The sequence below is a fragment of the Pelodiscus sinensis genome, chromosome 2 (genome assembly GCF_049634645.1).
Source record: "Pelodiscus sinensis isolate JC-2024 chromosome 2, ASM4963464v1, whole genome shotgun sequence".
Taxonomy (NCBI): domain Eukaryota; kingdom Metazoa; phylum Chordata; order Testudines; family Trionychidae; genus Pelodiscus; species Pelodiscus sinensis.
The window spans coordinates 85,167,741-85,391,181 of record NC_134712.1 but is presented as its reverse complement, the minus strand read 5'-3'; the positions used below and the strand labels follow the sequence as shown (position 1 = coordinate 85,391,181).

The window sequence follows — 223,441 nt, the reverse complement described above, 5'->3', positions numbered from 1 at the left end:
CTGCACGGTGCAGAAGCCAGTAGGGATCCTGCCAACCCTGCTGCACAGTGCCACCAACCATACAGTCAATGGCCTGGTTAGTGGTGCTCTCACTGATTCATGAGATGTTCCTTGACTGCTTACTTTGCATAAGAGCCTTGGTGTGGGATCTTGTCAAAGGTCCCTTGTTTGGACAACTGGTCTAAAAATAATGTGGAGGAGGGCAGGTAGCTTGCAGCTGGGAGGGGAAAGCTCCAGCCCCCCCCCCCCCCTTACTTGGTCAACTGTAGTGTTTAACACTACAGTTAACCGGTTAATCAATTAAATGGGATTTTACATCCTAGTGGACTGAACCATACTTTATACTCAATGGTTACAGACTAATGAAGAATTATTGCTTTTGTTTAACTTTAAAATGTATTTTTTCATGAAAAACTAACAATAGCAATAAATAGCACTCCTATGGAGTGTTTCACAAGATTTTTAAATTGGAGGTTTCTCTTCTGCAATGACAAGATATCTATTTCCTAGTGAAGACATTGGGATGCCTTAACTATGATCCCAAGTGTAAGAGCATTGATGATCTCAAAGTGTACCAAATACTATAGATCATTGATTAAAGAATGAATGAATGATTCGGCAAAACCTCTCTTTGCTGCACTGACACACTTCTGGAAGATGCTTCTTTGTGGAATGACATCACAGAGCCCAATTCTGGCATTTTTGTGTCAGCCTCTAGGGCATCCTTTGGTATTCTAAAAACTAATGGTGCAACCTCTGCTTAGAGCATTCACTTTTGATTTCCTCATTTCAAACAACACTTGGCAGGCACAAGTAGGCTGTGTCTAGACTGGCCAGTTTTTCTGGAAAATACACCGCTTTTCCGGAAAAACTTGCCAGCTGTTTAGACTGGCCGCTTGAATTTCCGCAAAAGCACTGACTTCCTACTGTAAGAAATCAGTGCTTCTTGCGGAAATACTATGCTGCTCCCGTTCAGGCAAAAGTCCCTTTTGCGCAAAACTTTTGCGCAAAAGGGCCAGTGTAGACAGTTCAGATTTGTTTTCCGCAAAAAAGCCCTGATGGCTAAAATGGCGATCGGGGCTTTTTTGCGCAAAAGCGCATCTAGATTGGCACGGACGCTTTTCTGCAAAAATTGCTTTTGCGGAAAAACATCCATGCCAATGTAGATGCTCTGTTCCGAAAATGCTTTTAATAGAAAACTTTTCCGTTAAAAGCATTTCCGGAAAATCATGCCAATCTAGACGCAGCCGTAGTGTAGATGAAGGTGCATTCTGTTTACCCATAGCTCATTTGGGGAATATGGAGCTTAGTTTAGATTATCCTTTTTTTACCATTATGACATTGGCAGACACAGTGAAGGTCCAGAAAAATGTTTAGATTGATAGGGAGGGGGCTTCTGTATAAGCAGAGAGTGCCAAGTAAGACAGGAGTGGTGCCAGTGCCACTGGGCAGTGGTATCAAAGCCAAACAACAGAGAAATAAAACCAGTGCCAAATGTACATGGAAGGTGAAAGAGGCAGTAACAATGCCAAGCAAGTGGAAAAGACGTCAATGCCAAGTATGTGGAGAGGGAGTGACACTGCAGTGCCAATTTAGGGGAAATTCATGTCAGAGCCAAATAATACAGTGCCAAGTGTGCTTTGGTGGGGGTTGAGGGGGGAGTGCAGTGATAAAGCCGGATTCATGCAGGATTCAGGAGAGGGGGCACTGCACCAGGGCCTAATGTCTGGGGCTGGAGCAGAGGACACAGAGCACACGGGGTTGTGGGAAAGAGGTGCAGCTGCAAGCCAAGGGTAAAGGTTGAAGAAAGTAGGTGAAGAGCCAGGCTGCAGCAGGGGGGTTGGGAGAAGGAAATGCCAGGGCCCAGCATGTGGGGCTGAGAGGGCAGTACCAAGGGCCCAGTTTTCAGGGTGTGAGGAAGTGCAGGGTGCATGTGGGGAGGGGAAGGAGGTAAAGTGCCAGGGCCCAGTGCATGGGGTTAGGATGTGCCAAGGCCCAGCAGGCACGGAGGGGGAAAGACAGTGCCAGGGCCCAGTGTGCAGGGTGAGAGAGAAGAAACGTCAGGGTGCAGCGTGCGTGTCTGTGGGGGGAAGTGTGCAGGAGAAAGGGGCACACAGCCAGGCCGAGCATGCAGGGGGAAGAGGGGAGGCACGGGGCGCAGTGCCCGGCCCAGGCGGGGAAGGAGCGCGGAGCCAGGCCAAGCGGGCAGGGACGGGGACCGCGCCCCGGCTGCCCCCTGTAGGGCCGGGCGGGCCCCGGCCGCTGCCCTGGAGGCGGCTCCGCGAAGTGAGTCAGCGCCAGCGAGCGAGGGGCGGGGAGGGCCGCTCTCGTGCGACTCCCCGGCGGAGGCGGGAGCGGCGTGTCCGGCTCAGACCCCTCCCTCGCTCGCCGCCTGCCTGCCAGTCTCTCTCGGGGACACCGGAGACGCCGCCAGCGGGCCCGCACCGCACGGGGCTTCCCCTCAACACTTGGGGGGGGGGGGGGGCGGCGTCGGCAAGATGGCGGGTAGGTACCAACCGCCTTCCCGCGCCCCCCTCCCCCAGCTGTGCATGGGCCGGGGCAGCGCCCCCTGTTCCGCCCGCGCCCTGCTGCGGGCGCGGCCCCCGTGCGTGTGGGGAGGGGGGGGCGGCTGTGGGGCGACGCGCGGGCCCCCGCCCCTGCGCGGGGAAGGGGCCGGGGGCGCGGCGAGGCTGCGGGCGCGGCTCATTGTGTCTCTCCCTAGATCTGTCGCTGCTGCAGGAGGACCTGTCGGAGGAGCTCGACGCGTGTGAGTAGCGCTGCCGCCGCCGCCGCCGGTCCCCCCACTGGGGCTGGGCTGAGGGGTGGCGAGCCCAGGGGCGGTGCCATCACCCTGGCCGCAGCCGGAAGCTCCGGGCGTGTCGGGGCCTTGTCCGAAGCCGGGGTGCAGCAGAGGGGAAGGAGGCGGGTGTCTGCCTCGGTGGGCAGGGGCGGGTGGCATCGCGCCCGCGGGCGGGCCGGCTGGGGTTGGCGGGGCTTTTTTTTTTTGCGGGGTGGTGTCTTCTTGGGCTCGATCCCGTGAGGAAATTGGCGAAAGCCCACGTTGCATTGTGGGAGGAGGCGGAGGCGGCGGCCATGCTCAGCTGCTCCTTCCCCACACGTGTGTGTGTGTGTGTGTGTGTGGGGGGGGGGCTCGGCAAACTTTTCCTGTGCCCACGTCTGCGTGGAGGCGGCGAAAAGGGGGAACGGGGACAAGCGGGAGCTGGGCTGATGACTTGTGGGGAGAGACAGTTGCTGCTGCTGCTGCCTGAGCTTTCTTGGCCTGTTGCGCTTTAAACTCAAAGGCGCGTTATCTTAGGACAATATTTGCAGGCAGGTTGTGTGTTGCACTTGTTTTAAGGCCGCGTGGTTGTTTGTCATGCTATGTCTGCAGCTGCTGGTTGGATATGCCACAAATTGGATGGCTAAATTTTTAAGCTTCTTAGGCTTTTGTGTTCAATGCATAAAGTTTTAGGGTACTTTTATGTGATGGTCGGTAGCTGTGGGAATAGAATTTTTCAGGACTGATGCTGTGTAGAAACTGAAGCTCTTTAAAGGGCCTAGGAGATACACAAAGGGCAGTGTTACTTTCTTGTGGTGGTGACATTGCACCAGAGACATGGAAAATGAGCTGACTTGCATGTATTTCTTTCTTAAATCTTTTTCCTCCATGGTAGTGTTGGTAAAGATAATAGTATCTGAGAGAGAATTAATCTTGTGTTATAGTTCTATAAAAGAAGCCTCAGTGTGCAATTTAGCATTAATAATGGATTGTATGCTCCTTTTTGTTTAAAACAACAATAAATGCAGTGACTTGAAGGCTATGAGAACAGCTGTGACTTTTGCACATGTGAGTTATGGAATGTAAAACGTAACCAACAGTAAAATAGTATGTACATGACTATTAGAAAACTCTCTGGTTAAAGTGTAGAGCTGGGAGTATTAAAACCAAGCTAACTCCAAGGTGGGGATAAAAGAATCCTTCAGATTTAGGCTTTAATCCTGTAACCTTTGTTGGCAAACCCATGGCCCTTTGCAGAGACCCATGGACTTAGAGTCCATACTGTCACAGGAGTCTGCCCACAAGAATCAGCTTTCAGGATTGGGTTCCTAGATGGTTGGAAATAAGCTTTTAAGAAATGGAAATGTTAGTAGAAATTTTTCTGTTTTTTTTTTCATCTTTCATGTAGAATTGCAGTTTTACAATCGCTGTAGAGTATTTGTGTAACAACATTTAAGCATTTTGTTCTGGTTTCTTTTCTTTCATTTTAAACTACTTTTCAAGAGAGAGTCTCTCTTGTAATGCTTAACAATTATTACAAACTATTAAGTTTAAAATACTAGATTTCGGATAGTATAAAAGGAATATCAATCAATGTGGGATATTCTTGTGAATAGTTAATAAATGTTTTAAGCTATTTTCTTTTCCCTTTAAAAAAAATGCAACCTTCTTGATTGCAAAGGACAAAGATTAAATAAGACATTGTAGGTCTCTTAAGAGGTAGCTAGAGAAGAATATTTATATACTTAACTACGCCACACATTTTAAATCTTTTCTCTGATACTTTCAAAGATAGATAAAAAATTATAGATTTGACTTTAAAAAGAAGACTCAAAGATCAGACAAGAGCTGTCTTAGAATTCTGAAGGAAGATTCAGACAATTAATAAAAATATTCAAGATCTTACTGAGCAAGAGGGAGGTTCTGATGTAGAGATCAATGGATCAGTGTTAGAGAATAACCAAGAAACTGGATGAAACTAGGGACATAAGTGACTAGTCAACTGCCCTATAAGGGTATGCTTATTGGGTAGTTGAGTAGTGACTTGCCTAGTGGCTCCCCCAACCCCTTGCTGCCTATATCAGAGAAAGGCAGCCGAGAGGGAGAGCAGGAGCTGGCTTAAAAAATGGTTCTCCCCCTCCCCGGTACCGTCTCTGCAAGGGGGCAGGGGTCGTAGAGGCAGGGTGGGGGACTGGTAGCAGGGGGTGGGGAGGGAAGGGGAGCTGGAAATCAGCTGGCGGCTCTTAGTACATTTAAAAGGCAGAGCTGCAGTGAGGTTAGTTTTTGGGACTGGGAGCTAATCCTGCTGTGGCTCAGCAGTTTCCCCCCTTATTGATTAATTGAGTAGTTGATGTAAATTCCATCAACTATTCGATTAGCTGATTAAATGCAATTTAACATCCATTGATGAAACCAGACTATACAATGTAATGTAGGAAAAAATTGTGCATGGTCAAGGGGACTAGATTAGATTATTTTAAAATTCGTTTACAGTTCTAACTTCTGTAGGTTTCAGTAGTTGTAACTTTGACTTGAATAGTGGGGTTATCCTTGATATTAACCAGAGGCATCCTGGAAAAACACAGGCACTCTGCACTGTGTACATTTGGTTAAAAGGCATTGTAGATAACCGTAGATTGCAATTCTTTGAACTTGTAGGCTACGTCTACACTGGCCCCTTTTCCGGAAGGGGCATGTTAATTTCACCTATCGTAGTAGGGAAATCCGCGGGGGATTTAAATATCCCCCGCGGCATTTAAATAAAAATGTCCGCCGCTTTTTTCCGGCTTTTAAAAAAGCCGGAAAAGAGCGTCTACACTGGCCCCGATCCTCCGGAAAAAGCGCCCTTTTCTGGAGGCTCTTATTCCTACTTCAAAGGGCGCTTTTTCCGGAGGATCGGGGCCAGTGTAGACGCTCTTTTCCGGCTTTTTTAAAAGCCGGAAAAAAGCGGCGGACATTTTTATTTAAATGCCGCGGGGGATATTTAAATCCCCCGCGGATTTCCCTACTACGATAGGTGAAATTAACATGCCCCTTCCGGAAAAGGGGCCAGTGTAGACGAGCCCGTAGTGCTTTGTAACACAGCTGCAAGCAACAGCTGTTCCAGTTAATTTACAAAACTTTTTTATGAATTAATTGTAACGTTGGGGATGAGGTCTTATGGTCTGGTATGCGTAAACTGGAATCTGCAATGGTTTACCCAAAACAGGACAGAAAGCTTTGATTGTAAAAGTTGTCCCAGTTCAACTGTATATATGTTGGAGTTGTCTTAACTCTATGATACTGTACATGGTTCTCATATTTAAAATACTCCAACGCCCCTTTTTCTAGCAACAGGCTAACTGGTTCTGAGACATGTTTCGGAAGACCCAGAATGCACTCCTACCTTCTTGGTCCTAAGAAGCCTATTACATGAATGCAGCCATATCGTTTTTCAAAAAAAATCTTGTTTTTAGACATGCTCAATTGTTGCAAGGATAAGTGAGACAAAATATTAATATAATTTATTATCTTTGTAGGAAACTGGCATAATTTATAGTTCACAGTTTTTCATAGAAGGCTGTAGCAGTGTGTAATAAATATCTGTTTGAAATGAGCTCAGACTGGGTCACCGGGATACAAAACTGCTGTACTTTTTGAAAATCTTTGATATTAGAGCAATAAAAAAAGTTTATTAAGGCGGCAAGTATGCAATGAAGAGTGCTTGAGGTTATAAAGAACTCAGTTGGATTTTAGAGACATGAACATACGTGATGATGGAACATGTGTAAATTAGGAGGTGACCAGTTAAACATCACATAGCTCATTAGTTGCTCTAATTTTGCCCTTTCAAGAAGAATGTGCTGCAAGTGTGAAATATTATTATTCCAAACTGGGAAACCTTTATTAATAATACGGTAATATTTCACTGAATATGGATACATAAGTTGATTATGGAATTAAAAATAGATATATTTAAGATGATTGGCACACCTGTTGTTGGTCATGTTAGAAACAGCAGAAGAAAGGGTGGAGGTTAGTGTACATCAGATTCCACAGTGTTAAAGCACTGTCAGATACAGTAAATCAAAATCAGAATATCTTTAAGGTAATAGTTTGGTAGAGGATTTATGCTGTGGTCTTTATTGAAGCTTCTTATAGGTATGTTTTTAATCCTTGAATTAAAATATTTAAAAATATGTCCACTTAAATAAAATCTTGCATTTCAATAAGTAGCTAGTATATTCCCTATGTCATCACATCTGCACATCAGATATTAAAAGTATTCTGGTTTTGATTTGTCACTGAAAATTGACTGCTGCGGGAGTTCATTAATGGACATATAAATCAAATGAAATGTTTCTAGTACGAAAAGAGACTAGCAAAGTTACTTTAGGATTAATGGATGTAGTGCTGATTGCTTATAGATGTAGGGAAAAATACAGACTCTTATTCAAAATATCAGAGGGAAAGTAGTCTTCAAAGAGCACATTTGATTAAAAAATATATGGACAAATAGTTTGTCTATGATGTAAGTTTAGAGCAGTGTTTCTCAACTTCTTTGATACCGAGGACTGGCTTGCTGCTTTCCTATATTTTGTCAATGAAATTTCAGGGAGATATGCCATTCCATTGACTGATCATTGAGAAACACTGGATTAGAGTATGGCTAATAGCCATGGGGCGGTGCCTTTCAAAAGATCTAATGTGATTCTAATGTCTGCATGTCTGTTTTTTAATAATAATTAGATGAAAGGGAAGTGTCTCAAGATACTAGTAATGAGATAATGGAGTCATTCACTCCTGAGTTACCAGTTTTGAATCAAGCCTCAGTAATGACTAAAAGTTTTACCATCTGGCTATTATATAAAATAAGGATTGGTCCTGCACCATGGGACATAGCTATGTATCTCAAGGGTGTGAAAAATCCACACCTGAGAAACATAGCTATGCCATGTAAAAAGGTGCTATATCAATGGAAGAATTAACCCATTGTCTTATTTACATCTTTCTGGGAGTTGAATTATTTATGCTGATGGGAGAGCCCCTCTGATCTCTGTAAGTAGTGCCTATGCTGAAGTGCTACAGGAGCACAGCTGCAACTACACACAGTGGTAGTTTAAATTTAGACATACCCTAAGTTGTTACTTCTGAGCTTTGTTTAAAGTAGATAGGTGTCCACATCACAGCTTGGACTAACTGGCATCTTTGAGCTTTGTCCACATTTGATTTTTAAAACAGTTTGCGATGTGTAGACCAGGTAAATCATGGTTTTTAGCTTGTGATAGCAGAAACAGTGTTTGTTTTGTGAACTTGTCAAATTCCTGTTTGACTGTGATCTTGTGAAGAGTCCTATATCAAGTCAATTGGCAACTGTGCATCAGTTGGTGGTATATTGGAGGGGCTTGTTCTCACTACAGGTTGTACCTCCCTTGTCCTGCCCCTTTGGGACCTGGCAGGTCCTGAACAAAGGGATTTGCTGAATGAGGGAAGACCCTCCTAACACAGCCTGTGTTGCACCTGCCTAGGACTCCAGCCAAGCCCTGGAGTCTCTGGGGCTGCTGAGGCTCCTAGGACTCTGTGGCCACTGCCAGCCCCCCACTAGTGCCCAGCAGCAGAGGCCAGAACTCCGTCTCTCAACATGGGGCTCCTGGCTGAGTCACACCTCTCCCATCCCCCTCTGCTCCTGCCCTGTGGCCCAACCTCCTTATAGCTGGAATCCATGTCCAGGAATGTCTGTGGTCCTGCTGGACTACAGAGTCCTGGTTAAGGGGGGTACAACCTGTAGTGCAACTTGTATTGCGTGTGTCTATTAGATAAGTAGAGTGTTGCCATCTCTTTGGTTTTCAAGCCAGCATCTGGTACAGTCATGGAAAACAAAGTTCAGTATAAATAATGTGTCTTTTTAATGTAAATTAACATTTGCCTTGTGTTTTTGGAAATCTAGAGACTAGTTTGGACAATGGAACTAAGGAGAGTACTGAAAAGCAAGTAAATAGCTTAAATAAGTAAACTGAAATAAATTTAACTATTCCTCTCAGTAGCTAAAAAGCCCTGTAAGATCATACTTAAGCAGTTTTTTCCAATGCACACATCCAAGAAGCTGTAATCAAAATGGTCATGCCATCTTTTTCTGGTTCATTGCTATGCCCGTGATGCGTGTGTTCTGAAAAGATGTATAATTAGAATCCTGAGTGTGAAATCATAATAACAATGTGATATCAGCTTTCAGCACTGCTGTCACATTGCTACCACACATGTACTACAAACTGGCATGATACAAGCACCGAATGTCGGTAAGTCATTGGAGTTCACCCTTACCTACTCCCTTTTTGGTATACATGGTATCAGTAGGACTTGCTTGCACTGAGGCCTCTTTGCTTTTCTATATTAGTTTCACTGCAGGGGAAGAGTTAACGAGGAATCCTTGAGTCCTGTGGTACTTTTAGCAGCTGTTTGTGTGCAAAGACCAGGAAATTTATTTTTTTAGTTTAATTTCACTACAGGTAGGACTCAATTGTTTTACTTGCCACTGGACATGTAGCTCTAATTCAATAGTGGAGAACCTCCAGGCCATGGCTTGCCTGGAACTGGCCCCCAAGGCTCAGCATTGGGGAGCCCATGTTGGCGCTCCAGCCCCCCGACAACCACCCACAGGGCTGGAGTGCACAAAATCTGCTAGCCTGCCCCCCTTCCCCGCCTCCCAGGCTCTGGTGTGCAAGGGAAATGTGGGAATTATTTTTCTCATTGTCAGCCAGTGGCTTCTCAGTTGTAAGTAGCCCCTGACTGATTTTTTTTCTGTGGGTCAGAGGCCCTCTGGTCCAAAAAAGGTTTCCCACTCCTGCACTAACCACTGCTTCTCCCTTATCCACAAGGCTTGATACCCTATGAAAGAAAGCTATTAGATTGGTTTGACATGATTTGTTCTTTACAAATCTATGCTGACTGCTACCTATTTCCTTATTATCTTCCAGATGTTCGCAGATGGATTCCTTAATTACTTGCTCCATTATCTTCCCTGGTACAGAAGTTAAACTGCTTGTCTGTAGTTTCCTGGGTTGTTCTTATTTCCCTTTTTATTGATGGGCACTATATTTGCCCATTTCCAGTCTTCTGGAATCTCTCCCAACTTCCATAATTTTTCGAAGATGATAGCAAAAGGCTCAGATACGTCCTCTATTAGCTCTTTGAGTATTCTAGGATGTATTTCATCAGGCCCTGTTGACTAGCAGACATCTGACTTTTTCTAAGTAATTTTTAACTTGTTCTTTTTTAATTTTAACTTCTAAACCTACCCCATTTCCACTAGCATTCACTATGAGTATGTCTACACTAGCCCCGTAGTTTGAACTAGGGAGGCTAATGTAGGCATTCAAAGTTGCAAATCAAGCCCGGGATTTAAATATCCCTCACTTGATTTGCATCTTCCCGGCCGGTCGCCATTTTTTAACTTTACAAGTCCGGACTAACTGCCTGGTGCTCGGCGGACGTAGCGTCCCAGCCACGCGCTAGTGGGGCAGCCCCTCCCGGGCTTTCTGCCGGGGCTGGAGCTGCTGCCTGCCCCCGTTCCAGTGCAGGCCGCTGCTGGCCCATCACACCCTTGAAAAAACTGCCAACTCTCTTCAGTTAATTTTCTTCTTAGTCTTGCTTCCCATGGGACCTTACCTACCAGCTCTCTTGAGTTTTTACCAAAATCTGCCTTCCTGAAATCCGTTGTCTCTATTTTGCTGTTCTTCCTTTTACCATTCCTTAGAATCATGAACTCTATGGCTACGTCTACACTGGCAGCTTCTTGCGGAAGAACAGCCGTACCTCTGCAAAACTTGCCAGCTATCTACACTGCACGAGCGTTTTTCCAGAAGTACATTTACAGTACAGCGTTGTAAACCTGGCTTCTTCTGGAAGAGTTGTTCCTCTCCCCACAAGGAATAAGCCTTCTTGTGCAAGAGCTCTTCCAGAAGAGGCCAGTGTAGACAGGTAACATGAATTTCTTGCGCAAGAAGCCCCTATGGTTAAAATGGCCATCAGAGCTTTCTTGCGCAAGAGAGCGTCTACACTGCCATGGATGCTCTTGCGCAAAAACACATCTCTTATGCAAAAGCACATGCCTGTGTAGACGCTCTCTTGTGGAAGAGTTTTTGCACAAGAAGCTACCAGTGTAGACCTAGCCTATGATTCCATGGTCACTTTTGCCCAAGCTGCCTTCCACTTCAAATTTCAACCAGTTCCTCCCTATTTGTTAAAGTCAGATCAAGAACAGCTTTCCCCCTTGTAGCTTTCTCCATCTTCTGAAATAAAAAATTGTCTCCATGCAGTCCGAGAATGTTTTGGATAATCTGTGCCCTGCTGTGTTGGTTTCTCAACAGATGTCTGGGTAGTTGAAGTCCCCCATCACGACCAAATCATGCGCTATGGATGATTTTGTTCGCTGTTTTTTAAAAAAGCCTCACCCACCTCTTCTGCCTGGATAGGTGGTCTGTAGTAGACCCATAGCATGACATCACCTTTGTTTTTTACCCCTTTTAACCTAACCCAGAGACTCTCAACAAATCTGTCTTCTGTGTCCATCTCCACCTCAGTCCAAGCGTATTAATTTTTAATATGTAAAGCAACACCTCCTCCCTTTTTTCCCTGCCTGTCCTTCCTGAGCAAGCTGTACCCTTCTATACCAATTCTGAGGCCGAGCTCCAAGTCTCAAGGGCCAGATCCAGGCAAGCTGTGTTAAACATTTTGTTTAACAAGTTTACTGATTAACCACAATTCTACATCTCTAGTTTGTGCTAGTAGTATTGCTGTGTAAAGCATCTCTGTGGTAGTACTTTGAGTTAGTATCAAGATACTGCTGTGGTTCTAGCTAATGCTTTATAGGAATGTTATGCTCATTTGGTATTTTATTTGGTTTTCAGTGCTTAGAGACCATACTTTTCAGTTTTCCTTGGATCAGTCTTCTGATTTTTGGCTCTGTCATGTCATTTGGAAGTTTTATAATGTGATTTGTTTTTCTAATGTAAAATCATGTAAATCATTCTAATAGTACAATTAAATAAAATATTACTTGTGTAATTTTGTTGCTCAGGTACTTTGTTGCAGCCTGTAACCAGAACAAATGTACATAGGAGTTTAAGACAAATATAGCAAGTTTCTCTACAGTAATTGAATAAAAATGACTACTTCTTATTGGATGTGTCTGTGGGAATTGCAGTAAGTGCACAGTAGACCATGAGAGTATTATTGGGTATATAATGGAAAATGACAGATATAAAGATTAGGCTCAAATCACATTGTCAGGAGTCCCGATACAGTAAAACTCCATTGGTCCGGCATCTGATGGTCCGGCACTCCTGATGGTCCGGCACCATCAGGAACCCGGAAGTGCTCCGGGCAGCCAGACCATTGGAGCTGCTCTGCCCCCGGCTTCCTCAAGTTAGCCGCTGGTCAGTTTTAGCAGCGGCTTACTTGGGGATGCCTGAGGCAGAGCAGCTGGGGTGCTGCTGGGTTGGTCCAGAAGCGCCGAGAATCAACGCTACCGGACCAATCTGGCAGCGCCCCAGCTGCTCTGCCCCCGGCATGCCCAAGTCAGCCGCTGCTGAAACTGACCAGATGTGGGCATATTATGGATTTACATTGAAGCAATATAGATTCCCAACATGGGTAGCTTTTTCTGTCTTTTAACCAGTTAGTGTTTTAGGAGAGGACCTTCCCTCTTATTCCATAACAGTTTACTTAACTTAAGAGCCTTTGGTGAGGTACCCTGTCAAAGGCTTTTTAAAAATCTAAGTACGTTATATCCACTGGATCACCCTGAGTCTTGTTTGCATGCCTGTTGATTCCCTTGAAAGAATTCTAATAGATTGAAGCATGATTTCCCTTTTATAAAACCAATGTTTATCACACTAGTGTGAAAGGGAGTGGAATTGAATAACAGCAAATGAAGGTTTGACCATAGTAAGGGTAGTTATATCTGTTAAAGTTTTATTCTAGCCAGTGCAGGGGCTGAGGAGTGAAGATGCTTGGTTCAACGTAGGCACCCCCAAGTCTGTACGCAGGTTCCTTGGTGAGCTTGTATTAGGGCCCTTAGCCCACGCTGAAGCCCATACAGCGACATCTTCGCTACCAATGTTATCTGAGCTAACTAGATTAAAGTTGGTGAGAGTGCTTTCCTACGTTACGATTACACGTTCGTTTGTTGTGAAGTTGTACTCCTAGAGGGTAGGAATTGTCAGCCATTGTAACAGGAAATGCAGAGGAAAAAAAGGCATGTTTGTACATGCATAGGTATGAATGGAAATTCAGGATAACTGGCAATACAAATGCTAAGCATGTTTTCCTGTTGTTGATGCTGAGTGTACCAGTAGGGTCTACTTAATAAATAGCTATAATCTGGAGTTGTGCCATAAATTGAGTATATAATGTAACTCTGAATCTCTAACCTGGCTGGTGGACTATAATTAAAAATAGAATTTGGCTCTCCTTTCAGAATAAGTATGAACTTTTCTTGGTACTTTTTAAACTGACAGTTATGACAGGTCCTTAATATGCTAATGCTTACATTTTAGTTTATGAATTGACACTAATTCAAACCACCTTTTCTTTGTAGGTACTGCTAAGGATTTAGCTTTTTAACATGATGGATCTTAACTGCTTCTCAAACATTATTTTCTCATACCTTTTGCACTCACCATTCACCTTGATTAGCTGTTGCTTGAAATCATTTAAATACTGATGTTATTGTCAGTTACAAGAAACACTCAATTGGTGTCAAGCCTTTGGGCAAAGTCTCACTTTATCGTAACTATGATTTAAGTGTGATGTGGATGTACAGAGATATAAATTAATTTGGTGTTCTTGAGTTTGGAATAGTAAGGTTTGGTCTACACTAAAAAATAAGTCATATCTATATGCTCAGAGGTGTGAAAAATTAATACTTCTGAGTAGTATAAGGTGGCCTAAGTTGGCTGTGTGACACATCCCCTCCATATTTGTGCACATAACATTAATTCTGCACATTGATGGTGTGGCACAAAAGTAGGGCTGAGGGGCTCAGGGCAAGAGCAGAGGGATGGAATGGGGAAGGCTCTGGCAGGAGTGGATGCTTTGGGGTAGGACTGGGGCCTTTGGGATGCAGGGTGCCTTGGGGCTGTGGTGGGGAGAGAGAAGTCCTCCGAGCCATATCTCTCTGCAGTAGCTTGAGGCCAGAAGTGGGGTCCCTCTTCCTAGCTGTGGAAGCTCCGGCAAGGCTTGGTCATGGGAAGGGAGGGAGAAAGGCACATTGTCCCCTGGCTGCAGTAAGTCCAGGCTGGGTCAGGGTCAAGACCCCAGCCTCTCCCCCAGCTGGGGTGGGAGGGAGTGCTGCAGCAGGGCTGGAGCTTGTAGAGAGAGATGTTGCTATCTGCCACAGCCCTGAGTTCCCTGCAGCACTTAATAGACAACTGAGGGAATTTAGCTTGAGGATGGTGTTAACCAGGTAGACTTTTAACAGGAGTACAGGATGGTAAGGTTAAGATGTTCTTGAGATGTGAATATGTACAGAGGGATGCTAGATGAGTGGGGAGGCAGTGCGGAGTTTGGGGGTATGGAATAAATGGATATATAGTGCCAGCTGTATTCTCCTTTGTTGAGCCTACCATAATGCACTTCACTTGTCTCCATTATTTCTAGAAGACATCTTTGCAACAGGTCATTCTTGGTGAAACTATAAATGACTTGTTGGTTCTTAAAAGCAGAACTGGGAGCTAGAGCTAGTTTGAAAATTTTTCCGCAGCTGGATTTTTCTCATGAAAAATACCCTTTTTGTAAAGCCATTTTTTATTCCACAAGAAAATTTAGTTTTTTTTTCAAATAAAGTTGATGTTTTTATGTTGGGAAAATTGAAATGATGGCTCTTGATAATTTCATCTTCTGCCAGTGAAACCGACAAAAACTTGTAGAAGTTTCCAGACATGGAGCCCTGGGTGTACTCTATCTCCTTGCTCCAGAGGAGCTGGAGGGACAGTCAGACACCATGCATTGGGTTGCCTGAGGCTGGGGACCCCAGTCATTCAGGGTTTGTGTCTCCAGGACAGTGCTACCCTTCTAAGACATCCAGGCCAGTTGCTACAGGGGTCTGAGCCTGGAATGGGCTCCCAAGCTCTGCAGCATCTGGCCAACTCCCCCATATGAACTGCCTCAGGTCAGGCACTCCAGGCTTTCCAAACTCTTCCATCAGTTCGCACCACCTCACCTCTCAGATCACGAGAGCCTCAATAGCTGCTGAATGAGATTGAAATTGACAAGAGCGTCAGTGCTGCTGTTGAGGGGAAATTGAAACAAATATAAATTTCATTAAGCGGCTTTAGGGGATCCTAGGGAGCAGATGTTTTGTTCTGAATGGTGATGAAATCTTACTTTAAAAACTAGATTTCCTGTGATTTGGCCAGCTGTACTGGAAACATATTTAAGACAACTTTGGGTACAAATAATCACATCATAAAAGTGCCTCTTTTGGCTATGTCTACACTACAGCATAGGTCCACGCAATTTATGTTGCTCAGGGGTGTTTATAAACCACTCCTCTGAGTGAGGTAAGTTACACCAATGTGGACAGCACTGATATAACTGTTGTCTCTCATAGAGGTGGTTTTATTTTGCAAACGAGAGTTTTCTGCCATCAGTATATAGCATCTTAACCAGATGTGCTACAGTACTATATGTAGATTATCCTTTTACTTCCTGCAAGGAGGACAAAATAGTAGGGACTTATCCAAGCTGCTGATGCCCTAGTTTGTGAGAAGCTGGAAACAGGTACAGTATTGCAGTTGGTGAAATCAGCCAACCATTCTTGGCAAAGTCCCCAGTATTTGTGGCAAATTAAAAATCTTAAAAACAAAACAAAAAGGAAAAAGTATTATATATTGAAATGTCTTTTACACTGTAGAATGGAGCATCTGTTTGAGGCAGTTTGGGAATTACAAAGACTCAGCTTTTTCAGCTGTATGGTTCCAAAACTGGAGACCCACATTTCAGTCAAGCAGTTCAGGGTAACTGCACCTATATTCCCCCTCCATGGTAAAGGCAAGGTACCATCTCTAAACTCCTGGCTGCTTAGCCATTAATTTTTGTGAGCAGTCTACCTTTCTCCTGACTCCTCTCCTCTCCTCCCCTCCCCCCAGATTGCACAGTTCCCAAGCTACACTGTGATTACCCCAGGAAGCCAGACTGCCTCAAGTGGCTAGCATCTGCTCTTTGATTTCTTTTCAAAGGCTGTAATAACTAATTCCTAGCAGTTCCAAGTCTTCACACAACTCTTCAAAGCCCACTAAGTTGTTTTCTGTAATTAGAAGTTCAAAACAGCTCAGAACTAGTGCAACCATGAATAGTTCAGACTTTTCTCTAAACAACTTGGGCCTTCGATCTTGGCCTCATGTGGAAGGCGGTCAGCAGATGAAGGCCTACTCCTCAGATCATTGCTACAAAAGGCTGAGTTTTTACATAACTGGAGGTGGGGAATATGCATTCACATCCCCTTACATATTTCCCAGGAAATCAACTTCACACATATTGTTCCAAAAAGCCATTCTTATATGTGCTGGTGTTCAGTATAGTCTTTTGATTATCCTATGATTACAAGGCATAACATTTCAATTTAATACAATGGATTCTGAAGTAGGGATGTGAAAGGTTAACTGGTAAGCATCACCCTTAACGGTCTCTTCCCTTCCCTCTGCTCATGCCCCTTTACTTGGTTAAACAGTTAGATAATGTTTAACCAGTTATCCAATTAAATGGGATTTTTCATCCCTATTCTGAAGATAGTTTAGGTTGTTTCACTAAGGTTTTCCAAGTGTATTGCAAAAAATTTACCTGTCAGAGGCTTTTTGTGGTGTTTAACTTGTCCGAAGATCACTTGTCATTGCTCATTTGTAGCCTCAAAATCCATCATTAATCAAATTCAGAAGAATTCAACTTAATCCCTTCAGCCATATCTTTCCATGTCATTGGGGCATTCTGATAGTTTTATTTATTTTTTTATTTCAGTTAAGAAAAAATACCCAGATCCCACTATCTGGGCATCCAAGCATCTGTTAAAAATATAAAGTATAATATAAAAGATTAGCAACTGTCTCCTAACTTAAACAGCCAGTCAGTAAGAGCTTGTCTACCCACCTGCTTTGTACGGATATCCCCAGGAAGCGAGATTGCTTTAGATTCAAATTTAGTTGAATCTGTAATGTGGACACAGTTATTCTGGTATGTATCTTATTTTCTGGTTGTCTAGATCTGAGGGTATGTCTACACTGGCAGATATAAAGCTCTGACAGTTGCAGCACTGCTCACAGAGGTCTGCAGGAAAACCACTGTTGTGTGTTCATACTCTTAGCTGCCAGTGTAAAAGCATAAACACACTTGCAGTGGCGTTTGGAGAGAGGTACTCTGGACAGCTAGCCCACAGAGCATCTCTTTCCCCTTCTGACACTGAGGCTTGTAGAAAGGTAAAGGAGGGTGGTGTGGGGCATCCTGAGTCCTGTCTCAGTGCCCTGTGATGCTTCATATCCCGGTAATCTCTGTGCTTCTTGTCTGTTTTTGGTGACATCTTTCAATGGCTTTTGTGATGTGCTCTCTGCCTTCTTGGTCTGCAAGAATGGATCCGGAACTGTTGAAGAAAATGCAGATAGGTCTCACTAACATATCACAAAGTCAAGTCAAGGCAGTCAAGTTATTCTTTAAAGTATGAAGTGAAGAAAAGGGGTCTGACATTGATCTTGCCACCCATAATGACTACAACACAAGATTGCTTGTGGTATTCCCAGAAGTGCTAACCACAAGCACTGAGAGGTAGGATCACATTATCATACAAGTTGGGACTGGGAAATGAGCTCGCCCCCACCATGCAGTGCAAGGATAAGAGAATGAGATCTGCAATGCCAATGGTGAAGCATGTGGCAATTGCAGTGTAGAAACTGACTACTCCAGACAGCTACTGATCAGTCACCAGTCAGTTTGGGGTGGGAAAGTTGACTATTGGACTTGTCGATGGAAGTGTGCAGGGTTATTAATCACATCTTACTCCAAAGGATTGTGACTCTGGGCAATGTGTGTGATGTGGATGGCTTTGCAAAAAAGGGCTTCCCTAACTGCAAAGAGGCAGTAGATGGCACCAGATCACCTAGCCTCCAAGAATATTAATCGGAAGGGCTATTTCTCCATGGTTCTGCAGGCACTTGTGGATCACCATGGATGTTTCACAGACATTAACATAGACTGATCTGGAAAGGTGCATGACACGAGCATCTTTTGGAACACAGGTCTTTTCAGAAAGCTGCAAGTCAGGACTTTCTTCCTGGACCCAGAGGATCACTATAGGGGAGGCTTAAATGTCCATTGTGATCCTGGGAGACCTTGCCTACCCCTTAATGCCACGGCTAATGAACCATACATGGGGTGCCCTGATAGCAGCAGGGAGCAGCTCAACAACAGGCGGAGCAAGTGCAGATTGACTATTGGGTGTGCTTTTGGCTGTTTAAAGGCCCACTGGTGATGTCTGTATGGGAAGCTGGACACCATTCCCATGCTTATAGTTTCATGCTGTACCCTCCATAATATTTGTGAAGGGAAGAGTGAAAGCTTCACATAAGGTTGGGCTGCTGAAGCTCAGCACCCAGGGACTGAATTTGAACAGCCAAAGACCAGGTCTATCGGGATAGCACAGCCTGGTGCTATAAAGATCAGGGATGCCTTGAGGCAGCAATTTGATGCTGAAAGCCAGTAGTATCTGTTGCCATGCACGGAAATGCAAGGGTTGTGCTACAGGTTGGACCTTCTCATCTGGCATCCTCGGGACCCCACCAGACTAGGGCTCCAGCCTTGCCCCACTGTTTCCCCGAGCCCCCTGTGGCTTTCTAGCTGCCACCGGCACCGCTGCTGCCAGGGAGTGGCACAGCCAGCACTCTGGAGCTTCTTGGCTCCATAGCTGGGACTGGAGCTCTGCAACCAGTTGGCTCCACGGTGAGGGCTCTGTGGCCCCAAGTGTGTCTGGGGTCATAGCTCCTGGAACACAGCCAGAACTCCACAGCTGCTGCTGGGGTCACAGCTCCCTGGCTGTGGCTAAAGCTCCACAGCTGCCACTGGGGCTAGAACTCCCTGCCATGCTGCCCACCTCCCCACACTGGGCTTATAGCTGAGTCGCCGGTACCACCTACCGCACTCCTGTCCTGCCTCCAGACCTCCCTGTTCCTGGGCTCAGTGGTCCAGGAATGTCCATGGTTGTGCTGGACCATGGATGTTGCTGGATCACAGAGTCCCGGTTAAGGGAGGAACAACATTAGTAGGGGACTGGGATTGCTCTGTACAATGCACTGATTAAAAAGTGTCTGTTGCTTTGGTTGGCTATACTTGCTTCCATTTAAAGGAATAAAGATTGCTTGCAAACCACAAAAATTAATTTATTAAAAAATAACAGTAGTACAGAGACACACTGATGTATTCTGTCACAGGCCAACTGCTTAATACATTTGTACTTTGTGGGATGGAGGAAGGGAACAGGTGAGTTTACAGACTTGTATATGCCCAGGTATCATATACAGCCTGGCTGTTTGGACTACACTGGATGGATGGGGATGTGAGTTGAGGGCAGTGGTAGAAGTCTGCAGAGCGAGAACAGGAATATGGGACAGGACCAGAGGGCAGTCACAGCACTGTAATACACAGGGCATCCACACTAGCAGTGCTGTAGCTCTAGTGCCAAAAGTATTACACTTCTCAAGGTGATTTTCCTGGAGCACAGCATTTATAGAGTTTGTGCACATATAGGCTGTGTCTACACTGGCCCCTTCTTCGGAATAGCCATGCTAATTTAGAACTTTGGAATAGGGAAATGCACGGGGGATTTAAATATCCCCTGTGGGATTTAAATAAACATGTCCGCCGCTTTTTTTCCGGCTTGGGGAAAAGCCGGAAAAGAGCGTCCAGACTGGCGCGAGCCTCCGGAATAAAGCCCTATTCCGGAGGATCTCTTATTCCTACTTTAACGCTAGGAAAATAATGACAAAGGCAAGGCAGTTTGTAGTTTTCACCTGTTAGCAGGACAAGTCCTTTTCTTCATTGGGGGATAGGAGCTGTTCCATCAGAAACCCTGTTTCAATCACCTCTGCCCTCCCCAGTTGCCTTTTTAGTTGCCCAAACAGAGGGTTGCTAAGTGATTTCCCTTTGTGCTGCAATTATTTGTTTATGTAACTGATCTTTCGCTGAACCCTCCTCATGAGTAGTTCAGTAACACTCCACCCAGTGTGACTTCATGTTTGCAGAGACCTGTCTTCTGTTCTCCTTCTACTGCAGTTCTGTCACCACCTTACCCTCCAGGCTTCTCAGCTGCTACTGCACTACATCTCCCCTACCCCACTGGTTCCCTGCTGCCTCTCTTCCTAAATCTTACTCTCCTTCCTTTTCCCAGGTTTCCCTTAAAATACTCATACAACTGACTCCCAGCTACTGTAGAATTTGGCCATTTTTTTTTCAGGATATTTGCAGCTCACCCTTCAACTTATATGTGTATTTTGTAGTCATTTCCCGTGGCAATTACAGAATGGCAGTTTATTAGAGAATGGATACAGAACTTTAGATATAAAGCAATTAGGGTTGAAAAATCCTGTTTAATTGATTAACCAGTTATACGTGATGTTTACCCAGTTAACTGATAAAAGGGAGACAAGCGGGGAGGTGGGGGCACTCCAGTCCAAGTGGGGCTGTAAAGGCCCCAGTGCAGCTGAGCTGGAGCGTGCCTCCCCCCTGCAGGTAGGGGATGCTTCAGATGGCCAGGGCAGCCACTGCCTGTGATATGCCTGGGCCAGCTGCAAATGGGCTGGGCTGGAGCAGCCCCTGCCTGCGACGAGGCAGGGAGCTGGCTCTAGTCCTCACTATTTAACCAGTTGACCTTTCACATCCCTAAAAGCAACATATTAATATGAGTTGCTAATATCACTCCCTTGAGATAACACTGTCATCTTATAGTATATAATAGTGTGGTATTTAAAGAAGGTACATTTTGAAAACGAAAATATGTAAAGATTCAATTCAGAAAAACATACATACATGCATGCATGTGGAATATTGAAAAGCAATTTTATGTCTGAAACAGTGTCAGAACTTGTAAGGAATGCCCGCATTGCAATTAAACACCCAGATGCCAGCTGACTCGGGCTTGTGGGGCTCAGAATAAGAGGTTGTTTACTTGTGGTGTAGACATTCAGGCTTGGGTTGCACCCAGAGTTCTGAGATGTTCCCATCTTGCAGTGTCCTAGAGTGCAGGATCCTCCCTAGTCTGATTGTCTACACAGCAGTTAAACAGCCCTTTTCACCAGTGTTTCTCAACCATTGGTGTGAGTACCCTTAGGGGTACTTGAGAGAAATCTGTGGGATATGGCAACACAACTGAAACTTGGAGAAAACTGAATTTTTGTTTTAAGTTTTACAGCACTTTATTATTTTTGTACTTTTTACACCCAAAAATTTAATCTCCTGCCCGGCTACGTTTAAGTTGTTTAAACAAATGTGTTGCAATAGTAGAAAAAAATTGTGTGCATCTGGAAACCTGTAGGTACTGGGGGTATTTACAGTTTTTTTTTTAAAGGGGGTACTTAAAAAAATAAAATAAAAAAAAGATTGAGATACACTGCTTTAGACTGTGTTCCATGAGCCCAAGTCAGCTGTCACTGGCCAACCAAAAGTTTGTAATTGCTATATTTTAAAAATATAGTTCTAGGCTGATGTATTAAGTTGTCAGCCTTGAAAATGTTAGATGGCAGAACTGAAATAGCCAGAAGTAGTTATACAGTGCTGTGGCTTCAGGCCTACAGTGGTAACCTTGGGTGTGTCTAGACTACAGGGTTTTGTTGACAAAAGTGGACTTTTGTCGACAAAACTATACCTGCCTCCACACTACCGCTGAGTTCTGTCGACAGAATTCAGCAGTTTTGTCGACGCTGGTAAACCTCATTTTACGAGGCATAACGCCTTCTGTCGACAGAGTTTCTTTGCGTCTACACTACCATGTCGACAAAGCAGCTTGCTTTGTCGACAGAACTCAATGTAGTCTAGACGCTCTCTGTCGACAGAAGCCTGTAGTCTAGATGTACCCCTTGTGACCTGGGATTCCTGCGGTTTTTAGGTAGAAAAGTAGTCTCATTTGAGCTCAGTGGAAATATTCGCATATGTAAAGATTACAGGCTTGGATCTTTGATCTGTTTTACTGAATCTTTAATTAACTTAGAGGAGTTATACATACTCAGAGACGTAGGCCACGTGTCTACTTATTGGAGGATCAATGCTCTGGTGATTGATCTTCTGGAGTTTGATTTAGCAAGTTTAATACACACCCGCTAAATTGAACACGGAGAGTGCCCTGGTTGGTGCTGGTACTGGTGGAAGTGTTTCTCTCATCGACCTCGTGTTTTGGAGGTAACACCAACTATGTTGTTGTAGTTGTGTACTTTAAGCCAACTTTCTGGGTATAGTGTAAACCTGGCCTTAGTAAAAGCTTCCATCCTTCTCACAGCTCCATACAGAACATCCCATGTACAGCACCACTGACTTCACTGAGGCTGCACGTGGATGCAAGTATGTGCCTGCATAGAGCTGATTCTCAGATTGAAGTATGCATGTATGTGTAATTATGTTTCAGAGGTGTATTTTCTACATAGATGTAGGTGCATTGGGAAATATTTTCTAAATTTGATCTTGGATTATAAATGTTACAGCAAGTATTGGAAGTTTATTTATGTTCTGAGCTTTCATTTCTGCACATTTTTATTTTTGTTTTGTGCTTTAATTTCATATTAGTCCAGATGCACACTGTCTGCAAAAACTACATCTGTCAATTATGGATTTTTATTTTACTGAGATATTAATCTAGATGTTTTTAAAAAGTTGAGTCAAATGAAGAGTCAGTGGGTTAGTCAAGAGTCATTTGATCTATGCTAATGGAAATATTGTGTAACTCCTGCAGCTTTAAACATTTTGTGACATTTCAGACTTGGGGAATTGAAGCAAATGGCATGCAAGTGGAAGCAAACAGTTTCTGAGATTAAAAACTGACCTATGTAAAGAAGGCTTCATAGAAGGGAAAACAACAATAAAGGAAAATGAGGGTATTTTAAAAATGTGATGCAGTATATACTTACCTGAGACAGATTCTTGCCTGGACTTGCTTGTCATCAGACCAACAAAGGGCATAATTTTAGTATTGAAGTACTGCGATTATAAGGAATATTTCTGATGTCTCTGATAGTTGGTGTGGATGACTACAGCTCAGAGTCTGATGTGATTATTATACCTTCAGCCCTGGACTTTGTCTCACAAGATGAAATGTTGACGCCTTTGGGAAGACTGGACAAGTACGCTGCAAGTGAGAACATATTTAACAGGTACGCTTTTTAAATGTTCCGTTTCTGTTACAGAACAAGATGCATATTGTAAACTAATCTGATTTAGGTCTCTGACTACAGTTAACCAGTGTGACACATAAGTGATTTAATTTCTTTATAAAATACATTGTTAGGTTAAAATGCATACATTGATCTCCTCCTGCCAAAACCCAACAAGTATTTCTTACCTATTTAAGTGACCATAATTCTCAGAGATGCTCAGTACTTTACATAAAATGGACCATATCCGAATAGGTTCCTATGGATGTTTCCCCTCCCATAAACAATCACGTGGCAGTGCATGTGCAAGGCTGTCATGACTTATGTGCAAAAGTAATACAAGTTGGATCTCCCTGGTTTAGCACCCTGGGGACCTGACTGGTCCCAGATGAGGGATTTTGCCAGAGCAGAGGATGTCATTTTTGGACCCCAGACACCTGTCCCTGCTGAACACCTGGGCAGCCATTGTTGCTGTGGTTCTGCCAGTCAGCCTGGTGCTGGGGCTCTAGGCAGCCATGTGCACTGCATTCTGAGGCTCCAGCTATCTGTGCACGCCACACTGGGGCTCCTTGGGCAGCCACACATGTGCTGGAGCTCCCAGACCCGCTGGATAGCCACATACCAGGTCTCACAACCTGCTGGGCAGTCCTGCTGCCACACGCTGGGCAACCCCACTGTCAGCTCCCTGTGGGCAGCCCATTGCCTTGCCGGCCCCACAGGGATCCTTACTGCTGGCCCTGTAACATCCATACCGGGTCCCACCGCCTGGGCGGCTTTGCTCGGGTCTCCCTGGTCTGCTGGGGGGGAGGGGGCGCAGCTAGTGCGCCCCCCCCCCCCCCCCCCCCCCCCAGCAGACCAGGCTTTTGTTGCGGGACGCCTCGGGTAGAGCAGCTGGGGTGCTGCCGGGTTGGTCCTGTGGGAACCTACCGGGCAGCGCCCCAGCTGTTCTGTCCCAGGCTCCAGATTCAGCAGCTGTTGAAACTGATCAGGCTGATTCCAGGAAGCTGGGGGCAGAGCAACTCTGCCTCCGGCTTCCTGTAGTCAGCCCCTGGTCAGTTTCAGTGGCAGCAGCTGAATCTGGAGCCAGTTCCGACTTACATACAAATTCAACTTAAGAACAAACCTGTATAAAAAGTTTCTTGGTGTTTTAATATTGCTTATATTTTAGGTATAAACTATCTTTAATAATGTGTGTTTGTGCCATTCTTAATTTTTGGTCTTGTTTTTCATATACTTTTTCAGACACATTGCAGAGTAGCTTGTTAATTTTGGTATTTAGGGCCCCAGTCCTGTAAAGATTTACATATGCTTAAGTATATATGTAAATAGTCCGTTAAAAGTTGTGACATGCCCTCAATTTACCAGATTGGTCCTTCATTTTTCAGGCTTACCTGAAGTTTTTAAATGTTCTAATTTAGTAAAGTTTAGCATATAACAGCTGTGAAAAATTTTCTTCCTCTTCAGGTATCTCGCATTTAATAGTTCTTGGTGTAAATTTAGGTTAATTACTGTGGGGGAAATCCTCAACATCCAACATTTCCTCATAGTTTTGCTATTGAGGGTTGAATCAACAGATCACCAAAGTAGTGTTTTTTTTTAAATAAATGTTCTAAGTAAGGCCTATGGTAGTTTATTGTGGTATGTAATAACTAATTAGCGAGGAAAACAAAACTTTTGTAAATGTGAAGCCTATGAGGTTCAAACTTAACAGGAATAACTTTCCCCACATGCATCCTTGAAATGTTTTCAGCTCCACTTACTAAAATTCTTTTCTTTTTTTCTTTTTCCTTCCAATTGCCCTCTTTCCTAAACAAGTATCATGGATTTATTTCTCTCTTCTCATGACCCAATTATGAATTGATGCATGCATGTTCTTATAACTGCACTTACTGTTCTAAAGTGCATACATTTCAAATGAATATTATTCTGTTTCTAAGGAGAGCCTGTTAAAGTATACTTTCCAAAACACAGGCTCACAGAGTTTAAATAAGGAAGGTGTGTTGAAATGATGTCAACAGATGTTGGAGTTATAGATTTACCATTGCTCTCAAGCCGGTGTTAGGGGTCTTAGTCTACTTTATAATAACTTCTGATGTTTGCCAAGTCCAAGGGGTAAGGGATGGGTATTAATCTTTCCATTCATAGTGGTACGTTGCAGGTCAGTGTAAAACTGGGAATAGTTTCTGAAAATCTTAGGTTTGTTTCCTTGCTTGACAAATATTTTAATTACTAATAGTACAATTTCTCAAATCAAGTCCTGTTTTTCTTGTAAACTTGAAAAATCTTCCACATTGTGTTAGAAACCAAATGGAATTTTTTCTAACTTTCCTTTTATTTTTTCACCCTACAAGCACATGTTTAGAAATGTCGTATGCAAAGCTCTAGTAAAAGAGTCTTCCACCTCTTAGACCCCGTGATAGAAATTAATGGCAGAAAGGTGTAAAATGTTTGTATATGTGCTCTGTGAAGATGTCTCAGTGCTGGTTCCAAATCAGTAAGTGCTAAAAAGGAGCTTGGTGTGCCCGAGAAAAGTTATCTATGGTTCTTCAAGTATATATAACTGTAGATCCAACTATAGGCATGTATTTTTTTTTTTTGTACACACAAGGCAAGAGTGATTATATGTATATAAAAGTACCGACATCACTATATGAAGAACCTCATGGCTTCAGGAATCAAGGATTCTGAAGTTTCTGTAGGCTACTAAAAAGGACCTGTCCTATGAAGGGATGGAGTTGCTCAGTGATCACACAATGTTTTGCATTCTTTGAGAGATTTGAAGGCTACTTTGCAGTCCTTTAGAATTTATGCACTGTCTCCTTATCAAAAACCTTTCTGTTACACACCTCAGATGAAACAGAAGAGCCTGTGGTTTTGTACCAGAGAGCCCAGTTATCCACCCAGGAAAAAGCCCAGCTATACTGGGAGATGCCATTCTTTTACTTCTTAGTGACACATCATGCACTGGTGGCACCTCAGCATATTTGATGGGACTGTTGGGGCCATATCAGGGTTATTTCAGTGATCACAATTTTTGGAAGCCACCTGACACCAGAGAAAAGGGATGCCAGAATAGCCTTTGGCAGTGGTCTCTCTGAAATTTCATTCCTTATTCTCCCTTCACCTCATTTCCCTCCCTTTTCAGGCACTTCTCTCATAAGTACCTACTGCAGGTGGTTTAATTTCTTTGTCTATGAGCCAAAGGCAGTGGTACCTGAATACAGGGAAAGAGGCTTCTTTTTTCTTTATTTTCTCTTTCTGAAGAAAGTAGGCCTTCATTAGGGATGTGAAAGTGTAACCATGTTCATGGTTAATGGTTAACATGGCTACACCTACCTCCCTGTACAGGAGCTGCTTGCTGCCCTGCACTGCTGCCTCAGAAGCAGCAGCGTGGGGTGGCAGACAGGAGCTGGTATGCATAGAGCAGGCATGTCCAAAGTCCGGCCCGCGGGCCAATTGCGGCCCGTGTTCCGGTTTAATACGGCCCCACAGGTAATTTGGCAATATCTATCTTTTATGGCCCCCAACGAATCCATATGTATTGAGATGAATACATTGTAAAATCTCAGTTAATGTCAGTTGGTCTAAATCAGTTATAAATATATTTGGACACAACATGTATACTTGGTGTTATGTTCCTGTTCATATTTTTTGAACTTAAAAGTTGACAGACAACCTTTATTACCAATAATATGTAATGTACTTTACAATGTTCCTGACATATATTTCAGCTTCCTGGATTTTTTTTTCATCTGGCCTTCAGATATGAAAGGCAGAGTGATTTAACACCTGTTTAGATTGGTCATCCATGTGACGAAATGAAAAGTATGCCGTTTGCAATAAACTTTGCATAAAATAGTTAATTTGCATTTAATTTTAATGGTTCAAAGAATGTCAGGCAAAATGGTCGGCCCTCACGCATATTCACTTCATCAAATCTGGCCCTCTTTGAAAAAAGTTTGGACACCCCTGGCATAGAGAGAGCTGGCTTCTAGTCTGCACCTGCTCCTTAGAAGCCGCCTGCTGCCCTGTGCTGCTGCTTCTGTATCAAAGGCAACAGTGTGGGGCTGCAGGCAGGAGCTGATATGTGTGGAGAGCTAGCTTAAAAGCCACTTGCCACCCTACACTGCTGCTTCTGTATCAGAAGCAGCAGCATGGTGGTGGGGGGAGGAGGCAGGAGCCAGTATGTGCAAAGAGCTGTCTTAAAAGCTGGCCTTTACACACCGGTTCCTGGGGAGACGACTGCCGCTTTGTGTGTAATCATTGAAATTTTCAGTGATTACAAGGTTAATTAATTACATGCATTTTAACATCCCTAGTCTTCATGCTTTGGTAGATCTGAGGAGACTCCACATATACATACCTTGCCTTCGGTTCAGGATGTTAAAACTTGCCTCTCTTATTCCATCTCTTAAAGCTCAAAGCTGATTAGTGGCTTGACTTATAGGATGTGTTTCCATATAGTCATCCATACAGCCCTCAGGAAGTACCTGTGATGCACAGGGTGCCCAACCATTGCCAATACAGGGTAGTGCCATTTGGATTCTCCGTAGGATTGATGATCTTCACAAATTGCCTAGCGGTGATGGCAGTATGTTTAAGGAGACTGGATATTCATGTCTTCCTGTACTTAGACAATTGGTTGATCAGAGGCAGATCACAGAAGGAGACTAACTCTTGTTTCATTCCATCACAAATGATAGAGTTCATACAATCAACTCTCTGTTGGTGAAAGTCTATCTCCAGAGGCCTGGTTCTACATTTTCTGATCAATAATAAACAACCTAAAGTCAAGTCCAACTATGACAGCATAGACTTGCCAAGTTCTAGTTGGCTGCCAGGTGGGCACATAACTGACATCATGTGCCAAACTTCATCTGTGGCTCCTACGAATTTGGCCGAGGAGAGTGTACTCCTTGTCTGTCTACTACATGACCAAAGGTCCAACTCTAAGTCCTGAGAGACCTCTGGTAGTGATTAGATCCCAAGAGCAGGAAAAAGGATGCTCCGTATTCTGCTCCCTTTGACAATGACACTCATTACAGACACATTAGGAGCAGGATAGGGAGCCTAGCTAAACAAATTGTAGGTCTAGGGAACATGGCATCAAGATGACTTGAAACATAAACATCCTGGAGTTCATGACTGTAAGACTGGCTAATATGGCATTTTATACCTGCACTAGTTAGGCCTCAGCTGGAGTACTGTGTCCTGTTCTGGGCGCCACATTTCAAGAAAGATGTTGAGAAATTGGAAAGGGTACAGAGAAGAGCGACAAGAATGATTAAAGGCCTAGAGAACATGACCTATGAAGCCAGGCTTCATGAACTGGGCTTGTTTAGTTTGGAAAAAAGAAGATTAAGGGGGGACATGGTAGCGGTTTTCAAATATCTAAAAGGGTGTCACAAGGAGGAAGGAGAAAATTTGTTCCTCTTGGTTTCTGAGGACAGGACAAGGAGTAATGGGCTTAAAGTGCAGCAGGGGAGGTTTAGATTGGACATTAGGAAAAAATTCCTAACTGTCAGGGTGGTCAAACACTGGAATAAATTGCCAAAGGAGGTGGTGGAATCTCCCTCTCTGGAGATATTTAAGAACAGGTTAGATAGACATCTGTCAGGGATGGTGTAGATGGAGCTTGGTCCTGCCTTGAGGGTGGGGGGCTGGACTCGATGACCTCTTGAGGTCCCTTCCAGTCCTATGATTCTATGATACCCTCCTATGGAACTCCAGGATACGGCTCTTGATGGCCAATATGCAATATAAATAGAGGGGCTGGTTCATCACCTCTCTGTTAGGAAGTCATCAAGCTGTGACACATTGCCCAACATGGGATAATTCCATTGGCTTGTTCTCTTCCAGGAATCAGCAACAACCTAGCAGACTTTTTGAGTAGACCTGCAGTAGTCAGAAGTGGGTAGTTTCTGTGAAAATCCATTACAGAACTGGTATTTGGTCAGTATGGGATTTCCACAGTTGATCTTTTCACTGACAGAATAGTGCCAAATGCCCAAATTTTTTTTGTTCCAGAAGAGTAACATACCCTGTTGTTTTGCCAGTCTGCTTCCTCCAACAATAGACTCAAGTCATGAATGCATTTCCACCAATTTTCTCACCATTCACCAGATTGATGGCCAAGGTCAGAAGGGGCTACATTGATTCTCAGAGATCTTTACTGGCCAAAGCAGTTTTGGTTTACAGACCTATTGCAGGTATCCATTTCCCAGCCTGCCCAGATATGCTATCACAAAATTGCAATTAGATTCTGCACCCAGACCCACTATCTTTGCATTTGTTGACTTGAATGTTAGCTGATGGAGCTTCCAGCAATTAAGGAAATTCTCATACAGAGTAGACAGCCACATGCAGGAAAGATATGCTCTTTGGAATGGAAGAAATTCTCCATGTAAGCATCCCAATTCAATCTAAATTAGGGATGTTAAATTTAGATCAGTTAACTAATTGAATAGTCAGTGGGATTTCTGGGCTTTTGCTGCAGTTCAAAAGCGGAAGCCCCACATGGAGCATGGTTCCAGGAGAGGACGGACCCCTCACTCCCTGCAGCACCTGAGCCTTTGAAATGTACATTTCAAAAGGAAGCCCCACAGGAAGCTTGGAGCCAGCTTCTCCCACTGGTCCTGTACTCCCTGAGGGGCTTCTGCCCTGATGGCCACGAACAGGGGCTGGTGCCAGAGCAGCCTGTTTGCCATCGCCAGGGCTGGCCGCCGTGAATAGAGACTGCTCCGGCACCAGCCCCTGTCCACCGCAAACAGGCTACTGGACAATGAGTAAGCCAGGATTGAGCAGTCCCAGCTTGTGTTGATCACTACATCTCTGTATTTTAAATGTAGTAAGAGCCCAGCTGCTCTTACTACATTTAAAATGCAGAGCCACAGCACGGGTAGCTCTGGAGCCGGCACAAGTCAGGACTGCTCAGTCCCGGCTCAAGTCGGCTCCTCTGGAGCAACTCCTGCTGAAGCTCTGCAGAGGCGCTTATTGACTAATTGTATAGTAGATACAAATTATATTGACTATACGGTTAGCCAAATAATCACATTTTAACATCCTTAGTCTGGTCACCTTCTCTCTCCACGAACACTACATGGATACTTTTTGGTCAATTGATTACAAAACATTTGAATGAAGCATAAACATTTATCAAACTAGAATTTGTTCTGTTCCAGTTTAGTCAATGAGCATGTTTTTATTAGCTGTTTCTCTATTTAGAAATATGTACCACTTTACAGGTTGAAACTTGGCATGGGTGATCCTATTTCAAGAGCAGGCTTGGAAAAAGTGAAGAGTCTCTGTTGTATTTTTAAAGAAAAACAAGAGTGCTTACTTTTTTGTTTGTTTAAAACAGTTTTGCTGGTGGCTAGTGTGTAATATGGCTGGATTACTTTTGAGATTGGAAAAAATACTCATTTTAATTCTAGAAAAGTTTAAATGATGGTTAGTGTTGAGGCTTTACATTCATGGTAATCACCTGTATTTTCCTGGCTCTATTTAAATGAATTGCAAAGTTCCTAAAGCCCTGCTTATGTGAGAAATCCAAACATGTATTGGTAACCCAGCCTGTGACTCTCTTATGTGATCCAGTTTTAATTAATGTGTTTGATCTTTGTCTGCACAGCTGAATTTTTCCATGGCTCTCCCATTTGTTAACAGACTGTGCGTCCACACCTACGTCACTGTGTTAGTATCTGTTCATTCTGAGACTATTTAGGCAGTTATCCTTTAACTGCCTCAGGAATGGAATAGATTGTTTGAAGGACGTGCACAAAGAGCCTGCAGCTTGTGGGGGCAATGTACTCAGTTTTGGTTTTCTTACTGTAAAGAGAGCTAAAGGACCATCCAAACTGATGACAGTTGTGAGTATCTCATCTGTGTGGCCAAAAAGTGCAAAGAAAACCACATGCTCTGTGTTGGTCGCTTACAAGGCAAAATGTTGATAGTGGTGATGGTTACTAACCAGGTAGTAACCATGCTACCTGAACACATTTCATTTAGGGCAATCCATATCACTAACAAATTACAGTTTTAGTTTACAAATTAGTCTTGTTGTTTACATTTGTAGTCTAGACTTTAGTGTCAATATTGAGATGTTTTGGGTTAATTATAAAAATTTAATTAGTTAAAAATAGTGAATTAGGTGGTTCTTATTTACATGAATGCTGCATTTCTATTATTCTTCATGTATGTCCCAAGCATAAACAGAATTGTACTTGTGGTTCTGTTTATTTTCATGATGTATGTACATGACTTTGTTTAGGCTTTAGACAAAGTGCAGCATTGGTAAGTTATCTTTTAGTTTGGCTGTAGTTAGTCTCTACTGAGTGCTCATGCTTTCAATCAAAAAGCTGTTCTAAAAGCAAGAGTTTCGCCTGTCTCTGTCAAGTAAGAGAATTCATTGTTGAGGATGAAAATTTGACACACTCGATATTCATCTGCCCTGAAGATGGGGAATAATTCCAGGATGTTGACATTGCTTCTAAGTTCCTTATTCTTGTAAATTGAAGGGAGACTGCACATTTAATGTTAATAGTTCTGATGTATAGCATAGTTCTTTAACGTCTTAGTTTTCTTAAGATTATTTTAATTGAAGTTATTAGCTTAAAATTATTTAGATCCTTTTTTTTTTATAGTGTGGTTAAAAAAACTCCTTCACCCTCAAAGAAATATTGAGTAATCAGAAACGTTCTGTTTATTGCTTCCAAAAATTGTATGATATTTATTCTCTTATGAACTAGGCAAATGGTGGCGCGAAGTTTGCTGGACACTTTGAAGGAAGTCAGCGATGATGAGAGAGATTGTATTGCTGTGCTGGAAAGAATCAGCAGATTAGCTGATGATTCAGGTATGTAGTATGAAAGATCATAATGAATTAATGGAGGAAGATCAAAACGTTAAACATGAGTTGAGTATATTCTTGCTCCTCTTCCTTATTTAAAATAGGCTATCAGAATTCCATAATATTCTCTTTTTTTTTTTAAAGGAGATTTTCTTCCCCTCCTCTGCTGCTTTTCTCAAGACAGCTAATAATACTTGATTAATTTCTAGTGCTTTTGATGAATAGATGGCAATGAATGTTTGTATTATGTAATCATGTGCCCTGGAAGCATGTAGATGGGTGTGGCTCCCACTTGCTGTCAGTCTCTGAGGGATGCCAAACCCTTTTGCTGATTCTACTGAAATCACAGTCTAAATAAAGGAGGAAGTTAGCCAGCTCCAGTTCTTGGGCAGGGTAGAAACAGCAACTAGTTCAGGAGCCCAGGCCCTCAACGAGGGCGGGGCACCACATAGCCCTTAGGTAGCAGCGAGTTATTCTGGGCCCAGACACTTGGCTAGGGTGCGGCACCCAGCAAATGGTCTAGGTGGAACACCAGTAGTTAGACACCCAGGGTACGTCTAGACTACAGGGTTTTGTCGACAGAAGTTTTGTCGACAGATACTGTCGACAAAGCTTCTGTCGACAAAGAGCGTCTACACTACATTCAGTTCTGTCGACAAAGCAAGCTGCTTTGTCGACACGGCAGTGTAGACGCAAGGACAGTTTACATGCAATAATGCTTTCTGTCGACAGAACTCTGTCGACAGAAAGCGTTATGCCTCGTGAAATGAGGTTTACCAGCGTCGACAAAACTGCTGAGTCCTGTCGACGTTATGTCGACAGAACTCAGCAGTAGCGTGGACGCAGGTATAGTTTTGTCGACAAAAGTCCACTTTTGTCAACAAAACCCTGTAGTCTAGACACACCCCCAGTCTGTCGTTATGCCTCTGGTGGGCGACAGACAAGCATGGGCCTCTTGGCCTTGGGAAGGGGAATATTGCCACCACATGGGTAGGGGGACCCATATTCATGCGACTCCACTTTGTCCCAGCCTAAGGTCCTAACAGTGGCAGAGTTGTTTGCCACTGGATCAGTGAGGAATTCCACCATGATATGCTGACAGCATTTAAGATAGCTGACTGCAGACTGACTGAAGGGGTAATTCTGGACTCCTTCCTCCCTTCTCCTCCAGGTGTACGTGAACCCTGGGGTTGTCCTCTGTGTCCCAGTGGTAGTCCTGGTACCTTGGAGGTATCCTGAGGACAGCAGAAGTCTTCTGCCACTTCCAATTCCAGTAAAGGGCAAGAAGCATCTGTCTCCTTCCCTGAGCAACATGGCCTGCCTGTTATATTTCTGGTTTCTTTCCCACCCTTCTGCTTCCATCATGGCAGCCTAGGCATTCTGGGTTCCTCTCACCAGGGAACGGCTTCATTCTCTGAGGGAGGCCACACCCCTTGACTACACATCCCAAACTTACATGGTACACATTCTCTGCCCTAAAGAGTTGACAATTAAAGGGTGCTTAATTCTGTAAAAACTTTAAAAAACAGTAAATAGTCTGGTAGCACCTTAAAGAATAACAAAACAGTAGATGGTATCATGAGCTTTCGTGGGCACAACCCACTTCTTCAGATGATTAACTCGTCTACCCTTCTGAAGTTATTAATCCTGTAAGCTAGGGATAGGGAAACTTTTTTGTGGTCAGAGGCCACTAACCTACAGAAAAATAATTCAGCAAATCCACACAGTTGAGAAGCCAAAAAAAAAAAAAAGAACCCCCCAAACCAATTCTTAACCTGGTTTCCAGCTAAGGAGGAAAAAAGCCCTTAGAGACATTGCTCCCAACTGAGAAGCAAAAGGGAGAAAAAGCCCACTTCGTTCCCCTCACACTCCAGCCCCACAGGAGAGGGGAGGAGGGCATGCAGAGACTGGTGAGGCTTAGGGATTCCTCCCAGGGCTGGACTAACTCTTCTGCAGGACCGGAGCTAGTAAATTTTGTGAGGCCCCTTTTGTTTTGGAGTGGACCCAAAATAAGATGTTCAGTGTGCAGGAGGGAGCTGTTGGGGCAGGAGTGCATGGGGCTGTGTGGTATCTGGTTTGGAGGTGGAGTGCAGGATAAAGATGTTAAATTTAGATTAATCAACAAATCAAATAGTTGATGTAATTTGTATTGACTATTCGATTAGTCAATAAGGGCGCCTCTGCCTTTGAAATGTAGCAAGAGCTTTGCCAGCTCTTGCTGCATTTCAAAGGCAGAAGCACCGCGTGCTCCCTCCTTTGGACATCTGGGGCTCTTGTACATTTTAAAAGTAGGGATCATGGAGTATGGGGCCAACAGGGGACTGTTTGAGTCCACAGCTCGCCCCAGGCTTCCTGCAGTGCTTGTGCTTTTGAAATGTAGCAAGAGCCCTGCTCTTGATGCAATTCAAAAGTGTAAGCCCCACCAGTTCTCCACATTCCCTGCCCCTTCTTCCCACAGAGACGGTGCTGGGAGGAACTGGCTTTTAAGCCAGCTCCCCCCAGCACCAAATTCTGCTCCCCCACCCCCTTGCTGCCTCTCTCTGATAGAGGCAACAGGGAGGGGAAGCAACTACTCAGCTAGTAGCTTACATCCCTAGTGCAGGAGTTGGCTGGAGGTGAGAGATCTGGGAGGATTGTGGCGACTACCTGGTGCAGCGGAGAGGGACAAGTGGCTCTGTGCTACCTTGTGCTTGCAGATACCATCCCCTCCCACAGATACCATTGGCCATGATTCCTGTCCAATGAAAGGGACTAGAGAGGAGCCTGCAACTGAATGCAGAACAGAGATTCCTTGTGCTGCCATTCGCCTAGCTTTGGGGGAAGGGCAATGGCATTGCACAAAGTGGTTTCCCTCCTGCTGCCAGGCAGAGTTTGCATGAGGCCTGTGGCTTGGCTCGATCCCGCCTGTGAGGCTCCAGGCTCCCCCTCCTTGTGCTGGAGAGCCAGTGCTTGTATTCCAGCAACGTGGGGGTGCCAAGTCACACATTTGTGGTCCCCTTGTCCCTGTGGCTGGAGTACCAGTGCTCACTTGCCTTGCTGTAGGGAAGGCAGGGAGGCCCCGAGCCTTGTGGGATGGATCAAGGCAAGCTGCAGGTCACAGGTTCCCCTTCCCTGGCATAAGCCCTCTGCAAAACTTCCATTGGGTTCAGTAGGAGTTTCACATGCAGAGTATTCAGGCCCTACATTGATCAAATCAATCACCTGATAACACAAATTGCTGAGGTAAAGGAGGACGTGAGAACTGGTGATGAGGTGGAAGGATTTTGTTGTTGTAGTAGGGTTTTTAGGAGGAATTCAAAGGTTGAGGGAGGGCTTTGCTGATGGAACATTCTGAAACTTATGGATGTTTGAGATGTGAAGTCAAGAGTAGAAGGACCAGAATGGAAAAGTGAGGTCAGAGGACTGGGGAGAGATTAGGGAATAGTACTGAACATAGAGAAAAGAAACTAGGGAAATAGGTGCAGTAAAATTATATACGTTATGCTGTATGTATATTGTGCTGCATCAGAGGCAGCACCATCAGAGGGAGAAGCAGGTGGCTCTGTGGGAGCTGGTACATGGAGCCGGCTTCTCATCAGGGGCAGCAGCACTGGGAGGAGGGTGTGTGTAACCATGCATGTTAACCGATGAGCCCATGCTCATCAGTTAACCATGTAAATGGTTACTTTTTCACAGTGGTCCCCAACCAGTAAATTCTACCGGTAGATCTTGGAGCCTCTGACAGGTGATCTTAACTGATTTGGCCAAGAAGCTATCAAATGCCGGTACTTCAACTGCCTCTTTCCCCCACTGCTGCACATCTCCTGCCCTTTGCCTTGGAGCTGTCCCCTCCTCCCCCCGACACACACACTTGCTGTGCAGGGCAGGGAAGGGAAGGGAAGGGAGAGGAGGGGGACACTGAAGTCAGGGTGTCCCCCTCCCCCCCTGTATTCTGTCTCCACAGGATGGAGAGGGACACAACAGGGCTTGGGATGGAGGGAGTTTGCTGGCAGCTTTTGAGAGTGATGCAGGGCCAGGGCAGGGGTGAGCCTGCCTTAGCTCCACTGCACCACCTGCGGTAAGCAGTGTCTAGCTGGAGCCTGCATTCTGAACCCCTGCTCCAGTCATAAACCCCCTCCTGCACTGCAAGCCCCTGACCTAGCCCTGAGCCCACCCCCCAGACTCAAACTCCCTTTCAGAGCCTGTTCCCTGAATACCTTCCTGCACCCCAACTTCCTGCCCCAGGCTCAGCTCAGAGCCCCTCACACTCTGAATCCCTTAACCCAAGACCAAAGCCTGAACCCCAACCCTCTGCCCCGCCTGATGAAAGGGAGAGAAGATGCAGTAAACAGGGCTGGGGCCTTGAAGAAGGGGCAAAAAGGAGGTGAGGCAAGGGTATATGGGTTTGAGGTAGTTCCTGGATTGCACTTAAATTCAAAAAAGTGATCTTGTGCTTAAAAATGTTGGGTATCACTGCTTTTTCACATCTCTAGTAAGTAGCTCAGTGTGGGCACTGCATAATTTTGAGGGCCTAAATGACTATTCTTAACAAAACAAATACGTTATTTTAAAATATGCATTTTAAGATCTAAAAATAGTGGTAAATCATTGTTTCTAGGACACTTTCTGGCTTAGGTTTTACTTCTGAAACTATGTTTCTAAGCATCAGCCTGCCTATTTTTGTTTTGTAGCTGTGCTGAGCTCTAGCATCTCCCAGGGCCTCCAGTTAGTTTTGGGTTCTCAGCACATCTTGAAATAGGACAGATGTGTCTGAGATAAAAATAGCTGCATGCAGAGCTATGTATGTTTTGGTGCAATAATATCAGCCGTCTTTATTTCTGTAGTGAAGACGAAACCGAATGAGCAAGTTTGCTGCCTAAAGCTTTCATACATAACTAATATCAATTTGTCATATCTATTTGTAGAAGAAAGACTGAATACTGAGACCTGAGCTGTAATCTGCCTTGTTTCCCTTAGCAAAAGTTTTTGGATAGGACTGCTATTTGCTTACTCAGCAAAAGCAGCAGCTTTTTGTGCACTTTAGAATTCCAGTTTTGACATGATGTGGGTTTGATTCTGCAGCTGCTTCATGAGTGATCATGTCATTAATGTCATTGTGAGTTTCATGTATGGTACAGATGCATCAGGCCTGTTTTTTTTATGGCAGTCAATTTGAACATTCATTGTGCCTCTTAAATGAAAAATGGAAATAGATCTGTTGAAGCAGGTAAATGAGAGTTTAAATCTATCTCTTTAGTCTACTCTTCCTCGTAAAATAATAGTACTAATGTATAGTAAGAACAGGGATGTTAAATTTAGATTAATTAACTAATTGAATAGTTGATGGGATTTCTGCCTACTGGGCTATTGCTACAGTTCAAAAGTGGAAGCCCTGCAGGGAGTATGGGTCCAGCAGGGGACTGGTCCCACATTCCCTGCAGCTCCTGAGCCTTTGAAATGTACAAGAGCCTCAACAGAGCTCTTGTACATTTCAAAAAAGAAGCCCAGCATGGGGCCCTGGGGCCAGTGGGACAGTAACCTACTGGCCTCACACTTACTGAAGGGCTTCTGCTTTTGAAATGTACAAGAGCCCTTCAGGGCAGAATTGCAGCAGAAGTTGTGCCGCTTGTGCCATTTCCCACTGTGCCTATACCTCCCCTGCCCCCCGTGGAGACAGTGCTGGGGGGGAACTGGCTTTTAAGCTGGTTCCCTCCAGCATCTGCTCCCTGCCCTTGCTGCCTCTCTCTAATACAGGCAGCAAGGGGAAAGAAGCAACTAGTTGCATCACTAGGGATGGTCAACTAGTTGCTTACATCCCTAGGTAAGAAGTGGTATTTTTGAGACATAGATTATTTTGCTTGCTTTGTAAAACTTTTAAACAATTGAAAATGTTAAACTATTTGTGCTTTGAACTTGCTTAGTTTGACTCAGATCTTTGTATGGTGGTACTCTGGCTTCATTGTTAGAATGATATCAGAACCAAGCTCAGGTATCAAGAAAATCTCATTAGCATGTGAACTGCTGGAAGATCAGACTAACCTAATGTAGAGGCTTTCTCATTTTTTGACAGCTGATTTCCACCGTTACACTTGAACTATTATTGGGTTTTCTTCTGATTTTCACCATATGTCAGCTGGCTCAAATGAGAAACTGAGGTAGCTCTTTTTATTTTAGGTATGTTGTATAATTAAGTTTGAAGGCAGAAACAAATGAGAGTGAAAGGACTTGCTTTGAATGAGAGTCCACTAGTGGTATTCGTAATCAAATATAGCTATTATAGCTGGAGTGCTGGAAACACCTATATTGTATTAAGGTTGTATAAGAACTTCTATTGCAAACCCATATCTTCAGTCACTCAGTATAAAATCCATTATTGGGTTGAAATCTTGTAGTCATGGTCTCTACTCTTTATTAAGTTTGACCAAAAATGGTTCAGTTGCATCTGCGTTTGAATAGAAGAATAACGAGTAAAAGATGTTTTTATTATAAAAAATCTTATTCTGATAACACAGAAATTGCCATACATATCATACCAGTGATCTGTCTGGTCCAATACCCTTACCCAAAATGGTTGTTGCTTTAGAATAAAGTCAGTTCTAGATGAAGAAAAATAATAGTAGGCAGATTAATCCGCAACTGTCTAAGGAAGGTTTCCTCCTAACCCCCAGTAAATTAGATATTGGTGTCTGCCACAAAGTTTGAAGCTTTCTATTCCTTCTAAATGTTTTTTTTTTTTAAATATTTACTAGAGGACTGTGCCCACTGCACTTGCCAAGGCCACAACAGCCTTCACTCTCCCCTCCCCCCCCCCGGCTCCCAAGGAAGGTAGACTGAGGCTGTACAAGCCCTGTCTCTCTTCCTCCCCCCCCCCACACACACACACACTCCCCCGAGCTGAGGATAGGTGGAAGCAGTTGGTGGGATGCAGAATGATGTGATGATGGCACTCTGCCATCCTGCAGGAATTTTATACATATATGTATACATATACAGACACACACACACATGTGCGGAGAGTTGTGAAGTTGGTTTAGAATGAGTAGAGGTACAAGATAAGGAGATCCGATATCTCTGAGTATCTTCATCATGCACCTAGAGAGAGCGATGGACAAGATTAAGGAAGAGGTAGAAGGGATATCGGTGCACGAGATGAGAATTAACAACTTGTGGCTCACGGATGATACAGTTATAATCGAGGAAAATGAAGAGAAGCTAGCAAGAAGGGTTCAGGTGCTAAATGAGCAGGGCTTAACAAATAATGTAATCTATTCTCCCATGGTGAGTAGATTACAACCTGGAAGAGCCAGCGCAGAGCGATCTGCACAGCGCGCAGAACCGCACGGCTGGCGAACAGGGCTCGCCGCTGCTTGGCGAGCCCTATAAATGAGGAAGGGAAGCGGTATGGACTGATTATATATATCAATAAAACAAAGACAGTGGTATTTGGAGATAAGGAAATAGGAAGTTAGATCAGTGTAGATGGCCTCAAACTAGAGAATGTAGAGAAAGAAGTTCATGTATTTGTGGAGCAACATGACGTATGATCTAGACTGTAAGAAGGAAATAGCGACTAGAATAGTGCAAGAGTGAGTTTGAAGGCGATGGATAAGATCTGGAAAAGTAAAGCAATTAGCTTAGGAATGAAGCTGAGTGTCTTGAAAAACGTATGTATTTAGCAGCATGTTGTCCGGGCTGTGAGACATGGGTGATAATGAATGATTCGAAAAGAAGGATATTGGCGTTCAAGAGGAGTTGTTATATATAGATCCTGAGAATAGGATGGATGCAGAAGGTTACCAGCGAGGAATTATATGGGAAGATACAGCCGAAAGAGAACTTACTGCAGAAGGTTATACAATGGAAGTTACAGCTATTCGGGCATATCTGCAGAAAGAACAACGAGTGAAAAGTTAAGACCCTGGTATTCGGCATAATGGATGGTCCGAATAGGAGAGGCAGACCCCACAGAGAATGGGTAGATGATATAGTATATTGACGCAGAGCTAATCTACAGAAACTAAGCCACTCCGCACTGGACAGAGAAAAATGGAAGGAAATAGTGAGCGAGGCATCGGACACCAATGGGTGTTGAGCCCATGGTTGATGATGATGATAATATAGAGAGATATAGATATATATGAATGAGAGACAGACAGACTACTATACTCTGGGAGGAGGGTATCGTTACTTACAAGCATTTTTTTGAATTCTACCAAGCCCTTGACTTCCCTGAAAATTTGTGGTAAAGAGAGTTCCACAGACTGAGAGATTATATTTTGTATGGGAAAAATATTTCCTCTTCTGAATTTCTTTCAATTTTATTAACCACCTAGTTCTTACATAAAAAGCATGAATGGTGGTTAATGTACAAACAGATCTCCCTTGTGTACTTGTATGAAGTCCATCACCATAGAATCTGAATGCCTTACAACCGTTAATTGACTTGTCCTTCCAACGCTCTTGTGACCTATAATGTATTCACCCTTGTGAAAGCTTGTCTTGCAGTGAACACATGGAATTGGGATTGAGGGGTCACTTTCCAGCTTTGCCACAGTCTCTTTTGTGAGCATGGACATGTTACTTGTGTCTCCTTTTGCCATTTATAAAATGGGGTTAATTGTACTTCTCTACCTATCAATAATCGTGATAATTTGTCCTCATTTGATTTCGTAGTACAAGTTGCACCTCTATAAAGTAGGTCCCCTAGACGATCGAGATATAAAAGGAGCAATCAAGGACGATAAAGCCATTGCAGAGAAACTAAATGATTTCTTTGCTTCAGTCTTCACGGCTGAGGATGTTAGGAAGATTCCCAAATCTGCACCATCCTTTGTGGGTGGTGAATCTGAGGAGCTGTCCTGGATTGAAGTGTCATTAGAGGAGGTTTTGGAACAAATAAGAAAACTTAATGTTAACAAATCACCGGGACCGGATGGCATTCATCCATTTTCAGAATGGAGAGGGGTAACTAGTGGTGTCCCCTGAGGGTCAGTCCTGGGACCAATCCTGTTCAACTTATTCATAAATGATCTGGAGAAAGGGGTAAGCAGTGAGGCGGTAAAGTTTGCGGATGATACTAAACTGTTTAAGATAGTCAAGACAGAAGCAGACTGTGAAGAACTTCAAAAAGATCTCACCAAACTGAGTGATTGGGCAACAAAATGGCAAATGAAATTTAATGTGGATAAGTGTAAAGTAATGCACATCAGGAAAAATAACCTCAAGTATACGTACAGTATGGTGGGGGCTAATTTGGCTACGACAAATCAGGAAAGAGATCTTGGCGTTATCGTGGATAGTTCTCTGAAAACTTCCACACAGTGTGCAGCGGTGGTCAAAAAGGCAAATAGGATGTTAGGAATTATTAAGAAAGGGATAGAAAATAAGACACAGAACATCTTACTGCCCCTGTATAAAACTATGGCACGCCCACATCTTGAATACTGTGTACAGATGTGGTCTCCTCACCTCAAAAAAGATATTTTGGCGTTAGAAAGGGTTCAGAAAAGGGTAACTAAAATGATTAGGGGTTTGGAACGGGTCCCATATGAAGAGAGGTTAAAGCGACTAAGGCTTTTCAGTTTAAAAAAGAGGAGAGTGAGGGGGGATATGATAGAGGTATATAAAATCATGAGTGGTGTGGAGAGGGTGAATAAAAAAAGTTATTTATTAGTTCCCATAATAGAAGAACTAGAGGACACCAAATGAAGTTAATGGGTCGCAGGTTTAAAACTAATAAAAGAAAGTTCTTCACACAGCGTGTAGTCAACCTGTGGAACTCCTTGCCAGAGGAGGCTGTGAAGGCTAGGATTATAACAGAGTTTAAAGAGAAGCTAGATAATTTCATGGAGGTTAGGTCCATAAAAGGCTATTAGCCAGGGGATAGAAAATGGTATCCCTGGCCTCTGTTTGTCAGAGGCTGGAGAAGGAGGGCAGGAGACAAATCACTTGATCATTGTCTTCGGTTCATCCCCTCTGGGGCACCTGGTGTTGGCCGCTGTCGGCAGACAGGCTACTGGGCTAGATGGACCTTTGGTCTTACCCAGTACAGCCATTCTTATGTTCTTATGGCTCTCTGGTCTAGTTCCAGGATCAGTGTGTCCTGGTGCACTGCATAGGTTGGGTAGCCTGGCGATGGGGGAGGGGCATGGGAGACAAGCGCGCTACTCGGCTGGGTGGGGGGTGGTGGAGACAGCTGGGAAGGCCAATGTGTGGCCCAGCTAGACTGTGGGGGTAAGGGGGTGGAGGCCCAGCACATGCAACCTGACTGGGAGGAGGTGGAGCCAGAAAGGCTGATGTGTGGCCTAGCTGGACTGGGAGGAGTTAGAGGGGGTCAAGAAGTCTGGCTTGCTATCTAGCTGGGAAGCCCAGTGGGGCAGCAGGGAAGGGGGACCAGAAATGACCTCTTCTGATTCAGCAAAATGTCTTATCTGGGACCAGTCAGGCCCTGAGGGTGCTGAACCAGAGAGGTCCAACCTGTATCCATGTTTGTTTAATCAGACTTGTAGGCTGATGGTGCCATTAACTCCCTTTTGAAGTTAATCTTTGATTCTCATTCAACATGTTAGTTTTGCAGCGTCTGTAATACTGGTCCCCCTTCAGTTATAGCATCTGTAAGGCAGGTACTGTGTCTTTAAGGTACTATAAAAACGTAGTAACATAATAAACCTTTTTATTATTGGGCCCCACCTGCCACTCTAATGGCTTTTGAATGGTTAGAGCAGGGTGACGTATTCAAAAAAAGAGAAAAAAATTGTAAAAAAGTGACTGACCCTTTTATAAGCCAACTCCAGGGTATAGTCACAGCTTGTCAGTTTCAGCATGGGCTGAGGGACGTGCAGACTGCAGGGTATGGAGCTTCTTAAGTCCCACTGGCTGCTGTTTGCCTCGCTGCTTCCTCAGCTCCTGTCCTCTCCATCCCCTGCCCATCCACTGAGCGAAGGGGCTCTCGTGGCCAAAGGGAGCTCTGGAGCTGCCAGCATCTCAAGGGCAGAACTTTGGGAGGGTAGGGGGCAAAGGCAGAAGGATAGGGGGCAAGGGCGGAACAGAGTGGGTGAGGGACAAGCAGCCATGTGCACCAGGACGCAGCTTGCTTTTGATCCCGTTCCCCAGACACTAAGGGTGTGCAGTCTAGGACTACATGGGGACTCTCCTGTTGACTCCAGGCTCCACACTGTGCTGACTCTTTGAAATGCTGCGTGCAGCCTGGGTCAGCTGGCCCTGGCCTGCATGCAGCATTTCAAAGCAGCAGTGCCACGTGGAGCCCAGTGTCTGGCCCCAGGCTCCACACAGCCCTGCTGCTTTGAAGCACCCCTTCTTTCCCTCCTCTCCCTTGCTGCCTCTTTCTGATGGATCTTTCTGATAGAGGCAGTAAGAGGGGAGGAGAGGAAGCGACTAGTTGACTAGCCTTTGCTTATCGGATAGTTGACTAGTCGTTCAGGTCCCTACTGAGAGGCATACGTCGCGTACAAGCACTTTCCCCACGCTTCCTTAGCTTTCAGAGAACAGGATCAAAAGCAAGCCACATCCCGGCATGCACAGCTGCTGACCTCACCCCATGCTCCAGGTGGTGGGTCCAATACTTACTTTTAAAAACTTTCCACGGATCCTCTGCAGTGCCCTTACAGATCCCCAGGGGTCTGTGGACCACAGGTTGGGAACCACTGCCATAAAGCACAAAATCTACTTGGAAGCCCAGTATCTACCAGGGCTACAGAATATTCTGATGGATGTCCTCAGTGGGACCTTTATAGTTCAAAAGTGATCAGTCTGGGAAGATGTGATACGATCAATCTTCCACAGGTAGGGGACTCCCCATCTAGATCTGTTAGCTGCCCCACAGAACAAAAAGTGCCTTGACTTTTTTGTTCATTCCAGAATCACTATCAGGATTCCATGGGAGACACATTCACTCTGCACTAGCGGGGAATGTCCCTCCTGTGTGCATTTTCCCACAATTCCCTTGGGACATCGGGTCCCACTAAAAGCCCAGAGGAACAGGGCCTATCTAATTTTGGTAGCACTGGCGTGGCTGTGCCAACATTGGTTCTCCACTCTGCTCAACTTGTCGCTGGAAGCCCTGATAGCCCTTCCTCTGTACCCAGACCTCCTGATGCAGCATCAGGGGCATCACAGACACCCGGATTTGCGCTCACTCCATCTAACAGAGTGGAAACAGGCTGGTTCAATTCGCAAGAGCTTCTGTGCTTGGCCAAGGTACAAGAGGTCATCTTGGGCAACAGAAAGCTCTCTACCATGGCAGTGTACTTGGCCAAATGGAAAAGGTTCTCCAGTTGGTGTGTGGAGCGGGATGTTTCTCCTGGGTGGGCACCTATTCTGTGGTGCTGCAGTACCTGTTGCACCAACGGTCGGAGGGACTAGCGCCCTCTTTAGTCAAAGTTCACTTGGTGGTGGTATCTGCCTTTTACCCAGGTTACTCCCAGCATTCCCTGTTTGGCCACCCCATGGTGACATGTTTTAGGAAGGAGTTAGACAGATTATATCTGTATTATCGTCCACTTGTACCCGCTTGGGACATGTACCTAATGCTCATTAACTCATGGAACCTCCCTTTGAACCAATGGCTGAGTGTTCATTGCTTCATCTCTCTGTGAAAGTAGCCTTCCTGGTGTCTGTCTCCTCAGAAAGGAGAGTGTCTGAGTTGAGGACCCTATCATCAGAACTACCGTACACAGTCTTCCACAAGGATAAAGTGCAGCTCAGGCTGCATTAATCTTTCTTACCAAAAGTGGTCTCCTAATTCCATCTGACCCAAGAGATCTTCCTTCCAGTTTTCTATCCCAGGCCACACACTAGTGCTAGGCAGAGAGTGCTTCACACGCTGGATATGAGACGGGTATTAGCTTTTTACATAGATCGCACTAGGCCATTTAGAAAGTCCATGCAGCTATTTGTGGCGTTGGCAGAATGTATGAAAGGTGACCCGGTTTCTATGCAGTGTATATCTCCCTGGATAGTGTGGTGCATATTCACCTGTTATGACCTAGCAGGAGTCCCTCCCCCACTGGTCACAGGACATTCGACTAGAGCACAAGCCTTGTCAATGGCTTTTGTGGCACAGCTTCTCATACAGGAGATCTGTAGGGTGGCCACATGGTCTTTGATTCATATGTTCACGGCCCACTATGCAAGCGATAAATTCTCCAGGGAAGATGCAGCTGTTGGTAGGGCAGTGCTGCCATCAGTCATTCCAAACTCTGACCTCACCTCCATGGGGTAGCAGCTTAGGAGTCACCCAATTGGAATCACCGTGAATAAGCACTTGAAGAAAAAAAGACAGTTACTTGTTCTCATAACTGGTGTTCTTCGAGATGTGTTGTTCACGTCCGTTCCAATACCCATCCTCCTTCTCCACTGTCGGAGTAGCTGGCAAGAAGAAACTGAGGGGGAGGGTAGGATCAGCAGTGGTGTATATATGCACTGTTATAGCAGCGCCACTCTAGGGGTTTCCGCAGCCGAGCCTACAGGAGCTGTTAGGAAAAGAGTTTCCAATGCTTGTGCATGTGGTGTGTGTACACCTGATTGGAATGGATGTGAACAACACATCTTGAAGAACACTAGTTATGAGAACAGGTAACTGTCTTTTCTCTAACTTGACAGTTTTTCAAGCAGACATTCTCTCCTTGAACCATTAATCCCTAGATTGATTTACTCCTGTGTGGTTAGCAAGGCATATCGAAAGAGCAAAGCATCATAGTGGGCAGCCTATAGAAACAGACTGTAGTCTTGTCTGTGTATCAGTCCAGTTTTTTGTTGAATGCAATTAGCAAAGTCTGTGTTGGATGGAGGAAGAGGTGAAAGGGAGGGTGAAGTGAGTGAGTGATGAAGTGGTAGGGTGAGGATTAAAAAGCATAATGGAAGAGAATTGGAAGGAAGAGGAGAGAGGGTAACAAAGGAAGAAAATGGTATATGGAAAATAGTATATATTAGATGGAAGGAGAGAAGGGAATAAAGCTTTAAGAGTTGGTAATGTATTACTGTTTGTTCTAACTATCACAAGAGGACAAATTGACAAGTTCATGTAAACTATATAAATATATATGCAAATTAGATTCTGCCCTCAGGCTCTTGGTAAGTTGCCATTGTGATTCTCAGTGTTTATTGGATAGTTGACACACTAGTCGATTAGTCACTCTCCCTCCGTCCCCTTGTTGCCTCTTTCTAATAGAGATAGCAAGGGGCGGGGAAAGAGGAAGGGGTGCTGCAAAGCAGCAGTGCTGCGTGGAGCCCAAGGTCTGCCTCTTTGAAACGCCGGGAGGAAGTCCCCTGCTTGTCCTGGGCTGCACGTGGCGTTTCAAAGAGCAGCGCTGTGTAAAGCCCAGGGACAGTTCTCCAGCTGACCCTGGGTTCCATGCAGTACTGCCACTTCGATACGCTGCGGGGAGCACAGGGCCAGCAGGGGACTTGTAGTTCTTTGAAAAGTTTACAGCTGAACATTGATTTTATTTAATAGTTTTTAAACTTTTCTATGCAGAAGAAAAATGCTGAGTTCTCTTTATTATTTTTAGTAGTTTACATTTAACACAGTACTGTACATTATTTACTTATTTTTCTTCTGCCTGATTGCATACTGCCAATTCCAAATGAGACTTGTGGTTGACTGGCCTGTTCATAATGAAGTTCTGCTGTAAATCTTACCGGGTGGTTTGCCAATTGGGAAGAGCAAAACTGTATCAATTTACCCTTGAATCATTTTTTCAAGTTCACATCCAGGAGAATTAAAAACAAAATTTTGAAAAGAGAAAAACCCTTAAATTGTGGAGCACAGTTATGTGTTCTGCAGCTGCTTAGTCATGTGAGTCCTTGGTGGAGCTACATTGAGTTTTAACAAATGAAATAAACAAACACAAGAAACTTGGGTGTAAAGCTTGAAAAGTAGCCAGTCTTTCAGATATCAGGAGAAAGTATATGTTTGAGAAGTTACACATTTGTCTCTGATAATTTGCTATAAGAAGACACAAAGATACACTTTTAGGCAAGATTTCTCAAACTTCTTTGCACTCTCTTCTCACAACAAAAATTATACGACCCTGGAAAAGGGACCAAAGCCTGAGCTTCACCTCCCCAGGTGAGTGGGACGAAACCTCAGCCCTGCTGGCGGGGACTGTTTTGGCATCAGCCCTGGGCAGTGGTGCTCAGACTTTGGCTTTAACTCCATACGTTAGCAGGTCTAATGCCATCACTGGCAATACCATTAAAACGGGATCACAACCCGCTTTGGGGTTCTGATCATTGTTTGAGAACCACTGCTTTCAGATGACAACATTCATAAAGGGAGCATTTTAATGTTTCTCCAACAAAGGTAGAAAATTATTTTTTCAGACAAACTTATGGAAAATGTAATAGTCCTCTGAAGATGTATTGTGGTGTTTAGAGTACAATCATTAAAGTTTAGAAATAGCATTATTTAGCCCTGATTGAAGTATTGATTCAACCCAACTTTTTTATTTATTTGCATTTTGTTAGTACATAGAGGCCTGGGCCTGTTAAACTAAACCGTGTGCAAACATAAAACACAGATATGGTTCCTATCCTGAAGACCTTACAGTCTAAGTAATAAGCTTAACCAGAGCCTTCATAATCTTTTTATTACTAGGGATGTTAACATATAGTTGTGTAAACAATTAATAAACCTGGGTTTCCTGGTTAATCTGAAAGACTACACGTACTCCTCCCCACCCCCTTGCTGATGTGGCAGCACGCAAGGAAAGCAGGAGCCGGTGCCTGTGGGAAGGTGGCTTAAAAGAGGCAGCAGCGTGGGGGAGGGGGCAGGCAGGATGCTGGATCAGCCCCTGTCCATGTGGAGCTCGGGCCCTCCATGGACAGAGGCTGCTGCTGCCACCCTGTACTGCTGCCTCTGATACAGAGATCTCTGCGGGGATCCTACAAAGAAGTGTTCTTTACTACATATCTCTGATTCTTCTCCAGAGCAGGTCCTCCATGTGCACTGCATTAGTCTGTGGTCCTTTAAAAAAAATTTCCATCACCATCCCCCCACATCAATTGGTTCTTGTTCCAAAACTCCTTGTCCAGCCAGTTTAATCTTCCTCCCTCTCTCCACCCAAGCTTTTCTTCCAAATATCAATATCCATCAGTTTCCAGTCTCAGCCTCCCCTCCTCCACCCAGCTCCCTGTCTCTTTAACCAGGCAATTCCACCCTCCCAACTCCAAGGCACAGCTCCCCATACCTCCCGAGTCCCAGTTTCAGCAGACTCCTAGTCCCTAAGTCCTTCCCTCTCTGTTATTCTGGCTTTTGTCTTGCATTTGAATCCTACAGCTTTGACATCCATGCTGCATGGGTGCTAACAGGGAAAGCACAAGGACAACAGGGTATCTGCTCTCGGTTCTGGTGGCTGGCTCTATTCTGGCTCAGAGTAGCTATTACAGGGAAAGTGTGACTATTCCCTGATAGTCTTGGGAAGAAACATGGTGAGTTGCTCCATAGAGATTGTGCAAGTACAGCCTGATCAGCAGTAGGCTGGGACATGTTTAGTCACAGTCTGTTCAGTGATAGGAGCTGAGAGAGGCAATGAGCATGCCCAGTGAAATCACAATCTTTGAATTTTAGCAGCTATAAATCTCAGATGTCTGTACCGAGCTTATGCAAACTGAGAATTCTCAAAGGCTCATAAATGAGCATGGATTTTCACAGGGATGGCAAAAGGCCCTTCCTCTGCCAAATATGAACTCCCTACCCTAAAGCATGGGACTCTGGACTTTACTATTTGCATATGCTGCATTTTGAATTATACATTTTAAGTTATTTATACATTTTTGTGTATAATATAATGTATTAAAATGGATAGTCTCTCTTCCTCCTCAGGCTTTCTTCCAATGAATTATTTGTCTGTACTGCCAAAAATGTGCACTCAATCGGTAAACTGGAGTCTAAGCTTTTTTTAACCGGTTAATGTAAGGCCATGTCTACCCTAGGAGATTATTTCAAATGTTCTAAGTTTGACTTCTGGGCACCCAGTTTTACATATTCGAAGTTCTGTGACCTCACTACAGAGAAGAATCAAATGTAGCCCAAGGCAGGCTCCGTTAATGTGGACGCGCTACCTCAGACTCAGAGCCCCAGGAAGCGCTCTGGGGAGCTGCAGGAGACCACTCGGAGGCCAATTAGTTTGAATTGGTGGCACTGGAGTGTCCATGCTAACTTTATTTTGGACTTACATGCTTGGGAATAGCATTATTCCTCATGAAAAGCAGGACTTCAGAGTTCAAATTCCGTGGCCCCTTATTCCATAATAATGGGCTTGGTAGTATGGACATATTTCTTACAAAATTGACCATGGAGGGCTCATTTTGGACTAAGTTCCTAGTGTAGACCAGGCCGTACTCAATTCTGATTACAATTCAGATTTAATAAATTGAATTTTTAAGGTCTTATTTTTAGACGTTTGATTGTAATAGATTTTCAATTTATACTTACACATCATTTATATGTATCGAGAACATCTTTATTTTAAATACATTTTATATTTTTATTATACAAGTGCTTAAAAATGTCATATGAAGAGAAACTAAGCAGCCCAAAACTGTTCATTTCCATTTGTCTGTTTTCATTGCCCAATAATCAGAACAGCCAACCAACTTGATAATTTTAGGACTTTCTTAGCAGCTTTAGGGAAAAAAATTATTAGAAAATATAGTTGTGAATTCTTCCTGACTCTCTTAAATATATTTTAAATGTGTGGTATGAAGAAATGAAATTTCTACAGAAATCTGATAACTTTACCACTCAGTCAAAACCCTTGCTTCTAATTTAGATGCTATGCAGTATTAGATTTGCTCCATCAGCCACTGGATATTGTAGCACAAATAGCAAAATTTGTTTGCAGCATGCAATAACTATGACATATAAATAAATATAAATTATGTCCCCTCCTTAAAATAAAGACTGCTTTTTTTGATGATTAGTTTGTTAATGTACTAAGGTTTACAATGAATGTATTCAACAAAATGAAAAAGTACCATATAGACTTTACTTGAACAGTTCATGTGTGAATGTCCAGTAAGGAGCAAATAGTAAAATATACCCCTGTGAAGGAATGTTACATAAACTCTTTTAATCATTAAAATTGCTGTAGTTTGAAGGTATTGACTTGTCTTTATGTATAGTTGTTGCAAATCTATCCTCTAATAGCAACTACAAAGGTATACAAATTCTGGAGAGGCAGATTTAGTCAGCGGTTAGGTCTGAAATAGGTTGTTTTCTGGGCAGATGGAGTACTGGCAGTCAGTGATGTCCCACTGTCTATTAAAATTGAGGATGTGCAAAATACCCAATTTGAATTTGGTCTGTATATCTTCAGAGAGATGTGAATTCAGTATATGAAGATATGCAGATTAACTCAAGTAGTGTCCCACTTCCTCCACAGAAAATAATTATTCTTCTTCGAGAGGCATCCTTGGGATGCTCCACAGTGGCTTGTCCCTGGGGGTGCTCCACAGTGGGTGTTGATGTGTCCCAGCATCTCTAGATGCTGTGGAGCACTCCCAGGGACGCTCATCTCGAAGAACATCAGTTACAGGAAGGTGAGTAACCTCATATTTATGAAATGGTTACAAATGTTATGAAAATATACTATAAATGAAAAAGTCGGCTGTTTACAGTAAAAGACTCCACAATTTGTGTCGCTTTTTCCGATTGGTTTTTCAGAAGAGGCTTTTCCGATATTTGGCCCTGGGTAGATGAAACTAGGAATACAGGGCTTCACGAAACAGCGTGTCTGCTCATCTGCAAAAAAAAGCACAAGAGCAGATGCATTCCTTGGACATGGCAGTGTTTTTCTGGGATACCTCTTGTATCCCGGAAAACCCCGCAATGTAGACGTACCTTTAGAGGGAGACCGTTGGGGCTTGAAGGCTCCCTTTTCTCTTTTTCTCTTGCCACCTTGCTGTAAAAACGTGAACCCAGACTGTCAGTAGGTTCAGTGATGCAAAAAAAATCTGCATCCTGGCTTGTAGAAGGATGTTATGCTCTCAAAATGTTTTTTAGCATAAATATATTATGATGTGATTCATCTGGGCAGCATTGTAAAAAGCGCTTAATATAATTATATATACAATGCGCATTTATTTTATTTTATTTTTATTTTGACATTCTTGTAGAGCCAACTGTGCGAGCAGAACTGATGGAACAGGTGCCTCATATCGCTATATTTTGTCAAGAAAACAGGCCTTCAATACCATATGCTTTTTCCAAATACTTATTGCCTATTGTGGTAAGATACCTCGCAGACCAGAATAACCAGGTAAGAGCTGTTTGTAAACTGTTAAGATCTAAAATTGAATGGCTTGTACATCTTCTCAAATAGGATAATACAAACATTTTACACCAGTGTTTCTTAATCTTTTTAAGACCGAGGAACACCAAACAATAATTTTTTTTATGAGGAACACACAGGATTTTTTTGTTGAGCCCCCCTCTCTACTCCCCGCCCCAAAAGGTCCGGGGGGAGTCACCTGCCACTTTAAGGGCAGCCTTTTTGAACTTTGTTGTTCTCCATGGCACACCTCTGACTGCCTCATGAGACACTAGTGTGCCACAGAACAGTTTAAGAAACACTGTTTTACACTATGTAAATAAGATTTAGAGGAAGAAGAAATAAAGTGAACGCTGAACTTACATGAAAAAGTTTATATTTTTTGAAATATGATCTGACTGGTTTTAGCAATCTGTGACTTCCTTTATGTAGTGCTAAAGCACCGCTACCAAAACAAAACACTGTCCTTATGTAGGCTTTTATATTGTAAATTTATTTGAAGCAATGAAGAAATAAAACCATTTTAAAATATAATTTATAGATTTTAAGATCATTGGGACCTATTATAATCTTCTTTGATTTCCTGCATAACAGGCTGAAAACCTCACTCAGTTATTTCTGTCTTAATCCCATAGCTTTTGTTTGAGCTATAGCATAACTTTTAGCCTAGATGTAAAGATTTCAAGTGTTGGTGCATCCACCATGTTCTTAATTAAATTATTCTAGTGGATAATTACTCTCAGTGTTTAAAAATAAAGGCATTTTTTCTAGTCTAAATTTGTCAAGTTCCATCTTCCCATCATTTAACTTTATTATGCCCTTTTCTGCTTGATCTCTTCTCTTGTGTATTTACTTGGAGACTGTGATCAAACCATCTTTTCACCTTCTTTGAAGAAGCTCAGTCTAGTTTCTTATAGTTTGTCAATCTAAGGCAGGGGTCAGCAACCTTTTCAAACCAAAAAGCCAAACTACATCAAAATTCAGAATATGTGGTCAATAAAGAACCAGTATAAGAATGCCTGTTTGCATGACTGAAAATATATAACTTAATAGTACTAATAATTGACATGATGATTAATAATAGCATAAATGAAACATTGTACTCATGGACTTTATTTAATGGGAGTTCTGGCACCTTTTCACACATTTATTTGAAATTTACATCATAACTGGTCAAATTCAGCTTCATGCATGCATTCAGGCTGGCTTCTGTCAATCTTGAATGCAAATTACCTTTGATGTGATTCAAATGAGGGAGAGCTTGCTCACACAGATAGGTGGAGCCAAACATTGAAAGTAAAGCCAAGCTTACATTGTGCATGGTGTTGTATGTGACAGGAAGTTCTTTCCAAGTTTGCAGAATCACCGTACTCCAATTTTTTCATGTCAGCCTATGCGTGCAGTTTTGCCAGTTCTGCACATTGTCGAACAAGGCATTCTAAATCAGAATTCAGTTTGACGAATTTTGCCACCCCAATATCCAACTCCTTGAAATCTGCTGTTTCCGTTTTCATTTCCAAATCGCTGATTGAGATGCCTGGAATGACTGTCAAATCCAGTTCTTCAACAGATGCTTTATGTGGATGAATCATAAACTTAAACAGAGCACTGTGTTTACAATTGTCAACAAAATGAGACTTGAATACCATCAGAAGCTCAGAAACAAACCCCGCAAGGTGCTGCAAATCAAGGCTGCTCTTTGAATTCTCTCTCTCATACGAATCACAAGACCTTCATAATCTTTCAAAATGTGCCAGTCTGCCCGTCTCGATATCTTTGGTGAAGACAGTCAGTTTTGACTCAAATCCAAGCACTGACTGCTGCAGAGTCAGGAATGTATTTCCTTGCCCTTGTAGCTTAAGGTTCAACTCATTCAAATGACCTGTAATGTTGACAAGATTGTAAAACTTGAGCAACAAGTCGCAGTCTGAAAGCTCTGTGTTTGATACCCTTCATATAAAAAGAGGCTTAATCTCGTTAATGTAGGCGGCAAAACAAGACAAAGCTTTTTCATTAAATAACTAGCGAACATTGTGCATTAGTAGATCGGGGTATTCAGAATTTATTTCCTCGAGCAGTGACTGAAATTGATGGTGATTAAGGTCTCAGGCAAGAATCCAGTTGACAATGCAAACGACCAGTCGCATTACATATCTGAGTTAAGTTCCACAAGATTGCACACACAGTGCCTCCTGATGTACAATGCAATGAAAAGTGGGCAGTTCAGCTGTTCTGACAAGAGTAAGGAATCCCTTGTATTTGCTGACCATGCTGTGTGCACCAGCCGTACAAACAGCCACAAGATTATCCCACTGTATTTCTTTCTCGTTTACAAAGTTCATCACAGTTTTAAGGCTGTCTTTACCCTTGTTTGATTTTTCATTGGTAATTTCTCAAGCATTTCCACAAATATATTGCCCCAGAATACCCAACTGATTCATGTCACATGTCAACTGTCTTGTCCAAAGCAAATGAAAAATAAGTAGCTGAACTCAAATTTTGCATTTGTTCCTTGTTGATTTGATGGGCCATTTTCATAGCTCTGTCATGAGCTGTTTTTGTCTTGAATTTTCTGTAAGATTTTGTCCTTGTTGTGAAACTCGTCAAATAGTTCATGACCATTTTTAGTATACATCTCTTCAAGTAATCCCTGTCAGTAGAAACTTCCCCTCTCAAATAATGCTGTATGAGCTCACAAAACTTGCAGAGTGTAAGCTCCCACCTTTTTTGACCACGTCAGCAGGCTATTTTGTCCAATGTTCATTTTTTTTTGTTGTTGCAGCTCCTCGCAGGCTTTTTCGTGTGTCACCCTGGGGATGTATTGTAGCAAAAGCTGCCTCTTTTGTCATGAAATTTGTGGGGGGTTTTGTTGTGTGAGAACTCTCACTACAGATGAGACAATGTGGAGATCCAGATCTATCCACAAATGCATACAAGTTTGTCCCCTTCTTTTGGAAATTTTGGTACTCGTCATCTCTCTTCCTCTTTGTCATTTTTACTGTTAGGGGGTTACAAAATTCACCATCATATACGATGATGGAAATATTTCTTGATCAAATAAAAAGAGAATATGCACAACTATCAATGAGTGGAGAGGATGGGTGGATGTTAAAATGAACAGTTAAAGATGAAATAGCCAAAAAAAACCTTCTTGACATGAGTAATTACGTGTTTTTAAAATCTCGAATTTTTCGTTTTAATTTAAAAAAGTTGTGTGTATTTTGGGAATGACAAAAGAGTTATATATGGTTCCATATTGAGCCAGAGGTTGCAGACCCCTGCTCTAAGGCATGTTATCCAGACCTCAAATCATTCTTGTAGATCCTTTTGAACTCTTTCCCATTTGTAGTGCACTTTTGTTATATAAATACTAGAACTAGACATAGTATTCTAGTTATAGTTCACTAATGCCATATACAAAGATAATATCACCTCCCTACTGCTTGATATTCTTCTGCTTATATACCCAAAGATTGTTACCCTTCTTACAGGGTGTGCACTGGGAGCTCATCATTAATTGACTAGTTACATCAGTGTAGGGAACCTTTTTTAGATGGAGGGCTGGTGACCCACAGAAAAATCTGTCGGGGGCTGCACACAAGTGAGAAACAAAAAAAATAAACTATCACTGACATGGCCCCTGACCGATTGTTATGAAAGACACTCCCTACGTTCCCCTCCCACACCAGAGCCTTGGGGGAGCCCAGCTTAGTAGATTTTGTGTGCTCCAGTCCCATGGTAGTGTGTGCAGAGTGGGACTAGAGTGCCCGCATGGGCTCTCCAATGCTGGGGGGAGGACCTGAGCCTCAGGAGCAGGATCCAGGCAAGCTGAGAGCCACATCTGGCTCCCAGGCTTGAAGTTCCCCACCCCGATCTACATGAACTCCGAATTCTTTTCCATGTCACTATAAGACATGATATAGTCCCCCTGTATTTTTACCTATATTCTTTACCTATGTTTTTTATTGTTACCTATATTCTTTGTTCTTCATTAAAGTGCGTGCTGTTCAATAAAACCAATTTACCAAGCAGTCCAGATCAGTGTAGTTAACATTTCCTGTGATTTATCACTCCTTCAGCTTTTTATCATCTGCCAGTTTTACCAGTAGTGCTTCCAGATCATTAATACAGATATTGAATAACACTCTTCCAAGAACACATCCCTGTAGAATCTAATTAGAATCAAGTCTATTGGATGATGATTTCTTGTTTACATTTATTTTTTAAAATTTGTCAGTTACCCATTTTAATGGGTGTAATTGATTTTTAGAATAGTACTGAGTTTTTCTTATCAAGAAGGTTATAAGGGATTAAGTCAGATGTCTTACAGATGTCTAAGTATATTATGCCAACATAGTTACTTTTATCAACCAAACTTTAATCCTTTCAAAAAATGGAATTTGTTTGACAGATATTTTTCAGAAGACTGTTAGATTGGCATTAATTATTCTCTCCTTTAATTCTTTACTAATAGTGTCCAATATCAGCCTTTCTGCGATTGTACCTGTTTTGCATCACCTTTTTGTCTTTTTCGAAATGTAAGGGGATGCTCTTGCAGTATTTGTAATACTGCAATAATTTACTCTATATACATGTTCCTGTGATGACTTTTCATTCAGTTGCAGAAGGACTTAAGAGCATATGCCCTTTACAACAACAAGGGTGATGAGGGCATGTCAACATATCTTCCAGCGTATATTTAAAAACCAGCTCATGTAAACTCTTGTTTCTACTTTTTTTTTCTATGATAGGTGAGAAAAACAAGCCAGGCAGCATTGCTGGTTCTGTTAGAGCAAGAACTTATTGAGAGATATGATGTAGAGACCAAAGTTTGCCCTGTTCTTATAGAACTGACTGCACCAGACAGCAATGATGATGTGAAGACAGAGGCTGTGGCTGTGAGTAAATCAATAAAACTGAGTTTTTAAGGTCTAAGATTTGAGTTAACATTTGATGATGTAATGTACACTCTTTCCTATATATTTGCTTTCAACAACCAACTACATGAGTGATGTACCTGAGTGTTTAGATTGCTGTATCTAAACTGTATCAAATTTATTCACTGAAATTTAGGTTATTTCCATTTATGTACTACATGTATCTTATTACTTTTTTTAAAGTATGTTATGTTTTTGGATAATCTATGCACAATATGCAGATGTACAGATAGTCTTTCCTTAATTTGTGTATTTATTAGCTTTATTAAAGGTACTCAGGTTTTTCTGAGGCACTTAACCATGTGGTGCCTCAGAAGTGGCTATAAGTAAATTTATCCTTAGCATTTTTTGCACTGTCTTGCACCTAAGCAGAGTCATGTTTGAAATAAAATACTAGTATATTCCCTAAAAGAAGAAAGACCAACTGGACAAGAAACTCAGGAGACTAATTGTATTATCTGATAAAGTGTTTTGTATTTTGGGAGCCTCCCTTTATGGCCGATGGCACTTGCTTGTTTTTGTACTGGGTTCCTTAGTAAAGAAAGCTTAGTACATGATGAATTGTGTTAACCTTTACTTTGGGGGTTTGTTCTCCCTTTTATTTCTACCACCATGTCTGACTGTAATTCTCATTCAGACAAACGTGAATGAATTTTATCAGATGTAATTTAGAGTAATGAATGGACTAAGATGAGCAACTCAGTGGTTTAAATGAGTACAAATTTAATAAATAGTTCTCATTTGATTATATGTCTCTGACGAAATTAATAATTTAACTAAACCATTTAATGAGTTAATTTATAATAGTATAATACTAAATGTGGTGAATATACTTACCATCTGTCAAATGCATTGTAAACCACTTTATTCACTCTAGATTTTTTTTTATGTGATGTAAATACCTTTGAAACAGAAACACAAATACTTAGTAAGTGTTCAGAAAATTTCTTTTAAGTGTTGAGGTGTTTTAAAAAGTGAAAATGAGAAATGACGTCCCTCATTTTACTGTTTTAAAACTAATCCATTTGCTGTTTCTCTGTTTTATAATACACAGTATTATGAGATAAATGCATTCATTTGTCGAGTTCATTCCTACCAACTTTCCAGAATGCTTTGCAGTCGATTGTTTCCATAACTTTCTGATTTTGTTGCTTTTATATTGGGAAGAACACATTCCTACATACCTTATTGCACTTTGATACAGGGGAAGAAAATTGAGCTGCCTACATAATGCACACACTTTTCAGTATGACATTTAAAATATCAGAAAAATTTAGGATCATGTGCATCTGTATTTAGCTTATTTTTTAAACTAGTTTCTCTGTTGTATAGGCATTCCTCATCAGTATTTTCTTTTCATTAGATAATGTGCAAAATGGCCTCCATGGTGGGGAAAGACATCACAGAAAGACTCATTCTTCCTAGGTTTTGTGAGATGTGCTGTGATTGCAGAATGTTTCATGTTCGTAAGGTATACATTTTTTCTTGTCTAGTTTGATTCAGTTATTTACTTTAGATTTAAAGGATCCTGGCCAATGTAAAAATCACATTTGTCTCAAATTATTTTTATCTGTTGCTTTTACCTGAAATACCTATGATAACTATAAATGAAAGGTCCCCACATAGTCTATGAGTGAGCTATGGAAATTTCTGCAGAAGTGTAGTCTACAATCTTTAATTTAAAGAGAAAACTATGCTTCTAGTTCTTAGGGTTGTGGCGGTAACATTGAAAACATGAATCAAATGTAAACTGATACAGATTCATCAGCCTGACCCCACAGCTCTCTGGGAGGGAAGAAAAGTTATATCAGGACAGAAGATGTGCTAGGCATAAGCAGAACTGCTTAGGTTACTGAGCAGCTCCATGGGGCCCCCTATTATGTCTGTCTGTCTGCCTGTTTGGGCACCTGGCCATAGCAGAGTGTGGGAGCTAGGACCACAGCCTCACAAGTGGCCCTGGCAGGTCCCTGGCCTGGACTGCACTGGGCTGGCAGGTGAGGCCCCAGCAGTGGCAGAGTGGTCCCGCGAGGCCTCGGCACTGGCTGCACTTGGGCAGGCTGGCCATTAGGATGCCAGCCCAGGCTGCTCCAACTCGGCAGGTGGGAACCAGGCCCCAGCTAGTGTCCGCCAGCATGCCAACAGTTAACCAGTTAGATGGTATAATTTTAATTGTTTAACTGGTTTACTATTTTAATGGTTATTTACATCCCTATTATTAGTTTACTTATCTCTGTTTTTGTCTACAGGTATGTGCAGCCAATTTTGGAGATATCTGCAGTGTGGTTGGACAGCAAGCCACTGAAGAAATGCTTGTAAGTCTTTTGTACAGAAGTCAGTTTGTTGAGCTATGATTCTAGGTATATATAGTCTCCTCACCCTCACAAATAACACCTTCCTTAAAATTACTGAAGAGAACTCAGAAGTTGAGAAATGAGAAAGTTAGGTTTGCACATGCACCTGATCTCTATTCTTTCAAAGACTGTATTGCAATACATTTCCACAATTACGTAACATGTTGTTTATGCAGAACCACTGCCTCTTTCATCACTCATTCTCTGAGCTTTTTGTATTTCATCAGTTCCATCTGACGTGAATGATTCTATAGAATTTACTCTTTTTTTTTTTTTTACCTTTGCAAGCTTGGATACATGTGTAAGATGTGGAGTTGTTTTAAAAATACTATGTGATCATTAAATGCGATCAGGCCTATGCATATGTATGTTGAGAAGAGGTTGCCTGCATTTCGCCCGTGTAGACTTTTCCTGAATTTTGAGTGCAAGCACAGCTTATATATGCATTTAATATTGCTGTTAGTATGAGGTTTTTTTTAAATAAATAAAGACGGAGAAAGATGGTGGCAGGACAAGAAAGAAACAGAAGGAACTGCAGGACTGATGCCTTTTTTGCAAGCTGAAAGAACTAATAGAGTTGTAGAAATGTAGGGCTAGACGGGACCTTGAGATGTTATCAAGTCCAACCTACTGCACTGAGGCGAGACCAAGTAAACTGAGACCGTTTCTGACAGGTGTTGGTCAAACGCAGGGGTGGGATTCCACAGTCACCCTTCGAAACTTATTCCTGGGCTTAATCATGCTTAATAGTTACAAAATTGTACCTAATATCTAACCTAAATGTCCATTTGAACTGATAAAGCCCATTACTTATCTTACGTTCAATACATGTGAAGAAAATTGATCCTAACTTATTTAAGTAGCATGTGTGTACAGGCAGTCCCCGGGTTACATGGATCCGACTTACATCGGATCCCTACTTACAAATGGGGTGAGGCAACCCCGCACTAGCTGCTTCCCCCCAGCAGACCAGGGAAACGCGGAGCGGCTTTTCTCAGCAGACACCTCAGTTTGAGAATAAAGGACTGAGGGAAGTGAGGTGTGGGAGAATAAAACTGAGCTCTGGAGAAATGTTTGGCTAGAGTTTCCCCTACAATATGTACCAGTTCCGACTTACATACAAATTCAACTTAAGAACAAACCTACAGTCCCTATCTTGTATGTAACCCGGGGACTGCCTGTATCTCACAATTTAAAACTAGTAGGGTAGACATCGTGGCTAACGTCTCATTTAAGAGGCAGACAAGAATGTACAGTGGGGCTCCATTTTGAGCACTTTTACAGAGTCCCTTAATTCATACCAGGGATGTAAAAGGTTAACCTCTAAGTTTGTAGTCACCAACGGCCTCGACCAGTCGATCACGAGTTGTCCGGGCCCCCTCCCCTTATTTTCCCCCGACCCCCGAGAAGCCCCATTACCTACCTCCAGTGAAAGTGGAGGTAGTGCCAGCTTCCTGCGGGTGGACGGAAGTCCCGCAGCTTAGCACCACTTCCAGGGATTCCGGAAGTACACTGGCTGCTCTGCCGGGTGTGCTGCGGGAGGGGGTGTTGGCCCCAGAGGAAGAGCATGGCAACTTCCCTGCACCGGAGCAGGAGGGGTGAGTCAGCCCCGGGTCAGGCATGTATGGGGTTTCCCTGTGCTGCGGGGGGGTGTGTATGTGTGTGTTTTGGCTCCGGGGCAGGCACGCGTGGGGTTTCCCTGCACCATGGAGAGAGGGGGGAGTCGGGCTTGGAGGAGGCACATGCTGGCTTCCCTGCGGGGGGAGGGGGGGAAGGGCGGGGAATCCTGGGAGGAGTCAGATGCAGGGGACTCTCTGCCTCTGCTGGCACCCTGTCCCCACTGCCCAGTTCCCAGCCCTCACTCCCCAGTTCCCTCTTCCCAGCCACAGAACTCTGTCCCCACTCTCCTGTCCTGAGCCACAGAACTCTGTCCCCACTGGCACCCTGTCCCCTGCTGCAGAACCCTGTCCTCGCCTCTCCCAGCACCCTGTTCCCTCTTCCCTGCCCCCAGCCACAGAACTCAGTCCCCACTGGCACCCTATCCCCTGCCAAAGCACCCACTAGCATCCTTCCCCAGTACTATGTCCCCTGTTCCCACCAACACAGTTGGGGCCACATTAGTGAAGCTTGGGGAGGGGGTGGGGTTGGAGGAGGGTTTTTTTGCAGCTCATTTGTGTGTGGAGGGTTTTTTTGCCAGCTGACTTTTCTTGGGTCAGTGACCCCTGACTCAAAACAGGTTCCCTGCCCTTCTCATAAATAAAGACAATGCAGAAACTTTTTGTCTGACACAGTATTTTATTTAAAAATGAAGCCTGGCCAACAAACCCCAAATTGGGGCCAAGCCCCCATCTGGCCACAGCATCATAACACTCCTGCACTCCCTTTTCCCCCAGACCCTACATCTGAGCCTATCATATACTAGAGCCCCCTGCCCCGAGCCCCTCACATACCCCAACCCAAATTCCTGAACCCTCACATCCGGAAGTCTGTGGCCTCCTTAGTACCCTAATCCTACATCTGACCCCAACACTGCCCAGCCTGGCGTCCCTTCCCTGAGCCAGTGTCCCCTTATTCACCTTCTTCTGCATCCAGATTTCCTCCCACAGCTTGCACCTCTCACCCCTTCCCACACCCAAATCCCTCATTCCCACCCCAGAGCCTACACATCCTGTCTCAGCCCAGCAAGGTTACGGCTAGACTGCAGGAGTTTTTCAGGATTCCGGAGATAGCCCAGAAAAACACTTCTGCATCCAGGGATGCATTTCTTCTTCCGCTTCTTTTAGTGGAAGAGCAAACATGATCTTTCGGTCACCCCTATATTCCTCTTTCCACGAGGAATAAGGGGGCTTCCAAAAGAAGGGTTTTTTCTGACATTTGGTCCAGTCTAGACAGGCCAAATGTTGGAAAAACCTCTTCCTACAGAGGAATTTGGTAAAAAAGCAGCAGGTTAAGGGTTGGGGATAGCAAGTGATAGAGAGGAGGAGAATAGAAAGGGGGCGGGGGGGGCGGTTCTGTCATCTTGGCTTGTTCTGTGATTTAAAAAGTGATCTTGGGTGTAAAAAGGTTGGAGACCACTGCTCTCAGTGGATGCTTAATCAGTTGCAGTTAACGGTTAAACTCTAGGAGTTTCTAGATCCATAATTTACGCTATTCACTTACATTTTCCATGGTATAATTATTTTCTTGCTGAGCTGCTTTAAAAAAAGAGGGAGGAAAAAGAGTGAGGAATCTCTTTTCACGATGACAAAAATGTTTGTGTCCCACTCCTCTTGTCATTCTGCTGTTACTGAAGTACGTCGGCTGAAATTTTATTTAAAAAAAAAACACTTTGGTTGGTCTGGAAAATGTCAACCCAGAAGGAGACTGCTTCAGCAACTAATGCAATGAAAATTGTTGTACTATCTTGATAGAAGCCACTGCGAGTCTTGTTGCATTATCATGGATAGTGATAATCATGTGACGAAGTTCCATGCAGTGATTGCTTCAACTGCACCCTGTCCACGGATCCATTTCTGGCTGATGGTTTGGGGGAAACAGGGATTGAAAGTCAGCAAGCTAGGGAGAAGCAGGAGTGGGTGAGAAGACCTGGGAGCCCATTCCTATTCCCCCAAGCTGGTCCCTTCAGGGAGGACAGGTGCATGCACGCAGGAGAAGGGAGGGAGGCTTCTGGGTTCTGAGTCAAGCCCTGTGCAGCCCATGCGGGGGGTGGGGGGGGGGCATTCCTGTACCCTGTCCTGGTCCCTTGTGCCCCAGAGTGGCAGGCCCTGTACCTTGCAGGTACATGTTGAACAGCAGTGACTGGGCTGCATCACCTGTCAGGCAGCCTAGAGGGTGCATTGCAGCCAGGGCCAGCAGCCAATGGCTGGAATTGAACGCCAGGTTGGAGTTAAGGCTTTCCAGCATCCACTTGTCATACAGCGGCTTGGCCCCTTCTCTGCACTTTCCCTTCTTGAGACCCTGCACTCATACTGCCCCTAACCCCCAGTCACTTCCTTCACACTGCCTCTTCCCTGCAAAACTCTCCCCTCATCCCAACCCCTACTCGCTCATCTCCACTCCCTTCTCCCCTTCCAGACGGCTGGTTTGTGTGAATGGGGGTAGAGGGAAGACAGCTACTGTGTCACAGGTCAGACTGTAGGTTGATCCTGCCAGATGTGGATTCATGTATTTGTATCCACACAGAGCTCTACCAGTGAAGTTGGTGTCTGTCCTTTATTAGGTGCTAGACTCACCATAAGTTTAGATGGATCATTTATGCAAAGGGATGAACACTTAGGAGGACGCACATGCTCCAAAAGACTATCTCCTACAGACTAACCCCCTCGAGTTACATGCCGTCTGGAACATCTGTATCTGCTTTCTGTCCTTAATCAAGGGCCAGTCCATCAAAGTCATGACTGATGTAATCTGTATGTTTTACATAAATATTGGTGAGGGACAATTGTAGTGAAGCAATAAAACTGTGGAATGGATTTATAGCCTATCACGTCCTCATTTCAGCCTCTTACCTTCCAGGCATTGCAAAACACCATGGCTGATTATCTCTGTAGATGTTTTTTTTCAAGGTTATGAGTGGGAACTGGACTCCCAGATCCTCAAACAGTTTTTTCCCAGGTTTCTGAAAGTGGACATATTTGTGACCTCTGCTTAGAGGAAGTGCAAGAAAATTGTGTGCAAGAGGACGGACTTATTGGTCCTTGGAGATTTCTTTCTCATTCCTTGCATGAGAGGTTTTTTCTATGTATATCTTTTGACATAATTGATTCAAAGAGTGTTGAACAAGATCTAACAAGACAAAGACAGTTATTCTCATTTCAGAAATTTGTCTGAGACAGGTCTAGCACATTTTCCTGATTCATTTTAGCTTCTGCACAGTATTTAAAGTTCCAACTATTTCCATCTGCTGATTTAGATCTCAGGTTGGATCCCAATCTGGACATCCTCTGACTCAGTGTTTGATTCCTCAGTGTTTTTCAGAGAGATTTCCTGTTTGACTGACAGGTAAAACAGGCCTTATTAAACATCAGAAAGATATCTCTAGAGATCCACAATGAAAAAAATGTCACCAATGGTCTGTCCAGCAACTTTTCATCTCTTCATTCTGCCCTTTCCACTGTTCTTGATTACTGACTGGATTTACTGAACTCTGTTTTTTCTAATGAGTGCTATCGGAGTTTGTCAGCTTTTATAGCCTTTTAGTCCCCAGAGATTCTCAGTCTGTGCTTATCCCACAACAGCAAGATTCATGAGAGGATTTCTTAAACTTTTCCTCCAAATCAGAGAGCCTACATGGAATTTGAATGTGAACCTTAATTGACTTATCAAACTTTCCTTTAAGCCAGTAGCTATGTTATTTGCTGAACTTACCTATGAAAATGGCAGTTTAGTACTTCTGCTTCCAGAGTCAGGCAATTGGGAGCAATGATGGCTGATATTTCTCCATCCCCCCACTCTTATCAAGAATAAGGTACATTTAATCCCACATTCTAAAACGTCCTGCAATACAGATCATCCTCACTGTAAGTCCAAGATACATTCCAGAAAACTTGGGCTTATAGTGAAACAATGTAAATTGAGCTGCCCTATATATCTTGGATGTTAAAAGGGAGTTAGCCTTCTATTTGAACAGTTAAGACCATTTAGAAAGTCTCCGAGACTGTTTTTCAGCTTCAAACAATTCTAAAGGATGCACAAGTCTACCCAAAGATTTTCAGTGTGCGTTTCCAGTTGTGTTCTTGTTTGTTACTAGGCTATTAATGTTCAGCCCCTTTTGAGAATAGAAGCTCACTGTTCAAGATTCCAAACTATCTCCATAGCACTCATAAAAAAAGGATATATCAATTGCTGAAATATCCAAACACAGTACAGTAGACTTCGGGACCTAGGTGATGCCGGATGATCAGATATGCTGGACTATCAGGAGGTGCTATAAGGGGACATACTCCCAACCCAATCCTCCTCCCCCTGCTCTAACCTAATTCTCAGCTCCCAGAGCTGCCGCTACAGCCACGTCTCCCTCCAGGCTCTGGGGCACATGCGCTGAGAGGCCGGCTTTGAGCATCAGCTGTCCGGCACGCCATGCGCAAGCCAGTCCCCTCCCTTCCCCTTGCCTTCCCCAGAGCCAGCACTTCCCCCCCTGCTGTAACCCAATCCTCCCTCCCCGCCCCCAATCTTATGCTCGGTTCCAGAGCCAGAACTGCTGTGCCACACCCAGGATGCCATGCGCACTGCCTTCCTCCCCCTGATCCTCCTCCCCTTCTCCATAGCCAGGCATCTCTCCCCCCGCAACCTTATGTCAGGGTCCAAATCAGTTGCCTGCACTCAGCGGCCGGCTGCTAGCACGTGCAGGCTGGGACGCTGTGTGCAACCCGACATGCACGTGCAGGGTGTGACGCAGTGCACTGGGGGCCGTGAGCGCACATGAGGCTCACAGCAGCCCAGACGTGAAAGTGGCTGACCTGAGTGGTTCCAGGTTCCATCCCGGTTCCGTCAGGAGGCGCAATTTTTTTCCGTCAGAAGCCTCGGGTTGGCCACCCCTGCACTAGGCTCTTGCCATTCTGAGGCTGGACAATTGGATGCTGGACTATTGGAGTTTTACTGTATCTCGATGCATGCCTTTAGATCAGGCATTGCTGTTGGCATAATAGTCCTTTCTGTGTTGGAAGAGGAAGCTTTGGAGCTGGATCCAAAGGATACTGCTCAGGAGTACCTAAAGTAGAGTACCCGTTAGGGACACTACTCGAAGAAGAAATGGTGACTTACACTGTGCAATAACGAGTTCGTTAAGAGGTGTTTCCCTAGCTGTGCTCCATCACACTCAGAAATTTCTGATCAGAGGCACATTTCAGAATGGAGCACTTACAGGGAAATACATTTTAAATAATTCCAGTTGCTGCATGAGGTGAATAACCTCTTCTTTCCCGGCACCAAATGTAGAATTTTTCACCTGAGAGCCAGGAATGGACAGTGTTCTGTTGATAGGGCAGTGACAGGTTTAAAGGTTGATGTCTACAGTCTATGAGAGCTAGCAATTGGAGTTTTATAGCATTAAAAAAAGAGAGATTCTTCATTTTCTGAAGACTCATCATTTGCTTTTAGCTGGGAATCTTCTTTCCAATTGCTATACAGGCAGTCCCTGAGTTACATGGATCCGACTTATGTCGGATCCCTACATAAGAACGGGGCTTTTCTCGCCGCGGAGGACGCGGGTGGCGGGACCGCCCAGATGCGCCACGGCCCCACCGCCCGTGTCCTGTGCGACGAGAAAAGCTCCTCTGCGTCTCCCTGGTCTGCTGGGGGGGGGTCCCCCAGCAGACCAGGGAGAAAGCGGAGCAAAGCCGTGGAGGACATAGGCGGCGGGACCACGGCGCCTCTCGGCTGTCCCACCGCCCACGTCTCCCTGGTTTGCTTGCAGGGGGGCGCAGCTAGTGCCCCAGACCAGGCTTTTCTTGCCGCGAAGGATGCGGGAGAGAAAAGCCGCTCCGCGTCTCCCTGGTCTGCTGGGAGATGTGGAGCAAATCCGCAGAGGACGCGGGCGGCGGGACAGCGGCGTCTGTCGGTGGTCCCGCTGCCCGCGTCTCCCTGGTTTGCTGGGGGGAGGGGGGCGCAGCTAGAGCTAGAGCTGCTCTGCCTCGGGCTTCCTGTAGTCAGCCCCTGGTCAGTTTCAGCAGCGGCTGACTTGGGGACGCCTGCGGTAGAGCAGCTGGGGTGAATCTGGATGCCAGTTCCGACTTACATACAAATTCAACTTAAGAACAAACCTACAGTCCCTATCTTGTACGTAACCTGGGGACTGCCTGTAATCTTAAATGTTTTCTGACAATAGAAAACAAAGTTGTGAGACACAAGTATGATTGTGTCCCTTTACTATTATCTCTTTCAAACGAATTTACCTAGTGAGGAGGTTCTCTTGTGATTTTTTTTTTGTTTTGTTTTGTTTTTTTTGTAGTTTATGGACAGACTGTTACTTGGATATAGGAGAAAAACAGTGATTAAAAGAGAGTTAAAGGAAAATCTTGGATGTCAAAAATGTATTTTGCATCCAGGTGCACATGCTTTGATGCCCATTTTTGAGGGAAGCTAATTAATAGGATAGTCAAAAGGGCATGCTTGGCAAAACCAATATAAACAGATCCTGCTGAGAGCATCAGGACAAAGAATAACAAGGGAAATAGTAAGGTAAAGGAACATAAATTGGAACAAATAATCCCTATTAAAGTTTTCATAAACATTTGTTTACCATGTTTTATATAGCTACCAAGATTTTTCCAGCTCTGTTCTGATAATGTTTGGGGAGTTCGGAAGGCTTGTGCCGAATGCTTTATGGCAGTTTCATGTGCAACATCTCAGGAGGTCCGGCGGACAAAACTGTCAACTCTTTTTATCAATCTAATCAGTGACCCTTCACGATGGGTAAGAGTTTTGTTTCATTTATTAAATGCCTATTTTTCTGTTCACTTTTTTGATACCTTGTGTTAATTGTTTAGAGATAAATAGCTTTCATGTGAATGACTGTATCCAGTAACTGTGTATACAGGCAGTCCCTGGATTAAGTACAAAATAGGGACTGTAGGTTTGTTCTTAAGTTGAATCTGTATGTAAGTCGGAACTGGCATCCAGATTCAGCCACTGCTGAAATTGATCAGTTTCAACAGCGGCTGAATCTGGACACCAGTTCTGACTTACATACAGATTCAACTTAAGAACCCCAGGCATCCCCAAGTCAGCTGCTGCTGAAACTGATCAGCAGCTCATTCCAGGAAGCCCGGGGCAGAGCAACTCTGCCTCGGGCTTCCTGTAGTCAGCCGCTGGTCAGTTTCAGCAGCGGCTAACTTGGGGACGCCTGGGGCAGAGCAGCTTGGGTGCTGCTGGGTTGGTCCAGTAGTGCGGCCGCTCCTCGGGCGCTACTGGACCAACCCAGCAGCACCCCAGCTGCTCTGCCCCAGGCATCCTGATTCAGCCACTGCTGAAACTGATCAGCAGCGGCTGAATCAGGACTCCTGGGGCAGAGCAGCTGGGCTGCTGCCAGCTTGGTCCAGTAGCACCAAGGAGCGGTGCTGTGGGACCAACCGGCAGCGCCCCACCTGCTCCACCACAGGCCCCGGGCTTTGCTCCACGTCTCCCTGGTCTGCTGGGGGGGGGGGGGGCACTAGCTGCGTTCCCCCCCCCCCCCCCCCCCCCCCCCCCGAGCAGACCAGGGAGACACTGACCAAAGCGGCGGAGGACCCAGGGCCGGACCCGCGGCCGCTTCCACATCAGCTGGACCAGCAGCTGGACCTGGGAGCCAGCAGACCAGGGAGACGCTGAGCAAAGCCGCGGGGGACCCGGCCGGACCTGCGGCGCTTCCAGCTGATCTGGAAGCGGCCGCGGGTCCGGCCCCAGGTCCTCCGCCGCTTTGCTCCCTGTCTCCCTGGTCTGCTGGCTTCCCCAGCAGACCAAGGAGACGGGGAGCAGCTTTTCTCGCCCCGGAGGAGGCGGGCGGCGGGACCAGGCGTCCCGCCTCCAGTCCTCCGGGGCGAGAAAATCCCCGTTCATAACTGCGGATCCGACATAAGTCGGATCCGCGTAACTCGGGGACTGCCTGTAATAGTGGTTTTGCTGACTGGAGGAAGGCAGTTTTACATATCCCCGTAAAAGGTACTGAACCCTTCCATTGAGACAAAGCATGTGGAGCTGCAGGCTTCCCTGCTGTTGTCAAAAGTCTATTTATAACCAGGCACATGAGAAAATTGCAGATGTAATTAAATGTAACTTACTGAGATTTTTTTCTCCATGCTTCACATTTATTTTTACCCCATCTTGAAAATCCATCCTTCAAACCTGTGTTAGGGTTGTCAACAGAGGAATTCTTTCTCATGCCAAAAGGAAGCTTCAGTGCCTAAGAGCACCATCTCTTTGGCTCGGAGAAGGCAAGTGAGCCATAATCGGGTACAATGAAAGAAGAAATAAAAATGGGGGAGAGAGGCTCACCAGAAGTAAATGGACACCGTAGGAGCAAGGGAAGGATAAAATGTAAATAAGTGGGAAAGGCAAAGAAATTAAAGATTGTGGTTCTTATTTATTCAATTTAAATTCATGACCATGAATAATTGAGTGGTAATGTTTCCACTAAATTAGTTTTTTCCAATCACTTGGGTCCTCCACTTGGTTGGTGTTTAGATTTACCCACTTTAAATATTGAAACTATGTGGGAGAGGGAAGGTGATATGAAGATTTATATAATTATCTGTGAATCTACCACTATGCCTACCTGCTGTATTTCACATCTCACCCCAATCTTTCTCCACACAGGGCTCTTTGCTTGGCACTTTCCCATATCCAGCTTGTTGGCATTGTTCCCAGATACAAGACTCCCCTGTCGCTTTCCCAAGGCCCTTACAACTCTTCCCATTCCAGACAGCTGGTGGTGTATTTGTACAACAGCTGTATTTAAATTATTTTCTCTGAAACCTGCCAATTATTTACTCTAGGTCCGCCAAGCTGCCTTTCAGTCTCTGGGGCCTTTCATATCAACTTTTGCTAACCCATCCAGCAGTGGCCACTTTTTTAAAGAAGAAGAAAGTAAGAATGCCGAAGATCATAAATCTGCAGAGGAAAATAGGTATGGATTTTCTTGGTTTTGTAATTTTCATTTTTTCCTGCATATCAATTGCTGCTTAAGGAACTTTTATTATTCTTTTAATTTGGTTACACACATAAGTAGGGAAGACACCATAACTTTTGCTGAAAATTGGCCAACCCTCTTTAGATAAGTTATTTAGAGTACATACAAATAATTCTGTGAACATCAAAATAAGAACATGACCGTGTACTTGCATAATTGTCTAAGTTTATAACCGGTATGTTGGATTGTTTTTAAACTCATGCCCATTTTCTTTGACACCCAACAGTGAAAAGATGAGGGATACAGAAGATGTCACAACAGAGAATTTACATAACAGGACAGAGAAGCCGCCTTCAGATACTGATATTAGTGGTATTACAATAAAACTTGAAAACACCATAGAAGAGGATAACTCTGTGCCACGTAAATCTCAGAGTGAAATTGATTACCAGGCTGAGATGTTTTTATGTTGCACTTTGTCTTCAGAATCTTATGGGGAAATGGCTAAGGAGAATGAGCAAAGTTCTAGCTTTTGTAGTATAGCAACGCTTCAGGCGTCTAGGTTGAGGCCCCAGGACACCTCCCTCTCAGAACAGGAATTATACAACTCTTTCCATTTCTGGAGGACTCCACTTCCTGAAATAGACATTGATTTAGAGCTTCAGCAAACTGATCAGATAATGCCCAACTCAGAAATTCAGGAAGGAACAAAAGACGTGACCGTGCCATCTTCTTCAAACATTACTATGGCCACAAGGAAGGAGCTGGAAGAAATGATAGAAAATCTAGAACCTCATATTGATGATCCTGATGTTAAAGGTATAGTGAAGATATTTGTGTATTTCAAGTATCTAGAAGTGTTTTTGTGTTTTGCTGTGGAGGTTTTAATTTTTAACCTTTTGAATGAAGCTTTCTAAAAAAATAATTCAGAAATTCACTTTGCCAGTAGGTTTAACACCTGTTCACAACAGAGGAATATAAAAATGTAGGACACCTGATTTCAATTCCATTCATTTATAGGGGAACATTTATAGTGGTTGTAGACCATTCTGTTTCTGTACCCCCAGCCTGTCATTGTCACCCTCTGCATCTGTGTACCTCCTAATGCTGTCTCAATTGCTCAATTTCTGATAGAGGCAGCAAGGGTTTGGGAAGCAACTAGTCGAGGGACTAGTCAACTATACGATACGTTTTTGCTTATCAGATAGTCGACTAGTCACTTCTATCCCTAGACTACAAAAAGGTGTATACTTGTCTCTAGACCGGTCACTCTGCCAAATTTCAAGTCCCTGCTCGAAAACATGGAGGAGCTAAATCCATGGTTTCCAACATGCTAGTCACAAGCTATTTGGCTTGTTGAGTGTGGCTAGTTCGCTATAGCAGTAGCCACTATAGTAGGAACTGCTTCAGAACTGGTTGGACACCACGGAACTAGAATGTATCAAGAAAATGGTTGACAGAATTGTTTTTTAGTATGGGCAAAAGAACATTTTCTCATAACCTTATTCTCAGAAATGATTGAACCATTTTAAAAGCTTCGAGAGCAACTCTGGAACCATCCTATCAGTTGAACCATTTTAGTTAAAACTTACCCAGGAACTTCATTTTGAGGCTGATATCTGGCAAAGAAAATTTCAGCACCCAGCAGATAATTTGGCAGCGCTCTAAGCACCAGAATATAGGGGCTAATAATGGAAAATATGTCATCATTAAGTATGTTTGTCTGTACTATATCAATCTGTAATAAATAAATATCAGTTAGTTAAAGTTGGGGGCGGAAATCTTGTTTGTGTTTTATCATTAGAGCAATCTCAAAGGAACTTCACGTTTCTACTAGGTATTTCAGGATAGATTTTTTTTTCTAATACAGACTTGCACCATTGTAGCACATAAAACAATCAAAGAGCATTTTTTGCCTACTAATAATGCACTAAAGAGTATAAATAAGGGAAGCAGAAAAAATAAACTACAGAAAATAAAAAGAAAAGATGTGCTGCTGTGCAGAACCTTATTTTTCTGTTTTTCATATATTTTTCTGTGAATACACACATATTTGAAGTGTCATGCTTCTGTATACATTGTCTATTTAGAAAAAGTCTCCTAATCTTTCATTTTAACTGAAAATGAAAGGCCCATGTTTGCTTGTGTTTGGAGGGAGAAGAGAAAAGATAAGTTTTCCTAATTGTGCTTTGGGATAAAGTTCAGTTGAATTGTTCAGGTTTTTAGCCTCATAAGAATTAACTCTTCTGAACATCTGGAATAACATTTCATGCCCAAATAGTCTGGTAGGCGGTAATCATCACTTGCTTGTTTTAATTTATAGCAAAAACTCAAATAATTCATTTTGCTTGTCCATGTATCTATTATTTGTGTATTTAAAATGGGGGTCTTTCCATCACTTCTCAGTAAAGAAGAAACGGCTGAATGCTTCTGTGGGGTCTCTAATTGTAAAATTAATGAGATTTTGACAAAGTTTACTAAAGAGAATTTAATAGTGTTATATGAAAGATGGTATTAAAACCAACTTATAGTTTCTATTGAGCCTGATGCATTTCATGATACAATATTAGTACTTTTTGGCTTACTTAGTAATTTGCAGTAGACTTCCCTGATAATATAGATTATTACAATCCTACTTTAAACTCTTTTCTTTCAGGTATTTTATTAGATGCTTGTCAGTTACAGAACTGGCCATGCTACATAATAACCAAATCTCTCTTCATATTCTCCAGCTGTTCTTACCCCCATCTAAAGGCCATCCCAGAGGTAGAAGACAGCATTTCATGTTTGGCCTTCATAATTGGTGTTACTTTCCCATCTAACACCATTGTATGTGTTTCAGTTGTCTAACTTTGTACACAGTGTTTAATATTGTGTTGAGTTGTAATTCTGCTTTATGTAACAGTAATTGAAAGAAAAGAAAAGTTAGGTGTGTTATACAAATTAATCTGGCTTTTGATAAACTCTGGTGACCTTATGAGTAAATGTATATGCACGAATAAAGGTGACAATTAACAATCCAGGATGGGAGGTAGAGTGAGGTGGATGATAAAAACAGATGCAATTGTTTAATTTCAGAATGTGTACGAAGTATTGCAGAGCCTTGCATGTTTAAAAGTCTGAGGGGTAGTGTGTTAGTCTGTAACTTTAAAAACAAGTAGTCCTGTGTCTCCTTAGGGTATGTCTACACTTGCACTCTAGTTTGAACTAGGGATGCAAATGCAGGCATTCGAAATAGTCAGTGAAGCGGGGATTTAAATATCCCAGGCTTCATTAGCATGATCTCACCGGAGCTTTACTCCGACCAACAGCTGTTCCGAAAGCGAAAGTGCACGCCGGGACGTGTTAGTTCGAACCAAACCCCTTGGTTCAAACTAACGTTACTCCTCAAAAAATGACCAAGGGGGTTGGCTCGAACTAACGCGTCCCTGCGTGCACTTTCACTTTTGGAACAGCTGCTGATCGGAGTAATGCGCCAGTGAGATCATGCTAATGAAGCCCGGGATATTTAAATCCCCGCTTCATTGACTATTTCAAATGCCTGCATTTGCATCCCTAGTTCGAACTAGGGTGCAAGTGTAGACATACCCTTAGAGACTAACAAATATATAGTATCTGAGCTTTTGTAGACAAAACCCATTTCTCCAGGTGCTATATATTTTGTTAGTCTCTGAGGTGCCACAGGATTATTCCTTGTTTTTATAGTATTGCAGAGGCCTTGAAAAAAGGTTCAATACAGTTTTAACTCATGCAGGTAGGCTGATTTGGACCAGAGAGCCACTTGCTTCTTTCCTGGAAGGGAGGAAAAGAGCGACCCAATCGCTTCTGGGAAGTGGATGTGGAAGGCAGAGTAGAGCACTCCCTGAGCCACTTGTTTTTTCCAGGAAGGGAAAGTGATAAGCTGGGTGCGAGCAATAATTTTTGCAGCAGGGCCATGTAATGAATTTTGGTAAGTGGTCATGGGCCAATTCCATGGAAGGTGCTGGGCACTAGCTTCACCTCAGAGTTGTCCCAGGGCTGGAGGCTTTGAATTAAAAACACAGCAAAGAGCTTGTGGCTCCTGGCCCTGCTGCTACCGCATTGCCTGGCAGCCAGCCAGGATAGCACCACGACTGGAAGCTGGGAGCCATTTAAATAGAATCCTGCTGCCTGAGCCATTGCCTGGAAGTTTGGTGGTAAGGGCAGGATATAAATAGAAAGAGGCCAGATGCAGTCCGCGGGCTGGGTCAAAGTGTTAGGTGGGCCGGATCTGGCCCCCAGAGCCCATCTTGCCTAGCCCGTGATAGGCAGAAAGCAGAATGGCAGGTGCTGCAACTTTCTTAGGAAGGGAAGGAGAAAAGAAGGGAAATACGAAATAGTACTGGCTTCACTTCAAGAGAAGGGGAATGAGGAGCCAAATGACAATATGGAAAAGTTTTGCTGTGAGGCCAAGCACCTCCTGTGTACCCAGGAGTCTTACAGTCCTCGAGAGGCTGTTCAAAGAAATAGAGGGCCCAGTAGTTTTCTTTGCAGTTGTAATTAGCTTCATTTAGAGGAGAAGGAGAGCCAGAATTTAACAACAAGATTGGGAAAGTATGAGAGAGCCAGAATTTATTAATCTGTGGTGGAAAGAAGAGTGGCAAGAAGGACCAGGTGGAGTGGAACCTCAGATTTCATTTTTATCTGTTTTCAGGATATTATCAAAAATGTCTAAGTCCTGAGACATGCAATTGCACTGAGTAACCTACTCTCTGATATGCTGTGTCTGCATTTCCAGAAGAGTTGCTTTGTTTAGAATTAGTTCAGCATAATGGGTCCAGTCAACCTTCTGGCAATTTGCAGCGTGGGAGCATCTGAAAATGTATTTTCCAGGATCCCAGACCTATCTTATATTCTCTGTTGGAACAATTAGCAGCCCTGCTCTCCACATGGCTTTACAGGAATGCAGCTAAATGCACTTTTGGAACTCCTGTTTATTCAGTCCCTAAAATTACTTTCTTCTGGTCTTTAAAAACTGAAAAGTCCAGTTTTCAATTGTATTTAAAAAACGAGAGTCCAACGTTTTCCCACCCTTTCCTTGCTGTGTTCTTTTAACAATGGTTGCCAGTAAGCTGATGCGGAAGATTGTGCACAACTGTTTATTTACCCAGCCTCAACATAAGTGGTTTGTCAATTTTTTGTAAAAGATTATTCTTTAAAGATACTGTTTCCTAAGCAGCTTATCACTCTTAGTTTTCCTGCCTCTCAGACAGTTACTCCCTTAGTTCTGGATTTCTGAGGCAATGGCAGCCAGTGTGAGGACTACCAAACCTTTCATCCTCACTGGTTTCTTCTATTGCAGGACTTACTAATCATTGATAATCTGAGTAAGAAATGTTCATTTTACCTATTTAGGTATTCCTTAAATTAAAAAATATTTTTCAAAAGTAGTTGCCATTAGTAATTTTGTGCTGTGTAACTTTCCAATTTTATTCATGTGTTTCACTTTGCATACAGCACAAGTGGAGGTGTTGTCTGCTGCACTGCGAGCCTCCAGTTTGGACTCTCAGGAGGAGATGATGGCAGGCAAGGGAATAGACTCACAAAATGAACCGAGCATCAAAGACCAACTAAATTATAAACTAATTCAGGATGATACTGTGCCTTTAATTAGCGACACGGTTGAGGTAAGAGATGTGGCTGTGTTTGGCATACACATTATTTAATTCTGCAATACAGGGCTACGGTAATATGTATTTTGCACTTCTGGAGAAAACATAGCTAAACTGTTCTCATTTCAGGCAGAAATGTTTGCTGATTTTTGCACTTCTGCCTGTTGCATTAAGTAAAGTTTATTCTCCCAATGATCTGAATCATTTGAGTACTTGAAGTTAAACCTCAATCCTAACTGTCACTTTCATTGGCTTTGCTGCAGTGAAATAGCCTTACTGGAAACAAAGCCCTTTTTAAAATAAGTTAACTCTTTTTTTTTTTTTTTGCTTGGCGAGAGAGATGCATTCTCTTTATGGTGGAAACATTTTGCTGTAGCAGGCAACACACTTTTCTGACCAGGAGACAATCGGGATATGTTGCACTAGACCTCTGGCAATATCTGGACTCCAGAGAATGAGGGCGGATAGTACTACTCAATATCCCATTTTACCACCACCACCACCACCACCACCACCACCATCCAGTCAAAGCAGCGTTTAGTACAGGTGTCATGTTCTTCATTGTGTGTTGTGGCAGAAATCTTGTGACTACTTCACTTGAAGGCACAAGTCTGATGGTCTTTGAAAGTCTAGTGCTATAGAAGAAGAATAAAATCTTGATGCAACCTTCATGGATTGTTGCTTGCCAGTTTGCACTATGAATAGTTTTCAGATTATACTCTGTTGCCATTCACCTGCTATAGTTAACATGGTTCACTGTGTTAAGAAGCACCTTACATATATTTGTATTTGATTTTTTGGTAAAATCTGCGTTTTTAAAAAATTTGGATTGTTTGATGGGAAATATGCAGACTGCTCTCATTCCAAAATCTTAGAGATGCCACCATGACCTAGCTATTGACCTATCTTACAAGCTTTTATTCAAGTTCTTACCTTTGTAAAATGAAGTTATGTTGTGAAGAGTGCCTAAAAATGGTACCCCTGTCAAAATATTGGGGGTGGGGAATGCCATCAGGTGTTCTCTGCCCCTTGCCGTAGGTATTGGTGCCCTGATAAACCTTACCTAGGAAAACCCACTCAGGTTTATGTACCAAGAAAACATAATCCTCCATGAGCGTAAAAGGGCAAGAAATGGTTAGTGTCCCCATGAGTGGGCAAGTTAAGAAAGCTTGCCTGCTCTTCCTGGGAATTGATGGATGGAGCTAGGACAGGATGGGAGCCCCTTGGTTCCCCCTCCCTAATAAGTCTGGCGTTGTATCCGCAGCCTGCCAGGGTGGGGTTGACAATTTCTCCTTGTCTCCTTCGTCACCAAAACACATGATTTCCTGGTGACTAATGTCTACTTCAAGTCTATATAACATACTTTTAAATATAACTATATTAGTCCTTAAATATTACCGATATATACATCTCTTAATGATTATGAATCTTGACAAGTCATGTCTGCAAAAGACAACTTACATGTTACTCTTTATAGATAAATATCCTGTAAGACATGTTTGGTGTGGTGAGTTTGTCAGGTCTGACATGAGTGATTGCTAAGAGCAAAGGGACCCCTTTGCAAAGGGTGCTCTGTCTCACCCACTTTAGAGTAATTTCATCTATTGCCACAATTCTGTAGCTTGTTTAGGAGAATGTCATATGGGACTGTGTCAAAAGCCTTCTTTAAGACAAGATGTGTCACATCCACTTGGTCCATAACCTTGTCAAAGCAGGAAGTTAGGTTAGTTTGGCATGATTTGTTCATGACAGATCCATGCACGTTGTTACCTTACGGCTGTATTATGATCTAGGTGCTTACACATTGTTTAATAGTTTTTTCCAGTGACTTTCCTGTTATCAGCATTACAGTGAGTGGTCTATAATTCCCTGGCTAAGTTTCCTTTAACCTGCTTGGCCACCTGTCCTGCAGCTGCCTAACAAGCCCAAGTGCAAGGGCTCAGGGAGACTGCCCAGAGTGCTGCCTCTCTCTAGCCATAGCAGCTCTGTGCTGGGTCTCGGGGAGTGTGCGCCTCTCCCTCTGGCCACAGTGCCAAACCTGAAACTGTCCCAGATCTGTAGGAGTACAGGTACCCCTTTCCTAGTCCCCACCCAGCCTAGCCTGGACCTGCCCTGGCTGGGGGACAAGGGTCCCTCCCTGGGCTGTGGAGAGACCTGGCCCCAACTTGCTCTTGTGAGAGTGCTGAGAGAGTCCTCGTGCCCTGGGATAGCCTAGAACCTGAGCCTCCTCACCCCCACACTCTGCACCTCAATCTTCTGCCCGAGGCCTGAGGCACCCCACCCTCCTGCATCCCAACCCCTCGGTGCCACCCCACCACAGATTGTTGGTGTGCAAAATGACTTTGGTTATGTGATATATCACTTCCATGTTGGTGCACATAATGAAAGTCATTCTGCACATGGGAACACTTCCTCGGATCCTCTTTGTTCCCCTGTACCCTTCTCTAGTCCTGGGACCACACCCATTCCCCATGAATTCTCAAAGATAAATTTAATTTTTTTATGTTAACTTGAGCTATAGGAAAAATATGTTGTAAATAAAAATACATGTCAAGAATCTTAAAGAAAATACCTACAATGTGAGGCAACCTTTCATGGCATTTAAGTTGTATGTGTATGTTTGTTTAATCCTTGAATGTCCCATTTTGTAAGTGACCTTTCCCCCTCCACGTGCAGAACATAGATTCCACTCTCCGCTATATTCATAATGATTCAGACTTGAGCACCAATAGTAGTTTCAGCCCTGAAGAGGAAAGAAAGTCCAAAGTACAGGTAAATGAGAATATTTTCCCTTGTAATTCTGATTAAATTGAATGGAAGATTCACCTTTAGTTATGTAATCCATTGACCCACCCTCCTTTGGTAATTTTCAGAAGATGTTGAAAGCATCAGTAGTTGGTCACTGTATAATCCAGCCTTGATGGTTACATTGGCAGTTTGCTTTGCTGTAATTGACCATTTCATTCTTTGTAGGGTAGTTTTGACAGTACAGCTATTAGTCAGGCTCCAAAGATATTTATTTTATTTTGTCCTCTCCCACTGACTTGCTGTGCAACATTCAATGATTTATTTACAGAGCCAGTTGAAAATTTTCATTTTTCATTAAAATTGTTTTTGAACAAAAACCGAGGTTTTCTATTAAGCAGAATGTTGCACAAAAATCGTGTTGTACATTGAAAACTTTGACTTCAGCGGGGGGGGGGGGAGGAACAGATTTAGATTTGATACCAAATAGAACTATTTGGTCTTAATTTGATGTTAAACTATATCCTCCTGAGCCACTTTGATGCCTGATGAGAGTTGTATTGTGATACCTCATTCGCTCATACTTCTCTGTGGGCTGGGCACTCCCAGACAGACTTCCTGTCCCATGAGGCATGGCAACAGCTCAACAAGAGGGTCACTGTGGAGTATCTTGGGAGAAGTAGTTCCAACCAAGGAGCCTAGTACATAAGGGAGAAGAATGTGGCACCCAAACTGCTATTCCTTTGAGGCACTTCAAAAGCTCAGGCCGACACAATTTAATACTGAACTGAGCCAAAATGAAACATTTCAATTTAGTTTTCATTTTTTGCCAAAAGGTAAAAATTTTCTGCGGGGTGGGGGAAAAACATGTTCTGACCAACACTAGTCACTTTTATGTATTTTATGTATTTGTTAAACAGGCATAAAGTTTGCCAGTCTCACAGGATATTAAGTCTTTAATGTTTGTGAAAGAGCTAAGCAGTATTAAGAAGTCTAAGTCTGTCTACACTAAGAATGTTAAATTTAGATTATTGAACTAATTGAATAGTTGATGCAGTTTGCATCGAGTATTTAATTAGTCAATACAGGCACCTCTGCCTTTGTAGCAAGAGCCCTTCCCTGCTCTTGCTACATTTCAAAGGTGGAAGCACCACTGGGGGCACAGGTCCTGTGGGGTCTCAAGCAGTCCCCGGTTGGCCCTGTACTCCCTGCTTTTGAAATGTACAAGAGCCCTCTCCGGGCTTCAGTCCCCTGTTCGCCCCCTGCTCCTGTGCAGCTTCTGCATTTGAAATGTAACAAGAGCCCTGCTCTTGCTATATTCAGAAGGTGGAAGCACAGCCAGTTCCCTGCTGCATCCCTGCCCCCATTCCCCATGGAGGTGGTGCTGGGGAGAACCAGCTTCTAAGACGGCTCCTCCCCTTGCTGCCCCTCTCTGACAGAGGCAACAAGGGCTGGGGGACGGGGAAGAGAAGCGACTAGTCAGGTTTGACTATCTGATTAGCACTTGCTTATTGGATAGTTGACTAGTCAATTACATTCTTAGTCTACGCTGCCATTTTCAATGCTCAACACATAGTCAGTCATTCAGGGGTGTGAAAAATATCCAGAGAGTGACAAAAGATCTAGAGCTGAAAAGTGCCACTGTAGACAGCACCTATCTCTGGGAGTCATGCTCCCAGCAAGAAAGCTTGAGCATTCCTCATATTCCTCATTTGTTTTTGTTTTTTTGTTTGTTTGCTTTTTTTTTGTCGAGAGTTTTACCCCAACAATAAAATGTGACCATGCTTCCCATATAAGAGGGTTGTGGTGGCAGCAATGTAATGTGAGCAGTGTAGACCATACACTAATCCACCCATTCATCCTTGTTACTTCAATCTGGGTATTTACAAAGACTAATAATATCTTCTCAATTATAATTTACTTAAGCAATATAAATACATAACATTAATATTTTCTTAAAATACAAACTTTAAACTACTGAAGTTAATCTCATTTTTATATATGGTACTTTTATTAATTATTTATATGCTTAATCTTTAAGTATTTTTTGTTGTTTATTATGTGAGAATTCTCTTAATATGTAACTAAGTTTTGTACAGTATGGAAGTTACTTGAAAACGTGGCAAATTAAGTCTTATCTCTCTAGGATGTTGTACCTCAAGCCTTGTTGGATCAGTATTTATCCATGACTGATCCTTCTCGTGCACAAACGGTTGATACTGAGATTGCTAAACATTGTGCATATAGCCTTCCAGGTGTGGCACTTACCTTAGGTAGACAGAACTGGCACTGTTTGAAAGATACCTATGAGACACTAGCATCTGACATGCAGGTATGTTAAAGCATTTAAACTCAAGCAGCTTTGAAAACAAATTTCATATAAACTTTAACTGTTTCTGTATAATGGGCATTTTTAATTAATAGTTTTCAAATATCCTGTCACTGGTGTTGGTTATTTAGTAGGTAATGCTCTTCGTCCAATTAATAATTTGAGCAGTGTCCCAGAACAAATCCTGGACATCATGTGGTGAGGTGCTCAGATATGGTCACGGGTACTATATAAGTGGCTAGAATAAATGCACAAATGTTGCTGAGCTTTTCACCTTATGGTAGATAAGAAACCAAGTTCTTTTTCAAAGACACTCACCCTTTTTTGAGTAGTCCTCCTTCATCCACCTAATAAAGTTAGTCACTGATGTATCAGAGCAAAAACTTACTGACATGCACATTGTATTTATACAGTGTATTCTAATTTTCCAAATAATGGGGGTGGGGGAATGGGGTGGTATTTGGATACTTGATTATTTGAATAATCAAGAAGTCTGGAGCCATTAAGTAGTGGGGTAGCCTCCCCTGTGGCTAGAGGTTTGTCATTCTGCTCATAGTCCTGACAGATCTCTGCTCTATTGCCCAAACTAAAATCATATTTTAGTCATGCAGTTTTCTCTCACATTTTTGTGGCAGACTCTCAAAATAACTTTAAAATGCATAGCAAACTTATTTTAGTTTCTTTACTGATCACTTGTCGTCGTCCATCCGTGTCTGTCCGTCCCCCCGCTTACTGTAAAGTTTATTAAAAATTCTGTTATCCAAAGCTCCATATCATCCAAATCCCTTCCTTGTCCCCAGTCACAGTGCGTAGAGTTCATGTATGCCATGCTGGGGAACAAGGAGGGATTTGGGATAACAGGATTTTTAATAAACTACATTTGTCTAAGTGCTTTATAGTAAGGTAGGATGCACATAAGTGATCAGTAAAGAAACTAAAAAAAATAAAATAACACTGCTAAGTTTTCTATATATTTTGTTATTTTGAGAGTATGCCACAAGATTAACGAGTGAGAGAACTGCAAGACTAAAATAGGTTTACGTGTGCAAAGATATCATTTGGTAGTTGGAAAATGCTGGTCAGAGAAGGAGGATAGGGTTAAATACCAATACTTATTTTTTACATAATTGAAAATGCATTTACATTAGAACAATGTATCATGTTTCCTACTCTGCCCACCTGCAAAATAAGACAACGTAGAAACAAAATGCATCTTAATTGGATCAATGCTTGTGTCAAGGCATTTGGTGGAACAAAATATTTGTTAATGTGGGTAGATGTCAGATGTTGGCTTTCCTAAGTGGAAAGTCTCTAAACCTCAGAGAGTTACTACATTTTTTAATCAAAGTATGGCAGAGTATCTTCTTTCTTCAGCTGCTTTGTAAGGTTTAGGTTACAGAAGTTAGAGAACAAGACCTATAAATTTCAATATGCATAAGAAAAATTGAAGCAAAAAGACTGCAAAAATGTTATCCAACATTTTTGTTTTGCTTCTCTTGATTAAAGACACAATTTTTTTTTATTTGTTCAGTTCCTGGATATGCACATGGAACAAATGATCCTTTAACAATCCCATTTATATCTTAATTTTTTCAAAGGCCAAAAAAAAATTTTTTTATTGAAACAAAGGATTGAAGTAAGTGGTTGTAGGGAGGATTCTAATATTAATGTTGGACAACTCAAGAAAACTAATGTTAAAACTACTATTGTTTTGGGATATTTGATTAATAAATGCATTTTTGGTATTTTTTTGCAGTGGAAAGTTCGAAGGACATTAGCTTTCTCTATACATGAGCTTGCAGTTATCTTGGGAGACCAACTCACAGCTGGAGACTTGGTTCCAGTCTTCAACGGGTTTTTAAAGGACCTAGATGAAGTCAGGATAGGTGTCCTTAAACACTTACATGATTTTCTAAAGGTACATTTATTTTTATTTCACTTTGGACCATAATATGCCTACCATCCAATTGTTTTCCGTGAGCAGACCTGTACTCATAGATTTCAAAATTCCTTATGGTAGTCCAACCAAATGCCTACTCTTTTTTATTAAAATATATACAGCATAACATTTTGTTTAATAATATCTCCTTAACTCTTTTAATATCTCCTTAACTCCTGACTTCTTCGCAAGTCACAGCAAAATTTTACCCAAAATGTTATACAAACATTATACTGTTATATATCAAAGGGTGATTGTTGAATCAAAGTAGGTATTTTATGATAAATACCTTGTTCATATTCCATTCATTCACATTAAGTGCGTGTAGTCTATACTTCTCTCATTTTTATTTATTGTTCCAGCTTCTTCATCTTGACAAAAGACGAGAATATCTTTATCAGCTCCAGGAATTCTTAGTGACCGATAACAGCAGGAATTGGCGTTTTCGATATGAGCTGGCAGAGTATGTTGTTCATGGGGTTTTGGTTTGGATTTGGGTATTTTTTTGGCTGTGTGGATTTTAAAGTTTCAGTTCATAAATCAATGAAATTCACTAGAACAATTTGAGTCACATTTTTACATGTTTTCATGTGCTCATCAACATGAGCTCTCTAACTTCTACAACACATACTACTCATTTCTGTGATAAACTTGTGCTATCTACAAATAATTTTTTTCTTTTCAACTATTTTCTAATTCCCCTTTAACAGAGTGAAAAAAATGAGTTGAGCACTTGCACTTAGATTGTCCAAGCCATAACTAAATTAGTATACTCAGTGGGGAAGGAGAAGAGGAAAGGAGTGCAGAAAGCCTTATACGTAGTTTGATCAAATCTGCTGTATTCGCGTTAATCAGAATAGCAGTCGATCTTACTGTACAAGCAGCGGGGTCACACTCTTGCTTTCATGTACCTTGCAATGCTGTCATTAGATATGAGATCTAATAAATGCAACTTTTTTGCCTTTTAATTTTTTTCTTGTCTCATATTATTTTTGCACTTTCATTGATCTCATGCAGAATTAGGATCATGGTTACTGAATAAATGGTAAATTGCAGCAGTGGGATTATTCAATGTTATCAGCGAAAACAATTGAAATGAGACTGAAGAATGGAAAATTTTTCTTATCAGTGTATATAGTTTGATTTCTGTTATGTAAATAGCAGACGATGTTGTGTAAACTAATTTTCAAGGTTATGGATACCCTTTTCATTTTTGATCTGCTGTGTTATGATTTGTTCTTTTTTTAGGCAGCTGATCTTGCTTCTAGAGCTATATAGTGCCAGAGATGTCTATGACTATTTGCGACCTATTGCCCTCAGCCTCTGTGCAGATAAGGTTTCCTCTGTTCGATGGATTTCCTACAAGCTGGTATGAGCCAAGAAAGAAATTTTAACGTAAAATAATCTAAATTAATCCACTATCTCAGACTTCTAATTCACGGTCATGAGCTGTTCTGTTTGTATTTATGTATTGATAACTTAACATTTCTTATAGGTTAGTGAAATGATAAAGAAGCTGCATATGGCTTCAACATCAACTTTTGTGGTAGACCTCATGACTGAGCTTGTTGAAAAATTCTGTAAATGCCCAAAGTGGTCCGGTCGGCAAACATTTGTCTTTATCTGCCAGGTAAGAGCCTTTATTAATGTTTTTGTTTGGGAGAGAGTGCGCAGCTAATTTAAGGAATTCATCTGTATTCTTCTGAATAGCTCATAGAGATCATTGCAGAGAATCTTTCCTCTGATTGAGGGGAGTACAAGAGTTTTGCCAACAATTCAAGACTTTCTGTTCAGCACCGGCTGTGTAGGTGAGATATCAGGAGATGTTACAGAAATGGGGCTTTCTTCCCTACCCAGGGGAGTTCAGAAGATTACTTAGTTCCACAGTCACTCTTGCTTCTAAATTCCCATGTTGCATACTGCTAATGCTCAGCACACAAGCATTGTCTGTTCAGAGAATCAAAGTATGTTGTTGAGTATAAAACAACAACAACAACAAAAGGCAGAAAATTAGTCTGACACACAGGATACCTGAGTGGGAATAACCTTTAGCCTCATGGTGTTCAACACGCTAGGCACTAGCCACATGTGGCTATTTGGCCAGTTGAGTGTGGCTAGTTCTATAGTGGCTACTGCTTCAGAACTGGTAGGACCCCCTGGCTTTTGCCACTTGTTTTTCCATGGACTGGTATGAAGTGAACACCCTCTAGTGGTGAGTATATGGTGCTAGCAGCTGCTTACCATTTACTGATGGATCTATTCAGGCAGAAGGGACAAATAGATGCCATTGCCTACATGCCCAGCTAACATAGGTCATTTGAAGCTGGCAGATCTCTGTGAGGCAAGCCCAATGGAATCTCATTGGCCCTCTCCGGTTACCCAGTGAATTTTGCCAGGAGAGACTACCACCTGGGTCTTAATTCTCTACTGTTTTGTGTTTTACTCGACTAAATATTGTGCTTTTGTTGTTCAGTAGAGGTGAGATTACATATTTGGATAAGTCTTTAAAATATGGTGCTTGAAATAAGCAATCCTTAGAAGGAAAACTGCAGTATAACATTACCCTGTTCTTACCACTGCATCTGATTCTAGCAGTCTAAATTAATAAGAATTTTTAAATTATTTTGAAGACCCACTCAGTTACAAAATGCTTCTATTACTGTAAGTAAACATGAAAAAGTTACCAACGTTACTGTAAAGTAACTCTGACTGATTTCTAATGTTCTCTTTTTGAACCTGAATTTCCTTAGACCTGTATTTTGCTTTAGAAGGCCTCAGCTCCTGCTGGGAAGTACAGTGCCCTATAAAGCAGTATCAATGTAAATAATTTTATGCTCTGTAGATGGAAAGTGCTATATGAATGCTAAATATTTTTATTAGTTGATTATTTCTGAATTGTAGGATCCATGAACTGTCATTTTGTCTGTATTTGTTTTTAGTTCCCTCTTTACGGAGAGAAACCTAATGCAGTTGCCTCATTCTCTTTGACAGACTATCATCGAAGATGACTGCCTTCCAATGGACCAATTTGCTATGCACCTGCTGCCTCATTTACTACACTTGGCATCCGATAGGGTTCCAAATGTTAGAGTACTTCTTGCAAAGACATTAAGGCAAAACCTGTTAGAGAAAGGTTGGTGGTACTGAAGTTCAGAATATCTTGTTTAATAGGTGATGAATGTAAAATATAACAGGTACCTGGTTAGCTCAGTTGGCAGAGCATCAGGCTATTAATCTGAGTGCCTAGGATTTATCTGGGCACATGGTTGTGAGCAGTGCATCTTTTGTGACAGTATGCACCGGTACAAAGTACCGGCACCTTTTTATGGGAGCACTCACGCCGTGTTGCTTTCCCCCCGCACAGCCCCCAGCCTGACTGACTCCTCCTGTGGGAACAGCAAGATGAAAAATTTGCTTTTCACTTATGTGCATGAATATGTTGACATGATATAGTAAGAAGGGTGGGAGAGGCATTTTTCAAATTTATTTTCCTCAAGAAATGAGTACCGGCGCACTGGTTTTGAGGGTTCCAGTGGCACATTTGGTTAGCACACAGTACTTATAGAGCAGTACTCAGGCTGAGATTGTGTGCTCAAACTGCACATGAAGCATTGATTTCTAGGGAGTTTGTGGAATCTCCATCACTGGAGATATTTAAGAGCAGGTTAGACAGACACCTGTTAGGGAGGATCTTGATGGTGCTAAGTCCTGCCATGAGGGCAGGGGACTAGACTTGATGACCTCTCGAGTCTTCCAGTTCTGTGATCCTATAAGGAATGCTTAACATGTCTCCTTTGCGAGTTAGTTCGCTGTAGCCAAGTGGGGAAAGGAGCACCAATGAGTAGCCACTTATGCCATTGTACTCTCCCGAACCTTACCGCTAGGGGTGTTAAGACTGCCTGGACTGACCCTTGAGGCTCTGATAATATCTGCAAACCTGTTGACAGCATCATAACTTCAGAAACTATTTTGTAATGTTGGAGAAATGGATGGATTCTTTTTTTCCTCACTCTGAGCTCATTTTCCTTTATCATTTTTCCCTAAATGGGCAAGTTTCAGGAAATTAAGGACCCAGATTGCTCACCCTGCATACTGGTGTGTTGTGTGTGAGTACACAGCCGTCCTGTCAATAGCATGGTTTAGAGGGGCCGATCTAGGCCCTGTGCTGTTGTGGGGGTCCATGGCAACCACCTCAAGAGTCCTGTGGGCAGGTCCTGAGGGGCCCAAGGCTGCCTGGAGGATTACCTGGGGAGTCCGACAAGGGGTGGCAGCAGGGGTCAGGGCCTTTTACACTCATGGTGGGAGCTGGAGTGACCCGGCAGCCTGTTCTGGTGCCTGTCCTCCAGCCAGCTGAGCTCTGCTTTCTGCTGCCTTGAAGTGGAGTGTAGAGAGCTTGGGACATGGGCAGCAGAGCGGAGTAGGCTGTTGCGTTATTCTAGCTCCTGCCGCTGTGTTAAGTGTGAGAGGCCAACCCTTGCTACCACCCTACGCCAAGCCCCCTAGTACTCCCCTGACTCATGTCACTTGGGGGAAGAGCTTCTGCCAAGGGGTGCAGTTGGTGTGGGACCCTTCGGCATGGTCTTGATTAAGTCTAAAAACGGATGCTCTATGTAATAAAGGCTGGGGACCAATAAAACAGCCTTGACTAACTAACTCTCTCTCGCCTCTGTGGGAGAGGAGAGGTGATTAGTGCTGTTCAGTTTTCCTTTTGGAAGTGAGGGGAGAGTCTTTCCAACATTTCAGCAAGGGAACTGCTACTGTCAAACTGTAGACTTCCCTTAAGGAATGCATCCCAGTGCACAGCAGTTGAGAAAAGCTAGTGATGTTAGGATGTTAAGAATAGGATGGGAAATAATACTGGAAATATTATGCCATTATCTAAATCAGTGGTATTCCCTCACCTGGAATATTGTGTTCAGCTCTAGTTACCTTCATTTCGAAAAGATATAACAGAAATAAGAGCCCTTAGGTAGATGGAGAAGCAGGTATACATTTTAGTATGTGGAAATTGAAAATACTAGGATAGCTAGAGAAGACAGCTAGGAAAGGACATAATTATATAAAATAATAAACACTACAGAGGAGACTGTTTCAGTATTCTTATTTAACATTTATCAATAGAAGAACAAGAAGACATGAAATCAACTAAAAGGCATTAAAAATACTTAATTAAACTGTGGAACTCAAACTCTTGGGGCAGAGAGCCTTGCTTTAGTCAAAAACGATATTTACAGGGTGCTTTATCATTCATTGACATGAGGATCCCCATTGACACTGTACAAATGTAGAACAGAAACAGTCCCCGTCTCTCAGATCTTCTAATCGATGTATAAAATGAGAAACAATGGGTGGATTATTAAATTTAGATTTAAAAAGTAAAAAGTATATTCACAGACTGATATAGAAAGGGAGGGTTTTTTATACAATTATATCATTTTTTTTTAAACTGACACATTGGGGTTTCTTGCATACTGTTTATTCGTATTACCATTTTTATTATGTGGTAGCATCTGTCAGTAGAATGGAATAATATGGCATTTTATTTGTATAGCTTTCCACTGGAAATAGAAACACATTGATTTGGGGACTCATGTTCTTAGCAGCAGTTTTTCTCTTTCTACATGTTATCTGCCAGTTATTAGATTGAAGGAATTGGGTCTTGGATTCTAACACCATGAGCACAACTATATTATTCTTAAGTCTTTGAACAAATTTTAAGTTAGTTTGAGGTTATATTTAAATGACTATATTATTTGTCTGCTTGCAAGGATTGCATGTGACGGTAATTAGAGTAGATGTTGCCCTAATATTTCATGTCATTGAATTGAAGTAACATTTACCTTCCTATAGCATAAGAACTAAACTAAAAATACAGGCAGTCCCCGGGTTACATACAAGATAGGTACTGTAGGTTTGTTCTTAAGTTGAATTTGTATGTAAGTCGGAACTGGTACATATTGTAGGGGAAACTCTAGCCAAACATTTCTCCACAGCTCAGTTTTATTCTCCCACACCTCACTTCCCTCAGTCCTTTATTCTCAAGCTGAGGTGTCTGCTGAGAAAAGCTGCTCCGCGTCTCCCTGGTCTGCTGGGGGAAGCAGCTAGTGCGGGGTTGCCTCACACTGTTTGTAAGTAGGGATCCGATGTAAGTCGGATCCATGTAACCCGGGGACTGCCTGTACCCAGAAACTCTGATTTGTTAATACAGAATTTCAGTCTAATCAGTAGCCTTTCCGTATTAAAACAGAACTCTGTTTGTCCTTGGTGTAGATGCGTGCATGGTTTTTAATATAATGCTATAGCGTAGTAGCTGAGATTTGCACAAAAATCTATTATCCTCATTTTTCATATATATATCCTGCGTTCTCTGTTATTTACAGAATATTTTCTGAATTCTGCCAGCTCTCATCAAGAAGCTGTGGAACAAATAATTGTGGCCCTTCAAATGGATGATGACAGTGATGTCAAATATTTTGCAAGCATACACCCTGCCAGTACCAAAATTGCAGATGATGCCATGAGCACTGCTTCATCGACTTATTAAAAGAAGTTCCTGAATGTTACTATAATTTTAATAAAAAACAAACAAAACACAAACTATCCTCAAATGCTCCTGAAATGGATGGTTTAGGACAAACTCTTCTGAAAGAGAGATCTCTTGCCAGACTTAACTACGGGTGGATGTTATCTAAACCTGATACCAGGGATTTTAAGAGTCAAGAAAAAGTAAACGTTACCTATCTCATCTTGACTTAGAAAAACATTGCTCAGAGGATTATATTTGCCACTGAAGCCTTAAATCTTCTGTCTTCCTGAACACATGAAACTTGAATTGGCAGAGCATGTTCAATGTATAAGGGATGTAATTTCCTGAGACCTGCATTATTTCTCCTGAGGAGTTAACTTAGCAAGTTTTTTTTCCTGAGCAACCGATAGTTGAAATTCTTACAGACAGAGGCAGATTTATACCAAGGTGTAAGACCTCCAGTATTAGCTATAAACGTTTTTATCCATGCAAAGAACCTGATTGTGTGCAGCGGGGCACATTATTAAGTGTGAATAGTTTTGATGTGTGTAAATGGGGAACAGTAGAGATTTGGATTTCTCTTAAGGGCTCAGTGGTAACACTAAACTAGAATCTGATTTTAATGTTTAAATGCAGCATATTGCTGTACCCATTAGCAGAAAACTTTGCTGAGTACCTGTGTCCTAATTATTTTCATGCTGGTCATGACCTGAAGAAAATTTATTAGCACATGTACTTTAAGTCAGGTATTTTTAACTTGATCATGGTCAGCTCTGAGGTGCAACTTTTTCTTCATAATTGTACATATCTGTGACCACTCTTGGGAGTGCAGTCTTTAATCATGTTGTTTAAAAATGTTGTGATACAGGTTGTTCTCTACTTGTCCAAATAAAATTTATTAATAAGATTGAATACGTTGTGACCTTTTAAAGACATTAAAGAAAAAATTTGAAATGACTTTGTCCTTCCTTTTCTAGTTATTACATGGATTCCTGTAAATATTTAAATTTGAAAGACTTTTTTTCAGAGATTTTAATGTAAAGCTTAAGTCTTTTATTTTAAAAAAATACAGCACAACACAGAAACACTTCTTTAAAATGGTTGAAACAATTTGGTAAGGAGTTCATAAATTACTCTTTATCAGAATCTCTTGACTCGTATTTGGGGCTCATTGGCTCTCCCATCACTCGTGCAGAATGACATATCAGCTGTGGGGAATCTGGACAGCCACCTGCATCCCGATTTTCAGGGACCGGGTTGATCGAAATTCCTTCATCTAGCTGAATAGAGTTGTGGCGTTGCTAAGAAATTTACTATCCTTGGATCTCTTTTCATAAAAAAGCTAACTTGAGTGACTCTAGAGATGACCTCTTCCCCTCTGTCTTTTATGGGACTTCTGCTTATAGCTGCTCTCTTCTCACCCACCATAGTGGAGACTAAGGTGGATGAAGCTTATTCTTCTGATGTAACAGAAATAGTTAATGCACCTTTTTAAAAGTTTTTGCAAAATGTTGGAATTATAGTACCTTATAAATCATATGGCTAGTACCTTGAAATGTAACCCCAAAGCAGGCGTGGTGGAAGTAGGAGTGTTAAGCTTGAAGTAGTTTCCACCATATACAGGATTTATCACAGTGGTGGGGAACCAGTGGCCCTGGGTCAGATCCAATCCCCAGCTTACTTTGATCCAGCCCGCAACAAATTTCCACATCATGGGCTGGAAGCCCTGAATGTGACATCCCCCTTGGGGCTGTAGTTAAATGTGAGTGAAGGTTGGGGTTTTTTTTCTTCCCACCTTGTGAGCAGATGAGTAGTGAAGGGGTTTATTTTGTTATTTAACTTGTGCGTGGCCTTTAACTGATTTTTCTGTGGGTCAATGTCCTCTCATCGAAAAAAGGTTCCCCACTCCTGTTTTACAATTTTAAGTGCCTTTCAACATTCCCACTAAAAAAGTTGTTCCAATGCCACTGCCCAAAAGAGAGCAGCATATGTATCATCCTACCTGTCTTCTTGGGAGAGTCTTTTGTTGAAAAGATCGTTCCAGTTCTGGCTTTTGTAGTAAAATAGCTGCATGGATCTCTCCCAGATTCTAGAATCCTTCTTCCCTGATAGTGTGTATGTGACAGCAAGAGGCCTGCTGTCTGCTCTTAAGACTGACCCTGTGGTACCTTCAAGTACCAAGTCATCTGGATTGTCTTGAAGTTTGTGTCTCCTGAAGATGACATTGAGAGGAAAATGCAATAAACGGTCTGCTTATATTTTCAGAGTCTCTGTGGACTGGACAGTGGCACTCCTAACATCTTGTCTCGTGAATAGGCTATCATAAGTCTTGTACAAGTGCCAGATCTCTATTAGTTTACTTTGTGATATATAGCACAGAATGATACCAGGCTGTCTGAAAATACTATGAGCTCCTTGTTGATGGGCCATAGCTGTGATTTGGTGACAATACAGAGACTGAAGGGGAATGAGGGAGAAGGGTACTCTCCCAAGATCTGCTTACAGATCAACATCTCCCAGTTAAGAAAAATGTCATGCCATCAAGTAGATTACGCAGTTTTTATATGATAATCCTTGCTTTCTGTCCTTATCTTAGTGAGAGTGGGAAAGAGTTAGAACAGTGATTTTCAGGGTTTTTTTTTTTCATTTGTAGACCTCTAAAAAATTTGGAATGGAGAAAGCTTTGGGAAAGCTTACACATAGTCTGTAGACTCCCCACAGGTCCACATAGGACAAGTTGACTACCACTGCCTTTGGATACAGGGTTAACATCACATTGAGATGAACACACACAGTTGGCACTTTTAAAGCAGTCTTTTAGACTTTCTGCAGCGTGGCAGAAATCTGTATCGAATTTTCTAATTTTGAATAGAATGTAATCTTCACTAAGCAGGGCTGGAGACTTCTGGGAGGTTGCAGGGGCTGAGACAATGCCCCACCCCTCTCTTGGCCCTGCCCCCGCCCCCACCTCCACTTGCCCCTATTCTGGCCTCACCTCCGCTCTGCATCCTTCCCAAAACCTGACCCCTTCCCTCCTGAGTGATGCTGGCTACTGGTACCTGCTTCCCTCTGAGTGCATAGGGCCCCATCCCCCAACCACGGGGGCCAGGGTGACCAACCTCAACCATCCAAGGGACTTAAATCTCCCTTGCTACAATTTAAGACCACTGGGTTTTGTCCTATCCTAGAGGTATAGAGAACAGACTTTCACTCTCTTCCTTCTAATAACCTTTTATGTCTTGAAATTGCCCCCTTAATCTTCTCCAGACTAAACAAACAGTTTTTTCAAGTCTTCCCTCGTAAGCAGAGCCATCCAGTCCATAGGATGGTTCAGGGCACTTGCCCCTGGGTCTTGTGCTTTGGGGGGGATGTGGGGTCTGGGCGGTGCAAGAGCCTGCATAGTGCCACCAGCCCCGCTCTCTCCACCCCACCCCTGCTTCAGAGTACCTGGGACCTGGGCAATGTGGGGACTGGTGGCAGCATGATGGACCTTACTCCTCTCTGCATTCCCCTGTCTCGGGAATACAGGTCCTGGGCAGCATGGGGCCCAGCAGCAGTGCTACCATCCCTGCTCCACTCCACCTGCGGCACAGGAGGCAGCAGCCGAGCAACTAGCTCCACTTCACTTTTTCCTGCCTCCACTTCAGGGGGATTCAAGGCCTGGGTTGCACAGGGGCCGCAGCAGTGCTGCTAGCCCAGCTCCACTCCACTGCGCTTTGCCTCACTGGCTCCTGGCCTTGCTTGGGGCAGGGACTTGGGGAAAGGGGCCGAATGGGGTCGCAATGACTGTTATCGAGCTTCTTGCTTATGAAGTACCAGCGTAAAACAAAAAGTAGCAGCAGCATTTTGCTATTTAGCTTGTTTCTTCTTCAAATTCTTTCGTGGGCTGCCGCCTTGTATATGACTTGCCAGAGTTTATACTCTCACTAGGATTTGGCAGTTTGTATAGGATGCCTTGTTTGCCTCTTAAACACTACCTACACTGTTTGTTTACTCATGATGGCCTTTCCCCCACCCCTTACTGGTTTATCTTTAGTTTTAGCCTCTACTTGGATGTTTTTAAATAGTCTCCATGAAGTTTGTAGGCATTTCACCCTGATGACTGTTCCTATCCATTTTTATTTAGTTTCCTCATTTTTGTGTAGTTCCACTTTAAATGCTGCTTTGACAGGTTTATTTGGCATTTATGCCCACTACAAGGATGTTAAATATATTTACATTATTGGAGGGACAGCAACTAATTTTTGGTTCCTTTCAGTCCCTAATTGTCTGACACTGGGGGAGAGGCGGAGAGAGAGAGAAAGATGGCTCATACACTGGCATTTCCAGATCACAAAAAATACTTGCCAGGTAAGAAATTTCACATTTTGGTAACTTAAAATACTGATAAATTGACTCAAGTTCGAGAAATATGGGACACACGCTGTAAACACTGAGGCTATGTCTACACTCTCGGCTTCTTGCGCAAGAACATCTTGCGCAAGGGTTCTTGTGCAAGAAGTCTTGCACAAGAAAACGTCCACACTGCCATGTGCGAGCTGTGCTTTTGCACCAGTTAAAAAGGAGCATAGCTCTTGTGCAAGAAGCCCACGCCATACAGTAAATTTCCTTGCGCAAGAGCGGGCGGGCAGTGTACACGCTCTGCGGATTCTTGCACAAGAATGGCCATTCTTGCGCAAGAAGCTATAAGTGTAGACATAGCCTAATTGTGTTGGTTTGCTTTTGGCTTTTGTTTTTTGATTCTTTGCTGTTTGTAGGTTACAACTTTTGGTTTGATTTTTACAGGATTTATGTGAGTTGAGTAATTGGAGGTTCAGTTGCCATACAAACATTAAGTACATAAATGAAATGTAAATGAAAGCAAACACTTATTTTACCACAACTGAAAGTGTAACAAGGTTTGTTTAAAAAATCTAAGTAACTCCAGATTTCAGAACTCGAGTGTCTGCTTTCGGAATAGGTTCAGCAATGTTTGTGATATTTTAAAGGAGAAAAAAGAGTTATGACGGTGGAAAGCACAGAGTATTTTCTGTCAAGAGAAAGAACTTGTCTTACATCAGGACTGTGACGGGGTGCAGTCACAGATGACCCCTTCGGGGTGCCGCCTGGGGTGCTGACACGGCCACTGCCACTCACCTTCCTGCTCTCTAGGACTCCTCACCGCCTGGTCCTGCTAGGCCAGCTCTGCTGGTCTCCCCCAGCCAAGGCCCCAAGCTAAGGTCCCTGTCCCCACCAAGAAGCAGTACAGACACTGAACCACTTCAGGTTCAAGGAGAGTGCAGTTTAAGGCCCGGCCTCCTGAGAGAGCACTCCCCAGATGGCATCAAAGCCCAAAGAATCATGTAAGCCCCCTTTAGCAATGAAAGGGGGAATGTGCACACTGGTTGCCCCCCAGGTAACAATCACTTACACTGGGTTTGATAGAAAATAAATGGTTTTATTAAGTTGAAACTGTAGGATTTAAGTAGTAATTAGTGAAAGTAGGCAGAGAAAAGTAAAGAAACTGCTTGGCTAATTCGACACTGAAATCTCAGTACAAACGTAATCAAACTCACTCTAAAACCACCTTTCCAGCTGCCCCTCCAAACCAGGGCTTTCTTCCACATCCTGGGGTCTCAGGCTCCTTTCTTCTGGGGCAGCCACCGCCAAAAGACCCAGGCTTCTCCTTTCCTATTCCTTTTGTTAAGGAGTTGAGGCCTCTCCCTACCAACCACTGCTCAGACTTAAGGACAAGAGATTGTTTAACACTGGCTCATCTAGAAGTTGCAGGTAACACCCTCCATGTCTCCCAGTCACACATTTGAAACTCACCAAATATTCCCCACTTCGTGTGTCTGATTTTCTACACACACATGATAAACAGAACCAGCAAATCATTACATTGATGGGTTACATGAAATAATTCGCTCAAACCACCTTTGAGTTATATATATTCGTGTCCATGAGTCCATTTCTAAAAGCACGGGGAGGGAGGTCTGTCACGACTACTCAGAATCATGGAAGGAACAGTTCACAATATAGTTAGTATATAGAAAGATTGAAAGAAATCTTTCTAAGTCAGAGTGGGTATTTTACAAAAACAAGGATAATGTTGAGAAAAGAATGGGGTAGCTTTGACTGTGAAGCTGATTTTGCCATTTGAATCTTTTCAGACTTATCATTGGCTCCCAGAATGGCCACTCATCCCTCTTCTGTCATGGTGGGAGTCTGAGGAGATGAAAGAGGGAGTAGTTACGTGTGCTTCAGTTCTTTCCAGTTATTTGGGCCCCCAGGAAGGAGTGAAGTTGAACAGGGAGTGTGAATAGGTGGAGGAGGCTGGCTGCTAAGATCACTTAACGATAATTAACCTTTTTGTCTTCCAGTGGCCTCTACATGTTCGGCTTGTGGGAGATTAGCAAGCAGCACATCTCCCACAAAGGAGAACTGAAGCCTACCAAACTGCCAAAATGAACATCAGTTCTGAGATCAAGCGTATACTGAAAATGACACAGCTCTTGCAATCCTAAATGAAGCCTTCCTGGCTTATCCACATGGAACATCAATACGCACTACATGTTCTAAAGTGCCCCAGCATGTTGCAGCTGGCCCAGGCCGAGCCTTCTGTTGTGCTCAAGTGCATTTTACTGCGATCCTATTAGCAGCAGTACAGTACGGCACAGTAGGGAACTTTTACTTCACACCAGCAGGGTCTATAGGGACCAGTGTGCGTTACTGTTCCATCTAGACAAGCCCTAAGTGAACAAAAGCAGTTGCCTCCTGAAAAACTGGCATAGAGCTAGAGAAAGCAGGCCTGCAGCATTCTGCAATGAAGACAGCATAAAAGCATGCCATGGAAGTTACCTTAAATCAGAGAATATGTTGACATTTCTAAGGAGTTGAACACCTGCCAATTCATAACCATTGCAAAATAGAATCTGATTCTTTTGGACAGTTTATGGGGTGACCCTTGGTCCACCTCCCGCGGCTGCCATGTGGCCCAACGGTGGGGGGTGGGCAATAATTTTAATGGGGAGCTACTTCAAGATTTTGGTAAGTAGTCAAGGGCCTCTCTGCTGTGGAGGGGATATGGGTCTGGGATGGAGGACTGGGGTGCAGGAGGGAGTATGGGGTCTGAGCAGGAGATTGAGTGAAGGAGGGGGGGGGGTTATGATCTGGGCCAGGGACTCGGGGTTGTGAAAGTAGAAAGAATGATATTGTAAGAGAAAGATGAATTCTACTAAGTTGAAAGAATATTGTTTGTCTTTGAACAGGAAAGAGAGGGATTATGTTTGTAGGTATGCAGATCAGAATGAAGCCAAGTGAGCCTGGGATAACAGGAAAAGGAACATTAGGTGTTTGTTAGGTAGAAAGTAATTGCATTAGCCAGAGAGATATGAACAGGAGATTGCTGTGTGCTTGATGTGGAAATGAAGATACTTGACTAGTCTCATACTAATGTGAAGTTTTGCCACCTTGTTAAGTTGGCTTTCTTTTGACTGTATAAATCTAAAGGGTTTGAGCCGTGTATGGTACTGACATTTTCTGGGTGTATTAGCAGAGCGGCTTTGCTAATAAACAGAGCGGTCGGACAAATCTGTGAGTCCTGTGTCTGACTTTGACAGGGTGCAGGGTCCAGGATGGGGTGCAGCATCTGGGCGGGAGTTGTGACCTGGAAGAAGGGGGGGTGCAAGGGGGTTTGGGTGGTGACATGGGGCAGGAGCATGGGGTGCAGGGTTAGGGAGGGGTCTGTGTGCAAGAAAGGATTCTGGCTTGGGGGGGGGGGTGCAGGGTCTGAAAGGGAGTTGTGACCTGGAGGAGCTGGGGAAAGGGGATATAGAGGGGTTAGGTGGTGGCCTGCAGCAGGTAGTTTGGGGGAGAGAGGGGGCGGGGTGCCAGAGGCAGGCTCTAGCTGGGCAGACTCGACACCTGTGTGTTGGGCAGTGGATCCACAAGGCTCTGCTCTGGGAGGGGCGGGCGGGGGGGGGTGGGGGGTGGAGTGAGTGAATGAGTCAGGAGGCTTCATTTGCTGCTCTTGCAACTCCTATTGGCTGGAAACTGGCTGCTGGCGGGGGCGGGGAGACAGTGATTGAAGCTTTCTCCTCCCTGCCCAGCATGCAGAGAAATTAGCAGTCTGCTGTCTGCAGCTGCTCTGTAGTAAGGGTGCTTGCTGGTGAGGGAGCTGAGGGCTGGATCTGAGCTGCCTCTTGCCCACCCCTGCTCAAAGGACTGGGGAAGTGGTGGAAAGATTTGGTCCCGTACTGATACTCTCAAGGCGCTGTATCTGATTCTCGCTAGGTTATGGCTGTAATTAATGAATGACGTCTTGAGAGAGAGCTGGAACAGAAAGCAGTGTGACCAGTGTTTGAAGACGGGGCAAGTGGTTCCTTAGAAGTCAAATGGTGCTGGTTTGCTGCCAGTGGACTTTATCCACCGGGGTGGAGCCAGGCACTTTGATGTCCCTTACACCATCCATAAGCTGCCATGGTGAGCAGATCTCTCTAGGCAATGCTGGTTTTGCAGATTGATGGCCTGAGGAGACTCTCTTGTCCAGGAGGGGTGAGGCAGCTCTGCTGTTCAGGTGCACAGCTTCTCTCCTTGTCCAGTAATGGGCCAATAGTCCAACCTGTGGAAAGTGGAGGTGTTGCACTGCTGTTGCGGGAAGCTCCAAGACTGAGCTCAGACTACATGGAAGCTCACTGCTAAGAAAATCAGATGTTCTGCCTCTCTTAGCAGATGACAGTTCAGCATCCCCTGAACATTTTATTTTAAAACCTTTATTTGTATTTGTTTTCATGCAATTGTGTTTTATACTCCTCCTTCTCCCTGTGATCAGGTAAATAGTGGTGTGGTGGCTTTAACCATGTGGACCTGCTCCGTAGTGCCTCCCTGTCATATCCAATGGCCAACTCCTGCCACCACAGGACTGTGGGGAGAAATCTGAGCCCCTCTACCCTCAGGAAGGTGGGGGACTTACTGTCTGTCTGGCATGTAATGGCTCAAGAGGGAGTTGTTAAAGATGTTTTGGAGGCTGTGGATAAACACACCTGCTTTAGCCAAAGGAATGTGGATTTACATCTCAGTCCAGTTTGATTACAGGCAAAGGACAATGAAAGTACATTTACATAGAAGATAAAGTGATTGTCATTAGACAAAGCATTTTGCCATGCAGCTGAAGAAAGGGACTTGGTGCCTGCACCCAGAAGAGCAAGCAGCAAAGGAGAGGAACTAGTGTGAGTTTTGTGCAAAAAAACCTCTTTTGCAAGGGCCTTATGCCTCCTTTTTTGTCTCTGCTGACTAGGCACCTACCTCTAAACTGCAGCCTTTTAAGTGCTCAGAGGAAACCTCTGTAAGCAACAAGCATTGAATTTGTAAGTGTTTCAGGGTACAAACTGAACAGCTGCTCATCTTTTAGTGCTCCTTAAACCAGCTTCCCCCTGCCAGCCTTAGAGACGACATCCTCAGGTGGTTAAAGAGGCTGGGGGAAGGTATTCTCCTACATCTTGTAAACAGAAGAGAGCTGGAGAATAAAGACCTGTACTGGGCAGAGCAGCTTTCTCTGGACTAGGCTCAGGCTACAGCATCAATTGAGCTATTGAAGCCTCTTTGAGAGCTACTTATGCTAGCCCAGAAAGAGGCAGAGCCACTTGACAGCCTGTAGTACTGTCCATGCTGGAGGCTTTTCAGACTGCTAAGGACACATTGTTTCTTCTGGCAGTGCCCATACTGTCCAGTGAGGTGCCGTGTTCAAGCCCAGGCGCCCTCCATCAGTGTGGCAGGGGCTGCCCCCCCAGCGCTTGGCTGAGCAGCCCCAGAATGAGACTCAGCTTGCCAGCCAGAGTTCCCAGCATCCCAGTCTGGGGTTCCCAGACCTGTGTTCAGTCTGGAGCTGGTCTCCCAGCTTGTGGCATCACGCTGGAGCCACCACAGCTCGGTTACCAGTATGGCTCCCCATGGGCATGTCAACCATCTTAGGAGACATCAGTCCTCTATCCCATTCTCGCTCCTGAGCCATGGAGTGGCATTGCTCACAATCTTCGGGGCCTGATGGAGACTGGCTGGAGAATACATTTTCCTGTCAAAGAGATCATGTCTCCATCTATTTGGTGTGTAGTGTAGGTGTTGCCAAACAACCTGACCTCTATATTCCATGCCAATAGGCAAAAGGGTGCTCATTAGCACTGTGCCAGGAAGCCCTTCATCTGTAGGCCTTCTGCACTCAGCAGGCCTGACCCACCCTCCTCCTCCCGTGGTGCAGTTCTAACAAGAAGGAATTGTGGGAGCCAGTAGTGCTCCTTATACACTCCACAGGGCACCACAGCCAGTCCCTTATGGATACCACCAAGTGAAAAACTTCCAGCAGTGGTGCATGGGGCAAACGCGAACACCACATCTGAAGGAACAGCTCTTAGGAAAGGTTAGTCATGGTTTTTCTGCCATCACCTCAGCAGAATTCTGAGGAAAAAGCTGGAGTGGATGCTATTTAAAAACAGCTCCACCTTGGCTCATGCGGGGCCTGCTGCAGCTGTTCTTGAGAAGCAACTGCATGCCCACTCCTGCTGCACTCTGCTCAGCAGAGGGCAGCTGCCTGCTCCATGAGAGAGAGAGAGAGAGACAGGGACATTATGACTCCTCTTTTGACCTTGAAGTGCTGTCCCTGGCTGCCCTGTGATGGAAAGGGGAGGAAGGTCCCAAGTTGTGGCTGGCCACCTGAGGCTAGCTCATGACCTTCATGCTTGTGCTGTGCATAAGGGATTGCTGGAAGGGATGCTGTGGGTCTGGGGTAGAAAGAGTTGTCATGTCCTGGGGCCTAGTTTCATCCTACAACTAAAGTATTGGCAGTGTGGTGGGGCAGCAAGGGTGCCATTGCCCTCATCTGCTCCAGAACGGGGCTGTTCAGCTACCCCCCAAGCTGGTGGTTATATGACTGAAGTGGGAGTAGTAGGCAGGACTGGCCACCTCTGGGACAAAGCTGCTTTTTATCCACAGCAAGACCCTCCCATCTTGCACCACCCCTTTTCAGCACATGCCTGGAATAAAGTACTTCACAGTGAGGGCATAAGATTTTAAATCACATTGAATAGTTAGCATTTTTTAGTTAGGCATGGACTAAAGTGTCACCCTTCTGCAGTATTCAGTTAGAGCGAGCATTAAGAATTTACAAAACAGGGTACCAGTATATATTTATAAAATTAGAACATTTGCCCATGTCAAATTATTCAGACACACACAGCTCCATTATTACTTATACAATTAGAGTTGAAGCCATGGCCAATTATGACTAGTTAGTCATTACAGGAACTGTCTGGCTGTGTCTACAGTGAGCCACTTTTCCGGAATAACCTGCCAGCTGTCTACACTGGCTGCTTGCTTTTCCAGAAAAGCAATAACGATCTACTGTAAAATTGTCAGTGTTTTTCCGGAAAAACTGTTCCGGAAAAGGGCCAGTGTAGACAGCACAGTACAGGCAGCCCCCGGGTTACGTACAAGATAGGGACTGTAGATTTGTTCTTATTGTAGGGGAAACTCTAGCCAAACATTTCTCCAGAGCTCAGTTTTATTCTCCCACACCTCACTTCCCTCAGTCCTTTATTCTCAAGCTGAGGTGTCGTCTGAGAAAAGCAGCTCCGCGTCTCTCTGGTCTGCTGGGGGGGGCGGGAGGTGCTAGCTTCGCATCTCTCATGTCTGCTGGGGGGAAGCAGCTAGTGCAGGGTTGCCTCACCCTGTTTGTAAGTAGGGATCTGATGTAAGTCGGATCCATGTAACCCGGAGACTGCCTGTAATCTTTTCCGCAAAAAAGCCCCGATCACGAAAATGCCAATCAGGGCTTTTTTCCGGAAAAGCGCATCTACATTGGCCACAGACACTTTTCCGGAAAAAGTGCTTTTCCGGAAAAGCATCCTGCCAATGTAGACACTTTTTCCGGAAATACTTAACTGAAAACTGTTCCATTTTAAGCATTTCTGGAAAAGGGTGCCAGTGTAGATGTAGCTACTGAGTCTGGCTCACAACAGCATAACAAAAAGAAGCCTGGTTTCAGTAGTAAGTCTGGTATTTTCTCTGCTGGGACATGAGACCCAACAATCCTATTGCATTCCTCATTTGCAGAATATTGCCACATATGATCAATAGCACAATGGATGTAATATATATTCTCTGCCAGCTTTCCTGCTGCTGCTATTCATCCATTTTAATTTGTTAGAGTGGGTTTTTATCCAAATTTCCCACTTAGTAAGTCAGCTAGACATACTAAGTCCTTATCTTCTTCTTTCTGTTCTATTTTAAATTACAAACTTCCCTTCATTTCCTCAGGGAAATTCTGGAATCAGGGCAAAACTCTTCAATTATACCTCCTGCTGAGTTTTGTTGAACAGCAGGGCTTGCTCTTTTTTTTGTAAGGCACCTTAGGATGCTCATCTTGTAAGTGCTCATCTTATTTTTAATTGAACAATAAATACAACTGTGAAAGTAATCAGCTCTTTTGACTGCATAATGGCTCCTTCAGAGATCATGGTCTCTCAACACACATTAGATTTAGCACTTTCATTAAGGCTTACATGGTCTCTGACAAAGCACAAATGGCCTTTTAGTGCATCCTGTCTGTAAAACTGATGGAAGAAAAACCCAACAATAGGGTTACTAAGAATCAACTGCAAAATTAACTCCACCCATCAAAAATTCATGTGCAGTAGTTCTACTCACCAGTTTTATATTTTAAAATGTCCATTATGAATTAGCAACATGGACATAAAAAAAACAACCACCAAAACAAATTTTAAGAGAATTGAATTGTTTTCCAGAAGCTTTTAGAACTCAAATTCTTAATATGGATAAATCAAATTACATTATTATGGAAACGAGATGAACATTTAATTTCTGTACTTACTTGCAAAGACCTGTGTTCAGTCCTGCCCTTCCAGAGGAAGGTGTGACAACCCAATCACCTAAAGCAGCTGCAAGAGAAACATAACTGTGTGCCAGAATTCACATTTCAAAAAGTGACAGCAGTAAAAATAGGCTCTTGAAAACCTCAGACCTTTGAATATTTGTTTTGCTTTCCTTTCATTAGATCTAATACAAGATTTCAATGTTAGTTTTGAAGCCTTCTCTCCCTCCCCTTCCCTCCGAAGTTGCATAACAAATGCCAGGATAACTGTCCACAGAGGAAAACAATCCAAAAACTGATTTTTTCTCTCTCTCTCTCTCTCTCTCACTCACACACACAAAGGAAGGGAGCTGCATGAGCAAAATGAGCTAGGTTGCTTCTGAAAGATGGACATTTACTGCGAGGTAGATACATTACAGACTATTTTCAAATGGCTGTTGCATTTATTTGCTTGATGAATATGGTCCTAGCAAAATAAAAGTTAATCAATATTAAGAGATTTGTCTGAAGTACACTGATTAGAAAAATCCATGGCAACCTGATAGAAATTAAGAGTTAATTTAAACATTTTGTTTAAATATTGCTAGCATATATAAAATGCATGTAACAGACTGGCAAGGGAGAATGCTTTACATGTGTAAAGTTGCCACCTAACCACATTCTCAATCTTCATAAATTCTATTCTCCACATTTTAAAAAAATATGAGGCTGTTTTCTATAACATATCAAAGCATTATCTGTACAAAATTAAATCATGGCCAATGATTCACAACAGTGCAATAGATAAAAAGTAGAACCACATCCAACAGGTGCTAAAAATAAATATCCAGATTCTACAAACAAGGTAGGCTATGAGCATACGGTGAAGTTATTTTTGCTATTTTTTAGTTGAATATTTATTGACTAGTCTCACGACCATCATTTCATTTGACATATATAAAAGAGTGCACTGGAAACAAAAACAGCCCTATGATGCCAATTTTTATGAAGGCCTTTCATTAGTGACAGGATTAAATAGCTGAGCCCAAAGAAAGTGGCAGTTCTTGTTACTAAAGAAACAATGTCTATTGCTGAAACCTGCTCCCTCAGCAGGCATCTTTAATCAGGCTTATCAGAAAAGCATACATGGCTTGGCTTTCTGTAACTGGAATAATATATTGCTCGATTAGGCAAATAGAAGTTATTATTACCTAAGCAAACAACATAACCAATCCCCTTTAATTACAAAAGCATCAGTTGCTGAGTTTGAACTGAACTGAGTTCAAAACACTTGAAAATGGACCCTTTCTCTGGAATAAGAAAGTGCAGTTGCTGTGCACTAGACATGTGAATACAAGAGATAGGTTATACAACTGATGATGATGATCACTGGTTTACAAACCAGCAAATGGGCGAACTACATTACCAAAACATTTTACTGGAAGCTGATGAACACCTTCCACCACTAAGGGACAATACATCTGTAAAATTTTACATTTATTTTAATACATCTTAGAGCTGTAAAATGAGGGAATTAGGTATCTGTTAGGGCATTTGTTAGGTAACAATGATATCCTGCAGTCTCACACTTTTTAGCCAAACAGGAAAGAATTTAAAGCTCCTTTGTATTTAATCTGCATCAGAAAGGTATCCAAGGCACAAGCAAGAGTGACCAGATAAGCAGAAACGACTGTGAATAAGAACAAGTAGATTCACAAGGCAAATAATTAATGTTTGTGGATAGGTTTTTACTTTTCATTGACTGGAAAGAAGAGACCTCCCAATTTTTCTCTGATGAAAGCAAATAAATTGCTCTGGTTTAAAATAAAACCATTAACTGAAGTCAGCTGTAGCAAATTGGTCTCCAATAATCTGACACTAGCTGGAAAACTTCTCTGCACTCTCCAATCTTTAATTGCTTTGTCTTCCAAAGTAACCTGAGCCTAATGGGTAGAATCCACAATTATGAAAGAGACAAGTCTCCAGGGTTTTAAAAGCATGATTTTACACAATGTACACAGCCAGCAAAGACTGGTGCAGTTTTCACCTCAAAATTACAGTAAGTTGCACAGTCCTTGCTAAGTCCAGTTGATTTTATGAATACCCAAGGACCCTGATCAGATTGGAGTTTCCTTCCTGTCTTTGCTTGGTGATGGCTTGACTAGCTCCTTGACTGCCTTTGACTGCTCTTTAGTTGCTTTTGTCTCCAGGACACTGTCTCTTTGCTGTTGAGAAACACTCCCGCGCTTTTCTGGCTCATCTTCTTCCTGCACCTGCTGCTCTGATTTTGCTCGCTGCATCTGTAGCAGTCGAAGTTGCACTCGCAGCTCAATGATGGCCTCTCGTTCTTCATGAATCGCTTGGTTCAGATGATTGTTCTTTATCTTTTGAGCAAGGGAAAGAAAAGTGACAAAACAAGTAACTTCTGTAGCTACTGAATCATGAATAGAGTATCACACAATGTAACTTTTGCTGCTAACTTGGGAGAGAGTCAAGTGTGTGCACATGTGCATAAATACGCACACAGGGATGAACAGTAATGGAAACAACTAACCCCACAAGGAGAAGAATAATTATGGTGGCAATGGACTAACACAGCTGCACCACCAGAAATCCACATTTAGATGAGAAAATGAGCACTCCTGGAGAAGGATTTAGAGCTGGTTTAAGATTTTTAAAACTATATTTTTGAGTTAAATACTTGATTTGGTTTTAGCAAATGACCAGTCCAACATGAACCGCAAAGAGACTTTACATTTAAATTAATTCTGGAACTGCCTTGCCTTATCTACCTCCAGCAGGAATTACTATAAAAATGAGCAATGCAGTTTAAAAACCAAATCTATAGGTTGAAAAACAGAGTGAAATGCCTCTGATGTTCTTAGAGAGCTGGGCTGCTTTTAATTTTTTGCACCAAGGCAACTTTAGATTAATTTTGTGGATGAATTCTGATCTTAATCTTAAATTGCCCCCATCTTCAATCTGAGTTACTAATATGGCATGTCAAGAGCTACCCAAAGTTACAAACTAGCTAATCATTAGAACGCTGGAAATTCCAGAAACAGGATTTATTCTTGGCTCTGCCACTGACTTTCTGTATGATTTTGGATAAGTCACTTCACCTTTCTGTGTTTCAGGTGCCTCATCAGTAATATGAAAACAGTACTTGACATGGAGTTTGAGATGTAATTAATTAAAAACTGAAGTATTCACGTTTCTCAGATGGGAAGCACTACACAGCAGCAGTACAGACGTTTTGTTGAGAACTGTAAAGGGCATTAATGCCTAGAAGTCTCCTTACAGCACTAGGCACCACCAAACAAGAGACCAGAATGTATACATGTTACACCTTGCTCCCAGTCACAGGACTGGAGAGTGGTGGAAGAGATACAACTCCGAGGATAGAGTGTGAAGAAGGGACGAAAGGACCCTAGTGTTACTTTAGCCAGCTAAGGAGAGCTCTATCCATACCCAGAAAAAACACAATGGCACAAGAGAAAGATGACAAAGGCTCTTTGGATTGGCCCTTGACAGTGGGGAATTATCCCTCTCACTAGATAAGAGAATTGCTTCAATCTCTCTGTGAGATAACTATAGTTAATTTTCAAGTACCAACGCTGCTCTTCTAAAATGTTCTTAATAAACTTAAACAACAAAAGGTCTGGTAGCACTTTATAGACTAACAAAACATTTTGTTACTCTATAAAGTGCTACCAGACCTTTTATTGTTTTTTAAATTTATCCTGCACAGACTAACTCGGCTACCCCCTGAAGCTTCTAAAATGTTCTTGTCTCCCTTCAATCATGAGTAACAAGTCTTGAACTTGGCAACCCTGCCCCAGTTTTTTTTTTTTAAAATTCAGGAGTTACAATTCAGATATACTGCATAGGTTGGGGTGGGCAATAATTTTTGATTGGGGGGGGGGGGGGAAGCACTCCAAGATTTTAGTAAGCAGTCAAGGGCAGTACTCTTCCACAGTATTAATGGAGGAGGTGTGGGGTCTGGGATGGAGGTTGGGTGCAGAAGGTAACCTGGGGTAAGGGACTGGGGTGCAGAAGGCAGAATGGAGTCTGGGAGGGAGTTTGGGTAAAGGAGGTGGTTGTGACCAAGGGTAGGGGACTGGAGTGCAGGGGTTTGGGATGTGACTTAGGGTAGGAGGAGATTGTGATCTGCGGCAGGAAATTAGGGATACAGGAGGGGGGCAGAAAGTTTGGGTATGCTGATAGGGCAGGGTAGAGGGTGGGGGAGAAGGGAGGGGCTGAGGTGCCAGAGGCCATGTGCTTGTGTGAATAACTGAGCCAAGGAGTGGGGGCATGGTTCTTCTTGGCTGCCTGTTATTCAAACAGGAAATTCCCATTAGCCAATTTCTGGCCAGAAATCAACCAGTGGGATTGTGCTGGGGGCAAGGGCAGCTCCTGAAGCTTTCTCCCCTCCCCTCCAGTTTTGAAACAAAAACGGGGCCCCCCCAACAGCATTTCTGAGCGGTGTGTGGGGCTGCGGAACAAGCAGGGAAGCCTGCCTGTAGCTCCCTGGGCTCTCCACGGGCTCTATCCAGTGGCTCGGCAGGCCAGATTCGGCCCATGGGCTGTATTTTGTCCAGGCCTGGCATAGGTGAAGAGAGGCGAAGAGAAAGTCTCAAATGGGAGAAAAAAGCAGACAGATGCATGAAAGAAATAGAAAGAGCTGTGAGGGGGGAAAAAACATCTGAAATTTGTTCTCCAGGACCCTGCCTCATGTGCAAAAGTGTCTGTATGACTCTACTAAATCATGTTTGGTGCCAATTTACATCCACTTTGTGCATGGGTAAATGACTGCACATAGTGCAGGAGCCCTGGGGAATGAAGTTAGCATTACAAAAGAAAAGCATTGGTTCCTGAGAATTAAATATAGATATTCCAGAGAGAGACTGAAGTATTTCTCTGTTCTCTCTCTCATCCACTGAGAATGAGCAACACTCACCAAACTGCACCTTCTCCTACTCCTCCCAGAAAACTTTTGCTTTTCATGCTGGTTATTTGGTAAAATGCACTGGTCTCACCTCTAGTTCCTCGTTCTGCCTTTGCAAATCTTCCAAGATAATCTGTAGCTCTTCCTCATCCTCGCTCTCGCTCTCACTCTCGGAAGAATATTCTTCAGTTTCACTTCGACCATGCTGCTGACGACTGAAAGAACAAAAGAGATCTGAATGGACTGAACAGGGCTCACATTTAAGACAATGGGATTTTTTTTATGCTTAAGTTCTGTACAAGTTACATTGATTTAGAAGAAGATAGGACAAAGCTGCAATGAGGCAATCTGTAATGTTCATCAAGTCCTGTCCTTTCCATTAGCATTTTGAACTGTACACTGTGTTTCTTAACTCCCACCCTTTATGGAGAAATACAATATTTTTCACTGTGAATGTAAGAATTCTAGCCTGGCTGGAGATCTGATGTCAGCAGGTTCTTTTTTACCTTTGAATTTCAGCTATTTCTGCTCGAAGGCGTTCTATCTCCTCCTTCTCAGAGGCAATTTGTCTGCGCAGAAACTGCTCCATTGCCAGTAGCTCTTCCTGTTCTGTCAAGATCTCATTCTCCTGCAATGATCAATTAACTCACTTCATCTTGGATTTATGATCTAAAAAGAATACACTACAGTGTTTCTTCTTTCTAATGCTGCATCCTCAGAAGTTACCAAACAACTTTGTTTTCTGGAAATATTTCAGGTAATTATGTTGAAAACATTGCAGTTTTATCTTAGTGTTGACGTATGCAGATAGGCTGGACAAACTTTCTACTCCATTGGTCCATCAGCTCTCAAAGCCAAGATTAATCTGGGATCAAGTTATATCTGCTCTAAGGCCTTCTTACTGAAATGCTGTGCACAGTGGTCCACCAAATTCCTGCACAACCCAGATGAGGTGAGGCTGGAACTTCCTTCTCCCTAGACCTATAGGTGCGATAGCTCAAATATAAGCAAAAGCATTGGGGACAAATACAGAAGTAGAGAAGTCCTAAATTCACTTTTGGAGATAGAAAGCAGGTGGCAAGAATTATGGCAGAAGGGTGTCACAACAGATGGGGCCACGATAGCTGGGGAAGAGTGGATGAGGCAGAAAGGACAATACAGTGGTCTGGGTCAGAGGAAAACACTGTACCTCCCTCACTCTGTCTACATGACAAACACCAATCCTTTTCCTGCCAGGACTTAGGGGATCAGACCTTTGTCCTTTCCCTTGCAGCAGCACTAAGGAAAGGGGTTTCTTGTTTCAAAGACCTGGAAACTCAGAGTCCTTCTTTACTTTTAGGCTGCTTATTTAAAACCAATGGGTAAATCAAACTTTAAACTTACACCCATGTATAAATTCTAAAGAGGCCAGGAGCAAAGAATGCAGAATTGAGGAAGGAAAAAACCTCCAACAACTATTTTTTTAAAAAAAGTTATGTTATTTTTGAAAAGCATATGTAAAGGGTTTAAAGAAGTCCAGAGAACTTATTGGTTATCTAGCAAGTAGCCTCCAATAATTAGTTTGATTTATATAAAACCTAATGAGCCTCCTTAAGTGCCTCCTTACCTGACAAGTTTTTAAGTTATCTTGTTGCTGATAACACAGTAAAAAAGCAGGCATGAAAGAAATCTGTAGAAAAATGTTACTGAAAAACTTTCAATTAGTTGTATTGGGAAAGAGGAATTATAGAGTGTAAGACAAACAAGAGAAAGGAAGGAGAAAAACAGTCTAAAAGTTACTCGAACAGTAAGTGCCACAGGGTACGTCTAGATTACATGCCTCTGTCGCCAGAGACATGTAGATTAGGCTACTAGGCATAGAAAAAAATGAAGCGGCGATTTAAATAATCGCCGCTTCATTTAAATTTACATGGCTGCCGCGCTGAGCCGACAAACAGCTGATCAGCTGTTTGTCGGCTCAGCGTGGTAGTCTGGACACGCGGGTGTCAACCACTCAGGTATGCCTCCTGGGATGAGGTATACCTGGGTGGTCGACAAATGCCTTTGATGTCGACACCCGCACGTCCAGACTACCGCGCTGAGCCGACAAACAGCTGATCAGCTGTTTGTCAGCTCAGCGCAGCAGCCATGTAAATTTAAATGAATCGGCGATTATTTAAACTGCCGCTTCATTTTCCTATGCCTGGTAGACTAATCTACATGCCTCTGGCGACAGAGGCATGTAGTCTAGACGTACCCTTAGTCTTGACCTCTTTCAGACATAGCACAGAAGAGAAAAAGAAAACTAACAACTGACAAGGGGCCTGGATTCACTAAGGGACTCTCACACTGTGATGCTCAGTGTTATAGAACCTTCTCAACATGCTCTAATATTTGAACAATGGGATATTGTTATGTGAGGCTCCTTTAATAGTTCCTATGGATAAATACTAAATGCTTACTGGGCCACATAAGAACGACTCTATAGCCTGGTGGTTAGGGCACCCACCTGGGTTCTGAGACACCCAGACCTCTGCTCTAGTAACTTCTATTGAAGTTGTTCCATCCATACTGGAACAACTTCAATAGAAGAGAATGAGGGAGCCCCAGGGTCAGCTTCTCTCATAGCTCAGAGCACAAAGAGGTAGGAGACTCCTGTTCAAATCCTTTCCTCTCTCAGGTAGATGTGGGAGAATTGAACCCAGGTCTCCTACATCCCAGGTGCTCTAAATACTGGAATGAAAATGGTGGTGCCATCGCTGCTTCCTGTAGCCACGTTTTGACTAATGCAATAGGCGGCCTGTGAGCATGCTTATTAGATTAGGTTCCACACACAAGATTGGCAGGAGAATGAAATCTTTCCTTGAGGGTTTAGGCAGAAGATAGGCATCCCAACACTAGAAGGAGGCAGCAGTGTGCATGCTCAGAGGCAGAAATCTAGGCAGAGAGGAATCTTGTACTCTGAAAATGCAGACACCAAAGTGAGTTTAGGCATCGCCAGAGTTCAGCAGAAGTTTTGTGGAACCTAAAACTGGGATTTAGGTGTCTAGACACAGAAAGGAGGCTTTAAACTCTGAATTTCAAGTAGAGTGCAGGCATTTGCGCTGGAATTAGTGTTCTCTGGAGGATGTCTATCTTTCTCTCTCTGGCTCCAGGTAAGGCGGGAGGATTCAAGGCTCTTTTATAGCATTTAAATTAAAAGAAACTGTAGGAACATTCTTGCAATCAAACACCCATTTCTTCCCCATTCTTGAATGATCTCATCTACTATTCAGATAATATAGCAGGTCTTCCCATGATGCAAATACAGAAAATAAAAGAACATTAGAGCCTTCTTTAACTGAGTAACTTTACTAACAAGCAAAAGTTTCTTTACTAGCCCTAAAATATATTTGCTTCTCTTTAGTCATTGGTACATATTCCAAAGCTTGCTTTGCTGGTATATTAACAGAAGGGCAAAAAGAATAGAAGGAAAATGGGATTGAAAACACCACCTGAGCAAGTAGGATATTAATAACTTCTTCATTTTCATTTGTTTCTTCTTTGGAAATATCTTCCTTTGAAAGGCTGGCAATTTCTTGAGCAATCTTTGTTTCACACTCCTGCAGTGACAGAAATTTGGATTAAAAGGCTAACCCAACCACTCACATCACCACATTATGTAATACAATCCTGTGCACATCCCTGTCGAAAGCCAGCATCTACTATCAGACTCATGCCAGAAAAGGAGTCTGCTTTTAATTTCAAGCTTTTTAAACAGTACTCAGGAGTTATTCATCACTTGCCCACCTTTCTAGGACACACAGTTAAATAAGGACAGCTTTTGGATTTACTTGTCCCTGGGAAAGCAATATGTATAGAGCAAACAGTGGACATTCCAAGGTAGGTATTCAACCCAGCTTGTAAGTTTTGGCTCTTTAGGACATAATGCTTTAAGCTCACAAGAGTGATGTATTTTATGAACACATATTCCTAAGGCTCAAGCTCAATGTAAGAGAAGACTGAGTATCAAAATCTGGACTGAAAGCACAACTCAAAACCAGCAAGGCTTTGGGGAAAAAAACCTAGAAAATTGGTTCAATAAGAAAGTTCGACTGCTTTCCTATTGAATCTCTATGAGCATTCAGTGCTATGATTTTAAATAGCTGTCCTTTTGAAATAACAGAATAGCAGGACTCAAGCACTTTTGTACTACATTGACAGTAGCACATTAACTAACTGCTCACCTGTTCCTCTAAAAATGCTTTTCTTGCTCTCACTTTTAAGCAACTCTCATCCTTTTGGAACTAGGAATGTTAAATTTAGTTTAAACAACTAATCGACTAGTTGATGAAATTTCAATGGACTAGTCAGTAAGTGGGGAAGCCATAGCAGGGTTAGCTGCTGGCCCCAGTAGCTAACCCCGCTGCAGCTCAGCCTTTTAAATGTATTGAGAGCCAGTAGGCTCTTAACACATTAAAAAAGCAGAGGCACAGCATCTGGGACAAGGCACGGAGATAGTGCTGGCAGAAATTGTTTTTTAAGTCGGCTCCCCCCAGCACCAGCTCCTGATCCCCCTCTTTGTTGCCTCTTATAAAGACAATGGGGGGGGGAGAAATGATTAGTCATTTACATCCCAATTTGGAACCACCCATAAAGCAAATCTTCTAGTTATCTGCCCAGTCCTACCAGTTTCTTGCATTACACAGCTACTTTTACATTTAGAAAATCCTTCATTTACCTTTTTTAGTACTCACAAGCTAAGAACAAGGTCAGACAGAATACATAGCAAGAAAAATCAAACCAAAATCCCATAGCAACATTTACTTTCTAAATCCAAACACATCCAGACCCTCTCTTAGAACACCTCCAACACACACATCTTCAGCACATAACAATGAGAAACACTAAAGTTGAGTTATTTTCATGTTAAAACAATTGTGCACATCACTGATGGTATTATAACAGGAAATTACAAAATGACTTTTAGTCACATCTCTGAAAGGGTTAAAAATATGTGCACAGGAATTGCAATCTGTACATTTAAAAAGTTTGGCAATGAAGACAAAGTGACCCACCTGTCTTTTAGCTTCTCTTAGTTTCCTTTTAAGGGCCGTTAAAATTCTTTGTACCTCCCATAATCTCTCTTCTTTGGATAAGTCTTTTATCCCCGCCTGCAAGTCTCGATGTAAACAGTTCAAAAGGAACTCCTAGAACAACACCGAAAGCATCTTATTCACCACTTGCTGCTATACTGTTTAATAATACACAATAACACTATCACCACTGCCCTCTTATATAGTGCATTCATCAGTAGGTCTCCAAGTGCTTTAATAAAGAGGTGAATACATGCTCTTCACTTTACGAGGGGGAAACTGAAAAATATCAGAATCTCTTGTAGACACAAGACCCTGGACTGCAAGTAGATAACTCACTGGCTCACTCCGGGGGGGGGGGGGGCGGGAACGGGAAAGTAATTTCTCTCATTGACTGTATAAAGCCCTCGTAGCTAAACAGACATCACCCCACTCCTTCCTTCTAGGATACAAGATTTAGCCTTTCTTCCACTGTTGCACGGATTCTCAATTCTATCACTGACTCTTCTGCCCCAGTATCCCATCATAAGGTTTATCCTGCCAACTCCCAACCTTGGGCCACCCCAAACATCTTTTCCTTCAATCCTACTTGCATGCTGTCAAGTATCTCTGGAAGAAATTCCATGACCTGGTCAATTTTCTCCATTACAAAGTCATTGTCTCTTTCAGTTCTGTCACCTTCCTAGCTAAACCACTCTCCTTTTCTACTTAATTTCATGTCTTCAGTTCCAGCTGCCTTTTCATCAGCTGTGACTTACTCTTTAAACCCTCTATTTCTCTCTTGACACGGATCTGGCCAGTTACTTTCAAGGGAAAATTGACAAAATGACATGACCTTTCCCCCTTCCCCTTCTGCGTCTCCTACAAGTATCTGCTGCTCTTCCTCCTCCTCCTCCTGCCACGGGTAGAGGTTTCTTGTTTGCACTACTCTAAACCTTCCCCTTCCCAGTAACTCTAACCCATTTCCTGATCTCCCTTGAACACACACTCCTCCTCTTACTCATCTCCTTAATCTCTCACCGCTTTGGTTCTTTCTTCTCACAATATGAGCATACTTTAGTCTTCAAATCTTAAAAACCAACCCCTGACTCCAGAGGCCTCGTGTGTGTTTTAACTGGTAGCCTGCCCATTCTCTTTTTTCACCTTATTTCTGAGTAGTCTCCTTCATAAGCACAAATTAAACTACTGTCTCTGCATGTGATTCTCAAATCTTCCTCTCTGTTGCACACCTTTCATCTTCTGTCCAAAATAAAATCTTGCCCTGTTTTTCTGACATTTCCTTGGAAATATCAAGCTCTCAGCTCAAGCACAAGACTAGAAATTATCATTCTTCATCTTCCCCTACAGGTCGAACCTCTCTTGTCTGGCACCCTCAGGACCTGAGTGGTCCCAAACCACGGAGTTTGCCAGACAAGGGAGGTCAGGCTCTGCTCCCAACTGGGGCTGCCCCCAGCCTGGACTGTGCACCCAGCTACTGGACCTAGTCCCGGTTTGGTCTGCACTCCCTGCCACCTGCTTGACCAAGTCTGCGCACCCACCGCGCCAGCTCCAACCGAGGCTCTTTCTCCCACCGCGCCAGCCTCAGGCATAACTGTGCTCCCTACCTCCCAGCCCCAGCTGAAGCTATGCTCCTGGCTGCTGACCCCACTGCCTCCAGTCCCAGATGGACTGTGCTCCCTGCTGTCAGCCCTGGCCAGGGCTGTGCTCCCCATTGCGCCGGCCCTCTGAAGCTGTGCTCCCCACCACCAGCCCAGCCAGGGCTGCACTTCTGAACCTGGTGAGAAAGGGGGCTCTGGTTCAGCAAAATCCCTGGTCCTGCCAGACCATGGATGTTGCCAGACCAGAGAGAGTCCCAGATTTTAGAGGTTCACCCTGTACTTTCTCTCTCACGGTGGACAATGCTACCATTCTGTCACAAGCCCATAACCTGGCCATCATCCTTCACTCAAACCTCTACCTAACAGGGATGTTTAACTGCCACATCTGCCACCCAACCTGCCCAAGCACCCATGGCAGTCCTGGGCCATTCCACCCTCCCCTGAGCACCTGTGGCACCCCACCCTGAGTTTTAGTTAGGGTTATATAATCATGGACAGGTCACAGGCAGTGACTAAAAAGTAGCTTATCTTATAACCAATATCTATTTTCCCAGAAATCCTGGCCCTTATCTTTTGTTTCAGCTGTGTAGCGTGCAGCACAAGTTAGAACAGTGGTCCCCAACGCAGTGCCCGCTGGCGCCATGGCGCCCGCCGGGGCATTTGTGTGTGCCCGCCGACAACCTGGGCCGGCCCCCCCCCCGGCGCGTGCCGGCCCCCCCAGGCGTGCAACACGCACCAGCGCCAGGTGCGCGGTGCTCGGGCAGCCCCAGCCCCAGGGCACATGCAGGCGCGCGGCGCTCGAGCGGTGCTGGTGCCAGCCCCAGGCGCGCAGCTCGGGTGGCGGCGCTGGCCCCGGGCCCATGGCACAAGTCGCTCGGACGGCCCCAGCCCCAGCCCCGGCCCTGGGGCACATGCCGGCGCCGGCTGCAAGGGCATCCCCGTCCCCTGGTGTGCCCCCAGATGAGTGGCCTCACCCCCCGGGCGCCCAGGAGCCTCTAAAGGTTGGGGAACACTGAGTTAGAAGGACAGTTGCCCTTTGAGCCCTAACACCCCAATCCTGAGCAGTCTGATGGCTGCTGTATTTTAGATCAGTTGTTGCAGCTCCCAGAAGCTGTTATTGCACTTGGAGTAACTGGTACGTAGGGATACCTCAGCTATTCTCCTACAGTGAAACGTGTAAGATATGCTGCTGCAGTTTTACATCACCCATGGATTTCCACAGGCAAGAGGAAATCCTCCAGGAGCCAGGTAAACCAGTTCTAGGAGACTGCTGAGGCAGCACAAAGCAAACCTAACAGTGCCAGAGAAGCAGTCCCTGAGAAAAGTCATCTTTCCAGTTCCACAAGTTTGGATCTCAGTGTCACATGCCCTATTACCACATTTTGTTGGCCTGTTAGTAATGAACTTCAGACACATTTAAATAAGTCAGAGAGTATGCAGTGAAGAGATTTTTCACAAACCGCTTAACTGTCAAACATTGTCCCCACTATTCCCATAACTCAATAAAATCCCTGAATAGCTCACAAGATGATTAGTACAAGACCTGATTTTTCTAGATGTCTGTACAGGAGGAGCGCAATACATCTTCCCACAAATACAACAATAACATTAACAAAATACCAACTACTTGGCCACATGACACAGCTTACAGAACATGGGAAATTAAAAGTCATCACTACTATCTATGAGACCTACTTCCATTACGTCTCTGCTGCCTGACCAATAAACATAATTTTCAGGCCAAGCACATTAGTCAACCCAGTGAAGTAAAGACAAACCTGTCGTCTGATTTCCTCTTTAATGGTTTCCTGTGTTTCTGGCAGTGCTGGCATCGTTGCCATATTAGACCAGCGAAGGGGCTTTGTCACCGGCTTTAGAGTTACATTTCCAAAGAACTCTTGGACATGTGTAAAAAATACATACAGGACACGGTTGCTGATCTGAAATGAGAGTCAAAATATTGCTTCAGAAAGTGATTTTTAACACAATGTCCTTTATTATCCATGGTATATTTGCCCTACCTTGTATATTACTGGACAAAGAGTGTGAGCTTTTTCCATTTATAGCTACAACTTTATGCAGACAAACTGAACAATGCAACCTCTAGCAGATTCCAGGGTTTATTTGAAATAAAATTATGTCTGAAATTCATGATATGCTGATAGCCTAAAGGAATCATGACCACAATGTATTCGCTTAGTCTCCCATCACTCTATTCTCTCATAGACTCTCATGAGAGAGTCTATTTCCAAGGTAAAAATTATTGCCCTGAAACAATTAACTATTATTTTTATAAATGGCAGAAACAGAAATCTTCTGGAGTCTTCTTGTTAGGTGTTTCCTCACACACAAAAGTGTGAAGTCAGTGCTAGCAACAGGCAAGAGGGACCTTACAAGGACTGTTCTACAAGTTATATTTTTTTCCTCCTTTTATCCACCAAGATAATTTTTCCCTCTTTAACTTATTGCAAAATGAGAATTGATCATTTGTCATTATATCTGTGCCTTAGCAGACTTAGTGACTCCTTTACAGTAGATTATATTACCTCATTCAATTGCTATTGTTTTTAGGAATCAGTGGGTATGAAGAACTAGAACCTTAAAAATGTGGAGTAAGCCAGGAACATCAGGAGACTGAGAACGATCTTCACTTAAAATGTTGTACCGGAGTAGCTGCCCCAATGCAGCTGCACCTCCGTAGTGATTAAGTTAAGATGCTCCTGTGCCACCAGGAAAACTTCTCTCCATAGGTGTACCTCCCCAAGAGGCGGTAACTATTTCAATGGGAGAAGCTCTCCCACCAGCATAGTGCTGTTTATCATTTAGGGGGTTGGATTTTTCACAAGCCTCAGCAAAGTGGTTATACTGGTATAAATCTGTAGTGTAGACTTACCTAACCCAGACAGAAGAGTTAATGAAAACAGATTTATAACTATTAGGTCATATAGAGCCTAGAATACAAAGTTGTTGCCAAAATTTTCATAATGACTAGGGATGTTAAATTTAGATTAATGGCCTAATCAAATAGTCAATAAGGGGCCTCCGCCTTTGAAACGTAGCAACAGCCCCTGGGGTTGTTGCTGCATGTCAAAGGCAAAAGCGCTGGCCCTGTGCTTCCCATGACGTTTCAAAGTGGCAGCACCTCATGGAGCCCAGGGTCAGTGGGGGAGTGCCCCCAAGCGCTGACCCCAGGCTCCATGCGGCACTGCTGCTTTGAAATGCCACATGCATCCCAGGCCGGGCTGCACGTGGCGTTTCAAAGTGGCAGTGCCATGTGGAGCTCAGGGTCTGGCCCTGGGTTCCACATGGTGCTGCTGCTTTGAAGCCCCCTGGCCTCTTTCTTAGAGAAGCAGCGGGGGGGAGGGGGAGGTATAGAAGCAACTAGTCAACTAGGATATCGACCAGTCATTAACATCCTTAATAATGCCACCCCACACTTCATTACAGATACAGACTTCAGCCAAACAAGTACAGTATTTACAGCTCTAAAGAACGATCCAGTAACAGCTTGTGTAACAGGGCATCTAGTAATGTCTACCATATTGTGAAGTGTTAAAAATACGGGAACCACTGAGTTATGCCTACTGTAAAACTATGTGCTCTATTTTCCCCCAATATTTCAACAGATTTCAAGTATCCTTTAACATGTCCCAAATACTTTAAACAGGAGGGAAAAAAAGCTGGCCATAAAATATGCTCCTTGCCTTAAGAATAGATTTGCTGTCATATGTAAATTCACAACTTGTCTTGAAATAAGTGACAGAGTTCCAACACCAATTTTATGTTATTGCCTAACCTATTTAAGCAACCAGACATGATAGGACATGAGTTAGGCTGCATTGATTTCATGCCTATTCTGTTAGGGAGGAGGACAAGACAGAGTATGATTACAACAACAAAGTATCAGTGAGTAAACCAAGCCCTATTGCTAGAGGGCCTTACTAAGATTATAAAATCATGAAGTAAGATTTTTAAAATCTCCAAACACGAAGCATGTTATGTTGCAAAACTCCAATTCCAAACTGACAAATTTATACAAAGTATAATTAAAAATTCAGCTGTAATCCAGTTATTGTTCAGAACTCTTACTAGCAACTGGTCCATTTGATTTCTTCTGATACTATACTGATAATTAAATAATCATTTGGGTATAAGTAAGAAAAATATATGTTCACAGAACTGGATTGACTGGCGTGATATAGGAGTTAAACAATAATACAATATTGTTTAATGATAAATCATTAATCCTTTTAACAAATTCTAATGAAGTGTGCGTGCAACTATTGGTGTCAAAGGCTTCCAATCCTCCTCTCTTACTTGAAAAACTAAGCTAATAGCATTTATAATGCTTACATTATTTAAAGGCCAAATATGTTCATCTGAATTTCAGACCAGCCCACACTAAGAATAAGTTAAGCCAAAATACTAAGTCCTGAAGAGTACACGAGGAGAAGCTATTATGCAACTGAGTTACAACATTTATAGTCTGTGTATATAATTGTAGAAGAGGACATTTTAAAGAATCTCTTGCTAGGACTGCAATGCAGTTCACATACTTGTTGGATTGTGAAAGTACCTGAACAGTAGGGCTGAGCACTATAGAAATGTTCTGGATGTTCATTTTTGTTTCTAGTTCCTTTGCAATAACATGGTCCATGTGCACTATCAACCAAGAAATTAAGAGGTGGTTACACTCTGGCAATTCCTTCAGCAAGCGTTGGCACTCCTGAACTTTTTCCCCCTCTGTGCTCTTCCCACAAGCGTCTTCGAAGCGGGGCATTAGCTCTTTGGTAAGCAAGTTTTCAGGCAGTTCTCGTAGATATTGTTTCAGTAAGCTGGCTATGGTATTCGGCTCATATTCCTCCAAGTTGGGAGATTCTTCTCGATCATAGGCTGCTTTTAGTTCATCCACCTTTGATTTTATTCCTTAAAATATTTAGATTGGAAATTAAAAAAAAAACACACACACACACAAAGTAATCAGCCATCTTTACATTTAGGGCACATTTACACTGCCGATTAGAGTGTAATTGTAACACAGATAGGCATACCCATTAGCTTTCATTTAACTAGTGATGGTAAGAACAGCACAGGTTGAACCTCTCTAGTCCTGCACTCTCGAGACCTGATCATTGCCAAACCAGAGAATTTGCTGAACCACAGGAGGTCAATATTGTCTAGCAGCATTACCAACACTTCCACTGCTTACTAGGCTTTTAGATGACATTTAGGGATAAATTATAGCCAATAACAGCACAGAACACAGAGAGCCAGAACTGGTGGCTGTAAACAAACTTTATGGGGGAGCGGGAAACTTGGCCACACCTATGATAAGTGGCTATCTGGCTAACTAAAATGATGCTGGGCTAGAGACTGCCAGACTAGAGAGGTTTATCCTGTAGTGAAGATGCAGTAGCATAGGATAACCACCCTAATATAAGCTCCCCAGTGACACTGGTGCATACTCATGTTGCTAGACCATGCTGGGGTCCATTCCGCCACATCTTCATTGCTACTCTTACCCAAACTAGCTAAATTAAAGCACAGAGCCAGCCTGACAGCATTGGGGCGGGGGGAGGGTAAATAAGTAAGAGACACTGCTTTACCATATTGGTATGATTTTGTAAAAGTTTAAATATGTGTACATACTAAAAGTCCCACTGCTAAGCCACACTATATAGTAAAGCAATGGCACCTACCTGACCCCACCCCCAAATAAGTTGCCTGCATGCTCTACCAGGGTTTCGTGATCATAGAAACTGATGCAATTTCAGGCCAACGTGGAAGCCAAAGCACCTAAAATAAGGGGAAAAGTTTAAGATAATTTGTTTAATTAAACTCTCAGCTGGCATGCAGTATGTAGACCTAAAACAAGTAGTTTTATTAAAAAATACTTGTAGTTCTCTTTTAATATTACAGAATAATCTCTAAGTAACAGCCCCTATTAGAAGCCAAAGGCATTCCTTTTAAAAACAAACCAAACCAACCAAACACCACCCTTGTTTGCCTATTTCCAATCAATGAGACATCTCTTCTGGGAGGTATGATATTTAAAACTCCTGGTCTGGGATATTATTTGTTTCAAAGTATATATTTACTATATGACTAGAAAATATCCAATCTCTCAGTAACATTTTGATTTCTAAAACAAAGTGAATCTTTGTCAGTTAATGGGAGGGCTTTGATATAATTATTTTTATTTCTGCAGAAAACTGTATCTATCTGCGTTTTAAATAAAGACTATTTTATTTAAAAACAAAATAAAATTGATTTATACTTAAATCCAATTTTTAAATTAAATATTGTACAAAAATATAAAGCAGTATGTTTGCTGCCAAGCTTTACAGAATGTCAAACCACTGAACTGGTGGAAATCACTGGCTGAGTACCTGGAGCCAAAGTTTACTAAGCCAGCATTTGGCAGCAGTAGCCTCTTCTGCATGAGCAGAGAGAATATTTTCTTAATTAGTTCAACTAGTTTAATTCAGTGACTCCTTCATTCAAAATTAAGAACTCAAAAAAAGACAAGCAAGCTAGCTTTCCTTTCCTTATCTGTGAATAAAATCCTGGGAGCAAAAGGCTAAGATCTACTAGTTCTAAAATCTATGACTTGATGACCAGAAACTATACTTTGTTTGCTAAATCAGTTTTCAGTGCAAAACATGTTCTGATAAACTTTTTTCTTCGTTATTTATCACATTGAAGGTAGTTTTATTTAATAAAAATATTAAAATGCTGTTGTGAATTTTCAATTTAATTTCCATACATATTGAGTATTACATCAATAAGTTAGAAAATCACATTGAATGATTTTCCATTCTTATAAAGCTTGACACAATTCAAAATTAATCTAATAAATAAAAAATGCATAATTTGCCATTTTCAAACAAACATAGTGATATATAATTAAGAAGCTGAATAAATGTTATATAATTGCTTAAATGCACATAATATAATGCACCCTCCTGTTTAGCAAAAAGGAACACCAAATGTAAGGCTATATTCAGTTGCAAATCAATATATTGTAATGGTTATTAGGGATATAAGCAAGTAGTCAACTACCCGATAAGTTGACTACCCAATAAGCCTAGGCTGGTTCCCCCCAGCACCATCTCTGCGGTGCTGCCTGTCCCCCTATCAGAGGCAGCTGGGCGGGAGGGGGAGGGTTGAAAGAGGGGGAGAGAACAGAGGAAGCTACTGTGAAGCAGCCTGTGCGCACAGCAGGCCCAGGCTCACAACTAGAACTGCCCCCGGTCAGGGGCTGCTAGACCCAGTGGAAGCCAGGACCAAGCAAGCCCAGTTCAGTCCTGGCTCATGCCGGGTCCAGGACAGCTTTGGCTCTGCATCACAAGTGTAGTAAGAGACAAACCAGCTCTTACTATATTTAAACTGCAGAGCAGCAGCACGGGCAAGTACCGGATCTGGCGCAAACTGTGACTGAGCGCCTTCTCTTATCAATGAATTGTGAAGTCGATACAAATTGTATTTACTACACCATTTGCCAATTATCTGCCTATTAACATCCTTAATGTTTATTCAAGAAAGATGTGGAGAAATTGGAAAGGGTACAGAGAAGAGCGACAAGAATGATTAAAGGTTTAGAGAACATGACCTATGAAGCCAGGCTTCATGAACTGGGCTTGTTTAGTTTGGAAAAAAGAAGATTAAGGGGGGACATGATAGCGGTTTTCAAATATCTAAAAGGGTGTCACAAGGAGGAAGGCGAAAATTTGTTCCTCTTGGTTTCTGAGGACAGGACAAGGAGTAATGGGCTTAAAGTGCAGCAGGGGAGGTTTAGATTGGACATTAGGAAAAAATTCCTAACTGTCAGGGTGGTCAAATATTGGAATAAATTGCCAAGGGAGGTGGTGGAATCTCCCTCTCTGGAGATATTTAAGAACAGGTTAGATAGACATCTGTCAGGGATGGTGTAGACGGAGCTTGATCCTGCCTTGAGGGCGGGGGGCTGGACTCGATGACCTCTCGAGGTCCCTTCCAGTCCTATTATTCTATGATTCTATGATTAGCTAATGAAAATCAACCTCTCTTTAGGAAAATAATTAAAAGTTACAAATGCAAACTACAATTAAAATCGATTATTTCAAACAAGATTTCATGTGTTCTGATTTAAATTACTAAAATTGATGATTTAATTCAGTTCAACCTACAGATATGTACAAAGGAATTTAAAATTGAGAATTTTGATACAATTATAAGGTAGTGGATTAAATTAGTTTCCTATCAAAAGATCCAGAGTAGGCAGCATATTGTGAATAAAGAAAAGGCTATCCAAGGAAAATGAAGATCATTCTAGGCACAGAATTTTCAGGTCTCAAATTATGGGGAACCACTATTTCTGCTGCTATGTTCGAGTCTCAAATGTGTTTGAAATCATATGCAGCTGCATAAATCATACATCTGCATAGCACAGAAATAAGAAATCTGATTCAACTAATAAGCTTAATTTGAACTCTCTTTCACATAAGAGGAGGGGGATGTTGCTTTGGAGAATGCCAAGAGAACTTAAAAATAGGTCAGAGAAAAAAAAAATCTATTTCTGCAAGTCATTCTGATCATTTGAATGCTCTGGAATACAAGATCTGAGAAACAGTTTTGACTGTTGTGCTATCTGTGCATCCCCAACTATTACCACACACATCAACTGCATTCAGATAAAGCCTTCAAGATCGATACTGTTTTATAAATTTATATAATACACATTTTACTTGTTCTACGTTCTACATGCTTTTTCTTATTTTTTCCCCTTTTTTGTTCTATTGCTCACTGTACTTGGAATACTTGCATGAGTCATTTTTCAGGTGGCTCTCTCAAATATAGCGGTATATTTAAATGACTAAAAACACTGATATTGTTACATGGATCAGTATTATACCACAAAGACTACTAATTATCTTGGCGTTACTACCAGTGTGTTTCTTCAAATCCAAGCTGAAATTCTCTACTGCTGTTCTACTTTATTAGCGGATTTACTGAAGGAAAAAAAAAAAAAAAGAAAGATTTGACATATTTAAGTTTTTTGAAAAAAAATTAGACTGAAAGTGGCTGGGAAAAGCAAAATCAGGATTAGCCTATTTATTACTTCAACTCCCCACCAAATCTCCATTTCCATTAGCTAAACTTGTATCTTATTTCTAATAAAGGATCAATATATTCAAATAACCACAAGCACCTATCAAAACATTTTGGCATTTATGGCTTGCCTTAAAGACATGTTATGCTACATACCTAGTTTTCACCTCATTGAAAAAACCAAACCATATACATTTTTGTTGCTGTATTCAGCAAGCGGGTAGAACACACCACAAAAACAAATGTGAAAACTGCCCACTAACGGACCTACTGGAGAAGGAGAAGTTCAATACTGAACACCAGAACAGCTGATGAAACCTTTCCCCCTCCCATCTTCCATGAGACTGGGTTTGTAACAATTATTTCCTACTCCATAGGTTAAGAACATTAACTTTTTTCTTCTCTACCATCACGTTAGCCATCTTTCAGTAATTTCAAATCCCTAGCTTGACTTACATAGTGAATTTCACTAAAGTTGCAGTCTTTTGTTAAATGAGTAAAACTATACATGTGGGAGGGGGGTATGTAAAGAAGGGCAAAGTACTGTATTCATGTATTTTCTGGGACAAATGAAGGTAAAGCCTTGAAAATCTGCACTCAGACACGCCCAGTATACCTGAAACTCTGTAGATGCCTTCGCATTTCATGCCATACTTCTCAATGTAATCTATACATTCACGAAAAACTGCCGGCAGGCGAATGCCATCGTACATCATGGTCCTATTTACTGCATCAGCCAAAGGAATTCCAAACACAGGCCTAAAACTTGGAACATCCATCTGAGGTACCTCTGGCTCTGGAGTTGGCTTTTTCTTTTTTTTCTTCTCTTTCCACTGTTTTACAACATCTGCTGCTGTTAAGTCTTTTGACTTCTTCTCTTTATGTTTTTCTTCCTTATGTTTATCATCTTTATGTTTTTCATCTTTGGGTTTTTCTTTTACTTTAAAATCCTTTTCTTTCTTTTTGGAAAAGCTGGGCTTCTTGAAAACATGAATTCCTTTGGACCGCTTCAACTTGGAAGGACTTTCAGCTTCATCGCCAGAGCTGTCTTCTTGGAAGGCAGCATAACCCTCCGCTATTGGGAAAAAGAAGAGAAAACAAGAGGCAGAAAGTTACAACCTATTTTAATTTTTAAAAAAACTAAGGAAAAAAAAGGGGAAAAGGTAATACTGAACAGACACAATACCTGCCTACAATTACAAAAGACCCACTTTGCTTTTTATAGAGGTTAGCAGGGCAATTATTAAATCAGAGTTTCACAGTTATGTCCAATATAAACACATCTTAAGAATCACCTAAACATTTGGTATTTTACATACTTACTCAGTATGACAATGTCCATCTTATGTGCTATTTGTCCACTTAAATAGTCAAGGAAATGCAAAATAAAACAACTGTCTGGCAACTTCTATGTTCCTGTAATCAATGGTATAAAAGTTGCTGTTAAAAAACCATCTGCTACATAAGTACGCTTGCATAAATTAGTATGCAAAGGGTGGAGTCATTTAATTATTCACTCCCATTCTAAAAACGTTAAGATATTCTTAAAATAAGTGTGCAATTATTTCATTTTAGCCTCAAATCAAAATATCTGAGAGAGGGGGGCTTATTTTCCATTACATCAATAAAGTTGTTCCAGCTGACCTGTTATTGCAGTTCTAAGTTAGCCTTATGCAGACAATGCAAGAGATAGCAACTCCAAAGTCACAGTCTAGTACCACCGTGCTTCAGCTGCAAAATACAATGTACTACCTCTGAAATATATGCACAAGAATTTTTATAAGCTACACCTCTGCAGCTAGCCCTGCCTATCCTTTAGGCAAGAACAGGAAAAATCTTTAAAGGTGGATTGGAAGGGTTTTTTTTAAGCCAACTAATTATAGGTTTAGATGCTCAACACTCCAAAGAGCTAAAACAAACAAGAAACATATTCAACAAAAAAGAGATTTTACATGCAATATATGGTTCTTAGATTCCCCTAAAGTTATGAATAAGCAGCTTTAGTTCCGATGTGATGCTCCAGCATGAGGTTTTCCTGCTGTTGTTTCATTACTCAGGAAACTCCTGGAACATGAAACTGGCCTATTATTTGCATGAGGGAAGGACAGAGTTAAGTCAGTCAAGTACCATTTTTTGATGGACATGATTTGCAATTTTTTTTGTGTTTTTTGGTTCGTAAGGTCCACAGAGCAGGCACTATGAGTAACACTGTATGCTATGGTTCTTATCGGTACGTCATACAACTTGCACCTACAGAGCTAAGAGGGATTTAAACCACATTGTGCCTCCTGATTCTGGGCTGCTCCTAGAGCTATTGGGGTCCCCAGTGTAATTCTGATGGCAGCTTTCCTAGGCTGCTCTAAAGGCAGCATAGTTTTTGCAAAGCTTGTAATAGTGAAAACCCAAAAATGTAATGGGTATAAATATTTAAAATTTACAGAATGGATGTATACTAAATAAACTGCAATTACTGTACTTCAGTACGCCCTCCTTTGACAACCTCAAAAATACTTCAGACTCCATGTTCCAGGGGGATTGATTTGATAATTTGACAGCACCAGCACAGTATACACTGGTGAAAGTGGTGTACTTTGGCCTCAAGGGATCAAATAAAACCGTAAGTCAAATCAAGCAAGTTAAACTCATTTAGCAAAGAGGGCCAAACTTAATATTTTAATTTGTGTGTATGTGGGTTTCAAGTCTCACATGCAGGAACATATACTACCCATGATCCACAGAAGAAATCCCTCGGGTAACAACGAGAGGTCTACAGATCTCTCCAGAATAAAACATACCGTATATTCCGGCGTACAAGACGACCTCTGAAGTTAAAAAACATCCCCCAAAAATCGGGGGGTCGTCTTGTACGCCGGATGCCCCGCCGGAGCCCCTCCGCAGCTTTGAAAGCCTCGGGGGAAGCCGGCGGCGGGGCATCCCAGGCGCGCATGGGCTGCCCCCCCGCCGGAGCCCCTCCGCGGCTTTGAAAGCCTCGGGGGAAGCCGGCGGCGGGGCATCCCAGGCGCGCATGGGCTGCCCCCCCTCCGGAGCCCCTCCGCGGCGGCGCAGAGGGGCTCCGGAGGGGGGGCAGCCCATGCGCGCCTGGGATGCCCCACCGCCGGCTTCCCCCGAGGCTTTCAAAGCCGCGGAGGGGCTCCGGCGGGGGGGCAGCCCATGCGCGCCTGGGATGCCCCCCCGCCGGCTTCCCCCGAGGCTTTCAAAGCCGCGGAGGGGCTCCGGCGGGGAGGGGGGGGGGCAGCCCAGGCGCTCCTGGCGGCTTTGCTCCCGGTGCCTCTGGTCTGCTGGGGACCATCTCCAGCAGACCAGGGACACCGGGAGCAAAGGAGGCGGAGGGGCGCTGGGGTATAAGATGAAACCCTATCTTTTAATTAAAAAGATAGGGGGTCGTCTTATACACCCAGTCGCCCTATACGCCGGAAAATACGGTAGTCCTTAACTAACGACTATACTTAAATTAAGATTATTTTATTACGTTCACCATTAGTCAAAGAGAGTTCTGGATGCTTTTAGGACAACCACTATTTCTGTCTTTTAATCCCCGAGATATATGGTTAGCCCAACAGAGTTGCAGTATTTCTGCAATTCAGGCTAAATTTGAGATATACAGTATAGTTTATAGGCTTAAATTATAACTAAGATGCATGGAGACAGCTTCTCTTAAAGCCAATGTTTCAGTTATCTGCAGTCTCAGAGAGACAGCTCTGTATTGTTTATACTCTGTTCATGTTTGGAAGGCTCTCTGTACAACAAGAGCTAAGAGGTTTCTTTTTTTTTCCTTTTTTTTAGTGAAAGCTTATATTCTACAGAATTGTAATCTATCAGAGGGAGCCAGTTATATATTTTAAGCTGGTCATGTGTTTGACCCCAACAAATATTTTAAATCATTTATGAGTTGAACATTCCTCTTATTTTAGCTCTTCGGGACATTTGTATGAGTCGCTACAATTAACTTATAGAAGTTGGATGAAAAACAAGTTTAGAATAGTAATAGATATGTAGCCGTGTGAGTCTGGTCTTGCTGAAACAAGAGACAGCACTTTAAAGACTAACAAGATGGTTTATTAGGTGATGAGCTTTCGTGGGCAAGGCCCACTTCCTCACATCAAATTGTAGAAGAAAATTGGCATGACCATATATACCAAAGGGATACAATAAAAAAAAAAGTGAACACATAAAATTGACAAATCAGATTTTAGGACAGAGGGGTGGTGCCTGTGTGTGTGGGGGGGAGGTTAGTGTCTATGAGATAATATTAGAGGTGATAATTGGGGAAGCTCTCTTTGTAATGGGTAAGGTAGTTAGCATCTTTGTTAAAACCCATTCGTAAAGTGTCAAATTTAAGCGTGAATGACAGTTCTGAGGTTTCCCTTTGTAGTCTGGTGTTAAAGTCTCTTTGGAGTAAGATACATGTAGTGAGGTCATTGAGACAATGCTCAGTCTGGTTGAAATGACAAGAAACTGTTTTTTCTTTGTGAAACTGTCTGATGTCTGATTTGTGGGCATTAATTCTTTGGAGAAGTGTCTGAGAAGTTTATCCAATATATTGGACAAACTTCTCAGATTGTATCTTTGGTATATATGGTCATGCCAATTTTCTTCCACAATTTGATCTGAGGAAGTAGGTCTGGCCCACGAAAGCTCATCACCTAATAAACCATCTTGTTAGTCTTTAAAGTGCTGTATAGTCCTGTCTTTTGTTTCAGCAAGTTTAGAATAGATGGAAGTTATGAGTACACTGACCTTATGTGTGATCCCTATATGAAGATACAAATACCTATACCTATCCTATCTGGTTACAATGGCACAGCTGTGACACCATGATTGTGCTGCCATTGTGTAGACATGCCCTTAGAAAAGATCATGGACAACAAAGAGTAATGCTGGCAGAGCAGGTGCCAGCTCGTGCCAAGACCCCTTGGCTTTACCGAACAATGACAAATGCATAGCTGGAAACCAATTTGGCTCACTTGTGTTAGCATTGTTAAAACAGATGTTATGTTTACAAGAATGTGTTTAGTGTTCAGACTTGACGAAATGTATGTAGGGTGCTACATTTACTGATCTCACATATAACATCTGTAACCCATGCTCTAAAATTCTATTGAATGTTTGCATTGCAAACCTCTTTAACTGTGTAACTCACCAAATAGGAAAGAATATTAATTAATGCAAAACACTGGTCCTCCACACAAGGCAGTCCACTGAAACCAAATGAGCCAACCAAAGTACAAAGATATTGTTGATTCCCCTCTATACCCCATACCCACAAAGAGACAGTCACAAACACTTGCACACCAATTTGAACTCCAGGGAAAGGGTTTAAAAATCTCTGATTAGCCGGAACTGTATCATCATGCTGATTAGCATTTGGGGAGGGCAATATTTCTAAGCCTAAGCAAGGGATCCCCAAACTGCTTACCTCAGGTTAGCTCTAAAGGATATGCAAACTTTGCATATTGCAACAGAAACTTTTTTTTTAAAGACCTATTTATTTGTGCGCATATGCTTGCTTTCTTTAATCATGCAAATCACTTATTTTCCTAGTAAAATGTTTAGTTTATTATTGGATTGGCTACAAGCAATTGTGACAATGGAGGTACAACTGACATGGGACTGGGAATAATCTGAATATATCTGGCGTAAAGGACTATCTTTCACAAAGGTAAATTTTCCTGGGTGGCAAGATAGACTACAGTACCTAAGGTCACTGCTGTGACTCCTTGTTTAGAGCTGTTCTAGTACTTAAGGAGTACACAGTTGAAATCTAATTACAGAATTCACAACTAATTTGGGGTTTGTGCATGCACCGTGTGCCCGGGGGCGACAACCCCATGCGCCGCGCATCCGGGAGCAAGGCCGCATATTTGCCGCGTGCCCGGGGCCGGCACCCCCCATAGCCGTGAGCCAGGGGCCGGCACTCCCTGTGCACGCACCTGGGCGCAGGAACGCCCATTCGCTGCACACCCGGGGGTGGGGCCGCTCATGTGCCGCGCGCCCAACGGCAATGCTCCCCGTGCGCCGCACGCCCTGGGGTGGGGCCAACAATGCGTCCGGGGTTGGTGCCGCGCTGCACTGCGCGCCTGGGACCGGCACCATGCATGTGCTGTGCACCCGAGTCGGGGCCGGCCCTGAGCACTTGGCTGGCACATGTAAATGCCCTGGCGGGCGCCATGGTGCCCATGGGCACCGCATTGGGGACCACTGGTATACAGCATAGTTGCCAACTGAAAATGTGCCTGCTGCTTCTCTATGAAGATATCGAAACGGGGGAGTTACAGACCACTGGGTTTTCACCCAAGGTGACAACTGAGGGTAAGAGGACAAAAGAGAACTATTTGTGGGAAAACAGATTGTCTGGAAAAATATCTCAAAATGTACTCACAACACCTCCCCTCACACTCTAAGAACCCATTTCAGAATTTTCCCAAAAATTTTCTGAATATGTTTGCACCTGGTAAATGCCGACATAGCCTTAATCCTGTCCTCTTTGATTGAAGCCTCACATATAATGTCCCTAACACACACTTTCCTACTCTGCCTCTTTACTGTACAGGCGAACCCTGCACTTACGACTTAATTGGTTCCTGGAAAACCATCGTTAAGTCACACTGTCGTAACTCTAACCCTTATTGCCATAGGGGCAAGGTTATGAACGGGGGTTCTGTTCCTGTCCCGCTTTGCCTCCTGGGAGTTGTAGTCTCCTGGAGCCAGGGGGCTCTGCTGGGCAGTAGGCAGCCCTGAGGCGCGGCTTGAACAGTGCCCTAAGTTAGCTGAGAGCTACACCAGCCAATAGGCAGCCCCGTAGAGCAGTGCAAACGGCGCCATGAGCCAACCAGCACAAATGGCACCATGAGTCAGCAGACTCGCAGCACAGCACAAATGGCACCTTTAGTCGGCCGGCTAGGGATCTGGGCGGGCAGTTGGTGGTCCTGCAGTGCAAACGGTGCCTTGAGACAGCCAGCTGGGAACTGGGCCCGGCAGTTAGTGGCACGGTGCAAACAGCACCTTGAGCCAGCTGGCCGGGGAGCTGGTCCTGGCATTTGGTAGCCCTGAGGCGCAAACGGCACCTTGAGCCAGCCAACCAGCTGGGGGCTGGATCCAGAAGTTGATGGCCCTGAGACACAGCATGGTAAAAATGGCGCCTTGAGCCGGCCAGGGGCTGGGCCCAGCAGCTGATGGCCCCACGGCGTGGCACAAAATGCACCTTGAGCTGGCCAGACAGGGACTGGTCCGGCAATTGACAGCCCCATGGTATGGCATGGCGCAAATGGCACCTTGAGCCAGATGGGGGCTGGGCCCAGCCAGTGGCGGCCCCGCAGCGCAAACGGCACCATGTACGGCCGGCTGGAGGCTGGTTCAGGTGGTAGGTGGCCCCATGACTTCCGGAGCAGGGCTGCTGTAAATGCGGGCAGGGGTCGTAGGTCGGGTAGGCAAAACTCGGGGGTTGCCTGTATGGAGATATGGTTATGCCCCTCCTTCCCAAGGTGCGCTGCTCCCCCTGCCAGAACCTTTGAAAAAAAAAAATTGGGGCGGTTGATAGACCAAAAAGCAGCACTTTGTATTGGAAATGTCAACCTTTTATGGTGAATCTCAGAAAAAAAGTCTGTGGAACAGATGTATGGCTATATGAAAATATGCATTGTGAGGTCGAGGGTGGACAACCAGTTCCCCATTTCTAATGCAGGAATGAAGGTGGCTAGAGTTACTATGTTGAATCGCTGGTAACGTATAAAGTCGTTGATTTTTCGAAGATCCGGTCGGCCTCCAACCCCCTGAAGTAGTGGGAGTAGAAGCCCCTCTCTCTGTGCTCTGCTGGGACCTCTTCTATTGCTCCTAGCTGTAGGAGGCGTTGAGCTTCTTGTAGGAGTATATGCTCATGAGAGGGGTCCTGGACGGGGAGGAGGATTGGGGGTGGGAGATAGTAAAGCATGGGATGTAGTAACCTGTTTTGATGATTTTTAGCAACCACTGGTCGGTGTTGATGGTGCTGAGTAAATGCAGTGAGTCTACTGGCAAATTTTGTAGAAGATTTCAATTGTTGCCTTGGATATATTGGGGCGGTTTGACCCTCAACCAGACCTTCAAAACGACTGTCAAGATGTTGATGGCTGCCTGCGCCTATTATGTATTGGCTGTTGGTTAAATGGAGTTGGCTTGTACCTCTGCATATGACCTTCCTTTTTTTCTTCTGTTCACAGGTATATGAATGCCTAGGATTTTCATTATGGCTCGTGTTCTGCACCATGCGCAGAGACAGACCTGTTATTGCCAAGCGTTCCTCAGCAAGAAGTTAGCCCGCTGAGGAGTGGGACCCCCTCCTGGGCGTTTAAGCCCTGACTTGGTCCCTGGGGCTTAAGAGACTCATTGCCCCTTCATTGTGAGCCTTCCCAGGAGACATGAGTCTGGGGAGCGAGATCTTCATTTGTTCAGTGACAGTTCTTGAATCCTGTCAATTTCATGTAAGTTTCCTTATCACTCGGAGCCTGCTGTGAAACTGCGGTGTATAAACTGCAGCTCCTGTGAAGCAGGGGAAAGGGAGAGAGCGTTTCCCCTGCTACCAGTCTTTCCTCTCTCAGTTCTTCCCTTTTTTGGGGTGGGGGGTAACTGCAGAGAAGGAGATACTAAGTAACTAACACTAGAATTACAGAATAACCTAAAGAAACAATGTAGGTAAGCTAATAGGTAGGAAGGGAAGAGAGCAACTGCTCTATGCAATCTAAGCCAGCGGTGGCCAGAGAAGAACTGAGGAGGCAGTCGGCTGTGCATGCGGGGTGACAGTTCCAACTGTCGTGTGCCAGCGTTCCATGTGCACCGTCAACCAGAGGGGCACTGCTACTAATTATCTGCGGACCATGGGCGCAGCAGTGCTGGTGCACGCAAGGTGGAGCACACACAGGGACAGTCTTCCAAGAAGAACTGCTATGATTTTTATTGTTTACATGGTGACATTTTTAACTGCATTTTTACATCTCTATTGGGTAGTATCAAAAAGCCAGAGATCTTCTTGACTGCGTTCCTCACTCTCTCCAGGAAGAGAAAACCCACGCACGAACTCACCCAATCTACTTGGGTTCTGGCATAAGGGGGATAAAAATCCCTGACAAGGGAAAGCTGGACTTGTGACCGAGTGTCTTATTACAGAAGCTTATACCTTTTAAAATCTAAGACTAACTCATTGGTGTGCAAGTGTTTCCTGTTTTAATCTTGTAAGTATCTCATTTCTTTTCTTAGTTACCAAAACTTAGTTACAGGATTAACTATGGGCATGATCTTTAGTTTGAGATTCAAGTACAATTGGTCTGGGGATACTGACTGGTCTTAGGACTGGAAGTAATATGATTATTATTATTTTGGGTGTAATGTAAGGGTGGCAACATCTATTGGAATGCCTAAAAGGGACTGTCTGTGACTCCATTGAAAGACCATTATAATGCTTAGAAGTTCACACTTGTTACTGGATTGGTGAAATGTAATTATAGAATATACAACCAGTTTAGGGTGTCTGTGCCCTGATTTTTGACAGTTTGCCCTAAGAATGTCCCACATGGTCATAAGACAGGTAAGATAGCATAATATAGATAATTCCCAGTGAACAGCCAACTCTGGAGAACGGAGTTAAGGCTGCATGTGTACTTACCTTAACTTTGTATTTTCTAGTTTTCAGAAGTTTGAGTTTTATTGAACTTAACGTTGTGGAAGGGCACATGCTACCACCATGGTACCTTAACTCTGCATAAACTTTTTTTTGCCATTTAATTAAATATGAACCTGAATACTACAAGTAGGCTGTGTCTACACTGGCGCGTTCTTGTGCGAAAACGGCTGCTCTTGCGCAAAAACATGCCACCTGTCTACACTGGATGCATGTTCTTGCGCAAGTAAACTGATGTTGTACTGTAGAAAATCAGGGCTTCTTGTGCGAGAACTCTGATGCTCCCTCTCAGAAAGAAGCCCTCTTGTGCAAGAGCTCTTCCAGAAGAAGCCAGTGTAGATAGGCAACATGAATTTCTTGTGCAAGAAGCCCCTATGGTAAAATGGCCATCAGAGATTTCTTGCGCAAGAGAGCGTCTACACTGGCATGGATGCTCTTGCGCAAAAGCACATCTCTTGTGCAAAAACACATGCCAGTGTAGATGCTCTCTTGTGGAAGAGTTTTTGCACAAGAACTCCTCCGCAAAAGAGTTCTTGTGCAAGAAGCTGCCAGTGTAGACTTAGACGTACAGTATTCCCCCTGTGCATTTTAATGAGCTGACTGTACTTCATGTTTTTTAATGAGCTGATCTTCCTCCATGGAGAGCTGACTATACTCTCCATGTTTTCAATTGCATGTTTTTGAAACAGATAAAACTGTGTGTCATATAAGCAGTCACTAGTGAAGGTGATGCTTTTAGAGAATTTATGGAAGGAGGTACTTTGGGACTGTGGAGTAAGCATATTAGTTGGAAGTTTCTGATAAAATTAACAGCACTGAAATTAGGGATGTTAGATATCAGTTATTTTAGTAATTATGTATCTGCAACAATTTTTAGTGGTTACATGGTTTCCAAAATGCACCTTGCCCCCCAGTCCAGGGCTGGCCTCATTCCCAGGGAGCCCCATGAAACCCCTTACTGCTTCCTCCAATATAGAAGCAGCAGTGCAGGGCAGCAGCAGCCCCCGTCTGCAAGGGATCCACACTCCCCGTGGACAGTGGCTGCTCAAGCATCCTGCCTTCCCCGCACCCTGTACTACTGTCTCTGATACAGCATGGAGGGGGGGAGGAGAGACAGCAATGGTGGGGGTAGCAGGTGGCTCTGCAGAGCCGGCATGTGTAGGGAGCTAGCTTAAAAGCCAGGTCTCGGCACATATCAACTCCCCCCACACGTTGCTGCCTCTGATAGAGAGGCAGCAGCACTGGGAGGCAGGTGACTCTGCAGGAGCTGATATGAATGGGAAGTCAGCTTGAAAGCTGGCTTCCCCTGTGTACCGGCTCCTGCCTGCCCCTCTCACCCTCTGCACTGCTGCCTCTCTATTAGAGGCAGCAGTGCAGAGGGTGAGAGGGGCAGGCAGGAGCCGGTACACAGGGGAAGCAGTGCAGGAGTGGGGTGTCACACAGCTCCGCAGGAGGCGGGGAAGCACTGTCTTCCATCTGCCCGCCCCCCAACACACACACTGCTGCCTCTGTGGTAGGCAGCAGAGAGGGAGGAGGCAGCTCTGCAGGAACTGGCACATGCGGGGAGCCAGCTCCTGCCTACCCCCTTCTTCCCACCTCTAATACAGGCTTATTGGTTAACCATTTAAACGACTGTATGCTAACCCCTAATTGAAATCGTTGGAAATACTGACTTTTAAATGGTCATATTTAGGTTTCAGACTTAGCAATGTGCAGTTTGGAGTGAGGCAGTTAATATTTCTCTAAGCCACTACTTCAGGCTGTCTGAAGACTCTCTACCAAGTTTACACTAATTTTGTATTTTCACTTTATTCTGCATAACCGTAAAGACTAGCAACAAATTTTGCTGTGAAAGATGAAAGTTTTAAGAAGTGATTCTGTGACCGGGAATTCCACAGAACCATTTTCTCCCTCCCTTTTTTGTTCTATTGTTAAGATACTGATCGTTCATTTTGGGCACCACTATAATGTACATAATAGCTAACATGGCATTTCAAGATCTGGCCCATAATTTGTCATTAGGTAACTAGACCCTTAACTAAGAAACCATACTACACATTTTATTCCATCTCAAAAAGCATACAGTGTGCACAGGCAAATCTTGAGTGATTACACAATGAAAAACTACATGAATACAGCACACAAAGGCAAAGAGTTAAAAATTTCACCATTCTAACTTTAAAAATGAATACTTTTATATTTAAATTATTTCTATGATTTTTAGACAGATTTGACACCAAAGTGCACTGTTTTACTGGCATGCAGCTATTTTGTCAGAAATAAATGGAAACAAATTTGGTAACTCCTTTCTCAAGGTATGTATTCAGCACTGCAGTTAGCCTAGGGTAAGGGAGACGCAGAGTAACGATGTAAAATTCTCTGTAATTGGTAAACCAGTTAAACCATCCTGTCTGCAGTGGGGCTGGAGCAGCTCCCTGTCCACAGCAGGTGGGGAGCTGCTCCAGTCCCCACCTGTTAAACAGAATCAGTAAGCATCACCTTCTATGGGTGATGCTTACCAGTTAACCTTTCACATCCTTAATATAGAGTAGCCTGAATACATGCTACACACTTATGCTAAACAATGTGATCTACTTGCATTTAGTTGTGGTGCTCACAATAGCTTTCCCAGACCTGAAAACACCTGTTGTGGCCGCAAAGCTTGTCTTGCTCACCAACACAAGTTGGTCCAGTAAAAGATATAAAATATCTCACTCTAGCTCATTAAGAAATTCAGAATTCAAACCAAAGCAATTCTCATCTGATGGAGGAACTTCTCTGTCTCTCCACTTCTTTCCTCTCCACTAAACATTTGTCACTTGAATATATTTCTCCATTTTAAAAACCTTATCACACAAAACCTTTACCACATGGCTGGTGCCAGTTTCTGGCAAACTGACTGCACAAAGGATTTATCAGACAGCAAATATGTTCAAATACGGCAGAAGTACAGCAGAAATAGAGCAGGTAAACATGGGATTAAAAATACAACGGAGAGAAACAGAGGAATAAACCAAGAGAGTACAGCCTAGGTGGAACTGTGGGATAAGATTAGAATACTGACAGCAGGCGGGTTTCTGGGCTGAAGCAAAACCAAAGCTCATGTCTATATTCTAGGCCCGTGGTGTCTAACCAGTTCTGCAGCAATAACCACTATAGTGGATAGTGTTATAGTGAACTAGCCACACTCAACTGGCCAAATAGTCACAACTGGCTAGTGGCTAGCATGTTGGACACTACGGGTCTAGGCTGTGCCTGCAATTTTGGACTTAAAGCACCCTCAAACTCAGTTTAGAAGCTTCTTTGTGGAAGCCCCAGGGGCAATACATGGGCTAACACTACACCCATTTAGGGATAAGTGAGTAGTCAGGTAGTAGAGTCGACTACTTGCCTCCCCCCTCACTGCTTCTGATACAAAGGCAGCAAGGATGGAGGAAGCAGGAGCCAGCATTGGGAGGAGCCAGCTTAAAAGCCGGTTCCCCCCAGCACATCTCTGCAGTGCTTCCTGCCCCCACTGCGTTGCTGCCTCTATCAAAGGCAGCAGCACAGGGGATTGGGGGGGGGGGGGGGGGGGAGGGCAAGGGAGGCTGCCGCAAAGTAGCCCGTCTGCGGCAGCGCAGGCTGACTGCAGGCAGAGACTGCTCCGACAGCACCCCCTGTTCTTGGCCAGCCCCGGCCACTACAAACAGAGGTTGCTGCTGCAAAGCATCCCCTGTACGTAGCAGCCTGGGCTGGCAGCGGGTAGAGGCTGCTTCAGCAGCAGCCCCTGTCCATGGGTAGACTCCCTGCAGACTGTGGCTGCTGGACCCAGCCCGAGCCAGGACTGAGTAATCCCAGCTCATTCTGGACTCAGGAGCTACGCCCACTGTGATTCTGCAGTTTCAATGTAGGCAAAGCCAGGCTGCCTGTGCACCCCGCTCTTACGACATTTAAACTGCAGGGTCACAGCAGAGGGAACTCCTGGCCCTGGCAAAAGCTGGGACTGAAGAAACCTTGCCTCACTGACTAATCATGTAGTCGATAAAAACGTTATCGACTACACGACTAACGGATTGTCTGCCTCAACATCCTTAAGTCCATTAACTCTTCATGCTCAGAGGGTCGTGTCTGAGCACACAGAGAGGAATGAAAAGTACCCATTGCCAGGCAACTGACCAAGCAGTGTCTTGGACTTTGGATTAACCTGCTCATGAACTTTTCTGGAAAGAAGTAATAATATTTAAAAAAACAACAAAGTGTTACCAAGAGAGGCAGGCAGAACTCAAAATGTAGGCAGTGTTTCTCAACCTTTTTGTATTGGTGACCCCCACTCAAATAAATTACAACCCCTCTATCTCAAGGTAGGGGCTTCAGACTTCAGTTCTGCAAAACATGTTAATTGACTTTGTGGGACATCAGGCAACTTCTCTGCTTCCTAATGCTAGCTCTGATTGTGACCTCCCTAAACCTATCACAGACCCCCAGTTTGAGAAACATTCAGTTAGAGCAGCGGTTCCCAACCTTTTCCAGATGGGGACTGTGACAGGGCACCATGCTCTGAGCGGCCGGAGTCCCCAGCACCCCGCACTTTGTGGCCGCCGGAGGACACGCTCAGCAGCGAGCGGGCCGCAAGAGGACCGGGGGGGGGGGGGGGGGGGGGGAGGGGAAGGGAGGGAGGTGCGTGGAGGAGGAGACAACGCACCCGCAAACGGCTGAGCACCCGGGCCCTCGGGCTGTGCCCCAGCGATCTTTCCCAGCTTACTCGGGGCCACCAGGGGCTGGGTGGAAGTCGGCCAGGGGAAGATGTTGGGTGACATCGTCATCAGGTGCCAGGGATGGCCCCGAGAGTAGCAGTGTTTGGCGTTGGTTTAAAATGGCACCCGAGCCCCGCCAGAGGGCGGGCGGGGAGGGGGGAGAGCCTGGAGAGAGAGGAAGCCAGGGAAGCCCCCAGACAGACAACAGAGCAAGCCGAGGACTGCCAAGGGAAGGAGGAAGTGGCCCAAGACTGGGACGGGCGAAGGAGCACCCAAACCCTGAGGATGGCGAGTTAAGGGGAATTCCCCACCAACCAGACAGCAAACCCTCTTCGCTGTCTTTAGGGTCCTGGGCTAGGACCCGGAGTGGGGGTGGGCCTGAGTCCCCTCCTCCTCTGCAGTGCATAAGGCCAAACAAGTCCCGCAGTTCAGGGGTAGACTTGTAAGAATCCGGGGAACTGTTAGACTAAGGGATCGGGAAAGGGGGAAGCACAGGATTTGGGGGGAAAAGGACGAGCACGCGGGGGCAGGTTGACCCCGATGATGACAGGGCTGTAAGCCTGAGGGGGAGCCCGTCGCGTAACAGGGACCCATTTTGACAATTCAAGATGACTTGGTGACGCAGGGCAATTAATAAAAATGTGTGAATGGCTCCTTAAGAGCCACCTGGCAACCCTTTTGAAATGTAATGGCGACCCATATTTGGGTCTCGACCCATAGGCTGGGAAACACTGAGTTAGTGACATTACAGACAAATAGTAAGAAAAACTCACTTCTTTTCTCCTTTTTCTTAAATTTTCCTTTCTTCTTCCCATGCTCCTTTTCATCATCAGACACTATATCTGGAGGCTCATGTAAGTTATCATGAGGTGGAGAAGGTTCACCAGTCCGGTACAATCCAGGGAATTTTGTAGGGCTGATTTCTTCAGAGCTGGGAGTACGGGCAAGAACCCCACTATGCTCCACTCTGCGATGTTCACTGGGGCTGCTGGTAGGAGGCAGGAAGCACTCAGTCATTCTGATTCCTTGACACAAAATGAAAATCTGTCACCTGTCCATCACACCTACAATAGAAAAAACAATATTTTTAAACATTTAATTCCTAATATACCCATCCTACAATAGCAATAGTAATATTTATTATAATGAGACAGTCAACGGGATTACTCATGGTACTACAGTCAGTACTAAGGCCAGGTCTACACTGGTGGAGAAAATTGATGCAAGATACACAACTCCAACTACGTGAATTGTGTAGCTGCAGACTACGTATCTTGCACTGATTTTCTGGGGCAGCCCCACAGTGGGAGGTCAGTGGGAGAAACTCTGTCAACTTTGCTTACTCCTCATGACTGCAAGGAGTTCTGGGGTTGATGGGGGTACCCTCAGCGTTCAATTTAGCGGGTCCTTATTAGCCCCACTGAGTCTCAATCTATTTCCCTGCCCAGCCAGTTTCCTTCTAGTATCCTTCCTCATCAGCTTTTAGTCTTCCCAAACCTACTGATTCCCAGGCTCAGTCTACCTTTGTCAGATCCCAATTCCCATTCTCAATTCACCAGCAGCCATACTGCCAGACTTCTCCCACCAGACCCAAGCTCCTTGTCCTAATCTACTCTCTTTTCCCCTCTAAAGGTCCACTTCTTGCTCCCTCTGCATTTTGATCAGTCAGGTTCCCCCTCCACACTGCCTTGGGGGTCATCAACAGTGTAAAAAAAAGTCAGACAGCAGAGGCTGATTACGGTTTTGTGGAGCCGTGAGCGAAAACAAGTAGGGGCCTCGCCTCCTCCACCCTTTCTGCCCCACAGCCACTCCTACTGGGAGTATGGTGGGGGCTTGCCCTCAGGAATTACACTGCTTCCAGGGAGCAGGGTTGGGGCATGGAGGCTTCCCCAGTTCCCTGGCAAGTGTGTCAGACTGAAGAAGGAAACCCCACACCTTGACCCCATTGTGCTAATTGGGTCAGGATGTGGGGGCGCCCATTTTCCTGGAGCTTCCAGACACAGGCTCTGTTAGCCTAGTGGCTAATTCACTACTGATGGTCAGCATAAGAGAGTCTCCCTGCTCACAGGTCAGGCTCAACATGATCCACAGCATCCCACAGCTGCCCTGCATGGATAGAATCTTTGAGAAAATTAGCTGCTCAAATGTATGGGCTTGTCTACAGGACCCTGCCACACAGCCAATGAAGGTGTGAGCTGTAATGTGCACTTACAAGCCTGTGTCTCTTTTCTAACCACACCAGACACACTTTCAGCTTAGAAAGCTTCTTTATGTTGAGCTAGTCCCATGCCTATGTCCCAATTACAATGGGGCAAATGAAAAGAAGTGATTGTACCCTTGGCTGCTATTCTTCAGAACAACTGCTATGCAGAGAGACGCAGATAAGAATTTCTACTATAGTGGCATTCTGCAGGTCTACATCAGAAGTACTGCATGCAGGCCCAAAACATAATGTGTTTTCTCCGTAATCTCCCAAATTCTAAATGTAACAAAACAGAATGCTAGAAACTAAGATGTCAACAGATTGTGACAAAATGGGAGTGCTTTCCTAGGCTACCAACCACCCTGATATAACTTATGACAGTTACACAAAAATCAAAAGCCAGGTACTAATTTTAGCCATAGGTCAAAAAGACCAGTTCAAAATAAGGATACAGCACATCACTGTTCTTGAAATGAAAGTACTCAAATAACAAACATCAGCTTCACTTTTAACGAAACGAACATGAAGCGGGAAAAAAAACAAACCTCAAAGCACTTCAAAACCATAGGCTCTACAAGGAAGTCCTATAAAGCAAATTTTCAATTCAGGAGTGGTATCTGACCTAAGATGATACTAGTTAATTGCAAAAAAACACAAACAAAAAACCCCAAGTATCTAGTCTCTCTGTTATTTATTCAAAGGTCACTAATCTGAATTTTAGATTAATAAACTGGATTCTAAAATGCTCTCAAGAGCTATCTTGGAGAAGCCTGTAATTTTTCTGCCCTGATCTCCCAGCTTGCTGACCTGCAATAAGAGCGAGAGGTAATGCAAGCTTAGATTTCACAAGTCAGCATAACGGCACTCATCAGATAATTCTCATGTGAATCACATATGCTTCACAATTACTGATAATTAAAGTCTTACAAAACACCCAACCTGAAATTTCACAGAAGATAAAATCTGTAGTAAATAACAGGGTTCATGCTCTCACACACATATGAAGCCCATAATGTTATCAATTTTAAACTAAAAGATTATTTTTAATTTAAAATGTGCTTATCTGCTTCAGCTTTGAACTATTAGATTAAATGCATGTATATGATCTTCAAAATAATACTAGCCCCAGACTGGTTTTATTAGTATGATATACAAAATGTGTATTAAAAATGACTAAGTCTGAAAGACAAAAATCCATTAAATTAGGAAATGCCAGAACTAAAGTAACCTGTGCAATCTTAACTGAGTCCTTCTATATGTGTGCATTACGATATAGTTTTTAATTAAATGATCATATACTTTTTTCCACTGATCCCCAGCTTCATTTGGGAACAGCTATTCAATAATTTGATTTCTCCTCGTTCACTGTGTGACTCCATTCCTTATTTACTGCATGTTACTCAAATCCTGCTTTGAAGTCAGAACTAGTAACTTCCTCAAGAGGTTTTCTATAGATCTCATCATAGTATCTGAGTGCTTCACAATTATTAATAATTTATTTTCACAATATTCCTGCAAGATAAGAGGGTGATATTATCCATATTTTACTAATGGAGGCATTGATTAAAGCACAGAGAGATTAAGGTCAAATGTATTCCCTAATTGTGGGTGCCCAATTTGAGACACTTAGTCCTGACTGTTCACAAATATTAGAATTATATAGCACTTTGAACAAATCCATAAAGTACATTTTATTTACTTTAGCTGTGAACAGTGTTCACTGTAAGCTGAGCATTTGGGTAGCCATCAAGGAGAGATTCATATGCTGCACAGTTGATTGACGGAGGGCACATGCATACATGCCTCGGTGCAAATATCAAAACGTATTCCGTATGAGTGGAAAAAATTAGAGGGAACACTGGCTGACAGTGCTCATTCTTTCGGCAAGTAAGGCCCACCAACCCCCATGTCAGGCAGGCACTCAGAAATAACTAGCAATCACCAGTGAACAGTATGTTCTAAATTAGTATTTCCTCATGAGCATGCCATCAGGCCTGAACAGACATGCTGCAGAATTTTCTTAAAAACTACATGTGAGAACAAAGGAGGGCGGGGAAGAAGCTGCCTTCAGACTGGTCATCAGCTTCACTTCCTCCAGAGATGGAGAAACTATTCAGAGTTCAATTTTCTCATGCAAGAGGAACAAGTACAGGCAGAACCTTGAAGGAAGAGGCAGAGGAGGAGGGAACAGGAAAAGAAGTGAAAGCGCCCAGGGAAAGAGGAAAGGCTTGAGCCTCAACAACACAAGCTGCAGGCTGCAGCACCAGCTCTGGCTTCTTGCTGGGTGAAGGGGAGCAGGAGAGGCGCATGCCTGAGTCCCAGGGACTGCCTCCTGCTTCAGGAGGAGGTGGGGCTGGGTGGCTGGCACATGTGGAGTGCCAAGGCCCAGGCTATTCCTCATGGGTTATGCGCAGGGGAGGAGAGCCCCTCCCCCAGCACCCTGCTTCACCTGGTCAGGCGGGAGCCAGACCTGGGCAACCCTGGCTCTGCCTGGCCCAGTCCCAGAGCCAAAGCCTGTAGGCAAAGGGTTGGGGCAGGCAGGGAAGAGACTCTGCCCCCTCCACCTCTCCTCACTGCTCGGGGGAGGGGAGGGAAGGGAGGAGAGTATGGCTGAGTGTCCCAGCGCTGGTGCCCTGCCAGTGAGTGCGCTGGGGACACAGATGCGGGGGAAGGATGGGAGGGGGCAGGGGTTGCATTGAGGGGCATGGGGCAATGGAGGGGATCAGGCTGAGGGGGGGTCACGGGGCATAGGGGAGCGAGGCTGGAGCAGAGGGAAGATGTGAGGGGGATATACAGTGAACCCTCGTTTATCGCGGTAGATAGGTTCCAAACCCGACCGCGATAGATGAAAATCCGCGAAGTAGAAGTAGGATCCTCAAAGCCTCGGGGGAAGCCGGCGGGGGGGGGGGGGGGGGGGGCATCCCAGGCGCGCCTGGGCTGCTCCCCCGCCGGAGCCCCTCCGCGGCTTTCAAAGCCTCGGGGGAAGCCGGCGGGGGGGGCATCCCAGGCGTGCCTGGGCTGCTCCCCCGCCGGAGCCCCTCCGCGGCTTTCAAAGCCTCGGGGGAAGCCGGCGGGGGGGGCATCCCAGGCGCGCCTGGGATGCCCCCCCGCCGGCTTCCCCGGAGGCTTTGAAAGCCGCGGAGGGGCTCCGGCGGGGGAGCAGCCCAGGCGCGCCTGGGATGCCCCCCCGCCGGCTTCCCCGGAGGCTTTGAAAGCCGCGGAGGGGCTCCGGCGGGGGAGCAGCCCAGGCGCGCCTGGGATGCCCCCCCGCCGGCTTCCCCGGAGGCTTTGAAAGCCGCGGAGGGGCTCCGGCGGGGGAGCAGCCCAGGCGCGCCTGGGATGCCCCCCCGCCGGCTTCCCCGGAGGCTTTGAAAGCCGCGGAGGGGCTCCGGCGGGGGAGCAGCCCAGGCGCGCCTGGGATGCCCCCCCGCCGGCTTCCCCCGAGGCTTTGAAAGCCGCGGAGGGGCTCCGGCGGGGGAGCAGCCCAGGCGCGCCTGGGATGCCCCCCCGCCGGCTTCCCCGGAGGCTTTGAAAGCCGCGGAGGGGCTCCGGCGGGGGAGCAGCCCAGGCGCGCCTGGGATGCCCCCCCGCCGGCTTCCCCGGAGGCTTTGAAAGCCGCGGAGGGGCTCCGGCGGGGGAGCAGCCCAGGCGCGCCTGGGATGCCCCCCCGCCGGCTTCCCCGGAGGCTTTGAAAGCCGCGGAGGGGCTCCGGCGGGGGAGCAGCCCAGGCGCGCCTGGGATGCCCCCCCGCCGGCTTCCCCCGAGGCTTTGAAAGCCGCGGAGGGGCTCCGGCGGGGGAGCAGCCCAGGCGCGCCTGGGATGCCCCCCCGCCGGCTTCCCCCGAGGCTTTGAAAGCCGCGGAGGGGCTCCGGCGGGGGAGCAGCCCAGGCGCGCCTGGGATGCCCCCCCGCCGGCTTCCCCGGAGGCTTTGAAAGCCGCGGAGGGGCTCCGGCGGGGGAGCAGCCCAGGCGCGCCTGGGATGCCCCCCCGCCGGCTTCCCCGGAGGCTTTGAAAGCCGCGGAGGGGCTCCGGCGGGGGAGCAGCCCAGGCGCGCCTGGGATGCCCCCCCGCCGGCTTCCCCGGAGGCTTTGAAAGCCGCGGAGGGGCTCCGGCGGGGGAGCAGCCCAGGCGCGCCTGGGATGCCCCCCCGCCGGCTTCCCCGGAGGCTTTGAAAGCCGCGGAGGGGCTCCGGCGGGGGAGCAGCCCAGGCGCGCCTGGGATGCCCCCCCGCCGGCTTCCCCGGAGGCTTTGAAAGCCGCGGAGGGGCTCCGGCGGGGGAGCAGCCCAGGCGCGCCTGGGATGCCCCCCCGCCGGCTTCCCCCGAGGCTTTTTAAAGTTTTGGTAACCGCTACTTCGCGGTTCGACCATCGCGGATTCACGTATATACATAATGTAATGAAAAAAGTCCGCGAAGTCGTGAATCCGCGATAGTCGAACCGCGAAGTAGCGAGGGTTCACTGTAATTTTACTTTGCAGAAGCTGCATTTTTCTTTACTCTCCACTTCTTTGTCTCCCTCTCCAACTAGCTATTTGGCTAGCTAGCTAGTCTCACCTTTTCTTCATTACTCTCCAACCCCTCATACCCCCAAACTCCCTCTTGTACCCCCACCCCACACTCTCTCCCACCACCAAACTCCCTTCCAGACCCTGCCCTCTTCACCCCATACTGCACCCCATCTCCGGCCCATATCCTTCATCCATATCCCACTCACTGACAACCCTGTCCCACACACTGAACCCCTCATTTTTGTTCCCACATCAGAGCCTAAGGGAGTCCACAAAATCCACTAACTCTGGAAACCCAGAAAATTTGGCCTATGGAAAGCCCTGAACCTCAGTCTTCCCTGTCCCTTCCCCTCACCCACTGGGGCTGGAGTGCCAGAAGAGTGAGGTGTCTGAGTTGGGAGCTACATCAGCGGGGGCTGGAGGTTTTGGGAGGAATTTATTTGCTTCTCACTTGTGTGGTCCCCAACTGATTTTTCTGTGGGTCAGTGGCCCCCAACCCAAAAAAACATTCCCTATCCCTGCCAAAAATAAAGAAAACCTGTGAACTTTTGGGTTGGACACAGTATTTTACTTTATTTAAAATAAAGTTTGATAAACTAACATGAAAAAGTTAAAATCCTTAATTTGTTTAATAATTTAATTTAAACCATTCTCCCTAGCTGCAGCACTAGCAAAATGGCTTGGACATAATTATGTAATTAATGGTGAGTTTCCATTAGTAATTGGCAGTCCGCAGAAAGGTTTGCATTGACCCAGGTGGTCCGCGGGGCGTGCTATGGAGAGAGCCACTCCCCGCCCAGGAAGAGTGGCATGGTGCAGTGCAGGAGGCTTAAATCTTGGAAAGGTTGCTGACTCCTGCTCTATATCAGGGATCTGCAACCACTTCAAACAAAAGAGCCGAACTACATCAAAATTCAGAACAAGTGGTCAACAAAGAGCTGTATAAGAATTTCCATTTGCATGACTGAAAATATACAGCTTAATATTATTGATGATTAATAATAGCATAAATTAAACGTACTCACAGACTTTATTTAATGGGACTTCTGCTGCTGCTGCATCTTTTTGCACTTTTATTTGAAGTTTACATCATAACTGGTCAAATGCAGCTTCATACACACATTCAGGCTGTCTTGTGTCAATCTTATGGCAGGGGGCTGAGGATGTGGGGGTGCAGGAGTCTGTGTTGGTGTGTATATGGGGCTCAAGGCAGGGGGTTTGGGTGTATGATGCGCTCGGAGAACAGGGTTGGAGTGTGTGGGGGATGCAACTGGGGGCTTGTTGGCTAAGCATGTAAAATTTCAATTATCTGACTAATCAAATAGTCGATGCAATTTGCACTGACTGTTCGATTAGTCGATCAAGGCGTTCCAGCCTTTGAATTGTAGCAAAAGCCCCAGGGCTGTTGCTACACTTCAAAGGAGAAAGCGCTGCGGGGAGCATGGGGCCAGTGGGGGACTAAAGCAGTGCTCCGCTGGCCCCATTCTCCCCATGGCATTTCAAAGCAGCAGCGCTACGTGGAGCCCGGGGTCATCAGGGGAGTCTCCAGCTGGAGACCCTGGGCTGCTCGCGGCATTTCAAAGTGGCAGTGCCACATGAAGCCCAGGTGGCACTGGCTTTGAAGCACTCACTCCTTTTCTCATAGAGGCAGCAATGGGGGGGAGGGGGCAGGGGAGGAGTGACTAGTCAACTAGCCTGTCAACACGCATTTGAACAGAGGGCGGGGCAAATGCTTATCGGATAGTTGACTAGTTGTTCACATCCCTATTGTTGGCCAGGCTTCATTTTTAAATAAAAGTAAAATAGTATGTCCAACATAAAAGGTTTCAACACTGTCTTTCTTTATGGCAGAGGTAGGGATCTGGGGAGAGGGAGGGAATGTGGGGTGCGGAAGGGCAAGAGGGTGCAAGGTCTGGGTGGGAGGTAGGCTGCAGGAGCAGGCTTGGAGTAGGGTGTCTGGACAGGAGGAAGGGTATAGGAGCAGGCTGGATAGGGTGTCTGACCAGGAGAGAGGGTGCAGGAGTGCGCTGAGGGGTAGAGTATCTGGCCAGGGGGGAAGACGCAGGAGCAGGCTGGTGGTGTGGGTTCTCGGCAAGGGTGTGTGTGTGCGCGTGTGCGCGCGTGCATGAGGGGGTGTAGGGTCTGGGCATAAGGGGCTGGGGGGGGGGGGCACTTGTTTTCATGCAGTGCACCACTCCCAGGCACGAGGCTTTCCCCACTGCTATTGGAGCAGTGGGGAAAGCCTCCAGGAAGTGTTTCAGTACACTGCTGTTCCCCTGGACCGGGGGCGGGGGGGAGGAGAGCAGGAGTGCACAGTCATTTCTGCACTCGGTTTCTGGCTACCTCTGGGCTTTTCCTCTCCTCTCTGTCTGCAGGAAGCCAGTGTTGGTGCTCTAATCTTACAGGGGGCTGTGAGGCTGTAGTGCCAGTGCAGGCTCCCTGCTGCAGAGAGAAGAGGGGGGGACTGGGATCGAGCTTCCAGCTTCCAAAGAGCCATATCTGGCTCCCTAGTGACCCATATTTGGCTTCCAGCCATAGGTTGCTGACTCCTGCTCAGTAGGAACTAGCCCAAGAATAGGATAGAGATTTACAGATATTTGTTGACAGAGAAACGATAAGACGCAGGAATCTTGGATTCTATTCTTTGATTTGGATGGGAGAATACTCTAGTCGGAATACATTTTTTGCCCACTTCATCAAAGCTTTATTCTACCTTCCTCATGTCCTCCAACCTGTCTTTATTACAATCCTGTCCCCTCCTCACAGCAGGCTCCTTGTCCCAGTCTTCATATCCTGATGCCACTGCCCCTATTAGGGATATAAAATCCCATTTAAAATGTTAACTGGTTAAACTACATATTTCACTGGTTAACTGGCTGGATGTGTCATGCTGCTGGTGGGGGACGGCTGGAGGACCCTCCCACATGCGGCATGGTGGGTCTGGAGCAGCCCCCCGTCTGCTACACCATGCTATGGGCTGCTCCATCTGGGCCAGACAGGACCCACTGTACTGGCTGCTGGTCCCACGGTCTGCCAGCCCCGCAGGCTCTCCACTGCAGGCCCCAGACTCCCTAGTAGAGTTTAACCATTAACAGGAACCGATAAGCATTAGCTTATCCATTAACGGTCAAACTCTTACATCCGCATTACAGTACAAAAATGAATGGAACATGGATATTGTGCTTTGTCTAAAAGGAAGCATCTTTTAGGTGGGGTGCAGAAAAAGTTGTTAAACTTTTTCCACAAGAGTAGGAATGTTAGCTCTGTTAAACATTCCAATTCAGATATATATCTTCCAACCTAAAATTCTCTTGAGTTGTTCCAACTGGATAATTTATTCTTTATTTTCATCAGAAAGCTTTGCTAACAGAACTGAAATGATATCATCTTCTCCAAAGATGTGGCTTTGCGCCATGTATTTTCAATCTGAGTCTCTTTTATAAAAGCTGTTACATAATCCTTCATTTGAGAGACTGGTGTAAATGAGCTTTGTTTGAGTCAGTTTTCAATATATAGATATAAATAAGAAGATCTAATAGAGGCACCCTAATATAATCCACAACAGCAAATATCTTATGACATTTAGAGGAGGCTACACAAACCTAATCCTTCAACAAATAGTAATTTTCCCTCCAGACTTGATATTATGAGTATACTAGTTTCTACATCTTCTTCAATTGCTGCCATACAGAAGGAACAATGAAGTCCTTTGTCAACAACACAATCTGTCATTTGCATTGACAATTCCAAAACAAAGCTGAAAACAGCTTTGCCATAATTCCTCTATGGTGTGAGGAGTAACACAGAGCAGATCAACTAGAAAGTCATTCATGAAATTTTAAGATATTGCATTGTCATCCAGTGCAATATAAATGAATTGCAGAGACTTCTAATGAACATTTAATGATCTCCATATGATTAAAATGTAATTAACCATTGTGGGAATGAACTTCATTCAATGGGACCAGAAGGGAAAGAAAGACTATAATTAAGTTTATGATCTAGAAAGATTAGTTATTCTAGAGCTACTCTACTAATGTGTATTTATAAATGTGTGTCTGTCTGTGCGTCTGTTCAAGAACTCCTCCTAAATGGTATAAGCTAGGACTACAAAATTCAGTGTACAGCTTCCTCTTATAACTTAAAGCAAGGTATGAGGTTTGGTTGTGGCAGGAAAATGCGATGTGCCTGAAATGTGATTGTATTTCAAAATGAAAAGGGATGAGGTCTGCTAGCAGGGATAATTGTACTGTATAATAACCACAGTGGGACAGCAAAGAAGCACAGATGGAGACCAGGACAGTTAACCCCATTGGGCCAGCAGGGGACAGGGGTGGAGAAAGGGAGAGCTATCTACTACAGATTTGAGAGAGTTTGTTAATTTGTCCACCTGTCTGTGTGTCTGTCCCTCAGCTGGGAGACATGTACTCCTCCCCCATAAGAGCCAGCTTCAGCAGCCTTTAACAGTTGCTTTTCTCATGGGGCAGTCTGCAGACTGAATCTCTAATTCCCAGCCCAACTCCAGAGCAATCATTTAAATGAAGAAAAACGAAAATTATTTCAGTTAAGGACCCAAGCAACACTGGGTAAATCCTCTAGTACTATATATATACACTGCAGAACAGTTCTTCCAATAGGTAAGGGCTTTTGAGGAGCAGGAAACCAAACTGTGCCCTAATTTTCATGGAAGAGTCAATGTGAGTAGTCAATGTGGTACATTATCACACTGTTACTGGGTGTAATCCAATGCCCATGAAAGATATGAAAAAGCTCCTACTGACTTCAACAGCACTGGTTCAGATACATTATGAGAAACTGAAGAAAAATGAAGTTTTGCAGCATGAAATTTGGACCTCCTCATCAAATTCTAGTTTAACAATGTAACACAGCCAATTTCCCCACCCCCTTCATTTTATATTAGGGATGTTAAAATGTGCTTATTTGTGTAAAATTGTAACCGCAGGAATTTTCAACGGTTACGCATTTAAATGCGATGCGGGGGAGAGCAAGCACTGGTTCCCATTCCCTCGCGCTGCTGCCTCTGTATAAGTCACCCTAGTGACTTTTAAAAGTTTAATTGCTCAATTTGTTCCATAACCTCATCTACTGACTCCTCAATCTAAGCAAAGGATTCACATTTCAGTTATGATCTGACAGTTATGGTATAAATTTAGGGCTACACATTAGGGATGTTAGCAAATAGTCATGTAAATGATTAACCGATAAGCCTGGTCTTATCAATTAATCCAATCAACTACACACACTCCCCTCCGCCCCCTTTGCTGCCTCTGTATCAGAAGAGCCAGTGCCTGTAAGAAGGGTTGCCAAGTGTCCAGTATTTGAGCTGGACAGTCCAGTATTTGAGCTTTCTGCTCAGGAAACAAATTGAGAAAATATAAATGAGAAAATGCAAATGTCCGGTATTTTCTAAGTGAGATGTCATGTCAAGTGTGTCTGGTATTTTTGTTGAAACCATCTGGCAACCTTACCTGTAGGAAGCCCCCTGCCACAGTGCAGGGTAGCAGAGGGCTTCTTGGGAGTGGGGCCAAGAGTGCACTTGCTTCTGGCCCCGCCCTCGGGGACCACTGAGTAATTGTGTAACTGCTTAGATTCTGTGCGGTTACATGATTATTGAATTAAATGGTATCTAATATCCCTATTATACATTCCCTCATTTCACTGCAGTTTCTTGATTACGTCATGCACCAGATCATGGGAAGAACTAGGCCTTTATGTAGCTTCTAAATTGTAGTTACTTATTGTTTCATCAATTCCTTATTTGGAGTCAGGATTACTATATTCTACTTCCCAGGTCTGCTACTGACTCACTTAAAGCTTTAAGAAAAATAATCATTTTAGCATGTGTTATCCCACTGGAACAATTCTGAAGTTATTTGCACCTCTGACCTCTTGTTTATAATCTCATATCTGGTTTTGGATCAAAACGAGGGTCACTCAGCCAATTCATTGTGATACTTTATGCCACAAGCAGTTTGTCTATATCATGAGTCTGGGATCTCTTGAACCTTGTCGGAACTAGTATATGCAATTTCCTTTTGAGAGAGTCACACTTTTCTGGAGTTATTTAACTGTCCCAGGATATGCCGCAATTTCCTCACACCCTGATTTTAGTTGTTGGGGGAAGCCTGCTAAGCCTCCTTTCCCCATGGAGCTAGAATACAACCTCTAGATCAAAGATACATGAGAGAAACAAGGTGGGTAGGTGAAGTTGATCTAGTAAAAGATATTTATTACCTCACCCACCTTGGCTACATCTACACTGGTCCCTTTTCCGAAAAGGGCATGCTAATTTCACAGGTCGTAATAGGGAAATCCGCGGGGGATTTAAATATCCCCCGCGGCATTTAAATAAAAATGTCCGCCGCTTTTTTCCGGCTTTTAGAAAAGCCGGAAAAGAACGTCTACACTGGCCCCGATCCTCCGGAAAAAAGCCCTTTTCCGGAGGATCTCTTATTCCTACTTCAAAGGAATTCCTTTGAAGTAGGAATAAGAGATCCTCCGGAAAAGGGCTTTTTTCCGGAGGATCGGGGCCAGTGTAGACGTTCTTTTCCGGCTTTTCTAAAAGCCGGAAAAAAGCGGCGGACATTTTTATTTAAATGCCGCGGGGGATATTTAAATCCCCCGCGGATTTCCCTATAACGACCTGTGAAATTAGCATGCCCCTTTCGGAAAAGGGGCCAGTGTAGACGAGCCCCGTGTGTCTCTAGTATCCTGGGACTAACAGTGCAAATAAAAGATACAAAATGCTATCACTAATCCCAATGCCTATAATGTCTGCCACATCCAATACAATACTGTTTTGATGTTTTCATGCTTCCAATGTCTCACATCTGTCATGCACGATATATCATTAATTATGATTAATATAAAATGTTAATACTTACGGAGCATGGATGTTGCAAGGCTTAATTAATTAAGCCTTACAAAGCATTCAAGGACAACATACAAGCCCAGACATAAAATCTAGTCATCCACCCCTGCTATGATATTTTACTTGCCCATCAAAAAGCGACTTGCACAAAGACTAGACAAGTAACATTTTTCTTATATGGCTTAACTAGAAGACTTTACCTGGCATTGCTCAAGTCCTTAACTCAATTTTTTTTTTTAAAGCAAATAAAATAAAAATGTACATGCTTCATTTGAATCATTGCTCTGGGGTGGGGTTGAGGATTAGGGGTTCAGTATGGGAGCTGCCCCAGGGAGAGAGGACAACCCCAGCCCTCTCTCACTGCAGCAGCTTGGGGTCAGGTGAGAAGCACCTCTCCATGTCCGCTGCAGCTAGCATAGCCAGGGGAGGGGACCATGTCCCCCAGCTGGGGCAGATCCAGGTTTGTCTGTCCCCTGTGCTCCTCAGCCAGACTAAGGAATGTGTGTTCCCCTTGCTCCCTGATGAAGGAGAACAGCCAGCAATGATACCGTATGAATCGGGGGAGGGAGGGGGACGGACGCTTCAGTCCCCTTTCCCCATCCCTAAAGGATGCATGGGGGATGGGAAGCTCAGGGCTGGGGAAATCCTGGATGAGGGTAGGGAAGTATGCCCTCAGCCAGCCTGTGACCTACCTGGTGATTCTGACTCTTTCCTGTATGGTTTTATAAGAAGCAATCCTATGCAAGGCATATCCCATTTTCCTGGCTCAACAAACCCTTACTTGCTTTAAGTTATTATAAGAGGAACTTGTATACCGAATTTGATGGCATGAGCTCTTACCATTTAGGAGGAGATTTGAACAAACAGACAAACACAAATGGACAAATGAACACATTCTCAAATAGATTAATAAAACCACTTTCATTGCCTGAATGAAGACTGCTTTAAAAACTGAAGTTATTTGTTAAAACATACTATATTCAAATATACATTAGGGATATAACAACTAGTCGCTCCCCATCCCCTTGCTGCTTCTATCAGAAAAGCCAGTTCCGTCCAGCGTCATCTCCACAGAGGGCAGGTGAGGCATAGACGTAGTGGGGGACTGGACACAAGCCAGGAATCAGCTGATTCCTGGCTTGCACTCAGTCCCAGACACTGCGCCTCTGCTTTTTTAAAATGTATTAAGAGCTCATATCTGGTCCTCCCTGCTGCTCTTAGCCAGCTGGCTCTTAATACATTTAAAAGGCAGAGCAGCAGGAAGGACCAGATATGAGCTCTTAATACATTTTAAAAAAGCAGAGGCGCAGTGTCTGGGACTGAGTGCAAGGAAGGAGCTAACCCCACTGTGGCTCTGCAATTTCCCCTGATTATCGACTAAACACAATTTAACATCCCTAATACATATGTCTTGTTATCAGGTGATTGTATCTGGAATGAAGGTGAAGTGACATTATTATGTCATTCCAGTAGGTGTATTCATTTAATACCAGTGAAGACAAAGGGGACTGGAAACTCTCTCAGGGACACTTTATATCTTCAAAATCCCATGTATATATTGACTCCTCACAACACCCTTGTGAATTAGGTAACTGTCTCCATTTTACAGGGGGTGTGGAATGAACCAAGCCCCCCCCCCCCTCCCACACACACATATCCCAAACCCTTCAGATACTGAAGTTACATGACTTGCCCACAGCCCTACTCAGAATCAGTGTCTGAGCCAGTGCTGGACTCGTGCGTTTCTGATTCCCAGTCCCATGCCTCAACCACTCTCTTTTATTTGTGCAATTCTGGTGATTACCAAACTGAAACACAGTCCCACAATACTGTATGACTAGATCACAGATTAAGTGGAAAACTACAGTCTGAGAAACTATAGAGTTCATGCATGAAGTGGTAGTTTCATCATATAAAGAATGGAACTGAATTAAGAGTGTGAAATCAGTTCTTACAAACAATTGTATTAGCCAAAACATGTACAGTGATTCCTCATTTAACACTGTAGATACGTTTCAGAAAATGTTCGTGTTAAGTGAAAATGTGTTATGTGGGGTAAATTTTCCCATTGAAAATAATGGAAAAAGTGGGGGTTGCGTTTCAAGCGGTAGTGTCTGTTGGGACTGGGACATGAGGTTGGGGGAGAAAGGGGACTGGGTTACAGCAGGGAGGGGAAGTGTTTGGCTCTGGGGAAGGAAAGGGGAGGACAGGGAAGGGGGCTTGCAGCTAGTGGCTGGGTTTCCCCAGCTGGCCAGTCGCCGGCAGCTGCGCGGGGCTTCCCCTGCCTCCTTGCAAAGCAGCAGAAGTTTGCAGCTGGCCACGCTGTTCCCAGGCGACCCCTCCTCGCTGGACACAGGGAGGCAGGGAAAGCCTTGTGTTGTTCGAAAAATGTTCCCTAAAAAAAAAAAAAAAAAAAAAAAAAAAACCGTGCTATTGCAAAAACGTGTTAAGTGAGGAATTACTGAATAGTAAAACTCCAATAGTCCGGCATCCACGGTACGGTACTCCCGACAGTCCAGCATCAAAATGACAAGAGGCAAAAAACGAATCACAAGGCAGCAGCGGCAGCAGCTGAACCGAGCGAAACCAGATGGAACCGAGTCAGTCTGCCACTGGCATTGTGTGACTATGGACAGTGTTTGTGCTACAATAAAAAGGGTTAAAAACACTTTATATATGTATATCACCAATTTATAGTATCTCCTGATAGTCTGGCATATCCGATAACCCGGCACCACCTAGATCCCAAAGGTTCTGGATTATCGGAAGTCTACTGTAAATTGTTTTACAGCTGTAACGACAAATCTGACAGAATAAGATGTGCTGTGCAACTAAAATAAGAAAGTGCTAATACTGAACAAATAAAGTATCATATAATCTAAGATGCAGAACTATTAACTGTATTCTTGTTAATCTTACTATGGTAAACTACTAGTAACAAAACTGTTGCAATTTCTGTTTTTGTACATGTAGTGTTGTTGTCTGCATGTACAGAATCTGTAAGAAAATAAGATGTATGTTCTGCTGATGCTTGTGAGAAATGCACCATCTGCCACTTACTGTTCTGGTCATGTTGGTACAGACATCTCTGTTTTGCAAATTTATGGAACTACATAAGAGAAAGTAGGAAAGTGTTGTGCTAATACAGTTGAATTTTTGGACTTTCCCTCTGCCGTAAACAAGCAGGCTATAAAACAGTTTCTATAATAATTCTTTGACAAGCTGCTGCAGGATTATTTCCCAGAGATTGGTAATGTATAGTCTCTATATTGTGCTGATTTATCTTTGATTATTAAACTGATTGAACCTGGGTTATGGGCTATTTTATAAGTGAAAGAATATAGCTTATTAGTATCAACAGCACTGGTCTTGTCCACACCCAAAAGCTGTACCACTGTAACTATACCAGTATAGCGAAAGCAGATGGCACGATCTCTCAGCATGAACAGTTGTATTGGTATAAAGATGCTTAAATTAGTATAGTTTATTCCCATATGGAAAAGGAGAAAAATCTATCTTGGTAAAATGCACATTTATACTGGCCTAATTATTAATTAAAAACAAAAAACAAAAAAACAAAAAAACCCACAAAAAACAAAAAACACAGAATTACACCACTAGCAGTTATGATACAAAAATGTATGTCATATGTTTAACTATACTGTAGATGCGTCTGAAGTCTGAACTGAAATCATTTTTAACATTAATCTTTTACTTTAAAGAACACTAAAAATTTAAAAAGCACTAGTTAAAATCAGAGCACAGGATGGGTATAACAATGTACCTCATTTGTGACCTGCAAATGGCCCTGCTATTCCATTTCTAGGTTACTTTATGAACAGACCACAAATGTTACCACATTCCTAGCAACTATGGTGAGTCATCAAATTCGTTCTTCTATATGACCAACTAGGATTTGAATTCAAGATTCAGTTCAAGAGTTACATTAACCATCGAGGCTCGCAGTTAAGTCCACCCAGCTGTCCATTCCTAACTTTCATCCCTCAAATCGTATTTCATTTCCTCAACAACTTTGTAAAGCCATCTCAAGAATGTTCTGAAAATAAGCCATATAAACCCTACGACCAATAAGTCTTTGAGTTGCTACGTGAATTGAGAGCATTAAACTGCCAGATTTCAGAATTAATCATTTTAAGAACCGAGCCACTTGCTTCTTGTGAAAGAATTCTCAGTTGATATTACTTTGAAGGAGACTAGCAACAATATGAAGCACACTGTATAGAATTTATAAAAGAATTTATAAAAGTTAACACACCTAATGAACAAGAAAAGCAAAAGTCATTAGATTCAAGTAATCCACTGGATTTCTAAAATATTCTCTCTCACTTTACCATTTTTTAAATGGACCATTTCTTCTCCCACTGCATATATTTTAACCCTATCAATAAAACCTAATCAATTAAACACACTCCACAACTTCCTCAGACTAACTTTTGAACAAAATATGAAGTAGGGATGTTAGATATTGTTTATTTTAGTAATTGTGTAGCTGCAACAATTTTTAGCATTTACACAGTTACTAAAATGCTCTCCCTGGAGGCATCACTCCTGGGGAGCTCCCTGCCACACTACTTTGCTGCTTCTATATCAGATGCAACAGCACAGGATGGCAGGAGGAACCAGTCTGCGAGGGGAGCCAGTTTAAAAATTGGCTCCCCGAGCAGACCGGCTCCCACCTGCTGCCCTGGGCTACTGCTTCTGATACAGAGGCAGCAGCAGGGGGACCTGAACTCCCCGTGGACAGAGGCTGCCCAGCATCCCACTTGCCTCCCTACCCCCATGCTATTGCTTCTGATAGAGAGCTAGCACACTGGGAGAGTGGGAAAAAGGTCAGGCAGCTCCACAGAAAGCCAGCTTCCCGCATGTGCCAGCTCCCACAAACCACCTTTATATTACATGCTGCTGCCTCTTTATTAGAGGCAGCAGCAGAGGGATTGGGGAATTTGGTGGCTCCATGGAACACCAGCACCAGGGGCAGGCAGCTCTGCAGGAATTGGCACACGCAGGGAGCCCAGTTCAGACCTGGCTCGCACTGGGTGTGGGACCAAACCCCGCTGCGGTTCTGCAATATAAAACACAGTAGGAGCCAGGGACAGACTGCCCAGCTCCTACTGCCTTTTAAATTGAAGAGCTGCAGCAGGGTTTGGTCTTGCACCCAGCATGAGCTGGGCTGCCTGCTAAAACTCTTGATGCAAAGCAGGAAGTGATCATTGTGCAATAACCTAAACAAGTCCAAATACACATGAGAATATTCAGTGTAGTGTACCTACAATACCAAAATATTACTTTGATTTCTAGGGGATGACCCAGATAAAAACAAATAAAGGTAACCGCAAAAATGCGTAGTGACATTTCCTCTTTACACAAAAAGAGTACAAAAATACAACTCTAATTTTTACAAGTTCCTGCTTTGCATAAAGAGTGTTAGCAGGTGTCCAGCCTGCTTACATAAGAGTGGATAAACTTTAAAAAACAACAAACTTGTAAAAATTAGAGTTGTATTAGATTAGTGTCTATAAGCTCCAACTAATATCAGAATCACAATGTGCTAGATGCAGCATAAACATACTCTGCATATAAAAGTTGAGGAGCTTTAACTATGTTGGTATAGTTAGAGCAGTCTAACCCATCTAGCGTAGACCCAATTAATTCAATATAAAAAGTATTTTACACAAGTTTAGCTATTTTTATACATGAAAGGGAATAAATTATAATGCTAAAAGGCCTCTTTATACTATGAAAAGTGGGGACATAATTTAAGCATTTGTATAAAAAAATTATATATCCCTAACTGAAAGTTTTACAAATACAAAAATTGCATGTAGAGCAAGCCAAACTCAATAATCTTACAATCTAAACAGACAAGTAAAATGGTAGGAGAAAGGAGGTTTTATTATTCCCATTTTACAGATGGGGAACTGTGGCAGAAAAAGATTAAGTTACTTGCTCATGCAACACAGGAAGCCTGTTGCAGAACTGGAACCTGAACCCATATCCACACTATATTGTCATACTTTTGGACCCAAATATCTGAAGTACGTGTTTTTTCCAGAATACTATTTCTCTCATGCTGCCCCAAACACTGGGAAGCCAATCTCTAAACATCTGCAAAATATCCACCTTCAAATCCCTTCTCAAAACTCTGCTTTTGCTGTGATGCCTAGAGAAAACATGATAATGCTCAGTAGTGCACACACTACTGCCAAACATGCTGACCAATGCTGTCTCATTATTTACTTGTCCCCCTTCTGTCTATATCCATCTGTTGTCTCAATCTCTAAGACTCCTAAAGCAAAAACTCTGAGGCTGATTAGTACAGAAGGCAGTGTTCTTTTTGTTGTGATTGTACAGTACCTAGCACAATGAAGGGCTGATTTATAACTCTGGCTCCTAAGCACTACAAATACATCTTATTACTATACCAGAAGTCAAACATTACAAAAGTTTACAATAAAGGCTACATCCACATCTATATGATTATTAAGAACCCATAAAATTTTGGGAGAGTAGAGATTGACCTCCATTGCCCTAATAATTTCCCCTCCCGTTATTCTGAACCATACTACATGCCACCTGACTGCCATCTTCAAGCTTCTTGGCATATGCATTTTAGTGATGCTGTATGTATGTGTATATTGTCTGAAGTGGATCAAGAGCATTTAAGTGCTACATATGATTGTTTATCACTTTCTCTGTGAACAAGACCACTCTGCTCTATTACAGCAATGGAATTTGACAACCCCTCTCCCTCCTAAAAAAGAGGAAGATTAGTACAGAAGGCAGTGTTCTTTATGTTACCCATGACTTGTAAAAACGCCTCAGAATAACCACAAATCTCAGTACTTCCAGAATAAGATGTTCTTTGGCCTAATGTACTTTCCTGCTGTGTTCTGTTGCCCCTTTCATTGTATTTGCCTTTAACAGAAAACAAACACTTAGGAACAGGGACTACCATACAGAAACCATGCACAGCTGTAACAACAAATTACTGTCAACGTCTGATATTGTGTGCACGGCCTGTTAGGTACTTTCCAAGCACACCATGTACAACGTAAAGAGGTTGATCGCAGCTTTGTCTCAATTATGAGAGAATTCCAACTTCAAGGAAATAAAGGGTAAGTGGATGGGGGAAAAAAAAAAACCAACCAGCAGGCCAGTAGCACTTAAAAACCAGGACAGTCCTCCCCCTTTGGTGCCCTATGAGCAGCACAGACTCTCATGCGTGTTTCACAGCACACACCCATGTGGGTGTAGGAGGGGTGCAGGGAGTTGGCACCCGCCACTGGGAAGTACGATACTCACCCCTGGGAGAGAGTAGCAGGTGCAAAGCTAGGCGCGCTCCCCCCCCCCCCACCCCCGAGGGCACCGGGCTGGGGCGATGAGAGAGGCTGTAACACACGGCCCATGTCACTGCCCGGCTGCGCCGGGACACGGGGCTCCGCCACAGCCCCCGGGGCGGCAGCAGCCTGGAGGAGGTGGCGATGGCCCCTGGTGCAAACGCCTCTCCTGGGAGGGCGAGGAGGAGGTCCCCGAAGCGGGGGGGAGGGGTCCCTGGCGGTGCCCCCCACCCCCGAGGGCCGCACTCTAACCCCCCCAGGCCGGAAGTCACTCCTGGGAAATGGGGGCGATGACCCCGCCCAGCCGACGCGACCCCAGCACTGACCCTGGATTTCCACTTGCCTGCAGGGCGGCTCGGCTCCGCCTCGGCCTCACGCGCGCCCCGCCTCGCGCCCCATTCCGCCTCCGCCGCCCGTTTACAAGGACGGGTACGGATTCGTGAATGCCGCGAGCCTGTCAATGCGCATGCGCCTCCCCCAGCTTCCCTCTGCCCCAGGGGAGGGCAAAGAGCGGACTGCGCAGACGCGGAGCAACGGCCGCGGCAAGCAGCGGGATGGAAACGCGCATGCCTCTCGCAAGCGTGGCGAGGAGAGGGCTTTGCGCAGGCGCGTGGTCGGTGAGTACGCGTGCGCACGGCTGGAGGCAGTTATGTCTCCTCCCAGTCGGTGGGAGAAGCCCGCGCGGGGCATGCTGGGAATAGTAGTTCCAGCCCTTGAAGCAGAGTCAGGTGTGTAACATCTAGCGGCGCCCTGTAGGAATGTGCTACTTAGGCTGCACTGAGCATGCTCGGTAACGCTGCTGAAGCCACTGCCCTTCGCCATGTCCTCACTTTCTGCTGACTACTTTTTAGCGGGGGTTAGAAAGTCACAAAAAGGGGTAAGCGGAGGGGAGGTGAAGCCCCTGGAGACAGGGCTAGGATGGGGCTGGAGGCCGGTGGGGGGAGGAGCGGCTCCTCTGGGGAACAGTTATAAACCTCACACCCCTACAGGAGGAGGTTGGGTGACCTGCCTGGGTGCTCTCAGCTCAGGTCCTGCCCACAGGCTCCACCTGCCCTTCGCTCTGTTACCCCCCGGCCATCCCACCAGGCCTTCCTCTGGGCACAGTGCTCAGGCAGAGCTGGTGCCAGCTGCATCCAGAGGTGTATGGTGTAAGGGGACTGGGCGGGACCGGCTGGAATGATTTAGTTGGGATTGATTCTGCTTTGGGCAGGGGGGAGGGACTCCAAGACCTCCCAAGGGCTCTTCCTACCCTATGATTCTGTGAGTCTATGCTGGCTTCTTTTCAAAACTCAGTGAGGGTTTTGGTTGGCTAGTTTCCAGTATCAAAAGGAAGGGGATGGCTCTATGAGAAATCAGGATCCTAAGACTGACATCCCCCAGGAACAATGGGAAGAGGCCAGCACTCCAGATCAGCTTGAGAGGGGCTGAGCTAAAGAGTGCAGGGCCCAGAGCTGAAATGGGAGGAAGACTTGGAAGTGAATAACAGAAGCACAGAGGGCAGGCATGAGAAATAAGAGTACCTGTCATCCATCCTTGCATTCCCCTCCCATCTACATAGGTATAATCCCCTCTTCTCTGCCCCCATCATGTGATCCTTGTTCTAGATAAGGTTTGTCTTTCTGGATGCATCTAAGCCCCTCTCCCTACCTGCCCCCCCCCCCCATATAAACTGTGATCAGAATCCATATGAAAGATTGTGGGTGGTCGGCTAGAAGGATCAGGTTGAGAGTAGGTCCTTTTTTTCTAAGGAATGAGGAAATATCATTGGGTGGGTAATCTGGGAACATAGGAGAGTCTCCACAAAGTGATATTGTCATAGACCTTTCTCTCCTAGAGGGCCCTATCTTGCTTGCATTTAAGTGCATAGCCCCGGTGGGCCAGTCTCTATTCCTCCTTGGTTCCATGGCCCGCCGGGGACATCAGTTGGAGAATCTTCCATGGCACTGTGAGCATGGGGGTGTACTTGGCACGGTTCACCCGTTCCTGACATTTGCCCCTTCTGCGGTGATAGGGAGGCCCTGGTGAACATTTAGCTTGAGTGCGCTAGGTTACAGCCCCTCTTTTGGCTCCTCCAGAACCTCTTTTTGAGGTTTTGGCTGCACTTCCCCTCATACCTATTAATTTACACACACCCCATCCATGGCCCCATAAAGTCATGGGACCTCCTCATCAACCTCCTCCTGGCTATCACCAAGATGGCAATTTATAAAACCAGGGAGCAGAGGCTGATTGAGGGAGGGGCCTGTTACTGGGGCCTATTTCCACTCCTGCATCTGTTCACACATCTGGGCAGAAATCCACTGGGCAGCGTCTGCTGGCTCTTTCGAGACCTTCGAGGGGCAGTGGGCGCTGTCCGAGGTTCTCTGCTCGGTGTTCCTATTCAGTTCCCTTGTTTTAGCCCTTTGACTCTCACACCCATCCCTGTTTTCTTTTTCTTTGTCTCCTGGAATCACTTGATGTCCAGGGCTCTTTGGATCCTCCCAGTAGTCTGGGGGAGGGTCGGACCCCAATAGGATCTGAGTGCAGGGTGGAATGAATTGGCCCAGTAATAATTGAAATCTTGCTGTAAGTAGTTCATATGTTCTGTTGTTGTAATTTAATTATAAGTGAAAAGAGACCCACAACAGGTCTTACCAGTGGAGTTTTTAGCCTTCGTGAAGGTGAATGAGTTTGCTAGCAAAACTTGCAGCCTCCTGTACAACCAGGCATCTTGCAGTCTTTGCAGACCAATGGCAAATTTCACAAGTTTTCAAGACACAGTGTTCAAAGGCCCTTAGTGAAAAAAATCTTTAAAGCAAGCCCCAGACTGTAGCAGATATAATCCTATGAGCCAGATGTAATTAAGCCCTTTTAAGGTTAAAAGAAGAATCATTTTGGATTATTTTGAGTTTGGGATTTAGAAAATTAAAATTAGCAGACTGTTCAGAAAGTGAAATTCCTCATTTTTTTTTTAGCATTTCATGTCACAAAAACTTCTTGTCCAATTCTTCAGCTTTGCCAAAAATTCCCCTTTGACTAGAAACCAGGCCTTTAAAATTATTTCTGCATGCATACATGTCTCAAAGGCAGGAAGGTCTGAAGTTAAGATTACACTGGAAAGTTAATTAATCTTAACAGTAGAATTGATACCCCACTTCTATGTAGTACAATACATATGAAATGTTAACATACTGCAGAGCCTTAGCTAACCAAGGTTCTGTTCAAAACATTAGTAATTCCATATTCCAGTGAGTTGTACATCCTTTCTAATGTAATAGGTAGACCTTACTTGTGAGTTAGTAGAATCTGTGTTTTTGATTGATTGAACAGAGCCAGATGGTTCTTCCATTACTGGACAGGCACTTTGGAAATATCCAAAACAGTACTATGTTCTCCTCCCCCCCCCCCCCCCCCACACACACACATACCTTTGTTGGATACTATTTTTCCCTTGCAAATGGCATTATTTAGTGCAGTAATTAATTGTACAGTAAGAAATAATTACTTAATGAGACAATATTGCAGGTCTTAAAAAAGCTTATAATAAATGTTTGTGATCTGTAAATAAATGGAAATGTGATGTTTTGTTCTGTTTTCATATAGCAGAAGTAAATGTGGGTATTATGGCTGATACCCAAGAGAAAAAATCTTAGGCTTTTCAGTTTCCAGTGATAGGCATTTCATATACACAGTGCCAAGTCCCTCTTTGGTTCACTGCACATATAGATTCCTTCTGATACAAGTGCCAAAACCTCTTCTTTCTGCTGACAAGGAGAGGCGTTTGAGAGCAGCAACTGGTATCTTTTGCCTGCCCCTCTTCTGAAGTATAAAAACTTTCCTCATGCTGGGGCAAGGTAACACAGTTCTTTCTCCCTGCCTGATCTTACTTGGAGAGGAAAGTCCACCACATTCTCCGCATCTTCCTCATAGTTTAGAGAATCAATGGGTGGGGAGGTCACTGTACTTTTAATTCGCTAAAGTTCTCAGTGTTCCTCGAAAAGCAGATGGGATCTTTCAACACTATCAGCCACAACAACCATCACATTGTTAGTCTGTGCATCAACCATTTCGATAGCTCTGCAATAATTGCCATCCTAGGACTCATGCAAGTGTGTTCATCTTTGTGCAGTGGACCTCTTCCATTCTCTTAACAACATTATACAGTGCAATTCGAGGAGCTTATCTGCTAGAAAATTGCACTTTGAAATAATGTGTTGTCCGTGTTGCCCACAGAAAGAGAAATACTGTGGGTCTCACTTCCTCCTCCTGCTAGCACAGTAGTGGGCACGATGAGAACCTCTTGCAGCTGGGTGGTTCTCTGTTAAGGATGACATTGCAGAGAATTTTCACCTTTATTACGTACGGAAGCAAAATCCCAGTTAATCAGTTAATTGGTTAAACGTTAGGTCAACTTAACATTTACTCAGTTAACCAACAAAGCAGGATCTGGGTCGGGACCGCTCCAGCCTAGCTGCAGCAGCCCTCAGCCCCACGCTCACAGCCCCATGCTGGGAATAGCCACTGGTTCCAATCCCCTGCCAGAACAGCCCCTGTCCACAGTTGCCTGGGCTCGCTGTGGACAGAGGCTGTTCCAGACACTAGTGCAGCCCCTGTCTGCAGGGCACCTGGACCCGACCCAGACAGGGGCTGATCCAGATGAGACCATCCCCTGTCCGCAGCATGCCCATGTGGGACTGGAGCAGCCCCTTGCCTGCAAGAGGTGGGAAGCTGCTCCAGTCCCACCAGTTACCAGTTAGCCACAACTCATTAAGGGTGATGCTTACTGGTTAACCAGTTAAACATTCACATCCCTATTAATAACTCTGCCCAGCCAAGTGCCTATCCATGAGTCAATTCCTAACAAAGCAAAGCTGGAGAAAACAACAGTTCTTAGGCAGAAAGAGAAATTGTAATGTGACACAAACTAAACAGGCCTGCACCTAGCCACTCAGCAGCACATCTGCTCTTCTGAACAGATTTATTTTTAAATTAAAAAAAACAACCCTAGCATTTGCCATAATTCAATTAGACTAAGTCATGTTATATATGCCTAAAAAATGTTGGTAGCATGGAAAATGCAACAAATATATTTTGACTTTTGCTTTTGCCAAGGAACCCTTTTTTTGTTTGTTTGTTTTTTTTTTTGTTTGGTTTGTCTTTGTCCTTGTTAGAAGAATAGAGAAATAATTTGTCTGCTGGTTGAGTACGTGATTGGTGCCAGGAAATGCATCTTCCATCTCAATGGCTACTTTGTTTGTGTGTCCCCTAAATACATTTTGTACTCTTCCTCTTTTTAAATGAGAGTTTCTGGGTATGTTAAATACCTGCATATCTGGAATCTCTCTTCAGGATTCTAATCAACAAGGGAATTTATTTCAGTAAGTAGCACTCTTGACTCATTTTCACAGCCTTCAAGCATGATCGTAGAGCTATTGGACACATTAATACTGTGGCAGTTTGCCACCTGCTTCATTTATTCACTTGAGATTCAGTATTCCTTGATCTTTACATAATGGATTCTTTGTGCAACTTTCTGTGGTAATGTAAGGGTCCCCCCACAGGAATTTGTGTTTCTCTATTCAGTGGAAAATACAAAAGGGAGTGTTGTAAACACTCTAATTAGTGTTCATGAGCATAGAGGTATTGTCCTACAATGTATTTCCTAACCAATCAATTCCCACACATTCCTTTAGAAGAAAATCCTAATGTGAAAGACAGACTGTTGGTTTAATATTACAAGCAATTTTTTTTGTCAAACAAGGCTACAATACAGGTGGCAACAGGAGAAAACTAAGGCTTCTTCACTAGCCTTTGGAGTTGTTTTAGATGATTGCTTATATTGATCCCTATTCTTAGATGATGTTCCCCAGAACACACAACTCCCAAGAATGACAAGGGCCTGCATGAATCCCCAATGAAAGCCCATAGTCATGCCATTGGCTAACTAATGCAGAATGAATTTTTCCCCATTTCTAAGGAGATGGGGTGAAAACATATTACACTGCACTAGATTCCAGTTCACCTTTATGTGAAATTCACTATATCAATTTCTACCTGTGGCTCCCAGTTATCTCAGAAATAAACTCACACCCTACACCTCATTACATTTACTGTTGGCTGTCTCCAAGAGAGAACTCTTAAGATCTGGGGTAGGGTATCTAAAATGGCAAGTCTTCACTCTGGAATTCAATCTTGCTGCTACTGCTGAGCCTCAGAAGTACAACTGCAGGTTGGAGTCTTGGAAATGGTGTGTTTAGAGACTAAGAAAAGCACAGCTGTATAAAGTAAGAATGCTGTGTTCATTCCCTTTACTGCCAGCTTTAACACTATTTCAGGAAAGGCAGTTGTTTAGGAATCATGAAAACCCTTTAATGGAAGATTTTATATACATGCTGAACTGACAGGCTAGACCAGTTCCAGAGAAGCCAGTCCAGTCTCCAAGGAAGCAGGTTTTTTGAAAGAGTTACAGAAAATCTAGTCCCATGAAGAGTTATCGTGGTAAATTTGAAGACTGTATTCTAGCATTAAAGTATAAATCATAGATTGTAGTCCTCTTTGAACCGGAAAGCTCAATGCACCATCCAGCTACGGAGTTGTTACCAACACCACAGTAATAAAAGAGAAAGAGGCTGACAGAGGAGAAAAATGTAGTATATCTTTGCAGCATGCATCTCAATATTGCAGGGGGAATCCAAGGAGACAACCACTGGTAAACTTGAACACTAAAATTAAGAGGTAACGCAGGCTGTCTCTATACTACCGCACTTACAGTGGCAGCTGCTTTAGCGCTGTTGAAGAAGGGGCTCTAAGTTAAAAGAAGAGAACTCTTCCATCAGTTTCCTAACTCCTGCCTCTGAGAGAGGCAGTAACAACACCAATGGGACAAGCTCTGCTGCTGACATAGCGCTATCTATAGTGACACTTTGATCAGCATAAACTTAGGTTGCTCAGAGGTGTGGATTATTCACACCTGTGCATGACAAGTTAGACTGATGTAACCTGTAGTGTAGACAAGGTTTCTGTATGCAAAGCCAAATTATTTACCTTTCACACTTTAGGGAGGCTCTTCAGCAAAGTAAGGTGTCGAGGTATAAAAGGGAAAGTCCCCTTGTGGATCAGTAACTAGTTAAAAGATAGGAAACCTAGGGCAGAAATATACAGTTTTTAGAATGGTGTGAGCTAAATAGGACCAGTTCTGTTCAACGTACTCATAAATGATCTGAAAAAGGGGTAAATAGTGAGGTAGCAAAGTTTACAGGTGACAAAAAATTACTCAGGATAGTTAACGCTGAAGCAAACTGCATAGTGTTACAAGGGGATCTTCCCAGAGTTGGGTAACGGGGAGACAAAATGACAAATTAAATACAATGTTGATAAATACAAAGTAATTTCGCATTGGAAAACTATGTGTACAAAATGGTAGGATCTAAATTAACTGTTACCATACAAGGAAGAGACGGTGGAGCCACTGTGAATAGTTCTCTGAAAACATCTGCTCAATGTGCAGGAGCAGGCAAAAAAGCAAACAATGTTAGGAAGTGGATAGATAATATAACAGAAAATAGCAGAATACCAATATATAAATCTATGGTATGCAAACACCTTGAATACTTTCTGCAGTTCTCAACACCCCACTTCAAAAAAGATATACTGGAACTGGAAAAAGTACAGAAAAGGGAAATGAAAATGATTAGGGGTATGGGATAGTTTCTGTATGAAGACAGATTAAAAATAATGGGACTATTTAGCTAGGAAAATAAATGACCGAGGGGGATGCTACAGAGATCTATAAAATCATGAATGATATCAAGAAACTGAACAAGAAAGTATTATTTACTTCTTCACATAACACATAAGCCAAGGGTCATTCATGAAATTAATAGACGGGAGGTTTAAAATTAACATAAGGAAATAATTCTCCAGACAAGACAGCCACCCTTGTGGAACTTGTTGCCAGGAGATGCTGTGAAGGCCAACAGAACAACCGAGTTAAAAAAAATGAGATCTAAATTCAGGGAGTATAGATCCATCAATGGCAATTAGCCAAGATGGTCAGGGATGCAACCCAATGTTTTAGGTGTTGTCCTTAAATTGCTGACTAGATGCTGAGACTTGGTGATGGGATGGTTCACTCGATAAATTGCTCTGGTCCATTTACACTCTCTGAAGCATTTGGCACTGGCCACTGCTGGAAGATAGGATACTGGGCTAGATGGCCAGTCTTATGTTCTGTGCACCAAAAAAGATCAAAACTGCTGATCAGATGTGGTCACATTCATCTTTCAGCTTGTGGAGAAAGGGGGAAGGGAGATAAAGAAAGGAAACTGCCCTAAGAGGTTAACAGAATCAATTTATCAGTTCACATTTGGATACTAAATGGCAATTGCCTTAAAAAACAACATCCACCCACCACACAGAACAGCGATTTAACCTCCCTCCCCCAGGATTCAAGAGAACATGTCAGGGTCTGGCCCTCAGTTTTGTTAAGCTCAGTTATCAGAAGTTAAAGATCAATTTTATTATTTCCTATTAAGAATTTTATCCAAGGGATGCTGGCAGCTGGGAAGACCAGAGGGATAGATTTGCTGCATGAAATTTTGTTAAAAAAAAACCCTTATCAGACATTTTTTAAAGCAATAGAAAGCTTCTACTGTCTTCAGAAAGTCAGCAAATCTAGTTGTAAGAGCAGAGGACTGGCAAGTAGGAGAGCTAGGTTCAGTTCTTGACTGGTAATCACTCTGTGGCTATGTCTAGACTGCAAGCTTCTTTCGGAAGAAGCTTTTCCGGAAGAGATCTTCTGGAAAAGATCTTCTGGAAAAGCTTATTTCAAAAGAGAATGTCTACATAGCAAAAGTGCAAGGAAAAAGTGATCTGCTTTTTCGAAAGATAGCGTCCACATTCATTGGGTGCTATCTCGCCTTTAAATTGTGATTAGTGTAGACGGAATGGCCACCAGAGCACCTGTGTTATTTCCTGGAGGCCTCTTCTTTCGAAAGAACTCCCTCTTCTGCATCCACACATGCCTTTTTCCGCATAGAAAGAGGTTTACCGCTGTCGTAGAACCCCCCTGCGTTCTTTCAACTTTCTGTCAAAAAACCGCAATAGCAGTGTGGACATAAGTATAGTTTTTCCAGAAAAATGCTGCAGTGTAGACATACCCTGTATGACCAGTCCTGCCTGTGCCACAGGTCCACCTTGCTCTACCATTTGTAATGTGAGCATCAAACCTTTTGTAAAGAACTTTGAGCTCTTCCAATCAAAGCAGTTATCAAAGCCTTCGGCTGTGTCTAGACTGGCTAGTTTTTTCCAGAAAATCAGCCGCTTTTCCAGAAAAACTTGCCAGCTGTCTACACTGGCCGCTTGAATTTCCGCAAAAGCACTGACTTCCTACTGTAAGAAATCAGTGCTTCTTGCGGAAATACTATTCTGCTCCCATTCAGGCAAAAGTCCCTTTTGCGCAAAGCTTTTGCGCAAAAGGTCCAGTGTAGACAGCTCAGATTTGTTTGCGAAAATGGTGATCAGGGCTTTTTTGTGGAAAAGCGCGTCTAGATTGGCACGGACGCTTTTCCGCAAATAGTGCTTTTGCGGAAAAGCGTCCGTGCCAATCTAGACGCTCTGTTCCAAAATGTTTTTAGCGGAAAACTTTTCTGTTAAAAGCATTTCTGGAAAATCATGCCAGTCTAGACGCAGCCGAAGTGAAAAGTACTAGACAACTGATGGAAATCAATTCAATCTCAGGCATAAGGGGTAAAGTAAGCATGTTCACATTTGCTCATGTTTCAGTGTAGAAAAAACACAAAACTCAGCTGTGCTGCCCAGCAACAAATCCCTGTATATAAAGTGAGACCTGAATTATGAGCTATATCATAAACATAATAAAATATATGTTTCAATACGGTGAAAAAAGCCTTGTGCAAGTGAACCTGCCATAAATCCATGATGGAGACTGAAGTTTGATTAATTCCATTAAGACTTTACTGCTACCTGTAAATATTACATTTAATAGTGTAACCATGATTATGTGGGTCATAACCAAGAATACCAGATTCAGGTCACACTGCTAAGAAATAAGGCAAAAAACGCCCAAAAAAGCTGTTGGTTATTCCCCCATAAAATACATGAAACCAACTGCACCAAAGTAACTTCTGTCTCACCACCCTGGCTAACAAGTAGTCATAAGAGCAGTTTCCCGAGGCAGTCCAGTCTTTATAGCACCCCAAAAAACAAAGGAATCTGAGCTAAGTGGTTCTTTACAACCAATCTCATCAAATAAAAGATTCTTCTGATCCCAGCCACACCCCCAGATCAATATATTAACTTAGATCTTATCCATGAATCTTCCTGTTGGCAATCCTTTGGCATCTAAAATTGAAAGGTTTATTTATAAATAGAAAGAGTGTACAATTACAATTGGTTAAAGGAATCAAATACATACAATACTTACACAATTCTTGGTTCAGGCTTGTAGCAGTGATGGAACAAACTGCTGGCTTAGGTCAAGTCTCTGGCTGTTTCCAAATCATTGGAAGGATCTCTTGGTTAGATTGTTCCCATTAGTACAAGTCCATAGTCCAGAGTTTTGAGCAGTAGAGACGTTAGAGCAGGAAAGAGGCAAAATGGAGAAGTTTGCAGGGACTTTTATAGCTTCTGCTATGAGGGGGGAATCTCATTGTTCTTACTGTGAAAAATTACAGGTAAAGATGGAGTCATATAGGCAAGTCACAAGTTCATGGAGAACTTTACTTAGTCACAGCAGTGGCCATTTCCTATACTTCATATGGAACATTCACAGAAAAGTCCATTCAGTGTAGATGGGCATCTCCCATGGTTAGTTCAACATTTCATGATTAACCAATTCATTTTAACACTTCCTCTAAGATGTGCTGTGTAGATGCTTTGTAGGCATACTTGACAGGAGAGGGGAACTTGAACCTCTCAGGCTCCAGAGTCTGATGCCTTACCCATTAGGCCACTGGAGGATCTCCACCCCACTATCCTACCTTCAGTGACCATCTCACCCTTGGCCCTGGGTATTATTCATAACTTCAAATACAAAAATGATATATGCATACTGTGGCAGGGCGAGGCAACCCCACCACTACCCTCAACAAGAGGGTTGGGACACCGCAGGGGGGCACGCAGACTGGCCCGGGCGGCGGCAAGACAAGCGCCACTGGATGCTCACGGGGAAGGGGCAGGTAAGTGCGGCAACACGGCAGATGGGGGTTGGGGAGGTGTTTGGGCAACGCCCCCGGCTGGTCACATCCCATGACGTCACCAGCGCGATGGAAGGGGGCAGAGCGGAAGGTCCAGCAGGCCAACCAGTGCACCCGACATCACACGCCGGGCGGGAGAGTGGGGAATAGGACAAAAGTGGGAGGGAGAACACAGGCAAAAGGGAGCAGGTGGAGGCAGCAGGTAATGGGACCGGGGGAACAGATGAGGGGGGAGGGCTCCCCTGAGGGGGGCTGAAAGGGACCCCAGTGGCAGGGTTGAAGTGGTCCAGGGTGGGGTCGTGGAGCCCGTGAGCAGGTGCGTTTAGGGGCAAACCTCCGCCTGCTACCACCGGGAGCTTGGTTCTTGGTGTTAGGGCCCTGGGCTGGGGTCTGGGATGTGGGTGGGCCCTGACCCCCTCCCTGCCACCGGCGGGCGAACTAAGTGCTATGTACAGAGGCATAGGGGCAGCTTCCTGTGGGCCCCATGGCAGATATGTAGGGGCGGGGCGGGGCGGGCAACACGAAGCCACCTGGGTGCGAGGGACGTGTGAAACAATGGGGTGTTATACCCAAATAAACAGATTCATGACACATACAAATAGCACAATCAGCGAAGCAAATCATAACCTTTCCATAGACCCCTTACATGTCACATTTGGTACAAAATGTGTTGCAAATATAGAAGAGTGGTTGCAACAATGATCTATAAGGTCATATTGTAATGGAAGTTAGCTTTTGCACTGAGTTTATCTCATTACAATTAAGTTTAAAATCTACATCACGGATAACTTGGGAGTAGCTTTATGGATAATGCAAATACTAAGGAATACAATAATGTGACAGCTCTAAGACTGCTGATACACTTTCTAATTTGTCAGCTAACAAAAACTTTGAAACAGCTAAGGTGTTTCAGTCCTGTTAGGTAAAAAGTAACACAGAAATAGCCGTGGGTTTTTTTTGTTTGTTTTACGAAAAATCAAACTAAGTCATGTAGCCCTTTAAAGACTAACAAGATGGTTTATTAGGTGATGAGCTTTAATGGGGCAGACCCACTTCTTCTGCCCCATGGATGCTCATCACCTAATAAACCATCTCGTTAGTCTTTAAAGGGCTACATGACTTTTTTTTCCTATCATTTAAAGTAATGGCCAAAGCAGAATAAAATACCACTCAGAAAAATTACATGTTCATTGTTCTGAACACAATACTTTGAACAGGATTAGACAAGGTATTGGCAGATTTGGAAAGAAATAAGAAAAAATATGCACAGTTAGAGAATGATTTTTGGAGGAGCTAGAGGAAACCTGTTTTCCTGATGTTATGGCATTTTTTGCAGTACTTGCTTTGAGAGGCCTCCTTGCCCCTAAATTCACTATTACTGCTGCTTTGTAGTGCAGCAGTTTAAAAATTATCCATTGGTTTAATAAAAGACAAGACATTTTGCTATGGTCAAAGTACAATGCTATTGGGTCAATTAAAAAGATGCTTTTGAAGAGAATGCTTGGAAAAACAGTTTAGTAATGATTTTATTTTATGGTGGTCTGGCTACCGCTATACTTGTTGGAGGCAGGCTGCCTGCACCCTGGAAAAGAACTACTGCAACATGAAGACCCCAGCCAATTTACATTATAGAATCAGGCTCAACTCTGCTGACTGGGGAAAAAAAGTAACAGAGGTTGCCTCTGCTGCTTTGGCCCCTCAATTAGGAAAGTGCTTTGAACTGGTGCCTTGGTTGCTAAAAGGTAGAAGGTTGCCTGAGGCTGCCTCTCCATTATCAGCTGAGGGCATAGATGTCCTCTTCTTCACCTTCTTCAGCTGCTGAACATAGAGTGAGAGTCAGCTAGTTGGCTGCTCAACAGCATTGTGGGTGTGGGTGTTGGGGGGAACTTGCCGTACTCTCTATACTTATTTTGCTTATGCAGGAACAAAAAGAGTGTTTAGTGAAGTAAAAGGATTCTGATGATGAGCACCTGTCACCCCCCCCCTCTTTTGAATGAGAAGTTATGCATGGAACCACCTTCAAAGACTTCATCCATTCACCTACCTTGAAATGGAAATGTCAAGTTCTGATGAACAGACTGAAAAGACAGTTATCTTTTCATAACACATGTTGTTTGAGATGTGTTGCTCATGTCCACTCCACAATAGGTGTGTGTTTTCCCTCAGCAGTAACGATAGGGAGCAGTTTTAGCGACTGCTGGAGTGTCACCTCTTTGGCAGTTTCCTTCTGTTGTGTGGATGCTGCCCCAGCTCGGATTAAGGTAAGCCGACTCCAGCTATACATTTTGGCTGTGTCTACACTGGGCCACTTATTCCAGAAAATCAGCCGCTTTTCCGGAATAAGCTGCGAGCTGTCTACACTGGCCCTTGAATTTCCAGAAAAGCAACGACGCTGTACTGTACAAAATCAGCTGCTATTCCGGAAAAACTATTCTGCTCCCGCTCGGGCATAAGTCCTTATTCCGGAACACTATTCCGGAAAAGGGCCAGTGTAGACAGCCTAGTAGTCTTTTCCGGAAAAGCGCGTCTACATTGGCCACAGACGCTTTTCCGGGAAAAGGGCTTTTCCGGAAAAGCAGCCTGCCAATGTAGACGCTCCTTTTCCGGAAAAACTGAAAACGGAATAGTATTCTGTTTTAAGCAGTTCCGGAAATTCATGCCAGTGTAGACACAGCCTTTGTGTAGCTAGAGTTGCATACCTTATTCGACCTGTCTGGTCCAGTGTAGGTCTAGGCTTTGAAGGGAATTTGTTCCGATGGTGAGGAACACCCTTATATCCATTTCTTAAGAATTGGAAAGTGGAGTGTATTTTTCCTAAGGCATGACAGGAGTCCAAACAAGTGATAAGACAGCATTGGGTGTTAAGAGTTTTGTGTGCCCTCTTCTGCAATGCCTGAGTGCATCTGCAACAAAAGACATAACTATTTGATTCTGAAAAGAAATTCCAGGTTTTCAGCATAAATTGTATGATTTTTACAAGGGAGTTTCAGTCACACAAGGTATTGACAAGATTTAGGAAATTTGTACTATGATCTGGTGAAACGAAAAGAAGACTGCAGGAACCAGAGAAAGAGTAATGTGTTCTGACATGTGCGCTGCAGTAGTGATGGGCATGTAGGATGATCTTCTAGATGTCAAAATACAGACTGGCTCTAGACACTGTGGGGCAGATCCTCTGCTGGTGCACATTAGAGTAATTCAATTGAATAAGGTAAGCCAATATAATATATTTCAATTGAGTCAATGTGGTAAGCCAAACTACACCAGCTGAGAGTCTTAGTCAATGGGATTTAAGTGCAGGGTCACTGGGCTAAATCCAGCATATAAAAATTCTGTGCTGTGCCATCCTGAAGTGCAACACAGAAGGTGCAGCTCAGGGTAAGGTGGAGCAAAGGTGGCTTGAAGTGTCCTTTTCACCTTTGGGACTGTGGGTTACTCCAGGTACTGAAAGGCTCCCATGGTGAAAATTAAAGCAGTTTCAGAAGTGCTCTAGTTTATGGCAGCTTGATATAGGCTGCTGCACACTATCAAGCAGGCCCCAATTGCCACAGTGCACCACAGAGACTCCCTCCTACATCTCTGAATGAACCCTCCTGCTATCAGGATTCCCTCTGGACTGAGGTTTCCGAGAGGAACCACTGTAGGGTTATCATGGAGAACCGGCACAGAGATAATTCAACCCTAGTCCACTGCAGCACAGTTCTGTTTAGGGATGTTAAGGACTAGTCGACTATCCAATAAGCAAAAGCAAAAATCAGATAGAGGCAGCAAGGGGGGGGGGTAGGGAAGAGGGGATACTCCAAAGCGGCAGACTTGCATAGCTGAGCCTGGGACCAGCTGTGTGGCGCTGCTGCTTTGAAACACTGAGGCAGTGTTCAAAGGGGCAGACCCGCACAGCTGATCCCCAGCTCAGTTGTGCGGCACTACCCCTTTGAAACACCACTCAAAGGGGCAGAACTGCACAGCTGAGCTGGGGATCAGTTGTGCAGAGCTGCCGTGCATGGAGCCCAGAGTCAGCTGGCGACTTCCCAGCTGATCCTAGGCTTCAGCGCGGCATTTCCGCGGAACCCAAGATCAGCTGGGGAGTCCCCCACTGACTCCAGGTTCTGGGGAAATGCTGTGCGGAACCCACGGTCAGCTGAGGAGTCCCCAGCTGATCCCAGGTTCTGCTGAAATGCCGCATAGAGCCCAGGATCAGTGGGAATCCCCACCTGACCTTGGCTCCATGTGGCATTTCAAATTGGCAGCTGACCCCAGACTTCATGCTGCGCTGCCACTTTGAAACGAACAAGAGTCCATGCTGGGGATTCTTGTACATTTCAAAGCTGGCACGCCACGTGCAGCCTGGAGTCAGCAGGACTTCCTGCTGTCCCCGGGCTACACGCGGAGTTCCGCATTCCTCCTTTTAAATGTACAAGAGCCTCAGCAGGGTCTCTTGTACATTTCAAATGAGGAATATAGAAGTTCCCATTAACTAGTTGAGTAGTCAATGGAATTTCCCTCGACTACTCAACTAGTAAATTAACCGTTACTTCACATCCTTAGTTCTATTCCCCATATGCTGTCAGAGCAAACTACTGGAGCAGATATGATCTGCTCCCTACATTTTTCTTAAAATATATGACTTACAAAATGAAATGGCAATTCAATTATAAAACACACTTCCTTAAATACTACATTGGCATTACATTGCTATTCCACAAATTACATGTCATTTCTATAGATTTTAGAAATCTAAGTGAGAGCCTAATTGTTAAAATTTGTGCCACTGATTGTTACATGGGGGCATATTTTATTGATGCTTAAGTATTTAATATTTTATAGTGAGTGTTTAATGATATGAGTTGCTCAGATGCTTCCATTGGATAAGATCCCAATTCGGCAAGATACTTATGCACTTGCTTCACTTCAACCACGTGTTTAAGTGCTTTGGTACAATTAGGGCAGAAATGAGATGTGTCCCAACAATAAAATATTTATTATTTTCCCCTCCGTGTCATGTAAATTGCATAGTAGTCTCTTATAATGGGATTTTCATAACTAAGAACATTCCAGAATGTTATACGAATTCCATTTTGTAAGTTTCTTGTTTTACATAAAGTAAATACATTCAATTAGAAGCAAAATTACAATTTTATCTGTAAAACACTTTTCCAGCTGCTAAGAAGCACTTTGTCACTAAACCTTAAGAAACAGTAAGTTATTAATTGAGACTATAGTCACAGGATTAAAATTAGTAAAATCAGTAAGACAATTTATATTCCAGCTCCATGAAAAGTATTTGCCCTGACAGACTGGGAATAAGTAGCAGTGATAATAAGCACAACTCAAATAATATCTCATTATTTATTAAAATACTTGTTTAAACAAATGAAATATATGAAAATACATCTGATGTTGCCATAGATCATTTTCATACACACTGAGTTTACAGCACAGACTCTCTGGAGACCATCATACATTACAAAAATAGAACAAACTCGATTTAAGGTGGACTGTCCTCACTAGCAAAAACTTTGAAAAACGAAAATTTACCTTTTTGTGATTTCCCATAATATTTATGGATGTTTAACTCTTTAAAACCAAGGTTCTGTCTTCCTACTCACACACCCTCTTTATCCTTACTACTTGATTTTGAAGTAAAATTATAATGTAAGAAGGGTGATGTCATAAATCCTGAGGGTTCCAAAAAGACAACGAATCTTGATTCATCTTAAGATTCTGACACATTATATTTCATATTTCAAATAATTCATTATATGATAACTCAAAGCCTTCAGTGTGTCACTGATTTGCAGAAACACTTGTAAAACATTTTATTAATTCTTGATCAGAAACAATGTATAATGCTCAAGAACTCAAAATACATAATCACAACATAAGCATAGCCTCTCTCCCCCTTCACGATAAGAAAATCATGGAGAATTTCTTTCCACAAAAAATGGAGAAGTTTCAAGGAACAAACCATAAAAAGAAATAACATTTCCTTCAGTTAAGGTTGATCTTTGCTCTTCCCCCAGAAGCCATGAATTCAAAAATCTTTCCCATAAATCCCCATTTTAAATAGGAAGAAGTTTTGTTTCCTGCTAGTTTAAATGCTTAAGAAAACCCACAGCTTTCGAATAATTCTTTATACCCGGAAAAGAGTTAAAAAAATTAAGTCGTGCACAACAGCAGCCATGTTTAGATTTTTCTTAACTGAAGAGTTGTATTAGGAGAAATAAAAATTCCCCTCATTTTTTCAGATAAAATGAGAATTGAAATTAATGGATCTCAATGTATAGGAACATGTTGCTAGGAGGCAGTTTGACCTTCAGAGATTGGGCAAGAGGGAGAAACAGGAATAGTCAAATTCATCTATATAAAAATTAATACATGTTTAAATATTGTTGTAATAAACACGGTCATGAGCTTCTGGTGAGATCACAAGGTACTCAGGCTTTATTCTTGTGGTTTTTATGTCATCACCACAGGAAAAACCTAATGGTACCATAGTAATTGTATTATAATTCATAGTTGCCTATTATTCCATATATTAAAACAAGAAAAATGGACCAAGTGTTCCATACTTAGAGAATGCTCATTTGTCTCAGAAGATAATTACTCTGGCAATAAGCCATTTTATGTCATAAATCAAAATCAAAACCCATCTCAAAGCAAAACCAAACAATTAGAATAAGTGCTCCACAGAGCAGTACCGAGTGTGCGAATGTGATGACAACTATTAAACAGATCAACTTGCTGAGCCTACTAGGATATGCAGTTTAATTCCCAGTTTGTACTTGCTATTTTTTTCTGTTCATAATAGCCTTCAAATTTACAGCATAGCACTAGGTTTCCAGGGATAGCCTATGAAGTGTGTGATAGGAAGTGGACATGACAAAATTTACCAGCTTTATTTTGGTTTGTAAGAGTCCACTAATGGGAACACGATTTCTTTATTAAATGCTATACCTTGCCTGTAGGAAAGGAGGCAGGTAACAGCTAGAGGAATTATGTCACACACAAGGTATTGTGGTGGGTGGGACATCCTTCTAAGGAACTGGGATTTTATCTATTTCAGCTCCTGTTTTGAGGTGGACAAAAATGAACTGTTCTCACTGTGAATTGTGACATCCTTTTCACAATAGGAGTCTGGGCTATGGGATAAGACCATAAGCCGCTGGCGTCTTATGACTTGTATACTGGAGTCTTATAAAAAACAAACATAGAAGAGCATTATCTATTTGAGCACATGTGGAACTTCTAAGTGATGGGAATGTTGTTGAGATGTCACTATTCTGGACTGCTAAATATGATATTACATTCTGAAAATGAGTACAGGCAATATATTTAGATCAAAGCAAAACAATCAGGACAGTAAGCATGAGGCTGGCTATACGACTCAGCTAAAAATAAGGAAAAAATAAACATAACAGAAACATTTGCCAATTAGCATTGGTTACAGGATTCAAAAAAAATACAGCTATACTTTGAATTTTATACATCTTTTCTAAAATCACTCATGTTTAGTTGCTCCCAGAACATATCCCACTAATGCAATACTCTCAATCCCTGTCTTTTTAATTGAGACACATTGCTTTGGCCACATTACAATTATAGAGCTTCTGTGTTTCAAAACATGCAGTTCATACATTTGACAGTTTTACTGCCATAATCGATACATTCTGGCCCAATACACTCACAGCAGGCGTTATGAAACCACCGGTATTTTGATGCTCCCATGGACTCGCAAGAGATCTTGCACTGATGTATTGACATGCAGTCATCAAAATAGACCACAGTGCACATGTTCTCTAAACAAAGGGAAACAAAAGTTAGTAAGTACTTTCCCCTCACTCCCTGGTAGTCTGGGGAATGGGTTGAAAAGCAAGCCATGTCCTGGAGTGCATGGCTGCTGCTCCCCAACTCTCCTGAAATGGCATCCTTGCCTCTCAAGCCTCTTGTACATAGAGCAGTAATCTTTACTTCTATGATCGTATACTATTTCTCAACTATATGGTAACACCACTTTTTGCACTATACAAGGTACACCTTGTAAATTGCAGAGTGGATATGACAGGGCTATACAGGGGTCCTGGGCTGAATCACTGAACATTTTGGGTTTGCCTACACTGCAACAGGGACCAGGATTACCAGCACAGATAGACAGACCCGCCCAGACTCCATTGATACATATGCAGCTTCTCTGAGCCACCAGCTGTGCTACTGTTGGTCAAACTGTTATTTTTACCATGCTAGCTCAATCAAAGTCAGTGCCAATCTGCCTACTCATGCTGGGAAGTGCCCTCCCACCTGCAGGGCAGACCTACCACTTGTAAACTCAGCTCTACACAATACTGCCAGATGCTGCAGGTTTATTTTTAGGAGTGTACAAAAACCATAAGGAATATTGTATTGCTTGAAAGACAGTACAATTATGGATTACAATACAGACCATTCATATGCATGAGGGTGCAGAGAAGATGGCACATGCAAACCTATTTTTGGCATTTCCTAATTTGAGTGCTTATCTTTGTGAGCTAAAAGAATTTTTAATGGAATTTTTATAAAATACCAGTGTGCAAGGTGCTTTAACAGGTATAAAGGCAAGGTCTCAGCTCAGAGCAATTTTTTATCTACAATACACAGGTCAAGGGTAAGATTAAAAAAAGCAAGTTAGTGGAAATATGTATATTATTGTGTTTTATTAGTTCCATTGTTTCATTATTCTACATCATCATACTACCACACACTACGTATACAGCTCTTAACCGAGAAAAAAAAAGTTAGATTGCTTCCTGCTTATTCCCATACCAACTCCAACTCGTGCTCATAGTCTCTAGCCTTCAATCTGCTAATCTTGATCCCAACTGCAAACTTCTCTTTTCAGCATGCTTGACAAACTCTCTCTTCTGGCTTCCCTGTGCTAGTGAAAATTTATGCTATCCAGCAATAGGAGTGAGATGTCCAGCTTTGCTGTGGTCAAATACAAATAGATTAAGTAACAGGGAACCCTTTTCCTAGTCAGCACGTGGTCTTTACTACTAAAAATTTTTTTAACAACGTACAAATTAAGCATATGCCAGTTAAAGAAAAAAGGGAAGTACTGGATTCAAGAGCCATCCCAAACTCTGAGCTACCATTTTATACATCTTTTTATTGGATTAACTTCTGTGATTGAGAGAGACGAACATTCGAGCTTACACATAGCTCCAATTCAGGTCTGGGAAACATAGTCAGCTCACAATTAAACAGGTGAAACTGATTGTTTAGCATAAGTAGTTAGCATGTATTTTGAGGACACATTTCATATGGGATGGCTGGCTAACATCCTACCAGTCGTCATGGGGAAAACAAAGGGCTGCAACTGTGGAGGTTGTTAATGAGTAACAGGTTGTTATAATAAGCCATATACACAATTTTTTTTTCAGTCCCTGATGTTTAGTGTCAAGCAAAATTATAAATTCAAGCTCCCAGGCTCATCTTTTGAGAGTGTTGCAAGTTTCCTTTGAGGATAAAGACTGATATAGGTCAGATATAGGACAGTGTGCACTACAAATGTACATTAGCGCAGCTACATTGATGCAGCAGTGCCACTGTGAAGATGCTCTAGTCTAAGGTGATGGAAAAGAGCTCCCCCCTCCCTTTTTTTTTTTTTTTTTTTTACTAATTCCACCTCCGCGAGAGGTGGTAGCTATATTGAGAGAATATGTCCCATGGTCAAAGCACTGTCTACACATGGGTTTAAGGTCAGTCTAACACCACTCAGGGGTGTGGCATTTCACACCCCTGAACAACGTAATTATACTGAAGTATGTAATGTAGACCAAGCTATAGAATGATTGCTTTGTGAAAAGAGCTCTGTGCATGCTCAAAAGCTTGTCTTCCTCACCAACAGAAGTTGGCCCAATAAAAGAAGTTGCCTCACCCATCTTGTCTCCCTAATATCCTGGGACTGACACAGTCATAATACCACTACATACATTTTATATATTTGTTCGCTAAAGCCCACATAGTTCTTAATATAATCAGGCATTTCTCCTTCTCTGAATACATAGGACTTGTCTCTTGGGAAAAAGCAACCAGCAGCCCAGCACTTTTGAATAACTATAGTATAGTATAACAAAAAACAGGACTATGTAGCACTTTAAAGACTAACAAGATGGTTTATAATAAACCATAGTCCTGTTTTTTGTTTCAGCTACACCAGACTAACATGGCTACATTTCTATCACTATAGTATAGTATAGTATCAGACCAACACACGCACTCTGGAGGAAAGATCTTTTCAGTTTCACATTTCAGTTTATTATGAACTATTAAGAAAAAGCCAATTTTTACAAGTTACGGAAGCTCTACTGACACCAGCCTTAATCCTTAACCCATACCAAATCATAAAATCATTGAAATATAGGTCTTAAGAAATTATCTAATCCATCCTTTTGTGCTGAGGCAGGATCAAGTGTACCCTCACAAACGTTTCTCCAAACTATTCTTAAAACATCCAGTGATGGGAATTCTACAACGACTCTTTGAAGCATATTTCAGAGTTTAACTACCCTTATAGTTACAAAAAAATTTCTAATATGTAACCTAAATCTTCTTTGTTGCAGATTAAGCCCACTACTTTTCCTACCGTCAGCAGAAACGGAGAACAGTTGATCTCCATTTTCTTTGTAACAGCTCTTAACATATTTGATGAATTATCAAGGTTCCCCCTCAGTTTTCTTCACAACACAAAACATGCCCAGTTTTTTTATGAACCTTTCCTCATAGGTCAGGTTTTTCAAAACCTTTTAATTATTTTTGTTGTTCTTATCTGGACTCTTGAATTTATCCACATACTTCCTAAAGAATGATTTGCAGAACTTGACATAATGCTCTAGTGGGGGTTTCCCTAATACCAGAGTGGGGAAATTGCCTCCTGTGTCTTACAGATGACACTGGTGTTAATATATCCAAGATGTTAGCCTTGTCACTGCATCACACTGTTGACTCATATTCATTGTGTGTTCCTCTATAATCCCAGATCCTTTTCTGCAATTCTGATGCCTAGCTAATTATTTCCCACTTTATAGTTGTGCATCTGATTTTACTTTCCTAAATATAGTTCTTTGTATTGATCTTTACTAAATTTCATCTTGTTTATTTCAGATCAATTCTCCAACTTTTCAAGGTCCTTTTGAATTCAATCCTTCCCATTTTAGCGTTGCATGAAAATTTGATAAGAACAGTCTCCACTCCGCTATCCAAGTCGTATAAAAATTTTGACTAGTACTGGATTCAGGACAGATTTCTATGGGACCCACAAGATACACACTCCCAATTTGGCAACAAAGACAACTCAGTCTTTCAAACAGTTTTGCATCTTTATTTTATAGTAATTTAATGTCTACACCTTATTTTTATCTTTATTCCTGTATGATAGGAGATAGAATTCTGCCCATTGCTTTTAACAAGTTCAAAAGTTCTTATTTAAAGTGATTCTTAGACTGGTGAAATGGGGCCATGTAAAAAAACTGATACCTACAAGTTTACAATGTGTTCTGGAAAATCTATTTAACTGCTGTCAATTTCAAGAACCCAATTATGTAAAACATCCTCTTGACTGTCTCACTGTAGATAAAAGGATAATACTTATTGCAGTAACAGTTCTTTCATTAGTATTTCAACAGTTTTCACACAGATCAAAAAGGGAATGTGCAAGAGAGTTCTCAGGGGAAGAAAACACTGCAGATATGTAACTCATCTCAGAAAATGAAGAATTAAAAAAAAATCAGGATAATGGGAGTTTTGTGTGGCAGAGAGAATAATGTACAACAAAGTCTGAATTCAAAGTAATCAGAACAAGACAGTTCCATGTTTCCATCAGCATGTTGTTATAATCTTCATGTTTTCCAGGGCAAGCAATAACTACAAAAGAACTACACTGCAGAGGACTTTAGGAAGTTACAAATTTAGAGCACACCACCTGTAATGTGTAGTTTGATTATTTAAATCTTATCTATAAAATAAAAATCTTCTAATTTTCTCCAAGCCAAATTACATTTACACTGCCAATAAACAAAAGAAATAACAATACATTTCTCATAAGTGAAAATAATTGTGTAATCACATACAGTGCTTTCCTATCAGTAGATCAAATTTCTTAACAAGCGGAAATACTTTATAAAAAAAAAATACAAATTTCTGGTAATTAAGGACGATAAATAAGAGAACTATTGCAACAACCACCTATTGTATCCACTAAGCTAGCTAGTGTTGATGACAAGCTCTCTTACCTGGTCGGGGTACCCAAAGAGTGGGAATTTAGTTCCCATCTAGACAGTAACCACTGGTTAATGCCAAGATACCCTTCACTGCACTATGGATTGTGTTTCATTATCTGCCAAAAGATAATCTGCTATCCTTCCTCCCCGCTCTTGCCAAGATTCTGTTATCACCTGTGACAACTAAGTTCATTTTAAAAGATACTTGAACGGCAAGTTTTGAGCTCTGAGGCCACTAAACAGGAGTTTAAGCTCAATATATAGAACAAAAAACGTGATTCCCAGAAAAACAGCCTGAAGTTGTGATTCATGAATTGACAACTCTTGGTTTGAACTATTGTCACCATCTACAGTAGTTCAAAATGACACTTTAGATCAGGGGTAGGCAATAATTTTAGATGGGAGGTGGGGAACTACAAGAATTTTGAAAGAGGTCAAGGGCTGCACTCTACCATAATATTAATGAAGGAAATATGGGGTCTGGCATGGAGGCTGAATGAAGAAGGGAGTTCAGAGTAGGGGATTGGGTGCAGGAGGGAGTGTGAAGTCTGGGAGGGTGTTTGGGTGAAAGAGAGGATTGTGACCTGAGGTAGAGGATTGGGGTGCAGGAGGAGTTGCAGAGTCTGGAAGGGGGTATGGGTGCAGGAGAGGATTCTGATGTAGAGCAGGGGTATAGAAGGGGGTGCAGGGTCTAGGAGGGGGTTGTAGCCTGGGGCAGAGGATTGTGGTGCAGGGTGTGGGAGATAGTATGGATGCAGGAGGCATAGGGTTGGGGGGAGGGAGAGATTGGGGTTTCAGGTGCAGGCTCTGGCCGGGAGGCGCTTATCTTGGCAGCTAGGGGTGGGAGCAGCATGCGGAGTGCCCCCCAGGGGCTTGTGGAGCAAGAGCACATGGCCTCTGCAGCCGGCAAGGAAGGCAGGGAGCCTGCCTGAGGCTCTTGCTGGGCCACGGGAAGGCGGTGGCAGGCCAGATGTGACCTGTGGGCCACATTTTGCCTGTTCCCACTTTAGGTATTAGAGTCAAGCTAGGGGCAAAGAAATCAGCAGCAATGGTAAGAAAATGTGATTTTTAAAGTTCAACAGTGAACAGTATGCCATGACTACAAATAAACACTTTGTACCACAGAAAGTTCCAGCTTCCCAGTGATATAGGGTTCCTTTCTAGCCCCGGTGGTTCATGAGGTGTCTGTCATCACAACTCTCAGTGGTCGCTTGAGCTAGTGATAATTTTTCAGTACTCATCTAGAAGAGAAAATAATAAATCCAGCACCTCCCACAAGAGTAGTTTCAATCACTGCATAAGCTTTGTATGGAATCAAGGCAGTGAGAGGTTCTGGCAGAAAATGGCAAGTACGGTTTTAGACAGGGCCCATTCCAAGTTTAGCGGAACCCTATACAAAATAACATACAAAAAGCTGTGTTCCATTTACCTTTGACAATTTCCTCCTTTGAAACTCTATTTTTTGACCACGCACTGCTAGCTCCAAAGCTAGGGCAAAAGTGGAGGCATACAGAAGCCAGCATTGCACCTTATGTGCAACAAGAAAAAGAGGCATAGGTAGAAAGAGAATATCTGGGTAATAACCTCCTTAATATACAATGCTAGTGCTGGATGACAGGTGTCCACAGAAGGACAATAAACTGAGCAGAGAGGAACCACATGTAAGGGGACTGTTACCCCTTACTAAAACTCTGTGGGAGTTTTTGGTTTGCCAGCTCACAGTATCTGAAGGGGAAGAGTTCATGAGACTGACTGACCCCAGAGACAATGGAAAGCAGCCAACACTCCAGCTCAGCCTGATTGACAGGTTGGACAGGCCAGTGAGGACAGTGAGAGGCCAGGCCCCGTCCTCCCTGTGAGCTGGGATTGTTCTGTCTCTGTCTCTGAACAAACAAGCTGTGTGCAGAAGTGGTCCTGCAAAGACAGAGAGCTGAAATAGGAGTACAAGCTGTGTGAAGAAGTCCTGCAAAAACAGGGAGCTGATAGACTGCCCTAGCAAAGCAAGCTGTGTGCTGAGGGGCAGTTTTTGCAGCAGCTGAGCCTGACACACACAGCTCAAGAGCGCAGACCCTGTGTTGAGCAGCAGACTGGCAGTGCTCAGAGTGCCAAAAGGAACAGAGAAGCAACGCAAGAAGCTAGGGACTGGCCACACAGCACAGCCTGCAGCTGGATGTGGTGAGCAGCTGGGAACTGCAAAGTGTGGGGAGAGGCTCTGGACTGGGAGAGGGGTCTGGCCACTTAGAGCTTGAGGCTGTGTGGTCACTGCCAGAGCAAGTGTGTCCAGCCTGCAGCCCCCTACAGCACATCCAAGGACTCTAAGGGGCCTGTAAGGAAGAGACTGTGGACTGTCCTTACACTCTGCAGGCTGCTGTTTTGATGTCCCTGTGCTACAGAGCAGGGCTGTGTGTTCTCATTTAACCATTCTCATTTTGTCTTATTCTTTTCTCTTTAATCAGTTGTTGTTTAATAAATTGTATTTGCTTTGAACCTTACGAAGTGATCACTGGGCCAAGAAGGCCTGCAGTGTGAAGAGAGCATCTCGGAGTGGGGACACCCTAACTCCTGCCCCTAGTGACTACAAGGTCAGGGATTAAGCCCCAGGAAACCTGGGCCCAGCCTTGTTGGGGTTTCAGGGGCTCTGCTACTCAGAAGAGTGGAGGGGTAGCCCTCAGGATCAGGGAGCCGTGGGGTAAAGGAAGTGGGAGCGGGGACTCAGATCCTTTCGCTGGTTCATTTCACCGGGGTGTATAGAAGCCAGGAAAGTTCCCCACAATAGCGGGATCATTCCCCCGCTTACACACAGCATGCAAAAAACCTAACTGGCTTTCTAGTAGCCCCATTACAATTATTAGCAACACTACTAGGGAAACTGATCAATGTTTGGTGCCCAGGCCCCTGGATATACAGGGCTTTATGGGACTATATAAGGTTCAATAGACTGAAGAGCACCAATGACTGTAGAATATGTTGGTATTTCTAGCAAAACATTCTTCTTATAAATGCTTTAGCTTTAAACAATACAGGCTGTTGCTGGTTAGCATATGCACTGTCCTACTTATTTGGTTTTGATAGCATGAATGCAATATGCATGTACTTCTGTGGTACATGTGCTTATGCAAGCAGTTCAAAAGCTTTCCTGCACAAGACGCATATACAGTGACTGAGCATATTACCCATATGTCCATACTGTCCAGTAGTTTCTATTCCTCCTCCAACTGCATAACGGGGGAAGACATTTTAGACCTTCCCCTCACAGACTCTTTGAAGAGCTGAAAAGGAGTAGATCTGCTCAAGTGCTTTAGCCATAAATAGGTCACTTATTTCTGTGCTGATTTCCTACGAAAGCCTGTTTATGAGGGGCATCAAGTACCTACGGGTAATCCTTGCTACAAGTCCAAGATACATTCAAAAACACTTAGACTTATACTGAAACAACTTGAAGTGGGGAATTTTTTTTCCCCACAGCTGACTTCCATTTGTGCAAACTGGGGGAGAGGGCAGGGGGACAGAGAGCTTTGCACAACTTAAGAGCAGGGAATGGAAGGACTTATAACGCATCAGTTTCTACAAGCGTCAATGACTTTAGTGCAGAACAGATGTGTATGGGGCGACTTATAGCAGGGATGCCCTGTGTTTCTAAGTTTCTCTCAACTGTTATTCTCGGAATTTGGCAATAGCATGCGGGATCTCTAAACCTAACATTGAACACAATGTTGCTTATGGAACAGGCAGTCTATGAAATACACAACCCACGCCCCCAGTTTTGGGACCTTGCCAACTATGAATAAAATGCAAATTGTTATTAGAGCTGGTTGCCCTTTTCATAAAGTCTTGAGAAAATCCACCCCTTGCATCCTAACAAATTCCAACTTTTTATCCAAAAAAACAGCAATTGAAAAATGCCTTCCAGGAAGTATACCAGGGCTGACCATCCCGACACTCGGCCTTCCTGACCCTCAGCCTACTCACTTCTTCCCTGCAAGCTTGGGGCCCTGGAGAGGCAGAGAGCCTGATCACTCAGCCTCCCAATCCAGCTGCAGTGCTAGAGAAGCTGAACATACCAGCTCTTTGCTTGCTTCAGCCTCCAAAGATGGGAAGAGGTAGAGAGGCTGGCGACAAGAGCCAGGCTGGAAGGCTTTTGTCAATTTCACATTCTGCCTGAAGACACCTGCTGAAAGGCAATGGAGTCAATGCCAGCCCTGGCACCCAGAGAAATGGAATTTTTCTGGGACTCCATTGTGTGACAGAGCACTGAGCAAGAACTGCTGACTCGGCCCTTGTCACACCAGCTGCTACTAAGGGAAGTCAATTGGCACTGGCTAGAGAAAACCTGTGTCTAATTGGTGAATGGGAGGCAGCTGCCGGGGCCATATAAAAGGCTGGGGGGAAGAAGCTGGGGGTAGCTCTTCCCTCTGGCTGCAGACACTAGAGCCCAATCTATGTACAGGCAGTCCCCGGGTTACGTACAAGATAGGGACTGTAGGTTTGTTCTTAAGTTGAATCTGTATGTAAGCCGGAACTGGCGTCCAGATTCAGCAGCTGCTGAAACTGATCAGTTTCAACAGCGGCTGAATCTGGACCCCAGTTCTGACTTACATACAGATTCAACTTAAGAACCCCAGGCTCTGCGGCTTTGCTCTGCTACCAGGGGGATGGGGAGCAAAGCGGCGGAACACGCGGGCAGCGGACAGCCCAGACACGTCTGGGCTGTCCGCTGCCCGCGTGTTCCGCCGCTTTGCTTCCTCTCCCTGGTCTGCTGGAGATCAGGGAGAGGGAGGGCCCTGTTCGTAACTGCGGATCCGATGTAAGTCGGATCCGCGTAACTCGGGGACTGCCTGTATGTGAAAAGGTGGTGAGAGTACAACTTGTAAATAAATGGCACCAGCCGTTACTGAATCCCGGGGCCCTTGAGTGACTGTGTCAGCACAGAAGGGGCAGGAACCAAGGCAGCCGTGCAACGCCCTGCTACATATTACCACAAACATGCTTTTTATAATATTTTTGGTCCCAATTAAGGATTTTTTTTTCCAAAATGCAAAATTTTTTGCAGGAAGGTATTTCTATTTTGCAGCCACTTGTTATGTGCGGCATTCTTTCTTCCTGTGTGGCAAATGGCCAACCCCACTGTAGTGGGTCCCACACTTTTCCTTGGTGTGTTGAGTCAGGGCACGGTTTCATGCCCCTATTCTTGGGCGCCATGGGCTTTGATAGTACCCCGGTGGGAGAGAAAGGGGAGCAGGGAAAGGACTCGGATCCATCCCCTACTCCAGGTCCCAGCCCCTTCAGCTTTGCAGGCTGCTTATTTTCTTACCCTGTGGGTAGGATTTCTCGCAATCCTCTGTTCCAGGGGAGTCCCTCTGCTCTACTTGGGCAGGGTTTCCCTTCCCCCAGTACTCTGTTAACAGAGGTACTACTCCAAACTCTAGTCAACTCCCCTCCTTCCTCTCTGTCTGACTGAAGCAGAGCTTTTGTATTAGGTGTCTGCCAGGCCCTCCATTGGCTCTAGGTACCCAATTAACCTATACCCACCTTGCCCACAGGGAATAAGGCCTTGATCATCCTGGGGCTTATACACTTTCCTGGGCTCCAATAGTTCCACTCTCCTGCTGCACATCACAGCCTTTATATTAAATTCCAAATCTCCCTCACATTCTTGAACTGTGTTTTGAACTGAGAGTTCAAGTTGAAACTCATCATGGATTCTTCCTGTGTGTAGATGATAGAAAACCCACAAGAAAACTGCAAGGTACCATCTAGTCTGCAACACCTAGATACATTGGGATAGACGTAGGATAGTTTCAACGATAACTCTTTTGCAAGTACAGTAGAACCCAGAGTTCTCCTTAGAATTATGAATATCAGAGTTATGAACTGACTGATCAACGTCATTTGGAACTGGAAATATGGAACCAGGCAGCAACAGGGATTTAAAAAGAAAAGAAATGCAGTACAATACAGTATTAAACAAACTACTAAAAAAGAAAAGAAAAAAAATTGACAAGGTAAATAAACGGTTTCTCTGCTTGTTTAACAAATTAGGATGTTAAATCAATGTTCAGTTGTAAACTTGTGAAAGAACAACCATGTTTGTTCAGACTTACCCACATCTCAGAGTTACTAACAACTCTATTCCTCAGGGCTACGTCTACACTGGCCCCTTTTCCGGAAGGGGCATGTTAATTTCAGTGATCGCAATAGGGAAATCCGCGGGGGATTTAAATATCCCCCGCGGCATTTAAATAAAAATGTCCGCCGCTTTTTTCCGGCTTTTAGAAAAGCCGGAAAAGAGCGTCTACACTGGCCCCGATCCTCCGGAAAAAGCGCCCTTGTTGAAGAATAGCCTTGTTGAGAAACATAACTAGGTCAGAGGTTCACTTTTGTATGGAAAGGCAATATGTCTGTATTAATTAGTATTTCTTAAATACTAATAAAATAGTAGAGCCAGCACAGGAAGACAGCAAGAGTTACCAATAGTCAAACAATAAAAAAACTAACACAGCACTGTTTATATATATGACTAATAAATCAGACAGTATTCCTCTCTTAAATTTTTAAGTGTTAAGAAATGATTTAATTAAGAGGAAAGAACAGTTTAAGAAGTTTTATGGGAGGGTGTCAGCAAAATATTGTAAATTCTGTTAAAAAAAAAAAATCAACCAGCAGGAAAGGAGTCTCCCAGCCCTCAAGTATTGTCAGAAAAAACTGAATGTGGTATATTTTTCCCCTGGTAATCAATATTTTATCATAATTTCTCCAATCACATTCATCCCCTACATCATTGCCAAGAAAGAGATAACATTCAGATCTATATTTAATTCAGTATTACCTAGAATATCAGTTTGTCACTCAGATGCTCAAAACATCCAGATGCAGTGTCAAAACCACCAGCTCTCTGAATCCCCCATCCTCCCTTTTTTTTGGCTCCTTAAAGCTACATATTCAGAACTGTTCCAGTGGCCTACTTCTGTATTGCTACTAGACAGATTAGGTGTAGTTCCTGATCAGAGCCTTATTTTCTCTAAGGGTGTGTCTAGACTACAGAGTTTTGTCGACAAAAGTGGACTTTTGTCGACAAAACTATACCAGCGTCTACACTACCGCTGAGTTCTGTCGACATAACGTCAACCGAACTCAGCAGTTTTGTCGACACTGGTATACCTCATTTTACGAGGCATAACACCTTCTGTAGACAGAGTTCTGTCGACAGAAGGTGTTATTGCCTGTAGGGTTGCGTCTAGACTACAGGGTTCTGTCGACAAAGCAGCTTGCTTTGTCGACAGAACTCAATGTGTCTGGACGCTCTTTGTCGACGGAAGTTTTGTCGACAGTATCTGTCGACAAAACTTCCATCGACATAACGCGGTAGTCTAGACGTACCCTAAGTTAAAAGAAGCAATTACTTCAGCTTCCAACAGCAATTTAATACCTTATCCCACCTAGAGTGGCATGAATTGATGAAACCCCAAATTTTGCAAGGGGGAATTTCATATTGACAAATTGTTTTATGGTTTACTTCCCTCCCAGGACTGTCACTTGTTCCTCCCTTTACCCTTGCTGTTGTATTAGTCCACTTTTGTCACACTGTGACAGAAATTAGACCAAACTCTTCAGGGAAAGGACTATGTCTTTTATTTCTACATTAAAGAGGCTAACTCACTTAAGCATGGCTAATTTATTTTGTCCTTTTCAGGATCCTAGGAATTTAACCTTTACCTTTGTCACTGGAGTATGGAGCATGGACAGTGTTGCTTGGAACAGAGACATTCTGGTGCTGTGGCTGGTTAACCGTTTCTAAAAACGAAACTAGATTTTCATGATGTGACAGTTCTTCTGCAACAGGGAAGGAAACAATATTCCAGTTCAGCTGAGTATCCCCTTCTGTGAGTGCTCGGAAGAGCGAAGGGATTGGTTCATGCAGCTCCTCTACAGTGCTCTTGGAAGTTGGAGGTGTGTCACTGTAGTTGCGAGGATTGCACATACCTGCAGAGGAATGAAAAGTATAAAATGAAAAAAATTACAGAGAAACTCTTAAAACTGTCTCCCATCTGCCCTAGAAAGGTCAGCATTTAGAAATAAAATTAATTTTTTGTTTAAAAAAAAAAACGTTGGGTGAAAGTCTGACTTCCCTCAGATATCAGTGGAAAAGCTTCCATACACTTCATTAGAGACAGTATTTCACCCACTGGGTTTAAGATTTTTGCAGTGAAGCACTAAAGTTGTAAGTGAAATGCCTTGCAACACTGAAGTACAGTAAAACTCCAATTGTCCGGCATCCAGTGGTCCGGCACTCCTGATAGTCTGGCACCAACTGGAACCTGGAAGTGCTCCAGGCAGCTGGACAATTGGATCTGCTCTGCCCCCGGCTTCCCCAAGTCTGCTGCTGCTGAAACTGACCAGCGGCTAACTTGGGGAAGCCGGGGGCAGAGCAGCTGGAGTGCTGCCGAGTTGGTCCCGCAGCGTCGCTCAGGTGAGGGGCGGCCCTGCGGGACCAACCCAGAAGCACCCAGCTGCTCTGCCCCCGGCTTTCCCAAGTCCGCCGCTGCTGAAACTGATCAGTGGCGGAGTTGGGGAAGCCGGGGGCAGAGCAGCTGGGGTTCTGCCGGGTTGGTCCCACAGCGCCGCCCTCTCCCACTCTGTGCAGTTCCCCGCCGAACCCCTACCCCCACCCCAGACTCCTCATAGCCCCCCTTCCGGTACTCCGGCATATCTGATAATCCGGCACCCCCTGGGTCATAAAGGTGCCGGATTATCGGAAGTTTACTGTACATCACAAGAACTATTGTGCACAGCATGCAGCTCCCTCTTCTCCATTACAGTTATGGCTCCAAGTACAAAAAGTTCAACTGAAGCTGTTTTGTCGAATTACAAAATCAGCATCCAGAAAACAGGTATTTATTTATATTAGTATGATCAGGACTTGAAGAGTTAGCCAAAATCTAAGAGCCAGGATGAAAAATATCTACAATGCCAGGCCTCCTGCAAATGAAAGGAACACGTATTTGTATATTACAACTAATACAATATTCATGTCAACATTTTATGGCATTCTGTTGCCTCTGTTTAATCTTTCTTCCACATCTTTATTTTCTAATTGAGATCACAGTGCATTTCTTCCTGGCTGCTTTCTAGTCATTTTATTTTTCTTTCTTCCCTTCTACATGCTCATCTCTCTTTCCTTGCACTATGTTCTCTGTCTCTGCCTCTATATTTTCTGTGTTTCATTCCCCACACTTCCCAAGTCTCTCAATACCATAGTTATGCTCTCTCCTACATCCTCAACTCTAACCACAGAAGGTGGAACATTGCAGATTTGTCCTTCTCATAGCAGCCAAGAGGATCTTGAATAAAAAGAAAGAAAAACCCTTTCCAGAATCCACAGGAGGGCTGAAGCTTCCAATATATCAGACACCTACAAGCTTGAGACTGATATAGAAGATGAAATTCCTCAGCAGGGTCCAGGGACAGCATTCACTAGTAGAAGTCTTAGCTACTAGCACTAGGCAGTTTTTATCCCTTCTGATCTCTCTGGTAGAACAGTCCCATCTTGCATACACATTTCTGGATAGTAGTCTTAGACTTTGAGATAGTAGGTGAGTACCTGTGAATCTTGACACAAAGCTAGAAACAAGACAGTAAGCCTTAAATTGCACTGTTTATATTTATCTAACGGCACTTTATATTTTGTGTTCCCATTACGTCACAAAATGTGATAGAAATTGAAACACTGTTGGTGTACTGAGTTTCTTTTGGATGTTGAATCAAGGGTTGTCTCTGAAACAGAATTAGTGAATCAGTTACTGTGACATTAACGGAATAGAGTCAGGAATACCATAGACAATGTAATCAAGTGACCCAGTAATACCTGCTTTTAATTAGCTATTCAGCTCCCAAAGTGCGCTATTTCTTAGAATATTTAAGACAGATCCCGCCCCGAAGAATTTACAAGTTAATTACAGAAATAATGCAATGAACAGTAGGGGTTGACAAATAATGAACTTACCAACACAGTCACAGCACTCATCCCAAAGCGTGCCTAGACAAAGCATGCACTCTTTGCAACAGGAACAGTTTCCTTCGCCAGGTCGGCACTGACACAGCTCCTGAAAACACAGCATATTACACTGGAGCTTTCTGAGGTGTAGAATGCTAGCCTAATACATTACAGAAATTCTTCTCCTAACAAGCTTTTTTTTTTTTTTTTTTTTTTTTTTTTTATAGTTACAAAGGAAAATATTTTAGGTTTTTTTAAGGTCAGAATATCATTTTTTATCAACAACTTGAACACTGAGAATTTAAAACAAATCATTATGTGTAAGAGAGAATGTCCCTACCACTTTCCCCATTAATATCAGGATTTACAAATGCTCTGCAGAGTTCAGTGAACATTTTTGCATCCTGACCATGGTGTTCCAAGAGATTTTCTCTTTTCATAATAGAAGTGTAACTTCTCTCAAAAGAACTGACCACTATAGGAAATAAATGTGCCTATTTATAAACCTATATGTACACAGACACATCCATCCATGCAGTCTGATAGCAACACATTTGGTGCAATCACTTGAAGCCCAGATCTGTGTATAATGTCTAAGTTTTCTTATATAATATTTTATATTTGAAAAAGGCACTAGATTCTCTCACATTTTAAATAAACTCTTTGAAATATCTCTTTATTGCCCTGCAGGCTATTTTTAACAGCAATATTGTTTGTTAGAGAAAAGACAGACATGTGATCAAAACCAGCTTTTGATAATTGTGAAATATAACTTGTCCCTTTCCTTTACAGAGGGCTACTACAAACATAATATTATGATTTAGCAGAATCATTTATGGAAATAAATTATTTAAATAGTCAATGAGCACATTAAAGATGATCACGAGGACTTTTTTATTCATTTTTTTCTTTAGTTGAAAGCTAAAGGTGACGTACACAGGAAAAATGGGTTGTGCTTTTTTGGGGGCTTGCCTATAGTAGTCATCACTTTTTCCATGGTTGGTAGTAAATGTGGAAGCAATAACAGAAAGGATTCTGGCATTTCTGACACATCACCTAAGCCTGGGAGTACTGGTTGAGCTGCCCTTCTGAAGAAAAATGCTTACAGAGTCTCTAAGTATAGAAACATCATTGAGGCACAAAGGAAGCCTGAAAAAATAAAAACTGCCTGCTTACTTTATTTTTTTATTTTACATTAGAAGTGTGCAGTTTAGCTAACCTGCTTTTGCTGGCTGGTTGGCTAACTGGAGAACACATATCAAATCATATCAAAGCACAAAGTCAAATTTGAACAACTGAGAGAGGAAGGGTATTTAATTCAGGCAGTCAGAGAGTTTGTTCTTCATAACAATGCATTTAATTCAAACAACAAACACATTGGAAGAAATTTCTTTCTGTTAAAAAATTCAGTGATGCTACCTCTTTAAATATGCTCTCACTCCAGTCCTCTGGTCCCCTCCAAAGACAACTCCAGAAAAAGACTGACATTTCTGATGTTTCTGTCAATTACTAAGTTAAAGTGCCACTCCGGTGCCTCAAAGGGGCAGCACAATGTAGAGCTGGGGATTAGCTGGAGTGCCCAACTGATCCCCAGCTCCATGTTCTGCTGCCCCTTTGAAGTGCTGCTCCGCTGCTTCAAAGGGGCAGCGCTGCATGGAGCCCGGGGACAGCTGGGGACTCCAGCAGATCCCAGGCTCCTAATGCGCTGGCCCTTTGAAGTGCCGGAGAGGCACTTCAAAGGGGCAGCGCAGCATTAACGCCTGCAATTAACGCGTTAATTTTTTTAACACATTAATCCTCCCCTGCGTTAATCACCGGCGTTAACGCAGATAAATTGACAGACTTGTTTATTACACAATTAAGAACTATAAACCTCAGAGCCAATTAAGGTAAGGACACTAGGAAATTAACTGATGTAGAAACGTCAGGAAAGGTAACAATGTAAATCATATATAAAGTCATAAAGAAATCCTTCTCAATGCCTTTTTATTGGGCTGAACATCCTTTGATAAAGCAGCACTGTCAATTTAAAAATAATCCTAGTCTTACAATACCACAAAACTACCAGTGAAATATCAGAAACATGTTTCCAATTTTTAGCACATTTACCAGCACGTTAAAGACGCGGTTTCACTGTATCCCCTACATAGCATTTTTTTTCTTGCTTATGTGGGTCTTTCAACAAAGCCACAGGGCAGAGATTAAACATTTTAAGAAACAGGAATATACAGTAAAGTCACAACAATTAAAAGGGAGGCTTAATGGCAAGGCAATACTTGAAGTTGCTTTTCTTTCTCCCTCCTCCCAAGTAGATTGTGTCCTTTTAACAGAGTGTTGATAAGAACCTTACAAAATGGTTGCCAATATATAATTCAGTGATGTCATTTTTTAAATCAAATGGTGTCTATACCCAAGTAGTACTTACTGCTCTGAAGCTGTACAGAAAAAGGATTGGTTTTGTAACTTACAGGGGAGCAAGAGTTCCAGCCATACAGCAGATGTGCCATCTTGACTTCTCTGGGAGTTAAAGGGAATTTAGAACCAGTATTCATAGTTTAAAACAATTTGGTTTTATCTTTATTAAAAAACCTTACAGACACAATGTTAAAAAGGAGATTTTGGAAGATAGCCTATTTTCTTGGCCTTCTAAAACTGAATGTGTTATAGAATTTGTTTTTCTTATCCTTCTAAAGTTGAACTTGTTGTAAAGTAGATTTTTTTTTTTTGTTAATCTTACTGTTATAGTGCCTGATGTCTCATTCATACTTCAGGACTCCCTTGTATACCCTGTCCCTACAAAATTAAAAGATGCTGCTTGCCGCAAAGAGCTTACAATTATCAGCTGGTCATGGATTTTTTTGTCAGAATGATTTTCAAACAGAAAATGCAGTTTCCACAAAATCAAAATTTCCCCATGGAAAACTTTGATTTTGCTGGAAACATTCAATCTTCCATCAGGAAAAAGAAAATTGTGTCAGCTACTGACAATATGTAGTGCATCTCTCTCTCTCTAGTGGCTGAACCACATAACAGACAACACCCAACTATTGGTATAAATTTCTTTTTCAGTTTTAATTCCTCTTGATCATTATAAGCCTTTGCTTCCAAATTCCAATGTCAGAAGTTAAAGCTTTGAAATAAGTAAAGTAAAAATGGAGTGGAAAAATAATCATTTTTACTTGTTACTTTCTGCAAAAATTTTTTAAGATGTTTCTTGGCACCACTATTTGGGTATCAACTACTTTTGGACAGTTTACACTGAAGAATTTATTATATATTTTGAAGAATTTGTTTGTTTGTGGATTTGTTTATACAAAATAAAGTCATACTTCCCGATTACCTACAGATATCAAATTTTGCATAAACAATCCTACCATTTAAATTAGCTGAATGCACTACTTTTATGCTGAGTTAAAGGTTTAAATACTAAGTAATGAATATTATGATTAGACTTCATAAAAATATTTGCTAACAAAATTAACATCACGTCACTTTTTCAAATATCATTTTAGTACAAAGACAATTTTTACTATTACAAATCACAAAATAATTTAAATTAGTTACGGGAAAAGGAATGGAAGCTTTATGAGCTTCTGATTCAAATTTACTATGGATGGTAATTATTCAATAAAATGAATAATGTTTGAAGTTGAAATCCTACAAATTTAAAACTGTTTTTATGTCTTTTTTGCAAGCACAGTAATAAAAAAATCTATTACATATGTTTAATTTTTTGATCTTTCCTATAAGTGTAATCTACACAAAATGACTTTCACAGTCAATGATGGGCCTCACCTGCTAGTATTTAATAAGTGACGTTAACCATTTTTAAAGGGAAAATGATGATCAATATTAAATCATTTTTCTTTTTCCACTTGAAAAAACAGGAAGGTAAATTAGTACTAAGCAAACCTCCCCACTCCACCCTCACGGAATTTGATTATGTGCCTTTAGGGCAGGAACTGTATATTTTTCCATATATGTTTTTCTAACCCACTCATTCAGTTCTTCAGTGTGACTCAGCCACACTAGATATTTGTAAAGGGTACATCTTTTTAAAGCAAGCTAGCATGAGAACTGAGTGTAGTGAAACAGAATGAAAACTGTTCCTTGTTGATAGCTGAGGGATGGGGAGGATACAGTGGAAAAATATTACTCATAAGTCTGGCTAGATTCCAAACTCAATAGTCAGAGTGTAAATTTTGCTAGACAGAAATAGGTCTTTTAACAAAAATATAGACTGAAGTAGGAAAAGACATTCATACAATGAAGATAATTCTGCTTTAAAATACAAGTAAAGATTTACAGGCCATGTCATGGAAGGTAATAAAGTGATAGGGAATAGCCAGCATGGGTTTGTGAAGAACAAGTCATGCCAAACTAATCTGATAGCTTTCTTTGATAAGATAACGAGCCTTGTGGATAAGGGAGAAGCGGTGGATGTCATATACCTAGACTTTAGTAAGGCATTTGATACGGTCTCGCATGATATTCTTATTGATAAACTAGGCAAATATAACTTAGATAGGGCCACGATAAGGTGGGTGCATAATTGGCTGGATAACCGTAGTCAGAGAGTTGTTGTTAACGGTTCTAAATCCTGCTGGAAAGGGATAACAAGTGGAGTTCCTCAAAGGTCTGTTTTGGGACCCGTACTGTTCAATATCTTCATCAATGATGTAGATATTGGGATAGAGAGTACGCTTATTAAGTTTGCAGATGATACCAAACTGGGTGGGGTTGCGACTTCTTTGGAGGATAGGGACATAATTCAAAATGACCTTAGCAAGTTAGAGAAATGGTCAGAGGTAAACAGGATGAGGTTTAATAAAGAGAAATGCAAAGTGCTCCACTTAGGAAGGAACAATCAGTTCCATACATGCAAGATGGGAAGCGACTGTCTAGAAAGGAGCATGGCGGAAAGGGATCTAGGGGTCATAGTGGACCACAAGTTGAATATGAGTCGTCAGTGTGATGCTGTTGCAAAAAAAGCAAATATGATTCTAGGTTGTATCAACAGGTGTGTTGTAAGCAAAACTCGTGAAGTCATTCTGCCTCTCTACTCTGCACTAATTAGGCCTCAGCTGGAGTACTGTGTCCAGTTCTGGGCGCCACATTTCAAGAAAGATGTGGAGAAATTGGAAAGGGTGCAGAGAAGAGCGACAAGAATGATTAAAGGTTTAGAGAACATGACCTATGAAGCCAGGCTTCATGAACTGGGCTTGTTTAGTTTGGAAAAAAGAAGATTAAGGGGGGACATGATAGCGGTTTTCAAATATCTAAAAGGGTGTCACAAGGAGGAAGGAGAAAATTTGTTCCTCTTGGTTTCTGAGGACAGGACAAGGAGTAATGGGCTTAAAGTGCAGCAGGGGAGGTTTAGATTGGACATTAGGAAAAAATTCCTAACTGTCAGGGTGGTCAAATATTGGAATAAATTGCCGAGGTGGTGGAATCTCCCTCTCTGGAGATATTTAAGAACAGGTTGGATAGACATCTGTCAGGGATGGTGTAGACGGAGCTTGGTCCTGCCTTGAGGGCGGGGGGCTGGACTCGATGACCTCTTGAGGTCCCTTCCAGTCCTATTATTCTATGATTCTATCTACACTACACACTTTGGTGAACAGAAGCTATACGGCGTACAAATGCCAATTTTATATATTGCTCATGCTTAATTTGCTGCTTGTATTTGCTTCACACATACTCACCAAGAATACTTGTGCCAGTGCAAAGTGTGGTGCACCACACAATGCTATCCCAGTGTGCTATGGACCACTGTCTGGCACAATGCTTTTGGGGAAATTTTCTCCAAGCGCTGTGAGACAGAAATGGTATATGCAGGATTTTCTGGGATTTCCTGATCAAATAATGCCATCCATATCCCACAATTTTCATGCATTTAAAAACCCCCCCATAAACCTGCATGGCACTTTTCTGTCAACCATATGTTAAAGAAGCAGGGAACACACCGAGTTTTGCACCACTCTCATGAACACTTCAACTACAGGCAGTCCCAGGGTTACGTACAAGATAGGGACTGTAGGTTTGTTCTTAAGTTGAATCTGTATGTAAGTTGGAACTGGCGTCCAGATTCAGCCGCTGCTGAAACCGATCAGTTTCAACAGTGGCTGAATCTGGATGCCAGTTCTGACTTACATACAGATTCAACTTAAGAACCCCAGGCATCCCCAAGTCAGCTGCTGCTGAAACTGATCAGCGGCTGATTCCAGGAAGCCCGGGGCAGGGGCTTCCTGTAGTCAGCCACTGGTCAGTTTCAGCAGCGGCTGACTTGGGGACGCCTGGGGCAGAGCAGCTGGGGTGCTGCTGGGTTGGTCCAGTAGTGCCGCCGCTGGACCAACTCAGCAGCACCCAAGCTGCTCTGCCCCAGGCGTCCTGATTCAGCCGCTGCTGAAACTGACCAGCAGTGGCTGAATCAGGACGCCTGGGGCAGAGCAGCTGGGGTGCTGCCGGGTTGGTCCAGTAGAGCCCAGAGCGGCACTACGGGACCAACCGGCAGCGCCCCAGCTGCTGTACCACAGGCGTCCGGAGCAAAGCCGCAGAGCACGGGGGCAGCGGGACAGCCCAGACGCGCTGTGGCTGTTCTGCTGCCCTCGGGCTCTGCGGCTATGCTCTGCTTTGCTCCCCGTCCCCCTGGTCTGCAGACCAGGGGGACGGGGAGCAAAGCGGCGGAACACGCGGGCAGTGGGCAGCCCAGACGCGTCTGGGCTGTCCACTGCCCGCGTGCTCCGCGGCTTTGCTCTGCTTTGATCCCCGTCCCCCTGGTCTGTGTTCCGCCACTTTGCTCCCCGTCCCCCTGGTCTGCAGACCAGGGGAACGGGGAGCAAAGCAGAGCAAAACCCCGGAGCACGCGGGCAGCGGACAGCCCAGACACGTCTGGGCTGTCCGCTGCCTGCGTGTTCCGCCGCTTTGCTTCCTCTCCCTGGTCTGCTGGAGACCAGGGAGAGGACCCCATTCGTACCTGCGGATCCGACATAAGTCGGATCCGCGTAACTCGGGGACTGCCTGTACAGCATGTTTGATTCTTCTGTATTTGCAGATCTGCAGGAAGTACTGTAACAATGTGGGAACATGATTTCTTTGCGTACCATTTGGTAAATGACACAGAGTAAAATAAGGCAAGGTTGGTGGTGGCATTCCCAGAGCAGCTGCAAACAGCAGAATGCTCTCTTTGCCCCCAAGAAAAAGAAAACTGACTGTTGCATCACATTCAAATGTGGGATTTGGACACCGAGCAATGACTACAGAACTTTTGGATGTGAAAGGCCACCCTGAACTCATGCCAGTATTCCAGCACCAGAATAAGAGCTGCACTGATAGTGGAGAAGTGAATGGTGATCCCCGTCTGGAAGCTTGCAATGTCAGATTACTATTGGCCAATGGGAAATCATTTTGGAGTTGGAAAACATACAGCATGGCTGTGTCTAGACTGGCCAGTTTTTCCGGAAAATCAGCCGCTTTTCTGGAAAAACTTGCCAGCTGTCAACACTGGCTGCTTGAATTTCCGTAAAAGCACTGACTATCTCATGTAAGATTGTAAGTGCTTTTGCGGAAATACTATGCTGCTCCCGTTCGGGAAAAGTCTTTTTCCAAAAAACTTTTGCGCAAAAGAGCCGGTGTAGACAGCTCAGATTTGTTTTCCGCAAAAAAGCCCTGATTGCGAAAATGGCGATCGGGGCTTTTTTGCGGAAAAGCGCGTCTAGATTGGCCACGGACGCTTTTCCGCAAAAAGTGCTTTTGCGGAAAAGTGTCCTGCCAATCTAGACGCGCTTTTCCGAAAATGCTTTTAATGGAAAACTTTTCAGTTAAAAGCATTTCCGGAAAATCATGCCAGTGTAGACGTAGCCCATATGTGTGTGTGGGAAGAGAAGCATTGTCATGCAAGTGTGCAGGACTGTTAATCATCTTCTGCTATGGAGGACTGTGACTCTTGGCTATGTGTAGGGCATAGTCGATGGATTTGCAGTAATGGGGTTGCTGGTCTGCAGTGGGGAGATAAATGGCTCATGTCACCATTTGTGGCAAAGTGAGCTGGTGCCAAGAATACACAAACACAAAAGGCTGCTTTTCTGTGGTTATGCAAGCTTTGATGGATCACTGGGGATGCTCTGTTAGTCTCTGCTCCTTGGGCTAGTCAGGGAACATGCACAACACTCACATCTTGGAGAACACAGGACTGTTCCCATGCAGATACATTTGTCTCCAACTAGCAGATTACCACTGCTATCAATATTGAAATGTCAATAGTGATTATGAGTTGAAGTACAGATTCAACTACCAGCTCTGCTGCTGGCAATGTTCCCTAATGTTAGTGGATCTGAGTGAGACTAAAAGCCCCCTGATTACAGCTGCCTGTTGTGTCTTGCATAGTACCTGTGAGACAAATAGGGACACAAGTTGCCACCCAGACGGAGGGTAGAGATGGAGCGGCTGTCTGCTGACCAACAGAGTAGTTTAACAGTCAGTCAGCCTAGTGTTTTCTGCCAAACTGTTCTCTAGGCCTGTAATGTTGGGTGCTGCTAAGAACTGTGTAGTCCTTGCTGTACATTTATAAATATGACTGTGTGTGTTTCTGAAGCTAAGAATCACGCGGTGTTTGCTGTACATTCACATGTTTCCCTCGAGTACTGATATGCATTCTGCAACATGTATTGTGAATTAATGAAGATAATTTTATTCTCAAAAATAGAACTTTATTGACGGGGGAGGGAAGGTTCAGAAAAACAGTATGCAAAATAATACCATGTAATAACATTTTTTAACATAAGTTAATGGCATGTAACTTTATAATTGGAAAAGCGGCAAATATTTCTGTCTATTTCAATTCAAATATTAGTTGGTTGTGGCTTCTGCATACCCCATTGGTTGTTCTCTCACATCAACATATGTGAAGCTGTAGTTTTCCTTGATGTCCCCAGGGGCAGAGCGGTAGCAGCAGGACTCTCCAAAGACTGCAAAGGGCATAACATCTAGTATTTTTTCAACCATAGTCTGCAACATTTGTGTTTGCTGCCTGAGAAGTCCTATTACATCCTAGTGCATTTTCTTCTCCTGGCCTTGCAGGGCTGTCTGAGCCTCTCTCGTCTTCTCTTTCTTCCTCCAAGATATCTGTGTCATGGTGACTCTTCAAGGCCTTTGTTCACAGTTCAATGCAGCATTACCTTGCAGGACCTTGCAAAACATGTCCTCTTTTTTCTCCTCTCTGCCAGCACCAGGTGTTCTGTGAATCTGGGTGGGAGCACCTCTCAAAGCTGCCACACCACAAGCTGCTGATAAAAAGACTGATCTGCCCTTGAATTTACTGTCACAACAGAAAGGGAAATGTAATTTTCACAATGGTCTTTCCTTATCCCTATCAACACTTTTAAGAAGACATGCTGATTAACACTTCAGTTTGGGAGAGATTCACCCCCCTTCTTCAACTCCAGCCACTATGGGCATGGCCTTCCAGGGGCACTATTTTCCAGAAGCAGTAGTGATTTTAACTGGTATCTCATGCCTGAGGCTCATAAAGATCCAGAGAATACACATTCTACTGGTTTCCTGAAGACACCACATGCCTCTAGCCTGTATACAGCAATGGTGCCAGATTAACTCATTGGAGGATGGCAAGGCATAGTATCCTACTGCAGAGGAAGAAATAAGACAGCCATCCTTAGAAACCTTTCGGAGAGGATTGCAGGGTACCTCCATGATCATTTCATCGACTCTCTCGGGAATAACTGCATCCCTCCTGATCTAACCCAACACAGGAATGCAAAGCACATACAATTTGTCTATGTTGCCTCTTCTTATATGAGTGAAACTATGAAGAGTAGATACCTGCATCTGGGTAACTTGAGGATGAGCCATGCACCATCTTGAAATTTAAACTTTTTAACAGAAAATGAATGCACACGTTTATCCTAGATCCCTTCCTTTTCATCAAGCTCATCTACACTCAGCTAACAAGACTGTCTAGATGGCGGCAGAAAGTCTTGAACAGAACCTGGATTCTCTTGCTGGGGTTGGTGGCACAGTCTTCTCTCTCGTGCTCCTCTCAGGTATCCACAGTGCTCTGCAAGATTTTGGTGGGGTCTCCATTCTGTATGGCATACAGTTTGATGTATAAGCAGCAAGTCTACAAGCTATCACCAGATGTATTGTTGACCTCCCTGACCTTTTAGTATCCCCAGTGAAGTTCTCTTTGCTTTCGAACAGCTCTGTTGCCGATCCCTCTCCTACGCCTTTATTGCATCCCCCTTGCAATCTTTTCATGTTGACTTTCTCCTGCTGGTCTATGGCTCTTCTTATATGGCTTCTTCTCCCCACTGGCCCAGGAGATCCAATATCAACTGTTTATTCCAGGCAGAAGTGCATCTAGTGTACGGACCCGGCATGATCAGCTGGGCAGTTGCACGCAAGGGTGAGCTGCAAAGTGGGCAACCAGGAAAAGGCATTTCAAAAAACACACTGGTGGTTTTAAAAAGGGTAAATGGTAGCTTCCAGTCTCAAATGCCTGGACAATAGATTTACATTGTGACCAGAGCAGTCACCATGGCAGGGAATAAGTCACTGCAGGATAGGACTGTTAAGGTTGGCACAGGTCTCACACTGTCTACATTCAGACTGCATCAATCTCAATAGATTGACAGTGGCTCCACACCATTTGGAGAGGTGGTTTTAGAATACCATTGTAACAAGACGCTCATGTCAGCCAAAGAAACTGGAGTGTACACACATTGACAAACAGATCAACGCAAGGTGACTTACATCAACCTAACTTTATAATGGACCCCAGGCCTTAGTAAACAAATGGAAAGCCTGTGTCCTTCCACAAAGGCTTTGAAAGATGCACATATTAAATATCCTGTATTACAGGCTTAATTTTCTGAATTCAGTGAGAAACATGATCCCAAGATATTGACAACAGCTGAAAAAGCAAATGCTTTTTCTTTTTTCCCCAGCATAATTTAATAAGAGAAAAATCTGTTGCAAACAACCAGATGAAAACTATTTTGTTAACCCAATTTTATTATGTACTAGACCTACAACGTATAAACATACCCTATGTTTATTTGTGGTATAACAAAACAGTTATAAAATATTCTTTATTCAATGCTACAATGCTGAAAAGGCTTCAAAATCCTATATAGCTGTTTAAGAGTTTATACAAAAAAATTAACAGCAGATCTTAACTTCATTGAAAAATGAATCTTAAAACAGAATGAAATTACACCAGCATGAATTTCAGACATAGAGAGTTGTGTGGACAGATGAGGAGTAGTCCAAGTCAAGATCTTTAGTCCAAGTTTGAATTATAGCATATTTTTTCTCCTAGCTACAGCAGTCATTAAAAAAATAGTGCATTTCAGTATGCAGTTCAAAGTAATTCTATACATCTGCTCAAAGTCTGCTAGATCTTACCAACAAAGGGAAACGTGTTTCTTTTGTTACAAGTGCCTGGGGAGCAAGGGCAGGGAAGAAGGAAAATAGACAAGCTTTTAAAGGATTTGTTCTTATGTTAAGAGCTAGTGTTTAATGTTTGTATCATAACCTAGATGAATATGTCTTTCAGAGGTGAAAGAAATTTATTTTCTTATAGGTATGGGAGGCCTTAGGGCAGGAGGTTGAGGAGGTATAATATGACAGTATCTATATGATATTTAAGTGTGGGGTGAAGTGGAGGGGCTCAGGGCAGAGGGTCAGATGTGTGGGGGGGAAGCTCAGATCTGGGGGTGGAGAGGTGAGGGGTGCAAGAGTTAGGGTACGTCTAGACTACATGCCTCTGTCGCCAGAGGCATGTAGATTAGGCTACCAGACATAGGAAAATGAAGCGGCGATTTAAATAATCGCCGCTTCATTTAAATTTACATGGCTGCTGCGCTGAGCCGACAAACAGCTGATCAGCTGTTTGTCGGCTCAGCGCGACTGTCTGGACGCGTGGGTGTTGATATCAAAGGTATTTGTCGACCACCCAGGTATGCCTCCTGGAATGAGGTTTACCTGGGTGGTCGACAAATACCTTTGATGTTGCCACCCGCGCGTCCAGACTATCGCGCTGAGCCAACAAACAGCTGATTAGCTGTTTGTCGGCTCAGCGCGGCAGCCATGTAAATTTAAATGAAGCGGCAATTATTTAAATCGCCGCTTCATTTTCCTATGTCTGGTAGCCTAATCTGGCGACAGAGGCATGTAGTCTAGACGTACCCTTAGTGTGTTAACAGGAAAAACTTTAAAAACATTGAATTAATGTTAATTAATTGAATTAATTAATATTGAATGTTAAGATAGCTAAGTTAACCGGAAGCCCTTACACCTACAAGAAAAGGAGTTCTTGACTGAGTGTTGTTAATTAGATTCTGCAACTCATCTATTTACTACTATCTCTCATTTTAACAGCACAAACCAACAGAAGAAAACCATTGTTGTGTACTCTGGAAGGATTAGGGTGTGCTCTCAGAAATAAAGAGAAAAATTTAAGAGGGTTACTATGCCTATGTCAATAGCAGGGCACAAGGTTTTCATTACAAAGGACACTGTAAACAGTGAGGCAGAATATGAAAGAATTCTAATGTTTTAATTATGGTTAAGTGAAGTTGTAGGTTGAAACGATACTGAGGAATAAGTGTCATCATAATCTTGGGCAATCTCTTGATTTTCTGAAGTTCTGAGTTTGCATTTCCTCGTTTTCAGAAGGATTTGAGGATTATCAATACAACAGTTTTACATTTGGGTCCGAAAATGCCTCAAAATTCAGATCCCAGAACCACAGATCTGCTTGCAGTAGGTACAGATATTTCCTGGAGTCAGCTGCCTTCTGGAAAAAAGTTTTCTTTCTTTCTTTCTTGCTTGCTTTCTTTCTTGCTTTGTGGGCAAGGTCCTTCTCAAAGTGGGCTACTATCTGTTGGAGGATTTGACGCCATTGAGGGCAGTTGGTGGTCTGCTCCTCCCAGCTTTTGATGTCCACATCAGTTTCCTTGAGATACCCTTTCAGTTTATTTTTGTAGCATTTCCTCTGAACAGGTGAGCTGAGAGTAAAGGACTTGTTTTGGGAGGCAACAGTCTGGCAACCGCACATAATGACTAGCCTAGCGGAGTTGGTGCAGGAAGTTTGTTGCTTCAGTGTTGGTAATACTGGCTTCAGTGAAGATGCTGGAATGAGTGCAGAGATCTTCCCACTTGATGTGGAGGATCCTCTGGAGGCATTATTGGCAGTACCTCTCCAGACTCCTGAAGTGCTATCAGTAGGTCACCTAGGTTTTCCATCCATAAAGTCTCAGGAGCAAAACCTGATCCTGTACATGGCCTTCATCGATTTGACAAGCCTTCGACTACATGGATCATGAAGCCCTGGGGAAGGTGCTGCCCTCCAAAATGTGTATTTTAAGGACTAACACAATTCTCTATAATAACCTGGACATGGACACATGGACCCTATAGTCATTACAACTGGGGTTAAGCAAGGATGCATTATTGCCCCAATCCTTAACCTCTGCATTGTTGTTGTAGTTATTGGTGCTGGGGTTTTGTTTTTTGGGGGGCTTGCAATTGAAACAAGAGCGTGGACAAGCTACTTTGTTGATGTGTGCTTGCTTCTGTTTGCCCCAGGATTTCAGAGACAAACTATAGCTGCTCCCTCAGAGGAAATAAGATTTGGCATACATTCAGTGCCATTCCAGGCCACAAAGGGGCTCATCCTACCTAGCATTAACCCCCACTTCTGAACTGACAGCTAATTTGTTATTTACTCACTTACTTGTAAATGCGCCTGTAAACTATATGGACTGAACTCCAACTCCCTGAAAAAGAAGATGGTTGTTTTTGCATCATGTAACTTCAGTCACTGACTCCACTAAAATTTCATCATAATGGGATGGAACTTCCAGTAATAGTAACAGCTGACTAGCTAAGGTACATCCATGACTGCAGAAAGCTAGCTTCATTGTCTTAATACTTCTTGTTTTTTTAAACAGCCCTGCACACACATAAAAGCTAACCCTCAACTCCTGATGCAAGATTGTTAAACCTTTGTAGCTTCTAAACATTGGAGATAGAAATCCCAAGTTACTTTATTATAATTTTTATTTAGAGGAAAGGCTAAAAAGATACAACATTCTAGCCAGCAAAACAAGGGCACAAATGAAGCAACTGTATTATACAAGAAAAGCTTCATGAATATGGCGTTGTTGATCTCATGCTCTTTTCTGTTACAGTTCTAACAAAATAAATATTTATGTGGGGACCACCCTTAAGCACTGCAGCTTGTAAGGAGAAGTAGTAATGACTGTACTGCCTTCCAGCCCTGCTGGCAAAAATATTTACATAACTGTGTGCTAAATGTGAGTGAGTATGGGTTTCAATATTTCTTCAGCCCAGGTGGCCTCACTATCCGAACATCTAAATGATAAATATTCACACACTGCAGCAATACCCCAGTACTATTAAAGAGGCATTATCCAGTTCACAAGTTTTACCTACTTTATGGCTGTTCTACTTTGATAGGAAAAATTCTTTATATTCCAGATTCAGTAACTAGTAGTTTTGCTTAAGTTCATAACTCTAGAAAAGTTTTTTAAAAAAGGTAACCACTTCCTCCCCTTCTTTATTCTCTGGGCTCAGACTGAAGTAGCACTTATCTCACTTAGCATTCAAACACCAGTCCTAGAATTATGCCCATACAGGGCATCCCTGCTATAAAGTTGCCCTGGTATACATCCAGTCTGCACTAAAGTCGTTGATGCTTATAGGAACTGATACATTATAAGTCCTCCCATTCCCTGCTCTTAAATCACGCCAAAAAATTAATCCATTTCCACAAATGGAAGTCAGCCACAGGAAAATAATTCCCCGCTTTAAGTTGTTTCGCTGTAAGTCCAAGTCTTTTGGAATGTATCTTGGACTTATAACGAGGACGTCCTATTCCTTAAATGCTGGTGCTGCAGGAACACAGAAGCAAATAAACAATTATATGATTCTTTAGAAGGGCAGTCAAGACCTTAAGAGTTATTCTATTCACAAAGTTGTTTTAGGTTTGCACACAGGTTATCCCTTCACTGGACCTACGAGATACTGAAGCACATTATTCCTGTTCACATGACGTGAGAAGACAGGCAGAATAGATGAGCAGCTCACATTATGCCAGTTGTAGAAACTCCCTAAAACACTGTAGGGTTTCAGCATAATTGCACATTTTGGATTCTTCATTTTGGGGAAATATTTTAAAGGGATAGAGATGACCATATGAATTTAAAAAGAACATAAAGATAGGCTAAATGTTGGGTCTCTTAAGCTAAACAGTATCTCTATTAACTCCATTAAGCCAGATTAATGTTTGAGAGAGAGAAAAATCAGTGTTTGACAACTTAAATGGACAGCTAGTACCAGCTGGGAGAGACTCACTGCTCTGTCATCAGCAGGAAGCTGCTGCTGTAGCTGAGGGAGACATGCCCCTCCCCCAGACAGGCAGCTCTGTGCAGGGCTCATTTAGCAGCAGCAGGGCTGTGCTGCTGCACAGCTTAGAGGGAACCTCAGTCACAAGTCTTTGAAACAGAAGTACTACGCACCCGCAACTCCAATCACCATAAGCAAGAGGTCAGGGCCTCCAAGTATCTGGACATGTACTAATTAGGCATTTAAAACTGTTCCACTCTATCATAAAAACATACATAACATTAGAATGGCCATAGTGGGTCAGACCAAAGGTCCATCTAGCCCTGGCTTCCGACAGTGGCCAATGCCAGATGCCTGCCCCAGAAGGAGTGAACAGAACAGGTAATTATCAAGATATCCCTCTCCTGTCATCCATTTTCAGCCTTTGACATACAGAGGCTAGGGACACCGTTACCACCATCCTCACTGATGGACCTAACCTCTATGAATTTATCTAGTTCTTTTTTGAACCCTGTTAAAGTTCTGGTCCTCACAACCTCCTCTGACAAGGAATTGCCCAAGTTGATTGGGAGATGCATGAAAAAAATCTGCCTTTTGTTTGTTTTAAACCTGTTACCTATTAATTTAATTTGGTGACTGTTAGTTCTTTTATTATGGGAACAAGTAAATTACTTTTCCTTATTCACTTTCTCCATACCTGTCATGATTTTATAGACCTGCATCATATCACCACTTAGTCTCCTATTTTCTAAGATGAGAAGTCCCAGTCTTTTTAATCTCTCTTCATATGGCACCTATTCCAAACCCCAAATCATTTTTGTTGCTCTTTTCTCAACCTTTTCCAATGCAAATATATTGTTTTGAGATGAAACAATCACATCTGTACACAGTATTCAAGATGTGGTATACTATGGATCTCTCTTTTTTTCAATTATTCCTCCTCCTAAGAATGTTAGAGAACTTTATAGTAACTAGTTAGATTTCAAATGTACTATACATTTTAAAAAGTCTCAGAGGGGTAGCTGTGTTATTCTGTAACTATAAAAACTACAAGTAGTCCTGTGGCACTTTAGAGACTAACAAAAATATACACAGTATCATGAGCTTTCGTGGGCAAAACCCACTTCTTCAGATGAGCTGGAAGTTGGAGTGCAAATAACAGAAATCCAGAATTTATAACAGAAAAGAAAGGGGAGAAAAAGTACCTGTCAATAATAGTATTAGTGCTAATGAGGCTAATTGACTTAGCTGGAAGTATCCCATACTTAGCCTTTGATATAAATGAGATGTTAAATGCATGGAGAGTTGGTTTTATAATGTGACATCCAGTTAATGTCTTCGTTCAAGCCTAGGGAAACAGTGTCAAATTTGCATATGACGGTCAATTTCACACACTCACACTCTGTAACTGGCTTGTGAAAGTCCTTTGAAGAAGAATGGCTACTTTTAAATCCATTAATAAGTGCCCAGGCAGGTTAAAATGTTACCCTACAGGTTTATGTGCATTACAATTCCAGATATCTGATTTGTGCCCATTTTTCCTTTGTCTTAGAAACAGTCCATTTTGGCCAACATACATGGCAGAGGGGCATTGCTAACATTTTTAGAGTTATAATTGGTATATTCCTTTTAAACAGGTTTCAAGTGCTCTTCGACTCACAAATAAGACAATAAAAATGATTCCCATTGAGTCCCATCTGGTAGCTTTACCAACAAAAGTAATATTTTTTTACTGTAAACAAAACCAAACTCTACTCCTATTAGTACTTTTCCAGCTCATCCCTTATCCACAGATTCAGTTTCCAATACAGCAACTTACTGCACGAGGGGCAATGCATGAGCCAAAAAACAAAACAAAAAAACAAAAAGCAAACAAAAAACCCACCTAAGTTTGGATTTTAGATCCCAGGATTACATTCATGTTTGTCAAAGATGTTTATTTGTAAACTGTGCAAATTTAATATGAAAGTCAGTGAAACAAACCTTAAGACACTTGATGCTGTTTTTAGGCACTTTTAAGATTACAGGCAGTCCCCGACTTACGCGGATCCGACTTATGTCGGATCCGCAGATACGAACGGGGCTGCCCCAGAGTACACGGACTGCGGGACCTCGCGGTCCTGCTGCCCGTGTACTCTGGGGCTTTCTCTGCGTCTCCCTGGTCTGCAGACCAGGAAGACGCAGAGCAAAGCCGCGGGGAAGCCGGCAGCGGAGCACCCCCCCGCGGCTTTGCATCCTGATTTAGCCGCTGCTGAAACTGACCAGCGCTGACTACAGGAAGCCCGAGGCAGAGTTGCTCTGCTCCGGGCTTCCTGGAATCAGCTGCTGATCAGTTTCAGCAGCAGCTGACTTGGGGACGCTTGGGGTTCTTAAGTTGATTCTGTATGTAAGTCAGAACTGGCGGTCAGTTTCAGCAGCGGCTGAATCTGGACGCCAGTTCCGACTTACATACAGATTCAACTTAAGAACAAACCTACAGTCCCTATCTTGTACGTAACCCGGGGACTGCCTGTACAGACATAATTCAAGTAAACAGAAAAATAATTGCAGATATGACATTTTCCTCTCTCCACTCCCTCATTTCCCTAATTTTAGTCACTTAAAACCTACGGTTAAGTATAGACAGCATTGTGTTCTGCTGCCTGTAATTTCTGACACTAGTACCCTAGCCTGAGCTGAGGTGCACAATAAGAATTTTTGGCCATCATATCCAGCTGCTACATTTGTATAACGAGCACAAAGCAAAATTTAAAGATTTCATTTTGCATCTACGAACAATAAGAAGCGTTCATGTCTATGAGAGAGAGCTTTAAAGAGCTTTAAAGAACCCGCGGGGGATCTTGTGCATTTCAAAGCCACGGAGCCCAGGATCTGCTGGGGAGCCAACACCCAGGCCGCCCCAGTGGACAGCCAACACTCAGGCCGCCCCAGTGGACAGCCAACACTCAGGCCGCCCCAGTGGAAGGTGGGATAAGGGATGCCCTGTTCTTTGTTCTGGGGTAATGCCACAGGGAGCCCAGGGTCAGTTCCCAGCTGACCCCAGGCTCCACAGCTGCCTCACTGAATCATGCAAAGGCAGCGGTTTAAAGGAGCACACCGTCGCACAGCTGGTCCTCAGATCAGCTGTGCAGCAGCCACCTTGGATTTTCAAAGTGGCAGCACCACTGTGTGGCGCTGCCACTTTGAAGTACACCCCCCTTTGCTGTCTCTATGAGAGGCAGTGGGGTTGGGAGGATATCGACTAGTCAACTAGTCAAAAGACTATCCAATAAACAAATGCTTATTGACTAGTCGACTAGTCTTTAACATCCTTACTATTAACATTATTAAAAGAATGATTGGTAACTGCTTACAGTTAGAATCCTTTGTGTGCAGTACAGATTTCAGAAAAAATACAAACCACATACTATCCCCCTTAATTTACAAACAAAGGAATCAGCCTTCATCCGGTTAATGTACAGGAATTAAACGAACTCTCATTTTGTGTTGGTTTTTAAATCTCAACTTAATGTTTTCATGAAACCATTTTTAGCAATAAAAACCAGAGAAAATGTGTCACAGGAATATAATTAATTACAAAGAGAATGAGGATTCAGCTGCCATTCAAACTAATAAAAAACAGCTAAGCAAAATAATGTTTGGTTTTTATTTCAGTATCACTGGATGCTGTATTTAAAATCACTGAATTTATCTGAGAGAGAGTTTCAGAATTTGATTATAAGTCTTTAGGTAAAGAAAAGAAATACCTGTATCAGACATTTACTGACATCACTAGCACAGAGAGCTTTATTGCAGCCCATTGATGGTGATATCCATAATAAGAACAGCAGGATAGTTACTGTAGGCACTGTGATGTATTGTGACCTCATGATTTCCTGCAGGCAGTCAACTTCAGGAACCTCCAAACAGCACTGAAATAAGAAAAAACAACTGAAAAGACTGTATGTGCTATTGTGTAAGCCAAATCCTTTTTTTGTTTTTCCCATGTAGATCCCTTAAACAGATTTTAAGGGTTTGGTAGGGTGGAGTGATTTAATTCAACTGAGAATCGGAAGTTGTGCTATTGAAACATTATTAATATATAAACAAAATGATTTAAATATAAAAATAATTTTTAAAGTAATAGATTTTAAAAACTGGATACAAATAATGCTTTTTAAATCAGAGTTTTGACAGGCTTTCACTACTTAATCCAGAGCATATACAAAGAACAGAGGGTCTTTCACACAATCAGGAGCCATTTAATTTCACTATTTAATAGTTCATCAAACATATAAAATGTCTGATGTTTTATTATAAATTATAATCTAGATTTCACAATAATTATCTTAATCAAAAATGACAGGAGCTAAACTAAAGATATAGTAAATAAACAAATACTGATAAAGAAGGAGCTCTGATAGATTAGTGAATTAAGTCATGTTTTGACGTAGCACCAAATTGTTTCAATGTCATCAGTCTGGATTTAGTCAATATATATCAAAAGGCTTATGAATACACAACTGGATAGCTAATACAAACATGAATATGCTGCTATGGAGTTACAGTAATTCCTCATTTAACACGTGCCTGCTTAACACGTTTTCACGATAGCATGATTTATTTTTTTAGGAAACGTTTTTTGAATTACACGACCATCCCTGGAATAACACAATTTCCCCAACCGGCCTGTTGCTGGCGGTTGTGCGGGGCTTCCCCCGCCTCCCTGCAAAACGGCAGAGGGTTTGTCGCTCACCGCACTGTTCCCCGGCGACTCCCCTCACCGGACGCAGTGTGGGTCCTGGCAGACCGGTCACAGGGGCATACTCCCAACCCAATCCCCCTCCCCTCTCCTTCCCTTCCCCAGAGCCAAACACCTCCCCTCCCTGCTGTAACCCAGTCCCCTTTCTCCCCCAACCTTATGTCCCGGTCCCAACAGACACCACCGCTTGAAACGCAACCCCCACCTTTTCCATTCTTTTCAATGGGAAAATTGACCCCGCAAAACATGTTTTCACTTAACACGATCATTTTCTGAAACATATCTATAGTGTTAAATGAGGAATTACTGTACATTGATAACTGAATATTGATCTTTGTTGTGGGGTGAGTGGCTAACCATTTCCATGTTCCATTGCTTATCTTAGTTGCCACTTACTTTTTCAATCTACATTTTCACTACACCCATCCCCAGCTTGCCCCTCACACCTTTTTCATTGGTCTTCATTCCTCACCTACCTTCACTTTCTGCCAGCTATCTCTCATTGGCTCATTCCTAATGATTCCCTAAGTTGCACACTAAACCTTGACTTAGAATAAGGTCAAGTTTAGATCTGGCTTAATTAACACAAGTTACTCATCTTGTATCTAAACTGTGAAAATTGGTCAACATCTTTAGCTTGATTTCGGCTGGTTGAGTTAGTCCAAACATGGGCTAGCTAAGTCCATCCTAAACAAAAATGCTTTCTAATCTAAAACAAGGAATCATGACACAGGGGAGAAAATATCCATGACACACCCATCATGAGTTGGTGATTAAACTTCTTCACCTGCACAAACATATGGTACTGCCGTTGAAGCAAAATGCAGGACAATGTAGCACTTTAAAGACTAACAAGATGGTACATTGTCCTGCATTTTGCTTCAACTACCCCAGACTAACACGGCTACATTTCTATCACTATGGTACTGCCGTCAGAGAGTTTGTTATGGCAGCAAAAGAGTAGAAATCAGTGTTTCTCAACCAGTGGTACAGGTACCCTTGGGGTACTCAAGAGAAACGTGGGGGTTTTGTCAACACAACTGAAATTTGGAGAAAACTGAATTTGTTATAAGTTTTACAGCGCTTTATTATTTTTGTACTTTTTACACCCAAAAATGTCATTGCTCACCTGGCTACGATTAAGTTGTTTAATCAAATGTTGCTGCAATGGTAAAAAAAATTGTGTGTGTGTGTCTGAAAACTGTAGGTACTGGGGGTACTTATTTTTTTAAAGGAAGTACTTTATTACAAAAAATGGTTGAGAAACACTGGAGTAGATCATGTTCCTTCAATGGGTCTGGGCCAACACAAGTGGTAGGAACACTGAACAGAAACGAGAGGTACAGTAGTTGAACTGTAATCTCTTTGGGACAACTTCTTTTTGTTCTGTGTTTGTACAGCATCTAGCACAATGGGACTCTGGTTCATGACCAGATCACTAGAGCCCTTGTATGGCTGAACTGTCCCTTCACTATCTACATTGCTCTTGCCCCTTAAAATTGCTGAGGGAGGGCATAGTTCAAATAATTTGGTTCCATACACAGAAATAAGACTGAGGTCTCTGTTCCTTGGAGCTTCATTTTGCCCTGGGTAGCTAGGTAGTTTTCAAGTGAATGATTGTCAGTGCAGCAGTACAGAAACAATTCACAACATGAATCTCTGTACTTTGGGTGTCCCTAATCCAGAAACACCTGTGGTATGGACCCAGTCAAAGGGGAAGAGCAATCAGGTCTATGCCTGCTACTCCTCCTCTCCTCATAGCGGAGGGAAGATGCCTCATTGGAAGTGTCTCTTTATTGCTTTAAAAAAGACGGGGGGGGGGTAGAAGGGGATGCCTGTGAGCAGAAGGGGGCACAGAGCCAAGTAATCCCCCTCACTCCCATCCCCCTCACACGCCCTCCCTCCTAAGCCCTGCCCGAGCACCCTCCATGGGCCACACAAAACCTCCTCAATCCAACATACCCTACTGCCCAGGTTGGGGGATTCAGGAGGTTTGTACATCTAACACCCACTTGAACTTGACTGCCTGACCAACACACACACAAAGCTGGGTTTGCTTTTAATGCCACCTTTCCCCCCGCCCCCCCCCCAACAGTTTTTCTACCAGCTCATGTACTAGCAGCTCCCAATGACACAAAACACCTCGAACTGACTTAATAATTCACGGAGACTCCCCCCCCCCCGCCCCCCCGCTCTTCTGTCCGAGTCACCATTTTCCTATGAAGATGGCCATGGCACAAGCCTCCTGGGGGAAAAAACAAACCCAAACGTTTGCTCCTGAAACTTTCCCACCCTTCCGCGGGGCAGGGCGCTGGGACGGTGCGCGCGGTGGGGATGCTGGGAGCCGCTGCAGCGACCTGTAACCCCTGCGTGCGATGGAAAGGGGGGTGCAGCAGCAGCAGCCCCTCTGCCGGGGCGGGGGGGGCAGCCGCGCTCACCCCAAGCAGAGCCAAGGACTAGCAACGAGTCCCCGGTCCCCCCCCCCCCGCCAGTGCCCGGCTGCGCTTGGGCGCGGGGGGGTCCCCCAGCGCGGCGTGCCCGGGGCCGTCTCCAGCCTGTCTACAAAGCAGAGCGAGCCTCGCTGCCCAGCCCCGCTCTGCTCCCCCTTCCCGGCGGGTCTCTTACCAAAGGCGTCGCGGGCGGGGCAGCCCCTGTGCCTGGCGCTCCGGTCCGGCGGCGGGGGCGGCCGCGCTGTGCAGCCCGCGGCTTCCTCCGCCTCGGCCGCACGCAGGGAGGAGGCGTCGCGCCGCTCGCGCAGGGCCCGGCAGCGCCCCGCCTAGGGGCTCCGTCAAGGGACGGGACGGGACGGGACCCTCCCTCCCTCCCTCGTGGGGGTGGGGCTGGCTCCCCCCTCGCACTCACTGCGGAGCTGCCCCCGCTCCCCCCGGACCTTGCTCCCACCTTCCGCTCGGGGAGACCTGCTCCGCCTCCCCCCCCCCCCCCAAACCCGGACCATTTCCCGGGTCGGTTTGGCCAAGTTGCCAAACTTTGCAAAGGGCTCCCCGGCCGGAGGGCGGCCCAGCCCCTGAGGCCTGGCCACCTCTGCAGCAGGCGGGCCCCAGATGTGGCAGCTGCTCCACATTTTAACACTGGACTGAATCGCTGCGTGTTTGGAGTGGAAAATAGGCTTGAATGCCCTGGGCTGCTCTGGTGGCCTCCCTCTAAAGAGTTACACTGGACTTGGGAAAAGTACAGAGAAGGGCCATGGGCAGCAGTTGGAGGGTGGGCGACAGCTTCCATGCAAGGCCAGATGCTACCAGCCCAGACTGTTGAACTGAGAACAGAGAGGAGCCAGGAGAAGGTATATGGCTGAGATCTATAAAGTCGTGCTTTGTTGCCGGAGGTTCTTCTAGAGATGTGATCCCTTTTTGTATTCCACGAGTGGGTGTGCACACTCCTGTGTCCAGAAGTGTTTTTAGCAGGATGCATCCCCTCATGCTTGAAGCTGGTTGTGCAAATCAATGTCTCTCCAGTGGGCCTCTTATTATGTATTTGAATTCACAGTAAAGGAGATGAAGGGCAGGTCTTGGAAAACAAATGGGGACCATGCATCTCAAAGAACCTCCAGTTGAGGATAAGTGACCTCTTCTTTTTTCAAGTTGTGGTCCCTATCTAGGTAGACTAATTTAAATCAAGATTATTTATATCACAAAAAAATCATTGATTTAAATCAAATTACCAAAACAGCAATGACTGGCTGTGCCTACAGTAGGGATGTTAGAGTTTAATTAATTAATTGTTTAACCAATTAGCTGTTGCTTATTATTTAGTGGTATCAGTTAAATTCAGCTGGCTCACAGGGAGGCAGCTTCACTATGACAGGGTATGGAATGGGATTCCCTTGGAAGAGCTGAGTTATGCTGAAGTAAAATAGGGAATGGACTTACGGCATCTATGGCCAGGATGTTCCAAAATAAGGGTAATGTCTTATGTAATATGAATCAAAATTACCATCAGCAGCAACTGGCAAATCTAGATTTCTCTTATTGCAGCTTTCTGTATTGTATACTTGAGTGATAGTCTAAACCTTGTTAACTAATTAAACAAGCCATAAGGATTAGCTAAACTAAACTTTTTTTCCCCTAGCAACATCCAACACAGTAAACAGCTTGGGAATTTACTTGTCAATATCCACATCATTTTCTCCCAATAAGCAGTTTTCTTTATGATGTTTCGTTCTCACAACTAGGCCCTGCATCTTCTTGCACTGCTTACACTTGACACTCTCTCTTTTTTTACCCAGGGAACAAATTTCTTCAAACTATTCCAGATAGGGTCTCTCTTATGTCTAGAAGCGATGGCACTTGTCTGTGGCAAAAGTGGGGGGAATATAGGAAGCTATGAGTGTTCTGAATAATGGCTTCCTTTTTTTCCCCCAGTACTTTTCACTGTTCCTTTCTATGCTACCTCCATCCTTTCCAATATATTGTCTTTGTCTTTAAGACAATGGCTTAACTAACTGCTCTACTGTGCTTGGCTAAGCTCCACCATCATATAAGCACAGAACTAAAACAATCCTATCCAGCCAGTGGCTCTTTGCACTTTGTAGTCTGCTGAGAAACAGGAATTGAAAGCCCAGAACTTTTAAGAAGCGAGAGCTGGTAGTTAGACTGGACAGACTAGAGCAAGTAATTTATTTTTATGACAATGTAGGTGTAGGTATAGCATGCTTTTGATTAGATTAAACTGTAACTTATTTTTGAAATGAGAAATTGAGTATTTTATTGATTTAAAAAAATAAATCCAATTTAAATTAAAAAATCAGATTTTAAATTTAAAAAACCTGATTTATTAAAAAAAAAAACCCACTCTGATTTTTATCCACTCTGATCCCTTATGTATCCATCTTTTATGAAAGATACCTGAGTGATTAGCAAGCAGTGATCAGTGAAGAGGTAGATGTGAGGATGCCAGTGAAAGTGCAGTCAGCAGGACAAGCTGGCCCACAGCAGAGCCTGTAGCTACTACTTTCAGCAATGACATAGTAGTATGTGAACACGTGGATGGAATGCCAGGTTGCTACATGCCATATGTCTTGCCGGGAGTCATCTTTGAGGCAGGTCAGTGTGGCTGCTTGCACTCACGTAGAGTGCCCTATGTCTCCATCAAGTGGAAGTATGTTGATTGTGTGTAGCATTCGCAGATGCACCTGGAAACCCATTTGGAGATTCACTTGGATGAGAGGACTGAATCAGTTGTCAATGGCCACGGTCACAAATAGTTTTGGCCATGTGCAAAATGAGCAAGTCCTGTGGTAGTAGAATGTATGGTGGATATTGAGGGAGTACAGGACTCTGTCAGTGTGGGAGGTTTGTGGGCTTATGGCAGAAAACATGTAGGTGGATGCACTGATTTAGGTGGAACTTTAACACAATTTCGGGAGTTATTTAGGGTATAACCAAAAGAAAACTTTATTCTTGTGAGGAGGGGTTGCCAGGATGGATGGAGGGTATAAGCAGCAAGGATGGCTCTGTCTTCCCTGATGCTTCTGCCTCCATCAGACCCTCAGTTACAGGGTTTGGGGCAAAGGAAGTTTTTAATTTATTATGCCTCATGCAAGTTCTGGGGTTCCTGAGTAGATAGTATGGGCTATTCAGCTTCCTAGATTCCTCAGTAATTTCCCTAATCTACAAGAAGATCACAGAGGATATCGGGGCTTCTCTGGCTAGGCCAAGAGTATCAGGGCTTTGGCTATGTGAGGAAGTAGGAGGTCTTGTGGCTCTGGATGCAGTGGGGAGGGGGGGCAGGAGGTTTGTGGGCTCTGATTATGGTGGGGAGACAGGCAAAAAGGACAGAGGGGGCACCACCCATAGTACACTGACCTGTTTGGCTGAGGTAATGACTGTCAAGAATATCAGCTGCATGAGAGGTGGGAGCTTGTTGCCAGTGACTGGAAGGGTGGCTTTATGAGGGCTGAGAGAACAAGATTCAAGTCCAACTGGGGAGTAGGCTTGAGTACTAACAGGAAGGTACTGAGTAAACCCTTCATGAAATGGATGGTGGTAGAGTTGTATAAACTCAGTGGAGCTGTCCACAGTAGGGATGTGAATGGTTAACTGGTTAAGCGATGATCATCATCTTTACCAGGTGACGCTTACCAGTTATGGTTAACTGGCAGGGGCCTTCTGCTGCGGGTGGCGGGGGGCCTTCCAGCCTGGCCAGAGCAGTCCCCCTTGTGGTGGGCCCAGTCTGGTGCAAGTTGGGGCTGTTCTGAGTGGGCTGGAGTGCCCCTGCCCACAGCATGCTGCTCTGGCCCAGTTCCTCTGGCCTGTCCCCATTTAAACGGTTAATCGGTTAAACATAACTTTAAAAAAGTTAACTGATTAAACGGGATTTTACATCCCTAGTCCACAAGTGAGACAAAAGCACTGAGCACTGACAGGTAGATTCGTATAGAGCTAAGGGTAAAATTGAGAAGGTAGGTGAGGATGGTAGGCATAGATATAGCACTCAGTGGACGGTGAGGGCGGTGACCCCATGAGGTAAAGTGTCTCCATTTAGCTATGTAGCAGAACCTGCTGGATGCCCTCCTTTGCATAAGGATGTCTTACACCAGAGTGGAACATACCCTGTCTATCCCCAAACCTCATCCAAATAGAAGGCTATGAGGAGCAGATGGCCTAGCTTGGGATGCTGGACCTGGCCCCAATTTTGATTGAGGACATCAGGGAGTGTCCCGAAGCAGAGTGGTGTGCAGGTGAAGAGTCTGTGGAGATTGTGAACCAGAATTGGCATGGCCAGAATACAGAATCACAATAGCTCAGTTCAGGTGAATCTTGTGCAATTCTTGCAGGAGTGGAAATAGGGGGAAAGGCACATTAAAGATTGTCTGTTCAGGAAAGAAGGGAGTTGGCTTCCCTTATGGCAACCTTGAAACAATAAAGGGGCAGTTTATGATTCTCTAGTACCAACTATGACCTTGTAGGATCAGGCCATCATGTGAGAGAGGTGAGCACTGTTTGCAGAATAAGGACCCTGATCTCCAAATGGTCCATTTGGGTCTGTCAATGGAAAAGAGCCAGATCAGGAGTCAATGCATATGAGGACAAACATGCAGGCTGCCCTATGTTCAAGGAACATGTAGCACTTTAAAGACTAACAAGATGGTTTATTAGATGATGAGCTTTCGTGGGCCAAAGATTTTTTGATCTGAGGAAGTGGGTCTGGCCCACGAAAGCTCATCATCTAATAAACCATCTTGTTAGTCTTTAAAGTGCTACATAGTCCTGTATTTTGCTTCAGCTACACCAGACTAACACGGCTACATTTCTATCACTATGTTCAAGGAGACAGAGATAGTGACAGACTATGATGCATGGCTAGGAACACATGTGCAATAACGATTGCCAGTGTTGAGAATTGGTTCACCAGAAGAAAGGTCCTTGTCATGATGGAGTCGAGCCATGCTCCAATAAAGTGGATCATCTGTGTAGGTCTGAGCACTGACCTTTCCTTGTTGATGCAAATACCTAGAAATGCCAGGAAAATGCAGAGGGTGAGGATGTTAGAGGTGAGTTCTTTTTGGGATAGTAAGACAAGGAGCCAGTGAAATTACAGCAAAAACTTTCATGAAGACTTGTGGAGCCATGGCTTTGCAAAAAAAGAAGAATCGCGAATTGGTAGTGGTGGTGTCCTACCCAAAAACATAGAAATTTCCACTGGGCCAGGTGAATGTCCACGTGGAAGTGAGCTCAAGATGAGATCGTGAGCCAGGCTCCCCAAGGATGAGCTGAGATAATTGATGCCAAGATCACCCCATAAAATTTGGATTTTCTGATAAAGGTGTTCAGTAGCTGAAGGTTTAGAATGAGGCAGCACACTTTGCCCTTCTTCAGGATGAGGAAGTACAGGGAACAGAAATCTCATCCAATGTAGGGAAGTAGACCTGTTCTGTGGCTCCCTTTAGAAGAAAGAGTCCACTTCTTATTGGAGAATGCACTGAAGGGAAAGATCCCTTGGAGGTATCTGGGGGTGGGGACTGATGTAGGGGTAATGAGAGAAACTCTATGGAGTGTCTATGGTAAATGATCTCCAGCACCCAATACTCCAGTTATGGGAAAATAGGCAAAGACAACATGAGGCTTTTTGGGTGACAACCAATGAGGTTCCTGGGTCTTGACTACATCAAAACTGAGGTTGTGGCTGCTGGTGAAAGAGGGTGGAGGAGGAGGTCATGACAGAGGCAGGGAAGCATGGTCACTGAGAGCTGTGTCGCTTATGTGTGTCCTGCTGGCATTGATAGTTGGCTGGGTGAGTGCATGCAGGCATAGATGGAACTGCAGCCATTGTTATCTGTGTTGAGGAGCCGGAGTGTGGCCCTGGAATCTTTCGAAGAATGAAGGGACTTGTCCGTCTTGCTGTGAAACATTTTGTACTTATCAAAGGGGAGGTCTTTGATTTTATTTTGGACTTCCCTTGGGAAGCCAGATGACTGTCACAAATCCTGCATGATAACGAGAGAGCGAAAGAATGCATTAGCCACATTTACAGCTGCCTGGAACTCCATTTAGCCAACCAGGTGCCCCTTGTCTATCAGCTCCTGAATCTCCTGCCATTGGTTTGGTGGCAGTTTGTCCCAGACCTTTGCTAAGCTCTTATCTGGTTCTCACCCCTTTCATCTGTTTATCAGGGCACCAAATGAGGAGTCCACACACAAAATTATAAAGGAAACTATACTTTATTGTCTATAGGATAGGGAAGGTAAAAAGGACTAGGGAAGGATAGAATAACTGGGTCTGGAAACTGAGGGCTTCACACACAGCAACAACACGCACAACAGAGGGGGGCAGCTGATGTTAGGCCTCCTGTCTTACCCAGCTCCAGGGAAAGCTGACTTCAAGTCTCCTCTCCGGATAACAGGGGTCAGGAACGACTCAGTGGCAGTCGGAGCTTAGTCTAGGCCCTAACTCAGAACCCACTCTAGCCCCTTTGCGCCATATCGGGTATGTGTTAGCCCTGTCTAATCCAACTATCCATGCTTGTAAGAGTGTTCCCCATCAGATGTTATCCCACCTTAATAACAACCAACACTCCAAGCCAGTAATCAGTTGTCTGAGCAGCACTCACTGCACCCTCTCAGTGAGCAGGCAGAAGGAAGAGAGCCCTGATCCTTCTGCGCACCCTCTAGTCATGCACTTCTGTTGCCTAGTAACACTTTCCCACTCTTTCCCTGATTTCCCGCCTTTTCCTTGAGCAAGGAAGAAGACTAATCAAAATGGAGGCTCACCTGTTTAGAACAAAACAAAATGGTGAACCCACGAATAAACAACTTAAACCATTTCAGTTGAACTGATTACTGAAAAGGTCTAACATTAATAAAGAAGCCCACATTAACAGCCTAGCATAGTTATTAAACTCATTCTTGACTAGCAGCTCCTGATAGTTTGTGTTCCAGGACTGTAGTACGGCTGAGGAATATACTTTACTACCCAACAAGTCCACGTGCTTTGCCGCCTGGTCTGGAAGGGTTGATTTCTGTGGGTGCAAATGTGCCCACCCAGCTGCCACATGGATGACAAGAAAGGTGGCCAGTGGAAGTGCAAAGAAAATGTGCACTCTGAGCAGGTACCATCTCCCTACTCACATGGGAAACATAGAAGACAAGGATGTGCAACACTGCCCAAGCTGAGTGAACAATGACTTAATTAATGGGTAGTGCCACTCGTGAGACTAGAGAATATTCAGGAGCTGGTGTTGCTTGTCTTGAAGTTCCTTCAGTGGGATTCCTAGGTCTGCTGCTACTTTCTGGAGCAAGTCATGATATTGCTGGTGGTCATCTGGTGGGAAAGGGCGAGAGGAATAAGTGCTTCATCCAGTGAAGAGGAAGCAGCTGTGGGGTCTGGCAGAGACAGTGGCTCCAGGTTGACATCTGCCTCTTCCTCAGAGACCAGCAGAGGTGGTAGAGGAGGGGATGGTTACGCTAGCGATGGTAGAGGAGTGAGAAGTCATGATCAGATGCCTGGGAGGATGGATAGCATTGGCTGTAGATGTCGCAAGGTGCCCAGTACAACCCCAGGAAAGGGGTTGAAGAGGGCCCCCTGGATACTGGTGGTATGCCCTTGCGGATGGAGTATATGCCAGTGGATGAGGCAGGGGTGGGCAAGAGGCGGCTAGTAGGCTGGTCAAACTGTCAGATCCGGCACGTGGCTGCCTCGCCGGCACCCTTACTAGAGAGCAACTGCAGCCGCTTTAAACACAGACTGCTAATTTCTCTGCAAGCTGGGCAGGGAGGAGAAGGCTTCGCATTCTCTCCTCACCCCTAGCAAAATCCCTTAACTCCCATTGGCCAGTTTCCAGGCAAAAGGAGCTGAGAAATTTTGTTGAAGGTAGAGGTAGTGAATGAAGTCTGACTCCCTCACCTCCTCCCCGTGCTGGACCAGAACCATGTGGAGCAACCGCCCATCACACAGGCATGGAGTCTGCAGAGCTACTGGCTGGGAGCCACCTATGTAAGCGCTTCCAAGCCAGAGCCTGCCTCTGGCACCCCACCTCCTCTCTCCCCTCACCTATCTGTCCCAGGCCACCACCCAAACACTCTGTATCCCTTCTCCCCAACTCCTCTGGTCACAACTCCCTCCCAGACCCTGAACCCCCTCTTACAACCTTCCCCCAGGCCAGAATCCTCTCCTGCACCCTTCACACCAAGCCCCTGCCCCCGATCATAACCCCCTCTTTCACCCAAACTCCCTCTCAGACCCCACACTCTCTCCTGCACCCCAGTCCTTCATCCCAAGCTTCCTTCTACATCCCACCTGCCATTCCAGACCCCATGGCCCCTCCAAAGAAGTGTGGACTGTGACCACTTACCCAAATCTTGGAGTGTCCCCCCCCCTCCCATTAAAATTATTGTCCATCGCTGCTATAAAACATCTAAAAATCCTACTAAGACAATTGAGGTAGACTTTGACATAAATAAAATTTTCTCTAGACTTCTGTAACACAGCAGAGGGGTTCCTGGACTGCAGAAGAGTCTGGATTACTTTAAGACTTCCTCATATTAGAGGCTTCACCTATTACACATGTGACTATCAGGTGCCAGGGTTATGTACTTAATTTTTAGGGAAAAAAAAACATTGGGAATTTGGGGTAAGAGGCACCTTCTGGAAGAAGTCTGACTATAATCTATGAAATAAGGCCTTTTTCACAGATTATTTTCAGCCTGATTATTTCTTAAACCAATCAACATTCTTAATGCGGTAGGTCAGGAGTTGGCAAACCTTTCTGAAGTGGCGTGCCAAGATTTAACCCTCCTGCCCTGGGCTGTGCCACTCTCCCAGGAGAGGGGAGGGGCTGTCTCCACACTGCTTGGTCTTCGCTCCGGTTTTTCCTATGAGGAGGGGAGGAACAGTGCACATAGGCTTCCCTGGAAGCTGAATGTGTTATGGAGGCGCAGGGATTCCACCCTCCTGCCAGGAAGGCTGTGCTGGATCCAATCTTGTGGGGGCGGGGGGGGGGGGGGGGAGGGCGGTGCAGTGCTGGATCGCCAACATGGGCTGGGGTCAAGGTGGCTATGTGTGTGTGTGTGTGGGGGGGGGGGTCAGGGAAATGGCCAAGGCCAGGATGGGTGGGTGACTCTAGGGTGTCCAGCGGGGGTCCGGTCCATGGCATTCTTGTCTTCTTGTGAGAGAGCCATGCAACAAGGAGCCAATGCAGCTTTGGCCAGGGGGGCCTCCTATGCATTTTCCTCTCTCCTCAGCCCCCCCCCCCCCCCGCCACCCAGCCCTGGAGCTGCAGCAGGGCAGCACTCGCCCTCAGTGGTTCTCAAACTTTTTAACCTCAATGTAAACCTTTCTGCAGACCACCAGTTGCTAATGGAAACTCACAGTTAATTACATAATTACACCCAAGCTATTTTGCTAGTGCTGCAGACATTAGTTTAATTTAAATTATTAAACAGATTAAGTGTTTTAACTTTCTCATGTTAGTTTATCAAACTTCATTTTAAATAAAGTAAAATATTAATTTATGTCCAACACAAAAGGTTTAAATGTTTTCTTTATTTATGGCAGGTGTGGTGATCCACACAAGTGAGAAACATAAAATCTACTCCCAAAACCCCCAACCCTCTGAGCCTTATCCCCATCACACCCCAGTTCCCAATTCCCCTATTATCTTCTCACCTCAGCCCCGCTTCCCCTGCCCCTGGCCCCACTCATCCACCCCTCCCACAGGGGAAGGGGTCCTGGCTCTGCGCAGGGTCCCTGTGCCACCTGGTAGAGGTGTGTGGGGAGTTGGGGTGGCTCTTGGGGAGAGTCAGGATTCAGGGCTTTCTTCACCTGCCCCTCTCCCAAGTGCCCAGAAGCCAGAGCTGTTGCTCCAAGCCTTGCAGCTGCATGGGCTCTTGAGGGAGTGGTGCTCAAGATGGTGGCTGTTTTAAAAGGGCAGCCACCTTTTTTTTATTTTATTTTATTTTTTTGGTTTTGCTTGACAATTCTGTTCTGGGGGGCTTTTTTTCTTTTTTTTGCTTGACAATTCTGGTGCGGCTCTTTGCATTTTTCCCGCTGTGGCTCTCCTCTTTGTTAAATGGGTTGGTCGCCCCGGACTAGATAGTAAAAACATCTTTTCATAAATACCTGAAACCTTCTACCAATAATTACTTCATTACCCACACATTAGTACAGGTTGAACCTCTCTAATAATGACAACCTCAGGAA

General features: G+C 43.7%; 3 protein-coding genes across 15 annotated transcripts; 1 reads left to right on the top strand and 2 right to left on the bottom strand.

The window, feature by feature from the left end:
• The first annotated feature begins 2,165 nt into the window (after nt 1-2,165).
• On the top strand, nt 2,166-89,287 carry PPP4R1 (protein phosphatase 4 regulatory subunit 1). 10 transcript variants are annotated; one of them, XM_075920974.1, is made up of 20 exons: nt 2,166-2,505; nt 2,723-2,767; nt 23,067-23,151; nt 31,899-32,005; nt 51,116-51,258; nt 56,022-56,168; nt 57,571-57,678; nt 58,454-58,519; nt 66,812-66,970; nt 69,028-69,158; nt 69,448-69,980; nt 74,637-74,806; nt 77,468-77,563; nt 79,683-79,868; nt 81,622-81,783; nt 82,167-82,267; nt 83,053-83,173; nt 83,300-83,434; nt 84,796-84,937; nt 88,185-89,287. In XM_075920974.1, exons 1-20 carry the CDS (start codon nt 2,499-2,501, stop codon nt 88,346-88,348), a joined length of 2,808 nt encoding a protein of 935 aa, XP_075777089.1. In that variant the 5' UTR covers nt 2,166-2,498; the 3' UTR covers nt 88,349-89,287. The 10 variants fall into 10 exon arrangements, with proteins under 10 accessions (XP_075777089.1, XP_075777086.1, XP_075777095.1 ...); XM_075920971.1 differs by having other exon boundaries at nt 2,167-2,505; nt 23,016-23,151; XM_075920972.1 differs by lacking the exons at nt 2,166-2,505; nt 2,723-2,767 and adding an exon at nt 3,079-3,118 and having other exon boundaries at nt 23,016-23,151.
• A 12,326-nt stretch (nt 89,288-101,613) lies between these two features.
• RALBP1 (ralA binding protein 1) lies at nt 101,614-157,723 on the bottom strand. 4 transcript variants are annotated; one of them, XM_006117462.4, is made up of 10 exons: nt 157,567-157,723; nt 137,038-137,328; nt 122,478-122,936; nt 117,348-117,697; nt 114,550-114,711; nt 111,156-111,287; nt 109,593-109,700; nt 106,626-106,747; nt 106,211-106,334; nt 101,614-103,555 (listed from the first exon to the last, which is right to left on the bottom strand). In XM_006117462.4, exons 2-10 carry the CDS (start codon nt 137,279-137,281, stop codon nt 103,289-103,291), a joined length of 1,968 nt encoding a protein of 655 aa, XP_006117524.1. In that variant the 5' UTR covers nt 137,282-137,328; nt 157,567-157,723; the 3' UTR covers nt 101,614-103,288. The 4 variants fall into 4 exon arrangements, with proteins under 4 accessions (XP_006117524.1, XP_006117525.1, XP_025037652.1 ...); XM_006117463.4 differs by having other exon boundaries at nt 157,550-157,703; XM_025181867.2 differs by lacking the exon at nt 157,567-157,723 and adding an exon at nt 123,185-123,277 and having other exon boundaries at nt 137,038-137,176.
• Nucleotides 157,724-173,750: 16,027 nt separating this feature from the next.
• Nucleotides 173,751-213,578, bottom strand: TWSG1 (twisted gastrulation BMP signaling modulator 1). Its single transcript, XM_075920970.1, has 5 exons — nt 213,414-213,578; nt 209,794-209,958; nt 190,670-190,769; nt 188,383-188,649; nt 173,751-176,214 (listed from the first exon to the last, which is right to left on the bottom strand). Exons 2-5 carry the CDS (start codon nt 209,914-209,916, stop codon nt 176,033-176,035), a joined length of 672 nt encoding a protein of 223 aa, XP_075777085.1. The 5' UTR covers nt 209,917-209,958; nt 213,414-213,578; the 3' UTR covers nt 173,751-176,032.
• Nucleotides 213,579-223,441: the final 9,863 nt, after the last annotated feature.

Bases quoted from the DNA above. Each gene is read 5' to 3' on its own strand.
- RALBP1 (XM_006117462.4), bottom strand. From the start codon at position 137,281: ATGACTGAGTGCTTCCTGCCTCCTACCAGCAGCCCCAGTGAACATCGC. The intron at 114,712-117,347 runs GTACTTTCACAA...CTCTCATTTCAG, and splicing joins TGCTCAGCCCTACTGTTCAG to ATCAGCAACCGTGTCCTGTA. The intron at 103,556-106,210 runs GTGAGACCAGTG...CTTGCTCAAAAG, and splicing joins GGCAGAACGAGGAACTAGAG to ATAAAGAACAATCATCTGAA.
- TWSG1 (XM_075920970.1), bottom strand. From the start codon at position 209,916: ATGAGGTCACAATACATCACAGTGCCTACAGTAACTATCCTGCTGTTC. The intron at 188,650-190,669 runs GTAAGTTCATTA...ATTCCTCTGCAG, and splicing joins TGAGTGCTGTGACTGTGTTG to GTATGTGCAATCCTCGCAAC. The intron at 176,215-188,382 runs GTAAAGGTTAAA...CCCTTTGTTTAG, and splicing joins TCCATACTCCAGTGACAAAG to AGAACATGTGCACTGTGGTC.
- PPP4R1 (XM_075920971.1), top strand. The intron at 2,768-23,015 runs GTGAGTAGCGCT...TGTCTCTGATAG, and splicing joins GTCGGAGGAGCTCGACGCGT to TTGGTGTGGATGACTACAGC. The intron at 69,981-74,636 runs GTATAGTGAAGA...CTTTGCATACAG, and splicing joins TGATGATCCTGATGTTAAAG to CACAAGTGGAGGTGTTGTCT.